The sequence below is a fragment of the Rattus norvegicus genome, chromosome 7, assembly GCF_036323735.1.
Source record: "Rattus norvegicus strain BN/NHsdMcwi chromosome 7, GRCr8, whole genome shotgun sequence".
NCBI lineage: Eukaryota > Metazoa > Chordata > Mammalia > Rodentia > Muridae > Rattus > Rattus norvegicus.
The window spans coordinates 52,525,739-52,788,361 of record NC_086025.1 but is presented as its reverse complement, the minus strand read 5'-3'; the positions used below and the strand labels follow the sequence as shown (position 1 = coordinate 52,788,361).

At 42.3% G+C, this 262,623-nt stretch overlaps 2 protein-coding genes and 1 pseudogene across 4 annotated transcripts; all 3 read left to right on the top strand.

Moving 5' to 3' along the window:
- The first annotated feature begins 42,052 nt into the window (after positions 1–42,052).
- Tbc1d15 (TBC1 domain family, member 15) lies at positions 42,053–97,592 on the top strand. 2 transcript variants are annotated; one of them, NM_001427231.1, is given in 18 exon segments: positions 42,053–42,105; positions 55,287–55,385; positions 56,410–56,484; positions 64,898–65,036; positions 68,835–69,045; positions 76,032–76,134; positions 76,957–77,007; positions 77,293–77,490; positions 78,561–78,689; positions 79,239–79,342; positions 80,210–80,304; positions 83,325–83,441; positions 86,253–86,353; positions 88,078–88,177; positions 88,844–88,941; positions 93,597–93,713; positions 94,220–94,306; positions 96,280–97,592. In NM_001427231.1, coding segments are annotated over 18 exon segments (2,067 nt in total). In that variant the 5' UTR covers positions 42,053–42,075; the 3' UTR covers positions 96,493–97,592.
- Positions 97,593–112,056: 14,464 nt separating this feature from the next.
- Positions 112,057–216,453, top strand: Tph2 (tryptophan hydroxylase 2). Of its 2 annotated transcripts, none has more exons than XM_063263689.1 (11): positions 112,057–112,944; positions 114,767–114,901; positions 117,484–117,667; positions 117,766–117,869; positions 122,331–122,398; positions 144,120–144,316; positions 149,019–149,154; positions 174,717–174,843; positions 202,376–202,471; positions 215,013–215,146; positions 215,272–216,453. In XM_063263689.1, the coding sequence occupies exons 1-11, from the start codon at positions 112,840–112,842 to the stop codon at positions 215,444–215,446; spliced, it is 1,461 nt and encodes a 486-aa protein (XP_063119759.1). In that variant the 5' UTR covers positions 112,057–112,839; the 3' UTR covers positions 215,447–216,453. The 2 variants fall into 2 exon arrangements, with proteins under 2 accessions (XP_063119759.1, NP_776211.1); NM_173839.3 differs by having other exon boundaries at positions 112,723–112,944; positions 117,769–117,869; positions 215,272–216,451.
- Positions 154,688–161,794, top strand: LOC103692856 (nuclear cap-binding protein subunit 2 pseudogene; annotated as a pseudogene).
- Positions 216,454–262,623: the final 46,170 nt, after the last annotated feature.

Here is a 262,623-nt window from a genome sequence, read left to right as displayed (position 1 = left end):
TCTCCACAAGTGTACATATCTGTCCCGTAACCTAAAGCTGGCTTAGGACGGTCATCGCCGACACTGTTGTGTTACAGTACGTAGTTCTGTACTGAGTAGCCTGCTGCTCGGTTTGCTCTATGAATGTGGAAGAAGAATGCTTTTGAAAATGTATTCTGCAACAGTTTAAGGCTAAACTGATCTGAAAAGAAAAGAGTATCATGTTATATGAAATACATGCTTGTGTTTGTAGTATCTCCTAAGAATACCCTAAAATTATGATTGTTACTGTATTGTTATCTTTTTTTTTTTTACATACTAGCTCTAAATTATTGCATTTTTTGGTTTAATTTTCTTTTTTGGTGTTAGAGAACAATAGTGTTTCTTCTCTCTCTCTCTCTCTCTCTCTCTCTCTCTCTCTCTGTCTCTCTTTCTCTCTCTCTGTGCATGTGTCTCTCCCTTCCTCTCTCCTTCCTTCCCTCCCTCTCCCCTCCTCCTCCTCTCACTACTCTTTCTACTTTGGTTTCCAGTAATAAAAGATAAAGTTGAGGAAGCAGAACTCTATAACCCAACAATGTTTATAATCTCATTGACAAATATTATGTGCCAAATAATTAGAGCATTTAAAAAGTAGATGTGATACTGTTTCTTTTAGTATATCGTTTATCATTTTCTGTTTCATGCTGTGGGCATCTACAGCACAAGTCTTCAATATTTATTTGTAGACAATAGGTGGCATTTGCAAAGGTAAATTATTATGATGTAGTTTGATTTGTTCTTTTCTTTTGACTTCTTTGTGGCCATTTGGAATCTAGAGATTGTCAAGGAAAGGCTGTAGATAATAGTGAGCAGTAGGAAGATTGCAGAGAGACTCATGAAGAGACTAAAGAGACTGCCTGAGTAGATCTTTACCCATTTTGCTAAGTTACAAAATGCATTGCCCCGGGTTTCCATAATTAAAGCGATAATTCACTGAGTTGCTTGTTCTTGGTTTCAGCATATGCTACAATGTTGCTATTGTTCATTAACACCTGTAACAGAGTAACACACTTGGTGTTATGGGCCACACATGCTACATTTATGTCTTGGATTTGATGGCCTTTCTCTTTTTAAGAAAGCCGGTTACTTACAATTTTGAGCATTATCTTTCTGATTGCATTTTAGCATTATAATATTAAAGTAAAAAAAATTGCCCTAAACTTTCTGTGTAGCTGAGGATGACCTTGAATTCCTCTGGATCTTCCTGCCTGAACCTCTGGAATGTTATGCACCACACACTTAGTGTGGCACTAAGGAATCAAACCTGGAGGGTTTTTGTTTTTGTTTGTTTGTTTTTTTTTTTTTTTTTACATGCTACGCCAACACTTCAACTGAGCATCCCTAAACCCCAAATTATGATTTCTTTCAAGAGTTCCCTGTCAAGCAGAAATGCTTATCAAAGAGATAGGTTTTGAGTTTGACAGACCCAGAACACTACTTGTGCATAGCCAGTGCGTGCCCACCATCTTTGTGGCAAAGCCATGTGATCCACCTGTACAGCTCTTCTCTCAGTATTTTGGCATTTATTTGCTTAGTTTATGTACGGTTTTGTGGGCACCTGTGTGCCAAAGCACGTGTGTAGGAGTCAGTTCTCTCCTTCCACACAGGGGTCTGGAGAACACACCCATGCAGCCAGGCCTCACTTGGGGCCTGGAGAACACACCCATGCAGTCTTAGTGAGCAGTCTTAGCACATGACTCACTCTCTTTTGAAGTTTGTTTTCAAACTTGTATGAGTGTTTTGCCTGCATGTATGTCCGTGTACCACATGTGTGCCTGGTGCCCATGCAGGTCAAAAGAGAATGTCAGATCTGCAACTGGAGTTACGGATGGTATGAGCCACCATGTGGGTGCTGGGAATCGGACCGGGGTCCTTCACTGGGCTGTGTGATGACCTTCCTCAGACCTCCATTCCCTGGATGCTGCATGATGGTGGTTGACTTTAAATGGCCTTTATTTCTAGTGTACCAGTTCTTTTAATTTTGATATTTCTGGCAACTGTGTGTTCTCTTCATTATGAAATACTCAAGCTCATGCGCCTGCTTCCATTTCAACGGGGAAGGACAATGAATAGTAAAGAGGGGGATGGAACTACAAAGTTGATTTTTTTATATATATATAAAGAATTCCTTGTTTGGTAGTTATGTAAATGGTACATTTTTTTTTTCTTTTTCTTTTCTTCTTTTTTCTTTTTTCTTTTTTTTTTGGAGCTGGGGACCGAACCCAGGGCCTTGTAGGCAAGCGCTCTACCACTGAGCTAAATCCCCAACCCCGTAAATGGTACATTTTAAGGAAAAAATAGACAAACAAAACCAGAGCTAATGTTTACATGCTGCTGATGCACGCTCCCAAATGTAACTGCCATGGGTTAGTATACACTCAGATACCATTTAGCTACGTATTTACATGCATATTTATTTATTATACATTTATTTTGCAATTCGTTTTTTCTCTTACCAGTATGCCTCCAGTAATCTTCAGTAAGTAGTGTTTTCATTTTTTAGACTTATTTTTGTGTGTATGGGTATTTTGCTTGCACTGGGTCTGCAGATGCCAGAGGAGGGCTTTGAATTCCCCAGTACTGGAGTTACAGGTGCTTATGAACCACTATGTGGGTGCTGGGAACTGAACCCAGACCCTTGCCTGGGCATTCCTTTAACTTCTGAGCCATCTCTCCAACCCTCATTTTCTCCCACATCTCTTGTTTAGTTTTTCAATAGCTTCTGACTCCAGGAAACCCTCCCCAAAGGAGTCTCATTAACATAGAATTTGAATGCAAGTGACTACTCCAGTGTTTCCTCTAAGTGTGTGAATCAGGAAACTAGAAGCAGCCGGTATACCATTCAGTTCTAGTTCATGACTGTGGGCTAGGGTTTCCTTGGAATATGGTTTTATTTCAAGGGAAAGTATACTTGATGGGGAAAGAGTAGAGGATAAGCAAGGACAAGTGTATGATTCTTAGTGCTCCTGAAATAGGGCTTTATGCTACCTCCTACCCCCAGCCCCGTTTCTACTTCCGTTTGACCCATGCCTTTAATACAAAGTAAAAGGCTAAAGCCACCTCGGAAGATTTCTCTTTCCCACCACCTTACCTCCAAGAAGTAAAGGACAGTTAGGTTGGTTTGTCTCGCATTTAGTCTTCTTTACTAACCTTTATAAAGTTGGTTTCCTGAGCGTGGTTTCTACTCTATGTCCAGTTCACTGTCACCCTACCAGCTTCCTGAGAGCAAACAGGATCTTCGCTTTTGTAAAAGGTATCAGTGGTATCTCAGGAATTCAAGATTTACTTACCCGACTCTCAACTCTCGGGATGTTTGATGTAAGCCGAGTTTTAAAAGAAGAATTCTGGGAAAACAAAATCCGAGTTGATGTCATTCCCCGTGGAAACTGTTGGATAAGAAGAGTGTACCTGTGAACTGTCAACCTGTGTCAGCCTGGGCTAGGCTTGCCTTTCCTTCCTCTGGAGCACCGCAGTTGACAAGGCTGTGGGTCACGTGGGTCACGTGGGTCACGTACGCCATGTACGTGAGCATTAGACACAATGCATGTGCTTGAGAATAAGCAAATGTATTGTTTAGTGGAAACTCCGAGAACAGGTGTGTGACAATGGCTATTTCCTTGTATCCTGCTAAAGATGTTTAAAGACCCAACTACCCTGACTCCTGTCCCTTTTACCTGAATGCTGCCCTGTGTGTAGTGTACATACAACAAGGGACTCTGCCAAATTCCTTTTCTTTCTCCTTGTTTTAGATAGGAATTAAAAACCATTATTCATGGTCTGAGATACACATCTGTGGATATGAGATCATCCATGCACCTGTATTCACACTCTATGATAAAAATGTACCAAAGTTTTGGGGACAGTAATAAATAAAATAGTAAAACTGATCACAAATCTGAGGTAAGAATAGAAGATAGATTTTTTTTTTTTTTTTTTTTTTGATTATGGTCTCTGTGTCCTCTGCCTGAGTGCTGGGATCATGGGTGTACAGCCCAACATTCAGCTCTGGGAAAAATGGAATTTGAAACCCTGCAGATATACCCTTTGAGACATTAGAATAAAGTGGTTTTCTAAATTCAAGAGGGTAGTCCTACTCCGTTCCAATGGTTTTTCCAAATTTTGCGGTTACGGTAAGGAAACAATTATCTTGCTTGTTTACATATTTTTATTTTAAGTTCGTGGATTCTTTTTAAACCTAGAAGAAACAACTTAAAAAATCCAGCCAGGCATAACAGTACACTAATCATAGCAGGAGGGTAGGAGACTGCTCTGAGTCCGAGAGCAGCCTGTCCCAAAAGACAGAAGAAGCTGTTATACAGACTGAGAAAAATGTGGGCCAGGCGGTAAAGGGCTTGCTTAGCACACACAATGTCCTGGGTTTGAGCCCCAGTATCATTTAAAGTGGGCATGGTAGCACACGTCTGTAATCCCAGCACACTTAAGTTAGAGGAAGAGGATCAGAATTTTTGTATTAATTATGTACAAGTGTCCACACATTCGTGTGCATGCACACCCACATGAATGCCCATGTGGAGGTCAGAGAATGACCTACACAAGTCTTTGCCTTTCATCATGTGAGTATTGGGGACTGAACTCAGGTCATCAGGCTTGGCAGCCTGTGCCATCACCACTCCCTCTCACCCCCACCCCCACCCCACCATCTTGCCAGTCAGGATTAGAATTTCAAAGTCACTCTTTGCTTTGTAGTGTTCAAGACCACCTAGGACTGCATAAGACCCCAGCTCAAGGACAAAAACAGCCATAGGGGGTGGGTTGTTTCTTTGATTTGATTTTTCTGTTTTAAGAGATGTTTCTTGGGCTGGAGAGATGACTCAGCAGTTAAGAGCACTGGCTGCTCTTTCAGAGGTCCTGGGTTCGATTCCCAGCACATATATGGCAGCTTACAACTGTCTATAACTCTGTGTGTGTGTGTGTGTGTGTGTGTGTGTGTGTAATATAAATCCTTTAATACAGAGTTTATTGCCACACTGTAACCCAGAGCACAATCCACTCTTGAGTCTAGCAGGCCCTTCTGAAGATTGTAACACAGAAGAGTTTGTGTATTTCCAAATTTATTCTCTAATTTAAAATGTGGATATCTCTTTCCTACCTGACATTGAAGGTATAGCTCAGAAATAACAAATCCTTGGATTTTTTCTGTTCATTTCTTAAAGTGATTTTGTGTATATGCATGTTTACATGTGTGTTGACACACATGGGTGGGTCCTGTGGAGGTCTGAGGTTGATACTGGGTATCTTCCATGATGACTCCTCACTTTACACATATTGATTACCCATAACTTACCAATTCAGCACCTTGTGGTTTAACTTTATTATACTGTAATATTAAAAGAAAAAAAAATACCCTAAAGGGCTGAGGAGATGGCTTGGTGCGCAAAATACTTGCCAAGTAAGAATGCAAGTGTCTGTTCTTTGGGGGAGGAAACGCAGTAGCAATCATGTATTTCATTTCATTTTGTTTTTTAATGACTTCTAGGAGCTAGTTGTTGAGAACTCGCTCATCTTCGTTCATATGATTGAAAAACGGTAGATTATTTCTAATGATCTCATTAAATTAAATCCTTCAAAATGTGTAAGTCTTCTAAGGGGAAAATCGGTAGGAAGAAGGCCTCAGCAACCTCCTGGGCAGGGAATGTCTCATCTTGGAAAAAGCAGCATTGCACCTCTGTTGAATCAGGTTGCCCTTTTACAACCTCAGTGTGTCCCTCAGCTGGAAAACTGGTGTGGATAATTCTTCATCGGACGACTGCGTCCAGTAGTAAAGGCGTGACATTTAAGGAACTTCGCTGAAAGCTGTCAGAGGATTGTTCAAAGACCGGGACAGGTTTTAGCTGTAGGTGCTAGGCTAGCAAGGGCCTAGATTGCTTGTTTTTGGTACGTGGCCTGGGGCTGACTGCTGCTTAGATTGGGCCTTGGTGTATAGCAAGTTCAAGGACAGTGCCAGGTGTGAGCTGCGTCTTCCCAAGTTGTCGGTCAATGAGGTCACAGATCCCAAACCCAAACATTACAGACTACGGTTACTGTGCTTGGTTACTCTCCAGAACTTGATGGTAAGTCACTATTGGTAAAGACCACACACATGTGTGATAGAGCATGGAAAAGTGGTTACGGACCTGGAAACGCCATCTTTACTTGCTAGTTTCATAGTGCTGGAATGTTCTGTGCATGCTGCCAGGTGAGAAGAACAGTCCACAGCCTTAGCCAATTGTGAGCCCTGCAAACTCATTACTGTAGTAATGAGTGCCCTGGCTAGATGTTCCCAGTGTGCAACTGTGGCAAGAACGACAAGGGAGTAAGCAGTTACCTTCTGGTTAGATTTAAGGCTGCATGAGAGGCACTGACGCTTTGTACTTGTTGACTGGTTACGTCAGAGGACCTAGGGAAAAACCTATGCTAATATTCTGCTAAGTAGACATTAATAAACTGTCCTATGTCATAGTCATTGTTTCCTTTTTTGATATAGGATCTGCCACTTTGTAGCCCTGGCTGGCCTGGAACTCACTCTAGCCTTGAGCTCACAGAGATCTTCCTGACTTTGCCTCCCAAGTGCTGACGTCAAAGGTGTGTGTCGTCATGTCTAGCCTCCCCATGTTTTTTATACCCACAGATTAGACCATCTCTCAGCTCACATTAGGGGGAGCTTCTTTTTGCAGTAGATGACGATGGATGCAAAATGCACAACTGGTAAATTGCAGTGAATAACAAACCAGGGTGCTCAGGTCTAAATGGGACATTATAATTTGACACTTTAAATAGGATATTCAAGGCAAATGGAAATACATGTTATTGTCAGACTTTCTTGGGCCCACCAGCCACCAAATAATGACACAAGACTTATTATTTGTAAAACCATAGGCAATATAGCAAGGCTAGCTCTCTGTGGGCCTGTATGTTGGAGGCTTTCCACGGAGATCTCTGGTCTGGCTAGGTGCTCCGGTTCAGACGAAGGGGAGAGAACTTGGTCAGGGAGGAGGGACTGCTTTCACCCTCTCAGCTGCTGATGCTGCTCCGCCTCCCTTTCTGCTGGCCGCTACTGCTTCTTGGGCAGGGCTGAGCCAGCAGAAGACTGGCTAGCTGGTAAGGGGAGTGGCGGCGATTTCAGGAGAGCAGATCTCTTCCCCAAGTGGCAGTGTTACAGATCTTATGACAGAAGTTCTCAGGCAATGGAATTCCTGCACACACTTAATCCTTCTGAATTATTCCTGTATCCAGTTTCAGGATGGGTCAGGGTCTGACAGGTTTGGCCTGAGAGCTTGGGAAGATCTCTTCTACATATCTGGGGTCGTGGTCCTGCTTCTAGTTAACTACTACAGTCTTGAACCTGTAGTTCGTCCTCACCTATGGAGGAGGGGCTTGGGGCGTTGCCCTACATGACTTTAGCTCTGCAGCCGTGGGAAAGAAGATGCTTTTCCATGCTCTTCCAGGGCGCCTTAGACTGTGTATGCACATCTGTCAGTCTTAGCACTGAGTTCATGTTGTCCCGCACCGTGTTCTGAAATGCTGGAAGCAGGTGAACTTTATCACAGAGCTCATTCTCCTCCTATGTCAGTTTACCCAGAGATGCTAGGGGCAGCCAACCAGCATCCTCACCATTTTCCTTATTTTTCTACAAACTCAAAAATTTTACCTACAGAATCCTTCAATCCGTTGCCTCTCACAATTGGTAAATCAGGGTGATCAAATGTAGTTGTTTCCTTAAGTGTGTAAAATAGTTCACACCGTGGGCTTTCAGTATTCCCCAAGCTCCCGGGAGAGACTTCAGTAACTGGAGAAGCTTCATTAGCTGTGGGTGGTGGCAAATTGTAAAGCCTATTCCAGATACTAAAAACATTCTTCCTTATACTTATGTCATCCTGGAACCTCTTCTGGTGCCAAGTATCTGTATTAGTCTGGGTTCTCTAGAATAAAAGGTGTGTGTGTGTGTGTGTGTGTGTGTGTGTGTGTGTGTGTGAATGTGTGTTTTATGATTTATTAGAATGGCTTACAGGCTGTGGCCCAGCATCTAATCCAACAATGACTGTCTACCAATAGAAAATCCAAGAGGCCAGTAGTTGTTCAATCCACAAAGTTGGCTGTCTCAGCTGGTCTTCAGTATACATCAGAATCATGAAGAAGTAAACTCTAATGCCAATGAAGGGATGGACTTGATTTTGACAGTGAGAACAAGTAACGAAAGGGATAGCAAGCTTCCTTCTTCCGTATCTCTTATATATGTTTCCCATAGAAGGTGTGGCCCAGATTAAAAATAGATTTTTACCACTTTAAAAGATCTCAGTTAATGGTGGATCTTCTCACCCCAAAGATCCAGATTAGAAGCAGTTCTTTGTACAAACACCTTGGCCATATAGCTAGGCATATTCTCAGACTAGTTCATAAATTATTACCCAGTTTATTCTAAGTTCTGTCCTATGTCTGGCTACCTCTGCTTAGGTTCCATACATCTGTCCCCTTTAGGATTCCCAGGGCCAATTCTCTGCACCTAACTCTATCCCAGCATCCTTTCTTCCTATTGAAATTTCCTCCTCCCATTTCCTTCCTCAGCTATAGGCCAACCAGCTTTATCTGATAGGCGAAGCTTCCATACAGACTTTCCTGCAGCGTCATATACAGGTCTTCCCATTTCAAATTATTTCACTAAGAAAAAAAAAATCCCTCACAGGCCTGCCCAGCCATTTGGGCTTTAGTTAATTCCAGGTGTAATCAAGCTGCCAGTTGGCAATCAAGAATAGCCATCACACACTGCTTTAATAACTCGAAGGGCATGAAAAGTGGTTTTTAAATTCAGTGTAATTCCAGAGCACCACAGAGCCCAGCAATTGAGTTTGATAACAGGAAGGTTTAATGTGTCGGTAACGGTTAACCCATCTAAGTTACATCATTTCTTGGGATCTCTTCAAGGGTTCTATGGCTAAAATAAGTTCCAAGCGACCATGTAAGCCAAGACACGTGAAGGAAAGAAATGCACCCCCAGAGCACAGGGCACAGTTCTTAGTGTGCCCTGCGGTCATTCCAGCCAAGCAGCTCTCTGGAGCACTGGGCTGCACCAGACTTCTAGAGTCAGCGATATTGGTGCCCAGAAGGACTGGCCAGAACTAGAAACAAAACCTGTATATAGCTTACAAATTTTCAGATAATTCTAGTTTGTAGCTGTTGGGGTTCAGGAGTTGACCCACAAACCACATGAACACCAATTTCAGACAGGGATGGCTTAGTGAGCACATACCTCAGGACTGATCGATGAGGGCAACGGCTGAGAGCTGTACTCTGGACATTTATTTGGGTCAGCTAATAAAAGCTGAAACCGAAAAAAAAAAATGCAATGAGCTCACATACAGGTGCTGGATTGTGGCCGGCCCTTATTCAAGCCATTTTAGACATAACAGTTCATATTGATCTTAAATTTGACAGGTGAAGCTTATAATTGTGGAGTTTCTTAAAGTTAACAAACAGAACATATCAGTGTATGTGGTCAGAATGTCCCTGCTCTGAGTCAAGCCATTTTTCTTCATCGATGACTGGCAGGCATATTACAGCAACAATATGGAATAGGTGACAGACATGGAACAAAATGGCTGCAGCTATGCTCGGGGTGGGGGTGGGGGTGGGGGTGGGGGTGGGGGTGGGGGTGGGGGTGGGGTGGGGGTGGGGGTGGGGGTGGGGGTGGTGCAGGCCTTAACAGCAGCCAAGGTTGAAGATAAGTAGAACAGGTAATCCTTGAGAAACGAGATGGGCTACTGTCTTAGTCAGGCTTTCTACTCCTGCACAAACATCATGACCAAGAAGCAAGTTGGGGAGGAAAGGGTTTATTCAGCTTACACTCCACACTGCTGTTCATCACCAAAGGAAGTCAGGACAGGAACTCAAGCAGGTCAGGAAGCAGGAGCTGATGCAGAGGCCATGGAGGGATGCTGCTTACTGGCTTGCTTCCCCTGGCTTGCTCAGCTTGCTCTCTTATAGAACCCAAGACCACCAGCCCAGGGATGGTACCACCCACAATGGCCCCTCCCAGCCTTGATCAATTGAGAAAATGCCTCATGGAGGCATTTCCTCAAGGGAGCTCCTTTCTCTGTGATAACTCCAGCTTGTGCCAAGTTGAACACACAAAACCAGCCAGTACAGCTACACTATAAAACAGAAGCAAAGCTGGTGGAGAAGTGAGAGTCTCAAACAATTGTTAAAGTCTCTCTTTAGTAGTACTGGGTCATTGACAGTCACGACTATTGTTTTCTTCTTCTTCTTCTTCTTCTTCTTCTTCTTCTTCTTCTTCTTCTTCTTCTTCTTCTTCTTCTTCTTCTTCTTCTTCTTCCTCCTCCTCCTCCTCCTCCTCCTCCTCCTCCTCCTCCTCCTCCTCCTCCTCCTCCTCCTCCTCCTCCTCCTCTTCTTCTTCTTCTTCTTCTTCTTCTTCTTCTTCTTCTTCTTCTTCTTCTTCTTCTTCTTCTTCTTCTTCTTCTTTTTGTAGCCACAGACATTAATTAGATCAAGACACTTGAAGGGACATGGGGAGAAGACCTACATACTTAATGGTTAGTTTATGGGATGTGAATAACAACTGAGGAAAACAAGGAAACATCCTTCTTCCTTGAAGGTTTTTAAAAGGTTAATTATCAACCAGTTCTCTCAACCCTTAAATTACTTTCTGAGAGTAAATTAGAAAGAGGGCCTGAATCCCATTAGGAGATTGCGCTGCCACTGGACATTCATTCTTATTAAATGGCGCCCCATTCTTCACCCTCAGAGGCTAACTTAATCCTTGTTCTGAGCTTGCATACTGAGCAATTTTGGATAATCCATGTAGAGTGACAGCCGTTATGACAGCCACAAACCCATGCAGAAAAAAAAAATTCATTCTTGAAATGCAGTTTCAAATTCGTAAAGTGAAGTGAGGTACCCAGAGAGAAAGTGTGTGAGTTTCATGGTCTCATAGTGTTTTTCTCAGAGGAGCCTCCAGTGGTCTCTGATTCCATAATGATCCGGGGTAAACAGGCAGTACTGACACTGCCTGAGGCAGGCGAACAAACGGGGCTATATGCTGCCTGCTAAAAGATAAATACAATTAGATCAAAGGTTCTTTAATTTGGTCATAGACTCCTCGTGTGTTTTTAATATTCTCTTTCGGAAGAATACATTTCAATTACAAAATCTCATGTAAAGAAGGACATGTTTTAAGCTGGTTCATTGTAAAGAATAACACTATTTTCATAAACTCTGTAGCAATTGTTCCCTTCAAATTAACTGGTTCATGTAAGTAAATTGGTGAAATAGTGTGCTACAAGCATCCCAAAGAGCGGCATTAGATGAAAGTTGGTTTTAACAGAGGTGCATGTTGTGTTTCTTCCTCAAGTGTCTGTACTTTTGTCATGATTCATCTTCTTCTATGTGCTCTCTCTTGCGCTTCACTAAACAGAAGGGGGAAGAAGGTTTGAATGTGTTCACTGCTGGCAATTTAGAATTAATTGTAATACTCTGTAATCCAAATTACAAGCTGTCATTTCCAGTCAAATCGGCAAGCACCGAAATTGTATTTTAAGAGTTCCACTGCCATTGATCATAGCTACCTCATTTGTGTTTTAATATACCGTGACGAATTTCTGAATGGAAATACAATCTTGTAACAAGCCGAGAAACAAGTATTGTTCGTGTCTATAATAGCAGCCGAAAATTATTTCCTAGCAATTGAAAAGGAGAGATGGTAAAATGATAAAAGAAGACTCCAGCTCTCTAGAATGAATAAACTAAGGGATGCAGGCATTTTTTTTATAGAACAGTTAAAAGACTTTTTATAAGTATTTACTGGCATGAGGTTGGGAGTACATGATCAAATGTGGAGGTCAGAGAACAACTTAACTGATTCTATTCTTCAACCAGACCATGTGAGTTTGGGGATAGAATGCACATTATTAGTCTTGCTGACCAGTGTCTTTACTGGGTTGAGCTATTTTGTCTGTCTGACAACTTTTTTTTTTCTTTTTTGAGATAGGGTTTCTCTGAGTAGTCCTGGCTCTCCTGGAACTTAATTGTAGGCTGGTCTCAAACTCACAGAGATCCACCTGCTTCTGCCTCCTGACTGCTAGGATTAAAGACATGTTACACCTCTGCCCTGTCCTGACTTCATTTTTTAAAAAAAATGTATTTGTTTTTAGTGTATGTATATGGGTGTTTTGCCTGCACGTCTATCTATACACATGTGCAGGTGGTGTCTGAGGAAGACAGAGAGGACTTCAGATTCCCTGGAACTGGAATTGCAGATGGCTGTCAACTACCATGTGGTGACTGGGAATTGAACCCAGGTTCTCTGAAGAGTAGCCAGTGTTCTTAACCTCGGAGTTACCTAAAGCATCCTAAACTAAAACATTACAAAAGATGCTTTATAGATTAGTATTATTTTTAAAGATTTTAAGAATTATGTTTAACTATGTCTAGGTGTGTGTCTACATATGGGTATGCATATGCACATGAATGCAGGTGCCCATGGACCAGAGGTATCTAAATTCTTGGAGCTGGAGTTTCAAACAATTATAAGGCACTGGTGCTGGGAACCTAACTCTGACCTTCTGGAAGGGCAGCAAAAGTTTATAACCATTGAGCCACCTCTCCAGCCCCAATGAATATTATTTTAAAGATCCACTCAGACTCTTACAAATAGCTTTAGTTCATTCATTTGAATTGCAGCTTATTCATCCGGCTCTTTCTTTAGTGACCATTCAGCTGCCTATATATGTTATTGCTATTACAAATAATACTGTAGGATCACAATGCTAAAACGTGCTTGGAAATCAAAGAACTGGTTAACCAGGTCAGAAGGAAATGAAAAGAACTGACCGTTTCAATGTCACATCAGGTTGAATGGCATAATTTCCTTTGGAGAAGTGAACAGAATATAGAAAGGATACCAGATTAAGGTCAACGCTTTGAAAAAAACTCAAACACAAAAGTTTCGAGACACTCTGGGTTCGATGTCTAGCTCAGAATAAACAAAGCATGGTGCTGCACACTTTAAACCCAGCACGCTGGACGTGGGGGCGGGAGAGCAAGAGGTTCAAGGTAATCTTTGGCCTCCATAGTGAGTGCAAGGTCAACCTAGGGTACCTGGAACCCTGCCTCAAAGAGAGAAGACAGAGCAGAAGGGAAGGAGAAGAGAGAAGACGGAGAAAGAGGAGAGGAGAAAAGGAGAACAACAGCAACTTGACTATTCAATGAAAGCGAGTTTCATTTTGAAGAGTTTGGCTATTAAGTGACGAAGAAAGAACAGGTCAAATAGCCCCATGGACACTAATGAAGTCATTGCTGTGGGAAACTGTTGCAGGATATTTGATCCCATTGTGAACCCCCAACATGGAAAAATCTTGCAGTGGTGCGGCTCAGCCTTAGCACACACCTTTAATCCAAGAGTTAAATATAATCAACCTTAGGACAAGAGGCAAAGCAAGTAACCAGCTCAGAGGGAGTGAGCGAAAGTAATCGGAAAGGAAGGTCTTTTAGTTGAAGGGTAATTAAAACACCCTGGAGGAGAAGGAGCCTTTTCTCGGTGGAATACAAAGGTCAGCTGGGTGCTTTCTCTGCCTCTTTAAGCTAGCAGGTTTCTACCCCAGCATCTGGCTCCTGAGTCTTCACTTGGAAAATCAAATGGTTGGGATTTATGTTTTTTTTTTTTTTTTTTTTTTTTTTTTGGAGCTGGGGACCGAACCCAGGGCCTTGCGCTTCCTAGGCAAGCGCTTTACCACTGAGCTAAATCCCCAACCCCGGGATTTATGGTTTTTAAAACAACATGAGGGCTGGAGAGATGGCTCAGCAGTTAAGAACACTGACTGCTCTTCCGGACCAGAGGTCCTGAGTTCAATTCTCAGCAACCACATGGTGGCTCGCAACCATCTGTAATGAGATCCGATGCCCTCGTCCGATGTGTCTGAAGACGACGACAGTTTACTGAAATAAAGAAATGTCTTTTTAAAAAAATTTTAAAAAACCAACAGGGAATGCTTCTAGAACTATTAAGCGCAAGCTGATGGGGAGTACAATCATGCATGATAGCAGCAGCAAACGGATCCATCATTTTAATTCACTAGAAGACAGACAAGTGGACACATATGCCTTCTGGTAGAAGTATAGGCCAGCTAGCTCTGGCATCTCTTTGCCCCAGATTAGAACCTAATGAGCAGGCCTCCTTATGTTCTCTACCAGTGGTACAATATTCTGAGTACTGATGACAATTGTATGCATGCAAAATTCTGGATCATAAGAGAGGGTCTTATGACAGACTGAATCAGAAGGAGCAAACTCCTACCATCCTACTCAGCCATGAGCTAGTCACACAGAATTCTTTAAGTAGAACAAATTCTCTACAGTGAGTGGGCTGAAGATCAAGTGTACTATGCTCTTGATATAGTAATGGGAAACTTTTACTCAAATGAAAGCTTATTGACAAGAAGCTTTCAACTAAATAGTACACCTTACCTGATACCTCTTAGACATTGTAAACCCTATGCCTTGGTAATTTTGTAGGCTCTTTTTTTAGATGCAATCATCCCAACCACAAGCCCCTCAACCACTCATCAATATTTATCTGAATTCTTGTCCCCAGACTTCCTCATCTCTCAATCCTACAAGACCATATTCTTTTATTCTACTATAGATTTCTTTTAAAACTGTATTATTTATTTTTAAATTTCGTGTATGTGTTTCCTGCATGTATGTACGTACGTATGTATGTATGTATGTACGTACATACGTGCACCATCTGCTTGTCCAGTGCCCTTAGAGTCCAGAAGGGGAGTCAGATTCCCTGGAACTGGAGTTAGGATGGCTGTGAGCCATCATATGGGTACTGGGAATCAAACCTGGGTCCTCAGGAAGGGTAGCCAATACTCTTAACCACTGAGCCATCTTTTCAACTCCAGTTTTACTTTAGATCTTATGCATCCGTCAGAACTTCAGGCTCAACTCCTCTCATTTTCCCAAGACAGCATGTAGATTAAGCAAAGCTAATTGCTAGTCCAGTAAGGAAGGTAACCTTGAAAGAGTAACCATTTTCTCTTGGGATGGAGAAGCTACAGGCAGACATTACTAATTTGATTGGGTCATCAGGGTCCTGAATAGGATGGAAGAAAATTATCTTAGAATAGATAATTATTTATGGATACAGCATAGTAAGAATTTTGAAGTCTTTAAAAGAAAATGCTGGCCCGGTAAATGACAGCTTTGTCCATTTAAACGACCCATTGTCCCAAGATCTGGCTTGGCCAAGTAGTCTATTCTTCCACTTTAGTCCTAGCAAGCTGTGGCTCACAGAGAAGTGTTTCTAGTCCAAACTCTTAGAAACAGTAAATATAAGCTCTACTCTTTCCAAGGCAAGGAGAGCTTTCTCTTCAAATTGTTTTCAGAGAGAAGAAATGTTTATGTTTTGATATGTATGTATAAAGAGGTGTTTTCTTAACAAACGGAGGTGAATACAATTCCAAAGTTAAAAGTGGAAGACAGATTTAATTAATATCTACTATGATAGTGAGGTATAATAGTACATGACTCTAAGGATCACAATCCTAATATTGTTCGCCTCTAAGCGATTTTATTTCCTTTGTATCCATTTCTACATTTTTCAAATTTTCTACAATCAATATGAATTACTTTAGGAGTGGAGACAAATTAACCACAGAGAAGTTCTATTTCTCTCTGGAGTTAATTTGCTCCCAACATTTTACAAAGATTGACTTCTTTTCCTATTGTAATTACATTCTCTGAGTCGTTCCATATTTTAACTCTGGAGACATCTACATAATGCAGTACAGAAGAGATTAACTTTCAAAACCCATGACAGCACAGCTGCTTTTCTTGTCATTCTTATTCCTCTCGCTAGCAAACGGTATATGACCTATATTATGTGATTATTAAAGGAGGTTGCTTTTGAACATACAAGTCAGTAAATAAAAATAAGCAAACATACTATGACTTTGCCCTTTCACTGTTCTAGACACCGTAGTAAAGGAATGAGGTCAGGTCCATGGCAAAATGAGACTGCATTTAAATAAGATTAGGCTAAAATCTTTTTTTTTAACAGCTCATTTTAATTGTTTCTTTGTCGGGTCATTAGTTCATTATAGCCAAGGCAGATCATTCTTAGTGGCTTCTATGCGAGAGCAACAGTCTCTAATGGAGTGAAAAACAGTCGAACTGTAGTAACTGTTTCTTTGTGTTAAATCTGTGACAAATCTTTTTGTAAAAAAAAAAAAAGTGTATTTTATCAGTTCTATGTATTGTACCTAATGAGGCTTTAACCCCCTGCACACACACACACACACACACACACACACACACACACACACACACACACACACACAGGTTTTCATAGAATTGTATGATCCGATGAAGAAAACAAGAACTCTCCTGATTCATCCTGTCTGTGTGACTTAGGTCCCATGAGAACAGTTGCCAAATTGCTAACTTCCTTGATGTGCTGCTTAGAGTTTCTTCCAGATGTTCTCGATCCTTATTGTTAGCACAGTAACACAACTGACACGGTAGGTGCTGACGAGGAACAGCTGTGTGTCTGTGTGCGTCTCCACAGACACATTTAGATAGACTATTTTAAATTTAGTTGTTGATAGTTTCACACACATATACTATGTATCCTGACGATACTCACTCCCAAACCTCCACTCCTGCTCCTCTTGGACATTGTCTACATTTCTTCCCAGCACCACTTCCACGTCCTCTTCCTTGTTTTATAACTGGCTGAGTTCGGTTTGTTGTGCCTGCTTGAGCACTGGTTGGGGTCATCCTCTGGACCATAGTCATTGACAGTAGCCCCACTCCTAAGAGAAATGACTCCTCCGCCTCCAGAAGCCCTCAATGGCCTAAAGGGTTGGGGGCTCATGACTGTCTGTCCATGCTGGAATGTTGAGGACTCAAAAGTCACCTCTTCTCAGAACTTTGAGTTAGGAGTTTTTAATTACTGCAAAACTAAGCTTCTCCAATGAAGGCTGAAAGTAGCACTAATCTATGGGCATTAACATAAATGTATAGACGGCAGTTGACAACATATCTACTCAGTAAAGCAATGGCTGTAGTTCCCCTGTAGGGTCTATGACCTATCCAACCACGGGCTTTTGACTAGATTTACAGTACCAGGTATGAGACACTTTCTGTGGAGCAGACCTAAAACTAAAGTAGAAAGTGGATGGTTACCCCCATAATATTCATGCCATTATTATACGAGGAATAATTCTATCCTCATGACACAGAGCTCAGTAAATAAATTAGAATGGATTGTTCTGTATTCCCACTTTTTTTGAGTGAGATATTCAGAGCTCTCCTGTCAAATGCTGGATGGAATAAATGGTCTAAGTGTTTGGGTACCTCTGTCTCTCCAGACTCTTCATAAAAGAAGACATCAACGGAACCACTGAGCATAATGGTTTACGTATGCTATTGCCTGATGAGTTTGAGAGCAACGTAATATATTAAGCCTTCCTGAGGAGTCTTTCCATTCTATAACCCTACAGGATATAGTGCTTTTCTTGTAGAAAAAGCTATCAGGGTTGGAGTAAAATCTCCACTATGGCTATAGCTTTTAGGAGTGGCCCAACTGTAGTAAAAAATATTAAAAATCCCAGCCTGGGGTTTCTGCACTGCCTTTGGTTATTGAGTTCCCAGATAAAAACATACGCACAACCTTTATATTTGCAATATGCCTTAGGCAGCATAATGGCTGGGCAGCTGCCTACCCTCCATGCTGTTAGTCTACTTCCCAAACGATAACCCCAAATTATTACTTCCTATGTCTCATCTTGGCTGCCCCTAGCTCCAACTGGGTTGTCTAGCCCATACTCCCCTCTCTTTATTCCTTGGCCGTTCTCCTCTCTCTATCCCATGGCTGCTCTCCTCTCTCTATCCCATGACTGCTCTCCTCTCTCTATCCCATGACTGCTCTCCTCTCTCTATCCCATGGCCATTCTCCTCTCTCTATCCCATGACTGCTCTCCTCTCTCTATCCCATGGCCATTCTCCTCTCTCTATCCCATGACTGCTCTCCTCTCTATATCCCATGACTGCTCTCCTCTCTCTATCCCATGGCTGATCTCCTGTCTCTATCCCATGGCTGCTCTCCTCTCTCTATCCCATGACTGCTCTCCTCTCTCTATCCCATGGCTGATCTCCTCTCTCTATCCCATGACTGCTCTCCTCTCTCTATCCCATGACTGCTCTCCTCTCTCTATCCCATGACTGCTCTCCTCTCTCTATCCCATGACTGTTTTCCTCTCTCTATCCCATGACTGCTCTCCTCTCTATATCCCATGACTGCTCTCCTCTCTCTATCCCATGGCTGCTCTCCTCTCTATATCCCATGACTGCTCTCCTCTCTATCTCTCTTCTCTCCTGCACATTATTCCACCTCCTCCTTCCTTTCTTGTGGTCCTTTTTCCTCAAGCTCACAAAACCTCAACCTCACCTATCTCTCTTCTGCCCAAGCTATTGGCTGTTAGCATCTTTATTTACCAATCACAATTCATGGGGGACAGGGTCACTCAGTGTCTTACACGCCTTCCCTCTCTCTCTCTTCTTGGGGGTAACCAGTCTTGGGGTCCCAAATTAGCATTAGATTATGTTGTGGTAAAAAAGAAAATAGTGTGACCAGTTCTTTCGTGTACTGCTCTGCCCTTTTCTCTTCGGCTCTGTCTCTGATCCAGGTGGTCCACCCACCATTCCAGTGTGGCGTTTTGCCACACCACTTTGCTTTCACTCACAGTTCCTTTCACTATTGTTACCACGCCAGGCATACACATCCCAGTTCTGTGGTGGGCTTGGTGCATCCCGCCACTACACCTTCTCTTGAACTCAATTAAGTCGCCACAAGAAAGAACACACCACACTATAACTTCTGATCCAATTGGTAAGATATAATTTGCCCATCTACACAGCACAAAATCCTGTACACACCCATTTCTTAAAAATATTCATATCAACTTGTATCTATGCTCAGAGAAGAATCTTAACATCTGCTGCCAAACTCCAGCTCCTTCTTTCCTGCTTCTCTCTTTCTTCTAAAATCTCTGTTCCCACCTCCCTTCCTTCTCATCCAATGACAGGCCTTGTTTTTATCTTGTCTGCTTTCACCTGCATAATGACATGCATGTAGCATTAAGCTAACCCACTACACGCAGTAGTACACAACACGCCTGGCTCCCAAGGATACATCAAGGCTTCTGCTTGGAACTTCTTAATGGCACTGCCTTATTGGACTTCTTAATGGGACTGGTGGCCTACTGACTCATACCTTCAATTCAAATGTCATGAAAGGAAGTCACTTTCCTGTAGTTATACTCATAGTAAGGATTCAGCCAAGATTATCTAGGGCTGCTTTTGGCTACCTTCCATTACCAATAAGAATTATGGGGGTTGGGGATTTAGCTCAGTGGTAGAGCGCTTGCCTAGGAAGCGCAAGGCCCTGGGTTCGATCCCCAGCTCCGAAAAAAAAAAAAAAAAAAAAAGAACCAAAAGAATTATGGTATCAGGAAACGGAGGCACAGATCTTCCTGGTTGCTGCCGCCGCAGAGAGCTCATGGGCAGCACCCCGCGAGCGACTTTGAGCCTCGGGACCACAGGTAAGACCAACTTTTCTGCTGCAAGAGACCTGCCTGGTGAACTCGGGACACACAGAGGCAGAATTCCTCTAGGACCGGGCACGTCCTGTGTTTACTGGGAGTCCCACACCTGCGGATCCCGGCCCACAGCAGCTCTCTGATCCCAGACCCGGTGGGAGAGAGACCCCACCGCCTGGTCAGGTGGGCACTCCTGAGGCTGCAGAGCGGAAAAGACCACCAACACTGCCCACCCCTGCCCACATCTCTGGCCCAAGAGGAAACTGTATAAGGCCTCTGGGCTCCCGTGGGGGAGGGCCCAGGAGCGGCAGGACCGCTGCGTCTGAGACACCGCTGGAACCTGAAGGAAACAGACCGGATAAACAGTTCTCTGCACCCAAATCCCGTGGGAGGGAGAGCTAAACCTTCAGAGAGGCAGACACGCCTGGGAAACCAGAAGAGACTGCACTCTGCACATACATCTCAGACGCCAGAGGAAAACACCAAACGCCATCTGGAACCCTGGTGCACTGAAGCTCCCGGAAAGGGCGCCACAGATTTTCCTGGTTGCTGCCGCCACAGAGAGCTCGTGGGCAGCACCCCGCAAGCAAACTTGAGCCTCGGGACCACAGGTAAGATCAACTTTTCTGCTGCAAGTGACCTGCCTGGTGAACTCAAGACACAGGCCCACAGGAACACCTGAAGACCTGTAGAGAGGAAAAACTACACGCCCGAAAGCAGAACACTCTGTCCCCATAACTGGCTGAAAGAAAACAGGAAAACAGGTCTACAGCACTCCTGACACACAGGCTTATAGGACAGTCTAGCCACTGTCAGAAATAGCAGAACAAAGTAACACTAGAGATAATCTGATGGGGAGAGGCAAGCGCAGGAACCTAAGCAACAGAAACCAAGACTACATGGCATCATTGGAGCCCAATTCTCCCACCAAAATAAACATGGAATATCCAAACACACCAGAAAAGCAAGATCTAGTTTCAAAATCATATTTGATCATAATGCTGGAGGACTTCAAGAAAGACGTGAAGAACTCCCTTAGAGAAACACAGGAAAACATTAATAAACAAGTAGAAGCCTACAGAGAGGCATCGCAAAAATCCCTGAAAGAATTCCAGGAAAACACAATCAAACAGTTGAAGGAATTAAAAATGGAAATAGAAGCAATCAAGAAAGAACACATGGAAACAACCCTGGATATAGAAACCAAAAGAAGAGACAAGGAGCTGTAGATACAAGCTTCACCAACAGAATACAAGAGATGGAAGAGAGAATCTCAGGAGCAGAAGATTCCATAGAAATCATTGACTCAACTGTCAAAGATAATGTAAAGCGGAAAAAGCTACTGGTCCAAAACATACAGGAAATCCAGGACTCAATGAGAAGATCAAACCTAAGGATAATAGGTATAGAAGAGAGTGAAGACTCCAGCTCAAAGGAGCAGTAAATATCCTCAACAAAATCATAGAAGAAAACTTCCCTAACCTAAAAAAAGAGATACCCATAGGCATACAAGAAGCCTACAGAACTCCAAATAGATTGGACCAGGAAAGAAACACCTCCTGTCACATAATAGTCAAAACACCAAACGCACAAAATAAAGAGAGAATATTAAAAGCAGTAAGGGAAAAAGGTCAAGTAACATATAAAGGCAGACCTATCAGAATCACACCAGACTTCTCGCCAGAAACTATGAAGGCCAGAAGATCCTGGACTGATGTCATACAGACCCTAAGAGAACACAAATGCCAGCCCAGGTTACTGTATCCTGCAAAACTCTCAATTAACATAGATGGAGAAACCAAGATATTCCATGACAAAAACAAATTTACACAATATCTTTCTACAAATCCAGCACTACAAAGGATAATAAATGGTAAAGCCCAACATAAGGAGGCAAGCTATACCCTAGAAGAAGCAAGAAACTAATCGTCTTGGCAACAAAACAAAGAGAAGAAAAGCACACAAACATAACCTCACATCCAAATATGAATATAACAGGAAGCAATAATCACTATTCCTTAATATCTCTCAACATCAATGGCCTCAACTCCCCAATAAAAAGACATAGATTAACAAACTGGATACGCAAGGAGGACCCTGCATTCTGCTGCCTACAGGAAACACACCTCAGAGACAAAGACAGACACTACCTCAAAGTGAAAGACTGGAAAACAACTTTCCAAGCAAATGGTCAGAAGAAGCAAGCTGGAGTAGCCATTCTAATATCAAATAAAATCAATTTTCAATTAAAAGTCATCAAAAAAGATAAGGAAGGACACTTCATATTCATCAAAGGAAAAATCCACCAAGATGAACTCTCAATCCTAAATAAATATGCCCCAAATACAAGGGCACCTATATACGTAAAAGAAACCTTACTAAAGCTCAAAACACACATTGCACCTCACACAATAATAGTGGGAGATTTCAACACCCCACTCTCGTCAATGGACAGATCATGGAAACAGAAATTAAACAGAGCCGTAGACAGACTAAGAGAAGTCATGAGCCAAATGGACTTAACGGATATTTATAGAACATTCTATCCTAAAGCAAAAGGATAGACCTTCTTCTCAGCTCCTCATGGTACTTTCTCCAAAATTGACCATATAGTTGGTCAAAAAACGGGCCTCAACAGGTACAGAAAGATAGAAATAATCCCATGCGTGCTATCGGACCACCACGGCCTAAAACTGGTCTTCAATAACAATAAGGGAAGAATGCCCACATATACGTGGAAATTGAACAATGCTCTACTCAATGATAACCTGGTCAAGGAAGAAATAAAGAAAGAAATTAAAGACTTTTTAGAATTTAATGAAAATGAAGGTACAACATACCCAAACTTATGGGACACAATGAAAGCTGTGCTAAGAGGAAAATTCATAGCGCTGAGTGCCTGCAGAAAGAAACAGGAAAGAGCATATGTCAGCAGCTTGACAGCACACCTAAAAGCCCTAGAACAAAAAGAAGCAAATACATCCAGGAGGAGTAGAAGGCAGGAAATAATCAAACTCAGAGCTGAAATCAACCAAGTAGAAACAAAAAGGACCATAGAAAGAATCAACAGAACCAAAAGTTGGTTCTTTGAGAAAATCAACAAGATAGATAAACCCTTAGCCAGACTAACGAGAGGACACAGAGAGTGTGTCCAAATTAACAAAATCAGAAATGAAAAGGGAGAAATAACTACAGATTCAGAGGAAATTCAAAAAATCATCAGATCTTACTATAAAAGCCTATATTCAACAAAACTTGAAAATCTGCAGGAAATGGACAATTTCCTAGACAGATACCAGGTACCGAAGTTAAATCAGGAACAGATAAACCGGTTAAACAACCCCATAACTCCTAAGGAAATAGAAGCAGTCATTAAAGGACTCCCAACCAAAAAGAGCCCAGGTCCAGATGGGTTTAGTGCAGAATTCTATCAAACCTTCATAGAAGACCTCATACCAATATTATCCAAACTATTCCACAAAGTTGAAACAGATGGATCACTCCCGAATTCCTTCTATGAAGCCACAATTACTCTTATACCTAAACCACAAGACCCAACAAAGAAAGAGAACGTCAGACCAATTTCCCTTATGAATATCGACGCAAAAATACTCAATAAAATTCTGGCAAACCGAATCCAAGAGCACATCAAAACAATCATCCACCATGATCAAGTAGGCTTCATCCCAGGCATGCAGGGATGGTTTAATATACAGAAAACCATCAATGTGATCCATTATATAAACAAACTGAAAGAACAAAACCACATGATCATTTCATTAGATGCTGAGAATGCATTTGACAAAATTCAACACCCCTTCATGATAAAAGTCCTGGAAAGAATAGGAATTCAAGGCCCATACCTAAACATAGTAAAAGCCATATACAGCAAACCAGTTGCTAACATTAAACTAAATGGAGAGAAACTTGAAGCAATCCCACTAAAATCAGGGACGAGACAAGGCTGCCCACTCTCTCCCTACTTATTCAATATAGTTCTTGAAGTTCTAGCCAGAGCAATCAGACAACAAAAGGAGGTCAAGGGGATACAGATTGGAAAAGAAGAGGTCAAAATATCACTATTTGCAGATGATATGATAGTATATTTAAGTGATCCCAAAAGTTCCACCAGAGAACTACTAAAGCTGATAAACAACTTCAGCAAAGTGGCTGGGTATAAAATTAACTCAAATAAATCAGTAGCCTTCCTTTACACAAAAGAGAAACAAGACGAGAAAGAAATTAGGGAAACGACACCCTTCATAATAGACACAAATAATATAAAGTACCTCGGTGTGACTTTAACCAAGCAAGTAAAAGATTTGTACAATAAGAACTTCAAGACACTGAAGAAAGAAATTGAAGAAGACATCAGAAGATGGAAAGATCTCCCATGCTCATGGATTGGCAGGATTAATATAGTAAAAATGGCCATTTTACCAAAAGCGATCTACAGATTCAATGCAACCCCCATCAAAATACCAATCCAATTCTTCAAAGAGTTAGACAGAACAATTTGCAAATTCATCTGGAATAACAAAAAACTCAGGATAGCTAAAACTATCCTCAACAATAAAAGGACTTCAGGGGGAATCACTATCCCTGAACTCAAGCAGTATTACACAGCAATAGTGATAAAAAGTGCCTGGTATTGGTACAGAGACAGACAGATAGACCAATGGAATAGAATTGAAGACCCAGAAATGAACCCACACACCTATGGTCACTTGATTTTTGACAAAGGAGCCAAAACCATCCAATGGAAAAAAGATAGCATTTTCAGCAAATGGTGCTGGCTCAACTGTAGGTCAATATGTAGAAGAATGCAGATCGATCCATGCTTATCACCCTGTACAAAGCTTAAGTCCAAGTGGATCAAGGACCTCCACATCAAACCAGACACACTCAAACTAAAAGAAGAAAAACTAGGGAAGCATCTGGAACACATGGGCACTGGAAAAAATTTCCTGAACAAAACACCAATGGCTTATGCTCTAAGATCAAGAATCGACAAATGGGATCTCATAAAACTGCAAAGCTTCTGTAAGGCAAAGGACACCGTGGTTAGGACAAATCGGCAACCAACAGATTGGGAAAAGATCTTTACCAATCCTACAACAGATAGAGGCCTTATATCCAAAATATACAAAGAACTCAAGAAGTTAGACTGCAGGGAGACAAATAACCCTATTAAAAAAATGGGGTTCAGAGCTAAACAAAGAATTCACAGCTGAGGAATGCCGAATGGCTGAGAAACACCTAAAGAAATGTTCAACATTTTTAGTCATAAGGGAAATGCAAATCAAAACAACCCTGAGATTTCACTTCACACCAGTGAGAATGGCTAAGATCAAAAACTCAGGTGACAGCAGATGCTGGCGAGGATGTGGAGAAAGAGGAACACTCCTCCATTTTTGGTGGGGTTGCAGACTGATACAACCATTCTGGAAATCAGTCTGGAGGTTCCTCAGAAAATTGGACATTGAACTGCCTGAGGATCCAGCTATACCTCTCTTGGGCATATACCCAAAAGATGCCCCAACATATAAAAAAGACACGTGCTCCACTATGTTCATCGCAGCCTTATTTACAATAGCCAGAAGCTGGAAAGAACCCAGATGCCCTTCAACAGAGGAATGGATACAGAAAATGTGGTACATCTACACAATGGAATATTACTCAGCTATCAAAAACAGCGACTTTATGAAATTCGTAGGCAAATGGTTGGAACTGGAAAATATCATCCTGAGTGAGCTAACCCAATCACAGAAAGACATATATGGTATGCACTGATTGATACGTGGCTATTAGCCCAAATGCTTTAATTACCCTAGATGCCTAGAACCAATGAAACTCAAGACGGATGATCAAAATGTGAATACTTCACTCCTTCTTTAAAAGGGGAACAAGTATACCCTTGGTAGGGAAGAGAGAGGCAAAGATTAAAACAGAGACTGAAGGAACACCCATTCAGAGCCTGCCCCACATGTGGCCCATACATATACAGCCACCCAATTAGACAAGATGGATGAAGCAAAGAAGTGCAGACTGACAGGAGCCGGATGTAGATCGCTCCTGAGAGACACAGCCAGAATACAGCAAATACAGAGGCCAATGCCAGCAGCAAACCACTGAACTGAGAATAGGACCCCCGTTGAAGGAATCAGAGAAAGAACTGGAAGAGCTTGAAGGGGCTCGAGACCCCATATGTACAACAATGCCAAGCAACCAGAGCTTCCAGGGACTAAGCCACTACCTAAAGACTATACATGGACTGACCCTGGACTCTGACCTCATAGGTAGCAATGAATAGTCTAGTAAGATCACCAGTGTAAGGGGAAGCCCTGGGTCCTGCTAAGACTGAACCCCCAGTGAACTAGACTGGTGGGGGGAGGGTGGCAATGGGGGGAGGGTTGGGAGGGGAACACCCAGAAGGAAGGGGAGGGAGGAGGGTGATGTTTGCCCAGAAACCGGGAAAGGTTATAACACTCGAAATGTATATAAGAAATACTCAAGTTAATAAAAAAATAATAGAAAAATAAAAAAGAAAAAAAAGAATTATGATATCAGTATAATACCCAGAAGAACTTTCTAGGAAGGGATAGGAACTGGAGGAAGTAATACTAATTGAATTGAAATTTTAAATCATATAAATTGTTTAAAGTAGCAATAGAATTCCTTTAGGTCTGTAAGTTTAGGGTTTGCTATAGAGTCTACACTGTAGATCCTTGGGTTTCCCACCTACACCTCTATTCTATCACTTTGCCTTTACCACATAGGAAAATTTGGCCTGCAGGGAAATAAACTGTTTCACTTAAATGGTTGGTTCCAAAGCAAGCTTAAACTCCTGTAATGGAATGAGATGTGACTCTTCCGTCTATCAGCTAATTGGATCGGGTTCATATGTGTGGTGCATCCTATCGGCTAATGGAATCAGGTTTCCTGTATATTGCACCTCCTTCCTTAATGTGTACTATTGACCCAGAGTTACAGACATGGTTAGGGAGAACTACATTAATTATGCGTGCAGTCTTTGTTAAGTAGAGGATGTTCACATTTAACGCACAGCACGGCTTTTGCAGGGAAAGATACATTGTCAAATGTTGGGAGGACTCATGAGATTTTAACAGCTGTTATTTTCAAGGATTCCAGTTCTGCAGAGACTTTCATTTGCTGGTTTTCTCTTCCATCAGGGCAAAATTGCTATAAATTCACGCCGACATACTTTTAAAGTGCTCACATAGATATTTCCTTTGCACTCCAAATAGCTTATACATTTCCATTTTTCTTTGTTTATAAGAAGTTTAAAAAGACATTTAGAATCAAGCTCGAGCTCATGGGAGGAGAGGAAAATGTGGGTGGGCCAGCAATGAAGCTGAAAAGGTGCTGGTACTAGGGATCTCTGAGGTTGGGAGTGAAAAATGAAATACCTCTATATCGACACAGTTCTATTTGCTGTGATTCAGAGAGGAAGGAAACATCTCATGAATAATTAGCTACTTCTTTGATTTCCCAATATATATTTCATCTCTAAATGTTACAGCATCATAGAGACATATGGTACGAAGATGCTACCATGAAAAGTATTTCCATTCAACGTGTACATCCTGAGCAGACTAAAATCCAAGTACTGACAAAGGAAAGTGGAGACAAAGTCCTACTCCTAACCAAGAAGCTACTTGCAGTGGATAGTGGCTAGGAAAGAGAAAATCAGTTATTTCCAATACAGTGAGTGACCCTGAGTATGTCAGCTACTCTCTGGGCAGGCCCCGTGCTCAGGATCAGTTGGCCAAACAGAATTGTGTGTGTGTGTGTGTGTGTGTGTGTGTGTGTGTGTGTGTGAGAGAGAGAGAGAGAGAGAGAGAGAGAGAGAGAGAGAGAGAGACTGAGACACAGAGAGAGAGAGACAGAGAATGAGTGTGTGAGCATGTGTGTGTATGTGTGTACATGCACGTGTTTGTGTGGAGATGTACACACCTGAGGGAAAGCGCCTACAGAGTCCAGCGATGCTGATCTCCACAGAATTTAAGCTACAGGCAGCTGTGAGTCATCCAAAATGACTGCTGGAAACTGAACTTATGTCCTGTAACAGCAGTGAGGGCTCTTAACCACTGAGCCACCTCTCCAGCCCCTGGGCTGACTGTTCAAGAACTGTTAGCTAACTGATAAAGTAAAGCTTCTGAGTAAATAGCAAAGGTCACCGGAGAGCCCTTTAAGCAAAGAAAGAGCTCAATTGGGGTTGCTAGAATGTATGATTCTGGTGGAATGGTGGAAAATGGGCTGAACCATTAGGACCAAGAAGGAGCCCAGGCTTTCTCTCACCTGTGTTGCTGGGTCTTAGAGTCCATGGCAGGCCATAACTGAGAAAAGGAAGGACACAAGATATTATGCTTCATCCTGGAGAAATAAAAAGAAAACTATAGATTAGGTAGGTAGTCAAGGAAGTTGCTACCCATTCCTGTGAGAGACGGCAAGGGCTTTGTGTACAATGAGTTAATGGAGTGCAATTTCCCAGTGGATTAGGACTTAAGAAGCAAGCCTTTAAATCTCAGTTGTTCACACGGTGCAGTGTATGTAGCATGATGTTTACCCGATATTATTCATTTGCTCCTCTGTCTCTGGTATTAAGAAACCATTTGCTGCAGGAAAAACGGTACCTTCAGTCACAGTATAGTAAGTCTGGATGAGGCAAGGCTGAGCCAGTAATGCTACTCAGTTTAGAAAAGAGACTGACATGGAACGCTGGCCAAAGAGAAAACAATCAGATTAAGTGATAGGCAAGGGTATAATAAATATTTCTGCAAGCAGTATGGGAAAGGCTTGAAGCACTGAGTGTTCTATTACATCTTGATCCACAGGCAGCCAGAAGACTTCCACGCTGGGCAGAGATGGAGTGCTAGGAGACCTCAAAGCCTGCCTACATAGTGACTCACTTCCCCCAACCAGGCCACACCTACTCCAATAGGACATACTTCCTAATATGCCACTCCCTGTGATCAAGCACTCAAACAGATGGGTGTCTGGGGAAAGTGGGGGACAACCTATTCCAAGCACCATACCATGTACACCTTAAAATCTCAGCCTTTGAAGGTGGAAGCAGGAGTTCAAGATCTTCCTCCATTGCATAGTGAGTTTGAGGTTGTCTTGGGCTATAAGACACTCTGTCTCCAAAAGCAAGAGTTGAAAAGTAAAGGTTAATGAAGGTACAAAAAAAATTCTTGTACAGTATTGGTGACAATATAAATTAGTACAGGAATATAAATTATACTTTTTATAGAAAGCTATATGGTATGACTCCAAAAATCTCAAAATCACATTTGAATGGAAGTCAAGCCGTGTTGGCACACACTTTTCATTCCAGCACCCAGGAGGCAGAGGCAGGGGTATCCCTGTGAGTTCAAGGTGAGCTTGTCTACAGAGTGAGTTTCAGGACAACCAGGGCCAGAAAAACACAACAAAAATTACAATGGAATCCAACAATCTCGCTCTGGGGACTTCTATCTGGAATGGGTGGGGAACCCGGGGATTGGGGGGTGGATGACGGTGGGGATGGAGGGGGTAAATGGGAGTCTCCATTTTATTTTTTACAGTGCATAAACCATACATTTTGTTGTTGAGTTCAATTAATTTGCATTTTGCGGAGTTTCACCTTAAAGTTCATAGATGTTACCGGTCTGCAGTTTTTTTGTTTTTGTTTTTTTTTTTTTTTTTGGTTCTTTTTTTCCGGAGCTGGGGACCGAACCCAGGGCCTTGCGCTTCCTAGGTAAGCGCTCTACCACTGAGCTAAATCCCCAGCCCTCGGTCTGCAGTTTTATTATAGTATCTTTGACCTCGGTGTCAGGGTATCGTTGGTTTTATGGGATGAGTTTAGAGGCTCAAATTTTCTTTCATGTCTCTTTTTTTTTTTTTTTTCGGAGCTGGGGACCGAACCCAGGGCCTTGCGCTTGCTAGGTAAGCGCACTACCACTGAGCTAAATCCCCAACCCCTCTTTCATGTCTCTTGCTTTAAGATTCTGAGAGTGGGGGTTGGGGATTTAGCTCAGTGGTAGAGCCAAGGCCCTGGGTTCGGTCCCCAGCTCCGAAAAAAAAGAAAAAAAAAAAGAAGAAAAAAAAAAGAAAAAAAAAGATTCTGAGAGTGGGTGTCAGTTCTTTTGGGGTTTGGTAGCCCTCAAAAGAGAAGACGGCTGGCTATGAACTTTCTGTTGTTGGTCCTCTCCACTCCCCTCCCCCCTCCCAGCCCATCAGTTTCCTTACTAGTTATAAGTCTATTTAGAGTTTTTACTTCATTATTTAGAATTGGCAGTTTGTACTTTTGTAAGAATTTGAATTTGGTCATTTCATGTACATGAACCAATATTTGGGCATGTAGTGATTTATATTCTCCTTGTATCATCCTTTTTCTTTCTGCAGAATCAATTCTCCCACATTTAATTTCTACCACATTGAGTTTTTCTCCGTTTATCAAGCTACAGTTTGTGTCTTGGTTAGCTTTAACTGTCAAAAGAAAGTGTCTCATGGTGTGGTGTTTTAAGTATGCCTGGCCCAGGGAGTGGCATTATTTGGAGGTGTGGCTTTGCTGGAGTAGGTGTGTCACTATGGAATTGGGCTTTAAAACCCTCATCCTAGCTCCCTGGAAGCCAGTCTTCTCCTAGCATCCTTCAGAGATGAAGATGTAGAGCTCTCAAATCCAGTTTGCACCATGCCTGCCTGGATGCTGCCATGCTCCCACCTTGATGATAATGCGCTGAACCTCTGAACCTGTAAGCCAGCCCCAATTAAATGTTATCCTTTATAAGAGTTGCCTTGGTTACGGTGTCTGTGCACAGCAGCCAAACCCTAAGTAAGACAATGGGAGTTTCAATTGAAGGATTGCCTTGATGAGATTAGCTTGTACAAAGTTGGTGAGAGGTCGTCTTGATTGCTAATTGATGTAAAAGGACCAGGTCTACTGTGGGTGTCACGATCCCCTAAGTAGGTGGGCCTGGACTATATCCAGAGAACCAACCAGCAAGTCAGTCATGATTTCTGCTTCAGTTTCCTTTGAGTACCTGTCCCGACTTCCCTTAGTTATGGACTGGACTGTGACTTGGTGTATAAACCAAAATGATCTTATTTTTCCTCTATTCTATTAGCTCACAGTGCTTACCACAGTAACAGACATCAAACTAGAACTGCTTGTTAATTAAAAAAAAATGTTTTCTGAAGAACCAACTTCTGTTTTCATCGATTTTCTATTTATCACTGCTTTAATCTCTCCTTGGTTTGTCCACTATCTCTGGGTTTAGTTTGACTTAAAGTGTAATAAAAGTTGGTTGAATCTGCTTCTTTCTAAATTAAATTTTGATCTTTATCAGTGTGCGTGTGTGAGCTGTATACACTTTAAGACATACATTTCCATACTATTATCTTTGAAGACAGAATGTGTTTTACAATTAAGATGAAAATGTGTTTTTATGTGGTGGGCAGACTTGTCTTTCTTAATGGGAAACAATAATGTGACTTCTGGGGCTGAAGATGCCTCAACAGCTAAGAGTGCGTGTTCTTTTTTTTTTTTTTTTTTTTTTGAGATTATATTTGTGCTTTTCTTTTTTTTTTTAATTTTTTTTAAATTTATTTAATACGTAATAATAATTCTTTGGTTTCCCGGTAAACATCCCCCTCACCCCTCCCCTTCCTTATGGGTGTTCCCCTCCCAACCATCCCCCCATTGCCGCCCTCCCCCCAACAGTCTAGTTCACTGGGGGTTCAGTCTTAGCAGGACCCAGGGCTTCCCCTTCCACTGGTGCTCTTACTAGGATATTCATTGCTACCTATGAGGTCAGAGTCCAGGATCAGTCCATGCATAGTCTTTAGGTAGTGGCTTAGTCCCTGGAAGCTCTGGTTGCTTGGCATTGTTGTACATATGAGGTCTTGAGCCCCTTCAAGCTCTTCCAGTTCTTTCTCTGATTCCTTCAACGGGGGTCCTATTCTCAGTTCAGTGGTTTGCTGCTGGCATTCGCCTCTGTATTTGCTGTATTCTGGCTGTGTCTCTCAGGAGAGATCTACATCCGGCTCCTGTCGGTCTGCACTTCTTTGCTTCATCCATCTTGTCTAATTGGGTGGCTGTATATGTATGGGCCACATGTGGGGCAGGCTCTGAATGGGTGTTCCTTCAGTCTCTGTTATAATCTTTGCCTCTCTCTTCCCTGCCAAGGGTATTCTTGTTCCCATTTTAGAGAAGGAGTGAAGCATTCACATTTTGATCATCCGTCTCGAGTTTCATTTGTTCTAGGCATCTAGGGTAATTCAAGCATTTGGGCTAATAGCCACTTATCAGTGAGTGCATACCATGTATGTCTTTCTGTGTTTGGGTTAGCTCACTCAGGATGATATTTTCCAGTTCCAACCATTTGCCTACGAATTTCATAAAGCCGTTGTTTTTGATAGCGGAGTAATATTCCATTGTGTAGATGTACCATATTTTCTGTATCCAGTCCTCTGTTGAAGGGCATCTGGGTTCTTTCCAGCTTCTGGCTATTATAAATAAGGCTGCGATGAACATAGTGGAGCACGTGCCTTTTGTATATGTTGGGGCATCTTTTGGGTATATGCCCAAGAGAGGTATAGCTGGATCCTCAGGCAGTTCAATGTCCAATTTTCTGAGGAACCTCCAGACTGATTTCCAGAATGGTTGTACCAGTCTGCAATCCCACCAACAATGGAGGAGTGTTCCTCTTTCTCCACATCCTCGCCAGCATCTGCTGTCACCTGAGTTTTTGATCTTAGCCATTCTCACTGGTGTGAGGTGAAATCTCAGGGTTGTTTTGATTTGCATTTCCCTTATGACTAAAGATGTTGAACATTTCTTTAGGTGTTTCTCAGCCATTCGGCATTCCTCAGCTGTGAATTCTTTGTTTAGCTCTGAACCCCATTTTTTAATAGGGTTATTTGTCTCCCTGCGGTCTAACTTCTTGAGTTCTTTGTATATTTTGGATATAAGGCCTCTATCTGTTGTAGGATTGGTAAAGATCTTTTCCCAATCTGTTGGTTGCCGTTTTGTCCTAACCACGGTGTCCTTTGCCTTACAGAAGCTTTGCAGTTTTATGAGATCCCATTTGTCGATTCTTGATCTTAGAGCATAAGCCATTGGTGTTTTGTTCAGGAAATTTTTTCCAGTGCCCATGTGTTCCAGATGCTTCCCTAGTTTTTCTTCTATAAGTTTGAGTGTATCAGGTTTGATGTGGAGGTCCTTGATCCACTTGGACTTAAGCTTTGTACAGGGTGATAAGCATGGATCGATCTGCATTCTTCTACATGTTGACCTCCAGTTGAACCAGCACCATTTGCTGAAAATGCTATCTTTTTTCCATTGGATGGTTTTGGCTCCTTTGTCAAAAATCAAGTGACCATAGGTGTGTGGGTTCATTTCTGGGTCTTCAATTCTATTCCATTGGTCTATCTGTCTGTCTCTGTACCAATACCATGCAGTTTTTATCACTATTGCTGTGTAATACTGCTTGAGTTCAGGGATAGTGATTCCCCCTGAAGTCCTTTTATTGTTGAGGATAGTTTTAGCTATCCTGGGTTTTTTTGTTATTCCAGATGAATTTGCAAATTGTTCTGTCTAACTCTTTGAAGAATTGGATTGGTATTTTGATGGGGATTGCATTGAATCTGTAGATCGCTTTTGGTAAAATGGCCATTTTTACTATATTAATCCTGCCAATCCATGAGCATGGGAGATCTTTCCATCTTCTGATGTCTTCTTCAATTTCTTTCTTCAGTGTCTTGAAGTTCTTATTGTACAAATCTTTTACTTGCTTGGTTAAAGTCACACCGAGGTACTTTATATTATTTGGGTCTATTATGAAGGGTGTAGTTTCCCTAATTTCTTTCTCGTCTTGTTTCTCTTTTGTGTAGAGGAAGGCTACTGATTTATTTGAGTTAATTTTATACCAAGCCACTTTGCTGAAGTTGTTTATCAGCTTTAGTAGTTCTCTGGTGGAACTTTTGGGATCACTTAAATAAACTATCATATCATCTGCAAATAGTGATATTTTGACTTCTTCTTTTCCGATCTGTATCCCCTTGACCTCCTTTTGTTGTCTGATTGCTCTGGCTAGAACTTCAAGAACTATATTGAATAAGTAGGGAGAGAGTGGGCAGCCTTGTCTAGTCCCTGATTTTAGTGGGATTGCTTCAAGTTTCTCTCCATTTAGTTTAATGTTAGCAACTGGTTTGCTGTATATGGCTTTTACTATGTTTAGGTATGGGCCTTGAATTCCTATTCTTTCCAGGACTTTTATCATGAAGGGGTGTTGAATTTTGTCAAATGCTTTCTCAGCATCTAATGAAATGATCATGTGGTTTTGTTCTTTCAGTTTGTTTATACAATGGATCACGTTGATGGTTTTCCGTATATTAAACCATCCCTGCATGCCTGGGATGAAGCCTACTTGATCATGGTGGATGATTGTTTTGATGTGCTCTTGAATTCGGTTTGCCAGAATTTTATTGAGTATTTTTGCGTCGATATTCATAAGGGAAATTGGTCTGAAGTTCTCTTTCTTTGTTGGGTCTTTGTGTGGTTTAGGTATAAGAGTAATTGTGGCTTCATAGAAGGAATTCAGGAGTGATCCATCTGTTTCAATTTTGTGGAATAGTTTGGATAATATTGGTATGAGGTCTTCTATGAAGGTTTGATAGAATTCTGCACTAAACCCGTCTGGACCTGGGCTCTTTTTGGTTGGGAGACCTTTAATGACTGCTTCTATTTCCTTAGGAGTTATGGGGTTGTTTAACTGGTTTATCTGTTCCTGATTTAACTTCGATACCTGGTATCTGTCTAGGAAATTGTCCATTTCCTGAAGATTTTCAAGTTTTGTTGAATATAGGCTTTTACAGTAAGATTTGATGATTTTTTGAATTTCCTCTGAATCTGTAGTTATGTCTCCCTTTTCATTTCTGATTTTGTTAATTTGGACACACTCTCTGGGTCCTCTCATTAGTCTGGCTAAGGGTTTATCTATCTTGTTGATTTTCTCAAAGAACCAACTTTTGGTTCTGTTGATTCTTTCTATGGTCCTTTTTGTTTCTACTTGGTTGATTTCAGCTCTGAGTTTGATTATTTCCTGCCTTCTACTCCTCCTGGGTGTATTTGCTTCTTTTTGTTCTAGGGCTTTTAGGTGTGCTGTCAAGCTGCTGACATATGCTCTTTCCTGTTTCTTTCTGCAGGCACTCAGCGCTATGAATTTTCCTCTTAGCACAGCTTTCATTGTGTCCCATAAGTTTGGGTATGTTGTACCTTCATTTTCATTAAATTCTAAAAAGTTTTTAATTTCTTTCTTTATTTCTTCCTTGACTAGGTTATCATTGAGTAGAGCATTGTTCAATTTCCACGTATATGTGGGCATTCTTCCCTTATTGTTATTGAAGACCAGTTTTAGGCCGTGGTGGTCTGATAGCACGCATGGGATTATTTCTATCTTTCTGTACCTGTTGAGGCCCGTTTTTTGACCAACTATATGGTCAATTTTGGAGAAAGTACCATGAGGAGCTGAGAAGAAGGTATATCCTTTTGCTTTAGGATAGAATGTTCTATAAATATCTGTTAAGTCCATTTGGCTCATGACTTCTCTTAGTCTGTCTACGTCTCTGTTTAATTTCTGTTTCCATGATCTGTCCATTGATGAGAGTGGGGTGTTGAAATCTCCCACTATTATTGTGTGAGGTGCAATGTGTGTTTTGAGCTTTAGTAAGGTTTCTTTTACGTATGTAGGTGCCCTTGTATTTGGGGCATAGATATTTAGGATTGAGAGTTCATCTTGGTTGATTTTTCCTTTGATGAATATGAAGTGTCCTTCCTTATCTTTTTTGATGACTTTTAGTTGGAAATTGATTTTATTTGATATTAGAATGGCTACTCCAGCTTGCTTCTTCTGACCATTTGCTTGGAAAGTTGTTTTCCAGCCTTTCACCCTGAGGTAGTGTCTGTCTTTGTCTCTGAGGTGTGTTTCCTGTAGGCAGCAGAATGCAGGGTCCTCGTTGCGTATCCAGTTTGTTAATCTATGTCTTTTTATTGGGGAGTTGAGGCCATTGATGTTGAGAGATATTAAGGAATAGTGATTATTGCTTCCTGTTATATTCATATTTGGATGTGAGGTTATGTTTGTGTGCTTTTCTTCTCTTTGTTTTGTTGCCAAGACGATTAGTTTCTTGCTTCTTCTAGGGTATAGCTTGCCTCCTTATGTTGGGCTTTACCCTTTATTATCCTTTGTAGTGCTGGATTTGTAGAAAGATATTGTGTAAATTTGGTTTTGTCATGGAATATCTTGGTTTCTCCATCTATGTTAATTGAGAGTTTTGCAGGATACAGTAACCTGGGCTGGCACTTGTGTTCTCTTAGGGTCTGTATGACATCTGTCCAGGATCTTCTGGCCTTCATAGTTTCTGGTGAAAAGTCTGGTGTGATTCTGATAGGTCTGCCTTTATATGTTACTTGACCTTTTTCCCTTACTGCTTTTAATATTCTTTCTTTATTTTGTGCGTTTGGTGTTTTGACTATTATGTGACGGGAGGTGTTTCTTTTCTGGTCCAATCTATTTGGAGTTCTGTAGGCTTCTTGTATGCCTATGGGTATCTCTTTTTTTAGGTTAGGGAAGTTTTCTTCTATGATTTTGTTGAGGATATTTACTGGTCCTTTGAGCTGGGAGTCTTCACTCTCTTCTATACCTATTATCCTTAGGTTTGATCTTCTCATTGAGTCCTGGATTTCCTGTATGTTTTGGACCAGTAGCTTTTTCCGCTTTACATTATCTTTGACAGTTGAGTCAATGATTTCTAGGGAATCTTCTGCTCCCGAGATTCTCTCTTCCATCTCTTGTATTCTGTTGGTGAGGCTTCTATCTACAGCTCCTTGTCTCTTCTTTTGATTTTCTATATCCAGGGTTGTTTCCATGTGTTCTTTCTTGATTGCTTCTATTTCCATTTTTAATTCCTTCAACTGTTTGATTGTGTTTTCCTGGAATTCTTTCAGGTATTTTTGTGTCTCCTCTCTATGGGCTTCTACTTGTTTATTTATGTTTTCCTGGAATTCTTTCAGGGATTTTTGCGATTCCTTTCTGTACGCTTCTACTTGTTTATTAATGTTTTCCTGTGTTTCTCTAAGGGAGTTCTTCATGTCTTTCTTGAAGTCCTCCAGCATCATGATCAAATATGATTTTGAAACTAGATCTTGCTTTTCTGGTGTGTTTGGATATTCCATGTTTGTTTTGGTGGGAGAATTGGGCTCCGATGATGCCATGTAGTCTTGGTTTATGTTGCTTGGGTTCCTGTGCTTGCCTCTCGCCATCAGATTATCTCTAGTGTTACTTTGTTCTGCTATTTCTGACAGTGGCTAGACTGTCCTATAAGTCTGTGTGTCAGGAGTGCTGTAGACCTGTTTTCCTGTTTTCTTTCAGCCAGTTATGGGGACAGAGTGTTCTGCTTTCGGGCGTGTAGTTTTTCCTCTCTACATGTCTTCAGCTGTTCCTGTGGGCCTGTGTCTTGAGTTCACCAGGCAGGTCACTTGCAGCAGAAAAGTTGGTCTTATCTGTGGTCCCGAGGCTCAAGTTTGCTCGTGGGGTGCTGCCCACGAGCTCTCTGCGGCGGCAGCAACCAGGAAGATCTGTGCTGCCGTTTCCGGGAGCTTCAGTGCACCAGGGTTGCACATGGCGTTTGGTGTTTTCCTCTGGCGTCCGAGATGTGTGTGCAGAGTGCAGTCTCTTCTGGTTTCCCAGGCTTGTCTGACTCTCTGAAGGTTTAGCTCTCCCTCCCACGGGATTTGGGTGTAGAGAACTGTTTATCCGGTCTGTTTCCTTCAGGTTCCTGAGGTGTCTCAGGCAGGGGTCCTGCCGCTCCTGGGCCCTCCCCCACGGGAGCCCAGAGGCCTTATACAGTTTCCTCTTGGGCCTGGGATGTGGGCAGGGGTGGGCAGTGTTGGTGGTCTCTTCCGCTCTGCAGCCTCGGGAGTGCCCACCTGACCAGGCGGTGAGGTCTCTCTCTCTCACGGGGTCTGGGAGCAGAGAGCTGCTGCAGGCCGGGATCCTCGGGTGTGGGACTTCGGTAAACACAGGACGTGCCCGGTCCTAGTGGAATTCTTCCTCCGTGTGTCCTGAGCTCACCAGGCAGCTTTCTTGCAGCAGAAAAGTTGGTCTTACCTGTGGTCCCGAGGCTCAAGTTCGCTCTCGGGGTGCTGCCCTCGGGCTCTCTCCAGAGGGTATCTCTTAAACTCCTCCTTGGCCTATAGTTTCCTTAAGGTGTTTACCATTAAGATTTTTTTCTTACATCATATATTTCTTATTAAAGAATGACTATGTAGCTCTCAGGAATGATTTCAGGAATTTTTGAAACTATTCATGGTTGGGGGAAACAAAACTTATATTGTATGCTATCTTAAAAAAAATTCCCGTGTGCATGTACGTTATATTTTTTTCTCTAATCTAGTAAATGGCTAGAACCTGAAACATACACATACACCCACACACACACACACACACACACACACACTGAAATGCTAGCCTCATGTCTTCCCTTTGTAAGCTGAAGTTTCCCTGAAGAAAAGCAGGTTCTCTTCACTTTATGTTACTACATAATTGTGCTATTCCAAAATGAGGGATGAGATTTATTTATATAACAGCTAGTGTCTAGTTGTGTATCAGCATAGTCATTGTAGAAATAGGAAAAGCATAGTTCACTGCATAGTAGGAAGGCAGTATTTTACGTGGAAGCTGGGAAACTGATCTGGAATTGATGTCTCTTTTGGGCTGACTCCTAATGCCTGCTTTGAAGTAGTCCCTGGATTATTCTTTGGGGATTATTCACACTTTCATTCCATGTATATTACTCTTTTTCTTTCTTTCTTTAGCCCTGGAACTCAGTATGTAGATCAGGCTGGCCTGGAACTCACATATATTCACTAACCTTTATTTCCCATTGTGGGTGGAGTGTGCTATATGATTTCCTACCTTGTTAATTAGAACATCATGTAAATATACACTTATATATATGTATACTTACATACTTATACGTAAGTGCATACTTATATGATGCTCTAAGTGTATATGATGTTCTCTTTTATCAATGGCTTATAGTGATTGGCCCAAGGATAGAAGACATAGTCTACGTCAATGCAATCTGTTACAGTCAGTCTTGCTGTCACCCGGGGCCCGCCTTTAGCTCAGTGGGTAGCCAAGAACTCATATCAATCCTCTTACCTCAGCATACCTACTTGTCAGCAGGGACATTTTGACAACACATAGTGTGTTTAGAGTTCATCAGGTTTAGGTTATAGTTTAAAAAAAACTGGTTCTGATTAGGAAGAACTGAGAGGGGAAGCTAAAATTGCAAGACAGGAATAATTTGAGGAATCTTATATGCTGTGCTGAAGAATTTGGACTCCCCCCACCCCTAAGATGGTGAAGGAGCCATTGGGTGATTTTCATGAGGGTTTTCACACGATCATATTACTGCTTGAGGAAGAACAGTTTGTAAATGGAGTACTGAGGGATGTTGAAGCAGGAAGCAAGGAAATAAATTAAGGTGACACCATAGTTGTCCAAGCACTATACAGGACCTGGACCAGGAGACAAGCACTGAGGACAGGGAAAAGGGGCATAGCAACGGGTGCTCTCCATCCGTTCTCCAGAAGACATATCTGAAGGGGGTAACATGACAGAAATATTTTCCTTTGGAAATTGTTTTAAAAACAAATCTTGACTTTCAGTTAAAAAATATTCATATTGTGTTTTTCAAAAGTTTTATAAACATGTGAGTCAGTTTTGAATCCCAAGATTTGGGTTTCTGTTGGGTAGTTCCTGAATCGATCTGATATTCTACATTTCTCTCAAGCCACCGAGTTCCCATTGGTGCTGTTGGTCTATAGAAATCATTTGAGTAACAAGGGTTTAGTATTTTTTGAGGAGTGAATAAATTGTTTAAGTAAAAGGTACAGCAGGCAGGAGGTATAGGGGCTAGGGTTTAGGAGAGGGACATGGACTGGAGACACCTGGGGATTATTTGGAAGTGACAGTGCTGGTACAAGGTGCAGCTGATGCTGGTGGGAGAGGCAATAAAACAGGGGCACCAGGAGACCCGATGCAGCAGTTAAGAGCACCAGCTGCTCTTCCAGAGGTCCTGAGTTCAATTCCCAGCAACTGCATGGTGGCTCACAATCATCTGTAAAGAGATCTGATACCTTCTTCTGGTGTGTCTGAAGACAGCTACAGTGTACTTATTTACATACGATAAATAAAATTAAATTAAAAAAAGAGAATGAGAAGTAGCAAATAAACTCGGGATGCCATATTTTCAACGAGATGCCGCTGGCTCTCAAACTGACTTTACATGGGAGAAATTATTATCAGATAATTAAGAAATAAGGTTTTTGTTTTGTTAGTTTGTTTGCTTGCTTATTTATTTATTTATTAGTCTTTTGTAGTTGATTTTTAGACAGGGGTTCTCTGTGTAGCCCTGGCTGTCCTGATAGAGCAGGCATGCCTCAAACTCAGAGATCTGCTTGCCTTTGCCTCCTCAAATACTGTGGTTAAAGGTGTGTGCCACCACCGGCCAGCTATTGAACTAAGTTTTATTGTACAAAAATTAAAAAAAAAATGTCTGCAGGAGTGTTAGCGTGTTTGGCCAATGCTATTATGTTAGATATTTAAGACGTTAGTTCTTTAAAATTCACAAAGAATTTTAGAGTAACTGATATTGCTTAGCATTATTTTCTTGACATTGCTAAGTTTTCACAAAATAGTGGTTTTTCTCCTTTGATACTACTCCATCCCTCTCAGCTAGCAGAAAAATCTAATTTTGATTATTTGGACTCCATTTGCTACCCACATTCAACTGAGTCCGGGAATTCTAGTCTACAAATAAACTCCAGTGTTCTTTCGCTGTGCCCTCGCTTCCTTTTTTTTTTTTTAATTAGATATTTTATTTATTTTCATTTCAAATGTTATCCCCTTTCCGGGTTTCCCCTCGGGAAACCCCCTTACCCCACACCCCTCCCCCTGCTTCTATAAGGGTGCCCCTCCACCCACCCACCCACTCCCTCCCGCCTCCCTGCCCTGGCATTCTTCTACACTGAGGCATTGAACCTCCCCAGGACCAAGGGCCTCTCCTCCCATTGATGCCAGACAATGCCATTCTCTGCTACATATGCGGCTGGTGCCATGGGTTGCTCCATGGGCCCTTGCTTCCTTAATGGCTGGCAGATGGGTTGCTTTCCTGATTCAGTGCGAGCTTGGGCATCGGGGTCTTGGCCTTGCCTGGAATTTCTGATACTCGGTGTTCAGAGTCCCTACTGGGGCTAAGCATGCATTCTCATGTAAGACTTAGGCACCTCCCTCACCAATTAGATTCTTGATATTCACAAAACTGCAAATCACGTTTCCTGCTGCTGCATTTGGTTGCTGCTTAAGTCAGGTAGCCTGAAAAGGTTCTAACTCAGCGGGGGGCAGGTACGATCCTTTTGTGGGGGAAATGACACTTTTACCCGGGTCTCTTAAGGATATAGGAAAATACAGATAGTTATTTTATGATTCATAACAATAGCACTATTATAGTTGTGAAGTAGTAATAAAAATAACTTTTTGGTTGGGGGGCGGGGAGGCTCACCAAAACATGAGAAACTGTGTTAAAGGGTCACAGCATTAGGTAGGTCTAGAACTACTGCTAACTGCTCTAAGACGTCAATTTTATTGTTTACTGGAACTAAGTCTCAGAGAGCTGCGCTGAGAAGGAATTAGATTACGAACTTAATAGCTTACCAATTTGTTTCCAGACATGGGGGAGATCTCTATGACCATACACAATTCCTCCTTTATATGCCAAAGCTTGGGTGAATTTAGGAATTGAAATCATAACCACTAAGTTGTGAAGGTACTCTAAACTATGTGCCTTGGACTTTGGAGCGATAAAAGGCCTGGTAGTAACCAGAGTTCCTATAAAAATACCATGCTTAAGGTCATGCGCGAGTGGCAGCAACAATACTCGTGTATTAGAAACCTCTAATATCAGGGGGAAAAGTCTCTTCTTGCATCAGCTCGAGAGCTGATGTTCAACACAATCCCACAGGTTCTTCCTGGGTCTAAACAAGGTGCTCCTTCCATCAAACCCAAGAGATTCGGCGTTTCTCAAGTTAAAAGTGCCACGCCTGAGCAAACTTCAAAAGCACTAGGCTTCAGTTTAAAAATATAAGGGGAGAGAGGGTGGGGACAAAAAAAAAAAAAAACCACGCACAGGCGCAGTGAGGCACGACAGCTCCACCCTCTTCGCATCCTCACTACGCATGCGTCCAATTGCAGTTCCCGCTAGTCCCCGCCTCTTTCCTGCCCGGATGTTATTTTAGACCGGCCGGATGTTGTTGTGAGTCTGAGAGACACGTGAGGTTCTGCTACGTCATCACCAGGCACGCGCGGGGAACATGGCGGCGGCGGGCGTTGTGAGCGGGAAGGTGAGTAACGGCACCGGCTGGTGCGGGTGCTCCTGGCTGGTGGCTTGCGGCTGGCGGGCAGCCGTAGAGAGGGAAGCGGGCTGTGTCGGCCTCGGGGATGGTCGGCGTGTGACAGTGAAAGGGCTCCGCGGGGTGCGAGCTGTCCCGCCGGGGTGCTGGGTGAACCCGGCGATAGACGGTTCCTGCTCCCAGGCGGTGCAGGCCTCGGCGCTTTTCCCCGGCTCTGCCCCGCAGCGCGGATCCCTTTGGGGACCTCTGAATCTGTTCCTTCCCACCTTGACTCTAGTTCTTCACGTCTGCTCTTCTGACTGCAAAGCCTCTTCTTGCAAAAGCCTTTCGAGGCGTCACCCTGGCTTAGCTCTGTCTTCTTTCGGTGAAGGCGTCGAGTCACCATGCAGAGGAACGGACCAGGAGCTCTGCAGCTGTGTTCTCAGAGCTTGGGGTCCCGTTCGAAAATTGGTTAATGGTTGCGGGCACCAAGTATGTTGGGAACTGGCGATTGACACCGTGCTGGGCTCATCTAGAAACGCCTTTATTAAAATATTTGTTTCCTAGATGTCTTGGGGGCGTTCTGTGTGTGGATGTGGGTGTCTGCCCCGCTGTTTCACAAAGGCTTGTCAGTGACACCCTCCTAGTGGGTTAGAAGCTACCATTAGGTGCGGAGGAGATTCTATTGCCAGTTTACATGCAGAGACAGCTGACGCGTATATAGGGTTATCTGCTTCATGACGTACACCTGGCAGCATTTTCCGGTGGAGAGTTATTTCGCAAACGTCCGTGACCCGCTGGTAATCACAGAGAACGCTAAGAACTGTTTACTTGTTGCCGATAGCTTCCGCTGTTCTTTCAATTTCATTTATGTTTGTCTCGCTGCATTTTACCTCCTTTTGAATTTGACGCGTTTGTGCAGGAGATTAGATTGTGGAATAACAAATTACGGTCTTATCTTCAGTGTTGATCTGAGTTGTGACCTTGGAAAATTGGATAATTAAGACTTCTCTGTTCATCTTTATCTGCAGAACGGAAGGGATGCCAGCCATCTGGTATTGGAGTGCTTAGGAGTAGACACAACAAGAGTGCTTATCTGTTACATATTCTTGCTCTTTCGATGATAGGTTGAGCATTCTTTTCGGGTTACTTATATCCTTGTCCTTTTTTTTATTTTATAGTCTTTTTGTGTTTGAGATGAATGCTAATCATCTCTTGGCTCATTACAAATTAGAAGAAAGTTATCTTGGTGTTTTGGGCTGGGCTGATCCACTCTGGTACTTTCCAAGATGAGATCTTCACAACTTACACTACACTTCTCTTTTCCAGTTTGCATGGATTCTGAAAGGAACCCTTGATAAAACAGTTCCGAGACATAAGGGGCTCCCCAACTTCTACTGTCATTAATACCGTTCACAGACTGACTTCCTAAACTTACTCTTGTCTTTTGTAACTCTGCTGCATCACCGTATTGGACTGAGATGACCATTCATGGCTGCTCCCATTACTCCACTGAACCTGTGTTCGGTCTTCTCTCCTACGCTGCTGTCTTGATAAGCATACTGAGTGGAATCCTCCCTTACAAAGTTCATTTCTGGCTTACTTGTTGTGGTGTCTTTATGTAAAAAGACTTCAAGGCATTGTGTGCTGATTTTTTTTTTTTAATGTAGAACTACCTTTTGCTTTATCAATAATAGATGAGAAACCTTTACTGTGTTAAAGAATTCAGACTGATTAACTTGTCATAAAAAAGGCATTAGCTTTATGTTTTACTATTTAGCCCTCTTTTTGTGTAGGCAGAGAGAATATGGTAGAAGTGAGTAGGTAAGCTATTTCTGTCTGTTTTTCGAGACAGGTTTTTTTCTCTATAGCCACAGCTATAGTGGAATTTCCTTTGTAGACCAGGTTGGCCTTGAACTCACAAGAAATCTGCCTGCCTCTGCCTCTGCTTCTGCCTCTGAGTGCTGGGATCACCTTGTCCCACCATGTCCAGCCTGAGTAGGTAAATTATTGATCTCTTTCCTTCCTCTTCCAGAATTCAGCCTTGGCTGTTTACCTCAGAATTACAGTAGTGAATGTTAGCAAAGACAAAAGAATCAGTTGTGATAAGTTAAAATGGGCAAGATAAGCCCTACACCGAAGGAACAAAAGCTAGGCTGCCAGTTCTAAATGTCAGAATGGAGAGTAACTGCAGACAACGCAGCTTTTCTTTGCATTGAAGACCTGGAAGTGACCAAGGACATTAACCTTTTTTATTCAGAGTAGGAATGAAAGGTAAGCTTTGAGAGAGTGTAGAGTCGAGCCAGCTTTATTTTACAAGCTAGCCACTTCCTAGTGACTTAAGCATTCTCTCTGCTTCTGTAACAGTGCCGGCTTCCTGTGGGATTCTAGGGATTAGTCACTAAATGCATCCACATGCACCTGACCTGGAGCAGATGCTTTGCTGCCATTGCCCTTTGTCTCAGCTTCCCTGCAGTTGATTGGTTGGTTATGGCAGAATCTTAAAACTTAGAATATATTATTTTGGTATGGGTGTGAGCTATTTCTATTTCATTCTTATTTTGGATATTGAGAAAAACCATGTTTAGAAGTCATAGTTTTGTCATTTTGGTAGAGGTTCTAGCCTTTAACAGCCAAGCCAGCTTTGTAGCCTAAGACATCTTGTTTTGATGATGAATCCTATGGCACCAATTAAGGAGATAATCCTAATTGTTTAGGATCAAACCTGGCTCAACTTCTTGAGTTGTATGATTTTGGGGAAATTACTTAGCCTCCTTGTGCCCAGTTTTATAGAGTGGTATAAATAGACTTCCAGCATGGAGTTGTTGGTGGATTAAATGAATTAATATTTGTAAAACATTTAGAGTAATTCTTGGCATCAAGCATGTGCTTGATAAATACAGATGTTCTTTACTGTTAAGTAACACTGGTTTTGAATAGCTATTTATTCATGCTGATGGTTTTCTGCAAAGAAATATAAGGCAGTAAACAAGTATGAAGGTAATATAGTTATGAAATAGAGGGGAAAGTATATAATGTTGGGAACTAAATGATTGGTTGTTTAATTAGGCTTTATATGGCAGTGTTTTCTTTCAGCCAAAGTAGAGAGAAGGATGCTCAACTCTTAAAAGACCCCATCCCACAACAAACTAGTTTGAATTTAGCTCACAAACGTGGTCTTCTGGGACTCTTTCCTACTGTGCAATATAAATGTGATTACACAGTGTGCCTGCTTCATTGGTGAAAGGGAAACCAACCCCCAAACGTCCTGCGATTTGAGCCAGGGCATAGTTGAGTGAACGCCGAATACCAGTAGAGTGCATTGAATTCTTCCTCGTTGATCAGTTTGTGTGTCTTAGGTTTCTGTTGCTCTGATGAAACCCTATGACTAAGAGCAGCTTGGGGAGGAGAGGGCTTATTTTATCTTACAACTCCCAGGTCACAGTCCAACACTGAAGGAAGTCAGAAGGAACTGCAGTAGGGACTGGAGAGGAAAGCTTGCTTTCCTCTGGCCTTGCTCAGTTTGCCTTTTTATATACCCCTGACCATCTGCCCAGGGGCAGGTAGCACCAGCACAAAGGGCCTGCCCATGCAGCCATCATTCGTTAGTCAAGAAAATTCCTCCTCTCAGGCTTGCCTACATGGCAGTCTGGAGCTTCAAGTGAGGCTTTCTCTTTTCAAATGACTCTGCATGTGTCAACTGACAGAAAAATCCATCCAGCACAATGTGTATGGGTCTGTTCTTTTATATGTATATGTATGTGTACACACACACAGAGAGACATTTTTCTTGCAGTTTTTGAAAGTGGGTTGGCGTTTGGTTGGCAACCCTGATTAGTTCTTAGAAGTTAGCTAATTTGCTTTGCTCTGTATATATAGAACCATGTTTTCAAAAGGCAACCAATTAAGGAGTGGCGACAAGCCGCTCTGGAGAGTGAGATAAGTAGAAACACTGTAATGACTGATCTGCTTCTGCTGGAACAGTGGAGAGACTGAGTTACTGGGGTGAAGGAAAGGAAAAAGGATAGCTTTGAAAGTGTTTTGACCTCCTCTGCTGGTTCCAGGTCTGTCTTAACTCTGCAAAGATTAAGTACATTTGTTCCCATCTATACCAGGCATGGGGTATATCACCTAGTGCTTGCTCTCAGGGTTTCTAGACCATAGTTTTCAGAAGAAATACACACACAGTTACCCTGTCTATGAGACATGCAGTAAGAGCTTGGAGTCACTCGAGTGGGTGATGGTCTTAGAGAATTTGTATGTTCTGTGACCTGTAGATTGACGATTGTCATGAAGTCAGATTTTGAAACATTTCACCTGCACCTTGCTGATGCCCCGACATTGTAGATTCTCAATGAAAAGAGCAACAGAAAATGAGGAGAAAATTAGTGTGAGAGATGAGCCCTTTAATACCCACTATTTTATATTATAATATCCTATTGGCCATTTTCTGTCACGCTAGAGCTATTAGAAAATATAATTCTTTTCTATGTTTCACAAATTGTTTTGTTTTGAACAACTTGAAACCATTAGGAAATCAGCAATTATTCTGTCAGAACTTGTTTTGAAGACATTTTTAGTAAGAATTTATGCATGGGTTAAAGTTGGCCACATCCATTTTCTTTTAGATATTTTTATAGTCTTGTGAAGTCATTAATGCTTTGGAAAGGTAAAGAATATTCTTTTTTCATATTTTATTTTGAGATAAGCCATCACTATTTTTTATGTTTTGATATTATATAGTTAACATCATTTTCCCCTTCTGTTTTTCCTTCTAAACCTTCCATACACATCTTTTACTCTCAAACTCTGGCCTCTTTTTCATTGTTACATACTTATGTGTATCTACATATACCTAAATACATAAATATAACCTGTTCAGTCTTTGTTACTTGTGTGTGTGTTTTCAGGGCTGACCATTTGGTGTTGGAATTGTTTGTAGTTTTTGGTGCATAGCTGAGATCTCACGAGCTTTCCAGTCCTCTACCCCAGCGTGTCTGTTGCCCTCGCTCAGCTCACCTCATATTGGCAGGCAGATTGGCAGTCGGTCATATTGGTGCAGTTTCTGACAGTCCTAGGAAATACAGTCCCACAGATGTATCCACTGGGATTGAGCTCCATGCTCTGTGTTTTGCTTGGTGGTGCTTTTCTGTAGTGGTCTCTGTTGCAAAGAGAAGTTTCCTTACTGAGAGACAAATGGTCAAGGATTGTTAGGGATTATAACTGGTTTAGTAAAATGGTGGTTATGGGTTCTCCAAGATTGACGACTTTATAGCCCTGGATAGTTGGCTAGGTTTCCAGTAGCAGACATGATTTCCTCCCGTTGAGTGGAGAAATAACTCCTAAACATTATTTTAAGGCAGAGTGAGTCTCTTGGAGTTTAGGTGGCTTTGAAATTGCTATGTAGCTGAGGATGTCTTTGAAGATCTGATTCCCTTTTCCCTCACATCCCAAAATTTGAAATCATAGGTACCATGTACCATACCAGGTTTATGTGGGTATAGAATTCATAGCCTTGTGTATACTAGGCACTCTACCAAGAATATTCTTAGTGTGTAGTAGATTTTCCTGGAGTTTCCCCCTTATGGGGTCTTTCTTATACTCTGGTAATTAACTAGGTTCCTATAGGAATACACCCTTTAAATATTTTTAGTGATAGTGTTTAGCTTAAAACACATTGGAATACTGGCTATATGGTGGGTTCTTTGGATGTTAAGGGTGATTAAACATGATTTTTTTTTCTTTTTCTTTTTATTTAGAGAATACTTTATTAGTTTTTGTAATCAAACCCACGTAGATAAGACCTTACATATTTAATACAGTGCGTTACCCCTGTACAAATGGAAAAAACTTAAGTTCAACATTTCTAGACCAATATGGCTGTTAATTTCTGTACAGTGCCAACTCAACACAGTAAACGGGGATACTTTTTTCCAAAGTTGACAGCACAGCTAAAGTTTCCAAAAATTCAAATTATATATCTGTATATATATATTTATATTTATATAAAAAGACCAATAATAGCAGTGTGTTATGCATCAACAGCAGCAACAGCTTTTCCAGGTTCTGCAGTCATCTGAATAAAACTGTAGAGACATCCAGCACACTCCATTAAAAAAAAAAAAGTAAAAAAACAAAACCCGAGAAAACAGCACAGTTCTGTTACTCTTGTGGTACCTGGCACCATTTTTTTTTAAAATTAGCTTCTCAATCATCATCTGGGAAGAAAACATTCTGAGCAACATCATTAAAAACAGCTCTGATAAAGCACGGTCACTACTACGTATCATAAAGCAGGTACAAGCTATTTTACATCCACAGAGGTATGATACAGTACTGTCCTACATCTATAATACTAGAGGATACAATTTAAAAGGCATTATTTGAGACTTGATTCTACTTTTCCAGCAGAGGGCCCAAAGGATGGTGTGACATAGCTTTGTAAAGAAACATACTCTAGACAGGATTTCCTTTCACTAGTGGCACAGTTCTAAGGATTCATTCTCTCCATGAATGTCAGCTAAAACCGTTATTAAAAAAATGAAATATCCCTAAAACAAAGCCGTATAACCACCGGATTCACATGAAGATGACCTAGTGGAGACAAGCTGGACCTCACCTTACCAACAAGCTATCAAATCTGTTATGTTTAAACAGTGAGACCTCCAAGGAAGGAGATGCCAAGTAGTGCTTCAAAGCTTCAGACCACAATCAAACACAGCATCATTTTCAACAGAAGCAGAAGCTCATCTGAATATGCTCAAGGATGCTGACATCAACATTTAATCATCTGCTCACTCATCCAGGAAGAAGGGGAGATCAGTTACTACTGTACTTTATTGTGTTCAACCAAATCACTATGTTACAAAAATAGCAAGCTGCCATAATAAAAAATAAGGCTCCTCTATCCAGGACCAGATAGCATCATTTTACTTTCAAGCCTAGAAATTGCACACTTGTATATAAACCAACCGAAGATGAGGATTGAGAGTTCATCTTGGTGGATTTTTCCTTTGATGAATATGAAGTGTCCTTCCTTATCTTTTTTGATGACTTTTAATTGAAAATTGATTTTATTTGATATTAGAATGGCTACTCCAGCTTGCTTCTTCTGACCATTTGCTTGGAAAGTTGTTTTCCAGCCTTTCACTCTGAGGTAGTGTCTGTCTTTGTCTCTGAGGTGTGTTTCCTGTAGGCAGCAGAATGCAGGGTCTTCATTGCGTATCCAGTTTGTTAATCTATGTCTTTTTATTGGGGAGTTCAGGCCATTGATGTTGAGAGATATTAAGGAATAGTGATTATTGCTTCCCGTTATATTCATATTTGGATGTGAGGTTATGTTTGTGTGCTTTTCTTCTCTTTGTTTTGTTGCCAAGACGATTAGTTTCTTGCTTCTTCTAGGGTATAGCTTGCCTCCTTATGTTGGGCTTTACCATTTATTATCCTTTGTAGTGCTGGATTTGTAGAAAGATATTGTGTAAATTTGTTTTTGTCATGGAATATCTTGGTTTCTCCATCTATGTTAATTGAGAGTTTTGCAGGATACAGTAACCTGGGCTGGCATTTGTGTTCTCTTAGGGTCTGTATGACATCTGTCCAGGATCTTCTGGCCTTCATAGTTTCTGGCGAGAAGTCTGGTGTGATTCTGATAGGTCTCCCTTTATATGTTACTTGACCTTTTTCCCTTACTGCTTTTAATATTCTTTCTTTATTTTGTGCGTTTGGTGTTTTGACAATTATGTGACAGGAGGTGTTTCTTTTCTGGTCCAATCTATTTGGAGTTCTGTAGGCTTCTTGTATGCCTATGGGTATCTCTTTTTTAGGTTAGGGAAGTTTTCTTCTATGATTTTGTTGAAGATATTTACTGGTCCTTTGAGCTGGGAGTCTTCACTCTCTTCTATACCTATTATCCTTAGGTTTGATCTTATCATTGAGTCCTGGATTTCCTGTATGTTTTGGACCAGTAGCTTTTTCTGCTTTACATTATCTTTGACAGTTGAGTCAATGATTTCTATGGAATCTTCTGCTCCTGAGATTCTCTCTTCCATCTCTTGTATTCTGTTGGTGAAGCTTGTATCTACAGCTCCTTGTCTTTTCTTTTGATTTTCTATGTCCAGGGTTGTTTCCATGTGTTCTTTCTTGATTGCTTCTATTTCCATTTTTAATTCCTTCAACTGTTTGATTGTGTTTTCCTGGAATTCTTTCAGGGATTTTTGTGTCTCCTCTCTATGGGTTTCTACTTGTTTATTTATGTTTTCCTGGAATTCTTTCAGGCATTTTTGCGATGCCTCTCTGTAGGCTTCTACTTGTTCTCTAAGGGAGTTCTCCACGTCTTTCTTGAAGTCCTCCAGCATCATGATCAAATACGATTTTGAAACTAGATCTTGCTTTTCTGGTGTGTTTGGATATTCCATGTTTATTTTGGTGGGAGAATTGGGCTCCGATGATGCCATGTAGTCTTGGTTTCTGTTGCTTGGGTTCCTGCGCTTGCCTCTCGCCATTAGATTATCTCTAGTGTTACTTTGTTCTGCTATTTCTGACAGTGGCTAGACTGTCCTATAAGCCTGTGTGTCAGGAGTGCTGTAGACCTGTTTTCCTGTTTTCTTTCAGCCAGTTATGGGGACAGAGTGTTCTGCTTTCGGGCGTGTAGTTTTTCCTCTCTACAGGTCTTCAGCTGTTCCTGTGGGCCTGTGTCTTGAGTTCACCAGGCAGGTTTCTCGCAGGGGAAAAGTTGGTCCTACCCGTGGTTCCAAGGCTCAAGTTTGCTCGCGGGGTACTGCCCAAGTCCTCTCCGCGGCGGCAGCAACCGGGAAGATCTGTGAGCCTCCGTGCACCAGGGTTCCAGATGGCGTTTGGTGTTCTCCTCTGGCGTCTGGATGTGCGCAGAGTGCAGTCTCCTCTGGTCTCCCAGGCGTGTCTGCCTCTCCGAAGGTCCAGCTCTCCCTCCCACGGGACTTGGGTGCAGAGAACTGTTTGTCCGGTCTGTTTCCCTCAGGTTCCGGCGGTGTCTCAGGCGCAGGGGTCCTGCCGCTCCTGGGCCCTCCCCTACGGGAACCCAGAGGCCTTATACAGTTGCCTCTTGGGCCAGGGATGTGGGCAGGGGTGGGCAGTGTTGGTGGTCTCCTCCGCTCTGCAGCCTCAGGAGTGCCCACCTGACCAGGCGGTGAGGTCTCTCTCCCACGGTGTTTGGGAGCAGAGAGCTGCTGCAGGCCGGGATCCGCGGGTGTGGGACTTCCGGTAAACACAGGACGTGCCCGGTCCTAGAGGAATTTTGCCTCTGTGTGTCCTGAGTTCACCAGGCAGGTTTCTTGCAGGGGAAAAGTTGGTCCTACCTGTGGTTCCAAGGGTCAAGTTTGCTCGTGGGGTACTGCCTAAGTCCTCTCCGCGGCGGCAGCAACTGGGAAGATCTGCGCCGCTCTTTCCGGGAGCCTCCGTGCACCAGGGTTCCAGATGGCGTTTGGTGTTTTCCTCTGGCGTCTAAACATGATTTTTGCATTATTTTATCTCCTTTGTTTATTGATACCTGATCTCATATTAAGTCTTGAACTTAACTGTGGAACCTAGGACTAGCTGTGAGACTTTGATTTTCCTGTTCATCTAGTCCAACACTAGATTTTTAGGTCGTATTGTTTAAAATGTAAATTACGTTTGATTATCATTGTGTGCAGCGTGACCTGGCTGTGTGTGGAAGGCAGATAAGGATTCATAGGAGTCACAACGTAAGGGAGTTGGTTCTCACCTACCATGTGAGTCTTTGCGCTTCTTGTACTATAATATATATGTGATTGCCAACATAAGAGACCATGCATTGAGCCATTTTGTAACTCCTCAAACGGCTAGATCATTTTGTCATGCTCATGTCTGACATTATTTTGTATATTGGTATCCTTATGATAAAACCTCAGGCCTGCCTTTCTTTGAGAAGTGCTATACTTTCTTTGTCTCAAAGGAACACTCTTAAGAGTCTCGAGCTGTGTCTTCATGAATTGTCTCTGTGTACCAGCTTTATTCTTTCTTGACTCTTCTTCTCTTCACCCCAACGTTGTCACACAATCCTGTTGTTTTGACTTCTATATATCTTCCTGCCATCCACCTTTGTTGAATCCTGCCACCGCTGATGTAGTTTAAACTGGCACAGATCTGTCTACTTGGGTTACTGCAGCTCTTCATCATTGGCTGTTAAGACAGTCTCACTTACGAAGGGGGAGGCTGACTCTAGACATTCTCTTGTTAGAACTCCAGTGGGTTTTCTTTGTCTTCAGGGCAAACTTCAAATTTCTAATCCCCTTGCTGGAGTTGAAGAAATAACTGTAAATGCCACTCCACTCCTTAAACTGTGAAGATGAGGGCCCTTGTAAGTCAGATGGAGTGGAGTGGGCAGTGGGCAGTGGGCAGTGGGCAGTGGGCAGTGGGCAGTGGGCCAGAGCCTGACAGGCTTGTACTCTTTTGAAGGGTTGGCAGAAATTGTTTGTAGAGAGGAGGGATAATAGAGTGTTCGAGGTACAGTAGTCACATAGAAAAACACTAAAGATTTTCAGGGAGCAGGCCCACTCAGAGTGGGCACAGGCAGAAAGATTGTGTGTCAGGAAGTGTAGTGTCACCATCATAGAGGTGAAGGGTAGAGTCTAGAGGAACCGTTAAGATGTAATCAGATGCATAGTTTGTAGCACTGGCTATCTGTTACACAGGTAACTAGAGCACGTTGGAAGTGCATGTGTGAGCAGACTCCAAACATGATGGGGTGGGGGTTGTGTCATGGAAAGGCTGGCAGATGACAGTACACAGAGTCAGGAGGGCGAAAAGCTTTCAGGGTCATTAGCTGCTGGGGATGCCTGAGAGCCTGGCAGTATATGAAGAGCAGGTTCATGCAGAGCATGACAGTTTGAGATGCGCGTGCAAGTGGAGATAACAATTAGGTGCTTAGTTGTGGAGCGCAGCAGCATGGCTGAACTCATGTGGCTTTCCCTGGGGACACTCCTGTATCTAAAAGCCGAAATTGTTTTCTATAAGCCAGATAGCTTTTAAATAAACTGAATTCGTGAAACCTTCTCTTCTTGATTATGGATTACTTTATGAAATTCACATAGTTGTTAAAGTGGATATTATAAAGTAGCTATTGCGTTTCCATATTTGGAGAGATTTAGGGCAAGGATTTTTTTTTTTTTTTTACTTTAAGCTTGTTAATGAGTATTTTAGTTGCTTTTCATTTATCCTTAGTTTTGGAAATAGTTGGTGGCAATATAGAAGCTCAGTTCCACATTAAAGAGAGAGAAACTGTAGGAGCCCATCACTGTGCTGTGTGTGCTCTCTTCTCAGCTTTGTTAGGAACATGGCTTTACAGTCGGTAATGCAAAAGTGCATCTATCTGTCTGTCACATCGAATTTACCTACAATGTCTCATTTTAACATTTATTGTTAAAGTTGAGGTCAGCAGATTTGTTATAAATTATTTCCTATAGCCCCTCAGAGCTCTTTCTTTATTATTGCCATCCTTTCCTCAGCATAGTGTGAGGCAATAGCAGCTCATGAAAACCAGGGTTGGCTTTGAACTTGTTATAAGGCTGTGAATGACCTTAAACTTTTTATGCCTCTGCTTCAGCCTCCCAAGTGCTGAGATACAGGCATGTGCTGTAGTGCCTGGCTTCAGGTATCTGGTTTAGTTTCTTTGCTAAAGACTATTACGTTAGCAGCACATCATTGACCATTTTATATGTGCACTCAACTGATCAGGCACCTTAAATATTCTAAAAATGTGTGTGTGTGTGTGTGTGTGTGTGTGTGTGCGCGCGCGCACGCGCGTATGTGCGCATGCCATGACGTATGTATGTATGTAGGCCAGAAGATAACTGGGAGCCAACTCTCCATGGGGTCTGGGGCTCCATCTTGGGGTCCTGAGGCTGTGTGCTCTCTCTGCTGAGCTTCTCACTAGCCCACCTTAGCAAATACTATGATTTATTTACACAGAGCCTCTTGGTCTTTCTGGCCTGGGGCTCAGATATCTGCCTACTCCAGTCTCCTGAGTGCTAGGATTAAACCCATGCACTACCATACCTGGTCATTTTAAATAATTTATTTTAACTTTTTGCATGTGACCTGTGCATCTTCTCATGCTTTATTGTAATGACTGCATAATAGAAAAGGTATGTAAATTGCAGATACTATGTCTTGTTTTGGGGATAGTTAGAAAAATATGTATATAATAGAGATGCTTGTTTTGTACTAAATCCTCTGGTTGAGTTCAGAGGATATAGAATACACAGAGATGGGAATTTCATAAAATTTAATAGTTCATGCAAATCAATCACTTTCTATTTGCCTTTTCAGGCAGACTTAGCTAATTTCTAGAAGTTAAAGTTAATACCTTTAAAATTAGAAAGGTAAGCATGACTGCCTTCTACAGACAGTACAAATATAGTTTAGAATTTTGGGTTTTGTGACAGGCAGTTTTCTCTCAGAAAGGTACTGAAGAGCCTGGGCCTGGTGCTGTGTACCTGTGAGGTCAGCACTGGAGGCAGGGGCAGCTTGGTAAACCTGTAGAGTTGACTTCAGATTGTGTATATATAAGGCATGTATAAAACACAGAAGAATTTCGGATGTGACTCTGTTTCTGAAATATCCATTATAAGTACATATTCACGAATCTGAAATATTTCTTTGCCCAATCAACCTGTTATATATTTGTATATGGGTAAACAGACACTTGAACAGTATTGTAAGAAAACACCTTGGGGATTAGAGAGATGGCTCAACAGTTAAGAGTCTTGGCTGTTCTTTTGGAGGACTCAAGTTCAATCCCCACTATCCACAGGGTGTGCAATTGTCTGACTCTCCATTCCAGCGGATCTGATGCCATCTTTTGGCCTCCACAGGGACCAGGCCTGCAAATGGTGATTAGATATTGCATGTAAGCAAAACATGCATATACACAAGACGTTTAAAAAGTAAAAAAGAATACATCTCAGTTATTTTTAAGAATTTATTTCATTGGAATAAAAAATGTGACTAGAGCTGAGGCTCATTTATTAAAGTACTTGCCATGTAAGTTCAGATCTCCAACACCCACAGAGGTGAACCTGCCATTTCAGCTCTGAGAAGGGAGACAGATGTGCATGATGCACACATGCACGCAAACATATATACATACATGAAAGGGAAAACAGTGTAATGATGATCTTGGTGTTTTGTTGTTTCAGATTATATATGAACAAGAAGGGGTATATATTCACTCATCTTCCGGAAAGGCAAATGACCAAGACAGCTTAATTTCAGGAATATTGCGTGTTTTAGAAAAGGTGAGTTTCTGGTAAAATGATTATTTACTAGTTTATGATGGTGATTCTCTTCAGGGCTTTGGAAAAGAGTCTGAATTTCATTATGTAAGATTATTGGCTTAGATTTTTCTCTAAACCTCCTTTACTTAGGGTTCTAGAGTGCTTCAGCCTCTCTCTGGTCCACTGACCTGAGGTAGGGAAAAGGTTTATAGGAGAAGGGGGTTATGGACCTGTTGAGAAGTTTTTGTTTGGGGCAACGCTAATCTTCATCGTCAGGATGTCAGCTGTCCAGTCCAGTAGCAAACACCAAGCATGAGTCAGCAGCAGCGGCTTGATTGGATCCAGTAGAAACCCAGGCTCCACCAAATTGGCAAGAGCAACAAGAATCAGTCGGAATAACTAGAGCCCATCGTGCACCCTCTCAAGTGTCTGCTCCAGCAAAACGTCCTCTCCCAAGATACCTTCCAGAAAAGCATCACGCCACACAACTGCGTTCCCAAAGAAACCAGAAATTTCCACTTCATAAGATAGTGCATATTTGAACAATTGTTGTAAATTTAAGCATCGAGATAATGCTAGAAACAGAATACCTTATATAAACTGAAGAAAATCCTGAATTATTTTAAATGTATGTAAAGTTGGCATGTTGGTATATACCTTTAGTCCTAGCACTTGGGAGGCAGAGGCAGGTGGATCTCAGCAGTTTCAAGGCAGCTTGGTCTATGTAGTGAGTTCCAGGACAGCCAGGACACCAGAGATATCCTTTCTCTTCAAAGAAAATGGGTTATATAAATATTATAGTAATACAAATTTTTCACAATGAAAAATAATTAGAATTAAATTTCCAAAACTAAGTAATGATGTTAGCATGTATAAAATACTAATATTTAAGGACCTAAATTTTTATTTTGCGATTAGAAGTAAAAAATGGATTAAGAATATATTGGTGAATTATAAATATAATTCATGGTTTCTTTCATCAGGCTGCTCAGCTTGATGAAATTCTTGTTGAATTCTAAATATATTTTATGATTTCTTTCTGTAGGATGCTGAAGTAATAGTGGACTGGAGACCATTGGATGACGCATTAGATTCTTCTAGTATTCTGTATGCTGGAAAGGTATTTAAAAAATACTATTTAGAGAATGCTATAGGTTGTCTTTTTGTGTGTGTATATTTAAGTATGTAGGCATACATGTGTCTTTTATACCACCTTGCTCTAAAGCCCTCCCCTTTGTAGGCTTAAATTTTTTACAGCCTACTTTTAATAAGGGTTCTTAAGTAAGCTCCCTTCTAGCTTCCTTTCCACCTACCAGAGGTAGTGGAAAAGAAAAGTGAACCTTTAAGAAATAGTCTATTGAACTAATCTAATCTGCATTGTGAGGATATATACCATCAGTTCAGTTCAGTAGTGTCAGAGTAGCAAATATGAGTCCGCAGCAGAGGCGGGACCCAGCAGAAAGCGCCAGACCTCAATTGGCAAGTCAGCGGGAGTGACCAGAACCAGGATCAGCAGGGATGCCAGGAGTTCTCTGCCGTGCCTCTCAACTCAGTGAAGATGAGAGACCAGCAAAACCTTGCACAAGGCTAGCTGTGCAAGCCACCATCACTGTCTGTTGGTCGTATTTATACTCCCTCCAAACACTATGTGTCCACAGTGGTCTTGCCTCAGCAAAACACCATGTGAGTCTGTATCAGCTGACATCACTATCAATCAGCCTGAGTCTGCAGAAATGGCAAGAAGCCACCAGACCACCACAGGAAGTTTTTTGGTGTGTTTTTTTCGGTGAAGCCACCACAAAGGATGAACATAAATGAATGCAAGGCATACCAATACATTCAGTGTCATCCACCCTCTGTTGGGCTCTTCTTAGTATCATGTGTCTTTTTATGTGATTGCCTTAGCAAAACATCTTTACCTGTGTCTGCTTTAGTGAAACGTTCCTTCAAATGTCTACTTGAACAAGATATCCTTTTATCTATGTCTGCTTCAGTGAAACGTTCCTTGACATAACTTTGTAAAAAGAAAACCCCTGTTTTTCTGCCCCCTTTGTGTTGGTACTCTTCTTTCCCTACAGTGGATCTGTTTTCTGTGCATCACACATAGTTTTCCCCTCCTTTCTACCACCTAAGACTCCCTACCCCTATCTCTAGTTACAACCATACACACACACACACATATAAATCCATGTTGGAGTAGTGTGTTTATACATGGGTAAAGATCGGCTCTGCCGTATACAAATGCTGATTTTTGAATGGGCAGAGATCTGATTGCAAGCTGGACGTTGGTATTGTTAAGTATCACCTGTCTGAGTGCTTTATATACATTCCCTCGTTTAGCTTCTGTGGTTTTTTTTTTTTGTTTTTTTGTTTTTTTTTTTTTGTTTTTTTCCGGAGCTGGGGACCGAACCCAGGGCCTTGCGGTTGCTAGGCAAGCGCTCTACCACTGAGCTAAATCCCCAACCCCTTCTGTTTGGTTTATTATAAAGCTGATGGCCTATAGCAAAGGCAGGAAGTAGAGGGTTGGACTTCGAAGAAGATAAAGGACTGTGGGAAGGAGGAGGTGGGGATTTACTAGAGAGACAGGGAAGAGGCTGACTGGGACTAAGGAGTGGGAGCTAACAAGCCACATGGCAGAATTAGAGTAGAATACAGGATCAGTAGGTTCCGAGCTAGTTTGGAACAAGCCTAGCTATACGGCATAGGCATTTATGATACATGCGTCTCCAGGCAGTCCTAAAGAAAGACCTGTAACACAATACACAAATCTAGGTTCCACAAGGAGAGAGAATATGCACGGTTTGGATTAGGACACATTTTAACTATTTTGTATCTGTAAAGAATAGTATTTAAGTATAATCACATTTTTTTATTTTAAAGGGCACAGGACATACTAGTCTGCCTGTAGGTGTTAGTCGTTAGTGTGCCACTGTGGTTTTCTTTTGTTTTTCTAATGAGTAACAGGCATCTTTTCATAAGATTACATACATATTTCTTTGGATAGATACCTACTCTTAAGTGCTTTGCCATTTGTTTGTCTTTTGTAAAACTCTTGCTGATGTAGAACTTACCATGTAAACCAGGTTGACCTTGAGATCCTTCTGAGTGCGGGGATTAAAGGTGTACTACACCACCACTGCCACTGCCCCCGCCGTGCCAGCCTTAGCCTTGATTGTCTGACTGTCGTCCATTCATCTATCTATCCATCCTACCATCCATCCATCTGTGTGTACCATTCAGCGCCAGAGGTCACAGGACAACTCAGGCTGGTTCTCCTGCTGCCACGTGGACTCTAATACTTGAACTTGGTCACCAGGTACACTGAGCTGCCTCGGGCCCTTGATTCCTTGAAACGTGTAATCTGCAAGCATTCTCTTCTCATTTTGTAGACTCTTTTCAGATGCCCTTTGAAGCACAAATTTGTAACTTTAATAAGGCCCAGTTTATCTATTTTTAAAATTTGTTTCTGCTTTTCTTAGACCATTGTAATTTTAGTTTTTATATTTAGATCTGTAATTTCACTTTACATTCATTTTTACATATATGATATTTGGTGGGGAAAACCTTTGTACTGGGAGCATGTTAAATGGTTATACTTCCAATACTGTTTTATTTTTGTTCTTTTTGAATGCATACTTCTGATTAGCCTTTTCTCTTAAGGTTTAAATCTTTTTTAAATTATTTTAAATTATGTCTGTGTGTCTGCATGTTTATATGTGCACGTGAATGCAAGTGCCCTTGGGGGCTTGAGGCTTTAATTCCTGGGAGCTGGAGTTAGAGAGGTGGCAAGCCACGTTACATCAGGGGTGGGGACCGGACCCGGATCCTCTGGAAGATCAGCATGTGCCTTTAACTGCTGAGCCGTGTCTCTAGTCTTCTGTTAAACGTTTTTAAGAAGGTCTTATTGGAGAATTTATTCTAATCCAAATTAAGTCCTGTAAGTGTTAGAATGCTTGTTCTAACAACTGAAGTGTGCTAGTTCTGAAGGCGATCAGAGTCAAACCTTGTAGTGGCTTCTTTGGTTAGCTCAACTCCAGTAATCCTCTTCAGTCATGCATTGACTTCTCTCTGTGGCCTGCCAGGATGAGCTGTGTCTGAGATCACCGTGAAGCTTTTGCTCAGGAATTGTCATTGCAATTTTCCTTCCCTTTTTATAAAGACAGATTTCACTCCGTAGCACTGGCTGGCCTGGAACTTAACTTTGTAGCCTCTCTGGCATCAAAGTTGGGGGTAATTGTTTTGCTTAGGTCTCCGAGTGCTGTAGTTACAGTTGTGCATGTTTTTTAAAAGTCTTCACACATGTAGATTCATTTTCAGTGCATTTCTCCCAGAGCTTTCTCACAAGGACACATTCCAAACTATTGCTCTTGAGGGCTATGCCACATTTTCTTCGAGGTTTCTGTTTCTTCTTTCCCACATTATAACCTCACTGTCCTATATGCCTTTTTTTTTTCTTTTGAGATGCTCCAGTGTTTGTGTAGAACAGAGGTGTGTGGGAGCAAAGTGATTTCCTTTAAGGATATTTTATTGTTTCTGGTTGTGTGTATCTGCATCTGTGTGTGGGTGTTTGATGTGAGTTAGCTCCTTCAGAGTTCAGAGGTGTTGACTCCTTTGGAGCAGGAGTGAGAGAGAGAAGGTCATGGGCCCTGACCTGTGCTCTGAACCGTGTCAGGTTCTGTCAGACCAGTGAGCTCTCAACTGTGGAGCCGTGTTTGTGCCCCGAGACCCCGTTCTTACTCTTCCCTGCCTCACTGTGAGCTGATTGCCTTGCTGCCTAACAGTCATAATTTGAAAACTTACTACAGATTCTTTTTCAGTTTAATTTTCTAGATCTCTAGGTTTAATTTTCTTGTTTCTAATCTCTAGGATTGTTTTATTTTCTTTATTGATGTTAAGTCTAGTGCAGTTTTGATTCAGAATGTATTTTTTAATAGAATTTTTATGACTATCTTTGTTTCTAGTCTTCAAGGTGCTCTGGGTAATAGGCCTTTGTAAACATTTTTCTAGATGTTTGGTGTGCTTTTAAAATAAGTAAATCATTCTTTTAGTTTAGTGAATATTCTTGAATTTTTTGAGAATTTCCCCTTCCCTCAATTTTCTGTTTTCTTATATTCTGAAACTTTTTAGGTCGTTTGGATAAATCCTGTAATTATTAAGAACTTTTTAACCTATTTCTTTGTTGCTTTTTGTCTATATTATTTTCTAGGAAAATTTCTTAGTTTTTTTAAATACATTTTTTAATGTATGTGGGTATTTTGCCTGTTTGTACGTCTGCACATGTGTGCAGTGTGTCCAGGAAGTCCAGAAGAGGGTATTGAATCCCTGAGAATGGGGTTATAGATGGTAGTGAGCCACAGTGTAGAGGCTGGGAATTGAATCTAGGCCCTTTTTTTTTTTTTGGTTCTTTTTTTTTCCCGGAGCTGGGGACTGAACCCAGGGCCTTGCGCTTCCTAGGTAAGCGCTCTACCACTGAGCTAAATCCCCAGCCCTGAATCTAGGTCCTCTTAACCACTGAGCCATCTGCTACATTTTGACTTTGTAAGACTTCTTTCCTTTCTGAGTGCTCTCCCTACCCCTTAAATAGAAATCATGGTGCTTGTCACAGGTACGATATACATTTTGTTTCTGGAGAGTTTAAGGATAAGTCATGGTATCCTCAGCTCCATGATAGTCTCTTTATGTAGCCCTGAGCAGCCTAGAATTGCTGTGTAGGCCAGGCTGAAATTGAATTTGCATGGTCCTTCTGCTTCTCAAGGGCACAGACTTGATGCCACCACACCAAACTTTTAATTGTGTATAATGTTTGCTCTGCATGGTTTCTCTTGCTACTCCTGTGTTTGCTTTGGGCTCCGGCTTTTTGCTTACACTCGTCTTGATATTTAGGGGGTTTTGTAGTTTTAGGCTCATATTTGTTTAATAGCAGGTGTCCCAGCAAGAGTCTGTTCTCTCTCATTATGAGTAGGCCTGCTGATAGTGGGGTTCTTCTGTATTCTCAGGTGGGAATTCCTAATGTCAGGGTCCCATTATCTTTCTTGGGGCTGGCTCACTTTAGTGTAAAGGAAGTCGGGCTTGTATGCTAGTGTTTTTTTACAGCAGAGTCGAACAAGAGACCTGGGATGTCGACTCCTTTAATATCTATATGGACTTCCAGGTAAGTCTCTTGTTTTCAGCAGTGCACATGGTTTCTCCTCAGCCACAGACACTCTGTTTTACATCTTGTAGTGAAGAAACCCTGGGGCTGGCAAGATGGCTCAGTAGGCAAGGGTCCTTGCTTCCAAGCCTGATGACCTGTTTGTTCTCCTCAGCCGACATGGGGGAAGAAGAGAACGACTCCCAAAAGTTGTTAAATGCACAGTCGTGTGTCGGCACAGGCACAGGCATACTTAAGAGTTTTAAAAGTAAATCCGGAGCTCTGTTAATTTTCCTACTTAAAAACCTTTAAAATTTATATATGTGTCTATGAGTGTGTGTGTGTGAGAGAGAGGGAGGGGGTGGTGGGGGAGAGGGAGAGAGAGAGAATGAGACTGATTAATCATCTGCGTCTGTACTACATGTTTGCAGTGACTGTAGAAACCAGAGGAGGGCGTCACTTGGAGCTGGAGTTACAGGTGGTTGGTACCGGCCCATTTGGGTGTTGAACTGCCATCTCTCCAGCCCCAGTTCTGTTTTTAACTTAAACTTTACCTCAATTTCTCTATCTTTTTTTTTTTTTTTTAAACACACTGTGCCATTTCTGAGCCTGTTTGTGTTTGTAGGGGAGGTGGGTGTGGAGAGCCGTGTGGGGTGGGCTGCTTCTCAGGGTGGTTCTTTAGCCTTCCTCATTCTCATTGCTGGACTGTGGTTGTAGAGAGGGCAGCGAGGGGATGAACAAAAAGGCCTTTCTCAGCTGGGCTGGATGGTGCATGCTTCTAATCCCTGCAGTGGGGAGGTTGAGGCAGGAGTCTCTTGAGTTCAAGGCCAGCCTGGATCACATAGGAAAAGAAAACTGAAGAACCCAGCCAAACAAAACCTTTAAGGTAGCTCTCTGAAATGGCATTTGAGGTGTAGGCCCTGGATGCTCTGTAATTGCATTTTCAGATAGTCTCCTCCTGTGGTTTGTAGTTTGATCCTGCTCCTGAGAATTTCCTTCTCTCCCTTTAACAAAAGTCACACTGGAGATTTACGTGCTCAGAACCGTCTCTTTCCTTTCCCTGGTTAGTATCTCATTCTAGACTTTATCTCGTGTTGTATGTTAGAATATTTACCTTCTGTTAATTTTTATGGTATATTTGAGATTTTGTACATAGTTTTGTAACTTTCTTGACACTTTTTTTTCCTTTTTTTTGGAGCTGGGGACCGAACCCAGGGCCTTGTGCTTGCTAGGCAAGCGCTCTACCACTGAGCTAAATCCCCAACCCCTCGTTTTGTAACTTTCTTATTTCATATATTTTGTGTGTTGAGTAAATAGCCATGCTTTCCTTAAATATGGGGACAAACTCAGGAATGTGCTGTTTAGGTAATGGCACCATTGTAGGAAAGGAATGCCATAGGTTATACTGACATAACCCTGGGTGGTACATGTCAGTCACCTGATGAGTCCTTTTGATGTGCTCAGGAGACACTATAAAACTGGATGTATGAGCAGAGTGCTGTATAGTATAATATAGAAAAACTCTGTAAGTAGACTGTATAGTCTTAATGACAAAAATATAGTCAGTGTGTAAGCAGTGCACACAGCTGTCTTCATTGTTACAGTTCTGTTGCCCATAGTTTGTTGCATTGTGCTTTTCCATGTGGAAGACTTACTTAACAATAGCATCATCACATACATGAGAGCAGTGCCCTGTGCCACAGTACTAGATTTCTGCTAAGCCATTGTAGAACAGTAACTTCTCAGTTCCACTCTAATCTTTTGGAGTCATCGTGCTCTCTTGTGCTCGCTTCCCCCCCCCCCCCCCCCCCCCCGTGTGTGTGTGTGTGTGTGTGTGTGTGTGTGTGTATGTACATGGAGAGAGGATTGTTGTTTACTTAACAGTCATTATATGATGCATGACTATAAATAAATTATGAATAAATTTTAGTATGTATCAGCCTTTAAGCTCTAGCCTAGTATTTAAATATCCACCCCCTTAATTACTTACTCTTCCATCGATAAATATCTTAATTTTTACAAGTTCATCTACATTGCCCTCCTGCAGGTAGTATTAGGAAGTATAAGATAGTCCATTTTCTCTCTCTTATATTTGATAGTATATTTCAAAATTAAATAAATCAAAAATAAAATCTTTTTTAAAACATTATTTCTCCTGATGCTAAAACTTTTTTCCTTTTAAAAATCAATTTCTTGCTTTTTGTATGTGTGTGGGTGTTTGGTGACATCGACACGTGTGTACCAGCTGTGTGCCTAGTGCCCAGGGAGGTCAGAAGAGGGTGACGGTTCACCCTGGAACTGGAGTTGACAGGTGGGCTAGTGGACATGTAGGTATTGGGGATCAAACCCTGGTCCCCTGGAAGAGCAATGAGGCTTTTCTCTAGGCCCCTTGATTGTTTGACTTTTTTGTTCAGACCATGTGTTTATTTCACATTTCATTTATCCTGTGTGTGTATCTTTGTGTCTTTGTGGTGTGTTCTTTCTTTCTGTCTGTCTGTGTGCATGTGCATGTAGAGGTCCGAGGACAGCCGGTGGGAGTTGGGTCTGTCTTTTTGCTGTGCACACTGTAGAGCTTGAGCGCAGGTTGGCAGGCTTGGCAGTGAGAGGCTTTATGTGCTCTCACATCTCCTCAGCTGCCGTGTGTTGGCTTGAAGTCTGTAGGAGTTTTGTAGTCTGGGTATTTCTCTTTGGCCTGCCATGTTAGAATCTCAGGTTCACTTTAACTTCTATGTATTGTTCTTTGTATAGAAGTAGATGTTTGGTTTTATTCTCAAAATCATGTACATCTGTATATGATGTATAGATATACGTATATATTACACACACTATATTCAAATTATATATAAATCATAGATTTTATAGCTATATATCATAGATTAATGTTGCTTTTAGCTAATCCCCCCCGCCCCCCCAGGAGCTGAGGACCGAACCCAGGGCCTTGCGTTTGCTAGGCAAGCGCTCTACCACTGAGCTAAGTCCCCAACTCTTTTAGCTAATTTTTATTTTCAGAAAATACATAGTTAATTTTGGCTTAAATAAACACCTACAGTTAGTTACTTTCCATAAATCTCAGTCTGGGAACTGGATGCTCTTTATCTCTTGCTTTCCTTCTCTTCTCATAAGATGACTGCCATGTTCAGACATCACAGCTCCATACATAACAGGTCAGTGAGGAAGTGAGGTGAAACTTAACTGTGAGAGCCAGAGCCCTTCAGAACCCCTGGCTGCTTGACATGCTGATTGGCCACCCTGACTGCAAAGAGGGTGAAGTGAGAGAGTGGGGAGCTAGCGTTCCGCCTACCTGCCTGCCAGCCACAGCTTCTGGACGTCACTCTCAGGGGCTCCGATGTCTTGCGTTGACATTTACTGGCTTCAGACTTACGTGTTCATGTTGTTGTTTCAGGACTCCAGTTCAGTTGTAGAGTGGACTCAGGCTCCAAAAGAAAGAGCTCATCGAGGATCGGAACACCAGAGCAGCTATGAAGCAGAGTGGGACATGGTTACTACAGTGTCGTTTAAGAAGAAACCACATACCAATGGAGGTGTGAATTAAATCTTTGAGATCTTAAACTGAGCAGATGTACAGAGAAATGCTTTGATTTAATGTTCCTCAGCCTCGAAGGACAATCTGATACTCTACTGTGTGTGCATAAAAACTAATTCCTATCCCACTTTTATTTTTTGTTTTGTTGTTGTGACTTCAAAAGAGGATTTAAAAATACATGTTCTATTTTTTGGTTACTAACAGCAAAGTAGGAAACACTTAAAAAAAATAACTTTGGGGCTGAAGAGATGGCTCAGGGGTTAAGAGCACTGCTCTTCCAGAGGTCCTGAGTTCAAATCCCAGCAACCACATGGTGGCTCACAGCCAACTGTAATGGGATCTGATGCCCTCTTCTGGTGTGTCTGAAGACAGCTACAGTGTACTCATATACAATAAATAAAATCTTTAAAAAAAATAAATAAATACATCTTTAAAAAAAATAACTTTGATAAACTCTGGGTGATAACTGCACTACTGAGCTCAGCACTGGGAGGCTGAGGCAGGAGGAGCCTGAGTTCAAGGGCAGTCTGGCTACATGAGTAGTTCTAGGCCTGGAGGACAACGTAGCAAAACCCTGCCTCAAAAACGAAGCACTTGATACATGCTTTTCTTAGTCTAGGATTTTAAAAATCATGTTATTTCACCCTGAGGCAGCAGGGGGAGATGGAGTATACTACTACTAAACTGTACCATTCTGACTCAGTGTTTATTATGATATTTTTGTAGCTCATTCCAGTATCTTCCATATGTTCACTTGCTATTCCCCTTTATATATTTAAATCTGTATTTACTATACTATGTTTACATGAAGAGTCAAGATAATTTGATACCGTACATACTGTATCAGAAGAATAGCACATATTCCACAGAATTGATGCGTTACAGTCAGTATCATCTAACTAGCTCACATGTGATATGGCCAGTGTATTTATGATTGCTTGTTAAATCAAAGGCATGTGCCACCACCTCCCAGCAGGAAATAATGAGTGCATTTAATAACGCAGACAGTTCTGCTGTGACATTCTCATGTGTCTATATGCTTTTATCTCTTTCCCCTGGTCTCTTTTCTAATAGTCCTAGGGAAATACCTTCTTTCCCTTTCTTTTCTTTTTCCATCTTGAGTTAGGGTCTCACTATGTAGCTCTGGTTGGCCTGGTACTCTTAGCGATCCTCCTGCCTCAACCCCCACCCCCAACTTCCCCAGTGCTGATATTAAAGGCATAAAAAGTTGAAAGTCTTGAAACATTTTAATCCTTTATGTCAGTGAGGTTTTTTTTTTTTTTTTTTTTTTTTTTTGGGGGGGGGGGGGGGAGACTGAGTGTCTCTGTAGCCCTGTCTGTCCTGGAACTCATTCTGTAGGTGAGGCTAGCCTCAAAATCAGAGATCTGCCTCTGCCTCCCAAGTGCAGGGTTTTTTTTTGTTTTTTGTTTTTTTGTTTTTTGTTTTTTTTGTTTGTTTTTTTTTTAAGATTATTTATTATTGCCTACATGCATACCTGCAGGCTAGAAGAGGACACCAGATCTCATTACAGATGGTTGTGAGCCACGATTTAGTTGCTGGGAATTGAACTCAGGACCTCTGGAAGAGCAGTCGTTGCTCTTAACCTCTGAGCCATCTCTCCAGCCCTGGAGTTTTTATTTTATTCTTTTCACACTTAGTTTTTACTTTGTACTTTCTCCCCTATGATGTATAAAGAAAAATAGATTATCAAAGCCTCATTTACTTGGTTTTCATAAACACATTTAACATTATACTTCAAATTCTTTGCTTTTTTAACAGATTAGTGTATTGAAAAGGTTTACTTCGAGAAGAACAAACTTTTGTGGCTAGAATTCTAGCCCAGTAAATTGTCACATTGCTGATGTGAATTCTATTTGAGACAGGAGACTTAGTGAGCTGTGCTATTCTCCATCTGGCTGCTCACTTCCCGTCTAATGAGTTGGAGGTGCCGTACATGCTCATGGGAACTAGTTTCTTGTAAACTTCTGCCGTAATGAGAGAGAACGTTCTGAATCAGCTCATGGACTCTTAAGTCTTCTCTTGTAGCCATGTCTGTCCAGTTAGCTGTTGACTGCAGTTACTTGCAGACTACTTTTACGCTGACACAGTGCAGATTTTTCTTGCATTTATTGAGCATGCTTTTGATTACCTCATGTGTTCTAGCCACTGGAGATATAAGAAAGATACAGAATTAAGAAAGGCACATCCCCTTTCCCCTTATTTTTAATTTTATTTGGACAGCCTTCCTGTAACTCCCGAATTGCTCTGGCTGTCCTGGAACTTGCTGTGTTGGTCAGGTTGGAACTCTCAGAGATTGCCCTCCTGGAAAGGCCCACGCTGCCTGGCCTAAGGGAATAGTTTATAAAAGTTGAATTTCCTCAGTATTTTTATGAAGCACTTTTAATATCCTGTTTAAGTTCTATTCTCCTTAAGCTTGTATTGTGAAGGAGAAACTTGTAGACTTGAACTTGGTTGTCATCTTTGTCAGAGCTGTAAATGGGGACATGTGTGAAATTCCTCTCACGTTACACATAGTATCTTTCATTGAGGGAGCTCTGTCTAAGGTGTTGCTCCTGAAGTGCACAAGCTCCTGTCCTGTGTAACACTGTCGTGAGGTTTTAGTGCAGCTTCAGTTCAGTGCAGTTGAGTACAGTGTATGTGTTGTTTCTGTTTGTCTTTTATCTACCTTGTCATTGCTGCTTCCTTAGGAAAATTGTCCTGCTTTTTGCAAACAGAGTAGCATATATTCTTTGTAGACAGTTCAGGAGTGTACACACAGGTGACAGGTGAGGGAGTTGAAGTTTGAAAAGTGTTCTCCGTGTCTAAGGAGCTCGTCTGTTCTGAGCTTTGTGATACTGAACACACAGTACGTGGCTCTGGCATTTACATCTGCTATCAGCCTTAGCTATGTGCTTACCACTTAAACCAGTGTGGAGGCCAGGTCTGTCAGTGTATGCAGATAGTTACCATAGCCTTTTAGGACAGCTTTGAATAATAAGACCGTATGATATATCTAATGAAATAACATTTTTAAATGTATATTGTTTTTCTTTTAGATTTCAGAGACATTACATTTCTGACTTAAATTGTGAAAGCAAAGTAGCATATTAGAAATTATAAGTAAATACTTCTAGTAAGAAAATATTTTTAAAATAGTTTTATGATTTTTTTTAAAGTAATCTTTAAGTTGCTTGTTAACAGTTTGGATACTGTTTATGGGCCTAAGGTTTCCTCTTCTGCAAATTTACTACAAATTCAGAAAGTGTTGCATTTTATATAACTGTGGTTTGAATTACATTCTTAATTTAGTTAGAAACTTAGTGTAGTGGGGCTGGTTATGTAGTTTCATTAGTGGAGTGCTTATCTAGCATGTACAGTACATAGTGTCCTGAGTTTAATCCTCAGCACCAAATAATTGGGCATGTGATGTGGCACATGCTTGCAACTTTAGCTTTCCAGAGATGGAGGCAAGTGGGTCAGAGGTTGAAGGTATCCCCATTACATATGAGTTTGATGCTAGCTTGAAAATGGGATGAGGTCGTGCCTTCATCCCATTTTATTCTACACTGCGTACTGTATTTGAATTTGCTTATAACAGGATAGCTCATTTTAAAAGTAGTTCTCTTTAAGAGCTGTTTCGTGGCCATTCCTACTGAGGTGAAAAGTGTAGTAATATGTGTGGACAGTGTGTCCCTGGGCTAGACAGACGACTGCTAGGCAAACAGGATGAGCACTCTTCGTGCCTTTTAAAAAGATGAACAAAGATATTATTCTGCCCCATTTTCTTGTTTTTAAGATGCTCCAAGCCATAGAAATGGGAAAAGCAAATGGTCATTCCTGTTCAGTTTGGCAGACTTGAAATCAATCAAGCAAAGCAAAGAGGGCATGGGCTGGTCGTACTTGGTCTTCTGTTTAAAGGATGATGTCGTGCTTCCTGCTCTGCACTTCCATCAAGGAGATAGCAAACTACTGATCGAGTCTCTCGGGAAATATGTGGTATTGTGTGAGTAAGTACCAAATTATTTTCCGCTTATTTAAGCAGGAGTGTTGTATTAATCCCAGGAGAAACTGTTTGTACTTGTCACTGAGTGTCAGTGACCTGAAGACATGGGCACGAGTGCACACAGGGCTGTTGGCAACTTAGTTTCGGCAATGGTGATTAAATAACATTTAGTATTTTGAACCTAAAACTTTTTATCAGTTTATTAGCTCTTTCCACTTTATAATACCATTTACTTATTGTGGGTGCATGTGTGCACTGGCCAGTGGATGCTTTTATACAGTGGCATTCATAGGAAGGCCATGGCTCTCCCCTTCACTGTGCGAGTCCCTGGGATTGAACGCAGGCCGTCTAGGTTGGCAGCAGGGGCCTTTACACTGATCCGTCTTGTGGCCCCTATATGTTCTTCTTGTTTATTTGTTTTTTAAGAAAAAAATCAGTCCAATATTTTCATATAATTTAATGACGATGCCTCAGTAATTATGAGTTATGTTTTCTTAATTTACCTTTATTAAGTTTTATTTTAAATATATAGTTTTATATGTAAGATTGGAACTTTAAGTCAAGCAATTCTTCATCCTTTTATAAAATCGTAAATTGGAAAGCAAGGCTCTCTCACTTTGCAAATGTTCGGTCTCCCCCATCCCCTGCCTGCCTGGCACACAGCCCCTCTCTTGCTCTTGTTCTCAACAAGCACTTCTTTGGGTGTCACTCAGAAAAGACTGCCCTGATCAGTTGATACTCAGTTGTGAATGAAGCAGGCGTGGGCCTCTGAGATAGGGTGTCATGAGTGACACGTGAGTAACAACAGTGAAGATCAGATAAAGGAAGTGTGAGCTGCGATACGAGGGCCTTACCTGACACTGTCGAGAGGTCGGTGAGCAAGCAAAAAGACGCTCCTGAATAGGCAGGTCTGAGACAATCCTAAAGAATAGCTGAATGGTTAGCATGAAAGGATAGAGAGTTTTGATAAGAAAGGAAGTTTTAGTTGGAGAGAGAATAGAACATGCCACAGTCTCAGAGATGTTCAGTATCACAGACCTCTGAAGTTTGGAGCAGGGAGAGGCTCCAGAGTTAACAGACAAGGCCCTAGTGAATAAATGATGCAGGACACAGGAAGGATCGTGTAGCCATTTTAGTAGGTTGTGAAGTCATCCCCATGAGTCAAGGTGGTCTGCACTAGGAGATTGACAGGTAAGATAGAGCTGTTGGTTAGTGTTTACTCTGCTTGGGTCAGACTTTGGAGGTGTGGAGGCTCTTGCTCTGTAGCCTAGGTTGGTCCTTTTTCAGCTTCCATAGTGCTGGGATTGTAGGCATGCACCAGTGTGTATGTCTCAGAAGTAGACTTAGCTTTAAGCACTTTGATTTAAATGTGCTAGACTAATTGTCCTGCATTGAAGAGGTGTATAGAGAAGAGGTCAGATGGTCTTAGAAAAACATTTGAAACATGTAGGAATTTGAAGAAGGGATCCTCAGTGCAACACTTCTGTGGTTGGTGAAACTGGGCCTTGGCTTAGCGCGAGCGCTCTCTCTCTCTCTCTCTCTCTCTCTCTTTGTGTGTGTGTTTGTGTGTGCGTGTGTGTATTTTGTTTGAGATAGGGTCTTAATGTAACCCAGGCTGACCTTAAACTTGCTATATAGCAGAGGCTAGCCTTCAACGTTTGATCTTCCTACCTTTACCTCCCAAGTGCTTGAGTTACTATTCTGTTCATATATTAAACTTCATCACATGACATAGTGTCCTTTATTTGAGCCACATGGTTTTGAGTTCCTGAAACCACCTAAACTCTCTTGTTCTTATGTCATTTATATACATTATTGGTCCTGAGGAATCTCCTTTTGTAGTTTCTGAGGTCTCATGTAACTGCTTTCCCAGAGGGACTTTCCTGAGTATTTCCTCTCCCACTAATGCACATTGTCTCTCTTCCTCCCCATTTCATCTCTTTGACTGTTTTTCTCAGGCCACTGAAAAGGATAATTTTGTCTATTTAATGGCTAGTTTTATGTAAACATGACACAGAGTAGTGTCGTTTTGGAAGAGGAACCCTCAGTTGAAAAAAAATGCCCCAACAAATAGGTGTGTGAGCAAGCTTTGGTTCATTTTCCTGATTGATGTGAGAAGGCCCAGCTCACATGGGCAGTGCCACCTCTGGGCTAGTGGCCTTAGGTGAGTGGTCATGGGCTGAGCCAAAGAGGTGGAGCAGGCCAGTAAGCAGCACCCTCCATGGCCTCTGTATTTCTCCTGCCTCCAGATCTACTCTGACCCCCACCCCCACCCCCCAAATTGCTTGTGCTCATGGTATCTTATGACAGCAGTGAAACCCCAAGATATCACTTTATTTTTTGTGTGTGTGTTCTACTGTAGACAAACTTCAGAAGGTTAGAGATGGTATCTTGTCTTTATTGTTGTCCTTGTTTATACCCATAATGCCTAGTATAACATATCCAATTAAAGTTGAATGAATAATTTTGTTTGATATATACTTTTGAAAGAGTATTACAAAAATATTTCTGTATAATTTCTAAGAGAAATTGGGAGATTGGTACAATCTCAGGTCATAGGATGTTTTTATACTAGATGAGTTTAAAAATAGAAACACTTAGTGTAGTGGCTAGTCCTGGTTGTCAACGTGACTGCATCTGGAATGAACTACAATTCAGAATTGCAGGGCTCACCTGTGATCCGGATCTTGAGGCTGGGAGATAGAAGTTTCTGGCCTGGATCTTGCATGGAGATCTTGAAGCATAGTGGCTATGAATCCTAGGAAACTAAGGCAAGGAGATCTCTGAGTTCAAGGTCATCTGGGACAAAGCATGTGGCCTAGATCTAGGCCTGGTGGTACACACCTGTAATCGGGGCTACACCTCCTGCTGGAGACCTACATAAGGACATTGGAAGAAGGAAGGCTCTTTTTTTCCCCTTGCCATGGGGGACTGAGCCACCGCTAGATCCTTGGACTTTAATTCACAGCTGCTGCTGACCATTGTTGGGGAGTTGGACTACAGACTGTAATTCATCAACAATTCCCTTACGATATAGAGACTACTCTAGAGAACCCTAAGACAGAAGTGGGTATCAGGGACTGGGGTATTGCTGTGAGAGGCCTTGCCCATGTTTTTGTTTGGAAGAAGGTGGATCTTGGGACTTTGAATTTTGAATGCTTTAAATGGGGGTTAATGGGCTATATCCTAGTAGAAATAAGGAAGACTTTGTTGCTGAGAGTGATTTGAACTGTGCAAACCTGGTCCAAGAAGGTTCAGTGAAAAAGAATTTCAGTCTATAGCCTAGAGACTGTTTTTATGGTATTTTGGGGGAGGAGGGGAGGATGTGACTGCCTTTTGCCATTGTCTGAGGATTCTGCCTGAGGCTAAGGTGAAGAGATTTAGATTAATTGCTTTGAAAAAGGAAGTCTCAAAAAAGCCTAGTGTTAATTCTGTGTTGTGGTTACTAAAGTTGACTCTGCTTAGCATTTTAATGAAAAGGAACAAGTTAAGGAAGGAAAAAATGCAAAATATATGGTTCGAGCATTAAAGGGACACCAGGAAGTGATATGGAACTAAATCCCGTGTTGAAGGATATTAAATTGAATTAAGGAAGATCCAGGCTTGGTGGTGCACACCTTTAATCCTCGATCTTTGAGTTGAAGGCCAGCCTGAGACAGAGCAAGTGCTAGGTGAAAAAACAAAAAACAAAAACCAAAAAAAAAAAAAAAAAAACCAAAAAAAAAACCCCAAAAACTTAAATCCAGGCATGGTGTGGTGCTACACATCTTTAATCCCAGGAGATAGGCTGGCTGATCTCTGAGTTCAAGGTCAATCTTCAGAACAAGATCTCTGGACAGCCAGGCGAAGCAGTGAAGGAATTGGAAAAGAGGAAGCTAATGATAATGTAATAGAACAAGGGGGCCATGTTCCAGCTCCTGCAAGCAGCAGAATTCTACAGCTTTAGCCATGTGTCTCTGGCTTTAGAGTGAAAAATAGAAGGGACTTCTGGGGCATTTGGTTAGGTGGAGCTAAGAAATTAGCAGTGATTAAGAAGAGACACAGCGTCACTGAGGGGAAATCTGGGAAGTGTTTTCTGAGAACACAAAGAAGCTGTGCTACAGAGATAGTCAAGGTTTTACTCTGTGCTGCAACTGGACTTGGTAATGTTTAAGAGTCACCCAAGGGTACTGGTTTTGAAGGCTTGAAGCATTCATGAAGAGCAGCTGAAGCTTGGCACTGTGAGAGGCCATGGAAGGCCATTGGTGAAGGTGCAACCTCAGTTGCAGTTGATGGCCCAGGACTGAAGAGGTCAGCAACAGTGGAGTGGATCAACCTGAGCTTAGAGTGCTACAGGGGGCAGAGCTGGAGAAGTGACACCAGCCCTTTGGAGAAGCTTATGTATGGATCCCAGACATTGAAACAAGAAGCTGTAACATTGAAGTTACATTGGAGACCCCAAGATGTTTGAGATACCAGAACCTTGCCCATCTGCTGAGGAAAGCGGGTACCAGGGAGTGGAACCAGCTCAGTGGAGTTTGTCCAACTGGTCTCCTGTCTTGCCTTAGGGATTACAGTTAAGTGATTAGATGAATCTCAGAAGAGACTTTGAACTTTGGACTTTTAACATTGTTAAGACTGTTGTAGACTATGGGGACTCTGGAAGTTGGACTAAATGTACTTTTTAATCATGCTATAGTAGGTATGGCCCCCATAGGCTTGTTTAAACACCTGAGTTCATGGGGACCAGGGAGTGGAATGTGCCCAGGGAGTGGCAGGATTTGTAAGTGTGGCCTTGTTGTAGGTAGGTGTGTCATTGTGGGTGTGGGCTTTAAGACCCTCACCCTAGCTACCTGGAAGTCGGTCATCCACTGCCAGCCTTCCTGTGAAGATGGAGAACCCTCAGCTCTGCTTGCACCAGCCTGCACCCTGACTGCCTGTTCCCACCTTGATGATGGTGGACTGAACCTCTGAAGCCGAAAGCCAGCCCCAAATCAATGTTGTCTTTTATAAGACTTGCCTTGGTCATGGTGTCTGTTCACAGCAGTACAACCCTGACTGAGACGTGTTCTCTCCCTGCTTGCTAACACTGATGCTTCCTTCTTCATTATTTCCCCAAGGAGGTGCTTACCATAGCCCTCAGGGAGTGCACAGTATTAAAAATGAATACTTAGGAAAGATTTTGTGGCTGCTGGTTTGTGGTGCAGTTTCATCTCCTGCAGTCAGTTTAGGGGTCACTGATGCTTTGGAGATGTGGAGCTGGCTGACTCTAGTAGCTGAAGATCGCACATTTTATTTCCTACAAATCAGACAATGCTTTTACTTTCATTTTTAATTAAGATTTTTAAGGGACTTGATGTAATTTATTGTTAGAAACAAAATAACCCTGCAGTACTAAATGCTATGCTAGAAGGAACAGTCCCTACCCTTGTACATTATCTGATTTTTGATGCACCTTTGTAAGTTGGCCTGTTGTAAACATGACTTGCTGTAAGAGAGTCCATGCCTCTGCATCTTAATCACCTGCCCTAGTTTCAGAAACACATAATGAATGAAAATGCAATATTTTAATTGCCCCCCACCCCCATGGTGCCACAGTGTATTAGCTTCTCTTGCCTTTCAAGGATCCAGTGTTGTTGTTTATAACCGTGTTCAGAAAAGGTCCTGTTCTGGATTTCATATCCCCTCTAGCATTTCTGCTTTATCTGCTATGTTAGAATCAAGACAAGATAACTGTTATTAAAGATCTTATCTCAAACATTTGTAATAAACTAGAGTTGTATTGTAGCAGAAAACATTTAGGTTTTATTTTAAACATAGAACATTTACAGATTTATTACAGCTAACTTACTAGGTCATAAAACAATAGAAAAAGACTGGTTTGTTTGTCTGATTCTGTAGAATTAGATGTTTGTTTGGAAAGCACAGTGTTCATTCCGTGGTTACTAAGAAGTGTGGAGCTTTAGTGTTCTTAGAGCTTTAATAAGAAAACTAGAACTGTGTGGTCACTGAAAGTGTATCTATATGTATGTGTGTGTGTACACTTATGTATGTATGCATGTATAGTTATGGTTAGCATCATTATCAAAGAACCTTCATATCTTATATCCTTAACAATTTTGTAATACTAACAAGCTGTGGAACAAATTTGGAAACCATTTCAAAGTACGTTTCTTATTTTGTATGTATCTTGAATCTTATAGTTTGGTTTTATTTGTTTTTATAGCAAATCCATATATATTGTAGACTTTTCTATTTGTAAATTTTATTTAAGGATTCAGTTTCATTGTAACATAAACCTCTTAGTTTTCCCTAGAATAAAATTATAAAAATGTTTGTTACATTCCATTTTAAGATTTAATAATTTGACTGGAGAGATGGCTCAGTGGTTAAGAGAAATTACCATTCTTGTAGAGGACACGGGGTCGTTTCCCAGAACCCACACATGCCCGCTCACAACCACCTTTATTACAGTTTTTCAGAGGTCTGATGCCCTTTTCTAGCCTCTTGGTACCAGGTACACATGTATCCTACATACATGCATGTAAGCAAAACTCACACACAAATAAATTAAAAAAAAAAAAAAAAAGCCGGGCAGTGGTGGTGCATATCTTTAATCCCAGCACTTGGGAGGCAGGAACAGGTGGACCTCTTGAGTTCTAGGCCAGACTGGTCTACAGAGTGAGTTCCAGGAGAGCCGAGGCTACATAGACAAAACGTGTCTCAACAAACAAAAAAAGATTTAGTATTTCATATTTCATGAAGTTTTAACATTCTAGGTATTTGCTAATAGGAAATTTATTTACTAGAAAACTTCTGGAGCTAGAGTGTTTTTAAAAATGAACTCTTCAGGAGATAATTAAAGTATTGTGTGGGGTTGGGGATTTAGCTCAGTGGTAGAGCGCTTGCCTAGGAAGCGCAAGGCCCTGGGTTCGGTCCCCAGCTCCGAAAAAAAAAAAAAAAAAGGTATTGTGTTTAGTAATTTCTAAAAATCTCCATTTCTACTTACAGGTCATCACAAGATAGTAGAACGCTTCTTGTCAATTGTCAGAATAAGAGTCTTTCACAGTCTTTTGAAAATCTTCTTGATGAACCAGCATATGGCTTAATACAAGTATGTTGTTATAGTCCTGTGATGTGTCTTTTCTCTGTATATCAGTTTGATTCTGTCATTTGTAGTCCTCACCCCATGGTCTCAGAGCCCACAGAGTGAGCAGGCGTATGTGGCATCTATGGCCCAGCACTGTGTGGCCTTATAGAGTAATACTATTGAGTCAGGTCTTCCCTTTTTCATGGTGCTGAGATAAGACAGCAGATTTTAATTAGGCTTTTCATTCATGTGAACGATCACAGAGTGAGATATTTCAATTTAATGATTAGAAAAAAAAGCAATCTGGATTTTTGTTTCACTTCTCAGTAGAGAGTGTGGATATTAGAGTGCATCTGATTCTTCTGAGCGTGTTCAGGTAGAGTCGTGATTTTGGCCAGGAGAACTCCCTGAACACTTGCAGGAGCCCTGATAGTTGTCAGCCTTCAGCCTCCTCTGCACATGCCGGAGTGCCTACTGGATTCTGGCACTTTGTCTTGACTTTAGCAGTGTGAAGATAACAGAAATGGAGATTTCAGAAAGGAGTGGGACGAGAGGATCTTCTTAAATAAAACATTCTTCTGAGTAATTATTCAATAAACAACCTTTTAGTAAATGTAAATTAGTAGGCTTTAGAAATAACCCCAGGCCTAGACATAGAAAAGACTTGGCTGTTTTCAGGACAGCTCTGCCCTAGAAATGTTTTTTGATATGAGCAGCTAATATCATTGGAGTAAACACCAGCTCTTACCTAAATAAACTGAGCTTTTAAATTTGTCTATCAAATATTTTGAGTTAGTGTGGTAATGCACACTTCAAGAAATGCATATCTGTATTTTTTTTGTGAAGGCAGGCCTGCTAGACAGAAGAAAGCTGTTGTGGGCCATCCACCACTGGCGAGTAAGCCCTGTGTACATCCTGTATGCAGATTGATTGAAGCCTGCAGAGCATTTGTTGATCAGCAATTCAATCAGTAGCATTAACTTGTCATTTATTATGCTATTGTAACTAAATGCTTTAAATTTAAAATGTTTTTCTGGAAAAAACCCTAAGACAATCATAGAATACTCTGTCTTAGCTCTGATTCCCCTCCTGCTAAAAGCTTTGCTTCTAAAAGCCACTTAGGGGATCGTTTGTTCCTTATATTCTTAATTAATAATGCTAATATTTTTTTCTACTATATAGAAAATTAAAAAGGATCCTTACACAGCAACCATGGTAGGATTTTCCAAAGTTACAAACTACATTTTTGATAGTTTGCGAGGCAGCGATCCCTCTACACATCAACGACCACCTTCAGAAATGGCGGATTTTCTTAGTGATGCTATTCCAGGTCTAAAGATAAACCAGCAAGAAGAACCAGGATTTGAAGTCATCACAAGAGTGAGTGGAGATTAAAGTAATCTAGTTCCTAACATTACAGTAGGGGAATGCATGCATAGCGAATACCGCAGAAGACGGAGCTCTTCATATCTGATTGCTGATTTATCTTACTATCTCTTCATTAACGCCTCATCTTCTCTGATGGCTTTGGTAATAATGAAGAAGTTATTTGTGGGGTGCAGAGAAGTAAAAGGAATGTGAGTTTGCCTGTTGTTGCCTGTTAGTTTTGTTTGTAGTTTGCCGTTTCTGTGTAGGTGCCAGAGGCAGCTGACATGACTCGGGCTTTGTTCTCCTTACAAGTCTCCACTAAGAACGATGGGTTTGCCTTGAATGGAAGTCAATCTTTATATAATATTCAACAGAGCTTTGAGTTTGCTGCAATTTGAAGCTTGTTCATAATTATAATAAAATCATAAATTTATAAGTTGTGGAACTTAATTAAAGGCTTTATCTTTAGTTAGTATTTTAAAATTACCAGCATCTATTAATTGAATAAAAACAGTATAGACGCCAAGTGGAATGATTATGTCATGAATCAATTTTGAGAATTGTAAACCTCACTTTGTAAGAAAAGCTAATCTTAGAGTGATAGTGGAATAATTGTATTCTATTTCTTCTTAATAATAAATATCTCTTTTTTTTTTTTTTTTTTTTTTGCCTCTTCTTTTTTTCGGAGCTGGGGACCGAACCCAGGGCCTTGCGCTTGCTAGGCAAGCGCTCTACCACTGAGCTAAATCCCCAACCCCAATAAATATCTCTTAATAATTTCATTTGAGGGTTTGTAGAATTGATGTTGAATGATTTTTACTTATGTAATTGAAGATGTAATGGCAAAACTATTTTAGTGATAAATACTTTGAGTCACTGCAATCTGTGAATTTGTTCTGAAGAGGGGAAATGGGTGGAGTGCGCCCAGTAGAAGAGCTCATTAACTTAAAACTGGTGAGAGGAGGGATGCGAGGAGCATTGAAGCTCAGACCTGAGAGACAGGGTCCGAGGGGTTTGTATTTATGCTTCGACTTCACTTACAGATGTATGAGAAGTGCTGCTTATTTTTCTCCCTGTTCTAGATTGATTTGGGAGAGCGACCTGTTGTTCAAAGGCGGGAACCAGTATCCCTGGAAGAGTGGACCAAAAGCCTGGACTCTGAAGGAAGACTGCTAAATGTGGAGAGCATGAAGCAGATGATATTCAGAGGGGTACTGCCTCTGGTGCTGACTGCATCAGGGTTTTGTTAGTTTATTTCTTTGATGAAAGATCTGATAAAATTTCTGTATTGATTGGGAAAGTGGGGTGCTTTCTTTCTTTCTTTTTTTTTTTTTCGGAGCTGGGGACCGAACCCAGGGCCTTGCGCTTCCTAGGCAAGTGCTCTACCACTGAGCTAAATCCCCAACCCCAGTGGGTGCTTTCAATGCCCTAAGTGCTGAGTTTTCGGATGTCCATAAGTCTAGAGAGGATAATCATTCTTATTTTATTGTGTGGGTTCTATGAGGAGCCTTGTAGAGTAGCATTTCCTACCCAGTAAGGTTGGCCTTCCTCCTCGGACTGCTCTCCACTGAATGCTTGTTTTGGCAGCTACTTCCGCCATCAGGGTCTAGACACGACACAAGAATAGTATTCATTGAATTAATTTGGGATGTAAAACTTAGGTATTAAGTTTCCCATTTATTTATATTTAAATTTTGTAAACTTAGGGTATTGTTTTTTGTGTTTTTAACTAATGTCATTAATATGAATACTTTCTTTAGGGTCTTAGTCATTCTTTAAGAAAGCAAGCATGGAAATTTCTCCTGGGTTATTTTCCTTGGGATAGTACCAAAGAGGAAAGAACTCAATTACAAAAACAGAAAACGTGAGTAAATGATGCCTTTATATGTTTACCAGAGACATTCAAGTAACCCACCCATACAAATTTTTCATGTGAAGATTGGGAATAGACCAGGAAATGGGAGGACAATTAGATTTCATTGTTTCAATTTAAAAATTAGAAGCAATGGAATTATTTCAAACCAGAAACACTTATTTAGAAGGATCTTCTTGTAGCTATGCTTGTGAATATATAAATATGATAGCACAAATTTCCTGTGCTAGCTTTGCATAAAGACAACTCTTTAGATACACATGTTATTAATTTCTGTTGGTTTATAATTTAATTATGAAGTTGTAGTTAAACGTATATTTGCTGTTTATATTACCTGTAAGTTATTTTCATGTGCTCACACAATGATCACATAAAAGAAAGCGTCTTTATTTCTTATTCTTGTAGAGAAATACAACTAACTTCCCAGGTATTTTTATGTCTGATTTTTAGTCTTACCTTTGATTTTAAACTATTCAGTCACTATGTGCATATCAAAAGTTTTTGTCCTTTCTTTTTTATATTAAGTTTTCTAGTAAAAAAACAGTAGGAAAACAACTTTTAAAGTTGGGTTTAAAAAGATATTTGAAATCTTGTTTATATTTATTAAAAAACTTTAGTGGCTCCAATATTTAAGTAAATGTAGAATCGCTTCAGGAATTGGAGTGTTTTCCGGTGTACTGAGAATGCGGGCAGCTGAAGTTCATCCCTTCTGTCTCCTGCTTCACGTGTGTCTAAGCACTTGACGGTCACGTCTGTAACTTACCACCATCGCCATCCGCTGACGAGTCTGTGTAGACACTCAAGTAAGCAGTGTTGCAAACACAAGGGTCATGCGTGTGCTGTCTCTGTCTCGTACAGTGACGAGTACTTCAGGATGAAGCTGCAGTGGAAGTCTGTCAGTGAGGCGCAGGAGAAGAGAAACTCACGCCTGAGAGACTATAGAAGTCTGATTGGTATGTCCTAGACACCATCCATATTGGGGCTCAAAAGAAATCTGAATTGGGGAGTGCATGGGAATATAACTTATGTGTAGTCTAGCAGGCCTGTCAGTTTAGCCTTTGTATATTTAAGTACTTACATACTATCATTCCACAATGTGAACTAAGAAAAGATTATTTCCTTATTTTAAAAGACTTATTTTTTTTTTATTCCTTGTAAAAGTGATGTTGTGCTTATTGTCAAAAAATTAGAAACTGTAGATGACCAAAAGAAAATAAAAATTTGTTTTTGCTACCTGGAGATAATTATGGTTAGCTTTAATGTGTCTCTCTGTGCACACATGCACATAATAAATAATACACAATTCTGGCCAGCCAGAACAACATAGCAAGCTTGAGTCTTAAACAGCCCTCTAAGTTATGCCTAGAGGTTGTAATAGTAAGTCAGGATTTTTGTGACATGGAGACAACCACTGCCACCTGTTGGCCATACTAGTTACCTGCCACCCCCGTAAGTTCCTTTTCTGCTTAAGGCTTGGGGGTTGGGGTTGGGGTTGGGGTTGGGCTTGGGGTGGGGGTTGGGGTGGGGGTTGGGCTTGGGCTCTTTTCATGGCTTGTTTGACAGTTCCATCTGAAGGCGCCTCCTGTGTCCGGTGTCAGTAGAAAAATGGTGATGGTCTATGTTGCCTTCTCTCTTGTTTGGACATAAAATGCCCAACCTAGAAAGGATTCTAGAAGTTAACTTGGTGAGGATTTGAAGGTTCATTTTTTTTTTGGAGCTGGGGAACTGAATCCCAGGGCCTTGCGCTTGCTAGGCAAGTGCTCTACTGCTGAGCTAAATCCCAACCCCTGAAGGTTCATTTTTTAATACATGTTGTATCATCTTCCCATTACGTTTTAAGCGATGGTAGCTCTTATTTTTGTGCCTCATTCCTGAGTAGCCTTGAACTCCTGATCCTGCTGTCTCTGCTTCCCACTTAGCTTAAATCTCTGTGTGACTTGAATTGAGACGGGTTTTCGTTCAGTTTGCTCATTTTTAGTGGAAAATAAGGGTTACTGGTTTTTGTTTAATCTGTCCAGATATTCTAGTGGATTTAAAGCACGCACACAGGTATGCACGCACACAGGCATAACCACGTGGGAGATAGATGGTTCACCGGGGCTTACTAGTCCTCTGGTCTTACCGTTTAGTGAGGCCTGGGTTCAGTGAAAACTCTGCTTCCAAAGGGGGTCAGATGGAGCAGTGGTAAAAACCTCTGGGGTCATGGAGGCACATACCCCTGTATGACATGAGTACCTGCAGACATGTATTCATGCATACACATCTCTGCATAGGAGGCTGAGGTTTTGTGGATCATAAGAAGATGGATTTAAGTGTAGTGGAAAACCATTGGAGCATTGTAAGAGTGTATTTATATTTGTTTTTTTGCTGCTATGTGAAAATGGGTCATATCAAGTTGTAAATAGGAATAAGAGAGCTATCTAAGATATAAACAGGATTAAAGAAGCTTGGTTAATAGGAGGTAACAGTCTAATTAAGAGATGGTGGAGGTGCAGAGTTAGAGGACCCATGTTGTTAGTGGAATAGGATGAGTCATTTCTTGACTAGCGAAACCAGGTGCTTACGATTGACAGTTAGGCTAATGAGAAGACTTTGGAGCTGAAGAGTAACTTGAGCTGAGTTACAGTTAATCAGCACACGTCGGTGGCTGCCTGCACGGTAGTTGTAGGGGGCAACAGCAGTAGGAGAATGACTGAGGCAGCCGCCAGTCCAGGTGAGAGGTGATGGCTGCCTGACGTGGGAGGCTAACAGCCCACACACTTAATGGAGGCTGAAGCAGCTGTGGTATTTTGTCCTGAAACTTGGAGGTGAGGGGGATTTGGGGCAGAGGAGACAGCAAAGTCTAGACTTAATTTTCGGGGACCCTGAAGGTTTAGAAGAGCCAGGACACCACTGTTGCTACAATGGTGTCAGTAGTGTGGGGGTGCAGTGAATTGGTTTCTGTGTGTAGTTTGAAGATTTAGTGTTCATTGCAGTCATGGGGAGGAAGGATGAATGCCATCTTATTTTTATTTATTTATTTATTTTTTTTTGGAGCTGGGACAGAACCCAGGGCCTTGCGCTTGCTAGGCAAGTGCTCTACCACTGAGCTAAATCCCCAACCCCTATGAATGCCATTTTTAGTGTGAACAACTGGAGAAATGGAGTTGTTATGCTTTCAGTTAAGGTGAGAAAAGCCAGAAGGGGGAGACAGGTTTGTAAGGGGCTATTTGGAATTCAGTTTTCGATAATAATTTTGGTATATATTGGACATTCACTAATTAGTATGTGGGACCTCAAGTGCTAGGTGAGTTAAGAGCTGGTGATAAGTTTAGGGTCACTAACAAACCAATTAAGAGACTGTGAAACAGTGATTTAGGAAAGTAGATAACATTTGTCAACCAGGCAGTTTGGTCAGAAGAGGCCCCAGGACTCAAGGTACTTAAGGTACTTTCATTTATAATTGGAGACATTATGGAGAAAGCAGGAAAGGAAACAGGCAAGAGAGGAGAAAGGATAACACAAAACCATGGTTTCCTAAAAGACTGATGAACGTGGTTCAGAAGAGGGGCTGATGTGTCCAAAAGGCAAGGGCTTTTCGTGTGGACAGTGCTGAGATGAACAGAGTTTGATTTTAAGGAGTGCCTTGTGCATTGTTGGGCATGACAAGATCAACCTGAGTTCAGGAGAACAAGAAAGAACTTGGACACAGCACGTGCATGTTTGGCAAACGTCTGTAAACAGATGGAGAGAGGTTGGGGCAGTAGACAGGTGGGATTGTAAAGGGCACAGTGCATGCCGTGCAGTGCAGTGAAGAAAGCTGACCAAGGGCAGGCACCCAAGAGAGCCACATGTGGAGACCAAAGGACAACTTTTTATGGGAGTTGGTCCTCCAGGAATTTTTATTTCATTACTTAAAGCTGGACAAGTAAAATTAATAAGAAACTCTGTGCTTATATCAATCTATCTTTTAAATATGTGATTTCTTCTCTAGAGAAAGATGTCAACAGGACAGATCGAACAAACAAGTTCTATGAAGGCCAAGATAACCCAGGTCTGATTCTGCTCCACGACATTTTGATGACCTACTGCATGTATGACTTTGATTTAGGTGAGTTCCCTGTGTCTCGACTTGAATAAATACTTGTATGTGCTTGCTTTAGAATGTTATCAGCTGACATGGACGTGGTATTAGAAGCTTCTAAGGATGTGTGACTCCAGAGCAGCCACAGGGGCACTGTGGGGTTATTTTAATTTTCATAGTGATAGCTTCTGAACGTTACTATCTCACCTGAAATCGTTTTAGGGATTTGGCCATAGCTAGCTACATTTCTTTTGATGAAGCTACCCATTTTTCCGCTGGGTGTTTAGCCTTGCTTGTGATAAGTAAGTGTATGTAAAAACCGAAGATGGTGATGTTGTATTAATTTCCAGCTTTGAGAAGTTGGGAGAACCGGGCAGCAGGGCTTGAGGTGCTCCATTGTTGAGTGGACAGAAACTCTGGCTGAGGTTAGATACATCTTACCTGAGTGCTTTGAACCAGGGGTGGTTCCCTTTCTTAGCTTTTTGGACTTGAGAGCTTATCTGGAGGGTCTAGCAGGGGAGGGAAACTGCTCAGGTTCCTGTCCTGGGAACCTTCTTTTCAGTATGAAGTCTTCTCCACTGTTTGCAGAGTGCTGAGGGAGGGGGCCGCCAGCCTCCCAGCTGAGTCCCTGCTGCTTGTCAGTGGGGTACAGATGGAGCCAGTTCTCCCTCACAGCAAACTTTGGATTTTGAGTGTGTACATAAGACTTCACTTATCCCTAATCTGGAAAGTTGAAATGCATTAAAACCTGAAACTTTCAGTCCTTAATGAACTATTTGGAATAGTTGAAGGTTAGGAATATCTTGAAAAAAATTAGTAAGACATTAAAAATATGTTTGTGGAGAAAGTTTGAGAACCATTGTTTATGCTTTTATCTTTTTGGAGAAAAATAATGATCACCACTCTCAGGCGTAGTGTGAACTATTCTGTGGGTCCTATCAAAAGTAAGTCATTAGGACTGGCATGTGTGTTTTGAAGAGATGCCGTGTTCCGAGGTTCAGTCTGTTATCACCATGGATAGGAGCATGGCACTACACAGGCAGACATGGTGCAGGAGCAACCAAGAGTTCTATATCTTGATCTGAGCAACAAGAGACTGTCTACTGGATGTAACTTGATCATAGGCGACCTCAAAGCCTTCCCTCACAGTGACACACTTCTAGGAAGGCCACGCTTCCTAATAGTGCCATTCTGCATGGGTCAAACATTCAAACACATGGGTCTGCTATGGGGGATGCCTATTTAAACCACCACAGGAAGGGACACACGATGACATGGATGACACCAAATTAATACTGGTTTGTTTTGAGACAGTCTTACTATGTATCACTGCCTGGCTTAGAACTTGATATGTAGATCAGGTTAACCTTAGCCTTGATCTGGTAGTGATCCACCTGCCATTACCTCCTAAATACCGGGATTAAGGGCATATGACCATGCCGGGCACTAACGAACCAGTTTTTAAGCAGCAGGAGAAGTTGAGCTGGTTCTTTCCTTAGCCATCAGCTTATTATAAATAGTAGGAAGTGCTCGTTCCCGAGCTGCTCCCCGACACAGACATCAGAAGTAGTGTTTTCCAGTTTACATAAGTAGAGCTTTCAAGTTAACCTTGAATTATAAATAACGTTCTCTTCATTTCTTGCATTTCTGTAATTAAACCTTGGTTATGGTTCTCAAGGCTTCAGCCTCTTTAATGGCAGTATGTTGAAAAATTAGAGGGCTCTAATTAAAATACAAAAATATAGCCAATCCTTTCTGCCATTCTATAGTGAGCTTCATACTGGATGATTGAAAAGTATATGGAATGATTTTCAGGTTGTAAAGTGCCGTCATACTTGCTTTGGTTTTAATTTTAAATTATAATAATAGGTTTTTGTGAAGTGAGACTGTCAGTCCTACTTTATCAGTAAAGTTTATTGGTTCAGAAAGTGATTCAAGGTTAAATAAGAAAATACTTGATCCAGGGTTAGAGACTATAATCTTCATTGCTGGTTTGCAATCTTCCCTTTATACCAGCAGTTCTCAATTTATGGAGGTCGTGTATTGTCCTGCATTTCATATGTTTACATTACATTCAAAACAGCAAATTACAGTTATGAAATAGCAACAACAACATTTTGTGGTTGGAGTCACCACAACATGAGAAACTGTATTAAAGGGCTGCAGCATTAGGAAGGCTGAGAGCTCCAGCCCTCCAGCCCATTGCCATGTTAACATGGTAACACCATAGAGTAGGACCGTTTCCTAAGAACTGGTGGCATGCGCTCACTCTCCCCATGACAGTTTTGAGGTAGGAATCCACGTGTGGCCTTGCATTCTGCCAGGAATACGTAAACGGTTTGCTGTCTCCGTTTGTCCACACCAACATAACATTCCAGTCCAGCATTTCAGGTATCTGGAAGGTAGTTAAGGGTCTCATGAATAACTCTGGGTCTCTTGAAACCTAGGAGAGCTGTTTGGCAGCCAGTGGACCTCATTCCTGGGCTTCACTGTACTGTATCTGAGGCAGTAAATTGGTAAATTTAGTCATGTTGGCTTGTATTCTCAACTCACGGGCGAGTAAGAGAACTTCACTGAGTTCAACCTTGATATTTTGAAAGTAGGTAAAAGTGCATTAAAACACGTCCCTGCAGCTCGATACGTGATTACCATGCCACTCAGAAACAGCCGATCTTTCTCATATACTTACTAGAGTAATATCTTTATTTTTTTTTTATTTATGAATGTATCTGCCAGTTTCTTATTCATAGAAAAGGAATTTTCAGATACATGGTGGTGATACGCACAACAGGATTCATAAAATTTAGGTTTTCAGAGACTTCCCCTTCTTCTTTTTAGGATATGTGCAAGGAATGAGCGACTTACTTTCCCCCCTTCTGTATGTGATGGAGAATGAAGTGGATGCCTTTTGGTGTTTTGCCTCTTACATGGACCAGATGGTGAGGAGAGGGATTTCTTCTGTACCCAGACCGACTCTGAGAAGTTTAGTGGGATTAGTGCGTAAGATTGACGGTAGGATCTCGCTAGTAGGAGGGGCTTGAAATGTGCACTGCATAAGCTTGTTTTAATTCTTTAACAACCTTTCAAGAGGCTGGGGAATATTAGAATTCTCTTTAATATGAAAATGGATAATAATTGTTGGTAGTGTAGGAATTATCAGGATCAGCAGATGCTTCTGTTCTGTCAGTGAGCCATGCATGCCACCATAGACAGTCGATGACTAGATGAATTTAGTTTTGTGAGCCTCACACTAGTTTCACTAAGCTTAGCATCATGCTAAGCACTCTACTGGCCTTCAGTGACTGTCTTGGATTTAGGATGCCATCACTAGCAGTGTCTATATGTATGTATTGACACAGTGTTTTGTATGTCATTATTACTGTATCTTTGAGACATTAGAACAGAGCCACTGTTTACAGAGATCTGTAGCAAAGTCTTCTCAGGCACTTAGAAACTGATTTAGGGCAGGTGAGTGGGTGGAGGGGAGTATGAGCAGGGAAAGGCTTATGTGCGATATAAGGCCCTAACCGTAAGGGTCAATCAACTAGATGCTGAGTTTGTGGTACACACTGAAATGGCTTGCTGATGTGGCATAAAGACTGCTGTGCAGTTATCTGTGGTATACTTTTTAACTCAAGGTTTCGGGAGGGGGATTGCAGATTTTATACTGAGAATGGCTTCTAAACAGTTTTGCTAAAGTACTATTGGAAAACTGTGAAGGGAGAGTGTGAAAAGTTGGTCTGAGGCTTTTCACTCTAGCAAAGTTGAGGCCTCCGAGTTAAAGGGTAAGAATGCCTGAGGAGGTTTGAGAGTATTTGTTGTAGGGCTTTGGTCATTTCTCAGTGTAGACAGGGAACCTACTCAACCTTGATGACTGTTTGAATACTTCACATCATTTATCAAACCTTTCACTTCCAATAACTTTCTTTGTGGACTGTATCTGTTGATGTTTGATCATATAAAAAGTCAATACTGTGATATTTGTAAATACTTAGATAGAAGCCTAGTATAACCTTACACATACCTTAGGTTTTTTTCCAATGACATTTCAGAATGTCTTGTTTAATACAATATGGATTTCCATATCTGCTCCTGCATTCAGTCGGCAGCAGAGTTAGTTAGGTTACAGCCCTTGTGCTTGTGAGACAGCTGACTGCAGGATGGGAAGTGTTTTACTGTGGTCATGGACTCGGCTCTGACTTCCACATTCCCTATCCTTAGGAAGCCTAAAAGGCACTTAGGTCTTTAAAGTGAGATTTGTTTTAAATCTAAAATCGGTTTTGTTCCATATTCTTATTTGAAGGAAGATTTAATAATGGAAATAACTTGATAACGATTTATGTCCCAGAACATAGGTTCCCTTTTCTAAATAATTTATGCAGCATAAGGAAGACTGTTGGCTATTGGTCAGTCAGCTGCTGCCGTTCCCTGTATTCTCTTTATCTAAATCAAATAAACATGGGTAGAAAATGAACCTGGTTTTAGACCAAGGGTATCTTCTTTTTTGTCTCTCTTTAGTGATGCTTTTGGTATTCATTTACTTGTTGTTTATTTAGCAAAACCAGTACAGTAGAGGGCCGGCATTTATCCTTAGATTATACTTTTAGTTATCAATAATCATGTGTTTTGAAATATATTGTATGGTAATTATTTTCTTTTAAAGCATCAAAATTTTGAAGAACAAATGCAAGGCATGAAGACCCAGTTAATCCAGTTGAGCACCTTACTCAGATTACTGGACAGTGGATTTTGTAGCTATTTAGGTAAGTCGAGGGACAGCAACTACGAAGCAGGTTGTAGGGTAACACCTGTAAGAGTGTAAGGAACTTTTTTCAACTTAAACTATTTTATGTGTATGAATGTTTGGCTCGCATATCTCTGTGTGCACTATGTGTGTGCCTGTCTGATTCCCTGGAGCTGGGGTTGTGGATGGTAAAGAGCCACCTTGTAGGTATTGGGAATTGAACCCAGGTCATCTGTAAGAGCAGCAAGGCCTTATAACTGCTGAGCAGTCTGTCCATGCCCCATATGGCAACCTTAAAGACAAACACTCCACTGCTCTTGCCTTAGTGCTTTAAAGAGTAGACGTGTTAAGATTACTTCATATAATTTTGTTTTCATACGGTTGTGTATTTGTTTAGTTTTTTTTTTTTTTCTTTTTTCTTTTTTTCGGAGCTGGGGACCGAACCCAGGGCCTTGTGCTTGCTAGGCAAGCGCTCTACCACTGAGCTAAATCCCCAACCCCTTTGTTTAGTTTTTTAAAAAAAGTTACCCTGTATATTTCAATTGCTTCCTTGAATTGATAGACTGTAGTCAGACATATAAGGTTTCTAGTAACATGAATAGAGAAAATTTGAATTTGAGGAAGGTTCCTTCTTTCTGACATATTAGCATAAGAGTAAACCATATTTTTTTTTTCTTCTATATAGAATCCCAGGACTCTGGATATCTGTATTTTTGCTTCAGATGGCTTTTAATCAGATTTAAAAGGGAATTTAGTTTTCTAGATATACTTCGATTATGGGAGGTAAGTTCTTAACGTTATTATGGAAAGAAACAGTTTACTCTGTGTAAGGTGTAGTATATTCTCATAGCCTCACAGAAGCTTCTGAGGAGAGTGAGCTTGAAAACATGTCTGTAGTCCTCCGCCACAACTGATACTCTAGGTGCAAGTCTTGGTGTTTTGGATTCTCCTTCAAAAACAGCACTGTGTGATTAAGAACTATCTCAGAAAAGAAGTGTTTAGATCATTTGCTATATGTAGCCTTTATTTGGTAGATTTGACTTTATTGGAATTTTTATTTTTAAATTTATATTCTTTGAGTTTTTGTTATAATTAATTAATTTACTATAGTCCGGACTGCAGTTCCTCCTCTCTTCTGTTCTCCCAGTCCTTCCCCTCCCTGCTCCCCATCCATACCTCTTCCCTTCTGGGAAAAGGGGAGGCCTCCTTAGATACCAACCAGCTTTGGCACATCAGTTGTAGTAGAACCAGGATCCTCTTTATGGAGGTTAGTTGGGGCGACCCAGTTACAGAAAAGGCAAGTGGTGTAGTCAGAGACAGCCCCAGCTCCCCTGTTAGGAGTCCCACGTGAAGGCCCAGCTGCACAATGTTACGTATGTGCAGAGGGCCTAGGTCAGTCCCATGCAGGCTCCCTGGTTGGTGGTTCAGTCTCTGTGAGACTCCATGTGCCCAGGTTGATTCTGTGGGTTTTCTTATGGTGTCTTAACCCCTCTGGCTCCTGCAATCCTTCCTCATATTTTGCAGAATTCCCCAAGTTCTACCTAATGTTTAGCTGTGGTCTTTGCATCTGTTTTCATCAATTGCTGGGTGAAGCCTCTGATTATGCTAGGCCCCTGTCGGCAAGCATGGCAGAATAACATTAATAATGTCAGGGGTGGGCTCTCTCTAGTGGCATGGGTCTCAAGCTGGACCAGTCATTGGTTGGCCATTCCTTCAACTGATGCTGCATACCTACCCCTGCACATCTTGTAGGCAGGACAAATGTAGGCCAAAGGTTTTGTTTCTTTGAGGTATTATGCAATATGTTTTAATTGTATTCACTCCTTCCTCAATACTTCCCAGATCCAATCCCCCTTCCCTATCCACCCAGTTTTGTACCATACACCCTCTGCCACCTGCCACCTTCAAGACCAGATATCCTTAGTTATGTGGTCTTTCTCTACTCTCTTGGAGAAACCTGCCTCTCCTTTTTACAGCAGCCACCGATTACAATGGCTCCACAGCTGGGGACAGGACTGTGTGCTCAACCCCCTCTCCATTCTGGGGTTTTGTCTGGCTTGGGCTTGCACAGACTTTGTGTGTGGTCACAGCCACTGTAGTTCAGATGTGCTTCTTCCCTGTGTGTCCGTAAGAGTATTTCTTGGTAGCCTTTCACCACCTCTGACTCTTACACTCAACCCCTCTTCCACATGATCTACCCTTTGGAGGGGTGCAGTATATATGCCCCCGGGGTGTGTGTGTGTGTGTGTGTGTGTGTGTGTGTGTGTGTGTGTGTGTGTGTGTGTGTGTGTTTCGGCTGCCACTAGAAGGTATGACCCCGATTTCTGGTGGGTCTTCTTATCTCAAATGATCAGTCAGGGAACTCCTCCACAGCTATGTCTAGCAGTGTGGGTTTTAGTTGATTCCAAAGTAGTCAGATTGACAATCAAGATTAGCTATCATAGGTATAAACTCAGAGGACTCCATAGCCTCCTTTAGAGCTACCTGCTCATTCATATTCATTGTTGCAAAATGAATTAAATATTCTAGGCAGCCCATATAAAAAACAAGGTAGTCCAGAGATTTGCTACAAGCTGTGAGCCTATACTGGGCAGGTTTTGGGCTATTCTACCTTACATCCCAGCCATCTGTCCCTTGTTGCTTGCTGTTTCTTCAGACCATGTACCATGGTCCATCTCCTTTCATGGTGGCTTTCTCTTCTCTCCCCCACCCGTCTCTAACTATAACCTCCCGTCAGGTAACTGAGAACCCACCTTTCTATTTACTACCTAATCATACATAGCCTTTAGCCCACTTACCTTGGGGAGCAGTGCTATGTAACATCAGTTAGTGTGGATGAAGTATCTCCTTGCCAGGGGTGGAGGGCACCCAGATCTTGGGGACCTGTATTTAGCATTTGAATACATAGCAGCACCAGGCCAGCCTCCTACACATTGTTGCTCTACTTATAATAGCCAGGAAATGGAAACAGCCTAGCTAACGGTCAGCTGATAAATGAATAATAAAAATTGTGGCATATTTACCCAATGGAATATTATACGCTGTTAGGAAAATGAAGTTTGCAGGTACATGGATGTAGCTGGAAACAGTTATTCTGAGATGACCCAGACCCAGAAAGGCAAACTTCATGAGTGCTCTCACGTTCACCAGATACGTGTGTTGATTTGTAGTGCCCATAGTGGTCAGGAAATTAGATGTGGTGGTGGTGGTGGTGGTGGTGGTGGTGGTGGTGGTGGTGGTGGTGGTGGTGGTGCAATTTCAAGGGAGTGGAGATAACATCCGTTGATAAAGGGTTAAAAGGGAATAAGGAAACAGGAAGGAAGGGTTAAATGGGTTGGGAGTAGAGAAGTGGTAGAGGAGGGAGTATAGGGAAGGAAAATGACATTTAAAGACCTTTCAAAAAACATGTGGGTGTGGTGTGTGCTTGTATTTAAACACATACAAGCACACCCAGTTAAAATGGAATCACTGCCATGTGTCCTAACTGGCTAACAGGTAAGCCCAATGCCAGGACTAGGTTGCTTCTTTTGGAGTACTTGGCTACTGAGGTCCTATAGGACATATACACCCCCACTCCGCTCTTGGTTACCCTCCAGAACTTGATGGTAAAACTCCAGAGTCACCACATTTTGAATCATAGAACATGATGAAATCAAGCTGGTACTCAACTTGAAAGCTTCATTCCTAATCATAGCTATCGTAGTACTGGAAGGTGTTAGACATGCCCCAGAAGAGTATTCATCAGTCATACCCATCTGGGAACCCTGTCTAGAAGACGTGGCCTCTGGTGCAGTAGTGGCCCAGACATCATGTGCTACTTTCTGGTTGAATTGAGACTTGGTTTAATGGAAGATTGTGTTATAGTTTGGGTTATAGGCTGAGGTATCACAAAAGAAATGGCTTGTGTTTTTCAAAGTTACAGCACATAAGTAATAAATACAAAACAAGCATACCCCAAATGCTGCTAACTTTTCTTTATTTTCTAGAAAGGTATAGTTATTTCTCTTTAGTTACTACCCTTGTTCTATTTCTCTATAAAGGAGATTAATCATTCTGTTTTGTTGGGTGTGGGCCTCTTTTTCATTTTGTACTTGGGATAACTTTCAAGGGGAAATAGAAAATTACTATTTTTATCACCATTCGTTATGAGTGTATGTTAATAATAGATCTAGCACGCTTTTAAAAAATTACAACAGGAGTATAATATCTTAACTATTGGGTTATACAAACTAAGAGATGCTAGAATTTCCACCACATATGTTAAGAACTCCTTTCCAACTGGGAACTGATTTCCAGGCTACCGTTAGAGAGAGCTGTGTCAGTTGAAGGATATTGCTTTGAGCTGATTGTGTTCTGCATGGATTCAAACTTAAATGTGTATCAGATATGTGCAGTTAGAACCTGAACTTTTTTGTTACAATTTGTTTTCATACAATATACTTTATTCCATGTTTTCCCCTCCCATAAATCCTTCCAGATCCTCCTCACCCTCCTCCCCACCCACTCTTTCTCTCTCTCTTAAAACACAACAAACAAAATGTAGAGTTGTTTGTGGCAGGAACTCCTGGTCATGAGCCTGCCCTGGAGTGCGAACCCTCACTCTTTAAGGTGAATCAAAAATACCATTACCACTTAGCTGGACTAACTAACTCCTTACTCTTTCTTTACCAAATTGTTTGAAACTTTGAGGTTAACTGCCTTGTAATTAAAGTTTTCAAATTGGGTTAACTTGATTTATTCCTTATAAGAGTAAAAAGCATCTCAGCTATGTTGTATTAGTGTCCTTTGTACGGTTTTTTTTTTTTCTTCCAAGAAAAGATGTCATTAAGTATATTAGTAGGGGGAGTAGAGGTCTTGAATCTGTAAGCCCCAGCCCACATTTAGGATAAAATGTAGCAATTGCTTAAATGCCTATGTAGCTGGGTGTTCATTTTTGGTAGTCCCTTCCGTTTTTGTTGGAATCTGAGATACTCTTCATGTTGAGCTATGATGTCACACAAGGTTTTCACTGTCTACAGTGGAGAAGCCTCTGATGGTGTTTGCTTCTATGTACTGTAGTTAGTGCCTTTTTTAGTTTATAGGATTCAGTTCCCTCTTAAATTTTTTAAGGACTGACTATTTGTGAGAAAGGTCAGAAAGTTCTGAAAAAGTATTGGAGCTGGATGTAACGTGTACCTTTTATGGCTGTCCTTCAGAGCATGGCCAGTAGTCTGTGACGCTGCATTGTCAGTTGCTCTGTAATTACGTGCCCACCGTGTCTGTCGAATAGTAAGCTTCATTTTGGTTATTTTATAGCTAAAGGTGCGACTCCTTCACCTTTCATCTGTAGAGAATTGGACTGTCCCAACGAGGCATCTTTACTGCCTCGGAATTAGCATGTATCTTTGAAGAAATAGTTTAGAATTGATTTTGTTTACTGGAAACTTACATTTTCGTAGGTAATGTGGACTGAACTGCCCTGTAAGAATTTTCATCTTCTTCTGTGTTGTGCTATCTTGGAATCAGAAAAGCAACAGATAATGGAGAAGCATTATGGCTTCAATGAAATCCTTAAGGTGGGTCTCCTCTCAGTGTAGATCGTAGTGCTTTCTCTCTGGTCCTCATGTACCAAACATTTCTTTGGAGTGTTGTTGAATCTCCTTGTGTCCCTAACACCAGGTGTGGGACTAACTTGGTCCAGGAGAATGACACTTGGGTAAATACACATTGGTCAGTTACTAAAGAGTGGTTATTTGGGAAAGAAAAGAAGTTCAGCGGATGCTCTTTTATAGAGTTTTTTTTAAAAAACAAGCTAATTGTCTTTTCCTTGTAACTTTGAGTTAGAAGACTAGATGACTGCCAGGTTTAATGTTTTGTAAGCTTATTAGCTATTCTTTGTCTTCAAAACTGAGTGTAATGAAAGATGTATTGGATTTTCTGTGAATTTGTAATATGTGGATATTTTTATATTATGGGTAATATCTGTAATGCAGTATAATTGGTAATAAATTGTTTATGTTGTAGAGTATAATAGAGCTTTCTGTTTTGATTATCATTCTCTTTTGTTGATTTTTTTTTTTAGCACATCAATGAATTGTCCATGAAAATTGATGTTGAAGATATACTGTGTAAAGCAGAAGCAATTTCCCTACAGATGGCCCAATGCAAGGTAGACAGTGTTGCAAATAATTGCAATATTTTTCTCCTGCTTTTTAATCAGCTAAGAAAGATTTCCTTATGAGGAAAACGAATGGCAGTCAGCAAATGGAGGGCAGAAACAAAGCTTTTATTTATTTACTTTTGTAAGTTTACCTCACTTAATTGAAAACAGTTGACTAATTATGCCAGATTGGAAACATTTAATTGGCAAAATGGCAAAAGTAATGAAAATATTTGTACAGCTGGAGACTGTAGAGTAAGTGGTAATACATTATCCAACTTAATGAACGTAACAAGAACTCTTATTAAATGTGCAACATCCACCGCCAAAAATAGGTGCTAATCAGAACAACGGATGGCAGTTTGTCTTCCTGCATTTTTATCAAATTAGTTTTTGTTTATAAAAAAGAAGACATTTTTTTAATCTGAATTTAAACCAAGTCATTCATAGTTGGCCTTTTATTCTTTATTTTTTTCCTAAGTTTTATTTTTAAGCTCAAACAATATCTTTTTAGAATTATATTAAAGCTAGAAACTCAAGGGCAGGCAAGTGGTAAATGTCAGCAGCTGCTCAGAGGAGGCGGTGGAGGGACAGAGGAAGAAAAAGCCAGGCTGTTCACCGTGCTTGGAGGTCAGCAGCCATTGGAGGGGGGACTGTGGAGAAGGAGTTCTGATGCATCACAGAAGCAGATTTAGGTCCTGGTATCAAAAGGAAGGGGGAAAGGGCAGGGAAGGATGGTTGCAGCTTTTTTGTCTCCTGTCCTGCCCAGCATCTGAGGGAAGGGGGGTAGGGTGGGGGAAGAGACAGGGAGGAAAGTTGCAACTTTCTGTCCTAAGCCTCAGAAACACAGGCAGACCCAGTCAAACCCCACAGTTCATAACGACAAGTAGAAACTGCTTTGCTTTAGTTTGATTCCATTGTTGTGACAAAACACCCACTAAAAGCAAACTAGAAGAGGCCTGGGTTTATTTCAGTGCACAGGTCAAATTCCATCATGGAGGGACAGCAGAGCAGGAATTTAAAGCAGAAACCGTGAAAGGATATTGCTACCTGACTCACTTCCAGGCTCCTGCTTACTAGTATTTTTAAATTGTGTGTGTGTCATGAGCATACGAGTGCAGATGTCCTTGAAGGCCAGAGATGTTGGTCCCTGAAGAGCTTGAGTTACAGGCAGTTGTGAGCTAACAGTCTCTCTAGCTCCCTACCTAGCTTCCTTCAGTGGCCTGGTCCTACCCAGCCCAGGACCATTTGTTGAGGGAATGCTGTAGCCCATCATGGGCTGACTCTTCTACATCAATAACAATTGAGATAACCCCCCACAGACATGCCCTCAGGCCAGTCTGATACTGGGCATTCAGTCTCTCAGTTGAAAGTCTCCTCAGATGACTCTAGACTCTGTCAAATTGACATTTAAAGCTAACTAGGAAAATTCATGAGACAAAATAGATGGCTAAAATTTCTTTTGGAGGGGTTGGGGATTTAGCTCAGTGGTAGAGCGCTTACCTAGGAATCGCAAGGCCCTGGGTTCGATCCCCAGCTCCGAAAAAAAGAACCCCCCCCCAAAAAAAATTTTTTTTTTTTTTCATTTGGAGTAGAGGGAGATGAAGCATATGCAGCACTTGCTGGCATTTCTTCTAGGCTCCGCCCAAAATGTTACCTAGCAACAGCCAGGTAGGAGCCTGGCTTGCAATAAAAGGACTGTTTGGTGCCCCCCCCCCTCTTCCTCTCTTTCTCTCACTCTGTCCCTTCTTTTTGCCTCTATTTCCTTTTCAACCCCCCTTCTCATGCCCCCAAATAAACCATTCCTCGTCCCTCCGTGTGGGTGTGCAGAGGCTCCTCCTCCCGCCGCATCAGCTGCTACGTCACAGCACTTAGCCAGTTAAAATGAATGTTCAGACTCTGAAGTCACGCTACTATTCAAAGGTTATTTTGTGGGTGTTTTTCCTCAGTTGTGATTTTATATTTGATTTTTTCATACTCAGGAATTGCCCCAAGCAGTTTGTGAGATCCTGGGACTTCAGGACAGCGAAGTTACAACGCCAGATTCCGACACTGATGAAAATGTTGGAACTCCTTGTCCCGTATCTGCATTTCCAAGTAGCACCTTGCCCGTCGTTGCTGCCAGCGAAGCCAAAGAGGACAGTCCAGCACAGACATTAGCATCCCCAAATGCCTGCAGACTAACACCTGCATGATCATTGTCTTCCGTGTTTTAAGAGATAACTTTGTTGCAATTCCTTTTTAAGTACATGAAAGGTAGACATTTACAGTCTTGGTATTGATCATGCTTTAAGTTTTATGGAAAGACAGTGTACTGATGTTCTTGCATTAAAGCTTTACAAAGTTTTAAACTAATTATTTTTGTAGTTACTTCTACCAAATAGCCTTTCCTTTTCAATAACATTCCTTAGTATTTTTATAGCTAAGCACATCTTATTTTGTTGCTGATGAACCGGTGTTGGATAAATATTACAAGTGGATGCTTTGGAAATTACGCACTTTGAAAAGCGTTCACTGTGTTTACTCCTTAGTGGCTTTGGACTTGATTAAATTAAGTGTTGAGCCTTTATAAAGCATTCTAAGCTGAGAAGTAGATTGTTACTCGGTGATGAAATTTAAAATACAAACAAATTTGGTTTTTCTATTGTTTACAACAATACTCAGCTTACCTATTTATGCTGGTTGAATGTGATTTAAATAAGAATTTTTACCAATGTAGTTAGTCGTGGATAAAGAACCATTTCAACCTTAGCAACTGGATTGGCAGTATGTTTTTTTACAAAGAACTTTTCTTTACTTGTATATAGGCTATATATACGTACTATTTATGAGTATAAGAAAGCATAGTCCTATTTTCTTTAACTGAATAAACTTGACTTGATTTATATAAGCTGATTCAACAAAATTAATACATGGCTTCAATATAAGATCTTTTTCAAAACTATTTTCTTAACTGAACATTTATTTAATGAGACTACATTGAACCCTGTCTATACCTGGTATAAATCACTGTAACCTCTTTACTAATAATGTTTATTATCTTTCCTAATACTGCACTAATTGGTTAATCGAATCTTTACATTTTTTAAAATATTCTTTGCAAAAAGCTTATGTCAAAAATTTCCAGGCACTGTTATGAGTCTCAAAGGAATATTTTTTGTATATGAATGAAGCTGTTTTTACCATGCAGTGTTGCATGTTTTTAAGTTCTGTGGAATTACCATAACAAATTCCGTTTTAATTGTAATTTGTTAACTCTTGTACATATCATTAAAATAAAATCAAATTTAAATTAGTGTTTTCAGTTACATTACACTTAGAAACAGCTGGTTTTTCATCAGAAGAAGAGTGGACCTCAACATGTCATGGTATCTCATTTCTTGAAGCCATGATTTCAGTGCATTGTGGAAGTGATGAGAAGCACGACGACTCCTTTTATACTTGTGCACACTGTTCATCAGTGTGCACGCTCACCAGTCACTGACGCTGCTGTCCTGTGATGGTCGTGTAGATGGGTTTTTCTTCCCCACAAAGTAAAGGTACCAAAGGAACTTTTACCCTAGCTGAGTATTAGGGGCAGTCATGGCCCTAGAACCGATAGACGTGGGTTTTTAATATTGTGTGTTATCTCTTATCAGTTAATAATGTAAGCCTGTTCAGAAGACTGAACTGCTCACAAACGTAGCACCTCCAGCCTTTCATTTCCTGCCATTCAGGAAATTACTCAGAACATCTTGATGTCCTCCTCGTTCTTCCTGGACCTTGGGTGTTCGGACGTTTTCTACGTAATACAATATCTACTTCAGATTAAAGAGAATTTAATATGTTTCATAAGTTGAACTTTTGTCAAGTTTTGTTATGAAACTGCTTGTTAAAATATTTTTACTAGAAATGCGTATTCCTGTCGTGCAGTTTTTATATGGACATGATAATGCATTGGCGTTGGTAAAGTCTTAATCAGCCTACAGAGTCCAGCTAGAAATACCAGGTAAAGGAGCTTTCAGGGTGTCGCTCAGGTGAACTTCTTGGCATAACCTTTGAAAAGATGATTTCAGTGTTCACAAAATGTTCATACACACAGGGTTTTAGTGTATGTATAATACATCTCTGCATGTAGAATATGTGTAATGTCATGTGACACATAAGGATGTTAAAATTTAGATTGTTTATTTTACCTCCTTGGGTATTCTCAATTTTTATTATGAGTGTATGAGAAACAAGACGGGGATCTGTACTCATGTTTCTAGACTTTCCATCTCTTCATGTAGAAAATTTCAGTCTTGGTTAATTAGAGAGTCAACTTTTTTCTGCAGTGCTTTTGGGAGAGGGATGGTTATCGAACCATGACAGTGCCCAGTGTTTAGAATGGGCACTGAGTCTTACGGGGCAGCCCTGTATTCCCATCCCTGACATAGTTGTGTGATGTGACCTCATGTGCGTCAGTGTGCCAAGGACTCCAGCGTGGGCATTTTCACTATGGGTTTTCAGAGGCGCTCAAACGTCTTACACTACACAAAGCCTTGTGCGCCTATATGTGCATTTTTATAGAGAAGTCATGGTTTCCCAAAATATCTTGAGAAAATTTTCTCTAAAGTCAAAATATCGATAGTTATTTAACAGAATAATAACTATAATTTATGATTTGGGTTAATTTTATGTGCCAAACCTCAATTAAAATACCGAGCGAGTGTTCAGCTGTACTTCCTTTGTCTCCATTATCAAAATGCGTGTTCAGTTTCCTCAGACCCACTGAGTGAAGTCTTTGAAAGCAGTGTTCAAAAGTGGGAAGCCCAGCAATCCCCTGAGTTCCCCCGCAGTTAAAGGATTCCCATTATGTTGAATTTTTAAAAAATATTTTGAAGGGGGCTGGAGAGATGGATCAGTGGTTAAGAGCACTGACCACTCTTGCAGAGGTCCTGAGTTCAATTCCCAGCAACCACATGGTGGCCCACAACCATCTGTGATGGGATCTGTGCCCTCTTCTGGTGTATATGAAGACAGCGACAGTGTGCTCACATAATTCTTAAAAATATTTTGATTGATAAGGCATATTCTTATGTTTTAAAAAGGTAGTTTGTTGAAGTTCTAACATAAATTTGCTCTAGTTATGCTTGCCTTTTCATTAGGAAGTGACAGCCTATTTTTTGTAGCTATCCCCTTGAATTTTTTAAAGTAGAAATTTACTCAGTTATACTTACATAGTATCTTATATTTGGAACCTTCAACATTCAGTCAACTAACCTAAGAATTTCATGAGAAAAGGAAAAGATTCTTAATTACACCACCTTGGGAAGAACAATCCCTTTGTGGGTCCCCACTCGCTACAAGACTGAAGACATACTAACATAGTGTAATGAGTGCCTCACGGCAGAGGTGGAGTGCAAGGGGAACATGAAAGGGCTCCTGCACCGCAGGACGACTGGGGAGCCTAAGGGCCTACCTGAGCATCCCCTCTTTGGAATGGCTACTTGGCTCCTCAATCTCTTCCCTCTGACACAGTCCCTCTTGGAGGTTAGGGTTCAGGAAGTATCCATTTCACTGAATGTTTTGCCCTGAGGCCCTGTTGTGATTTCAAACAATTCTGTCAGTTTCTAGTTTGGTTTCTGCTTCCATTTCCTCTGGGTCCCAACATGTCTGCGATCTCACTCTTCACTCCTCTGTTTAGCTCTTGTGGCCTGGCTTTCTGGCATCTTGACAAGACTGCGTGACCTTTGTTGTATACGTTCTTCAGCAGGGCATCAGCTGCTGTTGGACCACATGAACATGGAGTTCATATTTCCATTGGATGTATAGAGCCTGCTTTGACCTGACTTCCTCAAGCAGAACCACACAGAAGCCATCCTTCTGGCCCTTTGTGGCTCTATCTCACAGCTTGTTCTCCTTTGGATGTCTCCTGCATGCTCACCAGCAGCTCGTTTCCTTTTCCCTTCAGTGACCATTAACCAAACTGTTGGGGTGGCTTCTGAATAGCCCTGTGACAACTATTTGCCCTGATTTTTCATTTCCTCCTCTTGGAAAGATAAAGGTCTTTTGTGTTTTTCTCCAGTCACATAGACTGTTTCAAAATCAACATTTATACTCCTTGAGATGTTACCACTGGGGATGTCTCCATTTATCATGAAATAAAATGAATGTGAGTGAAGTCCAGAGCCATCCACAGGGATTCTGAACACAGCCGCTCAATGAGTTGGTTCCCACTCAGTTGCAAGTAAAGTGCCATTCTCTTCGTTTGACCTGGCTCTCTCACATCCTGCCTAATCTGAGAAAAGTTGATACTCTGGCTAGTCCAGGAAATGGCCATTGCTGGCCTCTGCATTTGCTGAAGTCTACTACAAGAGAAATCAAGAGTAGGTTAGTGAACCCATCTACATTTTAACACTTTAGTGAATGTAAGCATTCCTGCCCTGTGGTGATTGGATTTTCCAGACAATCACAAAGATGGACTTTCTGCCAAATTTTTTATTCAGAGTCAGTAGTTCCTCAAGTTCCTTGTTGGAGAGTAAATTAGTGACATGCTGAATTTATTGTTTGAGTTCCAAGATGGTAGAATTGTACTCCCCTGGTAGTCAAAGGGACAAACATGATACAGAACATCATAGATTGCTGTGGTCTGGCTAGTCCAACAATGGCTGTCATCTGATGGAAAGTCCAAGGACCCAATAGTTGTTCAATCCATGCGGTCAGATGCCTTCACTATGCATCTTCCATGTTGGAATCCCGGAGACGTGGGCTCTAGTTTGAGTGAAGAAATGCCTCGGCAGCAGGATATGTGGACTCGGCAAGAGTGAGCAAGCAGGCCAAGAGCTGCTTCCATGGCCTGAAGGTGTGGCCCAGATTTAGGGTGGGTTTTCCAACCTCAAGTGATCTGTCCAGAGAAGTCTCTCACAAGTCTACCCACCTACTTGGGTTTTTAGTTGATTCCCATATGGTCAAGTTGACAACCAAGAACAGCAGCCATCACATCTAAAGTTTCCAAGACCAGGTTCATCTGCCACATGACAGCCTTCGTTGTGTTGAGAGAGGTTAGGAATGTGATTATCTGGAAAGAGTGAACGAAAAGGTGGAGCATCCTTTCCCAAAGCCCCTTTTCCTTTCTAGGGTCAGCAAGGAACTCTTCAAAGGAGAGCTTTAAGGACATAGAAGGAAAGGAAAAAAAATTAATTTATCCTGGGGATGCAGGTGGCATGATGGTTGGCTGTGTCCAGTTGCCTCTCCAGCATGTCCATGTTGGGATAGGTGACAGCCATTTTAAGCTATAATGTATAAACTGTCAACTGCTTATCTGCAAGAATGCAGGTTTTTAATTGTTGTGCTTGTATGTCCACCATTCTGTGAGCTACTATGGAATCTATATGTAGAACTACTGTGGAATCCATGGGACTGTACGTAAAATGCTGGGCAGCACACAAAAGATATTTTTTGAGGGTCACTCTTGGGTTTGAGACCAAGTGGAATCACTAAGCCATGTGACCATGACTCTAAGCCCCCATTTCCTCATCTGCCGGTGGGAATAAGTGCGTGTGAAAATGTTTAACGCAGTGCCCAGCATGACAGAGCAGGAACAGATGTTCTAATAAGATGCCAGAGAGATACTGCCACCATCTTTGGGCATCTTTTAAAATCTTAAGTGTAATTTTTTTTCTTCCAAAACAAACCATGCTGCTAATAGAGCCTTAAGGGAGACACCCTTCAGTTTGTTTCCTACTGAGGTCATTTTTATTTCAAATTCAGCTTGTGTTCTGGTTTCATGGAGCTGCTTCCTCACTGTCCCACTATACAGCGCTGTCTCTGTACTTCAGTTTCATCTTCAAGCAAGCCTCAATGTGCTCACCTTTTATTGATTCTCTTTGTGAAGGCGGTCATGAAAACACTGTCTACCTCGTATTTTTCCCACCGATGCAGCATGATTCTCAAGCTCCCTTTCTAGGTCAATATAACAAATATCACAAAAACTGCAAAAAAGGAAGCCCTATTTCATGACACCTAGGCATGACAGCGATAAACATTTTTAGTAGTGTGGGAAAAGATAAGTGTCTATTTAAGCATTTTATTAGAGAGCAAATTGATAGGTTTTTAAGCAGCTGGGTCTGGTGGCATGTAGGAGGCACAGAGGTTCCTGTGCTCACAGATAAGCACTAGGGAAACCAGGAATGTTGAACACGAAAGGCTGTCTTGTCAAAGGGAGAGATTATAGCTTGGTTTTTGCCCAGAAGTCTGGGATCAGAGGTGGTTAATAGCCTGGTGATCTCTGACTGACTGAGACCACACTAGAGCCTCCCCTGAGACCCTTACCTATTGCTCAGTCTATCTATAAAGCCCTGTCTATGGAAGATGGCACATGTCCTTTACAGTTTCGATGTAGTCATGTCTTAAATTTCATTGTGCACATAGTATCGCATTAATTATCACCAAGATTCTTTTTCCAGTAAGTTGTGCTGTGCTTAAATATACCTGAACTACCCCGTGTCACAAAGTCTGAAACAACACTGTGCTACTGAGTTGATTGGTGCCAATCCAACTGACTTTCTTGACTTAGTTTTAGATTGTGCTGTTTCTGTAACTCTGAATGGTTAATACAACCTCGAAGTTTAAGGACCTTTCATTTATGTTTTCCTTCAAAATGGTAGTCTATATAGTATGTAATGATGATTGACAGGAGTAAGTGTGCTGCGCCTAACTTGTACTGTGAATCGAAGTGGCAGAAGTCACGTGAGTGTAATATAACTCAGATTTTCTCATATGAACACACTGAGAAGCGCACTGACCATAATGGCTAGGAATGTTAAGGAGATGGGTTACTGAGGTTCGGAACAGTGGATTTTTCTCATGTCCCAATGAAAACGCTGACCTTGTAGCTCTCATGCTTCTGCCTGCTTTTCTATGTTCATTTGTACATATTTACATGGCCAGATAGCTCTGTACTTCATTAACTACACGTGTGTTGGCTGAGAATGGATGGAGGATGGAAAGGGAAATGATGCTTGCGTGCATTTTAAAGGTAAATCATTTCAGGTTCACTTCCTATTGTTGCTAAGCTCTTAAACTACTAAATCACGTGAAGAAGGCTCCGGGGTTACTTTAATATAAGTGATCAGAGAAATTAGTAGTGGATAACGTTACAGCTGTCCCTGCTGTAGAACCTGAAGTACGTACCCCGTAGAATCATATGTCCATGGAAAACATCCACACACACTGATTATCGAGTTGATGTATATTAGAAAAATCAACCCTTTCTAGTGCCTTGTTCAGAGTTTAAGAGACATAGATGTGAAGTACTGGTCTGATGTTTTGAAGTCAAGAAGACAAGTTATTCAAGGCAAAACAATCAGATTTTTGTGGAATCCTAGCCTCCAAACAATCGCTGCTTTTCTTTTCAATAAATCCATACTCATACTCCATCCCACTCACACATCTGCCCTTAAGTAATTTATCGTGTGCCTTATCCACTCTTCTTGGGAAGTTGAAAGGGAAATTTCTATTTAAGTCCTCATCCTAGCGGTCAAACTCAGGACCTTGTACATGCTAGGCAAGTCATCTGGAGGCTTGCACACCCAGCCTGACTTTCTCTTGGTGGCTTTGTGTTTCCACTTGGTTTCTTATTTAACCAGACTGTGAAGGTGTACAGAAAGGAAGAATACACAGATCTCAGTTCATTTTACTTACGAAACAAATTGATAGGATGGGAAACTTCCTGTGGCAGACCATGGATACTTCCGGATCTCCTTGATTCTCTGTTTACACAGATTACCTTTAGTGTTTATAAAGACTTCTCCCATGTCTTTGTTTCTATAGACTGAGGCCGGTTGATAGTGGTTTATCTTGCTGTCATTATTATTCTTTTTTTTTTTTCTTTTTTTTTTCGGAGCTGGGGACCGAACCCAGGGCCTTGTGCTTGCTAGGCAAGCGCTCTACCACTGAGCTAAATCCCCAACCCCTGTCATTATTATTCTTAATGACAAAAGATACCTATGTTGAAAAGGCACTATCATATATAAAGATTATATAGACCCTTTATACTTACATCAGCTACTCACCACCATGGCCGCTCATGGCCACATGGTTCTGTTACACCTATAGGAAGTTATAGTGTAGATCTTATTATGTTTCAATTTATGTTTCCCACAGTCCTCTTTCTACTTACTGGCCTCTTTCTTTGATTAAGTTAAAACTCTTCCCAATATCTTCCCCTCATGGCTAAAGACTTCCTGCTCATTGACTATGAAGACAACCACAGTGAGACCCAGTTTCTACATTTCTTTAAATTCTGCCAACCATTTATCCCCAGCCAATGCCTCATTCCGTATGACTCTGATTCAACAAGATATACACGGAGATTTAACTAGCATTTTGAGCATCCAGTATACAACACGTTAAAGACTTCATACGCATTCAATTTAATCAGAACAGCAGTTCCACAAGGGTCTGAGAAAAAGTAGAGCTGAGGCAAGTGTCAGAGCTAAAGTTTGAATTCAGGTTTATTAAAACCATCATTTTATGAAATACAGTTTAAGCATCTCTATTGTAACCAAGGCCACACATACACATGGCTCGCATGAGAAACCGTTTTTTCCACTACTCATGCTCAAGTCCCTCTCCCAAATGCAAGCTTCCAACTGTCCAGCTGCCTGCCGATGACCTAGCGTTCACGTCCACATCCCTGTGTGCATCGCTACTTTGATTTTCAGTCTTCTTCATTAGCGGTTGATGTCTCACTTTAAAGGATGAGCTTGTGCCTCTCCTCACTATTCACCCCCCACCCCCACATGCATACGGGCACAGGCTCTTCTTGCCTCTCTATGTTGCCATGCAGCTGAGATAGCATTGGTTATGTTGGCATGGGATGCAGTTTTTAACTGGGTTGCTCCTCTTTGGCTTTTTCTCAAGTTCCGTTTTCCTCTTTCATTGGTCAGTTTTCTGTACGGTCACGAATCCAACCTCGCATTCTTCCGGGTATTCAGACGGGCTTTGCAGCAGCGGATGTCACCGGTGATGGCATCACTGTGTTTAGGTCTCAGTCTTAGTGTTTGTAGGCAATGTAACTCATGCTATCATTAGCAAGGTCAGGTTCTCTGAAGTGGAGATTCCCCTTTCTCTGGCTTGAAGCTCAATGTCTGGGTTTTGCACCTTCTGAGTCCAGGAGCCTCAAAATCCAGTTTGTATACTTGCTTAATTACTCTCCTATATTTTCAACTGTGCCTGGTGCTGAATACCTGGCATTTTAACGTTTTCCAGAGTAATCCTCTGTCTATAAAGAGGAGGAGGAATCTGCTTGACTGTCTACCACAGGGGAGAAAAATACATAAGATTCTAATTTTTTTAATATAAAAATTTTATTGAGCTATAATTCCCGTAACACAAAATCACTTTAAAAAACTTCTCACTGTTTTATTACAAAAGTCAACATTTATAAGAACTACTTTTAAAGAATTCACTTTACTGGCTTTCAGTATGTCCACAGAATTATGCAACTGTGGCGATTAGTGTCGTCAATTTGGCAGAATCTAGAATTTACCTGGCAGATGGGTCTCTGGGCATGCCCGAGGGGGATTACCTTGGTTACATTACTTTGTGTGGGAAAATACATCGTTATTGTGAATGAAACCGTCCCCTGGCGCAGGGATCCTGAGCTTCAATGGGGAAAACAAGCCAAGTGCAAGCAGGCCTGCATTTATCGCTGTCTGTTTTCTGATTGTGAATCAAATGTGATGGGCGCTCTGGCCGCCTTGATGTCCCTGCCATCATACACGATACCCTTGAAGAGTCACTTAGAATAAACGTTTTGCTCTTAAGTTGCTTTGTTCAGAGTATTTTATCAACAGATGAAACATGTAAGACAGCAACTATCACCAAATTTTAGATTGCTTTTACTCCCTAAAGAAACCCTGTGGCAGTTCTCTACCTCCACCCTCGTATCCCCAGGCAATCATGAATCTGCCTTAGTGTTCTTCTTTATAGCTTCTTTTCACATCTAGCCATTCCACGTAAGCAAAATCATGTGAACTCATGATTTCTTGTGTCTTTTTTTTCTTTGCTTAGCATAATGTTTTCAAGGTTTACCTATGGTGTTGTGGTCTTGCATCAATTTAGGGGATGATGTATTTCCATCCTCTGGACCATCTGGTCTTACTCAGCTTACGATATATGATTTTTGCCTGTCTTCTCATCATCTGGTGATATTTGATTACTTTCTTTTTTATGAATAATGTTGCTGTGAACAATTGTGTACAATCTTTTTTTTGTGGTTATATTTTTACTTTTTGGGGGATGTATTCCCTAAAGAATTGAGTTGTTGAGAGTTCTAGTTAATCTTAGTCTTGAGGAACTGTCAGATATTCTTTTCCAACAACTACATTATTTTCCACATACCTGGGGTAAAAACTTCTAGGTCATATGATAACTCAATGAAGCACTGAGGGACCACTAAACTATTACCTGGAATGACCACATCACTTTACAGAGCCACTGGCAATGTAAGAAAAGCCAACATTTTCTTCAGCAATCCTATGCATATCATCTGTTACTTTGATTCTAAAAATCCTACTGGGTCTGAAGTAGCATCTCACGTTTTAGAATTTGATTTGCATTTCTCCAGTTATTAACGATGTATAGTATTTTTTCATGTGCTTATTAACACATCTTTGGAGATGTGTCTATCAGCCCTAACTTTTTATTTTTATTCTATGTGCTTTGGTGTTATGCCTGCATGTATTTCTGTGCGTCAGATCCCTGTGTGCAGTTACAGACAGTTGTGAGCTGCCATGTGGGTGCTGGGAATTGAACCATCTCTGGAAGAGCAGCCAGTTCTGTTAACTATTGAGCCATGTCTCCAGCCCCAATTTTAACTCTTTTTTTTTTAAATTTCAACTCCTTTAATGTTGCTGAATTATAAGAGTTCTTTATTTTCAATGAAGAACTGTAGATATTTTCTTCTATAGTATAAATTGTCTTTTTAATTAAATTTTTTAAATAATTTCATACTTTACTATATTTGTATCATTTCCCCCTCTACTGCCTCTCATGTCAAATTTATGGCTCCTGCTTCTTTAATTATTACTGTTTCACACACACATGCACACAAATCTTCACAGAGTCCATTTATGGTTGCTTGTCTGTACGTGTGTGCGAAGTCCTACATGGCCACTGTGGAAGGGACAATGTGATACAGTTCCCACCCCTGAAACAGAGTCAGCAGGGCATGGGCTTCCACAAGTACTGATGGTTGCTTAGGTGTAAGGTTGTTTTTTTATAATGATGTATATGGTTTGTGCTTCATGTTCCTCCTTTGGGAAATGTTCTCCCTGTCAAGGTTAATGACTCCATGAAAATAAGAAACAGCATGCATCTGGGAGGAGAGGGTGTGTCTAATGTTCTCAGCAAAATGGTAAAATGTTGTGACCTTCAAGACAGTCATTAAGGCTGTGGGAAAGAACTTTGAAAACATGAGTTCAAGAATGTATAATTTCTCAACTATGTAAAATATAAGGATGCAATATGAATTTACGAGGGGCTTCACAGACTTGAAAGAACAAAGGCAGCTGCACTAATGAGCAGAAAGATTCAAAGGCAGACAGATTCCTGAGTTTAAAGTTAGTTCGGGACAGAGGGAGTTTAGATCTTGGCACGGTGGGAATGGTAATCTCAGGATGGGATCCCACCCAGCTAAACTTATTGTTTGTGCTTACAAAGGCAAGCAGATCTCTGAGTTTATTTGCTAAAAAATGTACTTACTGTCTTTAAGAATCAAGGAGCTTAAGTCATAAAATACTGACTGATTCATGGGATAATCAAAATGGAACCTGGGTAAATAGTTGATTTGATATGTAAATAAAAGTCTGGGCTTTGGTCTGCGAGAGAGAGCTACCCACACAGCTGTCTGGAGAGCCAGCAAGAGCAGAGCACAGTGCTGTCAGCTTGTACCCATGACTGACTTCAAGTCATTCTTTACTGCTCCCAAACACTCTTCCCCAGGGCTTGTCCTTTACACATGAATAGGACTGATCCACTGAGGTTGGATAACCTACTAGAGGGCTCATTCCAGCAGCCATTGGTTGCATGTAGCTTTTGAACTGGGGAAGGAAGCTTATGAAATTTCCCTACTCCACATTGGCATGTGTCATTATGCAGATTTGTTAGGTAACGATACAGCTGAAGTTTCATGGCTTCAGCTTCTCTGTCAAGTCTAGAAGGTACCACTTAGCAGCAGCTGTCTAAGTCTGCTGGCTCTAACAATCTTTCTGTTCTCCTCTTCCAGGATTTCCCTTGAGCTGCAGACTTAAGGGTTGCATTATAAATGTATAAACTGGGATTGGAACTCTATTATTAGCTCAGATTACTATTTTCCCATTGTATTATCTTGGAGCCTCTCTCAGAAAATTATTGACCACAAATACAGTGGATTATTTCCAGACTATCAGATCTAGTCCATTTATCTATATGTCTGTCCATGTGAAGTATCACACTGTATTGATGACTAAATTTGTTGTGGATTTTGGAATTGTCTGACTCCTACTTACAGACTCTGGACAAATCTTTCACAGTCTCCTCTGTTTCCTCATAATGCCAGAGATATGGAGCACATAGGGGCTCCTCAAGTGTAAATCAAGTTGCTTCTCTGCAACTTTATTGTTAACTCAGCTTCCTTGTGTCTCCAAAGTCTTTGATCACTCAGATCCTATTAAGCTTCTAGTTTTTGTTGCTGATGCTTGTGATCTTACATTATTCTTGTATGCCTTAAAAAGAAAAGAAAACCCTTTATGTTTTTCCATATATTATTTAAAGGAACAAAAGTGGTTATAGTATTTAATAGACTCAACAAATACCTTAAATAAACGTTAATATTAATTTAAAGCATTTTATATAACTTATTTTGTTTATATTTTTTCCTTTCCCAACTCCGCTCAGATCCTCATCACTTCCTCATTGACCCTACTTCATGTTCTCTCCCTCTCTCTCTTCCTCAAAAACATGCCCCAAATGGAAAAGAAAAGAAAAAAGAGCAAAACAAAAAACAAAGACCAAAAAAAGGACATAAAAACAATTAGACCAAAAACCAAAAACCAAAAACCAAAACCAAGAAAACCACACACACACACACACACACACACACACACACACACACACACACACGGAGTTGACCAACTGCTTCTGGGCATGGGGCCTGCCCTGGAGTGCGATTGATATATCCAATGATGCTTGATTAGAGATAATAGATTTTTTCCTTTCTTAGCAAGTATCACTTGCAAATAGCTTCTTGGCTAGGAGTAGGACTTTGTGTCCACTTCCTATCACTGGGCTGAAATGTTTGTCTGGTTTGGATTTGTGCATGCTTTTGCATTCTCTGTGAGTTTATATGTGCAGTGGGCTTGCTGTGTTTGGATGACAATGTTTCCTTGGAGACATCCTCTAGCTCATACACTCTTTCTGCTTTCTCAGCATTGATACCTTGAAGGATAAGGACATTTCATCTAGTGATGACTGCTGGAAGGTCCCCCATTCTCTCTGATCATTGTCCGTCGCCAGTCTGTGTCTTGATTAACATCTACTCCAAGGAGAAGCTGCCCTGGTGAGGGCTGGATGGTCCATTGATCTACAGTTACAGCCTTCTTTCACCAGCTCCCATGGTTAAGCAGGGGCAGTAGCCTCTGGACTTTTATCACTTCACATTTCTGGTCGCTTTTGTTGCATTGTCTGTCTGCCATCTTAAACCAGGCAATTGTATTCTGAGTGGGATATTTAAAGTTCAGCTTTTAATCTTCTATCCTGAAGTCCTCTTCCAAGCTATCACTTTTCTAAAATGACACTATGTTTACATGACTACACTGTAGAAAGCCTTTCCGATTGACTTTCAGTTACAGGAAAAGGTGATAAAATACCAAGCTATACAGTGTCATGGAAATCTTGCCATACTCTAGATCTTGCTCCTTCTTTCTTTCTTTCTTTCTTTCTTTCTTTCTTTCTTTCTTTCTTTCTTTCTTTCTCTCTCTCTCTCTCTCTCTCTCTCTCTCTCTCCCTTCCTTCCTTCCTTCCTTTCTTCCTTTGATTTGTTTATTTATGAGTACACTGTAGCTGTCTTCGTGCAGACCAGAAGACAGCACCAGAAGAGGGCATCAGATCACGTACACACCAGAAGAGGGCACCAGAGGGTTACAGATGGTTGTGAGCCACCATGTGGTTGCTGGGAATTGAACTCAGGTCCTCTGGAAGAGCAGTCAATGCTCTTAACCGCTGAGCCATCTCTCCAGCCCTTTCTTTCCTTTTTAATTTGTGTCATGGCTGCATCCTTTCCCTACATCTAGATTACATCACTTTTGAAGAATAATGGTTCCCCACATTTTGTTGTATTGTTCCCTATATTTCAAACCATCTCCTTGCTCTTTTCCATTATGTATGACACTGCCAAAATCACTTCTAAAATTCAGTTCAAACAACTCCCTCGAGAGTCTTGGGCCTCTGTAGTGTCTGTAGTACTGACCACTCCGTGCCTTTGCTTTTCGTGTCTTCTGCAGAGAGGTCGATACCCTTTGTTCTACTTGGTTATCGCACAACTTGATTCTCTCAGCCAGACTGTGATCTCCGTGGGTCAGTGCTGCATCGAACACTTCTTTGCATGCTTGGGATTCAGTTTCAGCTTACTAGAAACTCAGGGCTCAACAAAATTTTGTTGAGTTATACATCTGTTCTGTGTCTGGCTCTGTAGTCTGTCGAGTCTGCTTTTCTTTACACCCTTCTCCTTCTTTGGAAGAGAACACGGATTCCCAAAGTCAAATTGACTGAATTAAGATCCTACCTTAGACATTCTTTTGTGCCTTAGTACACACACACACACACACACACACACACACACACACACAGATGCACACACATACACACATATGCACACACACATACACACAGATGCACACACACACATACACATACACACAGATGCACACACACATACACATACACACAGATGCACACACACATACACATACACACAGATGCACACACGCACACACATACACATACACACATGCACACGCACACATAAACATACACACAGATGCACACACGCACACACATAAACATACACACATGCACACACACACACATGCACACACACATGCACATGCACACACACACACACACCAGTCTTATGATAACTGACTATGTTCTGACCTATAAACGTGCATAAAAATCCAGAATATGATTACTTAGCATTGTTAGCTATTATTTTTTACAATTACTTCAGTTAATTTATTAATAATTTCTTTTCCTCTTAGCCTCTTAGTCTTCAGAGGAAATAGGAGCTAAATGATTATTTCCAGAGTTGGATCAAATAATAATCCTAAACCCTCAAGTCTCCAGAAACAGTTAAAATCCAACCAATGTTAACATATACAGTCTTGTTTTGAAGAATCTTCATTTTGTTTTCTATACAATCCAATTGTACGAGTCCCAGATTTTGTTTAGTTCTTCAGTTAAACATGTACTCTTGGTTAAGAATTTTCCATGTTTAAAAGTTATTTGTTATTTTTACGTACATGAGTACACTGTAGCTGTCTTCATGCACACCAGAAGAGGGCATCAAATCCCCATTACATATGATTGTGAGCCACCTAGTGGTTGCTGGGATTTGAACTCAGGACCTCTGGAAGAGCAGTCAGCACTCTTAACCACTAAGCTATCTCTCCAGCCCCAAACTTTCCATTCTTTAAAGGATTGCTAAGCTTTCCCGTGGCTTTCTAAAGTTGGGAAGGTACCTATAGAATTTTGTCTATGCCTGTCAGATTGCTGGGTCTGATTAAGTTATAGATGGGGAGCAGCAGAATTGCATCAGAAAAGCATCAAAGGGATAGTGGGCCTATGGGCATTTCATTTCCATATATTTCTTACTTAGTGAAGAACATTCTAGAAGGTGAGCATCTTGGCTAAGTTCAAGCCTCGAATTTCAATAGCCTGAGTAACCTTCTACCTGGAGACACCACAGGTTTTGGAAACAGACCTCTTACGAAAGCCATCACACATACATACACATAAAATTTGCACATCGTAACATGTCATGGTGCAGAAAAGCCTTCCTTAAGCTATTTTCTTACTTTTAGAAAGCACAAAGCACTCAAACTCATAGTTACTGGAAGACTGAGGGTAACCTTCCAATAGCAGGCCCTAGAATTAAAATTAGACGACTGCTATTTTGTTGCAAGGAAAAAAATAATAATAAACCCTGACGCATAGCTCTCCACCATCTCTTCCCAAAGGGCTACTCGACCTATGAAACAAACAAATCTCATCATGAGCACAGATAACCCCAGGCTTCAGACGTGTAATCTGATTGTGGCCATCAGCAACCAGAAATGAGTTTTTTCTAATCAGCTTCCCATCACTCCTCAGTCACTCATATAAAGGAACACAGGGAGGGGAGGAAGCGCACTGCTCTTCAGCACCAGGGTTCTGGACAGCGCCTCGAGCAGCCAGCTGCCGCTCACCTTCCTCCTACATCTCTGCCAAGGCTGCCCCTCTGGTCCCCCCTGCTGCTGAGAAAGAAAATTACATCGGGATCCATGCAGCCCGCAATGATGATGTTTTCCAGTAAATACTGGGCCAGGAGAGGGTTGTCCTTGGATTCAGCGGTGCCAGAAGAGCATCAGATACTTGGCGGCTTAACAGTGAGTATGGAGTATCTGGCAGCCTCCAGTGTTCTCTGGGGCTTCAATTGTCTTAACCTCACCATATGGACACCTGCTGTAGAGTAAGCATGCAGTTCAACTCCTTCTTCCTCTGTAGTCTTGTCTTACTCCCTCCTTTCTGTCTGCCTTAGCTCTCCACAAGGTAAAAAGCAGCTGGGCGAGTTGCTGGGAGATAAACTTTCCTCAAATAGAAAGTGAAGTTTCCTATCGTGAAGAGTGAAAGATTATGTGAAGCGGTGTGCTACATTCACTCCTCCCTCAAAGTATAGAACTTGAAAGACCGATAAGGAGGATTTGGGAAAAGAATTAAATACATCTCTCTGGTTTCTACAAGACTGTATTGTCCCCCATGCCCTGCAGAACTAATATGTGTATTCTTGAGATTAGGTGTAGGTTTTGGAATAAAAGAGGAACCAGGGCCCTTAGAAGGTTTTCCTGCCTGCCACGTAACTCCCCCTTTAAACCCTAATTGACGAGATAAAGAAGCATTCTGCTTGTGTCAATATTTACAAGATTTGTGTGTGTGTGTGTGTGTGTGTGTGTGTGTGTTTAAATACTAACATTAAAGAATGGTATTTGTAAAGTTACAGTTCTTGCAAAGGTTTACATCTTAATTTGAGCAACAACTGTGAGATTTAATAAACATAGCACTTTTGATTTGCTAGCATATAATACATATTCAGGATTCTGTCATTAAAAATTTTAGGGGATGCTTCACCACTGTCCTTCCTGTTTATCAACCAATTGCAAATTCAGCTTGTCAGAGAAAGCTCAGGCTAATGCCATAGCTCCGGGCATGGCCATTCTATTTATTACTCCACAAATGCTGAAAAACAGCCACGGCAACTTTCTTAGCACTACTTAAGTCGATTTGTGGAAATGAGGCCAAAATGTAAAATAGATTTTTCTGACGCTCAAGTATCATGAATATTTGGATGAGGCATTACATTGAGGAGCACCTCGATTCTGAAGTCATAATAAAAGCACAAAAACCCCTCAGTTATGGTTAATGTATGACACTTTCCCATAAAAATGCTCCTTAGACATACGAGACCTGGGCATTACGTGGAGAGGAGGGAGCAGATGTTGAGAATATGAAGACATTTGAGCTTTTAATGACTAAACATACTGTCAAATGCCAGTGCCGGCATAAACTTCTCTCCCTCAAGTCATAAATAATAAACTATCCATTCCCATTATATATAAGCTCAGTGAGTGAGGTTATCTTAATGCATGAAAATAAAGCCAGTAGAGGAATAGAAGGAAGACAATGGCAAATCTCTTATCACGGGGCTCCATATAAATATGCGGGTCTTAGTTCCATGAGGATGTAATAGACTGGTGTGATTATGGCACCTCACCATTAGCCAGGAAGACAGCCCTCTGTTTGCCTGACTCTACATCATGTGTAATGAGTATAAAACAGTCCACCAGAATCTTACATCGTCTGTCCAATGGGACGTTCCTGGGGTTTGTTTTTCAAATTCTGCAATGGGCTCTGATTGCTAGACTCTTGTTTCTACCTTTAGCCAGAAGAGCTTAGTTATTTCTCAAATTCTCCTGTGTGCTCCTAATGGCTACCCAGCCAGTTCTCTTTCTCTCTTCTGCCTTTCCAACTGCCCGTTCAATAAGTGGCTGAAATGTAGCAGTCACTCTCCAGACTTTCCCGGGTGCTGTGGCAACTCCACTTTGGGTTTGAATGATGGGTGGGGCTTGCAGCGTTTAAGAGGAATTTCTGGATGAATTGAATTATGGGAACCTCTGGGATACAAGTGACTCCTGTGCTCCTACTCTCTTGAAGCAAAATAAGGCTACCGCTAGCAAAAGCGAGGACAAGAGAAGCGGCAAAGACACTTCGGAGAGCAGCAAGACTGCGGTTGTGTTCTCCCTGAAGAATGAAGTTGGCGGGCTGGTGAGAGCACTGAGACTCTTCCAGGTAAACGCAGACCACGCCTCTTCTGCAGCCTCCAGGTAGCTGTGTGCCTGGCGACAGACTTGTCCCCTGTTATTAAGGCATTTCTGGATCCATTTCTATATATCACAGTGAAAGAGTCAAAGGGACCAAATGTCACCAAGCTTTAAAAAGGGGGTTTGCTCTGCCCAACAGTGAAGTAATCAGGTTTATATGAGGTGTGATTTATTAATTCAGGCTCAGCCTATAGCATCTCTGTTAACCTGTTGCCGGGTGAGAAGTCTGTAATTCAAACATGTGAGCTTTGAAGTAGAAAATGCAAAGCACACACATAAACACAGTGCACACATATATGTGCACAACACATGCATACACGCATACATGTGCACAACACACACAGCACACATGTACACAACGCATATATACAACACGCACACACAAACACACAAACGCGCACACAGTGCTTCAAAATATCAAATCTTTACCCTGCTTTGATTTACTAAATCTGAACTGTACGCCTGTAGTAAGAGCATGTTTGTGCCATAAAATGAGATATACAAGCACTTATTCTCATCGGCCTCACTTCATGAACTTAATAACGTGTGCTTTGTAAAGTGGGATTGCCATCTCTATCTGTAATCGAAGGAGAGACTTATAGAAAGATATGGCACAGTCCCCGGCACGAATCCCTGTTTTGAGCCCTAAATTAAGAGCTTGGGTGAGGAGGAAGAACACCTTGTACACCTGATGTCTTCTCCGCCTGAAGCAAAAACCCTTACAAATTGCATTCTGTCGGGAGCAGCGGCTGGTCACCAGAGCGGGAAGATAAACGTCCGCTCTTTCTGGTGCCTTGGGCTGCTGTGTGGTAGACACATGTGGGATCTGGAGCTGTGTTCTGCCGGGTTGGCTAACTGCTCTCTGCTCCTTAGTTTGATTTCCTCATTTGTGAGACAGCAATGATAATAATTCCTACCTAACCAGCTTTGTTTGGATGAAGCAATTTTGTAAAATGCAGACAGGAGACGTTATTTGGGATGCCTCTAGATGACCGTAGATTGGGAATTAACCTGACTCGGAAAATGTTTCCTTGTTCCCCTTTGGCCTCGAAGAAAGGATCAGGTACCGTAAACAGTGTTAATGGAAATCTAGAGTAGTATTTTACACATAATTACGCCATGCAGGGCTGTGTCCATACGGCGCCCGAAGGCAAGCCAATTCAATTTGACAGCTGGGTGCAGTGGAAAAAATCCCCGGAGAAGGGGTTCGCACTTCGAATTTGCACTCTGCTGTCAGCTATTCACCAGGTCTTAGCTAAACCACTTAACCCGTTGGGACCTCAGTGCCCAGCCTAAAAATACCTACTCTGATTCTACCAAACGTTAAAGGCCCCCAGTGACACAATTAATGTGGAGTCCCCTGGGCCTTGAACTTAATATCGATCTCACTTTTATTATTAGGCAATTTATAAAATATGGCACTATTGCAAAACTTAATAAAAACAGAAACAGAGCATCCAGGATTGTTTCAGAGACGGTGTGGGAACCAGAGCACTGCCACGGAAGTAATGGGGCAGTGAGTGCCTACGGAGCGGCTCGTGGGCGTGTGGAGAGACCTTAGGCTACAATTATCAAAGGACAAAGGTGTATTGATGGGAGACTTAAACCAGATTTTTAAGCTTTAAAGTTATTGTTCTTCTCAGAACAGCTTGTTACAAAGACATTCACAAAATGTCAGCTGCGGAATATATCGTCCAGTGCTAACCTGGAGGGTGCGGAAGACGGTTCCGAGGCAGTCCTCTTTAGGGGTTATTATTACTGTGTCCTGCCTCTTCGCTCCTCCCGAGTTGTTGTTGTTTTTTTTTTTTTTTTTTTTTTTTTTGGCCTGGGAGATTCTCCCTTGAATGCTGTTCCTGCTTCCAGTTTTTCCCTTAAAACCCGGGCTACGTCTCAATGAATATTTTCCTAATCACTTTTAAAAACACTTTTCACTTTTTAAAAACAGAGTTTCTTTGCTTTTTATTTTAAATTTATTATTACATATAGCAGGGTCTTTCTATGTGGCCTAGAAGAAGCTGCAATGCTCCTGCCTCAATCTGATCACTGGGATTTTATGAGTTATAATGTCTGACTGTAAATGATTGCCTCATTCTTAAACTCTATTTTAAACGTAAGCCTTTTATTGCTCTAAGATTAAGAGTTTGCATTTTCTGTTTCTCAGGAGTATGGAAATGCATAATTTAGGATATCACTTTACGGTAATGTAATAGACAATCTAATCTCCTTGTCAACAATCCTGAGGTAGCCATGGGATGTGGGCCTCTCTGAGACGTGATGCTTATGGCCAGGATATAGTTTATAGTGTCTTTTCTATGTCTTCAGTGCCCTCTTCTTTTTGATATGAAACAGGACAACCTATTCAGAGGCATGACAACTTGCCTTTCTTATTGATAAAAAAATAGTAGCTGGAAAAGTTCGCATCCACAGCATAACCAATGCTCTGCTGTGAGTGCTTCACACTTTATTCTTCCATAGCTGCACAAGACTGGCAGCATTCCATTTGTTGTGACCTGAGTGCGATTTAGAGATATTCCCCCGTGTTTTCCACAGGAAAAACACGTCAACATGCTCCATATTGAATCCAGGAGGTCCCGGCGAAGAAGTTCTGAAGTCGAAATCTTCGTGGACTGTGAATGTGGCAAAACAGAATTCAACGAGCTCATTCAGTTGCTCAAGTTTCAGACCACCATTGTGACGCTGAATCCACCTGACAACATTTGGACGGAGGAAGAAGGCAAGGGTGGTTCTTTTTTTTCTCTTTATTGGGTGATTTTGGAATATGACAGATGTTCCAAAGGGGAGTTAATATTATCAAACCTGCCCTGTTTTCAGCAGAACTAGAGGATGTGCCGTGGTTCCCTCGGAAGATCTCTGAGTTAGACAGATGCTCTCACAGAGTCCTCATGTACGGCACCGAGCTTGACGCCGACCACCCAGTAAGTGTCCGTTTTACCTGCCCACTCCCAGCTCTGCCACTTTCCGAACAATGTGCCGTGTTCTGTGCTGTAACGCTTTATTGTAGAGCAATTTTGTGTTTATCCTTCATGACCAAGAGCAGACTTTGAGATGATTAAGTCTCACCGTACATGTGTTAGCACCAAGTAGGTTAGAAAGATGACATTCTCACATAGGGTTTATTTATAAAATGGTTGGGGAGAGGAGGAGAATATTTCTGTGGAATTAGACAGCTTAAAATATACTTGCGGATGGTGACCCTTGGAAGAACAGTGAACTGAAATTGATCACACCTTTGGGAAACTAGGGAGCACTAGATGTGATGGCGCTTGGTGAGAGAATTAAAATTCTTGCCATTTTCCTTGACTGGAGGTAGTTAAGGGCAGAGTTATGTCTTGACTTCAGTCTCAATGGAAAGGCAGAAGAGCTTTAAAGTAGGGCCATGATGGAAAAGGCATCCCTTCCCACATCTAGTCTGAATCTATCTACCACCGTTCCCTCCTCTACTCCAATAAAAGTGACCATCTTTAGAGAAATATGACACTTGGGTAAGCATTTCCCATTTTCACCCCCTCCCCACCTTATACCGGTTTTTATTTAACACAAGAGACCTGGAACCTTCTTTATGGCCAGAATGAAGTTCCATGAAGTAAGCAATATACACATTCATTACGAACATTCTCCCCTCCCCGAGTGTTCGGATGGATTGCAGTGGGCGGATACAGCCCTGAGATCTAAATGGATCGGTCGTGCTTAGTGGCTTGGTGTTAAGCCTGCGTGCTATGAGGGTAATGGTTTACAGGAAAACTATTCAAGAGGAGAAAACCGGAGAATGTGATTGTATCACTGTGCTCTGAATAGTGGTACCTAAGTGTGGGCGCAGGATTGGCAGCGTCACAGCATCTGGGACATTGCTTTAACCAACCCATACTTCTTTATTTTGAGATCCACGGCTAGTTCAAAACAAACGAGATTTCGCTTAAAGCAGTCATTTGGCGTAATATACGAATTCAGCCTGGTGCAAATATGCCAGTAGGTCCAAATAAGTGGTTCAATACACCCGGTATTATTGCATTATTTGTTTTTTTTTTTCTTTTTTCTTTTTTTTGGAGCTGGGGACCGAACCCAGGGCCTTGCGCTTGCTAGGCAAGCGCTCTACCACTGAGCCAAATCCCCAACCCCACCTTAGGGCTCTTTAACGGAAAAAATAGAAATAAAAATTCTTATTGAAAAAATCCAAAGGGGTGTTTGAAGAGCCTGGTTAATAAAAAAAAAAAAGGCAATTTGGCAATAGGAAATGTTTAAATTCAGCAAGGAAATGCTGCATTAAACCATCCAGATCACTACTTAGACAGTAAAGGAGCCTTCGAGAACCTCTCATTTCCAAACGCTCCCTAAGTGAGGTTTGAAAATTACTTAACCTGGAGGAAGGGGTTCGGCCATTTGAATGGCACCACCGTGGGGACCACTGACCTTTCTGTGAACAAAGCACATTCCAACAGCAAGAGTAAACTTTTCAGCGCTTAATTTTATTCCATTACTCCTAATTACACCTGCTTTATGATACCTCCACTTATTTTCTGTGCAGCCACTTGAAATAATTGCAAGTACTTAGCAGTCCCCTATGCCTCTTGTCATTTTTAAACCACATGTATTCGCTTTCTAAGCACATACCAAATATTCATTATGCAAAATTTGATACTGGCAAGATGGTGCTTTTCTAAAAATTTGGTGTAGACGGGAGGCGTTGTCTAAGTAATTTTTATGTCTGAGTCATTCGAAGACAGACACAGGCTCTTAACGTGGGACAGTGCAGGAAAGTCTGGGGAGGTGAGTCATGCTGTTCTGAGGAAGTAATAGATATATGGGCCTATGGCTTTCAAGTTTAATAGACAAAGAAATTGCCTGGGAAATATTAGGAAATACAGACAGTACCTCCTCCCCAGGGCGCAAGAGTCTGTATTTCTTGAGCGCTCTCAGTTGAAGCTCACACTGGGGGATATGAGACCATGTTTTTGACTTGCTTGGGCCAAGCCTGGAGAGTTTTCCAAGGTGAGGTTCAAGGCCCACTCTTTAGACACTTTAAAGGACACAACCTCAAGACACTCCCCAAGAGCCCAGGGAAGGAAACTTTCCACCAACAGACTGGGGAGTCTCTTTGGAGAAAGATTTTTAGATGATTCTGATGTGCTTTGAGTGTGAGAATTATGTTCTAAGTCTTTGGAGCTTAAATCAGAACCTCTGGGGAAATGGCCCCATTTGAAGTGTTATTAAAACTCCCCAAGTGGTTCTAATATCACACCAGGTTTGAGCTGTTGGAGACACTTCGCTGAGTGGCAGCATAAATTGAGTTGGGCACATTAGGGTTTCAGTTCATTTTGATTTAATTCAGGAGTACAGGAGGCTCTCTCTGGGTACCAGGGTCGCCAGAGTTTTACAGAAAAATATATAAGGTGGCCCAGTAAAAGTGGAAAAATTTGTCATTTATCTGAAATTGAAATTTAACTGGGCACCTCGTATTTTATCTGGTATCCCATCCCTGGCTTCAGTTCAGAATGGATGGCCAAGATTGCACGGCGTCTGGAATGGCTGGTGCAGTTAGCAGACGTCTCTTACGTTGCCAGTCTATGGATGAATCCAGGAAGCTCTGGATCCCACTCCCACCCCCCACCCCCACCCCTGTACCCTCTGGCTCGCAACATTTGTGTAATCACTGCCACTCTCTGCTAATGAGGCATGATGAGCAAATCTCTCTCTTGCTGTCGCTGGAAAAGGTGCAGGTGTTTGCTGAGGAGGGCCTTGAGGTTCCTCTGGAAGTCCAGCAGATTACGATGCAGTTACCATGGTGTCCAGCCTGGCAGGAAACAGGGAACAGGTGCTGGGCTTTTGATGGGGCTCTTTCCCTGTTTTTCACAGCCCGTTCTCATTTCCAGTCATAAACGTGCTTGGAATTCTTCAGCCCTCCCACCCCTGGTAGCCTGTTCTACTAGTGAGTGAAGAACAACCCTCTTTCCAACATGAGCCTGCTGACCCAGGAGACCTTTTTATTTAGGCCAAAGACCCGCTTGCAAACGCAAACGCGGCAGCTATGGTCACAAGCTCTGTCTCTAGATACTTTAGCATTTTAGGAGCCATAGTTTAACCGATCTGAATTGGAAGCTCAAGGGGAAAAAGAATGCTGGTTACTGTGTGGGGACACCTCCCTTTTAGTCTCAAGAGTGACCCGAGGAGACTTTCCTCTCTTTCCTCTCTTACTAACACTTTTGTTATTCCAAGACGACAGGTAATTCTTCCGTTATGCCCAGCACACAGCGCTGTGAAGGAAGATGCCTGGTCTTGAGCCTCATTCTCTTTCAGCTAGACAAGAGAACTGGGCTGTTTTCTACTGAGTTTGGGTTCCCACCTTGTAGAAATGTTTATATTGCTGCTTCGGTAGCCTAGGACCCCGTGGGTGCCTCTTAATCACCACTGATTTTTATGGTCCTCAGGCCTACAGGCCTGCTTGTCTTTCACGGTTTGTAGCCTCAGCTTCCTGGTCATTCTTGGTGGTACAGGCATAAGGTATACACATCAGAAGTAGACACCGTTCCCCCCTGGACTTTTGACAGCTTGAAGAAACAAGTCCAGCAAGAATTGGTTATGTTTAGATGAAAAGAAAAGGAAAGTAAGAAGCCCATTGCCATGAGGAGAGATGGCTTAGTAGACCAGGAAGTCCTTTCAAAAGTCCACGTGACCAATAAGTGGCATACTCAGTGTTAAATTTCCCAAGTGGATGAGGTTAGATTAAAATGCTTTTTAAATTACCATTTTATATTCTAGATAAAAAAAGCTTGCAGTCGGCTGAGATAAACTAGAGAGAGAGTTCCTCAGTGGAATGAATGGAGCGATCCTGCCTTTGTGCATGGGGCTCTCCCTAGGGTTGCATTGTGCGATCGTAAAATACAGCAAAACCTCTTCAGTCCCCGCTAATTTGGGGATTTGATAATTGCTTGGAGTGACTGAGTCTTCAATAAATGTTACGTTTATTAGTTATTTACACATGGCAATTAAAACTCAGTTGAACATGCTAAACCGACCCGTTTTTTTAAATGAATAGGCTAAGATTAACTTGTTATTAAGATCAATTCCTTGTAAATAACTCTTGAAAACTGAAAGATACCGTGTGAAATATTAATTTGCTTAACTGAGCTGTGCTGCTTGCCTAGTGGAAAGGTAAACTCCGGCCCAAATTCCCACACGTCCCGAATCAGTAGATCCAGATTGAAAAAGGTTTTACTGTAAGCGCAATTCCGAGTTTGCCTGTGTCATCAAGCCGGTCATCCGAGGATAAGATTTACATTTGAATTGGGCACTCAATAAACGCTGCAGTGATTTTCTTTTAGGCCTTCTGCAGCTCACTTTTCGGCACTTCGTTAAATGACTTAATCTCTTTTCTGTTTAAGGGATTCAAGGACAACGTCTATCGACAGAGGAGGAAGTATTTTGTGGATGTGGCCATGGGTTATAAATAGTAAGTACCTGCGTAAGTCTTTCTTGCCAATGGCTAGTTAGGAAAAACACATGCTGTGTTAAACAGAGCTGTCTCCCCTTCACTGTAACTCTTGCAGAAGACAGACAGGAGGCGTTTTAAACACCCTCCAACACCCCGTCTTTAAATGCCAACACTGATGTTTGACATCTGGGTATAATTGTGAAATAATCAGCTGCGGGCTACATCCCAAGTGTGCCATCGATGCCATTGTATTAGCAGCTCCATTAAGGCCGCTTCTGTTTACTCTGCAAGGCTTGTAAACCGTGCTCTGGTTTGAGTGGGACTTTTCAATAATCCATTTCACTGTCCACTTTTCCCAAGAAAAGGAGAGAATTAGGCAAGGACTGGCAAAGGAATCCTGCAAGCAGCTAGTGTAGAAAAGAAATGTGTTTGCTTTACATGGGGAAAAAAATGCCCAGCAAATTCCCGTCTGGTGAGTGGAGGAGTTTAATTGTCACATAGCAGGGTTTGGAGGAAGATGTCATGAGGACTGTGCATTGTGAGCGACAACCAGTGGTGGTGTCAGGCTGGGTGTGTGACTGGCCTCTGATGTACACATTTTCTATTTGCTTTGCCTAGAAACAAATGGAGCAAGTGTTCGGACCTGTTCTGTCTGTTTTCACTGGTATATGATCAGCAATAGGAACTATGTCTTTGGAACAAAATGGAAAGCCATGCCTTGTAGGGGAAAGACTTTTCTTTTACTCTAGTTGAGAGGAGTTAAGTTAACTGACTTCTGAGGCAAAATTACCACTAATGAGAACTTAGGACACACGCATACTATAGATGGGATTTGTGTTGCCTGCCTTCTTTTCATCTCTCTTCCTATTTCTTTTCTGCTCTCTACTTTCTCTTCTCTCTTCTCTCTCTGTCTCTGTCTCCCCACACCTCTCTCCTTTCTCTTTTTGGACCAATACTTTGTTCATTCTTAGCTTCCATTCTTACTCCGAATCACGTCTCCCCCTAGGCCAAGGCAACCTTCATCTGTTTCCCATCATCGTTATAAAAACCGTATTTACGAAACCAAGAACTACACGGCACATGATTTCTACAGTGTCTACTCTGTTCCAAGGAGTGTTGCTTCCCCCATGCTGTGACTTTTGACATCAACACATGACTGGCTATAGCCCAAACCCAGGCTCATGTCTGACATCACTGTCTAATTCTATGTCCCGGAGCATCCCAGTCAGATAGGCAAGAGAGGACTCCGATGGACTGAATTCACTGTTCCCACAGAGCATACTGTAGAGGGCATGAGTGGATATGGGTTCCTAGAGAGGTTCTCTCTGACTTACAGACTATCTTTATGGACTAAGGTCACAGATCCTTTGAGAGGATGTGGGAAGGTAGTCCTTTAGGGCCTGGTCTATCCAGGATATGATAAAAGTTCAAGGTCAAGTTGTCTTTTCCCTTAGAGAAAACAAATGACTAAAAACCATTCCAGCTTCCACAGGCACGGCATGCATATAGAGGAAATAACCAGGTATATAGAGGAAAATCAAATAAATAAATCTAAAACAAAAACAAGACATATTTCATAGTAGATACTATGTGTAATATCACACACACACAGATATGATTTAAACACAGCGTTTTTGTGGGCATAACGACCAAACGGGCAGCTTAAATGTTACTTCTCTCTTCCTTGAAGAACCCAGACACTGGGCAAAGACAAGCTGATGTGGTAGTGATATGTCCCAAGGAACACTGGGAACAAAGGACTGGCTTGAAGGAAGTGTGTTTATATGGGGAAAGAGAGTGCGAGGGTTGGGGTGAGGTGGTCTAAGCCTTAACAAGATTTTGCTTCTGTCACCTCTAATAGCTATAGGGGTGACTGTCAGCCGTGTCTGAAGTAGGACTTACGGTGAAGGTTTTGTGCTGAATGGAGAAGAACTGACTAAAGCTGGGTCATCTCCAGACCTAGTTTGAGGCTGGTGTGCTGAGCTCAGGCCCAAAGGACCCAACTCTTTTTTTTTTTTTTTTTTTTTTTTTTTTTTGGTTCTTTTTTTTCGGAGCTGGGGACTGAACCCAGGGCCTTGCACTTCCTAGGTAAGCGCTCTACCACTGAGCTAAATCTCCAGCCCCAGGACCCAACTCTTAAAACTGAGGGAGGGCTCAGGAGACAGGACTAGGCAGGAAGCTGTGAGACAACTCTAAGACTCTGCTGTCTGAGGGATTCTCTTGTCTCCCATATCGGGGAGGTCACATTACATCTGGGCATTGGTTGTCGAGGTATAGAGCCAATCTAAGAGTGCTTACCCCAGAAAGGTTGTAATCCAGAAACATAGCGACCTGCTCCTAAGAGAGTGTGCAGAGTCAGGCTCTGCAAGCAGAATAACAAAGTTCTTGGAAACTGGAATCGGACCGTCTGGGTTGGAGAGCTGGCACTGTTACACCCACAAGTCCCTTCATCTGCGGAGTGTTATATCAGCAGGCCCCATCTGACAGGGCGTAGCAGGGATGTAAAATGAGGATGTATGTGCTGTGCTTGGCGCTGTGCCTGGATCCTGATCAGGGCTCAGAGTGTCAGTTGTTATTACTGTCTTCCCGCTACGCTTTGCTTGCTCATTAAGAGGCTGTTGGGTAAACTGATTATTTTTGTGCTGACAACCGTTCTTTTTTTGTGGAGAGATTTCATAAAAAGAGATTATACTCCCCCACCCCTTTTTAATGTGTAAAAGAAGCTGTCAAGATACCGATAGCAAATTGGCAGTTGTCTTGGGTGCTTCTTGTGAATGGAGAGTGTGAAGGAGTCACTTAGGAGTTGTTGAACCAGGAGAACGGGACCCCAGGACTTGTGCCAAGGAGTGAGCAACAGATGCCACCTTACTACTGTTTGAACTTGAGGATGGATAAAGGATAGCCCTCTCATATGTGTATGTGCATGTGTGCATGTGTGTGCGTGTGTGCATGTGTGTTCATGTGTGTGTGAATATGTGTTGGTGTATATGTGTGTATGCACGTGCATGCGTGTGTATGTGTGTGTATGTGTGTGCATATGTATGAGTCTATATGTGTACATGTATGTGTATGTGTGTGTGCGCATATGTGTTCATGTGTGTGTGAATATGTGTTGGTGTATATGTGTGTATGCATGTGCGTGCGTGTGTATGTGTGTGTGCATATGTATGAGTCTATATGTGTACATGTATGTGTATGTGTGTGTGCGCATATGTGTTCATGTGTGTGTGAATACGTGTTGGTGTATATGTGTGTATGCATGTGCATGCGTGTGTATGCGTGTGTATGTGTGTGCACATGTATGAGTCTATATGTGTACATGTATGTGTATGTGTGTGCGTGTGCGCATATGTGTGGGTGTGTGTGCTTACAAGCTCATGCTTTGGGGCTCCCACAGCTGCTACAGTCGGGTGGAGGAGAGGCACACATGCTAACAAGTTCCAAATGGGCCTTGGCTGTTTTTTCCTGTTTGCCACGCAGCAGGCGAAGTTCCTTTTTTGTTTACAGAAAATGAAGCCGCAGTTTCTCACTGAGCTAGGTGGGCTTGGGTGCCATGACTGTGTGAGTGAACAGCGCTGCGATGGGCTAGTGCATCAGCTTACTTAAATCGAGTTCGTTTCCGTGCTCTTTGGCCAGATTCGGCAAGTCCAAACTGAGAGGTCTGAGGTCGGAGGTCTGAGGGTTGGACGATTTGGAATTCGGGTAGTCCTGATAGGTCAGCATGTGAGGTGCCTGCCTAGAGTTTGATGCCACAATTAGGACCATTGGGGGGTGGTGGAGATGAGGAAGGTACTGTGGGGGGGGGTGTCGTTCCAAGCTGACCAAAGGCATAAAGGGATAGTACAGGAACACGATTCAGAGCATTGTCTTATGCGCGCGCTCTCTCTCTCTCTCTTCCTCTCTCTCTCTCTCTCTCTCTCTCTCTCTCTCTCTCACACACACACACACACACCACTTATCAATATTCAATAAAAAGTTTAAACAGGTGCTGTCTGTCACCGTGAGGACAATTTGCTGTCAGAGATTAGGTAGAGGGCTTCCTGGTCCCTGGCGAGCACTGGTAGGTACATGGTCAGAGACATTGAAAGAGATGGAGTGCAGTTGTTTTAAGGTTGTTGAAGGGATCGCACGCCGTAGCCTATGGGTCTTGAGGTAAGGAGGGAGAGAAATGAGGTACAAAATACTATGTATTGAAACCACAGCCACGAAGCCCTCTAGGGGATTGGTGTTGAATGCTGTATTTTTTTTTTTTTTTTTATGATAGTCTTGAAAGGATAAAACAGGGGGGAAGAATCAACACGGGCAGAGAAAAATGAAAAAATTCCACTCTATGATGAAAAACAGCAGGCTCAAAGTCCATATTACCGTGAACTCCGAAGAGGTGAGGGAGAGGCAAAGCGCCTGCATGCTGAGAACCACCAATAGATGCCACTCAGGCACAGCTCTGATTGACAGTGCAGATGAGAAACTTGATTGATTACCTAGAGGCCTGCAGCCACCTGCAGACAGGAGGCCCCCTCCGCTCGGTGTCTGCAAGTCTTAATTGCCTCCCCAGTAATAGCATAGGAAACGTCCTTAGTGCAAGTATTATTCCTTATGGCAGACCTGAGAATGAGCACCCATCCAGCCTGGGGAGGACACCCCACTAACCCCTGACATGCAGATCACATCCTGTCCTCTCTAACTCAAATAAAAGAACTCTCTGGTAACTGGGGGAGGGGCACCCCTCAATGACAGGCACATAGACTTGTACTTCCAAGAAGGTGTGTCGGGGAGGGCAGATGGCATGTGGCAGAAGGCAAAAATGAAATGGTGGTTTTGTTGATGCAGCTTCCAGGGAGTCTGAATGTCCAGCTTTTCTGTCAGTAGCACGTTCATGTTTTAACCTAGCTACATTTCTACACTGAATTGTTGGGGAGCGAGATTGAGGGGGAAATCAGGAATACAGTTTTGTATTTTTTTTTTAAATTAACCCGCAAATACGTCCCCCCTTCCCCGGAGGCTGGTTTAATGATTACTCTTCAACAATGTGCATGATATTTAATTAAATCATATTTTTGGTGGGGTGGTGGTAGTTATTTCAATTTGATTCTCTTGGAAGAAGGCCTCAAGCTCTGGCTTTAATTACACCACTGTTGTTTGCAGTCAGCTGCCTTGAAGCAAATGTGATTCCTCCTGGTTGAAGTGAAGGAGACTTGGAGGCTCAGGCTGTTCTGGTTTTAGCACCCCCACCCCACTCCACATACACCCCAGGAATCTGAGAAGTAAATTGGTGAATGGCTGATGTCCCCAAGTAAGGTTAGCAGGAGGGGTTTGCCATGTCAAAATTCCAGACAAATTTAGGGTTGGAACCCCTTTCTATACCCCCAGTAAGTCTCTTGGTAGTAAATTCAGGGACCCAGGAGATTTCTCCTCCCCTCCTCTCCTCTCCTCTCCCCTCCTCCCCTCTCCTCTCCTCTCCCCTCCTCCCCTCTCCTCTCCTCTCCTCTCCTCTCCTCTCCTGTCTCTCCCCCTCTCTCCTCCCCTCCCCCCTCTCTTTCCCTTCCCCTTCCCTTCACCTTCCTTCTACTCTCTTCTTCTCTCCTCTTCTTTCCATTTCTCTTCTCTTCTTTTTTCTTTTCTTTCCTCTTCTTTCTTTCATTCCTTCCTTCCCTCCTTCCTTTCTTTTTCTTTCTTTTTCTGTGACATGGTCCTGACTGTCCTGGAACTCTCTCTGTAAACCAGGCTGACCTCTAACTCACAGAACTCTCCCTGCCTCTGCCTTCTGCATGCCTGGGACTAAAGGTGTGGACCACCACTGCCTAATTTCTTGCATTTCTTAGCTTAAGTAGTCTCCCCTGTAAAATGGAGGTAAAAGAAAATGTCTATTGCTTCTTTTCTGGGAGTACTTTGATGATTAAATGAAACAATTGGGGTGGTGGTGGTGGTGGTGGTCAGCATGGGTGTACAATGTACCTTGTAGTTACAGTCTGAGAACCCAGCCAAGGTCTCAGGATTTACGCAGACCTGTGCCACTATGTAGGCACCCGCTCTGCTCGCCATTTCTTTTTCAATCCGAGTGGGAGTCCTAGCTTTACTGTTCACCTCTTGACTGGTCAGGACACATTGGGTAGGACTTTTCTGCCTTAATTTCCTTCCTGCAAAATGGTACTTAGGAAATCCACCCAAGGACTAGTTTCTCACTCCAACAATTATCTGCCTTTTGTTGGCCACGTGTTCCAAATCCTTTTATTTCCTGTTGCTTGCTTCCTTTCACTATTGGCCTTGACTAAGGCTTTCTCTGTCTTGACTTCTGTCTGATTTTGAATCTGTTTTATTTATCTATTTCTGCACGACAGACCTCCCCCACCCCCAAATTGAGCAGCTCAAAGCCACAGATATTTGTTGTTCCACACAGTGTGTGAGTGCTAAGAAGTAGGGGGTAGCTTAGCTGAGTGGTTCTAGATCAGGGGTTCTCACAGTTAGAGCCGCAGTCATCTGAAGGCCCAGTGGGGCTGGAGGCCTCAGTTTCTTGAAATGTGATCTGTCCAATGGGCTGCCTGGACGTCTTCATGATATTGCAGGTGACAGCCCTCAAATCAAGTGCTCCAAGTAAGAAAGCAAGTCAGAATGTGCAATGTCGTTTAAATTATTATTATTATTATTATTATTATTATTATTATTATTATTATTATTGATTTTATTTAGACTGGCAGGGTCTCATGAAGCCCAGGTTAGCCTTGAACTAGTTCACTATGTAGCTAAAGGTGACTTTTTTTAAATTAAAAATTAAATTAAATCTATTTATTTTGTGTGTGCCTGTGCTATACATGTGTGGTTATTATGTATGGCGTAGGCGTGCTAATAGTGTGTGTAAGGAGGTCAGAGGACAACTCATAGAAATCAGTTCTCTCCTTCTACTACGTTGACCTTAGGGATCAACTTCAGTCTGCCAGGCTTGATAACAAATGTCCTAACCTGGCCTTGAAATTCTGAACCTGCTGTCAACTCCCTGGGATCATGGGCAACATGCCAACATGCTTTCTGGGGACAGAATTTAGGAGGGTGAACCTGCACCGGCGGAACCATCACGAACCCAGTTCCATGATGCCTTTTGTAATCTAATCTTGGGGGTGACGTATCTTACTGGCAAGATTCTTTTGGATTCACAGATTCGCCTTGAAAATGGAAGGGCTAAGGGTCAGATCCTTTGGGGAACCATTTTGGGGGTTAGAACCACATTTATCTATAATCATTTCTTCTGCGGTGGCTCTGTTATGGCGAGTGCCAATGTATGATGAGAAGGCTCTATGGGCAGAAAGAATCCTGGAGACAGCAGAGGTAGGGCAATGCCACTAGGAGTGAGAGTCAGAACGTGTAGACTTTGGAGTTCTTTGGAACCCGGGTTGAATCCTCACCCAACACTTACCTGGACTGTAGCCATGAGCATCCCTTTCTCAGTGTCGGAGCCCTTATCTTAAAAATTGGGGGCTGGAGAGATGGCTCAGTGGTTAAAAGAGTCCTGGCTGTTCTTCCAGAGGTCCTGAGTTCAAGTCCCAGCAACCACATGGTGGTTCACAACCATCTGTAATGGGGTCTGATGGATGTCCTGTTTCGACACGAAGGTGCCAATGCAGATAGAGCACTCATATACATAAAATGAATAAATCTTTAAAATACTGGGTGACGACTCTATCTTGTGTAGTTGAGGGAAATATCAATTGTAAACAGAGTTCAAGGGATATTGGATCAGTGATAGATATTATTACTATTTATTATTATTGTCTCGTGTTAAATTAGTAATGGTTTCTTAATTCCCTGTAACCAAGTGTTAAGGCTGATCTAAAATGAGTAAATGACCTTTTGGAAGTGGTTGAATTAAGGGTTTCAGTCTGTAGCTTCCCTAAAAGTTAGAGCTTGCTTTTTAAAAAATCTTTAAACAGACAAAACCCATTTGTATGTGGAAGCCATTTGTAGTTTCGTGGACACATACAATTTGCTTCTTCAGTATGAAGTACTGACCCTCGTAACTCTAGGGGCTGTGAGTCAAAGGTAGGCTAAGGTTGGGGTTTGGCTTGGGACTGGCAACACTGCGTTCATTACTCTCTGGGTAATGACAGGAAGATGCTCATTGTGGCTGACTTCTTAAGGCTCAGGAATCCTCAACTTCCGCTTGCTCAGTTCCCAGCAAGGGCTGGGCGTTTGCGTTAGGCAAGTCCATTTATAGTCTGTCATTTAACCCGTAAGTGGCCTTTGAGGTAGGTATCTTTATTACACTCTCTTGAAGATGAGGGGACTCAGGTTTAGAGACATCAAGCAACTTACTAACTGCGAGGCTCCTAACCGACTCACTCTAGTCCAGTCACTGGTGTTTTAATTCCTCAGAACAGAGCCCTAAGTTGAATAGTAGAACTTAGTGCTTGCAATACTCGCTGTTGCCCCAGCTTCTTCTGGGCCGCTCCCTAGCCCAAGCTAGCTGTCTAAGAAGATTCTGGGCAGTCCTTTCGGGGGCCGCATTCCTTCTCACCTACATTTTGGATGATTTTCCTTCTGCAGCTCTAAACCTGATCTGTCTCCTCACCCCCTCTCCCCCATCATGGCGATTTTCTCTCCTCCCCCCTCCCCCCAGTTCCTAATCTAAAGGTCCCGCCCATCTCCCTCTGCCCCAGTCATTGGCTGTACGGCAATTCTTTATTATTAACTAGAGCCAGCTGGGGGCAGACTTTCTTTAGCATACGTGCAGGTCACTGCAAACAGGTTTTTAGGGTAACACAATTAGCGAGAGAACACCAGCTGCTACAGGTCAGCCCTCTTGGGGAGTGTTTTCTAGAATTTAAATGTCTATCTTTACCCCCTAGCAGGCCACACCTACCACAACACACCCCCCTTTCATTTTGTTTTGAAGTACCTGTGGCAACTTCCACTTGACCTAGGTACGAGTTGAAAATCGCATCAACAGAAAGAGTGATCTGGCATTTAAAAAAGCAATTCACCTCTTTACAGAAGTCTCAGCGTAGTTGAATCACACAGTTCTTGTCAGAATTTAATTCACTTGAAGCTTTATGCAGTCTGGATTCCAATCAGCCCTGGGTGACTTCAAGGCCACATGGTCTGTCAGTTAGGGGACATCTATCTGGTCTACTCCACCAGCCGATCCTGTGAAGTGATTTTCCTCATTGTGAAGCTTTTCTCCTCCCTCCCAATGTCCAACCCTCCCAACCCAATAGGGAGTGGATAGAAATAAACCCAGCTGGGCTGAGGCTTCAGAAACAACTACCAGGGATTTGTCACTCTTTTTTTTTTTCTTTCTTTTCTTCACTAGTTGCTCTCCTGTTTATTTCATGATTTTCTTGATTTATCAAGTGGCACCCTTTGTGAGTTGCTATGCACCTAAGCACTCTGTGAAATAGAGACCCTAAAACGAAACAACGCCCAATGCAGACCAGCCTGTTTGAAAAATGCAGTCGCCAGCCCAGCAGGCGCATTGGATTTGGGTGAGCCTGTGCACCGGACACGCAGCTCCCCCGGGGAGAGGGAGGGAAAGTTTCTCTTAATTTTACCAGGGAGTGTGTGGATTCTAACCTCCTAACCACAGCAGAGGACAGGGGAACTTTCACTACTCCCTCATCCTTACCTGTACCACCAAATACTAAGGGATGCCTAGAAGAAGCCGGGTAGCAGCAGGCAGGGGTGAGCGTTTGAACAGATTCGTAAACACAGAGGGATGTGTTCTAGGACACACACAGGCTGTATTTCCAAGCTAGCTTTTCCTTTCCCTTCTTAGGTCTTTGGAATCTTCTCATTCACTACACAATTCAGCAGGGGGCAGTCAATAGTTTCTAAAGGAAAGCCGATCAGAGGCAAAGAAAGGTTAGTCTCTAGGCCTGGAGCAGAGTTACCTCGGGGACTGGGGGCAGTGCATACTGGGAGTTTCTCCTTCCAGGTAGCTCTGGCGGTTTAACTTTGTGTTTGAACTGGAGAATTACTGAAGCCGAGTCTTTCCTAAGAGGCATCTGCAATTATCGAAACTCGTGGGAAAAATACGCCGGGTAGCTCTACCTCTTCACCCTTTCCAGAAATTTCAGTTGACCCTAGCATTTCTCATTTCATTCAAGAAGAGGTGTGTGTGTGATTAATGGACCCTGCTCGGTTTCCGAACGCAGCTTAAAGGAATACATTACCAACCGGAGTCACGGTGCCACGGTACCTACTTTTAGATAGGCGAATCTTAATTGGAAACAAGGAAGGGGAAGAAAGGAAGGGGAGGGCTGAGCTCTCTCAACCGACTTGATTTGGGGGTCGCAAGTGTTTAATCTTTAAGTGATGGTGTTCTCCTCAAGTTTTAATGGCAGATGGCCACCTTGATGAATCATGAGCTATCCTTCGATGTGAGAGAAAGTTTTGATTTTTACCTCTTTTTTTTTTCTTTTTGCCAAAAATCACCCTAGAAGCAAATATGTGTTTCTTCCCTGCCTGGGCTAATTTTATCTTTTCCTATTATCCTTCATTGATTTGCTTTCCCAGGTTTTGAATGAAACTGAGATAAATGTGTCTGTTTGGGTCCTTTTGCCTCCTGCATAAACACCAGTTGTTGATGCTTTAATTTCTCTGAAATGGAGCGGTAAATTGAAAAGTGGAACTAACCCAAATATTTGTAGTTCTGGGGTCATTTCCCTGATGACAAGGCTGGTTTCTGAGAGAGGGTCACATTAGAGGCTCCAGAATGCCTTCCTTCAAAGAATCTAAATATCTCTGCCCACCAGGCCACTCCTCTCTCTTTTTTTTTTCTTTAAAAAAAAAAAAAAAACAAAAAAACCCAAAACTGCATAGCGACTTCCACTCGAGTAGGCTGAGAGGAGCCTCGAAACTCTCCAAGGCCCAGAGTGAAAGGTTTGTCCTTTATGGACGGCTCAGCCTGTTTCAAACGCACAGCTCCTGCAAGTGTTTAAATGACGCTAGGCATTATGGAAGAATCATTTTCATGCCAAGTACTTCCCATTACCTGACGTTCAGCTAAATGACTAAAAGGAAGGGGGCCTGAGGATTGCAAGGAAAGACAAAGAGGAGATCGAATTGGAGAAAGGTTTTGCTTTTCCACTTTTTTGGGAGGGGCTTGGTGGGGTTTTAGGTGTGTGTGAATGCCACAGTGGGATGTTGTCTGATTATAGCGTGGCTCTCCCAGCTGTGGAAATCATTAACTCAGTGTGGCCCTGTATCACTGGCTGACAGGGACAGAGGCTGCAGCAAATTCTAATGTGTTTCACAGAGAAAGAGGCAGGGATATTTTTACTTTAAAATGATTTCTGTGAACACGAAGGATTCAGATTACTTCCACTGGTCTCGTCCGAGAGTTGAAAGGATTTATATGGAATGGGGCTATTTTGTTATCTCCAGACCTATTCCCAACCCTGCAGGGAAGTAATGAAATTTCATTCATTTTATATACCTGGAGGGAGCGGGAGTCAGCTACCCTGAGTATCTGTTAGGTACTAGGCAATGGTTCCTGTGCTTTTCAAACAGTATCGTGTCTGGTCTTCAGTTTTGCAATCGTGGAAACAGAAAACCAAACCACAATTCTGGGAGCATACTGGATATTCACCTCGAGATGGGGATTTTTTTGTTTGTTGATTAAAAGAGGTCTTCAGGTTGTACCTGGCACCAACACTGGGCAGCTTACAACGGCCTGCAACTCCAGTTGCAGGGGATCTTATACCCTCTTCTGTCCTTGCACATACCTGTATACATGCACATATACATATACTTAGGAACACACACATACATAAAATGAAAAATCTGAGAAAAGAGTGAGTCTTGGGGCTGGTGGTGTAGCTCTGTTGTTAGGTTGCTGACTTAGCATTTACAGAGCCCCAGCACCATATAAACTGCATGTTGTGATAGGAAGGAGAGAGATCAGAAATGGAAATTTATCCTCAGCTGCAGAAGGCCACTGGCCTGGACTACATGAGACCATGGGAGAGGGGAAAAGGAGAGGGGGAGGGGGAGGGGGGGAGAGAGAGAATGGGATCTATAGAGCTGGCGTTGCCAGTTCTGAGTCCTTGCTTTGCCACTAAAGAACTGACTAGCCTCAGTCCTCTCAACCATATAATGGGGATATTAATAGTTTCCTGTAAAATGAGCAAAGTTCTACATAACGAGCTGCCATGTTTATTTTTGCTGTTTCAGTCAAATGATGGACAATTGCTATTCTAAACTTGATTAAGGCCTTGAAATGTCAAATTAACCATTCTCCTTCGTCTACTACCATAAAGGACACAAGTCAGCAACATTTAATTTTTGCTAGCCTGGTTATAAGACAAACTAGATTGAATTTAGAGCCCTGAGAGAATCTAACTCTGGGTATTTTCATTTTGGTGTCCCGAGGTAGTTGCCTGCTATTGGTGACTTGAGAATTTAGGCCTTTTCTGGGTTGGGATCTTTGAGCATAAACATCCGTACGCTGGTTGTGCACGAGCGTATGACAGGCGCCAAACCCGTAGCTGTTGATATTTAATGCCGGGCTAGAGTTTGTAGATGAAGATCTCTCCCTGTAATGTGAAGAGGACCTTCTACAAGGTTAGGAAATGCCAAGAAGTACTGTCCTATGGGGCACAGGACAAATAAAACCCCATTTCCAGGAGTGAAATCTTCCTTCTCCCCAGTCCCCTTAGGTGAAGTGGTTTGTTTCCATTATGTCTCTTGTAAAGGAAGCACCAATATTAACAACGTGAGCAAAACAAAACCAACAATTTTGTTTGCTACCACGTAAAAGTTCCTCAGGGCCCGTAGACTCATTTACGAAAATTCATGTGCACGAAACCCATTTGCAAAAGCAAATAAAATAGGTGATCACGAATGCTCCTTAGCTGACTGGCCTAAGGGGGCAGTTGAAGACGGCTGCGCCCACGTGTATTCTCTGGTGTGGCTTAGCAGTTTTGTACCCTCCACCCACTTATGCCAGACCGCTTGAACCTGTCAGAATCCTGGCATAACTCAGCTGGAGTGTAAGTTGCTGCAAGAATTTGCCTTCAATGGAAGGCATCCCCAAGTTGTTGTGCCTGTGTCCTTAAAAATATTTTGGTATGTTCATTCACCAGATTTCCTAGCCAAAGAAGCATCTCTGAATTTAGTCATGTTTAGACTTTTATGTCTTTGAGGGTTTCCATACGTTGATTTCTTTCCTGGTGAAAATTACGACTCCAGGTGTCTGGGTGACAGTGTCTAGGCAGGGGGTGGGAAGCTATATGGAGAAAACCAGGAGAAAGAAACGATTGCATGAAAAGCGAGGGTGCAAACACATGACGGGGGAGCTTATGGGGATCCCAAGACCTTCAGTTGCAGTTTCCGGAGCTTAAAATACACAAGGCAAAAATGACGCAAGACAGAATCTTATCTGCCTGGCCTCCTGAAGCACAACTGTAATTTTTTCCCGATACTTAAAATTACAGCTTGCTTTAAGCTGACTCCTGGATGTACTCATACAGCAAATATTGTTTATCACACAGTAGCACACGGCAGCTTCCACTCTGGGTGTCAGAAATACAAATGAACAGACCACAAGTCCCAATCAGACAACCTTAAACACATGAACACACATGCCTGCACACATGCACACACGTGCACACATGCACACGCATGTACATACTCATATATACAAGGCACACTAGATGGCGTCATCATGTCATGTTTATATTTATAAACATATATTGTTGGAGTTGGAGGGAGAGGAAGGGGCAGAAATAATGTGAATACTGTATTCAGGTATAAAACTATAAAAAATTCACCAAATTAAATTAAAATAACAATTTTTACATCGAAGAAGCATATATCTTAATGACAGATGGATTCGAATATATATGTATATATGTATATATATATATATGATTATTTTAAAATTTGGGGTCAGTGTGATTTTCCCAAACATATAAATTGTGTGTTCTGATAAAGTCCATTATACCATTGTCCAGGCCTCTCTACTTTCTGAATGACAAGGAATATGGGGTTCTTCTATGTTTGGTTTATTTCACTTATTCTGTTCTCTGGCTTTCTCTTACATTTATTTATTTTATTTTATGCGTTTGAACATCACAGTCACATGTATTTATATGCATGCAGTGTCCACAGAGGTCAGAAGAGGGTTAGATGTTAAAGTGGGACCATGGATCTCTGTAAGCCACAGTGTGGGTGCTGTGAATCGAACCTGGGTTCTCTGCAAGAGCATTCAGCTCTCTTAACTGCTGAGCCATCTCTCCAGCCTCATGAATTCTCCAAGCATAACTTTACCCAATAAAAGAGCCCCAGGCATTTCTTATATATCCTTAGAAATCAGTCTGAGAAATAATATCTTCTATTTGGCTAAACCTTAACGGATAGCATTCAATTTACACAGGGTGTTTCTTTCTGCTGCCAATATTTTTTACCCCTTAGTTTCCTACATATAAACTATTTTTACTATCAAATATCCATCCCCTTCTAAGTCACCTGCAGGTGATTTGATTTCATGAAGTGTAAGGATTGATCTCTGGCTATCAGGAAGCATGCTTAGGGAGCTACTGAAATTTCTGATTACTGGGATCACCTTGGTTCCAGAAGTGGAATAAATGCTTACCACCAATTAGAAGTGAACGTTAGGAATGGCAAATTAAAAAATATACTTGATCAAAAGCAGACTCTTATAATGAGATAGCCTTGGTGTTGTCTGTTGTCACATGACTTCTTGGAGAGAGAGGAAAGAGCTACATTAGAGATGGCCCCCTAGAGACGATCAGTGATCAGGCTGTGCTTACAGACCAGCACAGCAAAAGCCCCTTAAGAGTCAAGGGGAACGAAGACAGAGCCCACCAGCCTTGAAGTTCCTGTAAATGTTCTCCAGAGACCCCTCCAATCCCTTAGAGGCCGACTAATTGCTAATGAGCTGTATTTTCCATTTCTTCTCTTCCCGTTTTCTCCCTGCAACCCCAGGTAGGAGTGTCAATCAAGAGAGACACGCTCCGATTTGGAAAGAGAGAAAAGATGAGGAAAAGAGGCAGAGTCTATTCCAGGCAGATGAGCAGCTCCTGAATAAGAGAGGCACCTCATGCCCCCAGGGATGTGTAATGAGATGAAATAGAAAGATGAGTTCTTTCATGTTTGCTTGTTTTGTTAAAATCAGAGTCACCCATCTGAACCAATTCCCCATTTCCCTTCGGCTCTGTTTGGCCCTTGCTTCTGAGAAAACTCAACTGTTTACAAAGATGGCGGTTTGTATCGAGTGCCATCCAGTCTTGTCTTTTCCATGTCAACACCATCGATTGGGGTCTGCCTTGTCTCCCGCCATTGAATAACTGAATGGGTTCCCCACACTGGAGTGCCTATAAGGTAACACAGGCAGAGAAATGACATCTTGGACTGGGAATTCTAGCAGCAAGGACTCTAGGAGGTGGCCCAGAAGTACTACTGCACACACACACACACACACACACACACACACACACACACACACACACACATGTTTTGTAGTTCTCCAATTAAAAAAAGAAAGCATAAGAAAAAAGACATTGCTTTCTGTAGCACTGGAGAAGAAGATCAGACAACAGTTAAGTGAAGACCCTGTTACTTATTGGGTTGACTGTAAAAAAGATTCCATGCAGTTCAAGTCTCTGTGGTGTGTGAGTCCCTAGATGTCTGTGTCAAAACGTTATTAGGTAATCAACTTTGCTCTAAGAAGCTCAGGGCTTGTGCAGAGTGTGTGGTCTCTACCTGCTCACACCTGGTTTGTCTGTGTCTCTTTCAATCTTTTTTTTCCCCTGTGGAAACAGGTAGGATTCCAGACATATTCCCTAGTTTCCAGGAAGAATGGGATTTCTTTCTTTTCTCTTCCTTTATTCTTCCCTTCACCCTGCCCTCCATCTCTTCTATGATTAAGACTGAATCTGGGGCTTTGTGCATGCCAGGCAAATGCTCACCCCTAGACACCTGCTCCTTTTTTCTACATGTCTTTCTCTATATATATCAGTGTGTGTGTGTGTGTGTGTGTGTGTGTACACATGTGTGCATTTCTGTGTACATTTTGTATGTGTACCTGTGTGTTTCTGTGGGTGTGTTTTTTTTGTGTGTGTGCACTTGTGTGAATATCTGCATCTGTGTGTTGTGTGGGTGTTTTGTGTGTGCACAGACATGTGTGTTTGTGTATGTATGTGCTTGTGTGTATGTGTGAATGCATGTGTGTGCTTGCATAGGTATGTTGCATGTGTATTGTGTGTATGTGTGAATGCATGTGTGTGCTTGCATAAGTATGTCGCATGTGTGTTGTGTGTATGCTTGTGTGTGTGGGGGGTGTTTTTCCATGCGTGGCTGTGTGCACATACGAATGCAAGCATGTGGAGGGCAGAGATTGGTGTCAAATGTCTTCATTACTTTGTACTTCAGTTGTTGAGACACATTCTTCCTCTGAACTTCTCATTTTCTAGCTGGCCAATGAGCATCAGGGCTATGCCTGCCCCTCTCTTCCCTTCCCTCAGCACTGGGGTTTTAGATAACTCTCTACTGTGCCTGGCTTTTTACCTGGGTGCTAGAGCTTTAGACTCAGGTCCTCACACTTGCCTGGCAACCGCTTCACTGACTGCCCCATCTCTTCAGCCCACTTGTGGGGTTAAACACACAACAAGAAAGATCCCCTCTTACAGATCTCAGTATATCCAGAGAAAGTTTGTCACCTGAGTAAACTATCAAGAGTTTTTATCCTTTTCCTACTGACAAACCTAAGTCTCCATGCTGGCCATCGGCTCCTTTCTTGTCTTGTCCCCTTGTTTAAGAAGCTTAGCTTGTCATTCCGGGGCAAGAGTGTAGAATTTACCACCATTAAGAGCTATCAAAAGTCATGTCTGCTTTTCTGCGGAGAACTAGGACGCCATGAATGATAATCTGTTAGTTGTTGAGAATTCCACAATCCCAGCTAATTTTATAAAAATGGAGGAGACTCCCTACATATCCAATTAAATATTTATGTATAATTAGCTTGCTGAGGAGTATTGTATTGTTGGGATTTACAGCAACACAAAATACTTTTATTTTCCTACTCATTGCTTTCAGCTGTATCGTGTTGAGTCTCACTTTCCTGCAGGGAAGCAAGTTCCTTAGCAACATCTAATATCCTGTCATTTTCAATTATTAGGAAAGTCTCACTTGGGTATTTAAGACTTGGTCCTGTTCATTTAGAAAAGATGAATCTCAAACTTGATTCAAAGAGCATCCTCTCTCCCCCACAGTTATTTGGATTAAATATGTGTGTGGTTTTATTAGTTTAGAGGTATCTCTGAGTTGGGGTTCTGAAATCTCTCTTTTTCTTTTGACTCAAGTTCCTCTGTCAATAGTATCTGTCAGGTAGGAGCTGGGGGTTGGGGGGCAGCTAACACATTTTTGTTTTGCTTTTCATGTGATTGTTGGAAGGTCCAGGGTGAGCCTTAGACCATACTCTGGTTCAGACAGCTTCTCTCTGACAAGGTGCTCTCCGCTGGAGTGCTGGCATCTACACCATGCTCTAAGTTGTTTTCTGAGGGTGATGTCTCTCTCTCCATCTCTTTGCATGCAGAAACATGCTTGCTGCCCTCTTAGCCTTGTCTTCATTCACATCCCCACTCTTTCCTCTGAATCAGACATACCATTGCTTGGGACCCTGTGATGCCTCTTCAACCATGGGTGAAGGCACCCAGTAGAGACTTCTGTCTGCAGACAATTGAAGAGAACTGAACAGGGCAGATTTTCTTAGCATCCCCCTATGAACAACAGACTGGAAATGTCTACATTTTGGTGGATGTTAGGTTATACATTCATGCTAAACTTATGTTTTAGAGGACACATTCCTTTCTAGCATGGTATACCATATTCCCGGGTTCCCAAATGATGACCTGGGGATAGCTGTCCTCTGGAGGCAGTACCATGGGGTCTTGGGATTACTTGTCTGGCAAGCTTCATCTGGGAAAGCTAGTGAAAGTCGACAGGAGTTTACAGTCCTTAGAAAAAGTAATAGGCAGTGGCCTAAACTCCTGACAGAAGGAAGAGAAAAAACCCTGCTCTTTCCAGCAAACGTTGACCCCCCCCAACCTCCATCTCTGACTCCTTATAAGGCTGGCAGGGGAGGTCTGTGGTATGGGGGAGTTGGCTGGTGGTGAGGACCTGGAAGGCATGCCTGACTTCAAATGCCAGGTGTTCTCCCTAGAATGTAGACTGTTTAAGTCATTTCATTTCCAGTCCAAAGCAGAGTTTTAGGATGCTGAGACAAGAGTCTGTTATGCCCTCATCATAGCATGCACTTGGCTGCTCTTCCAGAGGTCCCAAGTTCGATTCTCAGCAACCACGTAGCAGCTCATCCACATCTGTAATGGGATCTGATGCCCTCTTCTGGTGTGCAAGACAGTGCACTCATATACATAAGACACATGGATAAACATGTACCCAGTGATAAATATATCAGAATATATATATATATATATATATATTTATATCCCACACCTTTGAAGGTCAGGACACCCTTCCAGTGTGCTTCTAGGGTGGAGTTATTAAATGAAGCAAACCCCCTATCCACGACTCTCTGCTAACCCACAGCAAATTCGAAGAAACACAACACGTCTGGATTTTCCCCATGGCTAATTTTATTTTCCCAAATGTCACATTTCAAGGGGTTAAAAGAAACACAGGGCTGGAGAGATGGCTCAGAATCTAAGAACACTGACTGCCCTTTAGGAGGACTTAGACTTTAGATTTTGGACAATCTCTTAGAGTCTCCCTTTCCTTATATATGAATTGTGCAGATAAGGACAGTATCTACTTATGGAGTCATGAGAATCAGATGGGTTTACTCGTGTGCAAGTGCTCAACCTTAAAAGAGTGTCCGGCTGGCATGCTGTCCGAAGTACATAGTATGTACTTCTTGGGACTAGACAGAAAATGGAAGCGTCTTATGTTTGCTGTGTTTTGAATATTTCCCAGTAGATATGAAATGGATTAAACTAGCCTCTTTTTTTTTTTGGTGAAGTTTTAGGTTGTTTAAAGAATTATCCAGAGTAGGGGTCCAGGTGGTGTGAGAAATCACTCGTCAAGGCTCAAGGTGCCTCACCTGGGCTCAGGGTACCAGCAGTTCTTTAAGTAGCCACCATTTCAGACAGCAAGTGAATGAGCACCCCCAGTGGGGCAGGCATGCAGGAACGGATGAGAATATCCGCAGCCATCCATACTCCCAAGATTGCGCTGCGGGAAATTCATCAAGCAAGAGACCTGTACAATTCTCTCTTCCTGGGCTAATTCGTACTTATTCTTCTTCTGTGCCCTGTTGGCTACATTCAGCTTGCCTTTGAAGCGTCGCGCGTCTGCAGATTGATACTGAAGGGAAAAGTTTGACCTAACGATTCTTTTCAAATGGCTTTTCAATATTTCATTTATTGTTTCGGCCTCGTTGCCTTCCCACCTTCTGATCATGCACAGCTCTGATTCCATTTATTGGCCTGCCTGACTTATCGATTTAGCTGAATTTCTGGATCCAGAGGCAGCCCATTTATATATTTCTTCCTTGCATCTTTTCTATTTTTATTTTTTGCATATCAGGATTTTGTTCTAAATTCACCACGGGTATGAGGACTTAGCCGTCTTGATCTCCCCAGCAAATATTTGCCAGTTTGTAGTTTTTCCTTTGTTGTCAACAGCCGAATTTAAACAAGGCCAATCTTCTTCTAATTTGGCCTGCAGAAGTCCTACTCTTGATACTTAAAGCAAATGCTAATTTCTAGTTCTTCCTTTGGTATATGTTATTCCCCCATTCCTCATATATTTTGATTAAAAAATAAACAATTTGGGGGGTAGTAAGAACTGCATTTGGACATGAGTGTTAAAAATCAATGTATTTTGACAGGAAACTAGAAATATGTAGAGGGCTGGCGTTGGGAGGCCGTGGGGAGATCTGTTTGGGAATGGTTCTCAGTGTCCAATTCTTCTTCATTATGACCTCAGGGGTTCTCCAGAATGATCTCAGCTCCTTGGTGGTGTCCTGCTGCTGTGATGACCTGAGTGGCAGGGGCTATCTTGTCTGAGGGTGGGTGCCTGTGATAAACACCTACAGTAGTAGATTGCATTTGAACTGCTAGGTTCTCTCTCTCTCTCTCTCTCTCTCTCTCTCTCTCTCTCTCTCTCCCTCCCTCTCCTTACTAACAGCAGGGACAAAATTTCTGTTTAGGGGTCATAATACGTGATGTTTAAGTACACCATAATAGGATTTCTCAAACCTAACTCAAAATTCCTATGTTGTTTGCTTGTTTTGACAGGGAATTATGTAACTCACACTATCCTGAAAGTTCCTATGTACCCAGACCATTCTTGACTTTTTCCTTCTTCTTCCTCAGTGTTCCACACACTGGGATTCAGACTAGGTATCCCAGAGAGATGCTAAATTCAGATTCAAGTCCCTTACTCAAGCTTGCAAAAGCACACAGCGATGGCCCCCTTCTCTGACCGGCCTCAGGTGACATTGGGGGTCGTGTTCTTTGCTCATGGCTGCTATCCAGTGTTAAATCAGCACTCCTTGTTACTATGAGGGCACTCCAGGTCCTATGTCAGCTGAAGATGTGCCTCTTCCAGGAAGTGTTCCATGACTGCTCTGATCCAAGATGTCAATAATCAAACAGGGTCACCAGCACCTTGCCACTTCTGGGTTCATAAAGAGGAGCTTCCAGACCCACTTTATCCATAGAGACGTTGGCTACACTTGAGCTACTGTAGCAGAATTGTAACAGAGACCCCATGACCCGAAAGCTTAATGATACTTACTATCTGGCCCTCTTCAGGGGAACTTTGTTAACACTCCTCTAAGTAAGAGGGTGTCACATGTCTGCCTCTCAGTATGACCTGCAATAAATGTTTCTTATTTCTGTAGTTTGAGAAAACTCTTTTAAATTCAGCTCAGACGTTTAGTATTTGCCAGACATTTTGGGCGCTGAACAAATAATCACAAAATTACACTTGGAAATTGGGGTGAGTCTGGGCAAGGAACAAAGAAAGCTCAGGAAGCAGTTTTATTTTCAACCGAGGACGTTCACTTACTGGTGTTGTTGAAAAGTCTCTCCTAAGACTTTTGTACTTAAAGCACCCCATTCCAACAGAGCACTCTCACTCGTTACCCATCTTAGCCTAAGAACATAAATCTTGGAAGCGGGGAGACGGCTCAGTGGGTAAGAGCACTCTCTGGGCAAACTCGAGGACCTCTGTGAAAAGCTGGATGTGACTACATGCTTGTCACTCCGGTTCTTGGTGTGGATGGGGGAGAGAGGAGGATGCTGGGGATGGCAATCTGCCAGCCTCACTGACAAAGCGAGTTCCGGATCCGGTGGGAGATCCTGCGTCAAGGGAATGAGGTGGAGCATGCTAGTGTTGGATACTAAAGGTCCTCTTCTGGCTTCGGCGTGTTTGTGGACACGCCACTTCATACATGTATACACATCCACATACCCCCTCCCAAGGACAGACACATATATAAATACAAAGACCATATGTCTTGTCACGTTTCTAAGAGGGTACGTGAAGGTGTAACCTCATTAAAAACTCTTACAAGGACATAAATGTACACAGAGACTTGCAGAGCGGTACTTATTTCAATACTTAATGGAATCCTTTTGTGTGTTTATGTGGTGTGTGTGTGTGTGTGTGTGTGTGTGTGTGTGTGTGTAACTTCTCTTTCATTAATGTCAAACTGTTTAACCTAGTAGCCTAGATTCACTGTTTTCTCTTCTTGCCTGCCTAGTGGCCAGCCCATTCCCAGGGTGGAATACACAGAAGAAGAGACTAAAACTTGGGGTGTTGTGTTTCGGGAGCTCTCCAAACTCTACCCCACTCATGCTTGCCGAGAGTACCTGAAAAACTTCCCCCTGCTGACCAAGTACTGCGGCTACAGGGAAGACAACGTCCCGCAGCTGGAAGACGTCTCCATGTTTCTGAAAGGTAAGACCTCTCGGGGTGCCGTTCCTTGTTCCCCATCCCCATCCGATTTTCAAGGACACAGGGCATACCAATAGCCCCCTTTCCAAAAGGGAAAAGTAGTGACTTAAGACAAGGGGCACTCACCCAAGGATAAACCCGAAATCCTGGGGGGCAGCAGACCAGACACTTGGTTGGGGAAGTGGATTTGGCTGTTTATGAAGCTCTGGGCCTGCCGAGGCCTTTCTTTGGGGCTTGCTGCCGTATAGCAAGCCTGCCCCAAAGGACACCCGAGAAGAATATCAGCTTGGAGTGTCTTCTCAACACAAACTATTACTTATAGCTAACACTGGAGATCAGATGTCTAGGATCAAGGTGTTGAAGGGGCTGTTTCCTTTTTGGGGGGCTTCGGTTCCTTTGCCCTTTTCAGCTGTTGGTGTTCACCTGCACTGCTTGGCCCACAGCTTCCTCTTTACCATGCTAGCCTCTTACTTCCACCTCTACCATGCCTTGTCTAGCTCCTTCTCCTGCTTCCTTCTTATGAAGACCTTTATGGTTTTAACCCTGGTTGGATAATCCAGGAGAGCATCCTCATCTCAAGAGCCATTATTAGATCACATCTCTCAACTCGGTTTTTACAAGTTAGACAACATTTGCAGACTCAGGGTGATTAGGCTGTGGGCGGGCATCTTTAGAGGGCCATTATGTGGATGTAGCTTGCCATCTTTGTGGACTCTCCCAGGTTGCCAAGTGGAGCTTTGTGACACCCTACCTGTCCATCCGCCCTTTTTATTCTACCTCTTCTGCCCACATGAAGGTTTCCACCATTGGCCACCTCAATTCCTAGGCTTTTCCCCTTTATTCTCCCAAGGGTTGCTTCCACACAAACATTCCTTTCTGAAACATTACCTAAAATGTTACCTTTTCCCTCACAGATTGGCTTAGAAACTCTCAGTGGCTGTTAAGGGTAGGGCTAGGTTAGTAAATATTTTGAGTCTTGTGGTTTAAGGTTTTTATGGGAATCATGTGGGCACTTACATAGTCATTTTACTGCGTACATGAAAAAGTAAAAGCAACAACAACAACAACAAAAATACTATTCTCCTGCTATCAACGGGATCTCAGTTTAGACGCCTCTCTTTGCTCTGGTGAATGTATTACCCACCAAAGGAATTCATATAATGAGACACACAGAGAATAGTGTAGCAAACAGAATTTATCACATAGTAAAGCAAAGCATAGCCTCAAGGGGTGAGAATGGATAATGACCAAAGGGACCGATGTTTCAATCTATGTTTAAGGTAGGTTTTATATTATTTCCATATTCTTTAGAACAAACAGTTTTTCCTGTGGGACTTTGTCCTGTCCTGTGATTGACAGGCCTGTTTGGATAGACTCTTACAGGAGGGGACAATGGTGTGTGTCGTTGTTCTGCTGGGCAGAGATGTGACGAGGTTGAGGCCTCCTAGAGCCAGGTTAGACAATGACCTATTAATGACCCTCTGGTGTGTTTGCGTTCTAACATCTCCCAGAGACAGAGAGAGGACTCAAATCCCATTCTTTTGATAAGAAATTAGACTCCCATTGTTCCAGCTCTTGGCTGATAGCCTACTGACTGAGAGGAAGGTGTCTGATCAACAGTTCTTCCAGCTCACTAATATCCCACTGCTAACTAAACACTAGGTTACATAGACACAGGCCAGGAGCCGAACTTGGACTAGTATGAAGTTCAGCCTGCGATTTCTGGTTGTGACAGTTATCATGACTCTGCCCTCTGCTTTCATTCTGTCTAACGTGTAGAACAGGATGTGTGATAGCCTGACAGCTGGGCCACCGAGAGCCACCGCTAGCCCTGACCATGGAGAAGGAGCTTGAGTGTGAACATTGTCCACCACCCTGCGTTTGTTACTGAGGGGGAGAGATAGAAAGCCCCGAGCCGCATCTCTTCATTGGCACGGAGTTGAATAGCGAGTTCTGCGTGGTTTAGCTAGACCTGGATCTCCCAGATACCCGCTGCTCACATCTCTGCGTCCCACAGAGATGCATGAATCTGGATGTTTATAACGGGATCCATTTCTCATACCCAGGGCTCACGTTTTGCTCTCTTGTTTCTCGGCCTTAGTCATAAGTGTATTATTGCACAGTCCTTTTGCTATATCTGTCTCCCAGGTTGCTATCCTCACGTGAGTCAGTGTAGAATTCATTTTGAATCACTCACTGGCACATGGCAGAAACAAGACAAGTTCAAGTGCGTGGGCTTCGGTTTCTTTTAATTGACTCATTTAAAAAAAAACTCTCTTCTACAAAACAGAAACTTCTAAGCCAACAATATATACAAAGTTGAAAGTTCTCAATGTCGACATTTTATACCATTTTAATTTGCATGGGATAAAGTACAAAACTATTAAAATAAAAAATGTTTCTCAGTATACCAACTCATGCCTCAATATAGGATATACTGCTGTGATTGACATGCTTTAAGAAAAGAAGAAAAATGCATTTATGGTTTTGATACTCAGGGGAACGATCTAAGGTGGAAATTTCTTGGCATAAATATAATGCTGCTAGGTTTACGGCTCCAGGGAGGCCTGAGAACAATGCGACTTCCGTGTCGGTACCAGAAGTCCCAGGATGGATTTATTCTGTAAACTTAGTTGCTGTTTCCAACCATCTTGAGGTACTCTCCTCTAATAAGTTGAAAATTTCAGAACAGGGGCTTGTTCAATGCTCGCACCAGGGGTAAGCCCTGGCCTACACTGTATGCTAAGAGAGATAAGCCAAAGCCAGAAAGACAAAGAGCAGATGGCCCCATTGTGCATGGAATCTACAACCATGGACTATACAGAACCAGATAACGGACAGTGGTGGGCAGGTGGAGGGCATGGCAGATGTCTGTCAAAGGGTACAAAGATGCAGTGATGCACAATGCATAAGTCTAGACAGCTAACTTACGGCCAGGTGGTGATGACTGGGCACCCACCCTGTGCTACATAATGGTGACTTGCTAAGAGTAGATTTTTATGGCACTCCTACTACACACATGGAACTATTGGCACATTAGCTTGACTTTAGCAATCGTTTGACTGAGCCTATGTCTGTCTATAAGTATGTTTTACCACTAGGTGGAGCACGGGAATCCTTCAGGAGAGGGAGAGGAGGGATTGTAGGGGCCAAGGACACCACAAGAAAGTGGGCCCTAGATCAACTAATCAGGGACTGACCTGACAATCAGGGAGACTGTATGGGTCTGCACTAGGTCCTCTGTGTATGTGTTATAGTTGAATAGATTGGTGTTCTTGTGGGACTCCCGGCTAACAGTGTGAGTGGGATGTCTCTGATTCTTTTGCCTGCCTTTTGGACCCTTGTCCTCCTACTGGGTTGCCTTGTCCAGTCTTGATATGAAGGCTTGTGCCTGGTCTTATTGTAACTTGATATGCCATGTTCGGTTGATATCCCCAGGAGGCTTGCCCTTTTCTGAAGGGAAATGGAGGAGTAGTGGAGAGTGAATGGGAGTGGGGAGAGGAGGTGAGGTGAAGGGACAGGAAGGAGAGGAGGGAGGGGAAACTGCAGTCAGGATGTGATATATGAGAGAAGAATAAAGAAAAAAAGGAATGAGAAAAAAAGTACATTTTACATTTAAACACATACTTTTTTTACTAAAAAAAACCATACTCGAGGGGGGGGAGGGGAAAAAAAAGACCATACTCCCAAGCCCAGGACAGTCAACACAAAATATCCATTTTAAAATACATTATTTCAGCAAAACACCTTACTCTTGAGGCTATCAATACACTGTAGATTCATTTAGCTGATGGCAACTTTTGATTTTTATCATATTCTTATTTTCCTTCTTTCTACCATGAAGTGATACCGTACATGGTGCTTCAGTATGTCTGTACATCATGGTGATCCATGCACGCAACGGCACAAAAAGCAATGATATTGAGTTATGCTGGGAGGGACTTACACACATGCACATACATGCACACACATACACATACATGCACACACATGCACATACATGCACACATGCACATACATGCACACACATGCACATGCACACACACACACACACACACACACACACACACACACACACGCACACCCCACAAAGGAAAGGACTCCAAGACCCTAGTGGAGGGATTGTTGCCTGTGCAGTGCACTACTCAACACTACTGGTAAGCAGGGTGGATCCTCGGAGGAGGAAATTGTGAGCATGGAGTAACCTTCGCTCTAGGTTATAATCTTCTCCTACGGATTTGAGATTTCTTATTCTAATTTGGCTCCTGAGTTTAAGTGCCTAAAAATATTTTTACCCTTCCTTTTTAATGAACATCTCGTTCCCCTGGAAACCATCTTTCACAAGCATATTTTAGTCACCGGAGTTCAGAAACGTGATGTCTGTTAGCAGATGCCATTCATTCATCAGGGGTTTTTAGAACGCGGATGACTCTGTCTCTGGAACATCCTCACAAATAATTGAGACCCTAAAAATTCATCATGTACGAATGTATTATTTAATATCTGTCATCGCCAGAGATTTTTCCCAAAGGGCAAAAGCACACACAGCAAAGTGTCAGAAATGGTAAACGAGCCTCTAGTCCTTAAAAGGTTATTAAGGAAAAAGAAAAAAGAGAAAAAAGAAAATCCTTATGCTAACAACCCATGTGTGGGCCTTTAGGTCCTGAGGTTTGCATTTAGTTGGTTCTTGCTCTTGTCTCTTTAGAGCGATCTGGCTTCACAGTGAGACCAGTGGCTGGCTACCTGAGCCCAAGAGACTTCCTGGCTGGGCTGGCCTACAGAGTATTCCACTGCACTCAGTACGTGCGGCATGGCTCCGACCCCCTCTACACCCCGGAACCGTGAGTATCGCTGTCAGAGCTAAGCTGCGTGAAGGTCACTGCACTGAAAGATGGTCGAGTCGCACTTGAGTTCATCTTTTTAGCAACAAGAACAGCAGCACTTCTGTGGAGAAGGGCGAGCAGGCTGGTCGATCAACATCTTCAGCTGGGAGCTCGGGCCTTTGATAGCGTAGCTCAGGCTGTCTCTCTTACTTCCCTGCAACACTAAGTGTTCTGATTGAGCCTGTCTCCACTGTAGATGAGAAAAGGAAGGGAAACATCAGCACACAGTCGGTATACGTGTGCCTCTCATCGGGAGGCTCCCCTTGGAGGTTGAGGAGGTTGAAGTTCACATGCAGACATCACAATATAAGCTTCTCTTTCCTCTCTCTCTCTCTCTCTCTCTCTCTCTCTCTCTCTCTCTCTCTCTCTCTCTCTCTCCAATTCTTGAACCTTCTGCAGTCTTAGCTCCTTGAATGTTCTGTCGTTCATAACTTGAAGATAGCAATGATGCGTATGATTCGTCTTTGCCTGTCAGCTTTCCTCAAGACTCATCTTGAGGCCCATCTATCCATTCTCTCCTTGCCAATGGGAGAGCTGAGAGCACACAGAGAAGGAATGAGGTTGTTTCCTAAAATGACATCATGGGTGAGCATTGGGAATGGGGACCCTGAATTCCCACATGTTAAGCAGCTCTACCCCATATGGAATTCTACAGCCTACAAGTACCAGATGCCCTGTATTCTACTTGCCATTCTTAAAAGTGTAGTATTTATTAGGAAACACCTATGTGCTTGGGTAGTTTGAGAATGAGACAAAACCCTGCTGCCCTGAGCTGGCCAGATGGGGAGCAATGGCTAGTGTGTGAACAGACAGGTGGTAGGTGTCAGTAGCACCAATGAGTGCTGGTAGGTACTGAGAGGGCTGACGGAGCAGGAGGATGACATAAAGAATCGCTTGCTTTACAATTTGCCTTAGGTCCCCAGGGTTCCCCACTGGCAGAAGACATTAGGGCAGAGATCTGAATGTAAACATTTCAGGGTAGAGAATTCTGATCCAGAGAGAGCAGAGAAAGAGAGATCCTGAGGCTGGGAGCCACCATGGTTGTCTGTCTCTCTGGGCTCCATCCAGATGAATGCCTCTCCCCAATCTTAGGCTAATTTCTTGCCCACTGTTCTTCAAGGCTCTCAAGTTATCACTTTGCTTATGATGCTGTTTTACTTGAATAAGCGCATGATTAATGGGCTGCCAAGGTCTTCCTTCACTGGGGAGCAGAGAGCCCTCGAGGTCCAAGCAGTTAAGTGGCTAATAGCCTCGATGGTGGGCAGGGATTAGAGCTAAGCTTCTGGAGTCCCCATCCCCCTCCTAGGTAGGCACGATTTGCTGGCCAGGTGGGTCCCTGTAGGGTCACTACATTTTTTTTAAAAGCTCTGTTCAGCTTCTCTAAAAGTGTTTCAGGGTAAACAAAGGTTACTTATAGGACTCTAGACATTTGGGAAAGAAATGCTTCTTATAGTGGAGTGCTCAAAGGAGCATTGTCAGAGTTAGAAAGGCAATCTCTAAATCTAGCCCAGAGGGTTTACAAATGGCCCTGTTTACAAATAGCAGGCACTTTGTTAGCTCTCTTTGAATAACTGGCCCTCCTGAGATTGGTGATAGCGTGCCAATAGGTATGCACAAAAAGGGAGCCAAGAAATGAGATTTTAGCCACAGAAGTCTATAAAATTTGGGGATATTGTGTTACATTTTTACCAAGGTACTTTCAGCCAATTCATTCAGCAATATTTATGGGCAGTATTAGCAGGGAGTTACAGCCGACTTAAAGATGAATAAAATATAGTAGTTTTTTTTTTTTCTTCATTCTGGTCAGGGAGATAGAAGCACAAACATTCAGAAAAGAATTTGTTTAGGGTTATTGCTTGGGTATGCGCAAAACATTAGAGGATCCCAGAGGATAGAATCATTCAAAGAAGATAGAACCAGAATAGAAGTCAGGAATGGTAAGCAGAGAGCTCTTTTTTTTTTTTTTTTTTTTTTTTTTTGGATAAGGTCTCGTGAAAAGAGAAAAGAAGTCTTTCCAAGCCAAGGGAACGGCAAGTACAAAGTTGTGGAGCATGCAGAAGGTGTCAGGAAGCAGGTTTCACAAACAAGAGTGGCTAGGGCATAGCTTATAGAGAGGTGAAATAATCAGAACCCATTATGGTCAATTTGTCAATGTAGGACAAACCGGCCTTGGCTTTCGGGAGGCACTGGGGAACTATCCAGGGTCCTGAAGCCTGCTCCGGTATTTGTGTTTGAGAAAGATGACCAGGGGCTGCAGATGTGTGGAGAATAATAAAGAAGACAAGTTAGCTAGGCTGCGCATATGCTCCACACTATGTGTTGGGATAGAAAAAAGGCTGTGCAATAGCACAAGAGGATGTCTATTGGATGTTCTCTTAGCCACATAGGGAAGGGTTTAACAGTATTTTGTAACTAGAGTTAAAGACAGGAAGACAGAGGACCCCTCCAAGAAAATGAATGGTAGAGCTTTTATTGAGAAAGCAAATGACCTTTTCCCCTGTGATTATTAAGAATTACCAGGAGAAGAACAACCTTGGGGGAAGAGGAAATGAGGAGGAGGCTTTGGGTTGGAATGTGCTATCTTTGAGGTGCTCAGGGTTGGGATTTCCCAATGAAAAAGATGACCTTAGTTCTGGAGGTTCAAGAGTGAATTTGAAGATTGTCTTATAAAGAATTGAGAACTTGAATCTTTTATGATTTGAGTATTTCATTTGACATATTTTGATCACATTCCCCCATTTGCCCCCATATCCCCCCCTCCCAAATCAATTCCTACCCCTCTATCCCCTAACTTTGTTTCCTCTCTGTCTCTATAACCTATTACATCCAATTGATGCTGCCCAGATCTTCCTAGGCCTGGTGGCTATTCACCAGCGCATGATTGATATACAAGAGGCCACACCCTTAAAGACCACAGAGTCTCCACCCCCAAACCCATGACTGAAGATGATTCATGAACTCCTTCTCCCTTCATGTAAGAGTATTGATTGGCTTGACTTTGTGCATATAACCATAATCACTGTGAGCTCATGTGTCTAGCTGTTCTGTTATGCCCAGAAGATGCTGTTTCATTTCTGTCTTTCCTGACTTTTGGAGAAAATTTCCTTTTAAATTATAAGAGTATTACAGGACTCCTGTGGGCACACAGATAGGAGGAGACTGATCTCAGTATAGACATTGGAGATTCACAAACCTGGTGTTTTTATCAGCTCAGGTTTTTGATTGTGTGGTCTATGTGTATGTTTGTAAGTATGTGTGGGTGTATATGTGCCAAGGGTGACTTGAGTGTTATTCTGCCTCAGGTGTCATCTGCCTTGGGATCCTAAAGCTTGTGTGGCGAGGCTTTAGAGATTACACTGTCTCCTCAGTCTTAATTTTAATAATATTTATTTGTCTAAAAACTATTATTTCATAAAAAACTGATACACTTATAGGGCTTGGAATTCAAAGGGTATGGTCAAACAGTGAATCCCCCCCCCCATCTTGAACTTCACTCGTCCCTCTCCAGAGGCCTCTCCGTATCCTGATTTCTATTATATCCTTCCAGAAATATGCTATGCAGAGTAAGTTTTCTGTAGAGCTTCTCTTAATCCTTGCAGGTCACAAAATCCAGTGTCTTCTGAGCCACATGGTTTGAACCCATAAAACACGGTACTGGAAGTGCCCTTTCCTGCCCAGCCACTTTCACAGGCATTGTCTTTATAATGAAATCCCATTTTCTCAATTGAAAACCATCAAGAGGGCAGATTCTCCAATCTGTGAGGTTCAACTCAGTCACTGTGTGTGGTGCCTGTTCTCTGCCTCTAAATTACAGCCCCAATTGTTGAACTGTGGTGCTGGAGGCCACATTAATGAGACTAAGGTGAGCTGTGAAGACCCAGGTAGAAATGGGAGTGAAAGCAACAAAGAGACATTATCTGGAAAAAAAAAGGACTATTTTCCTCTTCCAGTCTAGATGCTAGATGAAGTACATTTTGCATCACAACTTCAACACACACATACACACACAAATACACACATACATACAACTTGTTTTTGGCTTATCTATATGCTTTCCTCTTTAAATATATATTTACTTTATTGGTTTTAATAAAGAACAGTATTAATAAGAACAGAGGCCAAAAGAGGGCTTTAGAACCCTTGGAACTGGAGTTACAGACGGCTGTGAGCACCCACGTGGGTACAGAGACTCTAACGCTGTCCTCTGCAAGAGAAACTTAACTTCTGAGCCACTATATCCCTCCTCTGCCTTTTCCTTAGCTTCCAGTGTTATCTTATTTTATTGAAAAGACTGTTTTCATGCAATATATTCTGATCACACTTTCTCTCTCTTTCAGTTCCTCCCAGAAGCTCCCCACTCACCTACTCCATGTCCTTCTTTTTCTTTTCCCTTAAAAAACAAATAATAAAAGACAATCAAACATTAAAAAACAAATGAAGACACACACACACATACACACACACAAAATAGACACACAACTCTATAAATACACAAAATCAGAAACCAAAATATACAAGCTAATATGACAAAAAAAGTCCAAGCAAAGTTATATGAGACAATCCTTTACAAAAATATCATTGAGTTCATTTTACATTGGCCATCTACTCTTGGGCATGGACCCTACCCCCAAGTGTGATTAATATAGCCAGCGAGACTCTATTGGAGAAGACTAAACTTCCTTTGCAAGTGGGTGCCAGCTGTAAATACCTTCTCAGTTGGGTTGGGGGGCAGGCCATGTCAGCTCCTCCCCCTCAGCCCTGAAAACCTGTCTGGCTTGATCTTAGGAATACAGTCACAGACTCTGGGAACTTATGTGCAAATCAATCCTATTATGTCCAGAGAACACTGTTTTCTTCTTCTTCTTTTTTAAATTGCATTTTAACTTACCTTTTAAATGTTATACCATTTCCTTGGTTTCCCGTCCAGAAACCCACTATCCCACCCACCCCCTGCTTCTGTGAGGGTGCTCCCTCACCCACCCACTGACTCCCTCTCACCTCCCCACCCTGACATTCCCCTACACTGGGGCATTGAGTCTTGACAGGACCAAGGACCTCTCCTCCCATTGATGCCCGACAAGGCATCCTCTGCTACATATGTGGATCAAGCCATAGGTCCATCCTTGAAAACACTGTTTTCTTGGAATCATCCCTCTCCCTGGCTCTTATGTCTTTCTGACTCCTCTTCTGCATAACTCCCATACCCCTGATGGGGGAATTTAGTGAAGACATCTCATTTAACACTGAGTAGTCAAATATCTCTCAGTACATCACATTGTTTAGTTGTGGATCTCTGTGTTACTTCCCATCCATTGTAAGAAGACACTTTTCTGAAGATGGTTGAGCAAGGCACTGATTTATGGGCACAGCAGAACGTCACTATGAGTCATTTTTTTGCTATGTTTCTTTAACAGAATAATAATAGCAGATTTTCCCCTAGGCTCATGACCTATCTAGTTTCAGGTTCTTGCTTATACTGGCAGTGTCACACATGGTTCTGTCTTATGGAGTGGGACTTAAGTTCAATCCGAGAGTGACTGGTTACTTCTACAACATTTGTGCTACTGTTGCACCAACGTATCTCACAGGAAGGTAACAAAGTCTGTAGCTGGGTTGACCATTCTATTTCTCCTCTGCTAGCATGAAGAGTACATTCTAGTATCATTAATGCTAATCAGTAGGAGTGAAGTTTCTAGTTAGACTTGACTTCTTCATGTTCAATGAGACATAGAAGTGTTGTCTTCAGTAACAGGGCCTTAACATCAGTTTGTAGAGAGTAATACAGTAGCTCTGGCAGTAGTCTGAGAGCTTTAGGAGTTTCCATGGGACCCCTTTGGCCAACAACTCAACTAGACAGAACCCATTCCTGGGGGTTTCCCTTGTGGTGTAAGATGTCTTGTTGGAGCATTCTCTTCCCTATTATTTGGTGACTCTAGATTTCTATCATATATTCATATATTTTAGGAAGCTTCTTCAGTAGCAGGTTTGCAATGGGCTTTCAAATGACACCTAGTGTTAGTTGTCATCACTTGCTTGTCCCTCTCTTCTATCCCCTTCTTATTTAATTGTCCCACTTTAGTCTTTCCATAACAATATATTCTATACCCACTTCCTTGGGAGAACCTCCCCTCCCCCCCAGGCCTTTACTATTTACCTAACCTCTGTGGTTATATGCATTGTAGCACAGATATTGAACCCCACCCTCTCTCTTTCTCTCTCAGACTGATTTTCATATGGCCTAGGCTTGTTTTGAATTTATTATGTAGCCAAAGATGGCTTTGAACTCCTAATCCTCCTTTCCCTCCCTGCAAATGCTAAGTAACTATTATTTATTTATTTATTTATTTATTTATTTGAGACGGGGTCTCATGTACATAGGCTTCTGACCTTAATCTCACCATGTAGATCAGAGTGATTTTGAACTTCTGGTACCCCTGCCCTCACCTGTCAAGTGCTGGAATTACAGACATGCATTACTATGCCCAATTTATGCAATTCTGGGGATCAAACCCAGTGCCTCATGTATGCTACTCAAGCAACCAATCAACTGAGCTATATATCCAGTTTCAGATTTTGCATTTTAAAGACTCTGGGTTCTTTGAATTTGGGCAGAGAGTAAGACTCGAATTAGAAAAGCGATGACTTGTTAGCTTGCTTCCTTGGGAGAAGTCTTTCTAGCCTGTAGCCCTGTAGACAAGCCGATTGAGTCAGTGAGTCAGTCTTCTGATTGAGGTAGATACCTTTCCATTTGTTTATGCCTGGATTGAAGGTCACTCATATGCTAAGAGTGCAAGGATGCTTGCTTTTTATTCCGGAAGCAGTGCCTCAGGCTACAATTCTGTTCCTCAGTGTAGGCCAGTTGCATGCTTTGATCAGCTGTGATCCCAAATAATGCTGTGATTAATGAAGCATCAATACCAACAAATGACTTCCTTTACAAGATATCAATTGGTCAATTAAAAATTATTTTAGTTAGATTATTCCTCTCACACAGTGGAATGAGAGAGAAGGGTTCAGAGTGCCAGGTTACAGGAACATATGCGCATAGTCCAGTGTGTACACTGACAAAGCAAGATTTTTGAAGTCATCCTTAAGGCTTCCTGGTCTGAATTTTATTTGTGAGCTTTGCCAGGTTCTATCTCTGGCCAGTCCATCTTTTTTTTTTTTTTGATAGACTTTATTGGCACTTTGTGGCTGCTGCTGCTGTTGTGTACAGGGAGACGTCCTGCACATTTTAAGGCATTTAGGGGAATTGGAAGGTACCACCCATTAGCCGTCAAGAGTATTTTTATTGGACTCCCATTCCCATTTGCAGAAACCTAAGTCATGCACCAGAGGGTAACATTAACTTGGGTTAAGAAACACTGCAAGAGAGTAAGAAATCTAACTTCTACCAACGACAGTGAGCCTCTTCCCTTCAGACACTACCTGTAGATGCTCGTCTTAACAGAAAAACCGGAAACTAGCATTCCTTCATTTTTGTTAGTTTCCTCTTACATATACGAAAAAGTCTGTTCTTACCAAACCATTAACTAGCCCCTCTGAGATACTCCATATCAAGAGAGGGATGGAGGGAGGGAGGGAGGGAGAGAGGGAGGGAGGGAGGGAGAGAGAGAGAGAGAGAAGAGAGGAAGGGAGAGATGGAAAGATAGAGACATACACAGAGTGACAGAGAGAGACAGGGAGACAAAGACAGAGACAGAAATAGAGAAAGTCTCAGTCCTCTGTGAAAGGCAAGAAAGGAGGTTCATTCTGCCTGGAGCAACTCTGTTGAAATCCCTTGGATTCAGCTCAGTTTCAGCCTTCTCCAAAGCCTTTCTGAAAGTCAGAGTTAGATGTTTCTACAGCACTCTGCCTTACGTCTATGTCAGCCTTTACAACACTGCCTGGTACTTATTTGTCCATACCTCGTTTCAGCTCTATAGGACTGTCATGAACTCAAGACCAGATGGCAAAGGTAATTCAGAGATGAAAAGAGTCAGACTCAATGCAGAGTGGATCTCTACACCTGGCGTTGGAAGGGAAATCCAAGTGGAGAGTACTCTTAGCCATGAGGGCAGTGCCTCCAGGAAGTGTCCGATTTAAGATATACCCAGTCACAGATCATGTCTGAGCTCTGTGGAAAAGTCAAGCTTGCAGGTCCAGATGAATCTCAGCTATACTCTGGGGTAGTAGCCTCCTTCTGAATGGCTCATGTGTCCTCCATTTGTCCCCAAAACTTTACTGACTTCAGGAACTAATGCTGGTCCTGCCTCCATGAATCAAACATTTTCACATGTTCAGTCTCCTCTTGTGAGGCAAATTCATGAAGCCTTAATGGCAGTGCCTTCAACATCAATAGAGGCTGTGATGCTAGGGCATCTTGATCAGGATATTCTTTAAATTTTTTTAAAAAATGGGTCATAAGGAATAACCCATTATGGCCATTTGCTTTCCTTTTAGGATGATAGTTTTAGAAGAAAAGGTAACTATTATGGAGCTGAGGAAAAGGAGCTAAGGAAGATGTGAAAGTTGCCTTTATATCCCCTTAAAAAAGAAAGAGATGGAGGTAGGGTATGAAAAAGACCCAGCTGTATGTCACAGGGTGTTAAAAATGTATTTGTCTTATTCTCTGGGTAACTGTTTTTAGAGTTTTAGAGTTTCTATTACTGTGACAAAACACTATGATCAAAAAGCAAGTTGGGGAAGAAAGGGTTCATGTGGCTTACACTTCCACATCATGTTTCATCACTGAAGGAAGTCAGGACAGAATCTCAAACAGGGCAGGGTCCTGGACGTAGGAGCTGATGCAGAAGCCGTGGAGGGTGCTGGCTTGCTTCACATGACTTGTTCAGCCCACTTTCTTACAGAACTCAGGACTACCAGCACAGGAGTAGCACTGCCAACAATAGGCTGGGCCCTCCCTCCATGGATCACTAATTGAGAAAATGCCTTACAGTTAGATTTCTTGGAGGCATTTCCTCAACTGAGGCTCCTTCCTCTCTGATGACTCTAGCTTGTGTCAAGTTGACACACAATACCAGCCAGTATTGTATCTCACTTTAAACATTGTTTTACTTAGAAGGTAAAAAAGAGGCTTGCCTGCCTTACAAATAATTCACTCGTGCTATGTTCAAAATTATATCTGAGCTACGTTAAATATTAAGGTAGAAATTTAGAACAAAGTCTGTGAGAATGGCAATTGCTGCCATGCATTTTGGTGCAGGTGTCTAAGGGGCTGGTATGTCAGGATGTGTGTGGGTGTTTTAGTTACTGCTATAGTGAAGAGACATCATGACTAAGGCGACTTAGAAGAGGAAGCATTTAATTGGGTGCTGTCTTACAGTTTCAGAGGTTTAGCTCATAGCCATTACAGTGGGGGAGCATGGCAGCAGGCAGACGTGGTGCTGAAGAAGTAGCTGAGAACTTACATGTTATCCAAAGTTGGAGACAGACAGTCAGACAGGCAGTCAAATAGTCAGACACACAGGCAGAGGGACACAGAGAGACACAGAGATACACTCAGAGAGAGAGAGACAGGGAGAGAGACAGACAGGAACAGAGACAGAGAGACTGGGCTTGGCATGGGTTTTTGATATCTCCAAACCCATCCTCAGTGACATACCTACTTAACAAACCACACCTCCTAATCCTTCCCAAGCAGTTTCACTAACTGGGGGCCAAGGATTCAAACAAATGAGCCTGTGGGGACCCTTCTTACTCAAACCACCACAGTGAGTGACACTGATGTAGGTAGGAGCTTCTTCCCCAAGGAAAAGACTAGCAGGAGGTTAAGGAACTTCTGGATTTGTCTGAAAAGGCTTGCGGGGTCAGGTGGCAGAGTTGGGAGTTGATATAGTTAAGGAAATTCTTGAAGTTGGAGAAAGGAAATCTTTCCCCCCTCCCCCAACCCCTTATCCAAGCAGCTTACGTGGGTCTGGTTTCCGATATCAGGCTTCTGGTACATGGAGAGACATTTGGCTTTTCAGTTGCTCTGTTGGTTCTTCTCCTTCTTGCCTATTTCAGTTCATTTGGCTTTTCTTTCCTGGATAATTCCTTCTGGTGGGATTACGGTCTTTATTCTTTGGGGTCCTCATACTTTTCTTTAATGTATCCTATGCTAAGTAGATGCTGAATACTGGTAATTTCATTTGCATGTATACATTTACATGTGTATATGATTTTGTAATTCTAACATTGTCACTGTACTCAATAATGCTGTAGAAATGCAGAGTTCTTTAATAAGAAATATAGTTAAAAAAATCTCCTAGACTCATAATCCATGCCTGTATTGTCACATTTTTGTTCTTGTGGCAACTTGTAAGAGAAGGTTTTTGTTTGTTTGTTTGTTTTGTTTTGTTTTTTTTTGTCTTATGTTTCTGAAGGGATAAGTCTGTTATGGTGGGGAGTCATGAAGACAAGCAGCAGGCATGGTGGCTAAAAAATAATGCTAAGGGCTCATATCCTTTACCATAGCATGAAGCAGAGAACAGCAGTGAGTCTTTAAACTCTGAAAATCTACCTCAAGGGACATACTATCTCCAACAAGGCTGTACCACCAAAACATCCCCAAACAGTGCTACCAACTGGGGACCAAGGTTTTTTATGACCAAGACTATGGGAGGCCTTCTTCCTCCTCCTCCTCCTCTTCTTCTTCTTCCTCCTCCTCTTCTTCTTCTTCCTCCTCCTCCTCTTCTTCCTCCTCCTCCTCTTCTTCTTCCTCTTCTTCCTCCTCCTCTTCTTCTTCCTCTTCTTCCTCCTCCTCCTCTTCCTCTTCTTCCTCCTCCTCTTCCTCCTCCTCCTCCTCTTCTTCTTCTTCTTTTCTTCTTCTTCTTCTTCTTCTTCTTCTTCTTCTTCTTCTTCTTCTTCTTCTTCTTCTTCTTCTTCTTCTTCTTCTTCTTCTTCTTCTTCTTCTTATTTTTATTTGCATGTACATTTCAGACATTGTGAAGCTGGCCTGCTGTAAAAGACATGAAACCCTAGAGTACAAAATGAAGGGCTTCATTACTTAGAATAGAAGCAGTCACCACTGTCAGCAACTGCCTTGTCTTTCTGGGTATCAGTGCTTTTTAAAAAATTATTAGATACTTTATTTACATTTCAAATGTTATTCTCTTTCCTGGTTTTCCCCATCCCATCTCCTCTCTCCCTTCTTCTATGAGGATGTTCTCCCTCCCCAACCACCCCCTCTTCCTGCCCTGATGTCCCCCTATGCTAGGGGGCTCAGCCTGGGCAGGACCGAGGGCTTCTCTTTATGGGAGACATTCTTTTTTTTTTTTTTTTGATTTGAACCCCTTTATTCCAACATGCTAGGGTGGACTCCCTTTCAGAGAGACAACCCTGAGCGGACTCTAACAAGGAGTTATATGCCTTGCAAACAACTGGGGGCAGAATTCAAACAATTGGGGCAGAATTTGCACACTGGTAACTAGGCAGGGTACCATAGGTGGGGCGAAGTGACCTCCAAACTGATTCGTGGTCAGTGGACCATTCCAGGGCTTTCTGAGAGGGAAACCAGTTCTCTTCCCACTACCTGCTGATCCGAATGTAGACGTTTCAGCTCCTTCTCAAGCACCATGCCTACCTGCATGCTGCCATGTTTCCTGCCATGATGGTAATGGACTGAACCTCTGAACTGTAAGCCAGCCCTAATTAAGTGTTTTTGAGTTGACATGATCATGCTATATCTTCACCTAGATAAAATAAGATACGAGGCTTCACCTGTACACAGGCATGTTCCTAGATGAACTGTCCAAAGCAGAGTTACTCAGCGACTGGGCAGACTGCTTGTTATCATTAATACAAAGTATGGATTTGGGGAACTGAGTCAGGGGGCCAGGATTTCAGTCTGTCTCGGCATTCAAAGTCAACAGAACCATGTGGGAGGAAATTTGTTTTCGCTTTATACGTGTGGGTCCAGAGGACCAAACTTGGGTCACCAAGGCCTAGAGCCACCATCTCGAGGGCTCTTGTCTTCTTTAAAAAGTGAATCCAGGCCACGGCCGCCTGGTCCGCCCAGCAGTGGCCCAGTCATAGTTCGTGTTTCTGCATCATGTCGGTGGCCTCCTGAGGGCGCTGTGCAGCGATTCCTAAGTGGAGCTCAGAGAGTTCCAGGCCCAGCACTTCCGCGGTGACAGTGAAGAACAAGAAAAGCTGCTGAAGAAAGCTGTGCGTCGTACGTTGGAAATCTTTCCTTTTTATACAACTGAAGAACAGACTTATAAACTCCAGCAAAAGTGGTGATATAAAGAAGCTCGTCATGGGTCTGGATAGGATGGAGGAAACAGCCCGTGGACTCTGTGGAATACTACTCAAGAGCAGATGCAGAGACCACAATTATGTACACGAATGGAACTCGTCCAGGCGACCGGATCATGCGCGCAGGCTAGGATGCAGGCTTAAAGGAGGTCAGGCAGCATAGACGTGGGCAGTCTGGGGGTCAGGTTCGGGATGAGTCTCAGAGGACTACGATGCTGGAAGAGGCGGCTATGGAAAACTGGCACAAAAACAACACAGCTTACGGTTTGTCAGCACAGTTGATGATGTCAGAGAACATCATATGGGAGACATTCTTGTTCAAATTGCTGTAACACCCTTCTTGAGATGCTACGTGAACTGACTGAGGACTAGCATATGGAGGAGGTCATGGAAGGAAGGCTCTATTTTCCAAATTATTGCTACAGATCTATTTGTGTAATCATATAGTCTTATTCTCTTCAATATAGGCTAAGCCTGCCATGGTCTAGATTTCTGGATGGAGGTGAAAGATGTCCAAGTCTCTCATGGTTCAGTGCCTTGTACCCTCTATAGTGTTCATATTCAATGTTCCAACAGAGTGGAAATCACAGCCATAGTCTGACTTCCTAAAGTAATTTCCATTTTTCAGAGAGGGGCAACCAGAATTTAAAACATAAAACACTTCGGCATTATCAGTTCAAGCCTGTGCAATGTGCTTTTCCAAGAAGAGGTAACTTAGTCTGCTTTCTATTTCTGTGATAAAATATCCATCAAACGACTTGGAGAGGAAAGGGTTCATTTTGTCAAGTGAAGTCAGGGCAGGAACTCAAAGCAGGAACTTGGGGACAGGAACTGAAGCAGAGGCCATGGAGGAATGCTACCGGCTTGATTTCTTATACCATCCAGGAATACCAGCCCAGGGATGGCACTGCCGCTAGTGAGCTTGGTCCTTACACATCAATACACATCAAAAATTTATCAAGAAAATGCCTTGTAGACTTGCCTCCAGGGAATCTGACGGAGACTTTTTTCTCAAATGAGGTTTTTCTTAGACAGTTCTAGTTCATGTCAAGTTGCCAAAAAAACCCTACAAAAAAAACAAACAAAACCCAACCAACACAACAACAAGAACAACAACAACAACAGCAGCAACAACAAACCAACCAGGAGGCGAGTCATTGCCAAAGTGGAAGAGAGAAAAGCAGAGATGCACCAGAAATTTCCTTAAAAATGTCTCTACGAAAGCATTAGCAGCTACTGGTTTTATCTGGTGTTTTAGACGCCGTGTTTAGCGTATCTGCAACACGATTATGCTCTTCAGATCGGGGAGCTAGACTCAGTGCTATGCTGGGACGATGGCTCCCTCGGCTCATGAACATGGGGCATAGCTTCTGCTCTGGTGCTGTGGCTTGTTAAATCACGCCTCTGACCATCAGGAATAAACCACAATGCTGTAGACGAACCCCACGGTGCTTACTGCCATAATAATGCATGCGCGTTAAACACAAATGTGGTCTTTCTTCCTCACGGTTGAACAGTTTAGGGGCCGTTAATGCTAGTTTTAAATATAACTGTTTTAGAGTTTAAAAAAGGTTTTGCAGCTAGGTGCTTTTTTTTTTTTTAATCACTGCTATGTTTCTACTTTACAGGAAGAGTAAAAGTGGATTATCTCAGACCATATTTTTCATTATGTCTAAGGGGACTGAGTGCAGTTTAAGCTTAACTCTTGCTTATGACAACAGAATCCTCCCAGGGCTGGCAGAAGATGTGGTCCGTTTCCTTTTCTTGGGGCTCAGACATAGATTCCTGTTTGTTAGGTAAGAATGGCGGGCAGGTGAGGATGCAGGCTTTCACATTCACAAAGGTTGACTGGTCCTGTTGCTGGGTCTGTACACAAATACGAGGTTGCCTTTCCTATCCTTCTCTCTTGGGGACTCTGGTCCAGCATGAACCCTGGCCACCATGAGTGTTTTCGGAATAAAGGCTTCCTGAAGTCCAGTCTGGGCCTGGTTGCATAGATGAGCCTGTGTCTAAGCTTCCTCTTTCCCAGAGGACACACAAGCTCAGCACCAAACCTGTCTGGCCATCTGGCTTTCTTTGTGCTATCATAACCCTTGCCGTTCAAGGCTGCAGCAGTGTTTTTAGAAAGCCCAATACATCTGGACTCCCTGTCCTGCCTTTTAGCTCACAGCTCACATTCCCACTCCAGTGGCTGCCTTCTCCCTCAGGGAAAATGTGATATACTCAGGGCCAATGAAGGTGGTAGAGCCTTGAAAAATATTGGTATCACTTCTGTCTTAGTTGGGGTTTTATTGCTGTGAACAGACACCATGACCAAAGCAACTTTATAGACAACATTTCACTGGGGCTGGCTTACAGGTTCAGAGCTTCAGTCCATTATCATCAAGACAGGAACATGGCAGCATCCAGGCAGGCATGGTGCAGGCAGAACTGAGAGTTCTACATCTTCATCTGAAGGCTGCTAGTGGAAGACTGACTTCCAGGCAGCTAGGAGGAGGGTCTTAAGCCCAGGCCCACAGTGACACACCTACTCCAACAGGGCCACACCTCCTAATAGGGCCACTCCCTGGGCCAAGCATATACAAACCATCAGACCTTTTATCCTTGAATCTTAGTGATTTCAACAGGGAGCACCACTCTCAATGTCATGGTAGCAATGACGCTTTCCCTAGTAATAGCAAACAAGTAGTCTATGTGTCTAGTAACAGCGCCGGGAACTATAAGTATTTAATGCGAAGGAACTCATTAAAAACTCAAAACTACCTGAGTTGTTTTGAATCTATGAGTGGGGAAAATGAGGCAGAGACAGGTTAAGTGATTTGCCCATGGTAACACAGTTAATAAATAGGGAAGCCAGGATCTGAACTGGGTCAATAATTACAATAATATGTGGGTTTAACCACATACTTTTGATAAGTAGACATACAGACTCAACACCTCCATATGTATTGAATCTGAACAGTTTTCTCAAAATTTTAATTATAAAGTTTGCACAAGACTCAGAAATGACTTTTTTCTTCGGTTGTTCTCTGAATACTCTCTGTGCCTATTGGAAAGACCAACTCTATGCTTTCTGGTCCAGTCCTTGACCTAATTACCAGGCTTGCTAGAAGGTGGTCCTCTCTTTTGATCTTCATAGGGTTGAAGTTGCTCATCCCCCCCACCCCCCATTTATCATGAGGAGGCAAATCTCCCATGCTACTTGAAAAAAGAAGGGCACAGCACCTCAGGACAGCATGCTGAAGCTATAGGAGACTGCCATGTGCTCTGTCCTCAGGCAGAAACACGCAGGAATCCATGCCCTGGCATCCGAGGCCCACCATCAGCTCTCAGTGTGACATTGGCAAGCCATTTAACCTCCCTGTGTGCTGCATGATGAAATAACGCTTTGATCTTTGGAGAGAAGAAAGCTTGACATAAATTCTGAGTAGGTCCCGTCCTCCTCTGTACCTCTTACACTCATGTGGAGACCGATGTTTCTCATAAAATTCCAGAGTATTCTTAGTGAAAGGGTGATACTCCTAGGCATAAAGTCCGAAGTTTCCAATCACAGTTATTATGCCTTGTTTTCTGACGTGCCTAAAAGCAAACAGAGCCCGTTGCCTCAGGAGCATTGAGTACCCTTCACAGTACTGCATTCCATTTTAAAAAGTACTCTACATTATTTAAAGCCTGTGCATTGTGAAACTGAATTTGTGCCTCAATGCCCACCGGAACCTGAGTTTTGTGCTTTGAAGATAGCTACACTGACTTGTGATAAAAGAGTCTCTCTCTTTCCCTTTTTAAAAGCTGATTTTAAGCAACAATCCTCCCGCAGCCCCTGTTCTACACCCAGGATTGTCTTCTATGTGTGGTGCCCACGATCCAAAATTAGAGCACTCAGAAGCCACCACACCTGGATGAAAATTCTTATTCCCTCAGCTGGCTGGAGTCAGAGAGAATTCATTATGCATCTTCAGGTGTGCAGGATAGCGATGACCAGGGACATTTTTTTTCAGAAATATTTGCATTTTTAAATTGAAAGTTCAGAAGAAGAAATTCAAAATGATTGAATTCTAGGAAAAAAGAGGTAATCGCCATCCAAGCCTCTTCATTGTCGTGTGAAGAATGACACCCGTGGGTAGGCTTGTCACAGACACTGCCATTAGAGGAAAGGAGAGGAAACTGACAACCCCCAGCCCCCCATCCTATCTGTCTGGCATCAGGCTGCCCATTCTGGAGAGGTCTGTGAGACCTTTACTATCTTACAGATGGCAATTCTAAGGTTCACAGGAGTCAGGTAATTTCCCTAAGGTCGTACAACTAGAAAAGAGCAAAACCATGATTTGGTCCAGAGCCCTAATGTGATTGGAAATTAGGAATGGTGCGAGTTTCACTTGGATTCTTCCTGGTGTGGAGCAATGGTGTCTCTTCAACACCTGCTGCGTTCAGTCGAGTTGGGCATTTCTCGTGTCAGGCTTGTCCAAGCACCAGCTACTCCAAAGGCATGTGGTGTGGCCTCTATCCTGGGGCTACTTACAGATCCTTAGTGATAAAGTATGGAGAGAGCAAAATCCCGTTGAAATATGAAAACCGAGACATAAACTCAATTTAATGCATTGTGAGCAATAATATTTAACTAGGGAAACAATGTTTTCAATACGTTATATTCCTACCTTTTTAAATGTTCACCTTGTCTGGTGAAAGGGACTCAAAACCTCCATCCTTCTAGATGAAAAGATAAGTAGGTTTCTGTTGACCAGTATGATAAAATATCCCTACTGACAGTTATTAAGTGAAATTAATTAAGGCTATAAATCAAATATCCAGTTGCATTAGCCGCATTTCAAATGTTCTGCAGCTATAATGTCAAGTGGCCATTTCACTGGACAGCAGCGATACAGGGACTGGTACAATCACTGCAGAGTGTCCTAATGGGTAGGGCTAAGTCATTCGCCTTCATGGGGATATGGGAAATCAACTAGGAGATGACTCCAGAGAACATCTTTTTAAAATTATTTATTTTTAAATGTCTACCACCAACAGTGTTGTGGTTTGAATGAGAGGCTCATGTTTGGATATTTGGTCCCCAGTTGGTTGAACTATTTGGGCAGGATTAGGAGGTGTGGTCTAGTCAAAGGAGGTATGTCTTTTGGGGGCAGGCTTTGAGGTTTTGAAAGCTCATACAATTCCTGGTTAGTTCTCTCCCCGCCTCCCCCTCTCTGTCCTCTCTGCCCTGGGCCTGCGGGTCAGATGTCAGCTTTCAGCCACTGCTCTAGTACCATGCCTGCATGACTGCTGCCATGTTCCCTGCTATGGTGACTATGGAACCGGGAGCTCCACAAATTGCATGCTTTCTTTTATAAGTTGCCTTTGTCACGATACTCTGTTATGGCAATACAAAAGTAACTAAGGCAAACAACATTTGTTTTAGGGGTAGATCAAACTCAGGGCTTTGCTCATGTTGGCCTAATCCTCTACCTTGGGGACAAGCTCCCCCCCACCCCAACTCCCAGAGTACGTGCTTTTACAGAGTGCATTTTATTACTGCCTTAATCTTAGTGAAGTGGGAGAGGATTTCAAATTTCTCTTGCTTTTATGAGGGACATGAAATATTCTAGAAATAGAGGGGCATTAGTGATGTAGAGGAAATGTCCTTGCAGCGCTCTAGTCTTTGTAACCTCTGGAAGCTATTTCTTTTGTGAGAAGAGAGTTAGTGCTGGTCACCACTCTCTCTGGATAGACACCATAAAGGTAACCTTTGCAAGGTGTTTTACCAAAATTATGCTTTATTTACTTTTAAATTGTGGCTCCTAACATAGTACTCATGTATATGAAGCTCATAACAAATCGTTTTAAGAAAGAGAGCCAGAGGATACCTCAGCAGGTAAGGGTACTTGTTCTTGCAGATGCACGAGGATCTGAGTTCAAATCTCCAGTACTTATTTAAAAGTGGGGCATGGCCGTGTTTAGTCCCAGCTTTGATGTGAGGAGAGAGGGGAGGTCACTATAGCCTGTGGTAGCCAGCCTAGCTCCTGGTTTGTGAAAGACTCGTCTTAAGGAAATAGGTAGAGAGAGATAGTGCAGGGCAATGGTCTCCTCAGGTCTTTGCACATGTGCATTGGCAAATGCAATACTCTACGCATATAACACACACACACACTACAGACAGACAGACAGACAGACAGACAGAGAGAAACAGACACAGAGAGACACGCACATACACATACACACTCATACCTACAACACAGACATAACACACAACAGATAGACAGAGACATAGAAAGAGACATGCACAGAGAGAGACACATACACACAACACACATAACACACATACACACATCACAGACATAACACACACAATAGACAGAGAGACATACATAGAGGCACATATACACAGAGACACATACACACAACATACATACAAACATATACACAACACACATAACATGCACATAAGATACAGACATAACACAGATAGTCAGACACATAGACACACAAAAACTTACAGATACACACACAAATACACACAGGCACACCGAGATGCACCCATACAGACACACACAGGCATTCACAGAGACATACACCCAGACACATACACACCAGAATACATACACACCAGAATACATACACAGAACACACATATACACACAGACCCAAACACAGAAATTCATATACAGACACACAGACACAGAGACAGACAGCCAGATAGCCAGACACACACACACACACACACACACACACACAGAGAGAGAGAGAGAGAGAGAGAGAGAGAGAGAGAGAGAGAGAGAGAGATCTGTTACATTATCCATACTCCCAAAAGAATATAGTGAAGAACAGGATTGTTAGAAATTCTTAGGATTCTTAGGGGAGGAAAATAAAAAATTTCCTCCCAGGCAACATATGAGTGTGTGGCTTTGCAAAAAGAGGACCGTATTTCTGTTTATATATTCTGTGATGGGTTGTAGATGAAGTGATCATAAGAGCCGCCAAAAAACCCTTCTGTGGGCTTGGTTTTATTTGTTGTTTTCTTGAGACAGTCACATATAGCCCAAGGCTAGTCTTGAACTTGCTTTCTGGCAGAAGCTAGTCTTGAACTTCTGATCTTCCTGTTTCTACTTCCTGTTTCTGCTTTGGTTTCCAGGTCTGGCTTACAGTATGAGCTTTTAGATCTGAAGTAAGGAAACTGACTCCCTAGCAGGCTTCAAAGACAAGTTGCCTCAATACCAAATTAATTCTGCCTTATCATCCTACTGCAGTAAAAACAAAGCCAGTCTCCTGCCCGGCTGCTTGTTCTGCACCTACTTTTATTCCACATCACTTGCCTTCCCCACAAAATGTCCCGTGAAGGCTGAAGAAATATCCCAGCTCACCCTCCTACTTATTTTCCGAGACAGATCCCCAATTCCCCCTCTTATCTAATTTCCCTTCTTTTTATGACTTAGTGAATGTGTTTGGCTTCTGTCATGTAGAACAAACAAAACCTGTTGGAGACTCGTTTAAAAGGACCGAGGCGGTGCGTTGGTTTGGGTTGGGGGAGCCCACGTCACACGCTCCCTCGCCACCTCTCAAAGGCTTTAATTTACAGCAAAAATAAAAAGCAGTTGTTGAACACTGAGCAAGGGGAGTCGGCTTTGAAAACTGATAAGAGGGGGAAAATGCTAGACTCATTTTAAATTTGAACATAACCACCAGGACCCTTATTTCCCTGCAGCAAAATGATCGCGACTTTCTTAGGATGATTTAAGAATCCCCCCCGGAGACACTTTGCCCGGGCCCCTTTGTGGGCCCATCTCAGCGGCTTTAGAATCCTCCTAACTGGGCTTATCAGAGAAGATTCCAATTTAGAGCAGCAAAAGTCTAGTGTCTGATATTAGTGCTAGCTTTTTTATTTTTTTAAGAGACATGATGTTTTACGGCACTAACAATTTCGAAAGGTCCTACGTTTGCAGGCAACAGAGCGCTTTTGTGTGAAGGGCTCTGAAAAGCATTATTCAGGAGAAAAAGAGTGCATCAAAAGGAGTTTAAAAAAAAAGAGAGAAGAGTTTGCTGATGTAGAGATCGGAAGCAGCTTGTGCTGGCAGGCGCAATTATGACCAAATAATTGAATCTTTTAAGAGAGATAAGATGGGATAAAGCAGTAGTTGTGGTCTCCCAATGGGAGCAGGTTCATTAGAGACTACGGAGTCCAGCTGTGGAGAATTCAACTTCCAGCAACTTGGTCTGCTTTAAGGCGGGCATAGTGGCAGAAAATCAGGACGAAGTGGCAGAGCTTCAGTCCTCCAGACTCTAATTGGCAGGAAAGCTGGAGAGGAACCTTGGTGCTGGCCTCTCTCGCTCTCGTTCCACATCTTGGAACCTCTCAGACCCCTAAAACGATGATCATCTTCAGCCCTATCTCCTTCAGAAAGAAACTTAAGGAAATGTAACCTTTCATCTGCTTATTTCATGTGAGGGAGTGTTTTGTCTACATGTATAAATGTGTACCCCATGCCCCTGTGGGCTCACAGAGGATAGAAGAGGGTATCAGTACCCTCGAGCTGGACTTAGAGATGGGTGTGAGTCACCATGTGGGTGCTGGGAATTGAACCCAGATCCTCTGCAAGAACACCAAATGCTGTTAGCTGCTGAGCTAATTCTGTAGCCTCCAGTGAACTGTTTTTGTTTTGTTTTTAATTAGAAATGCTGAACATCTTTCTTTGCTCATTGGTAGAATTCTTTGCTCATTTGCTCCTTGGATGCCTCCTTCTTTGTTACCAAGTCCCTTTGTTAAAGACAATGGGAGACAGAATGATACAGTGTTTATTTCAATGTTCCACCAGCCTCAAAGGATAATAACCTTGTTCTTGATCTTGAGATATGGGACCTCATCGCCTTGGCCCATGAGAAGTAAGGCTACTGTGCCTTCTGCATCCATATTTTCTTTGGGAATATTTCTCAGGGTTTCTGTATGGAGACAATGCTGAGAGAAGAGCAGAAAGTAGTGAAATCAGGCACAATCATTTTTCCCCGTAACAGAGCAGAGGGCGTCTCTAACATTCCGTTAAGGGTTCGGTTAGACATCTTGCTTCAGGCTTTCATCCTTAATGGAACAATGTAACTCACTGTGTTATATTGTATAACTTGCTTCTTCCAAATCCACCCTTTCTTTCATCCTATACACAGCTTGCTTACCTTGTCATTGTGATGAGCTTAGAGATTTTGAAGTTGGGTAGTGTGTTACTGGCTTCTGATAATGACACCTTAATTTAAAATCCGGGTCACAGATCTTTTTTTAGCCAAGAGGAATTGATTCCTTCCTGTCGCTCGTCTGCCTTTGTGTGCTTTCTTTCTTTTCTCCTCTGGAGCTGCGGACCTTTACTTTAAAGCAAATTCTGAACTCTATTCTTCCCTGGGTACATGGATCCTTCTATGTCAGACTTTTCAGTTTACATTAAATAAATTGACAATTAAATAAGCTTTCGGGTTTACTTGAAGTCACCCCAAAGGATCAACACTTATTGTAGCTGTGATCTGTTATACTGATTCTCTGTTACACTGATTACATGATTGTCGTCATGACCACAGCCTGTTACATGAAGCATCTCGTTGTCACACCTGCCTCACTTCAGCATTCCCTGGAACCCTTACTTGTCTCTTTGTTCCCATGCTTTACTGATACTGGGCTGACACCAGTCTCAGTGTTTTTCCCAGGTGACATATATCTGCCCTGCTGTGGAGTTATTGTCGCTTTATTTCTTCCAGGATCAGGAGGGGCGCTTTAGTAGTGACATCAAAGGCTAATGTGGGAGTGCCCAGAGTTTTCCATGGCAAGGCACTTGACCTCAATCTCAGCCTTGATGTAGACTCCTGGAATGAGATCAAAGACTCCACTTCCAGAATGGAGGTGTTAGGCATGCGGCCCGGATTGAGTGCAACTGGAGGAGTAATTAGTTGCCTGTTATTCAGTCTCCACTTTTCATCCTTTTCATCTACAGGGTCACTGGGTAACTTTAGAGGGAATCAACTTAGCATCCCCACATTCTACAAGCACCTTCAACTGGTAGTTTTAAGCTCTAGTTGTTTGCGAGCCTAGTTTTTCACATCGGAGCCATCTCTCCAGCCCAGCCGCTGGTTGTTTGTAAGCCTGCTGGGAGACAGCCCAGTGCCATTAGCTGTGAGAATAGGTCTGTCTCTCATTTTCACCTGGGGAACTTTAAAAAATGATTTTCCGGTCAATCCCAGGAAGCCTGATTGAAATGGTCATAAATGGGGCCTGGGCACTTGGTATTTTTTAAAAGGTCCCCCAAGTGCTTTGGAAACATGAGGCCAGGGAACAGCAGGAAAAGAGACCCGGGGGCACGCTAACTATGACTTTCCTTATGCTAACTATGCGGGTTATGCTCTCCATCTATGCGCTAAGCATGGCCTTCGTCCTCACTTCTGCTGTATCTGTAAAGTTCAAACAGCAGAGAGCAGAAAGAATACAAGCTTTAAGTCGGAAGAATTTCAAGTCCTGTCTTTCTTTCACTTAAAGTATGACAATAGAGAAGATTAAGTTTACTCAATTTTAGTTTCCCCATTGATCAAAAGGATATTGTAAAGCTTCTTTGCAAGGGAAGGTTAAATCACTAACATGTTACAAAACTTTAAGCACTGTACCCTAATCATAAAGATTCAGCATACAGTCCTATGTGCATGCATGCATCTTTGCATGTGTGTGTACATGTGCACGTGTGCATGTGTGTGTGTGCCTGTGTGTATGTGTACTCCTGTGAGTGTGTGCATGTGCATGCATGCGTGTGTGTGTGTGTGTGTGTGTGTGTGTGTGTGTGTGTGAAGGTCAGAGGTTGACATAGGGTCACTCTTCCCCATCACTGTCACTGCTCACTGAACATGGAGCTCACGCTTGTCTCCATCCCTCACCTCTGGGGTTATAGATGCCAGGATTTTGACCTGGGTGATAAGGATCCAAACTCAAATTCTTATGCAAACGCCTTACCCACTGATGGGCATCCTCAGCCTTCTGTGTATCCTTCTTACCTCATCCTTGCACAGCTGCAAGAATTGGGACAGAGCGAGAATGAGGGGAAAACAGAACCACAAACAGACCAAAGCTGGAGAAGCTGCAGCACCACCAAAGCCGAGTGTGTTTATTATATTCAGCTGGACGGGGAGGTGGGGCCATGACATCGTGCTGAAGAAAGGGGCGGGGTTATCACATACATTTAAACACTCAACCTGGTCTGTCTCTAAAGTGTTTGGTCAAGGTTGGTCATATAGCTTGAATTGTTAGAACGACATTTGAGTGACATTATCTGTTTGATGTGAGTATCAAGATCATAACATTTACTGTCAGTCACTATTTCGTCATCCAGCTTTATCTTTGTAATACTGGTGGGAGCACCAGTTGTATGGCACCTATAAAGTAGTACATTTCAGAGAAGCTCAGTGAGTTCAGAAACATTTTTCAGTAACTATGTAACCTTTTAGGATTTTTTTAAAACTTTTTTTGATCATGAGCATAAATTTTTTTTGACATTTTTTATTTTATTGGATAGTTTTTATTTACATTTCAACTGTTATCCCCTTTCTTGGTTTCCCCTCCAGAAACCCGCTATCTCTCCCTGCTTCTATGAGGGTGCTCCCCCACCTACTCACCCACTGCCTTTCCACCTCCCCGCCCTGACATTCCCCTACACATCAGTATAAGTCTTTCTGCATCTGGATCCATGCTCAGAGAATTATGGGAAAATTAATTTCAATGTAGCTTGGTATCAAGAAACAGTTTATTCATGACAATAGCTTTAGGAAAGCAACTGGCTTATTTAGCTGTGACGCAAATTAAGGATGAGCACCAGATTTTCAAAGTCATGAGAAGTTGAATTGAAATTTTGGCCTTATTACTATTATTAAAAGACAGAGAATTTAGTTTAAAAGCCATACTATGTTCAATTGAAAGCAACATGCATATAAGTTACACACACACAGACACACACACAGACACACACACACACACACACACACACACACACACACACACAATTGGCTTTTATTTGTGATTCCTGAATTGGGCCTTAAAACCACAGTAAGCCAAGGCTACAAGGTGGTCATAGAACGATTATGGGCACAAAATGGAAGTGACCCACAGGGACAGCTTCATTGATGATAGTGGGTGATTGTCCTGTCTGAATCCGCTAGCTACCTGTGATTGAAGTTGAGCTGGGGGAACCCGCTCCACCTCAGCCATTTGTTATAAGAGGTTACCCCCAAATTAGGCTTTCAGTTACTTTGTACCAAGTTAGGCTGTAGTCTGTTGCACAGAGACTCAATTCCAAAGGCGTCCTCCAGCCCAAATTTAATTTAGTTTTATTACTACCTATGCCTAAAATCAGCAAGCGTTCTCTATTAAAGGGCCAGAGAGCGATTATTAGAAGTTGCAGAAATGTGATCTCAGTTACAGCTCTCTGCAGCTGCTGACAAAAATGGCCGTAGACAGTCTGTATGTAAGTGGGCACGGCTGTGTTTTAATCAAACGTTGTTTATGATATGGCCGCGTTGCGGGTGAAGTAGTTTGCCCATCCTGAGCTGCAGGATCTCACCCCAAGAAGTTCTGTTTCCTGAGGCTGTCTGGAGGATATGATATACTATGTAAAACAAACACCATGTGCTCAGCATGTAGTAACACTCAAAAACAAGTGGCTTCCTGAGGGGCAGCTCATGCCTCTTGGGGAAGCTTCCTTCCCTGAGGAAACACATCTGGGAAGATGTCAAGTTCCAGGCCTCAATTGGCAATTGGGCAGGGCCAGGTCTTCAAAAATGTAATGGTTTTTCTTGTGCTTTATTAAAAAGTATTATATCCCAGCCCGAGGAAATGTCTCAGTTGGTAAAGTGCTTGTCTCTCAACATGAGGCTGTAAATTTGAGCTCAGAACCCATGTTAAAGGAAAAGAAAAAAAAGACCCTGCCTCAAAAGACAGGAAAAAAAAAGAGGTGCATGGTGCTAGAGGTTGTTCTGGGCCTCCATAGGCACCTGAACTCATGTCCTCTCATATACACATGTGCTGTCTCTCACACATGATTTCATACCCTACCCGTAAATAACATATCACTCAGCCTAACCTGTCTTTAATCATATGACATAACTGCATTTCAGGTATGATTAATAGCCATTATATAATAAACACATAATATAATTATGTAATAAATTATCTATAGTTCTTATAATAAGATTATACTTAGGGTTTTCAGTCTCGTTCTATAGGCAATACTTTAAAACTTGTGTGTAACATGCCTTTGTGATTTTTTTTCTTTGTTTCCTCACAGAGACACATGCCATGAGCTCCTGGGACATGTGCCACTGCTGGCGGATCCCAAGTTCGCTCAGTTTTCTCAAGAAATAGGCTTAGCCTCTCTGGGAGCCTCAGATGAAGACGTTCAGAAACTGGCCACGGTGAGCTACCCGCTCAACTTACAGAACTGTTCAGTGCCTAATTGTATGACGATGTAAAGCTCACGGCCTTTGACCATAACGCCTCGGCTAATGTTCTGGGGAGAGCGTGATTTTACCCTAACTCTGTCTAGTTTTGCAAAGAGATAATGAACTCTAGGTTTATTAGCTACTGAAACACGTATTTTCCTGTTTAGTTGGATGGATGGACATAAAGGGGTAGTTGGTATTTTAGGGTTAGAGCCCTGTAATCACTGTCACAATTAGTCAGCTCAGCTACCGTGGAGCAGAAAGCAGCCATAGATGACACATAAGTGAGTGTATATGGGTATATTCCAACAAAACTTTACTCTCAAAAAGCAGGGGTGGGCTAGATTCGGTCTACAGGCTGTAGTTTACTGAATCCTGTGAAAACATTTGTCATAGTAAAAGGCGTGCATTGGCAGCAAAGTGGGAATTGCAGCAGTACTGTTTCTCTGACAGGTTGATGTGGTTATCATCAGATATGAGGTGAGGACAGCGTTAAGAGACTGAGCGTCACAGTTATTCTAAGTACACACCAAGAAAAGATGGACTAGATGTTATGATACCAGGAACGTTCTTCCCCAGATGATGTAAGAGGAAAAGCGGGGTTGGATGTTGTGTTTAAGACGTTAAAGAATCACATCTAGAAAGCGTATGCACTCTTCCTTATTTCAGAGTCTAGGAATAGAAAGATGTTTAGAAGCTTCCCAACCTGCCGGGATAGAAAGCTTAAATGAGTATGGTCGTCTGGTAAACGGGAAAGGAGGTCTTAAACTGAGTGTGTTTGCCACAGTTATATAGCAAAACAATACTCTTTACTCCCAACAAGAAACATTTTTTTTCAGTGCTGGGAGATGGCTCAGTGGGGCAAAGGTACTCAGGATGCAAGCATGAGGACCTGGGTTCAAATCCTCAGCATCCAGATATTAGCTAGGTATGGTGGTATGTGCTGTTCATTGCAGTAGTGTGATGGTGATGGGAGACAGGAAGATCCCTGGGTCTTGCTGGACAGGGAATCTAACCAGTCAGTGAACTCAGGGTTCAGGAAGAGACATTGTCTCAAAAAATATGGTAGAGGGTAACAGAGGAAAATGTCTAATATTGACCTTCATCTGGATGTGTGTGTGTGTGTGTGTGTGTGTGCGCGCGCGCATGTGCATGCACATACACATGTATATTTATATGTGTGAGTAGAAATTCACAAGACAGTCTTGCGATGGTTTGTATAAGCTTGACCCAGGGAATAGCATGATTAGAAGGTGTGGCCCTGTTGAAATAGGTGTGTCACTGTGGGTGTGGCTAAAAGACCTCACCCTAGCTGCCAGTCTTTCACTAGCAGCCTTCAGATGAAAATATAGAACTCTCAACTCTGCCTGCACCATGCCTGCCTAAGTACTGCCATGTTCCCATCTTGATGATAATGGACTGAACCTTTGAACCTGTAAGCAAGCCCCACATATATGTTGTCCTGTATAAGACTTGCCTTGGTCGTGGTGACTGTTCACAGCAGTAAAATCCTAAGACAAGTCTCAAATGTCATTCTTCAGGCATTGTCCATCCTTTTTTGAAACAGGATCTTTTACTGGTCAACCCAACCCAACCCAACCAAACCTGCCCAGAAACCAAAACCCACAAACTCTGTGTGTGTGTGTGTGTGTGTGTGTGTGTGTGTACATATACGTATGCATATACATATCTAAAAGAGTAACATATTCATAGTTTCTGAGGATTCAGCCATGGATAGCTTTGGGGGCATTATTCTTTGTTTCCATTTTTGTATTTTCTGGGGCTAAATATACTACTTTTAATTTGTTACCTTTCTTACAAGGGCAAATAGACTTTTGGGATAGGAAAGTTTTTTTTTATTATATTTCTAATATCCTTGACTTCACAGTCTTAGCTCCATAAGCTAAAACACTTGGGACTGGTAGAGTTCATTAGACTGTTTTTCATATTCTTTTGTCTTTTTCTCCCTCTTTTCTTACTCTGTTGTCTTTTCCTGCAACTGTACCTAGGTTGCTTCTCTGTTTCTGTGATAAAAAGGTTGCAAAAGCAGCTTGGGGCAGAGAGCCTTTCTTTGGTTCACACTTCCTAACCTCTGTCCATTATTGAAGCCAGGGCAGGAACTGTAGAAAGACGCTGCTTGCTGGCTTGCTTTCCATGGCTTGCTCAGTTTGCTTAAACAACCCAAGATAGCCTGCCCAGGAATGGCTCCTTTCACAGTGGGCTGGACCCTCCCACGTCAATCATCAATCAAAATGATATCCCATGAACACGCCCCAGGGGCCAGTGTTACAGAGGCAGTTCCTTAACTAAGGTTCCCTCTTTTCACATGACTGTGGTTTCTATGAGCTTGACAAAAACAAAACAAACAAAACAAAACAAAACAAAAAAACAAACAAAACTAACCAGCACAGTGTTTGAGACTAGGATTCTGAGGGCAGAATCTAGAAAAGACAGTTTTCTCTAACTGCAAAATAACCGGCGGCAAGTGAGGGAGGACCAAATGTCCACCGAGAAGGGCAGCCTGCTTGCAATCCTGCGGTGGTTTTGATTGACAAAAAAAAGAGTGTAAGCTTGTGAAGGACTTTAAGGCAAAATATTCTGACTCTCGTCAGTTTACTCGAAATGTGCGCATGCGCATCCGTGCATGGTGTGCGTGTGCGCGTGCGCATTTGTGTAGTGACCCGTTTTGCCTGGTTTACTCACTTTTATTGATATTGCTCGATCTCCCATCCCACATCCCTCTGACTTTCGGATTCTTACAAGCCTTACAGTTTCAATTCCTTCCAATTTTGTAAATTGGTTGTTTACCCTGCAGTGTGGCACACCCAAGAAGGATCAGGAAAAGTATTATCTGTATGGCAAGGAAAATGAGGAGAAGGACACTCACACTGATAAAGCTGGTGACTTTCATGACACGGGAATCCAATTGCTATTGGCATCTGAGAACCTTTGCTCATCTCTCAGTTAAAAACAACGGGGGTTGGGAAAGTACTGGGAGCTGGTCTTGGAAGACAACACAGGTTCTGACCAGACCATTTCAAAGCATGGGCTGTGTAAACAGCCTGCTGGGTACCGTGCATGTTAATGGCTTTCAAGCCACACACTGAGGGGCTCGCTTGTAAAGACCAAGAGTTTAAGCCTTTAAGGCTCACCCACAGCAAAGTTCAATGGCTAGGGAGAGTTGTAGCTGGCTACACCTGATGAGAAATGGAGCTATTATTACTCCATCCCGCCAACTTGTTTGCGTCAACTCCCCTGAAGAAGTAGTAGGTGAGAACGAGAGATGAGTTGTACCAAAGGAGAAAAATCCACAGAGGGGACAGATGGAAAACTACATCCATTGCTATTTATGTAGACTGCGAGACAGGCTGTATTATTCCTATACTCCGGGTGAGATTTATATTATTAAAGCTTCTGTTTATATAGTGCCTGCTTTTCCTTGTTTATGGTGAATTTAAGCACATATAAAAAAAGAATTATGACTCATGAAAGAAGACACTTAATAACTTTCTGGAATCCACTGTCAACAAATCTGAGGAGAAAAACAACATCCACTCAGACTAATTGGCATTGCTAAACTTGGTTTTGTCTAAGGCTGCTTTTGGACATCTGGGTCTGGTTTCCAGAGGCTTCAGGCTGCATTGCCTGTAGACACTGTATTCCCTTGCTATATTTCTGCCTGATATTTATTTTGACATGTTAATAATGTTCAGTTTCGAGAATGAAGCTATCTCAGCTGCTTCTCTGTGGGCAATGGTTTTTACGCCCTGAGAACCATTTAAATGAACCTCTTTTGTATCTAAAGAAATTGATGATGATGCTTGGCGAGTGTATTTCAAATGCATTGTTATACATGTAAATAATTTGCCCTCTGGTGGATAATGAATAAGGCCATTAGTTTTGGCTGCTAGATTCTTTTCTTACCCCTCATAGCTGTCGCAGTTCTGTGCATGACAGATATGCAAAAATATTTCCAATAAGAGCATGTGTTCTAATTTTGAGATAAAACTATTTCCCATTTCTGGTTAAGGTGGATTTCATACATTAGTGTGCACATTGGGTTTGTAGACTCAAATGCTGTCAGTGGCCAGGTAGGTAGCAAACATCTATAAAACAGTCAGCTATAAATGAGTAAGAAGCTTTAGAGTCTTTGGAGAATGGGAGAAAACACGTCATGCCTAAAGGTTTTCAGATGCAAAATTAAAACAAAACCAAAAGTCTGTCAACAATGAATCACATCTCTAAGTAGAAACTGAACTGTAGGATCAAGGTGGTCAGCCTTTGTTTTGGACCAGAGAGTTTTACACTGGACTACACTATGTTGAAGGGACAAGATCACATGATCCTTACAGCATACTGTTTATTCCCAGTTATTCGGTTCTGTTTGGTAGACAACAGAATATTTTTTTTCTAAGATGGCTACGACAGTAAATTATCTTATTGTGTTGAAAGGCAAGCTGATTTGAAATATTTAAGTATATCTGTTTAAATACTTGGCTTTGTGTGTGTGTCCATCCCTGTGTTCATGTGCATGCATGTGTCTCCGTGTGCGTGCATGTGTGTGTGTGTGTGTGTGTGTGTGTGTGTGTGTGTGTGTGTGCCTTAGTACAGTGTGAAAGTCAGAAAGCAATTTATGGGAGTTGGTTTTCTCTTCTACCATGTGGGATCTGGGGATCAAATTCAGGTGTTTAGGCTTGGTGGTAGTGTATTTTATCGGCTGAACCGTCTCACAGGCCCTGAATTATAACTTAAAATGGCTGTAAACACGATTTTCATACATGTATCCTGAGCATGTTTCAGTTCATTAATCTGGAAAAAGCGAGACAGTCAGACAAAGTGCAACTCCAGGAACTGAGGGACTTTATGGCCACAGAAAGAAAGAGTTCCATGGTTAGATAGAAAATGACATACGGTTCTGTAGGCAATAAAGCTGGGACTTCTTTGTTTGTTCAGGATGAAGTCACATGTAGCTCAGGCCGGCCTTGAACTTCCTATGTAGTAAATTCCCCACCAAATACAGCTCAGGATCTTCTGCCCAGAGACTGGTCTGGCTCACTATTAAGGCTAGTTGGGAACCTCTGATCCTCCTGCCTCTACATCCTGAAGTGCGAGATTATAGGAGTGCACTCCAGGGCCTGGCCTAAAGCCACAGTCTCGAGGTTAATTTTTCTACCAGGCAGATACCATTTGCATGTCCATGGACAAATACCATGGTGGGATCAAGGGAAGGGTGAAGGGGTTTACTTGAGCTCAAAGGTCAAGGGCACAGCCCATCATTGCAAGGAAACCAAGGTAACGGAGACTGAGACTAGAGGTCCCATAGCTTCCACAACGCAGAAGCCAAGGGAGCATCCACGCATGCCAGAGCTCAGCTGCTTTTCTCTACCTCATCTTCTTTCTGCCCAGGGATACCCCCCCTCCACAATTAAGATGAGTCTTCCTATACCAATCAATATCATCAAGACAATCCCTTATAGACTTTCTCAGAGGCTAACCTTCATCCAGATAATCCCTCCCAAGTTGATTTTAGATCTTTCAGTTCGACAGCAGCAACCTTTGTAGCACAGGGAGGTGGTGATGTTGAAGAGAGGTAGCGTAGTTAGACCATGCGCCCAAATGCCTTTCCCAAGTAACCTTTTGGCCTCCTTTGTATATCCAAGATCCTTTTTATGCAAACACTAGCACTCTAGGCTATCCTCTTTGTTACAGAACTTCCTGCTTCACAGCCTGCAACTGGACCCAGGCAACTACAAGAGCTGTCTGTGAGCTGGTGCTTTTTTTGTATCTCGCTATTCTTCTGTCTGTGAGACTAGTTATTCATCTGTACACTGATGCACAGACGGAAATGAACTGATCAAGGGAACTTAGAAACCAGCCCTAGAAATAGACAGATGTTCCTTCCTCCCAAAGGGAGGATGTATAAGAGAATCTGTCAGTGGCTGGTGTACCCCATCCTATGATGCTAAAGTCTCTCTCTCTCTCTCTCTCTCTCTCTCTCTCTCTCTCTCTTTTTTTTTTTTGGTCAGTTTATTCCTCACATCATAAAGGCATTTGCAACCAACCATGTGGTACATCATCTGGAGGAGAAGCAATCAATAGGAACACAGATGTTTCCTAAGCAGAATAAATTGGCCCCTGGTCCAGCTGGAATTTTCCATCTATATGGGGCTTTAGGTCATTCATTCAGTTCTGCTGCCCCTGAAATGTGTTCACCTTCGCTTTCCGATTGAAGGGATTTTATTAGTGGGTCTCGATAATGCTGACGAGAGGAGAGTACTAGCCAAGGGCAAAGGAGGAGTAAGCAATCTTTCCCAGGACCTGCTCCCAGAGCGTCAGTCTCACGGAACAGAAACAACCACGGGCGCAATTCGGGAAACACTGGGTAAACAAAAAGCTTTAACTTAGAGGACGATTTAGAACCTTAAATAAGATATATGCAGAGTCTCTGCAAGTGACAAAAGTTAGTTTTCTAAGTTTGTCACATTTCCTCCATTCTGAGATGACAGTGGCCGTACCACAGACTGCTAGTTTAATAGTGGGTTTCACTTCGTTAGTTGAGGTGGAACTTTCAACTAGCAAACTTTTTTTTTCTGACATTGAAAGATGAAGGTCCACTCTGAAAAAGCTAACGTGGGAAAAAACTGAACTTGAGAACGAGGAAAAGTCCTCTTTCATGGAGTGCATGTTAGTATCCCCATTCCACAGATCGTCTAAGAAACATGATTTAGGAGATGAAGTCTAGACAGTCTTCTGAAAATGGCAGAGGCCTGACCAATTGGCTAAACTGTTCCCTAGTAAAAATCATCAGGGTATTAACAATGCCGAGTTCTGTTTGTACGTTCTCATCAAACAAATGCTTTATTTCTGCCATCGTTTGCACTGGCTTGGGCTTTGATGAGCATCCTCAACTGCGCTTGATTTTGTACGTCTAACCTGCACTTTTCTTTTGTTGGGAGTGGCTCTGAAATGCACGATCGGTCTTAAGCTAAAAACCAATTAGAGTTCCCATTACAAAGATAAGGTTAGCCTTAGTGTATGAAGTTCTTATCGGTATTTCCCACTTTCTGGGCACATCTGCTTGCTTCTTGAATTGTCTTTTTTCTTCACGTAGCTGCTCGTGGGAGGGGAAACATAGGACGCTAGAAGATGTATGTGCAGCTGTCCTTCTTTCTGAACACGGATGACATTAAGAATGACCACTTTATAGGGAGCTCGAATAAGCCGCAGGCTTATTTATTCTGTGTGGAGTCTTTGAACTGGTTCAGCTGTTTGAATCATTTGATACAAAGCTGACGAAGGGCTGGAAGGAACGTGTCTCTCTATATCCTTAATTGAGATGTTCGGGTGAATGATCAGTTTGTATGTTATTACCAAAGAACTTAATTAAAAGTTAATAATATCTATTCCAACTCATTACTCTCACTTTTATATCTGCTGTGCATATAGAAAAGTAGAATCCTCTTGTAAGCGACGCTTTGCTTCTTTAACGAATTTGTTTTCGTTGCTTTTCTTTATCACTCATTTGTTGTCCAGATGCCCTGAGGCCCTGCTACCTTTGGTCTAGTTCTTTTCCGAGAATATTTAACTCTGTAGCCAAGGCTGTTTGGTCCTATCCCTTTGTGTTTTCCTCATCATGTGTGCCGTTCCATTGTGAAGGATTTGTCATCGGCTCATGTTACAAGAGCTCTGCCTCCTTCACCTGGTTCAGGAACAAATTTCTTTGTAGTGTGAGGTGTTTGTACACTTTCGCAGCTCGCATCTTTCTCTGTCATTTATAACTGTATCCTAGGGGCCTCCGAGAGCCATCATATAACAGAGGAAAGAGAACAAATATAGAGCACCTAGTTTAGAAATTTGGAAAACTCATAAAAACAGAGTTGCTGTGGTAACATCATTCCCCGATCACCGGGAGAACACTGGGTCTATTTGCTATATAGTAGCATTAGTTTGTCCCGACTGTCCCCACAGCCAATGGCTGCGCCTCTCAGTGCTCCACAGACATTGGTGGAGAGGATATTCAGGCTGTCTGGCAGATAGCATAGGGAAGTCTCTACCTTTCTTTTCCTCTGGACCTCGGGATTGAACTCAGGGTCTTGCTCTTACCAGGAGCAAGAACTGAACCCCCACACTTTCCCTTTGAAGTATTAGAGTCTGCTGAAATAAAGTCACATTGGAGATTATCATAGGACAAAAGCATATATATTTATTAGTGTGCACAAGCATAGGGGCTCATACTTAGAAATTCAGAATAACAACATGCAACACTGATTTCTGAGTCTGGAGGGCAGCGAAAGGCGTGGCCCCAGGAGCAGAGGAGAGGGCCTAAATGTACAGTTATCATAGGTGGATTTGGGAGGCAGCTTGACTAGTTCTGAATGTGTCCTCAGGCTAGGCACTAATTCTGTTACATCCTTCTGCCTCCAAAGCCTTCAACAAAACAGTACTATTATTTTCTGACCCGATAGGGAGTGAAGAACAAATGACATAAGCCACTGTTACCTTGGGCACTGTGACATCATTGGTACCCTCTTCAGGATGGCTGCATTTGTTCTCATCACTGCCTAAGAGATCCTAAGAACCACACTGCTGAAGAATTCTAAAGCCATGTCAAAACCCCAGCCCTCCAGATCGCACCATGCTTTTAAAGTCCTGACTTTGAGGTCTCCTTACTTTTTCTTCTCAAAGGGAGTTTGAATGCTTTCATCAACTATGGGAGATTTCTGCAGTCCCTTTCATTTCCATGATGATATGCTGGAGAGAGAGGTTTCCAGTTTAACTACAATGGCACAGGCTATCAGGATCTTAACTCGCATTAACAGAAATATCTGCGGTGTAATTCCATTTTCCAGCAAAAGCGGAAAGAAGATGGTTGGCATTTTTTTCTTTATGAGCTAGAATAGTGGAGGTAATGTTATATCAAACTATAGGAATTTAATTACCCCATTCCACAAATGTAGTTTTCAAATAAAGGAGTCAAAAGGATTTTCAAAGCCATTCTTCTGAACTGCGATATAAAAACTCAGAGTACATTTAGGAGATGTAAAATGTATTACTGTACATTATGAGGCACTGCGCTCAATGGTAGCACAATAAGAAACTCGACGTGAGATTGAACACACAGTGATTAAAAATCTCCTTGCTTGCTTCTTAGCAATCCTGCAATTTTTCTGGAGTTCTACATGCTTGTTGCTGTAAGGATGGTCATCTGCGGAATAATTCTGGTGGGTGGATTGAAACTTCAGGACAGGTCTTACAGAAGGTAGAGACATTGTCATTCAAAAGCTTAAATCCAGACAGAGGTGCAAGGGAGAAATGCAGTTAGGGTTGGAAGGACCAATCCTAAATCACCCAGGGGGTCACTGTCATTCTTCCCAGTGCTTGGAATCCTGCCCTGTCCAGTGTCTGTAAAAACAGTAGTAAAGTTGTGTGAGTATTTGTGTGTATATGTGTTTGTGTATGTGTTCGTGTGTGTATGTGTGTATGTGTGTATGTGTGTATATGTGTGTTTGTATGTTTGTGTATGTGTGTTTTTGTGTTTATGTGTGTGTATATGTGTGTTTATGTGTGTATGTGTGAGTATGTGTGTGTGTTTGTGTGTATGTATGTGTATGTGTTTGTGTGTATATGTATATGTATTTGTTGTATGTGTATATGTGTGTATGCTTTGTATATGTATGTGTTTGTGTGTATATGTGTGTTTGTATGTATGTGTGTATGTGTGTGTGTATGTGTGTGTATGTGTGTGTGTGTGTGTGTGTGTGTGTGCGTGTGTGTGCTGGCTGTCTCAGTAATTCCACTACTACAAAGTCTTCACAAAAGCCATTGTTTCTCCTTCTTATGGGACTGACACACGCTCATTATGCGAAGTTTTTAAAAGCTGGATGGAGAAGGAAGAGACAACATAGGCCATTTGTGATCTCACCACCGCCATGGCCACACTTAGCACTCTGGCATAGAGCCCTCGAGTTTTCCTCAAAGGCCATTTTACCACATCAAAAAAATAAGTCCGTAATGTAAGTCTGGGCTCTAAAGAAAGGACTAATGAGGTGTTCATTTGCTTATCAAATACTTGTGCTGCTTGGACAGAGCATATCTTTTACCTCCACAGAAGACAGAACTGGGAAAACCCCGGAAAGCGAGGTCCTATAGCTTTCTGCTTAGCCAAGTCTCAGGGTGGTTTTGTGATCATCACACACATTTTGTCAATCTTTACTCCTTTCATTGGTCATATTCCCATTAGTAAGTGAAAACTGATACAATTTAATTGATCCTTACCTCTTCTTATTGTTCTCTCTCTCTCTGAGTAAAACCGTACACATCTATCAGTAGCCAAAAAGTTCTCGAACTTCTCCGCAGCACATGTTCCCAGGATGCTCATTCTAGTAGGAATTAGGGCAGGACCAGAGATCTGTAAAGCACAGTGACCTCTTCTCTGAACTTCCTGAGCCTGTGCATCCCTAGGGACCAGCATGGAGGCAGTATAGTGTAGTGGATGATTTGTACTGGGGTGCAAATCTAGGTGTTGTCAACTACAGGCTGGATATCATAACAGCAAATATTAATTATGATCCTTGCCAAAGAATAGTAAGGCAAACTTGGTTCATTGGCATCATAATTGGTCCAGGGGGCCTGCAATGGGCTTTGCAATAGGAGATAGTTGGGCTCAACTTCCAACACAACAAAGACAAGTGGGACTTTATAACCACTGTGCAGAAAGGTGGTGGTCACTGCATGGGAAATTCCTAAGAGAATTCCCAGGGATGAGGAGGTGTTCTGGTTAATCTGATGTTATAGGACCATTGCTGAGGTTGCCTGGGAGATGATGGGAGAAAGGAGCCCGTTTCGATTCTGGGGATCGGGGAGCCTGGCTACATCAAACTAACAAGTTTCTCGTTCAAACGGGATAATGTAGGAACAAACTCGGAAGCGTACAATTCAAGGCCTGGCTGGGACAGACAAGACTGTGGCCAAGGACAGAATCATAACATCTTCCGTGTTTCAATGTCATCATCTTTAAAAGGAGACTGATACTGCTCTCTAATGCCAGAGAGATGTAAAATTGATGAGCTAATGCACCGGGAAGCTGCTTGGCACAGTGGTGAGTGTGAAAATCGTGCCAGCGTTCCATTTCGCATCGCTATGCTCCTAGGCACCCAGGTGGCCATGGGAGTGATCACACACACAGGAAAGACCCTGGAGAGTTTCTGCATTTGCGTGTGACCTTGGGGGGGTAATCCAACTTTCAGTACCCCAGCTCTGTCTTTCTGAAATGCAGATGGTTCAGTTTACTCATAAAAGGGTCTTAGACGGGGCCGGTCTGCTATTTTACAGTGTAAAATGTTTTATCTATAAATAATAGAAGGGAGGGCCTCTCCGGGAAGATGTCAAGCTTCTCCCTGGAGATGGAGGAGCTGCCTCTGACTTAATAGCGCACCTCCCCTGAGCAAACACAGAGAGAAAGACAAGTCATAGGGAACAGCTTGGGAAAATAAATGAGGAAGTATCGTGTGTGCCAGAGAGAGCGCGTGAAATATGAATTCCTGATGGAACTTCTCAAGCAGATTAAGAGTGATGCTGTTAGTCAACTCAGCCCTCCCTTAATAACCGAGCAAAGCGTTGCGTTTGGGGGCTCAGATCTTGGCTGCTCCACCCTGTGAGCTCGTGCTTCTGATAACCCCGTCCAGGTGTTCGCAGTTTGGATGGAAGACGACTGAATTTAATATAAAATTACATAAAGCAGGTGCTGGAGGAGAGCCAAAAAAGGTTGTTTGTTCTGGCTTCAGATGCACTTTGGTTTCATCTCCAATGTGCACACACGGGCCCTATGTTTGATGTCCAAGGCTTAAAAATTCTTTGTAACGAGCCAAGGGGAAGTACCTTTAAATGGTTTGCTTTAGAAACACTTAAATGCTGAGCTCTACAAAGGTGGGTTGTCTGTCTCTCTCTCTGTCTATTTATCTATCAATCTAGTTGCTTACTTTTTCCTTTCTCAAATGCAACTAAGAATTCTTGATTCTTAGCTGAGATACAGTCTTAGCTTAGATAAAATCAAGGCTTTGGCTGGTGGATGGCCAACGGACGCTGATTCTTTACAAAGCTGTTCTAGCAGACCAAAAGAAGCTGACTTGTAATTTGTGTGTGTGCGCGCATGTGTAAATATATTCTTGCACACACACACACACACACACACACACACACACACACACACACACACCCCTATACCTTGGTTAAATTAAAAAAATTGCCCATATTTGCCCAGCAGAAGTTATACAAATGCCTCGGTTCTCAGATTTCCAAAGCAATCTGATGCCCTTGTGCAGTGTGACAATTGGCTAGAGCTGAGACACTCTTGTCCCGCTAGACAGGGATCAGTGTGACTTCTATGTTCTCCATGTATTAAGCAAAAGGGAAAGCCGGGGGGAATGGGGCCATCATCCCTGGCAGTCACAAAACATCAGCTTGCCTAGTAGCCAGAGAGCTTGGTACAATGATTCCCGGAAGACTTCAGAAATAGCTCAAGTCATGGTATTCTTTATTATCTCATGAATTCTCAATGATCTAGAATTAATCTTGTGGCTATAAACGATGCCTCTAAATCAAGTACAAACATGGACTGGTGTAGTTTTAGTGCTATATTTTACTCGACTTTGTGCTTTGTAATATGACTTTTAAGCTATAAAAATGGTGCATTATACTTCTGACCTAACCTCATTCGTCATAGTCTTGGCCCTCTTGAACTATGCTCTTTGCAGTACTGTTTCCCCCAGTAAGTCCCAGATGACTCAGTTTCTTTCCTGCCTCGTTTATAGCATGGGCTACTCACTGACTTCCAACAGGTGTGTATTGTGATGCCCAGATGATCTAGGGGTCACAAAGGAGGTGAAGGTACCCAGCCCAGAGCAGTCTAACAGAGGATGGTCATGGAAAGGCTAGACAGACCTTAATCTGTTCCGGTTCTGTGAATGACACACTTAAGAACCCCAGTTGTAGTGTCCCACAGTGTCCAGTCACCTTGGGAACAGAAGGCAGACATTGATGTATAGAGCAAACCACACAGAGTTAGGAGCCAGGTTCACATGCTTGTAATTCATCTTTATTTGTCCCTTAAATTTGCCAAGCTACTCAACCCAAGACTTAGTCATTTTACCTGTAAAATGGGTGGGTGGGGGGGGGACTTAGCATCGAAACATAGTAATAGTTTAATAAATGGTTATTCATGATACTTTTCCTGTTTTATAGACAAAGAGCCTAAGACACAGAATTGGTAGAAATAACTTTCACGAGGTCAATGCAGAGGTTGCCCCTAAACTGTGGTTCTCATTTCGAAGTCAATGTGCTCAGACTTCTAAATGACATTATCTCCACAGTGTCTTCCTCTTAGGGCTGCTGTGAGCATGTTGTAAAGTTCTCAGTACTGTGTCTCGTAGAGTGTAGGCTCCAATATCTGGTGGTGATTATTGCTAGAGACAGGGAAGCTCAAGTGAGCTTGAATGCTGTCTAGAGTTTCAATTACTGTAGACCATCATGTGACAGGTACTCAGATTCATGAGTACATCTCTCCAACCCCCTTTCCACATACAGATGGTTGGTGTCAGCTGTGAGCTGGAGAAATGAGGATGGTGGTGGTGTTGGTGACTAGAAGAGAAACAGGATCTCATTAATAAAATCATAAAGTAAGAAGTCTGATCAATGCAGTGGAGTGCTGAGATCTGCTATTTTTCCTGCTAAAAATACCTTTTCCCCTCGACAAGTTTTCAGATATATAATCATCTTTTAGAATCCCCGGTCTTGCCTGGAAAGGAGTCAGTGAGTAAGTGTAAGGTTGTTAGCCCTAATGTCTGGGAGGGTGTTGCTTTTAGGAATGCAGGGATAAAAATAAAATGACCCTCTAAAGATAGTGGTTACCCACAGCTCATTTGGAAGTCAGTAAAAACCTCATTTTTTATCAGAGCATTGGAGAGCTGACCTTTAAATTCACCACATCTGGGGAGAATGTGTGATTTGATGCAGAACATTTTGGGGGCATGCCTAAGGATGGATGGCCAAGGATATGCTCATCAGTTCACTTCTCCTTCAGGGAGCACAAAATTGCTTAGGTTACCAGTCAGTTCGTGGGTAGTTCCAAACCTGTAACATATGCTTCAGTGGGTCTTCCGTGCAAGGAAGATTAAGCACATATATAGATTGAATGCTGATCCATGCATCTGGTAAGAAAATGATGTGGGCATGTATTGTGTGTGTATATGTGTGTGCATGTGTGTGCGCATGTGTGTGTGTATGTATGTGTGTGTATATGTGTATATGTGTGCATGTGTATGTATGTGAGTGTGTGCGTGTGTGTATGTGAGTGTGTGTGTATGTGTGTGTAGTGTGTATGTGTGTATATGTACGTGTGTATATGTGAGTGTGTGTGTGAGTGTGCATATGTGTGTGTATGTATGTGTGTATGTGTGTATGTACGTGTGTATATGTGAGTGTGTGTGTGAGTGTGTGTATGTGTGTGTGGTGTGTATGTGTGTATGTACATGTGTGTATGTGAGTGTGTGTGTGAGTGTGTATGTGTGTGTGTGTGTTCACAGGAAAGTCAAGTTGTTTTAAGGCAGCTGGTTGGTTGCTTAATGAGTTCAATGAAGGCTTTTGGAAAGAAATGTTGGTATTGCTTTAAAATCATAACCATATTTTGTGAATTCCTGTTATAGAGATTTTATAATGGGGGCTCTTGTACTGCATCTAGGGTCCGGGAGGCAATATGGGGAATACAAAACTAGCGTTTGATTTGTGAAACTCAAAATACCTGCAGGTCCATGGAGCATGAAGAGAAGCCTATCTGTATTCCTAATATGCTTTTAAAAGAGCAGTGGATATTGTGGGAAGCAGAATTGGATGGATGGACATCTTAGAGATTCATCTCCTGGAGAAAATAGCATCCTTCTGATCTCACGTGCTGTCATCAGCCGAGTGAAGGTCTGAACGGTGATGCTGACAGAAATTCCTTGTAGCTGCTAATTCTGAACAGTCTGGACTAGGAGGCACTTTAGTGCTCGAGTCTGTCGCATCATAAACTCTTCCACATTCTGACCAAGGACTGTTAGCATTTTCCCTGGCTAGGCTTCAGTTGGCTCCCATTCCTCACAAACAGCAAACTGAGAAACTTTCCCCCTGACGTTTTCAGATAGGGATCCAGATGTCAGAATCAACAGAGTTTTCAGTCACCACTTGTAACGAGGAGGCCAGAAGCTACTTAAACACTAGGCTGCCTGAGCTTCCAAGCTTCTGTAGGCAGTGCCTGCCAATTAGCCTCCAGTCATGCTGCTAAGGTCCTGCGATGCTCAGGGCTTGACTGTGGCAAGGAGGCCAGTTCCTCCTTTCCTTACTGAGGTGGGTGGGGGTGGGGCTACTGTTAAGGTAAAACATTGGATGAGGTCATGAATGGCTAGATCCATTTCTGAACCTGTAATTGAGAAATCTGTTTGAGGGCTACTACAGAGAAGTTCTCTCTCTCTTTTCCCCCCAAATCTTTAATATTAGAAAAACTGGCTGAGCTTAGTGACTAATAATCCAGGTTGGCTGGCATTGACTTTGTAGGCATGGCCAACCAAAAACCTCTTCAAGCTTATCCACATTCTCTTCTTATCTTCCATATTTGTTGAGGACCTACTACGTGTCAGCTAGTGGAATATGCCAGTCAGTCAACAGAAATACCACCACAAGAAAATAAATCATGTTCCCTGGTGTCAGGAAGCTTAGTGTAGTGGAGGGGACAGGCTTAAAGGGTGGTGGTTTCAGTATGACTCTGTACTAGGAACGCTATGTTGGGGATGTAAGGAGGGCCATCAAACCCGGAGACTAGCAGGGATTTGACAGTGGGCTATGTGATAGAGAGAGCTTTATGTGCAGTGGAAACACAAGTATAAAAATGCAGACAGAAGCAGGAAGGTCAGTTGAGTAGTTGCAACCAGCTCGAGGGTAGTAGGACAGGAGAATGATGGCCATTTGGAACCTGGAGAAGGCACAGGCAGGAATATGGAGTCTTTCTGCCACCTGAGTAAGTTTTGACCTCTACTCCAGGGCTGTGGTACACGGCAGTCATGATGGGGCTACCACTTGGCCATTGCCATCATACAGGCCTTTGTCAAATCCCTGCTAGCCTTGTTAGATGGCTGTCCTTATACCCCCAACATAGCATTCCTACTATAGAGTCATATGGAAACCTCCAGCCTTTGACCCGGAGCTCTGGATGTGATCGTGTCCTAACTGGGTCTTGTCTGAGTAGAAGGATGGACCCATTGCTTAGGTGGTACTCATGTTAAATAAATGCATAGCATTCCCATTAGCTCTTGAGTGGATGGAAGAAGGCAGGGGTATTTCTTTCTTCTTCTCTTTTCCATTAAAAAAAACCCATTAAATTCTGATGTAGAAAAGGTAAATGCTAAACGATAATAAGTCAGGTCGCTTTCTTTGAAATGGAAAATTCTCTCAGATAAGCTGGAGGTGAGGCAGTAAAGTTAAAATGACCAGAGGGCTCTTAAAAAAAAATCATGCATTTATTCCAAAAGCTCGAGAGCTTGTACACACACACACACACACACACACACACACACACACACACACACACACACACACACACAGAGCTGTGAGGAGCAGCAGTTATTTAAACATACAGGAAAATTCCCACTATCACTAGGTGCCGAAAACAGCCTATGCCGTATTCTTCAATAAAAGTTTTTTTTTGTTTTTGTTTTTGTTTTGTTTTTTTGCTGACGCTCTTTTTCTCTTTTAGTGTGCCTTTTATATTTGATGATCAATTTTCCACAAGGTCTGCCATAATGCTTCCTCAGAGCGTAGGACTTTGCATTTTAATTCATTCAATGAGCGCTTGCAACTAAGACAATATCTGTTGCTCTCACAACTTGGGGGTCATCGTAGCTAACAGGATGGCACTCAAATCCGGCCCCCCCCCTTTTTTTTTTTCTACTTGGTTTTCTCTGTTTTGGCTGGAGGACAGCTACTGGAAAAAGAAATGACTTCTCCCCCTGCCCCCACCATTTACTCTTCCTCCTTTCCTCCCTCCCCTCTCTCTCTGTATCTCTCTCCTTTCTCTCTGAGACAGTCTCAGTATCCTAGGATGGCCTTGAACTCACTATGTAGCTATGTAGCCAAGGCTGGCCTTGATCCTGTGATCCTTCTGCCTCCACTTCCTCAGCACTGACGTTACAGGTGTGCGTTATCATGCCTGATTTACGTGGAACCAGGGATCAAAACCCAGGGCTTTGTGAGTATTGGGTGAGCGCTCTACCGCTGAGTTATTCCCACTTCCCAAACTGCAGGTTCTGTGGTTGTAGTTGTTCTACTTGTTTATATATTTACATCCCAAATGCTGCCCCCTCCCAGTCCCTCCTCACAAGGTTCCTCCTCCAACCCCCTCCCTTTCACCTCTGAGAGGGTGGCCCTCTTGAGTATCCTCACCCTGGTGCATTAAGTCCCTGCAGGACAATCTGGCCATTGCATAATGCACCTTCCTGGGATGAACCTTTGGGTTCTTCTAAGCCCTTCTCTTGATACCTCAAGTCTCAAGGTTCTGCAGGAAGCACTGTGTCATTCTTTCCAGAAACTTCATCCCTTAAAGCTCACCTAGGAATTCTTCAAAATCCAACATGGGTTTCAAATTCTCCCAACACCATAGTTTTAAAGTAGAGTGAGAACATAGGGGAGAATCACACCCAGGACCATTTAAAAATCGTTATTATTAGTTTTCTTTCCTGATCCATTTTATTCCATCCCCGAGAACAGAGAAATCTCCTCCCTTGAATTTTAACTGAAGAACAGTATAGTAGAATTTAACACACATGCACGCATGCACGCATGCGCACACACACACTTTTGGGTTTGGTACTGGAATCAAACCCATGAACTTGTGCATATTAGGTACGTGCTCTATATCTATCTGAGCCATATCCCTAGGCTGCCTCCCCACATTACAGGTTTGGTCTACATTGTGACCTAATAGCGTGTTTTATTTAGCGATCTAACAGGTTTTATTTAGAGATGTTATCTCACTGGGAATCAGAACACTGGACCAAGTCTGATACTTTTAATTTCACACTTTTATTTTACAGAGTGAAACCCACAGACTCAGAGCAGACCAACAAACCATGCAAAATTCCTTTCTTTCAACAAGCCAGATTCCTGGGGGGGGGGGGATTTCCCTCCTCAGGAACCTTTGCTTTGAAGATGGCAGAACTGGGCAGTCACTGTTTTGTGTATGACTCTTAGAAGTGGTTAAGAGCTCAAAGGGTTTAAGAAATGACAACAGAAATGGTTGTGTGTGGAGAGGGGGAGGTGAGGAGGTGGTGTGGCATTACCAGGGCATGGAGACTTCCCTGCCCCCCGCCCCATGGTTTAAGTAACACGGTCATTAATTTCACCTTTGTTTCTAATATTTATTTTTGCTGTGCTAATATTTCTATTCTAAAGCTTTCTGCCCCGCTCCTAGGCATAGTTCTTACTGCTAGCCTATTATCAATTGCGATTTAATCAGGCTTAAGGAATTTTGGCTAAAGGCAGGAAGGCATGCACTCTTTGAGAGCTGAAATCTCAATGATGCTAAAATTTGAACTAGCCAGGGGTAGATGCTGGGATAGGGGATGGGAGTATGGTGGTGGGAGTGCCGTAAAGGGATATGGGAGGGGGACTTGGATCCCTCCTTCTCGACAACCTGGCAAAGCAGTACACTGACAAAAGTGGAAACAATCCAGCAAATACCCTCAAAGGACTAGCGAGCTTTCTACATTACGTGTTTCTATCCTGACCACATGACCGATTGCTGGTACTGGAACATCTTTCAGAACCATTCCTTCTTTCTGAGCCTTATCCTTTGGCCATGACAGGGACAACCTTGGGGCAGGTATTTGTTGGATGTTCTTCCTGTCCTGTGCTGGAACACCCATCTTCTGCAGGCACCGAGCCTTGATCTGTTAGACCACAAAGAAGTAGTGGTGGTGGTGGAGACAGAACTCACAGGGGATTGCAGAAGGGAGGGTTTCCAATGACTCCCGAGGAGTGAGGATAATGGCTACTCACTCCCCCTGGAACTACCTCAGCACTAGGCCCTGTCTTGCCAGCACAGCAGCTCACAGTAGCTCTGCATGTAGAAGCTTGATCACTGCTGGATGATCTGAGGTTGCAAACTCAAGTTTGATTCATAACTAATAGTTCCAGAATTTTGGGTCCCTGTTTTCTCACGCAAACAATGCAGCCAATAACTTCTCTGTCTGCTTCACGGGCAGGTAGGAGGACAACTTGTAAAAGAACGCGTTGTTAAGCCTGCCTAGGTTGCCAGTCAATGCCCTGAAGCTTGAGGTAAGTCCTACTATGGAGTGATAACCCCAAGTTAGGAAGCACCTTGCTATTCAGTTGCCGGATACTGTGCTTTGGCATTTTTGGACAATTTTGGCTTTCCTTCTGGTGTATTGTTCTTGTTCTCTTATGTTAGGTGGGTTTAGGAGCCCCGTAACTAAGCTCGCTTAGAGCCGTGTGGAAGGTCAGATTGGAATAAGGGAGTGAAGGAGTCTTTTGTATAAACAAGAGACATGGAACTTAGTGCAGTTTCTGCAAGGATCACAGTTTCAGTCAGGCTCTCTCCAGCTTTCTTTGTGAACTTTTTACTTCTCGCCTGGGTAAGTGGATAATAGAATTCTAGATGTGAGAGAATGTGTGTGATTATTAAATAAAAATACTACTACTATGCAAGAAAGGCTTTGTTTTGGAAAGGTGACAGAAAATATGCCACTCGTGTTCCCATCTACTCAGGAATTTGTTAAGTGACATGTTAAGTTTGTTCCCTAGAGAAAAGAGGAAGAATTAGCATCCTTAGCCTTGAAGCTCCTACGTACCATTTAAACCTGATTCATCAGTACAGAATGATTCTCAGAAAAGGGAAACCTAATTATTTCTGAGCATACAGGGGATTTTAGAAGACAGAGAGGCTCTTCAACAGAGAGACAAGAAGAGAAAATGTCCATTTTTAGTATTCCATGATAGACCTGGATTTCTCTTTAACTGGAATATGCGGCCGTAGCAAGTCCCTCAAGATGTTAACCCCAAACATAAAGACAGTGTTGCTTTTCCTTCCTTCCTTCCTCCCTCCCTCCCTCCCTCCCTCCTTTCCTTCCTTCATTTGTTTTTAAAATTATTACTTTTATTTTTTTACAGTCCAGTCATTGCCCCCCTCCCCCAGTTCCTCATCCTATTTCTCTTCCCCATCTCTAAGAGGATGTCCACCCTCCCACAACCCTCCCCACTCTGTGGGGCCTCAAGTCTCTCAAGGGTTAGGTGTATCTTCTTCTACTGAGGCCAGACCAGGCAGTCCTCTGCTGTTTATGTGTCGAAGCCTTGGACCAGCTGGTGTATGCTGCTTCAGTGTCTGAGAGATCTCAGGGATCTGGGTTGGTTGAGTCTGCTGGTCTTCTTATGGGGTTGCCCTCCTTCTCAGCTTCTTCTAGCCTTTCCCTAATTCACAGGGGTCCTTGGCTTCTGCCTATTTGTTGGGTGTATCTGCACCTGTCTCAGTCATCTGCTTGTTGGGCCTCTCAGAGGGCAGTCATGCTAGGCCCCCATCTGTAAGCACATCATAGCATCAGTAATAGTGTCAGGCCTTGGAGCCTCCCTTTGAGATGGATCCCAAGTTGGGCCTGTCACTGGACTGCCTTCCCCTCAGTCTCTCCTTTTTTTTTTTTTTTTTTGACGGGAACAATTCTAGGTCAAAAATTTTGACTGTGGGATGACAACCCCATGCCTCAATTGATATCCTGTCTTTCTACTGGAGGTGGACTCTTCAAGTTCCCTCTCCCCACTGTAGGGCATTTCATCTAAGGTTCATCCCTTTGAGTCCTGAGAGTCTCTCACCTCCCAGGTCTCTGGTACTTTCTAGAGCGTCCTCCCCACCCCCACGAGGTTGTATATTTTCATTCTGCTGGCCCTCAAGGCTTCTCTCCTGTTTCTCCACACCCTCCATACCTGATCATGTTCCCCCTTTCCCCTCCCCCTCTCCTTTCCCACCCAGGTCCCTCCCTCCCTCTGCCTCCCATGATTGTTTTCTTCTCCTTCCCAAGTGGGATTGAAGCATCATCACTTGGGCCCTGCAGAGAGACCTTTCTTCAATCACCACATGAGACCATTCTGTATTATGTTGGCATGATTTCACGTTGGTGGTTCTTTCAAACTTGGATCGCGGTTGAGAATGGTGTATTACCCGCAGTGATCTGAAGATGGCAGCATTGTGCACCCTATCTGTTTTTTTTTTTTTTTTCTGAGCAATCCTTAGGTGTGTTCCACAGCCCTTCAGAGTTCAGATTGTCACTCACGCTTCTGTCTTTTTCTGCTTAATGACTGTGAATGTAAATTACTCTGCTTTCTTCTGCGGAAGAGGTCCCATCTATCATTCCTGTTTTGGTTTTAAGCTAATAATTATATGTAATTATATTCAAATAAAATATTTACAAATAATTATATATCACGAGTGCGTGTAAGATTTAGAATTCATGAACATCAGCGCTGATGATGAAAGGTAGCCTTCAATTTGGGAGGTGTTAGTTTTACTATTATTATTTGTTTCTGTTTAAAAGACATTAGCGGCCAAGAATCAGCAATTCTCTTTCGCAGGTGTTTTTACAAAGCTCAGTGTTTTTATTTTTTTCTTTACCTCTTGCATATTTATTTTGTGATAATAGGTAGGATATTTGTCTGGGAAAAAAAAAACCTCAAGGGAATATATTATAGATCCACATCTGGAGAGTTGTGTGAGGAAAATAAATTACATTTTCTTAAAATTTCCAGAAGCAGTTAGCTATCCTTGAACTCTAAGACATTTGTAGGGGGGGTCATTCAGTTCAACTGTGAGCTGGCTCTGCCTAGAAAGCCAGGCAGTAGACATGTGTGGCCGGTGTCTTCCTTCAGTTCGTGATCTGAGAGAGGTCTTCATTACTATTGAGAGCAAAAAAGCATCTCTAGTAAGTCCCTAATTCCAATTTCGCCAACACTTCAGTTTTAGATGTAATTCTTCATTACTTATTATCTGTCAGCCACACACAGAGCTGACAATGGGAAGACGCGTCAGAGCAAAATGTCTGCTTCTATGAGGAAAGCGGGCTGCCGAAGCTGCAGCCAGGGGCTTTCTTGATGATGAAGGCAAAGATAGGCAGACAAGGAGCAGACGGAGCCATGGAAGGGCAGACATTTTGGAGGGACTCCCAGATGCAGGAAGGGGCCAGAGAGCACTAGAACCATGGGAAGGAAGATCCACAGGGCTCTTCTTCCCTTGGAGGCCGTTCTGTTGCTAGAAGTGTATTAGCGTAGGATACACTGGATAATCCTCCACTCAACATTTGAATCTTTAGTCAAACCAATGCAGGCCTTTTAATTCTTGTTATTAAAACCAGACAGAGGCCCACATCCAGGGGAAGACGCCGAGGCTGGTGTGTGATGTGTGGAGTCTTCTCAGGAGCCCTGTCAGCCTGTTCTGATTTGGTGCTAACCGGGGCTGTGCATTCTGTTTCAATGATGCAGTGTGGGGAATTAAAAACGCACTTAACAGTCGACCTGGATGCTCCTGCAGCGGGCACCGCATGTGTGTTTCGGATACCTTTGACTAAGACGACACATTTGCCCACTGAGTTTTCTATATTCAACGTTAAGTTTCCAAGGATGTTGTGTGGTGAGCTGAAAAGGTAAGATAAATCAGGGAGGCGAACCAAAGGCACTCCAAGGAGACACCGTGAGCTTCCAGCTTCCTTGTTCCAGATTTTCATTTGCCTGTCATTGGGTTGTAAAGGGAAATCACACACCCACTGATAATAATAATAATAATAATAATAATAATAATAATAATTATTTTATTTAGAAACCTTACAGGAAGGCCGACGCTGATGTTGGGCTTTGTAAGACACTGAGCTCTGGATCTTGTAAATGTCACGATGGGTGCTGGGTAGATCACCCTGCCTTCCTACACAAGCTTTCCATTTTGGTGAAGTAGAAGGGCCTTGTCTCCACGTGTGTTCTAGGCTTCTCTGTGAATAGCAAGAACTTTGTTCCACTGTGAGCAGCCTGTACACAGTTGTTCGGATGGCAGACTTGAGGGCTTTTATTTGCAGCTTTCCAACACGTTAGCAACTCTCGTTTTTGGTTATTCTCACGAGACTTTAGGGAGACTGACTTCTAGCATCTCCACATCCCGCCCTACGGCCCCTCCTCGCTCCGCGTGGAGCTGAGGATAACACTCAGTTTTAACAAACAAACTATTCCTAGAGATGCGGTACCATTCGTCCCTGGTTGATTCCTAGTAACTCCTGAAACACACCGTAAGGGCTTGCCGAACACCCGTGCATAAATACCGAACTGATGGGCGAATGGATGACAGGTTCGGTTTTCGCGTCTACTCTGAAGTAAGAGAAAATGAAGGCAGCAAAGACCGGAGTTGTTCTCTAGCATCTGCCTCTCTAAGCTAGGCGACCGGATCCCTCCTGACAGTGGCTTCCACCCGCGGACCCATTCACCTACTCTATAGACATTTCTAGCAGTTATTTGATGCTAGACTCTTGTCTAAATATTAAGATCTTGCAGTGAAGAAGGAGGCGAGACCCTGGTCCTATCATGGCTCATACTACTGAGTGACGTAGGCAATGGCAGCGGTAACAGTCAATGGGCAGGATGGTGTTGGGTGGAAGATGGTCTTCATGTAGCACTTCAGACTCATACTAAACAGAGAGCATGGTTGACATTTATGCTGCAATCATTTTCACGAACTAACTTTTCATTGAGAAAGGAAAGTTCAGAGAGGCTTCTTGTAGCAGCAAACGTGCGTGGTTGCAGAGACCAGCAGTCAGACATTGTGTGAAGAGCGTGTCTAAAACTGAGGTCTCCCTTGGAGATCAGGGAGCCCTGCAGAAGGGAGGGAGGAAAGACTGTAGGAACTCACAGGGGATGGGGGACACCAGGAGAACTGAATCAGCTAATCAGGGCTTACAGAGTCTGAGATGGTAAGCATAGGGCCTGCGTGTTGTGGCCGTTGGCTTGGTGTTCTTGTGAGACTCCTCATGGTGGGAGCCAGCGCATACTTACTCTTTTGCCTGCTCCTGGGGCTCTTTTCTTCCTTCTGGGTTGTCTAGTCCAGCCTCGATGAGAGGGACTTTGCCTTGACTTACTGTACCTTGCTTTGTCACATCTAGCTGTCATCTCTTGGAGACCTGCTCTTTTCTGAGGAGGAAACAGAGGGGGAGCAAGTCTGGGGGAGAGAGGAGGTTGGGGGAGCTAGGAGGAATGGAGGGAGGGTGGTTGGGATGCGTTTTATGAGAGAAGAATTTATTTCCAATTAAGAAAAATTCACAGAAAAGAAAGAAAATGACCACTCCACGAATACCTATAGAGAGGAATACACTGCTACAGGGGATAGTAAGCGCAAAGCTCTGCAGCCAGATTCATCTATGTTTCCAGGGCCATCACAATGCCATTGTATGGTTCTTGGCAGGAAAACACATGTCCTTTTGTAGCCTTTAAAACATCATGTCAAGCTGGGCATAAAAATATCATCAATTGTGAGACTGCAAAATCCAGTGTGAATTTCCACTTGTAACTGTGGAGAAGCTCGCTGAGACGACAGACTTTGGATCTGGTTAATTTTGGTGTGTGAGGGTTTTTTTTTTTTTTTTTTTTTTTTTTTGCAAATTCTTTATAACAAAGCTTTAGTAAACAAGTCCCTGTCTTAGCTAGGGGTTCTAATGCTGCAATGAAACACCCGTGACCAAAAGCAACTTGGGGAGAAAAGGATTTCTTTCATCTCACAACTTGGAGTTGTTATCCAAGGAAGGCAGATCAGGAACTCACGGAATCCGGAGCCGATACAGCAGGCCAGGAGAAGGCTTGCTCACTGGCTCGATCCATGTGGTTTGCTCAGTCTTACGGCAACCAGGATCACATGCCTTAGGAGTGACACCACCCACAGGCATCAAGAAAATGCTTCCCACAGGCCAATCTTATGGAGGTATATATTTTTTTCCAATTAAAAGCCTCCATTCTGAGATATGTTTAGGGTTTGTGTCAATTGACAAAACCAAGCATCACAGCCACTTTATTGGAGCTGCCCAAAAGCCTGAGGTGGGGGATTTTTATTGATACCTAGAATGATGCCAAGCAGCCTGTAACACAGGACGGCCTCTCCAAACAAAGAATGTTGTACAGTATCAATGGCACTGGAATTTATTTTGCTTTTAGGAGATAACACGTGCTGCATAGGCCTTATACTTCAATGCGGTGAGACGGATTAAAGCAGTTTTATATCACCCATAAAAGTACCCCAGATACCGTCAGAAAAGCAGTATACTGTAAAACAAAGAAAATGTGGGACAGACAGGGTAAGGAGGCATATTCATTGGCGACACGGTCTTTAATTTTGGCATTTCTTTGGCAACTGAATTAGGAAGGAGGCCTTGCTTCTGGAGGTGAGGCCCCGTGGCTTGGAAGTGGCCACTCCTTTGGGTGCAGCTCAGTTATGCAGAGCATGGGACCGCCTGACCTCGGAGGTTATCCCTGCATTAACAAGCAAACAAAACCCTTCAGAATCAGAGGGCATTTCAACCTCTGGGTAAAAATAGAGCAGGCTGTCATGGGCTAGAAATTATAATTATTTTCTGTCCCCTTTCAGGAGTGTTTAAACTCTCTTCTTTCTCAACACCTTCGGTGCCCTAGCACCACGGACGCAGGACAGCGCTAATTTGATTCAATTCTTATTACGTGTTGCTGGCTTCTCACTTCTCGATTAGAACAAGAACAGTGTGATTTCAGCCCCTCGCAAGAGTTTTATGGTTGTGCAGACATTTTTTTTTTCTTGTCCAGGTTGATTTCTTGAACCCAACAGAAGCAATTGCAGATTCTGTTTACTTTTCCCCCCTGCTCTTTTATTACTCTGAGAATTTTGTATAATATATTTTAACCACATCCACCCTGTTCCCAGCTCTTCCCAGACTCCCTTTTCTAACCCACCCAACGGTCTCCTTAAAAACTATGCATAGACACGCGTATACATATGCGTACATTAGTATCCATTTAAGATTTTCCTGAAAACACACCGACAATAGTTTTGATAGGTAGGTCAGTGTGTTTTTGTTTTCTTTGTCTCTCTTTCACTTCTGAAAGACAGGCGCCCAGTAGTTTTTCAACAAATGCAACTGGAAAGATTTGGTTATTCACCTATTTGTTTGTGTGTTTATGTTTATTTACGAGCTTGGCTATGCTTGCTCGAGTGAGGGCCAGAAGTTGACGTTGGTCATCACTATTGATCTCTGGTTTTGACCACCTTAGTTTTTGAGACAGGGTCTCTTGCTGAACCCGAAGTTCACTGTTTTAGATTGGTTGGCCAGTGAGATCCTGGGATCTGCCTGTTTTCCCTGGTGCTGGGATTACAGATGTGTTACCATGCCTAGCTTTTATGGGAGTACCAGGGGTCCAAACCCTCCACACTCAGACCATTGTGCTTGCTCAGGGCACGCTTTGCCCACTGATAATAACCGTCTTCTCTCCAGCTTAATGGGTGCCTACCGAGGGGTTGGAATTGGCTCAGATGCTAAGAGCACTGGCTATTCTTCCAGAGTTTTTTTTTTTTTTTTTTTTGGTTCTTTTTTTCCGGAGCTGGGGACCAAACCCAGGGCCTTGTGCTTCCTATACCACTGAGCTAAATCCCCAACCCCAAATATTCTGTTTTTAATTAGTTTCTTTTTTTTATTTCCTTCCTGTAACTCTATCAGGATATGCATTTTATTGCTTAGACCTCACCTTAGAGTCACAGCACATAATTAATGTCTTCCAGAGGTTTTGAGTTCAAGCCCCAGCACCCACAGGGTGGCTCATAACTATCTTTAATGAGATCTAGTGCCCTTTTCTGGCCTGCAGACATACACGCAGGCAGAACACTGCGTACATAGTAAGAATGATAATAATAATAATAATAATAATAATAATAATAATAATAAAACTTAAAAGAGTTTTCTGAACGAATAATCAAATTGAAAATATAAGTTTGAGGTGACTAGATTCCAATTCATTTTTTCATATTTTCCTGAAATTTTAAAATTAATTTTAATTTTAAAATTATTACAGGAGATAAGATTTGATGCACAAAGTCTGCATACAGGAATCAAAAGACTCCCTGTGATTTACACTTTTTCCTATATTTTTTTCAACTTAGAGCAGGATTATTATTTAAAATGGTATCATAAAAAATTGCAAAAAAAATCATGTGCTGAAATTAACCAAAGTTCACTGAGATATACAAACCAGGGCAGGGTCATTAAGCAAGAGAATGAATTACAATAAATACTCCGGACTTAAATTTATTTTAAAATTTTAAGGCATTTATGTACAGTGCAGCATTTTATTTTGGGTGCCATTTTATTCCGTGAAGGAGCTTGTTGACCAGTTCACTGAATGGGTGTCCATCTTTTCTTTTCTTTCTTTTTAGTGCTATTTCTTCACAATCGAGTTCGGCCTTTGCAAGCAAGAAGGTCAACTGCGGGCGTACGGAGCAGGGTTACTTTCCTCCATCGGAGAATTGAAGGTATGAAGCTGTGAATGAAAATACCCTTCCCAAGCAGACTGGTTCAAGGTCATGGAAGATATTGATTTGTTTGTCTGAGCATCTCTGCTCACAGCTCCCCATACATATTTAATATATACGATCTGGCACCTCAGATGTGGGTGCTGACCTCCCTTTTTGCAGCTCTGAAAATGGGTCAAGCCTTTCTGTGTTCGTGGTGTGACTCAAATGGATGAGCAGCCATGTGTCCGAGCCAACAGGAATGACAAATGCATACTCAGATGCTGGGGAACAACAAATGGCTGTCTTGAACTTAGAGCTGAGAGCAGGCAATGAATTCACAGCGATGCTCCTGATTGACGACTGCTGGGGAGCCTGGCTTTGCTACTCTGGTTCCCGTCTTCTCTGTGGCTCCATGGACACCTCAGCTTCTACCTCTCAAAGGGAAATTGGAGATTTCTTCTCCCCCCAAATTAATGTATTTTAAATACTTGTTCATTAACATGGTAGTGGTGGTGCACACCTTTAATCCTTGCACTTGGGAGGGAGAGGCAGGCAGATCATTGAGTTTGAGGCCAGCCCAGTCTACAGAGTGAGTTCCAGTGCATACAGGGCTACACAGAGAAACCCTGTCTCTAAAAACAGTAGCAGCAGCAGCGGCAGCAGCAGCGGCAGGAACCACAACCAAAAAGATCTGTACATATTAACAGTTTAAAAGAGCACAAACTGAGTGAAGATAGTTTCAAGGAGAGATGTTGTATGTACGAGTGATGCTTAAAAATTGTCAGTTTTTTCCTTAAATAGTAAAATGATCATTTATTTGGAAATGGTAGGCTCTGGGACACTCTGATAATTTTTAACATTCTAGTAAGATTTGATGCATTTAGAAGGCAATATGATGTATAATCTGGAAATCACACTGAAAAATAACTTAATCTTGCTTTATCATTCCGCCTGAGATCAGGATTATAGACTGGCTTAGGGTGCTGTCTTCAGCACTGACTGCTGTCCTGTACTACAGCGGGAACGCGTTGTTCCTGCAATGGCTCGCTTATTTGTATTCTTGAGAGGTGCAATCGCACGGCAGTTTTATAACTTCTATAATCAGATAATTTACTCATTCATTAAAAATCTTTCCTTACAGTGTGCCAAATACTGGAGATTGAAAGTCAGAGCGTGATGAAGGACGTGGAGAAAATAACAAAACGTACCAAACTCTTAGAGTTTCGGATTTTTTAAAAAAAGAATTATCTATTTATTTTTATATGTGAGTACACTGTGGCTGTCTTTAGACACATCAGAAAAGGACATCAGATCCCATTAGGGATGGTTGTGAGCCACCCCGTGGTTGCTGGGATTTGAACTCAGGACCTCTGGAAGAGCAGTCAGTGCTCCTAACCACTGAGCCATCTCTCCAGCTCCCCCTGAGTTTCAGATTTTTGTACATATTAGCTCAGCCCCACAGGAACATGATGTCATTATTGTTAGTGATGAGACAACTGAGGGCATAAAGGCATTACAGGACTTGCCTAAGCCACACAGCTAATGTGCTAGAGCCAGCCCCAAAGGCAGGCAGTGTAGACCGCAGTGTCAGCGTGCTCTAGATTCAATGGCCTGAGGCTCTTACTAGCCAGGACTTGACATCTAGTGCCAGATAAAAAACCAAGTAGCTAATAGAAAAAGCGTGACAACTGTGTCTAGTACATCCCGGGCCATGCTTGAGAAGGCTTGCTAAGGAGGACCCTGCTGCTCACAGTGAGGCTTGAGGATTCGGGAGGGGGTACTGGGAAAGGAGAAGATGCTCAGACGAGCAGTGGACCAAGGGAGTACCAGCTGGGCTGCAATCAGAGCCCTGCACATCTGGGCAGCTGACTAAGGCTGGGTGTGGTTAGAACAAAAGGTAATTGTCAAAATAACAGAAACTTGGTATAATGTGATAACATTTGAAAGTGTTCTCCACTGTGTGTGTGTGTATTGTGTGTGTGTATTGTGTGTGTGTATTGTGTGTGTGTAGTGTGTGTGTATTGTTTGTGTGTGTGTATTGTGTGTGTGTATTGTGTGTGGTGTGTGTGTATTTGTGTGTGTGTAGCATGTGTGTGTGTGGTGTGTGTGTATTGTGTGTGTATTTTTGTGTGTGTGTATGTGTGTGTATATTATGTGTGTGTATTGTGTGTGTGTAGCATGTGTGTGTAGTGTGTGTGTAGTGTATGTGTGTAGTTTGTGTGTGTAGTTTGTGTGTGTAGTGTGTGTGTAGTGTGTGTGTGTAGTGTGTGTGTGTAGCATGTGTGTGTGTGTAGTGTGTGTGTGTGGTGTGTGTGTGTGGTGTGTGTGTGTAGTGTGTGTGTGTAGTTTGTGTGTGTGGTGTGTGTGGTGTGTGTGTACATTCCACAGCACATGCGTGGTCAGAAAGCAACATTGCAAAATTGGTTCTTTCCTACCGTGTGGTTCTGAGGATGAAATCCAGGTCAGTAGGGACACACAGCGAGCCGATTTACCTGCTGAGCCATTTTGCCGGCTCTTAAAAAAAATAGTCAATATAGTTAGTGCTAATCTTAATCCACTGGTCAAATCCTACAGCAATAATATGGCATGACTGCCTATAAGACCGTACCCACTAGGAATGCTTCTTAGTTTCCCCTGAAAAAGTCAGAAAACAAAACTCCTGAGCCATATCTATTTACATTCCCTTCAGATGGTTTGTAAATTATTCCAGAAACAAAAGAAACAAATCTCTCTTGTGGCTCCCAACTTTTGACAGGGTCTCTTGGTCTGGTTAATGAGGCATATGTTAGGCAGCACTGGGGTGAATCTGTTGTTTTTGTTTGTCCTGGTGTGGACAGAATCATCTAGAAATGGAAATCAGCTAGAAATATGTAGAGCAAAGGGCATTGTCTGCCGTGCAGCTTCCTGTTCAGGTCCATCACCTCTGGACATTAGCATTCTTCCATTCTCAGACTTCAACACTCCAGCATCCCCATGATTGCTGTTTTGGACCGTTTATACAATTTAGATGTTTGTTGCATAAGAAATACCTTCTAACTGTTCACAGAGAATCTGGAACACTGGCGTTTTCTTTAGCAGCCCCTCTCTCCCTGTCTGTCTTGCTCTTATAAGTGTCCAGAGCACTTCACAGCTCATTTAAACACTTAACAGTTATAGTTGTGTGTTTTTATGTGTGTGTATGCGTGTGCATGTGAATTCAGGTGCTCACCGAATCCAGAAGAGGGTGTCAGACCCCCAGGTGGTCTCATCTTCTGACAGAGCAGCAAGCACTCTTAGCCACTGAGCTGTCTCTCCAGTTCCCTGAACATATTTTTTTTTAATTTGAAGAGAGATATGATCCTAGACCCAATGTAGGGATGGTTTTATTAATAGCATGATCACAAGTTTTATGTAAATGTTTTTACAATTTTGAAAAAACGTTATCTTATATCAGGAAAGTATTTTTTCTAACTGATGTTCTAATATGGGTCCCTAAGTTGCTGGAGGCTTTTAGTATAGTCTTCATAACTTTCATCTAAGTAGGCACAACTCACCTTTTCTCTCAGAACATAAAACTCCTAAGATTGGGGCTGTAATTTTCCCGAGGGCAGAGATGCTGCTCTTCAGAGCTGGCCAAGTGTTTCTACAGTCGATCTTAGCCAAAGGCTGAGAAGCGGTGGCTTAGAAGTGTTTCTAAGAGCAGTATCTGTAGTTTAATGGAGGACTTTCACTTTTTTTATTCACACAATATATATTATATTATATTATATTATATTATATTATATTATATTATATATACACACAAATACACGCATATATTTGAAGAAAGATATTATGATTCTAGACTGAATATAGGGATGGCTTTATTAATAGCACACATACACACACATACACACACATACACATAAGCATACACATACATATATGATATCATGAATATCATAGTTGATTTTATTTTCAGAGACAAAAATAAAGCAAATATGAGAAAACTTATAAAGTGAGCATAAATCTGATTAAAACCTACCCTCAGTATGAGGGTTCACACGCTAGGAGGAACTCCAGAAGCCTGTGAAGGTGGGGCTTTTCTACATGTCTCATCATTGCAGAGAACGGTTAACCATGCGCTAAGTACAAACGCGATAAGTGGGCTCTTTTACCAACTGCCTAGCCCGTGTCTCGCACGTCACCCTTTTTCTCCCCATTCTACAGTCGCTCTAACAATATAACTTACTTTTCGCTTCTTATGCCCTTGCTTATCCATTCATTTTCTTCACCACACTCCAAAGCTGATGGCCTGAGTTGTGAGAAACGGAGTCTTGTAGGGAAGGCCCGAGAAAGGGATTAGTACGTTACAGAGCCAACAGGGAAAGTCGTTCACTCTGGGATGGGCATGAGTTATTTCCCCTTGTCACCTGGTTAAAGCAACATCGGGAAGGACAGGTTTCATCTGGTTCTCAGGTTCCAGGGAGACAGTTTATCATCATGGTGGCAGGAGCGGCTGGTGGAGGGAGATGGTGATGTGCTTTGCTCTCACCACGCCAGCTGGCCCAGAAGCAAGAGCGGTGCTGGGCTGCAACTCTCCACCCAGCGACTCACTTCCTCCATCTAGGCTCCACCTCCTGAAAGAGCCACACACACCTCACAGAACAGTGCCATTGCCTGGAAACCGAGTGTGGAGTTGCATGAGCCTGTCGGGGTACAGCACACATCACACTCTGATAGGTGGTTAGGAAGTGAGTGCTAACGACGAAATGTGAGTCTTGCCTTGAAAAAGAAAATGATCTACTTCAAATGCAAAAGTGGCAGTTTCTACTCCTTTTGATGGAAAAGGGTGAGTTCTAGTTCCTTCTTCCCTTCAAGGCAAAGATTTGGTGGCTTTAGTCGCACAGTAATTGCTGTAATACGGCATATAAATATATCTCCTTTGTGTTTCAGGTTTAAGCAAATCTGACTACCTGTTTTTGGCTTTGGTTTTAGGATGTCCTCGCACGGTTAATTATTATTTTACCTTTATCTAGCTATTAATCAGCATTCTCCAAACAGCTCTCTATTTATTACAATCATTGGTATTTATTGCCACTTCCAGCAGTGCTTGGAGGTGGTCAGAATTACTGCCAGGCTGTGGAGAAAAGTCTCACGGGCCTTGCAGGTTTTCTGAGGTTACCTGGAAGGTCAGTGTTGCTGCCGGAGTGAAGACTCAGCTGCAGAGCTCTGCAGCCTTTCCTGAAGGGAGGCCTGTTAATAAAGATAGAGTAAATGTTGGAGGACTGAAGGGCAGAAACTCCTGGGCTGTGTCCACTGAAGAAGGAGGCTGCTCCCTTGCCTGTGAATCTTATTCAAACCAAGAAAGCCTAGCATCACTGAGGAAAATTAAGTGTGAGGAACCATTGCTGAGCTGCGTGATAGAGATATTGATCCAACAGAGGGATGGCTTTAATTAATAGCATTATCATAATCCCTATGCAAACATCCTTGCAGTTTCGAATGGACTGCAAGGATTATATATCGCACTGAAATATTTTCTACTGTTGTAACTGTTGGCCTGAGGTGGTCCCTCAGTTGCTGGAGGCTTCAGCATCCACAATTTATTTTTTTTTATTTTTTTTTTTGTCTGTCTGCTCAGTTTATTCTTACAACCGTCCAGTGAGAAAGATAGAGCTACAGCCAACACTCTAGATCTCTGGGAGGAGAACTTCAGCCCCTGATGCCAGGTCCTCCAGTTGACCGTGGTGGTGGTGGTGGTGGTGGTGGTGGTGGGTGGTGGTGGTGGTGGTGGTGGTGGTGGCGGTGATTACAGGACCCAGGCTCACACTGCTGCTTTTGTTCCGGAACAGCAGGAGGCTGAGCTCAAGGCTCTCTCCATCCTAGACCCCCAGAACCTGCAGATATGTTACTTCCACTGGGAAATATTACTTTGCAAAGACAATTAAGGTAAACTAAGGTTTTTATCATATCGAAAGATTATTAAATAAACCAAATACACTCACAGGGTTACTTACAAAATAAGGAGGCGATATGAATGAAGGGTGGCAATGTGGCAGAAGTCAGGCCAGAGGATGTCAGGAAGAAACCATGATCCAAGAAATTTGGGGCCTTCCAGAAACAAGCCTCCTAAAGCCTCCAGAAAAACATAACCCATAAGAGCTCCCTTAAAAGCATCCATCTTCATGTCTCTGTGGGAGAGAACTTCCACTAAAGGTGAGGGTCAAAAGGCTAGGCTTCAATCCTGCCTTCCCTTAAGATGTAAGTGACTGAGAAAGCACTCGTCCTGCAATCAGGCTTGGGACACTCTCGGAGACGGTTCTTAAGGAGCCTACCATCCTCTTTACCCATCCAGCGACTGCATGAACTCTTTCCTTCAGAATCTGGCCGTTAGAACTTTTATTAATAGCAGAAACAAACAACTCAAGTCATGAATCTGGTCTGGAAAAAAAAATGCAGAGCACTTGGGTGTGAAAAGAGAACGTACTCTCGAGGTTCACAGAGCTAGGTAGAGCGAGAAGAACAGTAAGAGACCCGGAAGCAGGCATGGCTGTAATTTAAAGACAGTGATCTATGCGATCAAAGTGCTAGCTCACGTTTTATTGAGAGGAGGGTGGCTTTTTCCTCCTTCCTCAGAGGTTTAGCGCTGCAAATAGTCCAACTTGTATTTGTAGGAAGTCAGCCCAGCAACTCAAACAGGAGGGCAGGAGCTGATGCAGAGACCATGGAAGAGTCTTGCATGATGATTTGCTCTTTGTGGCTTGCTCAGCCTGCTTTCTTATAGAACCCAGGACCACCAGCCCAGCGGTGGCATCCTTTATTAAATGCTAGGATATCTCCCATTAACCATTAATTAAGAAAATGCACCACAGGCTTTCCCACTAGCCAATCTGGTTGGGGTATTTCCTCAATTGAGGGTTTCTCTTCACACATCACTATAGCCTGTGTCATAAAACTAGACAGTACAGGTGCTATCTTACTTACTCCACACATTTCAGCTCCCAAGAGTAAGGTGTGTGGATGATTATTTCCATGCACAGGTTACTTTATTCTTGATGTAATCTGATAGCATAGGAAAGCTTTAGCTGCACAATAGGCTGAACAAGTCGATAAACCATTCTACCTAAGCAGCCTTCGGTGGGCAGACATTTGCTTGATACATGAATGTAGCTCCGACTTTCTTTTTTTTTTTTTTCATAAAGCAGGTACAAGCTATTTTACATCCACAGAGGTATGATACAGTACTGTCCTACATCTATAATACTAGAGATACAATTTAAAAGGCATTATTTGAGACTTGATTCTACTTTTCCAGCAGAGGGCCCAAAGGATGGTGTGACACAGCTTTGTAAAGAAACATACTCTAGACAGGATTTCCTTTCACTAGTGGCACAGTTCTAAGGATTCATTCTCTCCATGAATGTCAGCTAAAACCGTTATTAAAAAAATGAAATATCCCTAGAACAAAACCGTATAACCACCAGATTCACATGAAGATGACCTAGTGGAGACAAGCTGGACCTCACCTTACCAACAAGCTATCAAATCTGTTATGTTTAAACAGTGAGACCTCCAAGGAAGGAGATGCCAAGTAGTGCTTCAAAGCTTCAGCATCCACAATTTATATCCTGCCTGGTTAAAATGGTGAGCAAACAAGTGAGGCTTCAAAAGTTACTGCCTACGTGCCCGCATAGTATCTGTATACATGGTCCAATCTACCTATTCGTTGCTGTGCTGATATGGGGAAGAGATGACTACGGTGTGAGCACAGGGGTGTTTGCATTGTGGTGTGAGCATAGGAATTTTTGCAAAACTTTGCTTGGATTCTAGGACCCAAACTACTTATGAATCTGACTTCACAGCTGAGTTCCCCCCTCCCCAAATTTAACCAGTCCTAATATAGAGAGTGAGGATAACGGGCTTACATCTGCAGTAGCTGAGATAATACCTTTGTGTCACTGTAGAAACGGTTGTCTGAGAGGAAGGAGGATGTCAAGCTGTTGAGTTAGGAAAGCTACTATTGCACTTTGAGTCTCACAAGTGTCATACCTGGGACCATTCTTTCCCTATAGGTTCTAGACTTCTGGAGGCGAGGGAAGAAATGCTTATGGGGCAGCACATACAATCGTCTCTGAACTGAATTAGGAATGAAAAGTAAATATGTGGAGCGCGTCCCGTGACAGCCATTTGCATGCATTTCCCGTTTAATTCTGACCACAACCTTGGGCTCTAGAGTCCATTAGGTTCCCCAAGGAATGGAACCTAATTCCTAGGAAGGAACGGAACCAAATCGAATCTCCAAGATTAAGATGTATGCTCTGAATTATCTTGTCTTATTATCTACCAGCAACTGGAAATTTTTTGATGTCCAAAGGATATTGACCAGTACCAAGTAACTGGTGCTTGGCAGTCAAGGGTGACATGGGTAACCAACCTCAGGACAAATAGGGAAGGCAGTGTTGGTCAGTTTACACGGGCAAAGTGGACTGTGCTCTGTGTTTATAGGTCTTGTTAAAATTATACTGCGAGAGGATTCTCAGATCCATGTAGGTCAGACTTTTTATATTTGCCACAGAGGAAACCGCAGCTCATTTCGAGACACTTCCTTATTTGGTATTGCAGTGTTACTGGGTGATGTTTTCTCTTCAGTACTTGCCTTCTTGAATGAAATAATTCAGTTGAGAAACAGCTAGATCAAGTACAAGTTTATTTAGCAAAGAAGTGTAGATTCCCCAAAGGGAGATTGGAACAGGAGACCTCAAAGGGAGAGTTATGAATCGATTTCCTCAGAAACTTTGATGAATATTTATTTATCTCCTTTAAGGTGTTTTCTTCCCATGATCTTGAAAAGACTGGAAGTGGGTGGGAGTTTTAAAATCGTGATGCAAATGACATTATGTGGAAGCCAGCATCTTTTGAGGATGCAGAATCTTTGTTAGTGTATGTATGAGGCAACTGTGCAGGTTTTCTGGGTGCTTTAGTCTCTGAGACAGCAGCAGGAGCCTAACTATAGCTTTCAAGATGCTTAAATGGCAAAGGGGCATTTGGGCTATCAGGAAACAAAGCTTCCAAGGGCCAGCTGCCATTTTTCTAGGTTACTTCATATCTAACGCTGTACCTAGCCAGGCTTAATATGTCTAGATTTTTGACGTGGTCACATTGAGAAGCCAGGAGTTCTGATTCCAATCGTATATCCCCGTTTTTAGCACTATAGGAAAGCAGTGGTTCTCAACTTGTGGGTCTTGACCTTTGGGGCTTGAATAATCCTTTCATAGTGGTCACATATGAAATATCCTGCATATCAGATGTTTCCATTATGATTCATAACAGTAGCAAAATTACAGTTATGAAGTAGCAGTGGAAATAATTTTATGGTTGGGGGGGTCACCATCCATAAGGAACTATATTAAGGGATTGTGGTGTTAGGAGGGCTGAAAACCACTGTTACAAAGTATTCAGACAGGAGCAGATGACTCTGAAATATCTTTGCACATTTGCAATGGCTTGAGCATTATAAAGCTTTCTATAGAATATCCAATTAATTCTTGAATACTCTAGGGTTTCAGAAGGTAAACACTTAAGACGGAATTCACCATGGAGTCCGTCTGGGACATCAAAAAACTTAGACAGTGTTCAGAGGCGTCTTCCATAACATACAGGGGAGAGCGTAGTAGCTGTTTCCCCAAAGAGAGGTGACCTACAAGAACAGAGATAGACTCAAGAAACCTAATTCGTCAGTGGCTTTTTGTAGCAAAGGAGACATGGATGCTATTTTGCATCTCTTGGAACACATGGGCGTTCAGACATGGAGACCTCATGGACAGCCTGGATGTTGCTGCCAGTCACCACAAAGATGAGCTGGATGTTAGGTGGATGAGATTTTAAGCACAGGCTTTTCGTTCACAGGCCGCTCTCTCAAGTTCAGACCCTTACTATTTTTCAGGCTAATCCATGGCTATTGTTAGTGACCTCACATTCATTAACAGATAAGAAGTAGTCCCGCCTTGATGCTTTATGGGCGGAGAGGACTCTATAAAACAGAGCATCATATATAGTTCCTGAGAATAAATCATAGTTTTGAGCACTTAAAACAGTAAACTTCCTGCTGGGTCTGTGTGGTGCTTTTCTGTAATCCTCATGCTTGGGAAGCTAAGGCAATAAGATAGTGCTGGCCATCCTGGGCTACAAAGTGAAACCTGTTGGGGTTGGGGATTTAGCTCAGTGGTAGAGCGCTTGCCTAGGAAGCGCAAGGCCCTGGGTTCGGTCCCCAGCTCCGGGAGAAAAAAAAAAAGAACCAAACAACTACTGAACAACAACAAATTCCAGGCAACTACCAATTTTCACTAAACTATTATATTGGCCAAGTGCCATATGTATGACCTAATGGTCTTTGCTTTAAAGGATAAACTGTTTACTCAGTGGGTTTTCTCTCGTGAAATCTAAGGCAGGGCACCTTGTCCTCTGAGGATTTTCTTGATCTACTCTTAATCCTCTTTTCCTGCTAAAAATGAACGAATGTAGACATCTAGAGAGTCAGTGAAATAACCACATGATGAATGGCTCAGAGCCTATGCTGTTTTTAGTCATTGTCATCGGGTACGCACATTGTGCAGGTGCTCTGCGCACACTGTGACTGGTTGCTAAAGTCTTCTAGAGGCTTTGGAGATGGATGGGAGTCACTGATGAGTTTCATCTCCCTTTGTGCTTGTCCTCAACTCTGTGAAAAGTGTTTGGCTCAGCAGAGATGTCCCAAGGATCCACGGCTTAATTGTTCTTACAGCCTTTGCTGCTACCAGTCTGCCTCTGGCTCCCAGGACAGGGAAGAGAGTTGGAAGATTGAGGACACGGAGTCAATCAGTGTCCTTCCTTCCACGTACCAATGAATGAATGGACAATTTGAGTAAGACACATCAGTTAAATGTAATCACAGTGTATGACTGCAATGAAAACAACTTCTAATTCTGAAAGCCATAGCCAACAGGAAGCCAGTTCTTCTCAAAGGGGCAATAGCTCTCATCAAAAGACACTTTCGTTTGTAAAACTGTAAAGTTGTTAGGAAAATGTGGACAGGATTTATTGGTCATGTGGAACCAAACTGCCCTGATGTTCACTGTGCTGTGCTGAGTCCCACGAAAGAGTGTTTGTAGGTGTAATGACCTTCTGCTTCAGAATGAAGTTGTTCTGCAGGCCAGAAAAAGAATGAGCTCATTCTGAAGGTCTTCCACATCCCCCACACTCCATGATCCATATATGCATTGATCTTGATCTGGACAACAGGATTTTGTGGAAAACAAATTACGAGCCCTTGGTCCCCTTCTGTTCATGTTGGTATGGATTCTCAATTGTGTTTCCAAACACGGAAGACCACAGCCTTCCCCACCAAGGGCTGTAAATAATCGTGTGCACTTTGAAATTGTTGGAGGGAATGCACTTAGAATATTGATGGGGAGGGCATTGGTTTGTACGCTTTCAGGAATTTCTCACTGTTTGCTTGAGAAGGCAAAGACTGGAGAGAAATTCTTTGGATGGATAAATGGATGCGTCAGCATGTTGACTACAGCCTCTGTGTTTTAATACTCAGCTCAGGGCAATTTCTGCTACCCTCCTTCTCCTTCTCTACCAATGGAACTACCTCTTAAATTAAGAATGAAATCTACACGAGTATCACTCAAAAACTCTTACACCAGAGTTACCTTGGTTGCTTTTAAAAAACCTCTTTTCTGGATTTCATCTAGACTTACGAGATAGAATGGAGGCTTGGTATCTGAACCATCCATTGAGAGTCTAGAAACAGGCAGGTGGCCCGTGGTAAGAAATGACCATTAACTTTTAACCCCACTGAATTTATCTTGAAGACATAGTCATTCAGGATTCCTTACTGTTCTTAGTGTCAGGCATGTGGTGAGCTAAATGGAGGCTCAAAGAGTAATCATACCAGCTTTCCTGGTTTTCTAATGCCTGCTTTGGGTTTAAGTATAACTATTAATATTGGTTCTTTGCACTCCCACCAGCAATATTTATTTGCTGTGTATTGCTCTACTGTACTTTGTCGAAGGTGAATGAGTGCTTTGCAAGCACCCTTCAATATACAGGCCCACCCCAACTCTCTGTTGATACACAGTACCTGGCCTCAAAATGTCTCCCAATGAGTCCACAAATAGTTGAGTGAGAGTCTCAATTACCTCTCCACGCAGGTAATTATTACTTCTGCCATTTAAGTGAAATTTCAGCACATTGCTTATAGAAACACATTTAGGAGCATATTTCTGCTATACCTGCTTCTATTCATAGGGTAGATTTAAAATTCCATTTGTGTCAGGGGATAGCGCTAAACTGTCCTGCTGCAGAAATTGGTTGATAGTATATGAAATATTAAGATGAGCTCATTTTCTCCCTCAACTTCTGTAAGAGACTTAAAAAAGAAAAACAAACAAACATATCTCTTTCCTAACACCCACTTTGCTGCAGGGAGGCTTCTATGTCTGTGGTAGACTAGTAACTGAGAAGTTCTATGGCTTGCCAAGCTAGGAAATGTGCTGCCCTGGCATTTTGGAAGCCCCTTTCTGGTCTTGAATAGGTTCTGTGGTATGTTTTGCAGCATGCTCTTTCTGACAAGGCGTGTGTAAAAGCCTTTGACCCGAAGACAACCTGCTTGCAGGAATGCCTAATCACCACCTTCCAAGATGCTTACTTTGTTTCTGAAAGTTTTGAAGAAGCCAAAGAGAAGATGAGGTAAGCTTGCTTTTCTTCCTTCTGTAGAAAATAACTTAAATTTCAACGGCTGTTCCTTCTGTCTATCTGTCTCTTGTACCCAGGGTGGTTGATTGTGTTTCCTTCTGTTTTTGTTTATTCTACAGGGATTTTGCAAAGTCAATTACCCGTCCTTTCTCAGTATATTTCAACCCCTACACACAGAGCATTGAAATTCTGAAAGACACCAGAAGTATTGAGAATGTGGTGCAGGACCTGCGCAGTGATTTGAACACCGTGTGCGACGCCTTGAATAAAATGAACCAATATTTGGGGATTTGAGCCTATTGTCAGCACGAGCTCTTGGGGGCTTAGCAACAATGCAGTCAATGTTATCCAACATCAACAACTTTCTGTGTCATGGCTGGCTAGTAAGCATGCAATTCCATGTGTCTATACCTCTATGTAACTTAACATACAAAAATGATCTAAGAAACCCAGGCAGATGACCATTCAGCATTTTAAAGATTGTGATCTATTTGAACATCTCAAGTAGATTTGACATTTCTGATTAGTGAGCAAACTGTAACTTAAGCAAACTGTGTCTTTAAAATTTGTAGCCAACATTCCTCACACAATTCCAGCTGCTGAGTCCTTGACCTTTTCTTCCTTGGACCTGAGTCTTTCCTCTGTGTTCATTAGATAAAATGAAAACAGTTGGGAGGTGGTTTCTACTTTCAATAGTATTGGTGTTCTCTGAGATAAACTAGAGTTGCTCCAAGCTTCGCATCACAGTAACAAAAGATTTAATATTTTACTTCAGAAGCTGTTCAGAAACACAGCGATTGGAATGAATCTGGACTGAGTGTTTAGACAATGCAAGAAAAGAAAAATTTTGATAAACAGGATATATAGATTGCACTGACCTTGTTGAAACCAATTTGTGGTACGCTTCCTGAAGTGCTTTTGGAAGGAAACACTTTGACAAAGAATATTTGGAAAGGTTAAACAGAAGGGAAGAAAATCTTGGAACTGTGAATGTGTCATTAGAATAAAGTGAATTATCAGTGCAGGTGTGACTCCTTTCTCTTACACTGAGAACCCCAAATCCTGCAGGGATGTGAGTACCATCTCTGATTCCGAAGATTTGGAAACCGAGTCACAGAGAAACAAAGGGATTTGCTTCAGTTAGGTCTGTTGACTTGTGCTGCAGTCATAATCCACCTCCCTTTTATGTTGGACTTCTGGCAAGTCTACTGTAGTGTACATGCGTGTTTATGTATCGACACAGAAAGAAAACTAATGCTTATAAAACTAATGCTTCTCAATAAACAGAAACTTGCCCCCAACAGGGTATCTCTTATTTCATCTCACAGCTCGAAAACAGGCCCCATCTGTCGGGAGGGGTCTATTTTCTCAAAGTCTGGGCAACTCTGGGTAAACAACAGTGATACAAATTCTGGTGGTCCTTGCTATAAAAGATAAAAACAAACAAACAAACAAACAAACAAAAACCACTCCAAAAGTGCCTAAGTGAGCAAATGAAAAAACTGCTGAATCAGCTAATTTAATTTTCTTCTAATGGGTTCCCTCAGCGAACAATGCCCCTAATTCTGTTTCTTATGAGGAGTAGTACAGGGGTTGGACAGACTGCGAGGGGGTAGGAATGAGAAGTACAGAAGAACGAGAAGAGAAAGAGCTTTTAAGTTAGTGTATTAGTTACTTTTCTTTTCCTGGGATAAAACACCATGACCAAGGCGAGTTATAAAAGAAAGTGCTAAATTGGGGTTATCCTTTTAGAGTGTTAGACGATGGTGGGACAAAAAGAATGGAGGCTAGAGCAGCTGAGAGCTCACATCTCAAACAGTGAGCAGGAAGCAGAGAATGGTGTGAGTCTTTTGACTAAAGTCTGTTCTCCAGTGACACACTACACGCCCTTCCACAAGGCAAAACTTTAAAAAATATTTATGTATTCGCTTTTATTTCCGATATCAGTTGCCCTCCAAGTACCCCCTTAACACAGATATTCCCCCTGTCCTCCTCCTCTGAGAAGGGGAGCCTACCCAGCATGTCAGGTCACTGCATATCCTTTACCACTGAGGCCTGAGAAGGCAGCCCAGTTGAGGGGACAGAATCCACAGGCAGGAAACAGTTTCGGAGATAGACCCCCACACCCCAGTGGTTGGGCCCACATGGAGACCAAGCTGTATATCTGTAACACATGTGCGCAGTGAATGGAGGAGGTGGGTCCAGCCCATGCTTGCTCTTTGGTTGCTGGTTCAGTCTCTGGGACTCGAAAGGGTCCAGGTTAGTTGGCTCTGTTGGTCTTCCTGCAGAGTCTCTGTCCTCTTTGGGTCCCCCAACAATTTCCCCAAGACTCCCTGAGCTCCAGCTAGTATCTTTGTCCATTGGCTGCTGAGTGGACCCTCTTAGAGGACAGCTATGCTAGGCTCCTGTCTGCAAGCATAACAGAGTATCATTAATAATGTCAGGGATTGGTTCTTGCCCATGGGATGATCTCAATTTGGACCAGTCATTGGTTGGCCATTCTCTCTGTCTCTACTCTATTCTTTTTTTTTTTAATCTTTATTAACTTGAGTATTTAAAAATTTTTTTTTTATTAACTTGAGTATTTCTTATTTACATTTCGAATGTTATTCCCTTTCCCGGTTTCTGGGCCAACATCCCCCTAACCCTTCCCCCTCCCCTTCTTTATGGGTGTTCCCCTCCCCATCCTCCCCCCATTGCCGCCCTCCCCCAACAGTCTAGTTCACTGGGGGTTCAGTCTTGGCAGGACCAAGGGCTTCCCCTTCCACTAGTGATCTTACTAGGATATTCATTGCTACCTATGAGGTCAGAGTCCAGGGTCAGTCCATGTATAGTCTTTAGGTAGTGGCTTAGTCCCTGGAAGCTCTGGTTGCTTGGCATTGTTGTACATATGGGGTCTCGAGCCCCTTCAAGCTCTTCCAGTTCTTTCTCTGATTCCTTCAACGGGGGTCCTATTCTCAGTTCAGTGGTTTGCTGCTGGCATTCGCCTCTGTATTCTGGCTGTGTCTCTCAGGAGCAATCTACATCCGGCTCCTGTCGGTCTGCACTTCTTTGCTTCATCCATCTTGTCTAATTGGGTAGCTGTATATGTATGGGCCACATGTGGGGCAGGCTTTGAATGGGTGTTCCTTCAGTCTCTGTTTTAATCTTTGCCTCTCTATTCCCTGCCAAGGGTATTCTTGTTCCCCTTTTAAAGAAGGAGTGAAGCATTCACATTTTGATCATCTGTCTTGAGTTTCATGTGTTCTGTGCATCTAGGGTAATTCAAGCATTTGGGCTAATAGCCACTTATCAATGAGTGCATACCATGTGTGTTTTTCTGTGATTGGGCTACCTCACTCAGGATGATATTTTCCAGTTCCAACCATTTGTCTATGAATTTCATAAAGTCATTGTTTTTGATAGCTGAGTAATATTCCATTGTGTAGATGTACCACATTTTCTGTATCCATTCCTCTGTTGAAGGGCATCTGGTTTCTTTCCAGCTTCTGGCTATTATAAATAAGGCTGCTATGAACATAGTGGAGCACGTGTCTTTTTTATATGTTGGGGCATCTTTTGGGTATATGCCCAAGAGAGGTATAGCTGGATCAACTTGAGTATTTCTTATTTACATTTCGATTATTATTCCCCTTCCCAGTTTCCAGACCAACATCCCCCTCCCCATCCTCCCCCCATTACCACCCTCCCCCCAACAATCTCGCTCACTGGGGGTTCAGTCTTGGCAGGAACAAGGACTGACCCCTCCACTGGTGCTCTTTCTAGGCTATTCATTGCTACCTATGAGGTTGGAGCCCAGGGTCAGTCCATGTATAGTCTTTGGGTAGTGGCTTAGTCCCTGGAAGCTCTGGTTGCTTGGCATTGTTGTACATATGAGGTCTTGAGCCCCTTCAAGCTCTTCCAGTTCTTTCTCTGATTCCTTCAACGGGGGTCCTATTCTCAGTTCAGTGGTTTGCTGCTGGCATTCGCCTCTGTATTTGCTGTATTCTGGCTGTGTCTCTCAGGAGAGATCTACATCCGGTTCCTGTCAGCCTGCACTTCTTTGCTTCATCCATCTTATCTAATTGGGTGGCTGTATATGTATGGGCCACATGTGGGGCAGGCTCTGAATGGGTGTTCCTTCTGCCTCTGTTCTAAACTTTGCCTCCCTATTCCCTGCCAAGGGTTTTCTTGTTTTCCTTTTAAAGAAGGAGTGAAGCATTCACATTTTGATCATCTGTCTTGAGTTTCATTTGTTCTAGGCATCTAGGGTAATTCAAGCATTTGGGCTAATAGCCACTTATCAATTCTTCTCTATTCTTAATAGTTTTGAACAGTTCCATTAACTGCAGACCAAGTATTCAAACAGACAAGTCTTACCTAAACCACCCATTCCCCTCCTTGGTGCCCATATACTCGTGGCCATATCATAAGTCATTTAATTTAACTTTAAAAGGCTCCACACTCTTTTAGTCTCAACACTGTTTAAAAGTCGTCTAGTCTCTCCTGAGACTGCTGTAAAATCATAAAGCGAATTATAACATACAGTGGCACAAAATATACATTAACATTCCAAAAGGGAAAATTTGGGGGGGGGTATAGTGAAACAATCCTGGCCCAGCAAGACCAATACTCAGCAGGGAAACTTCAAATTTTGTAGCTCTAAGTCAGAGAACTTATGTGATTCTGTCCTTCCAGCCTTGTTGACTGCATCATAGGTCCTCTCTCAAGATGGCTCCACTCCTTGTCTGCAGCTCTCCTTGGCAGATGTCTCACAGCTCTGGTATCTTTAACATCTTGGGGTCTCTAACCTCAATCCATATTTCACTTTCACAGCCTCGTTCAACAGCCTTTTCATGGCCTCCATGAAGGGAGATCCCTGCCACAGACCTTTCCTGCCCTCGGTGTCCCTCTTTAACCTTGGAGGGAGATTTTACAATCCCTTTACTCATTTGTCTGTCCTGACTTTAAATCCAGCACCACAGGGATGAGGCTGCCAAGTCTGTCTACTTGCTGGGATTAAGCCTCCTTGAACCACGTTTGGGGCAGCTTCTGTTTGTTGTTCCTTCCTTGGAGCAGACAATTCCTTAAGCCACATTCATTACAAATCGGAAGCTTAGCTGAGTTGGGTGTTGCCCTGAGCGTATCTTTTCTTTTTTACAATGCAGATTTGGGTCTTACTATGGAGCTAATCTCTTAACAGTTAACAAGCTTTAGTGGTAGCATTAATCTTGCCAGTGTCCTTTTCTACCGAAACTGGAGTTTTCCATTTCTTTCTGCCCCACTTGCTCTCTTTCATGGCGTACCCACAGGGGCGTGATTATTCATAACTATGTAACAGAACCAACACCAGGCTGTCTTGAAATGCCCTCCACTAAAGAAATTAGTCCAGTGCTTTTAAATTTGGCCTCTGGCAAGTTCTTAGGATAGGGTGAAAGGCAGCCACATCATTGGCCAGAATATACAGGAATGATCTCTAGGCCAGTTGCTAATATTGTTATCTGAATCCTCTGGAACTGGGCCTCCGAGTCCACATAGCTCTCAGCACCACCATCTTCCAAGTTCCTTTTGGGGTCGACCATTAAGCTCCATTTACATCGTCAACCACTTTTCTAGTACAAAGTTCCAAAGCCACATACATTGCTCAAACAAACAACAACAGCAAAAACAAAACAGAAAATCGCACACGATACTACCGTTAGCAAGGTTAGACCTGTCACAGCAATACTCCATTTCTGGTACCGATTTCTGTGTTAGGAACTTTTCAGTGCTGTGATAAAGTACTATGGCCAAGGCAGCTTATACAATAAATTGCCTAATTGAGTTGAACTGAGCTGGGCTCACATCTTAAACTGCATGCAGGAGGCATAGAGTACATAAGGACTGACAGAAGGAGTTTGAAGCTACAAAGTTACCCTCATGGCATGACTCCTACAAGGTCATACACTTTCCTTCAAAAACAATTCCACCAACTGGCGACCAGGTATTCAAACATATCAACCCATGAAGGGGAGGGTGCATTCTCATTGAAGCTAACATAGAAACCTGTTTAGGTTGGAGTTTTGAGCAATTTACAAGGATGTCCCATGATAACACGTGTCATGCAGTTTAAAATCAACTCAGATTCTTATGTGGGACCTACTCTTGTTCTCAATATATGGAAAAGAAACATAAGAAAGTTCAAATATATATCAGTGAGAGGTCAAACTAAGATAAAAATTCAGGGGTTGGGGATTTAGCTCAGTGGTAGAGTGCTTGCCTAGCATGTGCAAGGCCCTGGGTTTGGTCCCCAGCTCCAAAAAAAAAAAAAAAAAAAAAAAAGATGAAAATTCAGGGTCTGAAAGTGGATCCCTTAGCTTATTGACAGAGTAGTTTTAGCAAGTGTGAGGGCTTAGGCTCAATCTATAGCACCACAAAACCAAAATCAAAGCAAAAAACAAAACAAAACAAAAAACAAACAAAAAACACACTAAAGACCACCACCACCACCAACAACAAAAATAAAAACCTCCTGCAACAAACAACTAAAAAACAGAAGAATGAAAATTTCCAGAAGCTTGAAAGTTGAATTGAACATTGGTTACATAACTATAGAAACCCCACTCCTTTGGAAGCATCCTTGAAACCTCTGGGTTCTTATGAAGATGTTTGGTCTATAGAATTTGAGCATCCTGTAGCTTGTTTGCTGCTCTAGGTGAAGGCCAAAGTGTCTTGGGAAGTTATTGGTAGCAGAGAAATGATCAGAAAAATGGGACACCAAGTCAAAAAGTTCTAGAATGATCAAATAGCTGTAGACTTTAATAGTTTTATAAAGTCATTACTATACTTTATTATACTTATTTTACTAGATCTAAATGACCCTTAATATTTCCTGATAAATTATAACCCAGAATAATCTCCTGGACCAATAAACTCTAACATGTTTAGAGTAAGTTGCTGAATTTTCTTGGCAGAGAAAATTGGCTATGAAATCCTAAATGTCTCCCATCCCTGCTGTTTCTGTGTTTGAGTATAGCTTCTGATACAGGTCCTGGAGAGTGTTGTCCTATGCTATATGACTAAAACCAAACAGACAAACAATAGCCAAAAGCAGTCAGCGAACTGTTTGCTTGAAGCACTGTAAAAGGACAACTTCTTAGTCAAATGTACTTGAGAGAGAATTTTATTTAATTGTAAACAAGTCTCCTAGACAAAAATAACATTTGAAGTGTCTTCTGCTTGGCTGATTGTGAAATCCTCAGTTTTTTACCCTTTAAGCATGTGTAAGAACCCATTCTGTTTCATAAAATAGAAGGGCTGCAAAGTAAGCAGGCGTTCCCACAGAGCTTACATAGGTACCACAAAAGGAGGAGAAATTAAATGATGCTTTTTAGATCTGTTCTCCATTCAGAATAGCAGTAATCATGGCTCTCACCCTGTGAAACAATGGAATCATGGTTTTCATTTGTTGTGAGCATTTAACATGTAAATGCCATTACGGCTAATGGTGGGAAAAAATCCTATAAAATTTAATAGCCATTATAGGAGAAGTGTTGGCTGGAAAAGTCCTCAGGTGGAAATAGTGCAACAAAATGATCACAGGCAGCCTCTTGTCATGTCTGATACCTGCCCTGTGCAGCCATTTGTCTTAATGATACCTCGTGACTTTAGGCTAAATTAAGTAGATCCAAGGGCAATTATAAATTTAAAGACCCTTGTTCACTGTCATCTCGTAGTGAGTCATCACTTCATTTTGGCATTGCTTCTGACTTCTATAATCAGCTAATCAGAAATCAACGGGCATTTCACAGCAAAATCAAGTTTCTTATGTGTTGCTATTTGTAAGACATAGGCAAAAAAAATCTGATTAGTCTAGGCTTAATCGAGAACATTTTTGAACGTTATGAGACAGATAGGGTACCTAGTGTATTCCTGACTAATCTGTTCACTTGATCCAGGAAAAATGCAGTGGCCAATATGTGCACTTACCTCTTAAAAGTAGGAAAGTTTGACTAGAGCGTTAGTATTTTCTAACACATTAGTGGAAGTGTTGTGGGGTGGGTTTCTAGCTCAGTCTCATATGTTTACTGTGTAATTTAGAAATAATGCTTTAGAGAGATTCTCTATCTGTGCTTGTCTAACTTGCACAACAGTAAATGGGCCTGATCCTAATAAATGTAAAATATTGAAACATTTACCAACATAAAGAGTCTAAAATGATAAAAAAAGAGTGCTTTAATGTAGAAGAAAATAGAAATACAAAGTCTCATTTTCATACAGAGTCATGGCTCACATCACCTCATTGTCTTCATTCGAGGAAGAAAACATTAACACGGGATGCAGTTGCCCTCCCATTCATTTGATCTAATTTCCAACTTCCACAGCGCCGAGGCACTGATGGTTGCTCTCGTGAACCTTGTCTGACTTATAATGAAAAAGAAAGTAGCCTAGAGTTTTCTGGTGTGCTTCAGACTTTTTTTTTCCCTTTCCTCTTCTTCAATTTCCAGAAATAGTATCTTAGTTTAGGAAGAAAAAAAAGAAGGACTTGTATGTAGATAGCCATGCTGTAGGGAGAGGCAAGAGATTTAACACAGAATCACAGCTACTCAACACTAGGTTTGTGGGTTTCAAAACAACTGGTGAAACACGAACTGGTGACTTTTTTTTTTTTATTAACTTGAGTATTTCTCATATACATTTCGAGTGCTATTCCCTTTCCCAGTTTCCGGGCAAACATCCCCCTCCCCCTCCCCTTCTTAATGGGTGTTCCCCTCCCCACCCTGCCCCCCTTGTCGCCCTCCCCCCAACAGTCTAGTTCACTGGGGGTTCAGTCTTAGCAGGACCCAGGGCTTCCCCTTCCTCTGGTGCTCTTACTAGGATATTCATTGCTACCTATGAGGTTAGAGTCCAGGGTCAGTCCATGTATAGTCTTTAGGTAGTGGCTTAGTCCCTGGAAGCTCTGGTTGCTTGGCATTGTTGTACATATGGGGTCTCGAGCCCCTTCAAGCTCTTCCAGTTCTTTCTCTGATTCCTTCAACGGGGGTCCTATTCTCAATTCAGTGGTTTGCTGCTGGCATTCGCCTCTGTATTTGCTGTATTCTGGCTGTGTCTCTCGGGACAGATCTACATCCGGCTCCTGTCGGCCTGCACTTCTTTGCTTCATCCATCTTGTCTAATTGGATGGCTGTATATGCATGGGCCACATGTGGGGCAGGCTCTGAATGGGTGTTCCTTCTGTGTCTGTTTTAATCTTTGCCTCTCTATTCCCTGCCAAGGATATTCTTGTTCCCCTTTTACTTTTTTTTTTATTTTTTATTTTTTTTATTAACTTATATTTGAGTATTTCTTATATACATTTCGAGTGTTATTCCCTTTCCCAGTTTCCGGGCAAACATTCCCCTCCCCCCTCCCCTTCCTTATGGGTGTTCCCCTCCCCACCCTCCCCCCATTGCCACCCTCCCCCCAACAGTCTAGTTCACTGGGGGTTCAGTCTTAGCAGGACCCAGGGCTTCCCCTTCCACTGGTGATCTTACTAGGATATTCATTGCTACCTATGAGGTCAGAGTCCAGGGTCAGTCCATGTATAGTCTTTAGGTAGTGGCTTAGTCCCTGGAAGCTCTGGTTGCTTGGCATTGTTGTACATATGGGGTCTCGAGCCCCTTCAAGCTCTTCCAGTTCTTTCTCTGATTCCTTCAACGGGGGTCCTATTCTCAGTTCAGTGGTTTGCTGCTGGCATTCGCCTCTGTATTCTGGCTGTGTCTCTCAGGAGCAATCTACATCCGGCTCCTGTCGGTCTGCACTTCTTTGCTTCATCCATCTTGTCTAATTGGGTGGCTGTATATGTATGGGCCACATGTGGGGCAGGCTCTGAATGGGTGTTCCTTCTGTCTCTGTTTTAATTTTTGCCTCTCTATTCCCTGCCAAGAGTATTCTTGTTCCCCTTTTAAAGAAGGAGTGAAGCATTCACATTTTGATCATCCGTCTTGAGTTTCATTTGTTCTAGGCATCTAGGGTAATTCAAGCATTTGGGCTAATAGCCACTTATCAATGAGTGCATACCATGTGTGTCTTTCTGTGATTGGGTTAGCTCACTCAGGATGATATTTTCCAGTTCCAACCATTTGCCTACGAATTTCATAAAGTCATTGTTTTTGATAGCTGAGTAATATTCCATTGTGTAGATGTACCACATTTTCTGTATCCATTCCTCTGTTGAAGGGTATCTGGGTTCTTTCCAGCTTCTGGCTATTATAAATAAGGCTGCTATGAACATAGTGGAGCACGTGTCTTTTTTATATGTTGGGGCATCTTTTGGGTACATGCCCAAGAGAGGTATAGCTGGATCCTCAGGCAGTTCAATGTCCAATTTTCTGAGGAACCTACAGACTGGTTTGTACCAGTCTGCAATCCCACCAACAATGGAGGAGTTTTCCTCTTTCTCCGCATCCTCGCCAGCATCTGCTGTCACCTGAGTTTTTGATCTTAGCCATTCTCACTGGTGTGAGGTGAAATCTCAGGGTTGTTTTGATTTGCATTTCCCTTATGACTAAAGATGTTGAACATTTCTTTAGGTGTTTCTCAGCCATTCGGCATTCCTCAGCTGTGAATTGTTTGTTTAGCTCTGAACCCCATTTTTTAATAGGGTTATTTGTCTCCTTGCGGTCTAACTTCTTGAGTTCTTTGTATATTTTGGATATAAGGCCTCTATCTGTTGGAGGATTGGTAAAGATCTTTTCCCAATCTATTGGTTGCCGTTTTGTCCTAACCACAGTGTCCTTTGCCTTACAGAAGCTTTGCAGTTTTATGAGATCCCATTTGTTGATTCTTGATCTTAGGGCATAAGCCATTGGTGTTTTGTTCAGGAAATTTTTTCCAGTGCCCATGTGTTCCAGATGCTTCCCTAGTTTGTCTTCTATTAGTTTGAGTGTATCTGGTTTGATGTGGAGGTCCTTGATCCACTTGGACTTAAGCTTTGTACAGGGTGATAAGCATGGATCGATCTGCATTCTTCTACATGTTGACCTCCAGTTGAACCAGCACCATTTGCTGAAAATGCTATCTTTTTTCCATTGGATGGTTTTGTCTCCTCTGTCAAAAATCAAGTGACCATAGGTGTGTGGGTTCATTTCTGGGTCTTCAATTCTGTTCCATTGTCTGTCTCTGTACCAATACCATGCAGTTTTTATCACTATTGCTCTGTAATACTGCTTGAGTTCAGGGATAGTGATTCCCCCTGAAGTCCTTTTATTGTTGAGGATAATTTTAGCAATCCTGGGTTTTTTATTATTCCAGATGAATTTGCAAATTGTTCTGTCTAACTCTTTGAAGAATTGGATTGGTATTTTGATGGGGATTGCATTGAATCTGTAGATCGCTTTTGGTAAAATGGCCATTTTTACTATATTAATCCTGCCAATCCATGAGCATGGGAGATCTTTCCATCTTCTGAGGTCTTCTTCAATTTCTTTCTTCAGAGTCTTGAAGTCCTTATTGTACAAATCTTTTACTTGCTTGGTTAAAGTCACACCGAGGTACTTTATATTATTTGGGTCTATTATGAAGGGTGTCGTTTCCCTAATTTCTTTCTCGGCTTGTTTCTCTTTTGTGTAGAGGAAGGCTACTGATTTATTTGAGTTAATTTTATACCCAGCCACTTTGCTGAAGTTGTTTATCAGCTTTAGTAGTTCTCTGGTGGAACTTTTGGGATCACTTAAATATACTATCATATCATCTGCAAAAAGTGATATTTTGACTTCTTCTTTTCCGATCTGTATCCCCTTGACCTCCTTTTGTTGTCTGATTGCTCTGGCTAGAACTTCAAGAACTATATTGAATAAGTAGGGAGAGAGTGGGCAGCCTTGTCTAGTCCCTGATTTTAGTGGGATTGCTTCAAGTTTCTCTCCATTTAGTTTAATGTTAGCAACTGGTTTGCTGTATATGGCTTTTACTATGTTTAGGTATGGGCATTGAATTCCTATTCTTTCCAGGACTTTTATCATGAAGGGGTGTTGAATTTTGTCAAATGCTTTCTCAGCGTCTAATGAAATGATCATGTGGGTTTTTTTTCTTTCAGTTTGTTTATATAGTGGATCACGTTGATGGTTTTCTGTATATTAAACCATCCCTGCATGCCTGGGATGAAGCCTACTTGATCATGGTGGATGATTGTTTTGATGTGCTCTTGGATTCGGTTTGCCAGAATTTTATTGAGTATTTTTGTGTCAATATTCATAAGGGAAATTGGTCTGAAGTTCTCTTTCTTTGTTGTGTCTTTGTGTGGTTTAGGTATAAGAGTAATTGTGGCTTCGTAGAAGGTATTCGGTAGTGATCCATCTGTTTCAATTTTGTGGAATAGTTTGGATAATATTGTTATGAGGTCTTCTATGAAGGTCTGATAGAATTCTGCACTAAACCCATCTGGACCTGGGCTCTTTTTGGTTGGGAGACCTTTAATGACTGCTTCTATTTCCTTAGGAGTTATGGGGTTGTTTAACTGGTTTATCTGTTCCTGATTTAACTTCAATACCTGGTATCTGTCTAGGAAATTGTCCATTTCCTGCAGATTTTCAAGTTTTGTTGAATAAAGGCTTTTATAGTAAGATCTGATGATTTTTCGAATTTCTTCTGAATCTGTAGTTATGTCTCCCTTTTCATTTCTGATTTTGTTAATTTGGATACACTCTCTGTGTCCTCTCGTTAGTCTGGCTAAGGGTTTATCTATCTTGTTGATTTTCTCAAAGAACCAACTTTTGGTTCTGTTGATTCTTTCTATGGTCCTTTTTGTTTCTACTTGGTTGATTTCAGCTCTGAGTTTGATTATTTCCTGCCTTCTACTCCTCCTGGGTGTATTTGCTTCTTTTTGTTCTAGAGCTTTTAGGTGTTCTGTCAAGCTGCTGACATATGGTCTTTCCTGTTTCTTTCTGCAGGCACTCAGCGCTATGAGTTTTCCTCTTAGCACAGCTTTCATTGTGTCCCATAAGTTTGGGTATGTTGTACCTTCATTTTCATTAAATTCTAAAGAGTCTTTAATTTCTTTCTTTATTTCTTCCTTGACCAGGTTATCATTGAGTAGAGCATTGTTCAATTTCCACGTATATGTGGGCATTCTTCCTTGATTGTTATTGAAGACCAGTTTTAGGCCGTGGTGGTCTGATAGCACGCATGGGATTATTTCTATCTTTCTGTACCTGTTGCGGCGAACTGGTGACTTTTAAAAATACTGTTTAATATCTCAAAACATTTTCCGCATTGGCCCCGAGCATACCAGGATGTATTTAGGACACGAGGATGATGTAGGGGAATTAGGCAGAGGAAGTTTATACTCACTTCAAGTTTTCTCCTGGTGGGAAAGGCACAGGTAAGAAAACAACTCCTGTGGTTTTAGATGATGACACCTCTTACTATGAAAGTAATCACTGTGATCCGAGAAAAAGCAGTGGGGTTTCTGTCAGTTGTGAAGAGAAGTGTCCTTGATGAGGGGTGAGGACTATACTTATCTGTGGTTATAAGGACAGAGTGTAGTTGGGGATTATGTTGGTTTAGTGAAGTGGTGGTCGTGTCTTCTCCAAGACACATTATTTCTCTAGCCCTAGGCCAGACTTCCGATGACAGGCGTGCTTTCCCTCTCCGTGATCTGATCGTAAGTCCAATCAGAGAGCCAATGGTTACTGACAAAGTGTGTGTGTCACTGCCACACCCTTAGGTTTATTGTGCCATATTGGTTCATTGGTTCATAGGTGGGTTGGACTGGGTTGCTCGTGTCTTTTGGAAGCTTGCGTGGCTGTTATAGAAAACAACACAAATCAAAACGCAGAGCTGTGGATCCAAGTCGTAATGGGTTTATCTACAAAGCACTCCTGTACCTAAGGCATATGAAGCATGTGGAAGGAGGAGGGAGAAGACGGTAAGGGTCAGATGACCAGAGAGTTTGCCGAGAGACACTGTTTCCTAGTCATTTCAGAAGCTATGCCTGTAAAGTCTCTCTAACATGATGCCTAAACACGAGCCAAATAAAGACAACAGTGGACATACGAAAGTGGACTTTTTATATGTACAAAGGGAAGAGCCCAGGAGGTCTCAATCCTACATAGAAGAACTACAAGCAACTAAGGAATCTTGAGAGTAGCTGAAATAGCCATTCAATGGGAGGAGCATGCTTGTTGGTTATCCAAATGGTCATCCCTGAAACATACAAATAACATAATACAGATTGAGCAGGATATATATATATATCTCAAACAATAAATAAAGGAACAATAAAACAATAAAAAGGAGGCCATGAACTTGAAAGAGAGGAAGGAAAGGCATACACGAAAGGGATATTAAGCTGGGGATTTAGCTCAGTGGTAGAGCGCTTGCCTAGGAAGCGCAAGGCCCTGGGTTCGGTCCCCAGCTCCGAAAAAGGAAAAAAAAAGGAAAAAAAAAAAAAGAACCAAAAAAAAAAAAAAAGAAAGGGATATTAAGTAAGATGGGTTTAGCTGTAGATGACATTGGACCCAGAACCATGGTATCAGAAGCCAGGAAGGAAGAAGCCAGGAATATAGCATCCCATGAGGAGAATGGCAGGCAGGTGACTAGAGTGGAATGATGGGTAGGTGGAATCAGTGTGAGCTAAGGTGGAATTCCACAGCAGTCAGGGACACTCTTCTTCTTTTTTTTCCTTTTCTTTTATTGGATATTTTCTTTATTTCAGATGTTATCCCCTTTCCAGGTTTCCCCCCGGAAACCCCCTATCCCATCCCTCCTCCCTCTGCTCCCCTACTTACTCACCTACTCCCTCCTGCCGCCCCACCTTGACATTCCCCTACACTGGGGCATCGAACCTCCACAGGACCAAGGGCTTCTCCTTCCACTGATGCCCGATAAGGCCATCCTCTGCTACAAATGCAGCTTTAGGCACTGTCATGACTGGATGGCTGGAAAGAAGACAGAGGCAAGACGCACTTTCTATGAAGAGATTACTGCTGTTTGGAAGTGAACTGGCATGGGGATAAGAATCCAAACAGCAAAACCAATTAGGAGCTCATTGTAGTGTTGGGTTCTGCAGAGCCAATATCTTGCTAGGTCAAAGTTCTAGACTGATGTGGTGGGGGAGAAATACCAGAGGAAATTGCAACAACTGGTATTTGGGTTAGTTCTCCATTGGTTGGAAAATCATGTACCCAATGAGATCCTTCATCTTTCTCAAATTCTTCTCTTTTTCTTTCTCAAATTCTTAAAGTACTGACAAAACAACGAGGCGCTGAAGTTTTCCTGGACAACATTTAGATAAGCTAGAGTGGAGAAAAAAGATAAGGTCTTTGTGAAATTCAAAGACACTGATGACAGAATATGAAGTATAAAAATGGGTATTGTGGAGAAATAAGGATGGTACTGATATGTAGGCTAATTCAGGACAAGAAAAAACATCCTTTATCTCCAGGCAAAGTACACATGACACACAGTCCATCCGTCCTTGCTGTTTCTACAGGATTGTACGTGATTTTGTTAAATCTATTTCTACTTTTCCCACTGCTTCCTGTCTCCCCAGATGCATATTTTACACACTCTACAGAGGGCTCACTTGCTGGGTTCCTTCTCTCTCCAAGAAGGGTGAGTCTGGCGTAGCAGCTGGAGGTACGTTTCCTTCTTTGGGGAGATGGCAGTGAGGCTGATGTTCAACCCAAGGGCATCTGTGGTTGTGGCACTTGCAAACACCATTCTCATAACCCAGCCTGGATACAGTTTTCACAACTGAACAACAAAGGTATCTGGCAGATGTGGGCAGGGTAATTTGAAAGCTAGATGGCACAGAGAAATCAAGTTCACTTTCTGTCAAAATCAAATCTTTTTTTAAAAAAATTGATACAAAGCTAATCTTTATATTTAGAGAATGAAAATTTTAATGTAAATTTTCAGGAAGGTGATGTGAACATCCTGATCCCCTCCACCTCTTCTACGTCCATTCAGCCTCTTGACTTCTTAGCTTGTTCACTTCCATGGAACCAGCAAGATGCTGAGTCAGGAGTCTATTATTCCCAAAGGTTTGCACACCACTGAACACATCTAATGTGCAGCTTGCCCAGCTTTAGTGAGCAACTAACTTCACAGACGTTAATGAGGCCAATTATTGGCAACTGAATTCGAAGTGAAGCACACATTAGGCCTGCCACTGTAGTCGTTATTTGTTTATCGGGATCGATCGAGGCAAACTTCCTTTTGATCATTACATCTGATTGATCACTGCACATGGCGTTATGAAAGAATGAGGTTTCCAAATCCGATAGCTACTGGGAAGAAAAATCTCTACCTTGCAAGGGCAGAACACATTTCCCTATCCCGTTTCAGTGGGAAAGCCTAGCCATTAAAATGGAATAGATCCTAATTAGTCTCTTTACAAATCTCTAAAACTTTCGGTCTTTCTGGTAGAGCAGACCTTAAAAAGAAGCCCAAATTCTTCCCTTGCCCATGTAGAGTCAATATCAAAGAATATAACTTGCATGGTAATACTCACTGGCAGAAATGAATGCAGACAGAGCAATCCTGATTTGAAGTGGCATTGGAAAGTATAATTTGATTCACCCAGCCAAATGATTACTGCATGTACAGATCATCAGTACGGCCCACTCCAGGACATTTGAATTGGTGATCAGTTGACAGCTAATTGCCAGCCTGAGTTTGCCTCTTGAGTTACTGCCTAGAAACAGAGAGGGAAAAAAACCCTATTACTCCTACAGATTTCTAGCCTAGATGGAGGCCTTTTGCATGTTGGAAATATATCTATTTGGGTGGTTGTCCCTCTCCTTGTACCACCCAGTTGTGGTTGACCCAGATCCCTGCCTTCTTTGTCCAATAACTACATCCTCATTTCTTGGAGAACCCGTGACAATATCTTCGTTCTAACTTTCTTGTGGTTGCTGCAGTAAATTGCATGACCAAAGGCAACTTGGGGAGGAAAGGGTTTCTTTGGCTTATACTTCCTCATAGTATAGTATACTTCCTTATAGTCTATTATCTAGGGAATCCAGGGCAGTAGCTCAAGGCAGAAATGTGGAGTCAGGAACTGAAGCCGAAGCCCTGGAGAAATGCTGCCTACTGCCTTGCTCCCCTGGCTTGTTCAGCTTGCTCTCTTATGCAACCAGAGACCACCTGCCCATGGTGGCATTGTGTATGGGATTATCACTTTCCACAATAGGCTAAGATCTCCCACATCAATCAACAACCCAGAAAATATCCCACAGATGAATCTAATGGAGTCTGTTTCTCCAACCGAAGTTCCTGCTCCCTGAGTGACATCAGTTTGCATTAAGTTGACAACATCTTACCAGCATACCTCCTGTCTCAGCCTCCTGATGGCAGGTTTATGTCATCATGTCTGACTTTGCTTGTGTGTGTGTGTGTGTGTGTGTGTGTGTGTGTGTGTGCGTGTGTGTGTGTGTGTGTGTGGTGTGATTCCCACCCCTAACTCAGTTTATACCTTGGGTGCGGCTGATTCCATCACTTAGCTCCGTCTTTTGACCAGAGTTTGGTTAATGGGTTATGTTCGGTTTACAATGAAGGATTCAAGGGTGGTCATCTTTTGAGTTGAGCTGATTAGAGCCCTTGAGAAAGAAGTGTGCTCTCTCTTGTGATTTAAGGGTGGCAGCCTGAGTCTGCATCTTACATAGACATCCACAGAAAGAAAGTAGGACCAGTAGTAAAAGGCCCAAATGTCTTTTTTCCTTTAATGTTTTTGGAGGGATTATAATATAATTACACTTCTCCCTCTCATTCGCCCCTCCATGCTCTCTTTCAAATTCATGGTCTTTAAAATTTACTACATGCACATATGATATATGTGCTAAATATAACTTGCTTAGTCTGTCTAGTGCTACTTATATGCATATTTTCATGGATGACCATTACTGAATGTTTTAATGATACTGTCAGGTCCATAAATTGACCTGGGCTGTATATTTGGAATTGCCAAGTCTATGAGCCCCTTCTCCCCTGCTCTCATTTTCCTGTTCACATTACCCTGCTCATTTCTGTTACTGGCAATGGGAGTGTGCTATCATACAGGATCAAAACATCGGGGACAATGCAAACGATTTTAGATCTCTTTCTTCACATACCCTTCCTTGGTTCTGGGAACTGCAGCTTCCTTGAAAAAGTTCTTCTATCTTTTTGGCTTGATCTGTACCATTGAAGTATGTGCAGTCTGGCCTGCATATTTCCCTTTAGTTCCAAGAATGAGGAGACTTCTTCCAGTAAGGCATGGACAGCATAACTGCTCAACAGAAGTGTTTTTCTGGGCTTTGGGTGACAACTTGAGATTCAGTTTGTAGGCTATTGATCTGCCCCATGGAAAGAGAATGTCAAAGCAACCTCATGTAAACTGAGAGGCAGCTTAATAACTGAGTACATCTTTTATTGTTGTAGTTCTTCACAGCAGTTTTTCCATAGGATTGCCCATACTTAAATCAATCATGTCTCTCAGAGATGGGGACATGACCCAGTTGATAAAGGGTTTCCTACCTGAGCACAAGAACCTGACTCTATTGCTAGCACCTACAGAAAAGCTGAGCACCCACAGAGTTAGCAGAAAGGCTTGGTAGTGAGACCAGAAATTCAGGGCTCAAAAAACAAGGCTCTAAATTCTTGAAGTCAGCCTGTGCCCAGAGCTGACTTTGTGATATAGCTCTCTGTTCCTAGAACTCATGGGAATAGAGCTGGATTCTCAGAAGTGCGGATAATCCTGAGAGCACAGGTGAGAACATCACTTCTTTATTTTTATTTTTATTTTTATTTTTTATTAACTTGAGTATTTCTTATATACATTTCGAGTGTTATTCCCTTTCCCGGTTTCCGGGCAAACATCCCCCTCCCCCTCCCCTTCCTTATGGGTGTTCCCCTCCCAACCCTCCCCCCATTGCCGCCCTCCCCCCAACAGTCTAGTTCACTGGGGGTTCAGTCTTAGCAGGACCCAGGGCTTCCCCTTCCACTGGTGCTCTTATTAGGATATTCATTGCTACCTATGAGGTCAGAGTCCAGGGTCAGTCCATGTATAGTCTTTAGGTAGTGGCTTAGTCCCTGGAAGCTCTGGTTGCTTGGCATTGTTGTACATATGGGGTCTCGAGCCCCTTCAAGCTCTTCCAGTTCTTTCTCTGATTCCTTCAACGGGGGTCCTATTCTCAGTTTAGTAGTTTGCTGCTGGCATTCGCCTCTGTATTTGCTGTATTCTGGCTGTGTCTCTCAGGAGCGATCTACATCCGGCTCCTGTCAGTCTGCACTTCTTTGCTTCATCCATCTTGTCTAATTGGGTAGCTGTATATGTATGGGCCACATGTGGGGCAGGCTCTGAATGGGTGTTCCTTCAGTCTCTGTTTTAATCTTTGCCTCTCTCTTCCCTGCCAAGGGTATTCTTGTTCCCCTTTTAAAGAAGGAGAGAAGGAGAGAACACCACTTCTGCTCACATTCCTGACCCAAGAGGAACCCACCTGGAGCCCTCTAGACACAGGAACCAAGGAACAGTCTGGGACAGGATCCTTCTGGTTTCCACTTGGGCCCAGAGCTGACCCTGTGACACAGCTCTCTGAACCCAGATCCTGCTGGGAGAAAGCAGGTCTCCAGGAGTGTTGACACACAGACTTACAGGAGGGTAAAGCCACTGTCAGAATCAGCAAGACCAGCTAACACCAGAGGCAGACAGATGTTGAGAGCAACAGAAACCATGGCCACATGGCATCATCAGAACCCAGTTGCCCCACCATAGCAATCCTTGGATACCCCAACTCACCAGAAAGGCAAGATTTTGATATAAAATCACAACTCATGATGATGTTAGAAGACTTTAAGAAGGGCATAAATAACTCCCTTAAAGAAATACAAGAGGCTGGAGAGATGGCTCAGCAGTTAAGAGCACTGACCGCTCTTCCTGAGGTCCTGAGTTCAAATCCCAGCAACCCATGGTGGCTCACAACCATCTGTAATGAGATCTGATGCCCTCTTCTGGTGTGTCTGAAGACAGCTACAGTGTACTCACATACATTAAATAAATAAATTAAAAAAATAAAGCAGAAATTAAGATGAGGGACACAGAAGGACGAGGGAGATGAAACAATTAAATGATAATAGACAATAAAGTGGGAATGAGGAGCTGGAGAGATGGCTCAGCGGTTAAGAGCACCTGATTACTCTTCCAGAGGTCCTGAGTTCAATTCCCAGCAACCACATGGTGGCTCACAACCATCTGCAAAGAGATCTGATGCCCTCTTCTGGTGTATCTGAAGACAGCTACAGTGTACTTATATATAATAAATGAATAAATCTTAAAAAAAAAAGAAATACAGACAACACAGGTAAACAGGTAGAAGCACTTAAAGAGGAAACACAAAAATTCCTTAAAGAATTATAGGAAAACACAACCAAACAGGTGAAGGACTTGAACAAAACCATCCAGGATCTAAAAATAGAAATAGAAACAATAAAGAAAGCACAAAGGGAAACAACTCTGGAGATAGAAAACCTAGGAAAGAGATCAGTAATCATAGATACAAGCATTACCAACAGAATACAAGAAATAGAAGAGAGAATCTCAGGGGCAGAAGATATCATAGAAAACATTGACACAACCATAAAAAAAATGCAAAATGCAAAAAGTTTCTAACCCAAAACACCCAGGAAATCCAGGTCACAATGAGAAGATCAAACCTAAGGATAATAGGTATAGAAGAGAGTGAAGAATCCCAACTTAAAGAGCCAGTAAATATCTTCAACAAAATCATAGAAGAAAACTTCCTTAACCTAAAGAAAGAGATGCCCATAAACATACAAGAAGCCTACAGAACTCCAAATAGATTGGACCAGAAGAGAAATCCCTCCTGTCACATAATAGTCAAAACACCAAATGCATAAAACAAAGAAGGAATATTAAAAGCAGTATGGGAAAAAGGTCAAGTGATATATAAAGGTAGACCTACCAGAATTATACCAGACTTCCCACCAGAGACTATGAAAGCCAGAAGATCCTGACAAGATGTCATACAGACCCTAAGAGAACACAAATGCCAGCCAAGACTTCTATATCTAGCAAAACTCTCAATTAACATAGGTGGAGAAACCAAGATATTCCATGACAAAACCAAATTTACACAATATCTTTCTATAAATCCAGCTGTACAAAGGATAATAGATGGAAAACTCCAACACAAGGAGGGAAACTACACCATAGAAAAAGCAAGAAAGTAATCTCTTTGCAACAAAACCAAAAGAAGAGAGACACACAAACATACCTCTAAATAAAACAAAACAAAACAAAACAAAACAGGAAGCAACAATCACTATTCCTTAATATATCTCAAAATCAATGTACTCGATTCCCTGATAAAAAGGCATAGACTAACAGACTGGATACATAAAGAGGACCCAGCATTTTTCTGCATACAGGAAACACACCTCAGAGACAAAGACAGACACTACCTCAGAGTGAAAGGCTGGAAAACAATTTTCCAAGCAAATGGTCCCAAGAAGCAAGCTAGAGTAGCCATTCTAATATTGAATAAAATCGACTTTCAACCAAAAGGCATCAAAAAAGATAAGGAAGAAGATCATATTCATCATAGGAAAAATCCACCAAGATGAACTCTCAATCCTGAATATCCATTCTCCAATTTCAAGGGCACCTACATTCATAAAATAAATCTTACTAAAGCTCAAATCACACATTGCACTTCACACAATAATAGTAGGAGATTTCAACACCTACTCTCATCAATGGACAGATCATGGAAACAGAAATTAAACAGAGACACAGAGACACTAACAGAAGTTATGAAACAAATGGACTTAACAAATATTTATAGAGCATTCCATCCTCAAACAAAAGGATATACCTTCTTCTCAGCACCTCATGGTACCTTCTCCAAAATTAACCATGTAATCAGTCACAAAACAGGCCGCAACAGATACAGGGAGATAGAAATAATCCCATGCATCCTATCAAATGACCACAGACTAAGGCTGGTCTTCAATAACAACAATAAGGAAAAAACGCCCACATATACATGGAAGTTGAACAATGCTCTACTCAATGATAACTTGGTTAAGGAAGAAAGAAAGAAATTAAAGACTTCTTAGAATTTAATGAAAATGAAGATACAAGATACCCAAACTTATGGGACACAATGAAAGCTGTGCTAAGAGGAAAACTCATAGCTCTGAGTGTCTGCAAACAAACAAACAAACAAATCTCCCCCCCAAAAATAAAACAAAACAAAAAAACCCCAAAATCAAAACAAAACAAAATAAAAACAGGAGAGAGCACACACATCAGCAGGTTGACAGCACAGTTAAAAGCTCTAGAACAAAAAGAAACAAATACACCCAAGAGGAGAAGAAAGGAGGAAATAATTAAACTCAGGTGTGAAATCAGCCCAGGAGCTGGTTCTTTGAGAAAATCAACAAGAGAGATAAACCCTTAGCCAGACTAACCAGAGGACACAGAGAGTGTGTCCAAATAAAATCAGAAATGAAAATGGAGACATAACAACAGAATCTGAGGAAATTCAAAAAAATCATCAGATCCTATTACAAAAGCCTATATTCAACAAAACTGGGAAAATCTGGAGGAAATGGACAATTTTCTAGACAAATACCAGGTATCAAAGTTAAATCAGGAACAGATAAACCATCTAAACAACTTCATAACTCCTAAAGAAATAGAAGCAGTTATTAAAAGTCTCCCAAACAAAAAGAGCCTGGGACCAGATGAGTTTAATGCAGAATTCCATCAGATCTTCATAGAAGACCTCATACCAATACTGTCCAAACTATTTCACAAAATTGAAAGAGATGGAGCACTACCAAATTCCTTTTATGAAGCCACAATTACTCTTATACCTAAACCACACAAAGACCCAACAAAGCAAGAGAACTTCAGACCAATTTCCCTTATGAATATCGACACAAAAATACTCAATAAAATTCTTGCAAACTGAATCCAAGAGCACATCAAAATGATCATCTATCATGATCATGTAGGCTTCATCCCAGGGATGCAGGGATGGTTCAATATATGGAAATCCATCAGTGTAATCCACTATATAGACAAACTCAAAGATAAAGACCACATGATAATTTTATTAGATGCTGAGAAAGCATCTGACAAAAATTCAACACCCTTCATGATAAAAGTCCTGGAAAGAACAGGAATTCAAGGCCCATACCTAAATATAGTAAAAGCCATATACAGCAAACCAGTAACCAACATCAATCCAAATGGAGAGTGTAAGACTCTCAGAGAGAATCTTCCCTCAGGAGGGAGATCCTTGAGCCCAATGACCAGTCCGAGTCCACAGGGTGTAATCTGCAAGAGGATTTTTATTGATCAGGAAACGCAGGTATCTGTGGGCGTCCCAGTCAATTTGGAAGACTGGCACGCCTAACAGAACCAGGGACGGGTTTTTATAGGGCTTGGGGAGCAGAAGCAGGCTTACAGAAGCAGATGCATGGTTACAGGGATGTGATTGGTGGAGTAAATGAGGCATAAGTGTGTGTTACCTAATTTGGCTATAATCACAACAGTGAGTTAGCAAAAAGTACATGGTGGTCAGGGCGTCTGGGAAGTCAGGGACTTTTTCTTTTCTTTGCCAGGTGGCCCATGGAGCAATGTCTATAATTTAGTCTGGTTCCTGCATTTTGTTTTCTTTTCTGGGCTATTTTGTCTAAATGTTGGGTCAACTTGTCCCACAAGTCTTGGACACATTTGAACTTCTTGAACTTTCCCATAAGGCTTATTTTAGTTCTGAGTCTGTGTATCTAAAAACTTACTTTTTTTTTTTTTTTTATTAACTTGAGTATTTCTTATATACATTTCGAGTGTTATTCCCTTTCCCGGTTTCCGGGCAAACATCCCCCTCCCCCCTCCCCTTCCTTATGGGTGAAAAACTTACTTTTTATTTCTATAGTTGAGGGCCTTAGGCTTATATAATTCCCTTTCTGGGAGGGGGTCTCTCAGAGAGAAACTTGAAGCAATCCCACTAAAATCAGGGACTAGACAAGGCTGCCCACTCTCTCCCTACTTATTCAATAGAGTACTGGAAGTCCTAGCCAGAGCAATCAGAAAATAAAGGAGGTCAAAGGGATTCAAATTGGAAAGGATGAAGTCAAAATACCACTATTTGCAGATGATATGATAGTATACTTAAGTGACTCCAAAAGTTCCACCAGAGGACTACTAAGCCTGACAAACAACTTCAGCAAAGTGGCTGGGTATAAAATTAGCTCAAACAAATCAGTAGCCTTCCACTACTCAAAGGATAAACACATCGAGAAAGAAATTAGGGAAATGACACCCTTCACAATAGTCACAAATAATATAAAATACCTCGGTGTAACTTTAACCAACAAATAAAAGATCTGTATGATAAGAACTTAAGTCTCTGAAGAAAGAAACTGAAGAAGACCTCAGAAGATGGAAAGATCACCCATGCTCATGGATTGGCAGGATTAATATAGTAAAAATGGCCATTTTGCCAAAAGCAATCTATAGATTCAATGCAATTCCCATTAAAATTCCAATTCAATTCTTCATAGAGATAGAAAGAGCAATTTGCACATTCACTTGGAATAACAAAAAACCCAGGATAGCGAACTATACTCAACAATAAAAGAACTTCTGTGGGAATCACCATCCCTGACATCAAGAAGTATTACAGAGCAATAGTGATAAAATCTGTATGGTATTGGTACAGAGACAGGATGGTAGATCAATGGACTAAAATTGAAGACCCAGAAATGAACCCACATACCTATGGTCACTTGATCTTTGACAAAGCAGCTAAAACCATCCAATGGAAAAAAGATAGCATTTTCTCCCCCCTATCTTTATTAAATTGGGTATTTCTTATTTACATTTCAAATGTTATTCCCTTTCCAGGTTTTCAGGCCAACATCCCCCAACCCCTCCCCCTCCCCTTCTATATGAGTGTTCCCCTCCCCATCTTCTCCCCATTACCGCCCTCCCCCCCAACAATCCCGCTCACTGGGGGTCCATCCAACCTTGGCAGGACCAAGGACTTCCCCTTCAACTGGTGCCCCTACTAGGCTATTCATTGCTACCTATGAATTTGGAGCCCAGGGTCAATCCATGTATAGTCTTTGGGTAGTGGCTTTGTCCCTGGAAGCTCTGGTTGGTTGGCATTGTTGTTCATATGGGGTCTCAAGCCCCTTCAGCTCTTTCAGTCCTTTCTCTGATTCCTTCAACAGGGGCTCCGATCTCAGTTCAGTGGATTGCTACTGGCATTTGCCTATGTCTTTGCCATATTCTAGAAGGCTGTGTCTCTCAGGAGAGATATACATCCTTTTGCTGTCAGCCTGAACTTCTTTGCTTCATCCATCTTATCTAGTTTGGTGGCTGAATATGTATGGGCCACATGTGGGGCAGGCTCTGAAAGGGTGTTCCTTTAGCCTTTGTTCTAAACTTTGCCTCTCTATTCCCTGCCAAGGGTATTCTTGTTCCCCTTTTAAAGAAGGAGTGAAACATCCGCAGTTTGGTCATCCTTCTTGAGTTTCATGTGTTCTGTGCATCTTAGGTAATTCGAGCATTTGGGCTAATATCCACTTATCAATGAGTGCATACCATGTGTGTTTTTCTGTGATTGGGTTACCTCACTCAGGATGATATTTTCCATTTGCCTATGAATTTCATAAAGTCATTGTTTTTGATAACTGAGTAGTATTCCATTGTGTAGATGTACCACACTTTCTGTATCCATTCCTCTGTTGAAGGGCATCTGGAATCTTTCCAGCTTTTGGCTATTATAAATAAGGCTCCTTTGATCATAGTGGAGCATGTGTCTTTGTTGTATGTTGGAGCAAAATAGCATTTTCAACAAATGGTGCTGGTTCAACTGGAGGTCAGCATGTAGAAGAATGCAAATCAATCCATTCTTATTGCCTTTAATTCCAAGTGGATCAAGGACCTCCATATCAAATCAGATACACTCAAACTTATAGAAAATAAAGCGAGAAGAGTCTTGAACATCTGGGCACTTGGGAAAATTTCCTGAAGAAAACACCAATGGCTTATGCTCTAAGATCATGAATCAACAAATCAGACCTTATAAAACTGCAAAGATTCTGTAAGGCAAAGGACACTGTCATTAGGACAAAATGGCAACCATCAGATTGGGAAATCTTACCAATCCTATAACCGATAGAGGGTTAACATCGAAAATATACAAGAACTCAAGAAGTTAGACTCCAGAGAGTCAAATAAAAATGGGGTAGAGAGCTAAACAAGAATTCTCAGGTGAGGAATATCAAATGGCTGAGAAGCACCAAAGAAATGTTCAACATCCTTACTCATCAGGGAAATGCAAATCAAAACAACCCTGAGATTCCACTACACACCAATTAGAATGGCTAAGATCAAAAACTCAGGCGACAGCAGATGCTGACAAGGATGTGGAGAAAGAGGAACACTCCTCCATTGTTGGTGGGGTTGCAAAATGGTACAACCACTCTGGAAAACAGTCTGGAGGTTCCTGAGAAAATTGGACATTCTACTACCTCAGGACCCAGCTATACCTCTCCTGGGCATATACCCAAAAGATGCTCCAACATACAACAAAGACACATGCTCCACTATGTTCATAGCAGCCTTATTTATAATAGCCAGAAGCTGGAAAGAGCCCAGATGCCCTTCAACAGAGGAATGGATGCAGAAAATGTGGTACATCTACACAATGGAGTATTACTCAGCTATCAAAAGAAATGACTTCATGAAATTCATAGGCAAATGGATGGAACTAGAAAATATCATCCTGAGTGAGGTAACTCAATCACAGAAAAACGCCCTTGGTATGCACTCACTGATAAGTGGATATTAGCCCAAAAGCTTGAATTACCCAAGATGCAATCCACAGACCACAGGAAGCTCAAGAAGAAGAATGACCAAAATATGCATACTTCACTCCTTATTAAAAGGGGGAACAAAAATTTCCATAGGAGGGGATTTGGAGGCAAAGTTTCAAGCAGAGACTGAAGGAATGGCCATTCAGAGCCTGCCCCACATGTGGCCCATATATACTAGTTTGTTGGGAGCGATGCTCTTGAACCCCTCCATTGTTGATGTTATTATTATGGTTAGAATTAAGTATGACTGGGTTCATGGAAAATCCCCAGCCAGCTGCAGAAGACTAATACAAATCTGGTGGTCAGGATGAATGATGTGATAAAGCTAAAACCAACATCCTGCTGACTAATAGATATGACAAACCTGTGACATTTCTGACAACCTGTCAACATCAGTCTATTCCCTGACCACATGAATACTGTGTCCTTGGCCTGTGTAAATGTTTCATACTTCCCCCCTCCCTCTGTTACTCATGTATGGTATAAATTCAGCCTTGGGGAAAAATAAAATTGTCGCCTTGATCAAACTCTTGTCTTGGCATCCTTCTTTGCATCCCTTGTCCCCCATTCTCTTCTAGGTACCCCGAACCCTTCGCTTACACTAGTTAAGATTGATGAAGCTAAGAAGTGCAGACTGACATGAACCGGATACAGATCTCTCCTGAGAGACACAGTCAGAACATGTCAAATACAGAGGTGCATGCTACCAGCAAACCACTGAACTGAGAACGGGACCCCCAATGGAGGAATCAGAGAAAGGATTGAAAGAGCTGAAGAGGCTTGCAACCCCATAAGAACAACAATGCCAACCAGAGCTTTGAGGGACTAAACCACTACCCAAAGACTATACATGGACTGACCCATGGCAACAGCTGCATAGGTAGCAGAGGATGACCTTGTTGGGCAACAGTGGAAGGAGAAGCCCTTGGTCCTGCCAAGGTTGGACCCCCCAGTATAAGGGAATGTCGGGGGGTGGTAAGGGTGGGTGTATGGGGAGGGGAACACCCTTATGGAAGAAGGAGAGGGGGAGGGGATAGGGAACTTACGGACAGTAAACCGGGAAAGGGAATAACATTAGAAATGTATAAAGAAATAAATCTAAAAAAATAAAATCCTGAGTAAGGTAGCCCAATCACAAAAAAACACACATGGTATGCACTCACTGATAAGTGGACTTTAGCCCCAAAGCTCGGAATACCCAAGATATAATCCACAGACCACATGAAGCTCAAGAAGGATGACCAAAGTGTGGATGCTTCAGTCCTTCTGAGAAGGGTGAACAAAAATATTCATAGGAGGAAATACAGAGACAAAGTTTAGAGAAGAAACTGAAGAAAAGGCCTTCCAGAGAGTGCCCCACCTTCCAGAGCGCCAGTCCATATACATATAGCCGCCAAACCCAGACAGTATTGCAGATGCCAAGAAGTGAATGCTGACAGGAGCCTAATATAGCTGTCTCCTGTGAGGCTCAGCCAGAGCATGACAAATACAGAGGCTGATATTTGCAGCATTGAACTGAGAAATGGGGTCCCCACTGGAGGAATTAGAGAAAGGATTGAAAGAGTTCAAAGGGTTTGCAACCCTATAATCACAACAATACCAACCATCCTGAGCTCCAAGGGACTAAACCCCCACCCGAAGTGTACACATGGAGTAAACCATAGCTCCAGCTGCATATGTAGTAGAGGATGCCCTTGTTGTTCATCAAGGGGGAGGAGAGACCCCTGGTCCTTTGAAGGCTGTATGCCCCAGTGTAGGGGAATGTATGGGTGGGGAGGAGGGATGGAGTGGGTGGGTGGAGGAGTACCCTCATAGAAGCTTGCAGAGGGGGGATGGGATATGAGGTTGCTGGATGGGAAACCAAGAAAAAAAGGGGATAACATTTGAAATATAAATAAAATATCAGATAATATAATAATAAAAAGAATTCAAATCAAAAAGCATCCAACATCATGCAGGATATATATTACTATTCCAAAATACCATGATAAGAAAATACTGGACCAACGCAAGACAGAAAAACAGCTGGGCAAACTCCAAACTTGTGTCCCCATGCCTGAAGTTCAATCTCTTTTCCTATCTCCAATTCCTTTCATCCTGTTGACTGATGTTGCCAGATCTGTCATTCAGCAGCAACAATCTTCATTGTATTGGGTTGGTTCCACTTCCTGTTAGCAGCTTTCCTCGGCAGGTACTCCACAGCTCTGGCATTTTGAACATCTTAGGGTCTCCAAGGCAACTTCAACTTTATACCTTTTCCCAATGTCTGGGATCTACATGTGATTGTCCGGGCTCCTCAAATGACTTGGGTCACTTCTCCAGCTCTGTCCTCTTTAGCACTCTAGGCTCTGGTTGAATCCATTCCACTTCTGCTGCTGTTTTCACGATCATCCCATGGTACTGGCATCTCAACTTCACTGGAGTTTTTTATTGCAACTAGCCTGTCATAGGATCTCTTCATGGTGCCAAGCCTTAACACTTTTTCATGACTCCTTCAGCAACTGAGGCTGCTTCTTCACCAATGGCCTCTCACAGTGCCAAGGCTCAACTGCTCTTCATGACTCTGTCATGCCTTCAAAACAAGTACCACCTGGTTAATTCTTACATGTTACCAAATCCAGCTGCATCATCAGAAGCTGCACACAGCTTCTTTGTGATCTCAGAAAACACTTCCCAGAAGATTTCACCTTAGTGGCACCAGTCTCCTCTTAATCACCACTAATTTCTTAACGCTAGCTAACCAGCATCAACTGTCCCAGTAGCCCTTTCTATCCTTGATAAAGCTAGAGCCACATAGTGGAAGCTGCTAATTTCTGCTGTTTGCTGGGACTGGAACATCACCCCGCCCCCATTCTATTACATCCTTCACTGCCTAAGCTTGGCAGTCCTAGAACTTGCTCTGTAAGCTGACCTTGAACTCAAGGCATCTCCATGCCTCTGTCTCCCGAGTTCTAGGACTAAACTTGTGGCATGTACCACAATCCCTGGACCTAAGCTTTTCTTTACCTGGAGTTTGCTCTGTCCCAGTCTGGCCTTGAAGTCAGAGACCTTGCCTCTCTCCCTCTTGGGATTAAAGGCCCAGTATGCCTTGGCCTAAGCTTTTCACTGTACCTCAAGATCTGGATTGAAAGCCCATGTCTTCCATTTTCTAATTATAGTCCATTCCAGATTAAAAGTCCTAAGGAAAATAATAACCAGGTAATATCACCTAACATGACATAACTATGCTTTGTTCAACTACAAACACAAACAATAAGCTTAGCTGGGTGAGATTTGCCCTGAAATCACCACTTTCTGAGTCTGTTTATATTCATGAACACAGGATTCAGCTCCCTTCACTTCCTGGTGTGCCTTTATTAATTAATCTTACATTTTGTATTTTTCCTTTCCAAGCTTGCTATGCTTCATCAAATCTCTCTTCCTGAGTGTAAACCAGAGAACAAAGTCTATGCTGGGCTTGTCTGAGACTTCCTTTTGTCTGTGCAATTAATCTTATTCTCTTCATTTTAGCTTTGGCCTCAGGCAGACTCTTCAGACAAGGACAAAAATCAGCCTCATTTTCCACCAAAATACCATAAGAACAATCTCTCAGCCATATACTAAAATTCTTCTCCTCTGAAACCTCTGGAGCCAGGCTTTCACAGTTCAAATAATTCTCCACAACAAAATCTTCCATATTCTTACTAAGAGAGCCCATTAAGCTCCACTGCATTCCATTGCTTTCCAAATCCAAAATCCCCAAATCCACATTATTCCAAACAAAAGCATTGTCAGGCCTATCACAGCAATACCCCAGTCCCTGGTACCAATTTCTGTCTTAATATTTTCATTGCTATAATGAGACACCATGACCAAGCCAACCCTATAAAAGACAACATTTAATTGGGGCTAGCTTACAGGTCCTGAGGTTCAGTCCATTGTCGTCATGGCAGTGTTCAGGAGGAGGTGAGAGTTCTTGTTCCAAAGGTGACCAGGAGAAGACTGTAATCCAGGCAGCTAGAAGGAGGATCTCATTGCCAACTGCCACAGTTGCACACTTTCTGCAACAAGGCCACACCTCCTAGTAGTATCACTGTGACAAACATATTCAAACCACCACAGTGTCTCTTCACAGCAACAGAAAACTAAGACACAGTCCCTTTGGAGGCCATCATAACTCTGCTCTTGGTTTCATTTATAATACTCCCCCTTTGTTATATATTCATGTGAACTAAATTATACATAATAATACAAAACCTAAATGTCCACAAAGGTTTAGGGATATAGCTCAGTTGGTGGGCTAAGTACTGGGTTCAATCTTCAGTACTCAAGATATATATATATATATATATATATATATATATATATATATATATATAAAATCTCAAAGTGAGTGTTTAAGAATGGATATGAGAGGCAGAGGGAAAGGGGGACAGAATCAGGTATGGGAAGAGATGGGGAGATGTATAGATGGTCAGTGAACAGAAATATTTAGCAATGGGGGATGGGGAATTGGCTGTAGCCACCGAAAAGTCCCAGATGCCAGGAAAGCAAGAGGCTCCCAGGACCCAACGAAGATTACATTAACTGAAATACCCAACAAAAGAGAGAGAGAGAGAGAACCTGTAGAGACCATATCCAGAGATTAGGCATGCCCCTAGGTTGAAAGATAGGACCACCTACCCATCTCCAAAATTTTAACCCAGAATTGCTCTTGTCTAAAGGAAAAACAGGGACAAAGAGTGGAACAGAGATTGAAGGAAAGGCCATCCAGAGACTGACCCACCTGGGGATCCATCTCATATGTAGATACCAAACCCATTCACTATTGCTGATGCCAAGAGGTGCTTGCTGACAGGAGCCTCATAGAGCTCTCTCCTGAGAGGTTCTGCCAGAGTCTGACCAACACATATGCGAATGCTCACAGCCAAGCTTTAGACTGAGCACAGGGACACCAGTGGAGGAGTTAGAGAAAGGACTGAAGGAGTTGAAGGGGTTTGCAACCCCATAGAAAGAACAACAATATCAACCAAGGACTAAACCACCAACCATAGAGTACATATGGAAGGACTCATGGCTCCAGCCACATATGTAGCAGAGGATGGGAGGGAAGGCCCTTGGTCCTGTGGAGGCTTGATACCCCAGTGTAGTGAAATGTGACGAGGTAGGAGTGGTGGGTGGGTGGGTGAGCACCCTCATAGACATGGGGGGGGGGAAGATGGAATAAGGCATTTGTGGAGGGAAAACCGAGAAAGGGGATAACATTTGAAATGTAAATAAATAAGATAACCAATGAAAAAAAGTGAAAAAAAGAGAGTAGAAAATGAAGCCCCACCCCAGCAATGGGCAGAGACCCCTTGTTAATGGTGTTGTTCTTCTTTCAGTCAGGGGCAGAGCAGACACAGGCCTTTGTTCATCCTAGCTTGATGCCTGGCTTGGTGGCCAAAGCTGTCTTCTGCTAGGACTCATAAAGATCAAATCAAATCCAGGCCACACAGGGCAAGCGGGGGAAGACAGACAGAGACCTGCAGATCACCATGCCATCCACAGACCTGTCCTCCAGTGTATGGCACAGGCAGTTAATAGACACACACATGCCACCATGCCATACAAGGCAAATGGAGAAAGTCATCCACGGGACCACCAGCTACATGGCCGGCTGCAGCAGCAGCCACTGCAATGAGTAAGTGTGTGGTGGACAGAAGGGAGAGAAAGAGAAATGGAGCAGCTTGAGCGCTACGAAGAGAGATGGAACTGGAGACTCGAGGGTAGATAGGAGTACCCTGAATGATCAGCCCGGCTACCTGGGCCCATAGTGAGGTCCTGGCCCAAGCTGCCACTGAGGTCCATGTGGATGTTCATAAGTGTGTATAACTGGCCCGGCCTCTCACTCAATGCGCTGCTTTGGAGAGCAGGCCCCATCTCTTACCAGTGGCAGCATTCAGGAGAGCAGGCCCTGCACTTCACCTAGGCAGCACAGTGGAGCTGGCTCTGGTTGAGGTGAGGGGTGAACCAGCCCAATTTGAATGTGGGAGAGCTGACCCTACCACTTATCTGCCACTGGGTGACACAGGCACAGAGGTAATGCCACCATCCTATCCTGCCACTATCCCTTGCCCCTTCCCGCACTCAGGAAAGCTACCCCAGCATCCTTGAGCTCAGGAGAGCTAGCTCTGGCCATCGCCAACTGCAGAATTCAGAATGAGGAAGAGCAGGCCTCACCACTCGCCTGCAGTGAGGTGGCATGGGTTTGAGGGTGATGCCCTTTTCCCCTTCTCCCTCACCACCCGTGGCAGTCAGGAGAGCTGGCCTTGGGATCATTAAGGCAGAGCTACCTCTGTCCTTTGCCAGCTGGAACACTTGGGAAATCTGGGGCCCCGCATCTTACCTGGGCATCACAGTAGGGCTGGTCCTGCTTGAGAGTGTGTCACTGAGCCAGTTCCTGAGGTTGAGAGTGCAGGAGAGCTGGCGTGAGTTGATGTAGGTGCAGGAGTGATGCCTTCCCCCTTCTTCCCTGGTCCTGGGATATATGAGAGCAGGAGAGCTAGCCCTGCCTCCCCCTCCCCTCTCTACCCCTCATGTCCACCACCCCTGCCAATGGCTATAGCACTAGGGAGAACAGTGCCTGCACCTCATATGGGTAACACAATGGAACTGGCACTGGTGGAGGGGGTGAGCCAGCCCTTAGTGTTTGAATGCAGGAGAGATGGCCCAGCCCCTCACAGGCTGCAGCACTTGGGCTCATCATCTTAACTGGACAACACTGTGGAGCTGGCTCTGGAGGCATGGATGCCAGTGAATTGCCCAGAGGGCGTGGCAACTAGAATGGTAGCATTGGATGGCCTAGCTGGAACAGGGTTGGAGAATTTGAGTTGGTGCTGCAGATAAGGGAGAGCCAGCTGGATGGTTAGTTTAGCTACTACCCAGGCCCAGATCCAGAGCTCTGAATTAACCCACCTCAAAATCTATATAATCTTCCAGAGGTTGTGACTGCTGTCCTGTCCAGCTGTCCCAAAGCTGCAGGATCTCCATGATACAGGGAAGCAACAGGGTAATTGGGAGGAGTGCTGATGAGGATCCAACGTTGATGGTGTCACAGAAGCCAGAGATCTTGAACCAGACCAATGACTCACTGCCTAAATATTTGTAAGTGAAGATATGTGGACAGAGGGATATACTGTGGGGCACACTGTGACACTCTAGAGCTTCCATGGCCAGAAGATGTTTTCTATGCTTTGTTTTTCTTTCGTTGGTGGTGGTGATGGTGGTATGAAGTAAGTGTATGTGTGTGTGTGTGTGTGTGTGTGTGTGTGTGTGTGTGTGTGTGTTACCAGGGGGATTGCAAGGGTGAAGGGCAGATATGATTGGATGGGGAGATGAGCAGGACTGGGGTGCATGATATGAAACTCACAAAGAATCAATAAAAACATCTTTAAAAAAGAATGGAAAATGAAGCTAAGATTGAGTGTTAATTATACATCTGCCAAAATGAGGTAATCAAATATAGGGCATATTTCTCCATGGCCAACTTAGCTCTTTGTGTCAAGGCGAGCCATAGGAGAGATGCTCTTGCTAAGGCTATGCCAGAATAAAAGCTCTCTTCGAAGTTGTCTTTTTTATAACAAAGACAGGATAGAGGCAGGGATAAACCTCAAAATAAAACTGAACCCAGTTATCATCCCCCCCCCCCGGGGTGTGTTGCTAATAGTAAATTCTTGAGAGAAGAGAACGTCAGAGAGGAAACCCATGGCTACTCTGAGACAAGTAGGAGATGCTCTGTTTTGCCTTCCTTCAGCAGGAAGGTATTAGGCAGCCGTGGTTATTCCTCACATACATTTCAGCCCTCCTGTTTATGCAATGCAAAAGATGGTCAGATAATTGCATTATTGCACTACAAAACAGGCAGTTGAATGTGGAGCGGAACTCAGAAATGGAAACCTTGTCAGTTACTGTTAGAGAATCATCATATGAAACCAATTGTTCATTTTCTTTTCAGTCCATTAGCTACAAGGATGAAGGAGACAGCTCTCCCAACACAGAATATTCCAATTTCCAATTTCACTTAGCACTTCCCTACCCTACTTGGAAAGCAAAATACATTTATATTCTAGACTTAATTTGTTCCTTCTGACTAGGACTTTATTTTTGTCACAGACAACACTGAGTAATTGCTCTCTGGAATGAAGCCTCGAGGACACAGTACCTCTGACACAGATGGGGCTGGTCGGGACTTCTGTTTCGTAGATGGTCTGGTGACAGGAACACAGTGTCCAGCAACCATTTAGACTCCTGTTTTCAGTTTTAGAAAATTATAAAATGGCTCAGCTCCAACTTGTCTTAATTAATAAAATCTGGGTCTATATTTAATACACACTAATGTCCTACATAATAGCACTACAGTCAGTAACAGACTGAAATCAATGGCTGATGAAGATTAGGATGGAGTTGAAAATTTCCTCACACCTAGTGAGGTTGTAGTCACCATGATGTCATAGAACCATGCATGACTCACACCTCCACAGTAGAATTGCAGTAAACAAACCTACCACATAACCAGCTGTATAAAAGCATAACACATACAATTATATGTGGTACACAGCATAAAATAACAATAAGTGACTGTGCCTCCACTATCCTTTTTATCTTATTTTTGAGGACTAAGTTTTGTCTTTGTTCTTGCAATAAACACCACATAGTAGTTCGAATGAGAAATCCCATCCCCCTCTATAGAAGGTGCTTAAAATATATGGTCTTATTAAAGGAATTGAGTCACTGGGGGCAGGTCTGAGGTTTAAAAACTTCATACCATTCCCAATGTGCCCTCTCTACTTTGTGATTTTGGTTCAAGATACAAGCCTTCAGCCTCTTCTTCAGAGGCATGTCTACCCACTGCCACTTTTCCCCACCAACATGATGATGAATATTTAACCCTCTGGAACTATAAGCCCAAGCAAACACTTTCTTCTACAAATTGCTTTGGTCATGGTAAGCAATAAGAAAGCAATTATGACAGAATTTGATACCAGGAGTGGGGTACTACTTTGACAGGCTTGATAGTGATGTTTCTTTGGAGAAATGTGGAAACATTTGCAACTTTGGACTAGAATAGCACTAGAACAATATTGTAAGTAAAGCTTAACAGGCCATGCTAGTAGAAGGTTGGAAGATAGTAGAGCTAAGAACTATGCAGACTGTGAAGGTCCCACCCAGATCAAGAGGTTTCAGATAAACAATAGTAGCAACTGAACTAGATACCATTCTTGTAATAATGTGGCTGCTTTCTATCCATATCCTAAGAATTTGTCAGGAGCTGAATTTTAAAGTAATGAACTAATTTCTTTATGGAGGAGATTTCAAGAAAGTCTAATATTGACTCTGTTGTATGGTTATCAGCCTTACTCAGTTCTACAATGAAAAAGAGCAGGTGGGACAGAAAGAAATACAAAATGTATAATTTGAAGAGAAAAAAAGGCACTGGAAACTCAGTGTTGCTGCCAAGGTTTATGCTGAAAGAGATAAACCTATCATATAACCATCTATATAAAAATACAGCATATATATAATATTGTTACCATATAACCAGTTATAAAAATATAGCACATACACTTATGTGAAGTACATATTATTTAATAACTATAAGTAACTGTAAGAGTTGTGGTTCTCCAGAGGACTTAGAGGACAGATAGATAGATAAATAGATAGATAGATAGGTAGATAGATAGGTATATACAGGCTGTGGTCCAGCAAGTCCAACAATGGCTGTCTACCACAGTAAGGTCTAAAATCCAGTAAGTGTTCAGTCCATAAGGCTGGATGTCTCATCTTGTTTTCATGATATACCAGAATCCCAAAGAAGTAGGCCAGTGAACAAATGGACTTGTCAGTGACAGTGAGAGCAAGCAGGCAAAGAACTAAAGCTTCCTTCTTCCTTGTCCATTATATAGACTACTATCAGAAGCTGTAGCTCAGATTACAGGCAGATCTTCTCACCTCAAAAGATCTGGATTAAAAGTTGGTCTTCCCACTTCAAATGATTTAATTAAAAAAATCCTTCACAGGTGTACCCAAACACTTGAATTTCATTTAATTCCATATCTATTCAAAGTCTTGAGAGAACATTTTGTTAAAGGTATGAAGTGAAGCCTGGCTTGAGTTGGAGACCCCATGATGTTGGAAATTACAGAGCTATAAGACATGTGCCAAGGAGATCTGCACACAGAAAGGAGAATCATCCCAAGGAAGAGGAGGATGTTTTTGTCAGAAAAGCTAGAAAGACAGATACACCTAAACCCTCTTGATGCCAGACATAAAGCTACAAAATTTGGAGTTTGCTCTGGAGTTTTGGTCTTACTTTGGTACAGTATTTCCTCACTAAGCCCCCATCCCTTCTTTTGAAGTGGTAATGCATATTCTGTGGACTTATACATTGGAAGTATATAACTTAATTTTCTTATTTTAAAGGGGATTATTGTCAAAAGAATGTCTTGATTTTCAGAAAAGACTTTATGCTTTCAAACGATGCTGAGAATAAAAGACGGTGGGGACTTTTGGAGTAAGTTTAAATGCATTTTGCATTATGCTGTGACCATCAGCCTATGGTGAAAAAGTGGAGTGTGGTGGTATTTGATAAGAAATATCCCCCAGAGTCTCAGGCATTCGAAGTATTGGTTCCTAGTTGGCTGCACTATTGGAGGGAGGGGAGGTGAAACTGCTATCTAGGAGGAAGTGGGTCATTAGAAGAAGGCTTTGAGGGTTTTTTTAAAAAACAAAATAGAACATATTTATTATTAGATAGTTTTTATTTATTTACATTTCAAATGTTATCCCCTTTCCCAATTTCCAATGCATAAAGCCCCTATAAACCCCCCCCCCCATTTGTATGAGAGTGTTTCCCCACCTACCCACCCACTCCCTCCTCCTCCCCAATCTGACATTCCCCTACACTAGGGATCAAGACTTGGCAGGACCAAGGGTCTCTCCTCCCCTTGATGAACAACAAGGACATCCTCTGCTACATATGCAGCTGGAGCCCTGGGTCTGTCCATGTGTTCTCTTTGGGTGGTGGTTTAGTCCCTGGGAACTCTGATTGGTTGGTATTATTGTCCTTTAGCTCCTTCAATTCTTTTTCTAACTCCTCCAATGGGGACCCCATTCTCAGTCCAATGGTTGGCTGTGAACATCCTCTTCTGTATTTGTCAGGCTCTGGCAGAGCCTCACAGGAGACAGCTATATCAGGTTCCTGTCAGCATGCACGTCTTGGCATCAGCAATAGTATCTGGGTTTGGTGGCTGTATGTATGTGGACTGGATCCCCAGGTGGGGCAGGCCCTAAGTGGACTTTTGTTTAGTCTCTGTTCCAAACTTTGCCTCTGTATTTCCACCTGTGAATATTTTTGTTCCCCCTTCTTAGAAGGACTGAAGCATCTGCACGTTGGTTGTCCTTCTTCTTGAGCTTCATGTGGTTTTTATCTTGGGTATTCTGAACTTTTGGGCTAATATCCACTTATCAGAGAGTCCATACCATGTGTGTTTTTTTGTGATTGGGTTATCTCACTCAGAATGAACATAGTGGAGCATCTTTTGGGACTATATCCAGGAGTGGTATAGCTGGGTCCTCAGGCAGTTCAATGTCCAATTTTCTGAGGACCTGCCAGACTGATTTCCAGAGTGGTGGAACCAGCTTGCAATCCCACCAACAATGGAGGAATGTTCCTATTTCTCTACATCCTTGCCAGCATCTGTTGTCACCTGAGTTTTTTATCTTAGCCATTCTGACTGGTGTGAGGTGGAATCTCAGGGTTGTTTTTATTTGCATTTCTCTGATGACTAATGATATTGAACATTTCTTTAGGCGATTCTCTGCTATTTGGTATTCCTCAGTTGAGAATTTCGTTTAGCTCTTTACCCCATTTTTAAATAGGGTTATTTGGTTCTCTGGAGTCTAACTTCTTGATTTCTTTGTATATATTGGATATGAGACCTTTATCAGATGTAGGATTGGTAAGATCTTTCCCAGTCTATTGGTTGCTGTTTTGACCTATTGACAGTGTCCTTTGCCTTACAGAAGCTTTGCAATTTTATAAGGTCCTGTTTGTCAATTCTTGATTTTAGAGCATAGGCCATTGGTGTTCTGTTCAGTACAATTTCCACAGTGCCCATGTGTTCGAGGCTCTTCTCCACTTTTTCTTCTAATAGTTTGAGTGTATCTGGTTTTATGGGGAGGTCCTTAATCTATTTGGACTTGAGCTTTGTACAGGGCAATAAGAATGGATCGATTAGCATTCTTCTACGTTCTGACTGCCAGTTGAACCAGTATCATTTGTTGAAAATGCTATCTTTGTGGCTTCCTAGAATGATTTGGGTAGTGCTACATCTGTTTCCATTTTGTGGAACAGTTTGGAAAGTATTGGTACTAGGTCTTCTATGAAGATGTGATAGAATTCTGTACTAAGCCCATCTGGTCCTTGGTGTTCTCTCTCTCTCTCTCTCTCTCTCTCTCTCTCTCTCTCTCTCTCTCTCTCTCTCTCTCTGGTTGGAAGACTTTTAAATGACTGCTTCTATTTCTTTAGGAGTTATGGGCCTGTTTAGATGGCTTATCTGATCTTGATTTAACTCTGGTATCTCATTTCTGTCTAGAAAATTGTCTATTTCATCCATATTTTCCAGTTTTGTTGAGTATAGACTTTTGTAGTAGGATCTAATAATTTTTTTTGAATTTCCTCAGCTTCAGTTTTATGTCTCTCTTTTCATTTCTGATTTTGTTAATTTGGATACTTTTTCTGTGCCCTCTGATTAGTCTGGCCAAGGGTTTATCTATCTTGTTGATTTTCTCAAAGAACCAGCTCCTTGTTTTGTTGATTCTTTGTATAATTCTTTTGTTTCTACTTGGTTGATTTCAGCCCATAGTTTGATTATTTTCTGCCATGTGCTCCTCTTGGGTGTATTTGCTTCTGTTTGTTCTAGAGCTTTTAGGTGTGATGTCAAGCTGCTAGTATATGCTTTCTCCAGTTTCTTTTTGGAGGCACTCAGAGGTATGAGTTTTCCTCTTAGCACTGCTTTCATTTTTTCCCATAAGTTTGGGTATGTTGTGCCTTCATTTTCATTAAATTCTAAAAAGTCTTTGATTTCTTTCTTTCTTCCTTTTCCTTTCTTTCCTTCTTTCCTTCTTTCCTTCTTTCTTTCTTTCTTTCTTTCTTTCTTTCTTTCTTTCTTTCTTTCTTTCTTTCTTTCTTTTTCTTTCATTCTTCCTTGCCCAAGTTATCATTGAGTAGAGCATTGTTCAACTTCTATGCGTATCTGGGCTGTCTGTCATTTTTGTTATTGAAGAACAGCCTTACTCCATGGTGATCTGATAGGATGAATGCATGGGATTATTACAATCTTCTTGTATCTGTTGAGGTCTGTTTTTCCACTGATTATATTGTCAGTTTTGGAGAAGGTACCATGAGGTGCTGAGAAGAAGGTATATTCTTTTGTTTTAGAATGAAATATTCTGTAGATATCTGCTAAATTCATTTGCTTCATAACTTCTGTTAGTTTCTCTGTGTCTCTGCTTATTTTCTGTTTCCATGATTTGTCCGTTGCTGAGCGTGGGGTGTTGAAGTTTCCCAGTATTATTGTGTGAGGTGCAATGTGTGCTTTGAGCTTTAGTAAGGTTTATTTTATGAATGTAGGTACCCTTGAATTTGGAGAATAGATATTAAGATTGAGAGTTCATCTTGGTGGATTTTTCCTTTGATGAATATGAAGTGTCTTTTCTTACCTTTTTTGATGATTTTTGGTTGAAAGTCACTTTTATTCAATATTAGAATGGCTACTCTAGCTTGCTTCTTGGGACTATTTGCTTGGAAAATTGATTTTTAGCCTTTTACTCTGAGGTAGTGTCTGTCTTTGTCACTGAGATGTGTTTCCTGTATGCAGCAAAATGCTGGGTCCTCTTTATGTATCCAGTCTGTTAGTCTATGTCTTTTTATTGGAGAATTGAGTCCACTGATTTTGAGAGGTATTAGTGACCAATGATTGTTGTTTCCTTCTCTTTTTGTTTTTAGAAGTGGAGTTATGTTTGTGTGGCTATCTTCTTTTGGAATAGTTGAAAGAAGATTACTTTCTTGATTTTTCTAGGGTGTAGTTTCCCTCCTTGTGTGGGAGTTCTCCATCTATTATCCTTTGTACATCTGAATTTGTGAAAAGATATTGTGTAAATTTGGTTTTGTCATGGACTATCTCGGTTTCTCCATTTATATTAATTGAGAGTTTTGCTGTCATTTGTGTTCTTTTAGAGTCTGTATCACATCTTCCCAGGATCCTGTAGCTTTTATAGTCTCTGTTGAAAAGTGTGGTGTGATTCTGACAGGTCTGCCTTTATATGTTACTTGACCTTTTCCCCTTATTGCCTTTAATATTTCTTTGTTTTGTGCATTTGGTGTTTTGACTATATTCTGAGGGGAGGGATTTCTTTTCTGGTCCAATATATTTGGAGTTTTGTAGGTTTCTTGTATGTTTATGGGCATCTCTTTCTTTAGGTTAGGGAGGTTTTCTTCTATAATTTTGTTGAAGATATTTGATGATCCTTTAAGTTGGGAATCTTTGGTCTCTTCTATACCTACTATCCTTAGGTTTGGTCTTCTCATTGTGTCCTGTATTTCTTGGATGTTTTAGGTTAGGAGCTTTTTGCATTTTGCATTTTCCTTGATGGTTGAGTCAATGATTTCTATAATACTTTCTGCTCCTGAGATTTTCTCTTCTATCTTTTGTATTCTATTGGTAATGCTTATATCTATGATTACTGATCTCTTTCCTAGGTTTTCTATCTCCAGGGTGTTCTCCCTTTGTGATTTCTTTATTGTTTCTATTTCCATTTTTAGATTCTGGATGGTTTTATTCATTTCCTTCACCTGCTTGTTGATTTTTGTGTTTCCTCTTTAAGGGCTTCTACCTGTTTACCTGTGTTTTCCTGTATTTCTTTAAAGGAGTTATTTATGTCCTTCTTACAGTCCTCTAACATCATCTTGAGTTGTGATTTTAAATCAAAATCTTTTTTTTTCTTGTTTTTCTGGTGAGTTGGGGTATCCAGGGATTGCTGTGGTGGGGAAATTGGGTTCTGATTATGCCAAGTGGCCCTAGTTTCTGTTGCTTAGGTTCTTGCTCTTATCTCTCACCATCTGCTTATATCTGATGTTAGCTTGTTGTCTCTGACAGTGGCTTGACCCCTCTGTAAGCCTGTGTGTCAGCACTACTGGGAGACCAGCTCTCTTCCAGGGGAATCTGGGTGCAGAGAATTGTGGCACTAGGTCAGCTCAGGGTGCAGATAGAAAATGGAAGGATCCTGTCCCAGACTGATCCTCAGTTCCTGTGTCCTGAGGGCTCAGCACAGATCCCTTTGCTCTCAGGTGTGTCAGCACTTCTGAGAGAACATCTCTCTCCCAGTGTGATCTGGGTACAGAGTGCTTTGGCACAGGGTCAGCTCAAGGTGCAGGCAGAAGTCAGAAGGACCCTGTCTCAGACTTGTACCCTATTTTTTAATAGAGTTATTTGATTCCCTGGAGTCTAAGTTCTTGAGTTCTTTAAAATATATTGGGTATTAGTCCTCTATGGCCTTCCTCTACTCAACTGGTAGTCAGTATGTAGAAGAATGCAAATCGATCCATTCTTATTGCCCTGTACAAAGCTCAAATCCAAGTGGATGAAGGACCTCCACATAAAAACAGATACACTCAAACTAATAGAAAAAAAAGGAGGTGGGGGAGCCTTGAACACATGGGCATAGGGGAAAATGTACTGAACAGAACACCAATGGCTTATGCTCTAAGATCAAGAATTGACAAATGGGATTTCATAAAATTGCAAAGCTTCTGTAAGGCAAAGGACACTGTCATTAGGACAAAATGGCAACCAACACATTTGGGAAAAGATCTTTACCAATCTTACATCAAATAGAGGACTAAAGTGCCTTCTTTCTTAAATTCCTGCTGTCCAATTATTTTATCACAGTGATGGAAAGAATAAGCAATCTAATGACACTTTGTGTTTTTCTTCAATTTGTGCAGAATTCTAAGTAGACACAGTTGGGAGTTAGGTGTCCTGCTCGAAGCTTCTAATCTTTGTGCCCACTTTCTGCACATTATACTCACATTCTTTGCTTAATGAGATTGTATTTGGGGATGGACTATAGTTTGGGGATTGTGCCTTGGCAAGCATTTTTCACATCAAAGCAAATAAGTCTACTTTATATATATCTTATGCCACTGAATCACATTTGGAGTGCAAATAGACCATCCATCGCTAACCATTTGTATCACATGGACATTTTTATGTGTAATTTTTCATTATCACACCTATTGTCAGAAATAGCCTTTATGAAATACACATTATCTATTTATTTCTGAGCACATATGGTTATTTCATGGGATACATTTATTTCTGGAAGTAGCATTTCGATGTCAGTGAATGCGCACATTTGTAACTTTGATGGCCATACTCAGAATGCTGCTTTCCCAAAACTTCATAGTAAGTTTGCCTCTGACAGAATGAGCTACTGACTTTAAGACTCCCCACTTCTTATTTGCTCACCAATTTGGAAGTCCCTGGTCCTAATTAACTTTGCCAATTGGAGACAGAAAGAATAGAACATTATTTTACTATGCAACTCTTTGTTTACTGTTTTTTTTATTTATTTACATCTCAAAAGTTATCCCCCTTTCTAGTTTCTCCTCCACAAACATTCTGTCCCCTCCCTTCCCCCTTGCTTCTATGAGGATGTTCCCCCACCCACCTACTCCTGCCTCAGCACCCTGGCATTTTCCTACACTGGGGCATCAAGCCTCCACAGGACCAAGGGGCTCCCCTCCCATTGATGCCAGATAAGGCCATCCTTTGCTACATATGTGGCTGGAGCCGTGAGTCCCTCCATGTATACTCTGTGGTTGGCAGGTTAGTCTGTGGGAGGTTTGAGGGTCTGGTTAGTTGATATTGTTGTTCTTCCTATGGGGTTGCAAACCCCCTCAGCTCCTTCAGTGCTTCCCCTAACTCTTCTATTGGGGACCCCGTGCTCAGTCTGATGGTGGGCTGCATGCTCTTAATTCCCGGTGAATTTGAATCACTTTTAGCAGTTTGGGAGCTTTGTGCTGTTGCTGCATACATCAACTCTGCTTGCTTTCTACTTTTCCTGTAGGACTTGAGTACGGGGGTGTTAAGTCATCTGCTACAGTCCCATGGGTCCCTCCCCGGCGGGTTTCCCCTCCCCGGAGTCTGTGTTCTCTTTGCTGTTTGTATCAGCTACTTTCTGTTGCATTTATGACAGACTCTGGTTAGATGCGTTTTTATTTTATTAGTTTCCTCTGACTTTACTCCAGCAGCAAAGGGGTGGAGTCCACACTGGCACTTCCAGGGGAGGGTAGAAGGTTAGATTCCTCACATAGCTTTCACTGAATCAAAGATCAAGAAGGTCCTCCCTTACTTCTGAGGGCGGAGTGCCTGGCCACTATTTCCTCTGTCTACATGTGGACATCACTGACCGTCACTACTCAGTATCACCAGATCCTCACCCATCACTGTCTGATGGCACCCTAGTAGAGAGATTGGGGTGTCTCACTCTAAAGATAGAAGTCTTGGTTGCCCCTTGGCTTCTGCTATGAGGCATAGCCACAGTTTACTCGTGTGCGTGTGTGTGTGTGTGTGTGTGTGTGTGTGTGTGTGTGTGTGTTACTAGTATAAAATTCCTCGCTATCCACCCTAATGTTCTGGGTTTCCAAGTGAAAGACATACACATAGCTTTTATATTTTGATATGCCTTAATCAGCTCAAGGTCTGGGCCACTTTTTAACCTCCATTTGGCTAATCCACCTCCCTCTGATTATCCCGAGTTATTACTTATTAAATCTTAGGTCCCATCTTACTTACTTTTTTGTGGTTCTGGGGTGGAACCCAGGACTATGCACACACTGATCTACCATTCAGCTGTTACACCCTCCCATCCCAACATCTTACAGAGGATTAAGCTGAAGAATTATGTGGCTTAATTAGAAAAACACACTGTGAGCAAATAATTGAATCTGTCTATTGCCTGGGTTTATCAGACTAAAGGGGATGATTATGGAAAGTCAAGTATGATAAAAATCTATAACTTCAGATGATAATGTCAGTTATAGCTCATAAACAGTAGAACCATATTCATTCAAGCACCATTAATTGAGCCCCTCTAGAACAGATAGGGAGATGTGCCAAAATGTGAGCACTTCAATTAACTCAGGATCAAGGTAGCTGGGAGATAGAACTACTCACAAATGTATCATCTCCTGTCAGAAGGAGGTCCTAGCCAAAATGTGATAGAACGAATTCGTGTGGTTTCCTGAGCTGTGCTCTGTCTTGTGCTTAATGAGGAGCTTCTGAGGGGCTGGGAAGATGGTGTAATCAGTAAAGGGCTTGCCATGCAAGTGTAAAGGCTTGAGTTTGGATCTCCAGCATCTACATCCAACTGCAGCACTGGGGAAGCAGAGACAGGAGGATCCCTGAACTTGGACCGTCAGCCATACTCGCTGAAGTGAGAACCTACAGATTCACTGAGGGAGCTTGTTTCTAAAGATTAAGGTTGCGTGGCTGGAGGGATGGCTCAATGGCCCATAGTGGTACTGCTCTTATGGAAGACCTCAATTCAGTTCCCAGGGCCCATGTCAGACAGCTCACCGACACCTAGAACTCCAGTGTGGTGGTTTGTATATGCTTGGCCCAGGGAGTGGCACTATTAGGAGGTGTGGCCTTGGAGTAGGCGTGGCCTTGTTGAAAGAAGTATATTACTGTGGGGGTGGGCTTTGAGACCCTCTTCCTAGCTGCCTGGAAGACAATCTTCTGTTTGCCTTTGGAACAAGATGTAGAACCTTCAGCTATTCCTGGGCCATGCCTGCCTAGGATCTGCCAGGGTTTCTGCCATGATGATAATGGACTGAATCTCTGAACCTATAAGCCAGTCTTATAAGAGTTGTCTTAGTCATGGTGTCTCCTCACAGCAATAAAACCCTAACTAAGACATCCAGCTCCTAAGGGACCCAATGACTCTGACCTCTGACACCTGGGTGCCCCATCCCCTCAATTGAAAATAAATCTTAAATCAGATTGAGGAAAACATCAGACATAGACCTCTGGTCTCCATATACACAGTGTACTTATATGTATATGCATATAAACACACACCCTCCCACTGTACCATCTGCCCCAACACAATGAGGAAACAGCAAAAAAAAAAAAAAAAACAAAAAAAAAAAACCAAAACTATTCTAACTAACTCTTGAGAGACATCTCTTAGTTCAACCTGAAAGCTACCAATGTTTGACCTGCACAAGCAGTTAAACATGAGACCTACTGGAGTTCTCCAGTAAACCTGCTTTGTATTTTGCCTTTGGTATTTATTTTAGTTGCTTTCCATGTAGAATATATATTTCATCTTTCCAAGTAGAATATATATTTCTCAAGGATGGAGATAATTTTGTTCACACAATCCACTACCATGTTTTGCAGAGGGGAAATGCTTAATAATGATTCTTTGCCAGAAGTCCAGGATAAAGTAGCTTCTGAAAATCTAGTAATATGAGCTGCTGTCCTGTGTCCACTTCTTCCTCAGGGGTAGCCACGCTCTCTGTATCCTGGGCTAGACTGGAGGGAGAGAAGCTTAGCGGGATGGGTGGCTGCAGGTAGGATCCCAGTTGGCAGTGAGTATGCGGGCAAAGAACACACACCCTGCAACAGCTTTAGAGAACTGGTTCAATTAGGGGGCCTGGAGAAAGGGGGTATTTATTCCCCTAGGGAGGTGGTCAGGGTCTCGGGGGCCAGGATTGTGTGGCTATGTTCAGTTGGCCATGACAGCAGTGTTGAAGACGCTTTACCTGCATACTCAGGGGCTGTAGTGCGTGCGTGCGTGCGTGCGTGAGTGTGCGTGCATGCGAACCTTATAGGTCAAACAAGGAGTGGAACCTGATAAATGTCAGGGTAATATAGTCTTACTAGAGCTGTTGGTGGGACATGGCGCCAGGTTGTGGGAGTGGAGTGAGCCAACCCCTGCTGTCCTTATCTGAGGTAATCGGGGTTGAAGCTCTTCTCGACCCTTCCTCCATAGTCCTGGGCCGCTATGATCCCACATTGATTAAGACTTTGAAAGAACAAGAGATTGGTATAAAGACCATTTAATAGTACATAGGAGAACTGCCTTGGGTCCCACGAGAAACTACATGGATCTCTTCCCTTAATGCTGCCCCATAGACACGCACACACTTCCCTGTTCTTCCTCACTGCTGTGAATCATCGCCATGGTTCAAACGACAGCCCTTTGAGATTCGAGGAGCCACACTTCTTTTTGATGGTGTTTCTTTAATTTGAAAATTTCCCTTCAAGTGCACTTTCTATGATACTTGGGGGAGAGGACTTAGAAGTTGTTGAAGTTTAGGGGACATTTAAAAAATAGTTTGGAAGTCAGAGAAAGATGAAAATAACTCCAAGTAAAGCCGTGTTTATTATTTATCAAGTACACACGCAAAGCTGAGAGCATCGCATGGCTCACCTCCACAACAACCTTCTGAGGTGCGGCTTTTTTATTATGCCCTTTCCTGTTTTTTAAAGTAAATTGTATGGAATTCAGAGAAGTTAAATAAAACGTATCCAAGGTCATACTGAGTG

Excerpts from the sequence above, each read along its gene's own strand:
- Tph2 (XM_063263689.1), top strand. The coding sequence starts at position 112,840 with ATGCAGCCCGCAATGATGATGTTTTCCAGTAAATACTGGGCCAGGAGA. Across the intron at positions 122,399-144,119 it reads GTGGCCATGGGTTATAAATA|TGGCCAGCCCATTCCCAGGG; the intron begins GTAAGTACCTGC and ends TTGCCTGCCTAG. Across the intron at positions 144,317-149,018 it reads CGTCTCCATGTTTCTGAAAG|AGCGATCTGGCTTCACAGTG; the intron begins GTAAGACCTCTC and ends TTGTCTCTTTAG.